The following is a 262,849-nucleotide window of genomic DNA, read 5'->3' as shown; positions in this document are numbered from 1 at the left end:
TAAGTGCTGCTCCAGAGGTAAACTACACAACTTAACCAATTTGCTACATACAGTGAGCACTTCCTCCACCTCCCGCTCTTCCATAATCCATCACCGTCTGGCTTCCATCCCCTGATCTGTCCTTTGTATGCCAATGATACAAGCATTGGATTGCAGTATTGGATTGCTGACAAGCTTTTTCACACATACACATAAACTTTTTCATTAGTGTATAAATGGGATCATAAACACAATTTCTTTAATTTTTATTAAAAAAATTTTTTTAATGTTTATTTTTGAGAGAGAGACAGAGCGTGAGCAGGGAAGGGGCAGAGAGAGAGGGAGACACAGAATCTGAAGCAGTCCCCAGGCCCTAAGCTGTCAGCATAGACCCCAGTGCTGGGCTTGAACTCACCAACTGTGAGATCGTGACCTGAGCCAAAGTCGGACACTCAACTGAATAAGCCACCCAGGCGCCCCCATAAACACAATTTTTAAATAGAGTGGCTTTATTTTCTACTTTTTTGCCTGGCTTTCTCCCACTTTCCCATCACATTTCTATTAATCTGCTGATGAGTTATAATTTACATTCATTAAAATCTAAATGTACAGTTTAAGGGGCTATGACAAATGGGTTCAGTTGTGTAACCAAGGTAAAGGACATACCTGTCACACAAAAGAACATTTTCCCCACACACATGCACACACAAACATTTCCATCACCCCAGGAGGTTTCCCTACTGTTCTTTTGCAGTCAGTCCACTACCCCTTCTGTGTAAATGAGATCTTATGCTTGATGGCTTTTATTTTGTGCAATGATTTCTAGGTGCATCTATATATGGACAACATTTTTGGCTCTCACGAATAAAATGATTTTTTATTTGTTGGCACTGTTCTATGAAAATTGAATTTCTGTTCTTTAGAGTTTGCTTTTTCTTGTTGATAATCTGCCACATATGTGACAAAATTTCCCCTTATTTTGTTGTGCATCAACACAGTTCAGGGTACCTTTTGTCATATCCAAACATTTAATTTTATTGTGGACAATATGACTCTTCTTTCTTAGACTCCCTTAGTTAAGATGATCTCCCCTTGAGTTCTTGGCTGTCTTGAAGGTTCATCAAACAACATGTCCTGAATTGCTCTCATCTTGTGGCTCCCCATCAAACTTGATACCCTTCATTATTTCTTCCTAGATAAATGTCATCACACTTAGTCTTAGCTTGAGTCAGAGACCTGAGGGAGATCCAAAGCCTATGCCTGTTCCACTACACAACCCAATTTCATGAAACAGGAGGCGTAAAAGTGTGGAAGCATGAAAATGTATGTTGTATGAAAGTAACACATTTATTTACAAGCAGTTTTGCAGTCCCCTCTCCTCGCCCCCAGGGGAAGGTCTTTCACAGAGTACTTTGAGAATCTGACCTAAACTTTGGAACTTTTCCCCAGAAAAATAAGCATACACATGAAATTTTGCATACTGCTTCAGGAGATTTATTGAAATACTGAAACCCAACTGACCCTGACTTAAACCTAATATAGAATGAATGGAGGGGAATGAGGAGCCAGGCTGAAGTAAAAGTTAGGAATAGTTACATAAATGCTATCCTAAAAACCTAGCCTTTTCCCCGGAGGAAAGTCAAGACATTTTTAAGGTTAGATTTTTAAATATTAAAAAACCCAGGGGTGTCTGGCTGGTTCAGTTGGTGGAACATGTGAGCCTTGACCTCGGGGTTGTGGGTTCGGGTCCCTTGTTGTGTGTGGTTACTTGAAAATTAAAAATCCTTGAAAAAAAAAACCCATGATATATCTATGGTAGGCAGAATAATCTCACTCCCTCCAAGATATCCACAGCCTAATTTTCAGAACCTGTGAATATATTACCTTACAGAACAAAAGGGACTTTGCAAATGTGATCAAAGTTAAAGACCTTGAGATAGGGAAATTACCTAGGTTTATCTGAAGGGGTCCTAGGATCTAATCACATGAATCCTCAAAAGTAGAAGATGATAGAAGAGTAGGTTAGAGAGAGTCTATGAGAGGTGGACTCAACATGCCATTGCTCGCTTTGAAGAAGGAAGGGAGCTACAAGCCGAGAAATGTGGGTGGTTTCTAGACTCCAGGAATGGCCCTCAGCTGACAGCAAGTACATAGGGTTCTCTGTTCTATAACCACAAGGAACTGAATTTTGCCAAAAACTGAAATGGGTAAGGAAATGGATTCTCCCTTAGAGCCTCCAGAAAGGAACAAAGCTTGATTTTAGCCTTGTGAGACCCATATCAGATTTCTGACCTATGGAAATGTAACATAATAAACTTATTTAAGCACTAAGTTGGCAATAGTTATGGAAGCAATAGAAGACTAACACGAATTCTTCTAAATTTAAACTATGGCTATATATAAAGCATAAAGTTACAATATAGTGCTATTTATGGTAATATGAAATGCTTCACAAACTCAGGATATAAGTACAGTCATATCTCTTTTTTGTAATTAATTCTTTTGAATACCCACCCAACTAATTAGGATAAATTCAGGATCTCCCACCTTTGAGGTCGTCTCCACTTCTAGAATTGTCCAAGAACTCTAGAGGCTCAGCGCAGTCCCCAGAACTTTAAGTTCAGCTTCCCCACCAACGCTGGTAGAGTACAGGAACCACTTCGTTACACTGTTGCATTTGCTTCTCATTGCCGCATGATGTCGCTGTTGGAATGGGTTCCCCAGAGTAGTAGAAGATGCTGGTCTCCTGCAGTGATGACGCCTAAGTGGCCAAGACAACAGCAAAGGTTTGCATGATTCCTTAGCAGGTAGTTCTATTTCCTCCACGCCTATTCCATCTAAGGAAACCTGCCAAGTTTCACTTTCTAGTGCTCAACCCAACTGTCAATGGATTTGTGAAGAGTTTCCTGTGAACTCTACGTATGAGGGATTTTTGTTTTTTTAATTTTTTAAAAATGTTTTTTTAATTTAGTTTTGAGACAGGGAGAGAGACAGAGCATGGGCAGAGGAGGGACAGAGAGAGACACAGAATCTGAAACAGGCTCCAGGCTCTGAGCTGTCAGCACAGAGCCTGACGTGGGGCTCCAACTCAGGAACCGGGAGATCATGAGCTAAAGTCAGCTGCTTAACCGACTGAGCCACCCAGGCATGCCATGAGGTTTGTTTGTTTGTTTTTTAAATAAGGTATGTATTTTGCAGACATTTTATTTCAGTCTGTGTCTTATTTTGAATTCTTCAAACATTGTCTTTTGGGGAAAAAATTTTTAACTTTGATGAAGTCTTCTTCATTTTTTTTCTTTTGTGGTTTGTACTTTCTGTGTTCTCAGATCTTCCAATTAACAATCCTACTTCTAGGAAATTACAAACATTTTCATTTCTCTTAGATACCAAATGGAATGTCTCTCTGATGATTTGCTGTGTGTCTCTTCAGTGTAGGGCTGGTAGAACTTGGAGAGCTGCTGCTTCCCATGGTTGTTGAAGATGAGGATCGCCTTGATCATGGCTGAGCCAGGCCGACTGGGTCAGCACTGGGGGCCAGAGCAGGGGCTGTGCTTTCTTGTGTTCTAAGAAATTTTGCCTAACCCCAAATTGCAAAGCTTTCCTAGAAATTTCAGGTTTTGGCTTTACCTTTAGGTACATGATCATTTCAAGTTACATTTTGTATGTGGTATGAGTATGGGTCAAGGCTTTTATTTTCTTTTTTTTCCTTTTTTGCATATGGATATCCAACTGCTTGAACACAATTTTTTGAAAAGACTAACTTCTCTACATTTGATTGACTTGGCATCTTTGTTGAAAATTGATTAATTGGTTGACCACATATAGACGTACAGGTCTATTTCTGGACTGTCCTGTGTTCTATATATCTATCCTTTTTCTAATATTAAACTATCTTGATTCTTCTAATTTCATAGTAGGTCTGGAAATCAAGGAATGTGAATCTTAAAACTTTGTTCACATTCTTAAATCATTTTTTAAAATGTTTGTTTATTTTGTTTTTGTTTTTTTTTTTTTAATTTTTTTTCAACGTTTTTTTTGTTTTTTTTTTTTTTGTTTTTTTTTTTTGGGACAGAGAGAGACAGAGCATGAACGGGGGAGGGGCAGAGAGAGAGGGAGACACAGAATCGGAAACAGGCTCCAGGCTCCGAGCCATCAGCCCAGAGCCTGACGCGACTCTCGAACTCACGGACCGCGAGATCGTGACCTGGCTGAAGTCGGATGCTTAACCGACTGCGCCACCCAGGCGCCCCAAAATGTTTGTTTATTTTGAGAGAGAGAGAGTGCACTGCAGAGAGACGGAGAGGGGGAGAGAGAGAGAGAGAAAGAGAATCCCAGGCAGGCTCCACGCTGTCAGTGCAGAGCCCAACAAGGCGCTCAGTCCCACGAGATGTGAGATCATGACCTGAGCCAAAGTCAGATGCTTAACCGACTGAGCCACCCAGGTGCCCCTGTTCACATTCTTAAAAAATATTTTTGACAATTTTAGTTCCTTTGTTTTTTCCATGTAGATTTTCAATAGCTTGTTAATATTTATATGAATAAAACCTGCTTTTTAAAATTGGGATTGTGCTGAATCTATAGATCCCTATAGTTTAGGGAGAATTGACAACTTAATCTTGAGTCTTTCAATCCATGAACATGCTATTTCTCTTCATTTAGGTTTTGTTTAATGTATTTCATCAACATTTTGTAGTTTTCAATACACAAATCTTGCACATTGTGCATGTGAGGGGGCTTTATATCTAAGTACTGTACTGTGGGAAGTCAAATAGCTATGTCCTGGTTAAGGAGATTATAGGGAACGTATTACACTGCTTTCTGGACATGATGAAAACAGCTGACCAGTATCTATTAATGTGTATTTAGGGGTTGGGTCCTGCCTGTGCTCATGTATTCCTTAGACCATATTATCTTTGGGATATCTTATCTGTTCCCCACCCTGCTTTTGGCAGGCATCTGCTCTTTTGTAGTCTGGGAATGCCTTGTAGCATTTCTACTCCTGTCGGAATACTCAAATTGCAAATGTTGATTATGAATTGCCTGTGTGGCACAACTTCTTCTTTTTTTTTTTTTTTGTTAATGTTTATTTATTTTTGGGAGAGAGAAAGACAGAGCATGAGCAGAGGAGGGGCAGAGAGAGAGGGAGACACAGAATCTGAAGCAGGTTCCAGGCTCTGAGCTGTCAGCACAGAGCCCGACACGGGGCTCGAATGCATGAACTGCGAGATCATGACCTGAGCCAAAGTCAGACGCTTTACCAACTGAGCCACCCAGGCGCCCCAACAACCCTCTTGATATTCTAAAGTCCACACAGCTGGGGCAGGGTGGTGAAGGGTGCGAGGAAGTATGGTTTTTGTTAATGCCTTCCAATCCCAAGGGGTCATTTCATAACCATTTCTTATTGTTTCAATGATCCCCTTAGTAAAAGAGCTTTGGATACCATTCTCAGCAACACTTTGTTTCAATTCCTTAAAGATAGTAAAAAGGAGGGACTCATGCCTAAGGTGATGTCCAGCAGTGGTAATGACAGGGAAACTATGAGACTCCCCAGCAGCATATCCCTCTTGTAAACATTGCTGCATAGCTAATGGTTTATGTCCCTCCAATATAGGTATTGGCTTTATATTGGGAAGAATAGGGACAGGAAGAGGCGGTGGAGGGAAGTTGTCCTCCATTGTAGGAGGTGCCATAGGAGTGGTGGGTGTTAGGCTATCTTTCTTAATTTTTTCCTTCTCTGGAGATACACGTAAGGGACATAATGCCGTTCAGACGAAACTCCAGGTCACTAAGATGGAAGCAGGAACCTTCTCTCCTTTTTCATGTTTTCTTTTTTTAAATTTTTCCTACTTGTTCCCATAGATCTAAATCAACTGTACCATGGTCTGGGAACCAGGGGCAGGTGTCTCATATTGTTCATAACAATTTACTTAATTGATCTTTTTTTGACAGTACAATGAGCTGCCTTTAAAAGCTGCTGTAAAGTTTTTAAATATAATAGCTGTTTCTTTGTCTTTTTTGGCCCATGATAAAGGAAGAGAAAAGAAATACTCTCAACTAGACACGTTGGCAGCTATCCCAAGCGGGTATTGCTGTCCCTTACTGGGATGAGGTCTGTCTGAAGTCTGGAACTTTCTTCTCCTGAATGTGTCGATTCTGCCACCTGATGAGCTTCCTCTGGAACCTATCACTGTCATATCAGGGTCACCAGTTGTGGGTTCAGCTTTTGACTTTGTCCATCAAAACCGAAGATGGCAGAAATGATTACTCAAGACTCCACAAGTCAAGAGAGGTGAGACGGAAGCTAAGGGAAGTCTCCCTAAGCTGCTCTCAAGCTCCTGTATATTAGGTATACAATGTAGGGAAAACATTATGCAACATTCCATTAAGAATGTATAGAAAGCATAGAAAACATGCAAAAAAACCAAGGGGTTCCTGAGACTACAAAAGAGCAGATGCTGAGAGCTGGGTGGAGAACACTATAAGATATTCCATAGATCACATAGTCTAAGGAATTCATGAGCACAGGCATGACCCAACCCCCAAATACACATTAACTAGATACTGGTCAGCTGTTTTCATCATGTCCAGAAAGCAGTATGATGCATTCCCTATAATCTCCTTACCCAGAACATAGTTATTTGATTTTCCACACTGTACTTTTTTTTTTTTGGTTCTATTATAAGTGGTACTATTTTAATTTTAATTTTCTTTTTTTAAAAATGTTTATTTTCTGAGAGAGAGAGAGAAAGCCAGGAAGGGGCAGAGAGATGGAGAGAGAAATCCCAAGCTGGCTCCCTGCTGTCAGCACAAAGCCCCATGCAGAGCTCAAACCCATGAACTGTCAGATTATGACCTGAGCGGAAACCAAGAGTGGGGTGCTTAACCAACTGAGCCACCCAGAAGCTGCAATGATCTTTTCTTTTCTGCTGTAAAGAGCTTTTTTGTTTACATTTGGTTCACAGCTTGGCAGAAGGCTCTGGGATGCTTAAAATGCTGCCTAGTGGCTGAAGGGAGAGAGTCTCAGGCACAAGTCCTGGCACCAGGGGGATGCTAGAGGGGCACTCTGAGGCTGCAGAGCTCTGGAGGCTTTCCAAGAGGAAGAGATACCTTCCCAGCCCAGCCTGGAGGTGTCCAGCCTGTGGAGGTGAGTCAGGTGGTGGCCATCTTCTTGATGCGTTTCACTTCCTTATGTAGGAAGTGGTTCTGCAGGAAGTCACAGAGATGGGCATCTGTGCAGACAGAAGCTGGGGCTCGCAGATGCAGAAGGGCCAGGTTCAGGTTCTTCTCCAGAACCCTGGCTGCTTCCGTGGCTTCCATGGTTTTATGCTACTCATCTGGGGACAGCTTCTGCATGTCCTGGAAAAGAGGCTTCCACACTTCTGTGCTGGTTTTTCATCTTCTAGAGACGTTCAGCGCCCTCCCACTTCTCCTCAGCCAACTGGCACCCACCCTCTCAAGCCACATGGTAGCAGCTGTAGGAGGCCCTTAGGTACATGTGGACCATGTGGTTGACAGTGGTCCCCACCAGTGGAATATCTGAAGAACCTGGGAGCTCATACTTGATGGGTAATAAGGAGCTAAGCTCAGAATAGGGTGTTGGCTGATCCCAGGGGCAGGGGGTGGCAGAGAAGATGCCTCTGGAAGGTTGGGGGCAGGTGGCAGGAGGCTAGTATAAGGGGCAGCCCTGGGTTTGTTTCATCTAAATACTGTTGAAGCAAGAGACAGATTTTTGGGACCAGGGTGCACTGCCTTAATTTTAATTTTCAGTGGCTATTTTTAGTGTATACAAATAGAATTGATTTTTTATGTTGTGCATTGATTCTAATAGCTTTTTGTTGTTGTTATTATATGGGGTTTTTATGTAGACATTCATTGTCATGATTGTTCATTGAGACTCTGAATGACTTTTACTTATTTTTTTTCTATACTTAATTGGCCTTATTAACAATTACCTTATTAAAATATTAAGTATTATATAGAGTGGTTTACATATTAAGTATAATGTGGAATGGTAAGTGATGTGGAAATGTTAGGGTTCAGAGCCTCCAGCCAAGAAAGAATTCTTGAGACCTCTTGAGTACAAAAAAGATGGTTTTATTATAGCGCAGGGACAGGTACAGGATGTAGGTACCTGAAGATTGTGAAGAGCAATTGATTATGCCCTTGGGAGTTGGGGGAAGTAAAGTTAAGGGGATGTTTCCAATAGGACCTTCTTAGGTCAAGGAAGAATCACAGGATCCTGGAAGCCTACCCATTGTCAGACTAAGGTTGTTTTTCCCTCTAGCAAAGCATTAGCATTAAAACAGTTGGGAGCTCCTGGAGGAATGTCTTATTCTGCCTGTCTTAAATGTTTGTCTATGGGCTGCAGGTTATAAGGAAACTTAATTTTATCTGCATTTCTTTCTGCCTTTGTTCCCCACATCGGTAAAAATGGGCATCCTAACCTTCTTCCAGATCTCAGGGGGGAAGACATTCAGTCTTTCACTATTAAATATGATGTTATTTGTGGGTTTTTCCAAGACCTTCTTTGAATTTTGTCAAGTGCTTATTCTTTATTTACTGAGATGATCATATGAATTTTCTTTAGTTTGTTGATATGGTGAATTACACTTACTGATTTTCAAATGTTAAACCAAAAGTTCCCTCTTTTTCTATTTTCTAGAAGAGTTTGTCTATAATCGATGCTAGTTTTTCCATAAATGCGTGATAGAATTTGCCACAAAACTGGCAAATTTGAGTATTCTTTGTTGAAATATCTGTAAGTATAAGTTGGTTTTATTAATAGATATGGGGCTATCCAGGTTATCTTTTTCTTCTTGTGCAACCTTTGGTAGTTCGTGTCTAAGGAATTTGTCCATTTCTTCTAGATTGTCAAATTTATTGGCAAAAAGTTAATACTATTTTCTTACTATCTTTTAAAAAATTCTTTTTAAGTCTGTTTGTTTATTTAGAGAAAGAGTGTGTGTGTGTGTGTGTGTGTGTGTGTGTGTGTGTGTGTGTGAGCAGGCACAAGTTGGGGAGGGGCAGAGAGAGAGGGGGAGTAAGATAATCCCAAGCAGGCTCCATACTCCTTGCTGAGTCTTAAAACTTTGTTCACATTCTTAAATCATTTTTTTAAATGTTTATTTATTTTGAGAGAGAAAGAATACACTGGGGAGGGGCAGAGACAGAGGGAGAGAGAGAGAATCCCAAGCAAGCTCCATGCTGTCAGTGCGGAGCCTGATGGGGGGCTCAATCTCACGAACCGTGAGATCATGGCCTGAGCAGAAATCAAGAGTTGGATGCTTAACTGACTGAGTTACCCAGGCACCCCTTATTATCATTGTAATACCTGTGGGTTCTGTAGTGATGTATCCTCTTTCATTCCCGATATTGGGAATTTGTGGCTTCTCACTTTTTTTCTTGATCAGTTTAGGTAGAAGTTCATCTCATTTATTGATCTTTTCAAAGAACCAGCTTTCAACTTCATTGATTTTTCTCTCTTGGTTTTTCTCTTTTTTCAATTTCATTTGGTTCTACTCCTTATTTTTCCTTCTTTATACTTGTTTTTGGTTTAATTTGCCCTTATTTTTCTACTTTCTTAAGGTGAAAACATCATTGAGGCTTTGCTTCTTTTTTAATACAAGCATTTAATCTGATACATTTCCTCTATACACTTCTCTAATAGGATCCAAAAATTTTGATGCATTGTTTTTCTTTTTATTTACCTTAAATTAAAAATATTTTGTAATACTTTTAGCTTTCTCTTTGACTAATGGTTTATTTAAAAGAATGTTGTTTAATTTCCAAGTATTTTGGATTTTCCAGATAGGTTATTTGTGATGAGAACAATTAAGATACAGTCTTCTGGTAACTTTGAAGTTTATAGTACAGTATTTGTTGACTATTATCAGTGTGCTGTGCTAAGATCTCCAGGATTTATTTATTTACTATTTGCAAGTTTGTGCTCTTAAGCAACATTTCCCCAATGCCCAGCCCCTGGTAATCACCGTTCTACTCTGTTTTTATGAGTTCAGCTTTTTTATTTTAAAATTTTTATTATTAATTAATTTATTGATATAATTGGCATGTAACATTATATAAGTTTAAGGTGTTCAACATGGTGATTTGATATATTTATATATTACAATTTGATTACCACTGTAGTGTTAGCTAATACCCCATCAGCTCACATAAATATAATTTCTTTTTTTTTGTTTGTTTTGGGAATAATTAAGATATAGTTTGATTAGCAAATTTGATGTTCATAATACAGTATTGATTCCTATAGTCACTACTATAGAAGTTCAAATTTTTAAAATTAAAAAAATTTCTTAAATTCCAGTATAGTTAACATTATAGTGTTGTATTCGTTTCAGGTGTACAATACAGTGATTCAGCAATTCTATACATTACTCAGTGCTCATCAAGATAAGTGTACTCCTAATCCCCTTCACCTATTTCACTCGTCTTCCCACCCATCTTCTCATTCGTAACCACTTGTTAGTTCTCTATAGTTGAGGGTCTGTTTTTTGGTTTATCTCTCCTTCCCCCCCGCCCCACCTTTGTTCATTTGTTTCATTTCTTAAAAACACAAGAAACAAGTGTTGGAGAGGATGTGGAGAAAAAGGGACCCTTGTGCACTTTTGGCAAGAATGCAAACTGGTGCGATTACTGTGGAAAACAATATGGAGGTTCCTCAAAAAATTAAAAATAGAACTACTCTATGATCCAGTAATCACAGTACTAAGTATTTTTACCCAAAGAATAAAAAAACACTAATTTGAAAGGATATATGCATCTCTAAGTTTATTGCAGCATTATTTACAATAGTGAAACTATGGAAGCAGCCCAAGTGTCCATTGATAGATGAATGAATAAAGATGTGGTATATATACACACACACACACACACACACACACACACACACACACACACACACAATGGAATATTATTCAGCCATAAAAAAGAATGAAATCATACTATTTGCAACAACATGGATGGAGTTAGTATAATACTAAGTGAAGTAAGTTAGAGAAAGACAAATATCATGATTTCACTCATATATGGAAATTAAGAAGCATGTTTGATTTTTTAAAATTCCACATGTAAGTAATGTCATACAGTATTTGTCTTTCTCTGTCTGATTTAATTTCATTTAGCATAATGCCCTCAAGTTCTTTCTGATTTCATTTTATTTTCACTATTGACATACAAGTGATACCTCTTCTTTAAAAAGTTTTAGTTGTGCTAGACTTTCTTTCTTTTTTAATGTTTATTTATTTTTGAGAGAGTGAGTGCAAGCAATGGAGGGGCAGAGGGAGATGGAGACAGATGATTCAAAGCAGGCTCTGTGCTAACAGCAACGAGCCCTTTGCAGGGCTCGAATTCACAAACTGTGAGATCATGACCTGAACCGAAGTTAGACACTCAGCCAACTGAGCCACCCAGGCGCCCCTCGATTTTTCAATATATACTTTTAATTTACCACAGTCTATCTTCAAATAGCCCAAGTACGTTGTTATGAAGTGCTTAGATATAACGGCACCCCATCCCAAAAGTGCAAGATTTGTATATTGAAAATATATGAAATACTTAGGAATAAGTTATAGTATTTCTTACTTCAAGAAAACTAGCATAACTACTTTGTGGTTGGAGAATATTCTCTAAATGATTGTAATCAAGTTATTTTTATTTTTTTCATTCTTCTTTCTTTAGGCTTTATCAACTTCCTGTGGTGAGTGCTTAAGCTTGTTTACTGTCAGTCTTTCTTTTTTTTTTTTTTTTTTTTTTTTTTTAAATTTTTTTTTTTCAACGTTTATTTATTTTTGGGACAGAGAGAGACAGAGCATGAACGGGGGAGGGGCAGAGAGAGAGGGAGACACAGAATCGGAAACAGGCTCCAGGCTCTGAGCCATCAGCCCAGAGCCTGACGCGGGGCTCGAACTCACGGACCGCGAGATCGTGACCTGGCTGAAGTCGGACGCTTAACCGACTGCGCCACCCAGGCGCCCCTGTCAGTCTTTCTTAGTTCCTAATAACTGTATCTAAAGTTATAAACTCCTCTGAAGTTGTTCTTTTATCATTCCACAAGCTTTTTACAGCATTTTTATTTATTTTAAATCTGAATATTATAGTTACCATTGTGATTTCTTCATTAGTCTGTAAATTATTTAAAAGTGTATTCTAATCTCCAAATGTATGAGTTTCTTTCACTTTGTTGTTATCTAATTAAGTTGCACTATAATAAAATATTGTGATCTAAGTGACAAATTCTTTGGAAATTCTTGAAAATTCCCTGTTGCTTTTCAGTTCAATTTGCGCAACTGTTTCGTATGTACTTGGAAAGAAAATTTGTTTATTTGTTGCATACAAGATCGTATATCTCTGTATCATCTATTCATCATCTATCATCAAGTATCTATAAAATCAAATTTATTAATTATTAACTCTTCTACATCCTTACCAATATTTTTGTCCCCTTGATTTATCAATATCTGAAAGAGGTGAGCATGGTATATTGATTACATTGAACGCCCTGCATAACGACCTCTGTGAAACTGTGACTTTGCAGCTCCTCCCATCAAGAGGTCTAATCTGTTTCCCCGTGTGGTGACTTTGGGTAGGCCTTCTGCGTTCATTGGCCAACAGAACACAGTAGAAGTATTGATGCACCTATTCTGAGCCTAGATCCCAGTACTGTGTGTGTCTGCTTTCTCTCTGGAACCTCTACCATGCCATGCAAACAAGCCCTGGCCAGTCTGCTAGAAGATGAGAAACTTCATGGAGCAAAGATAAGTCATCTTAACTGCTCATCTTGCACTTGAATTAATTAGCTGATGAGCACATTCATGAATAACAATAACTGACAATTATCTTAAGCCAGAGAGTTTGGGGGTAATTTTTATGGAGCAATAACCAACTGACACATAGCATTAACATTTCCCCTGTAATTATGCAGTTGTCAATTTGTCTTTATACTTTTGGTACTTTTACTTTTTATATTTTTGAGGCTATGAATTCAGGTGTATGTAATTTTATGATTTCTTATCATCTTTGTGTTTTACATCTTTTACCAATGTATCTTGTATTCATGCGAAATGTATTCCCTGTAAACATCACATTTATATTTTGAGCAATATGAACATTGATGTAGCACTTTTCTTTGGGTTGCTTTTTGGCTGGTATGCTTTTTGCCCCAACTCATATATATTTAAATGCTCTGTGGATTTTTGTTCTGATTGTGTCTTCTTATGTGTGGTCCACCATTCCTTTGCTTCTTTTTGTTGTCTCTTTCTGTGTTTTCCGTTGAATTATCAAGTCCTCCCACTTTGTTCTTTTGTTATCTGTTTGAAAATTCAGATTTCAAAAAGCTAATAAGTAATATCTTGCTTTTTCCTCTTGTGTGTTCTGAAGCAACTGAGAGAGAGACAAGAGAGTAAAGCAGACAGAGGTCAAATACCACCTGTATTACTAACAAAGGTTTTGGAGAATGTGACTCTAAGTCTGTTGTCTCTGAATTAGGCAGAATTACCTGGTCCCTAGTAGTGTTGAGTAACCACAGAACTCCTTCCTCAGGGACAAACAAAGTTGAGCAGAACAGAATGTATGTTCTCTCCTGATAAGCAGATCCCAAGGGAGGAAGAAGATTAGAAGGGGCTGAGCTAAGCATTCAGTTATGTTGGAGGAGGTCATCGAGAGGATATGACCACTGTTGACTCACGAGCTGGATCTGGGCAGTTAGAGGCTCCTCACTCTCTCCCTGTCCTTGGAATGTATGTTCTGCCCACCATTCCCAAGTGGGAGCTGTTCCAAGGACGTAGCCTTATGAGAGTAAGGGGTTGTTGAGACCATCTGGGCAGTATACATGACTGAAACCAGTTAAATCCTCCATTTAAACTTCTAAGAGTCCGGCGGGCAGGTATGGAAACTTTCTTGTCTTATGGCAAGCCTCCTATGCAGGTTTCCTTGCTTATTAAGACTGTTACCTGCCGGTCTGGAGTAGGCTGGCTCTTTCTTCAGTCTCTCCTTGCCCTCAGTGTACAGGGGCTGGTTTGCAAACCAACAAGTTGCCTTTCCTAAACTATCATTCAGAGAAGTAATTTTGACTCTCCCAGACAAGAGTGAGAAGGAGTGGCCCGAGTGCCCAGGAATACAATTTTAATAAAAATCACCCCTAGAAACACAAGTGGAGGCATAGGTATTCTTAGAAAATAAATAGTATATTCCACATCTGTTCTCTTAGTTATTATGCCCACATTTTTAGTATATCTTTCCTATGGTTGTTGTAACAATTACCACAAATTAGGGGGTTTAAAACAACACACATTTATTCTTGTACCGTTCTAGAGGCCAGAAGTCTGATAGCAGTATCCTGGGTGACAGCAGGGTCATGCTTCTTCCAGGTGCTCTCGGGCATGGATCTCTTCCTTTTCTTTTCCACCTCCGAGACTTTCATCTTCAAAGGCAGATGTTTAGCGTCTTGCTTTGGTCATTACACTGACTCTGTCTCTGCTCTCATCACATTTCTTATGTGGACACTTATGATTACGTTTAAGACCCACCTGAACATTCCAGTGTTGTCCCGTCTCAGGATCCTTAATCCCAGCTGCAACGTCCCTTTGTCATATAAAATAATATTCACAGGCTCTGGAGATTCGGACATGGCTGTCTCTGGGGGCCATTACTCAGCCTAGCGCCCATATATAGTTAACATTTTTATTTCTCCAACAAGTCTAAACTTAGAGCCTCCTTTCTGTCCTTCTCCCAAATAAGCCGGGACTTAATGTTGTTGTCTATGATTTTTAATTCTAACATTTTAAAATGTACACATTATGGTTATTTGACTATTATAAATATTTACTGAGATTACCAATATGCTTTTATGATGTCTACTTACTACTTTTTGCATATCATTCCTTTCTTCTGGGTTCATTTTCCTTGCATCTCAAGTATGTTTTTTAGAAGTTAGTTTATTCCGATTTTTATCTTTCGATAAAAATTTGTATCTAAAATTGTTTTTAATCCACCTTCACTTTCAATTTAATTTAGTTGATTATAGAATTTTAGGTTCATGATATTGGTTTTTTTCCTCAGAATTGTACCACAGTTCCTAGCAGAGAACTAGAACCTCTGGATGAATGAATGAATTTTGCAGACATTAGGAAAATAGAATAGTGAAAATAATCCTGGATTAGGGGTCAGAAAAACTGGCCTTAAATGCCAGATTTTCTACTTATTACAATTAGGCTTTGGAAAGCCATTTAACATAATAATCTCACTTGAAAATTGGAATAATAGTCTTCACCCTAATTCACAACATCCTTGTCAGTCTTAAAAAAAAATAATGAATTTGCAAATTATGTATGGTGAAATTGTACAGCTTCTTAGTAATTGATTATTTATTATTATGATTTAGAATTGTTGATAAGGTTGGTTTATTTTTCATTGCTATACAATAGAATTATATATGTTTCACAGACGTAATTCTCAACTGTGGAATTTAAGTAGATCAGTTCATAAAAAGTATACTGCCCCAGCAAAAATAGACATTGTATAAAGATTCTCCTCTAGTATATCAATATAGTGCTTTCATTATGATGGTTTTTGAAATAACTTTAAGTATAAATGCTTAATTGGAAAACTTGATATCCTTTGCAGTAATGTTTTCTTGACAGGAAATTATTTATATGAGATTATTTTAGCAAATTGATTACATCTGTAGTTTAGAATGAATAATGACCCAGAATCCATAATGGTTAGAAACATTTTTTTTCCCCTTTGCATTGCTATCAGTCACACCAAGCATTTTATCCTCACAGGTAAGATTTTCAAAGAAGCTATTAGAGATGAGGTTGAGGGAACAAGATGGATTTGTTTTGGCATAAGGATGGAGTTAACTCTTCCATATCCTACAAAGACACAAACACACACACATATGTTTTAATAGAAGAGTCATCTAGTTAAATTATTCTTGTCTGCCTTGGCGGTGTTTGCTCAGCTACTTAGAGAAACTGGTTATCTGCAGATTATCATCCCTATCTCTTTGTCACCCCCTGAAATTGAGGAGAAATTATTTCTGTTTTTGCCTGGTCACACTCAGTTATGTTTGATGGGCCTCCTCAGAATTTAAATTGATCAGTTTCCTAACCCTCCACTTTGAAATAAAATACTCAGCTGTTATTGGTTCCCAACATAGATATTAGAAATGCTTATTGGTCTGTAAGGCTTTCTTCCACACTTTGGCACAAACACCTCATTTACCAAAGTGGTTATAATGGTGGAAATAGAAGCTAAAGCATCAGTTCATAATGGGTAGAAGGAGGTGGGTAGCAGCTGGGTTCAGCAGGTTGATTGCTATTTGTCCCCTTGGGCATTTTCCAGAGAAACATTTAAGATTTATTCTCATCATGTTGCAGAGGCATGAACCTAAGGGACTGCCACTTAATGTCCCAACTAGAGACCAATTTTCTTTGATATTCATTGGGATGGACACAGGTACAACTTTACCCCTCAGATTTTAGGTCTCAAACTACTAATAACCTGTTTACAATTGCTTTTATATTTTTTCAGCTAATCTTGGCATGTTAAGGGTTCTATTGCCATGAACACAGTGATTGGTACAGAAGAGAGGAAAGTAAACATTACATGTAAAATGAATGAAAACTTTTAATTTCTTCTTTTAAAAAAAATGAAGTACTATTTTTTTAGAGGCCAAGATAAAGTGTCTCACTCTTGATTTTGGCTCAGGTCGTGATCCAAGTGTCATGGGATTGAGCCCCGCATGGGACTCCACACTGAGCGTGGAGCCTGTTTGGGATTTTCTCTCTTTCTCTCTCTCTCTCTCTCTCCCCCTGTGTTCCTCTCCCCTGCTTGCATGAATGTGCATTCTCTCTCTCTCTCTCTCTCTCTCTCTCTCTCTCTCTCTCTCTCTCCCTCAAAAGGATGTTTAAGCTAAAAAAACCAATTAATTCTTGTAGTGCTTATGTATCTTTACTACCTTGTTACCATATTAGTGTCATGCTATCTGAGTTTTAATCTATCTAGGAATTACCTTGTGTGTCTTTTTTATTAACATTTTATTCTTTGATCTCAATGTTTCAAAGTCTGAAAATTTTATCACTTCTTTTGTAGGCTTGTTTTTGGAATCTCAATGTGATATTTTAAAAAGATCTCTGACCAAGAACATTTTATTTGAGTCTTTTATAAACATCCTGGTTTTAAATATCTGCTATCTAAACAATAATCAATTTTGGAAAGAATAAAAAGCCAATGGAGTCAATTATCCCTTTGCCCAAACTCCAAACTGGTAATCTTCAATTATGATATTAGTTTTCTCTAATTATTTAAAGCTTTGGCAAAAGTATTATTGGGTAAGAAAGTTGACATGAAGCCTGCCTGCCTCTCTTTCTTTCATCTTTCTTTTCTTTCTTTCTTTTTTCTTTCCCTTTCCCCTTTCTTTTCCTTTCCTTTCCTTTCCTTTCCTTTCCTTTCCTTTCCATCTTTCCCTTTCTTCCTTTCCTTTCCTCCTTTCCTCTCTTCCTCTCTTCCTCCCTTCTTCCCTCCCCTCCCCTCCATCCTTCTTTCCTTTCTCTGCATTTCACAAAGATGTTCAAGGTTCATTCTCCCAATATCACTTATTGCATTAAAACTTGGATGTGTTTAATTGCATTAAAATACCACCTATCTAAGATAGTTATATTTCCATTTAAAATGACCAGATGCAGTCCACATTTACTTTGAAATAAGAATAATGCCACCAGAGTGAAATTTTAAAATAGGCTTTGGCACAATCATTAAGCCATCATCCAGCCCAGGTATGTTGGCAAGAATGCTGGTATTTAGGAAACTCGTCTGGTCCTGACTCTTCTGCCCATCTAGTATTCTTACTTCTTTAGCCTAAAGTCACCACCACAAGGTGAGAAACTTGGTCATCTAAAGAAGCCACCCAGGCCCTCTTTTTTACATCACCTAATCCTAATTTTCTACCTAGCACTTACCACTCACTAGAGATTTTCCTTGTTTCTTTTGATTATCCTCTTAGGATTTAAGCTTCGGAGGTGTTATCTGTCTTTCTTTATGGCTGAACAGTCAGCATCTAGAAGAGAGTCAGGAATATACCATGTGTCATTGAATCTAAGATGACATCAATTGTAAGATACACCATCACTTCCTGTATGTCAGAATTTAAAAATGCTGCCATTTAAACTATGGGACATGCTGTCTTGTCACGTTAGACTTTTTGTTTTAATTTACTGAGAGGCTCTTTTAGATTTACTTAGAAAGACCATAGATTTATCATATATATTAGTGTACACACTCTAAAAATGAGAATATAAGCAAAATAAATCGGTTAAGCTAGTCTTTTTTTTTTTTAATGTTTATTTCTGAGACAGAGAGAGACAGAGCATGAGTGGGGAGGGGCAGAGAGAGAGGGAGACACAGAATCCGAAGCAGGCTCCAGGCTCTGAGCTGTCAGCACAGAGCCCGACGCGGGGCTTGAACCCACAAACTGTGAGATCGTGACCTGAGCTGAAGTCAGTCACTCAACCAACTGAGTCACCCAGGCGCCCTGGTTAAGCTATTCTTGAAACAACTTGAAGTGCAAGTTTTCAGTATTAATATTCAATGACACGTTGCCAGTATACAGTATTTCCCACACCTTACCATTGTCTGTGCCATCAAGAGTGTCAGTGAAGCAGTATTTCTTGAAAGATCGCTTCATTATTGTCTTTGAGATTTTCTTCCCAGAAGGTGACATTCAGTGTGCAAGTTTTGGTGCTTATGGCAGTCAAGGCCTAGTAGACAGCAACTCTAAGACCGACCCTGATTTCAGAAATTTCAAAATGTGAAAAAAATATACATCTTAAAGTTTCAAAAATAGGGTTGGGGGTACTCAATGTTTTGATATTTCTTTTTCTTTAATGTTTATTTATTTTTGAGAGAGAGAGATACAGAGCACAAGCTGGAGAGGGGCAGAATGAAAGGGAGACACAGAATCTGAAGCAGGCTCCAGGCTCTGAGCTGTCAGCCCAGAACCGACGCGGGGCTTGAACTCACGAACCACCAGATCATGACCTGAGCCAAAGTTGGACACTTAACCAACTGAGCCACCCAGGCGCCCCTCAATAAATAATTTTTGAATACTTGAATAAATGACTGTTGTCAACTCTCTGTGTTCTTGAGCAAGCCAGTTTTTCCTTGAGCCTTATTTTGAACAATTTAAAAAATAAACAAAAACCAAAACTCTGATCAACCTACTCTTCAAGGGTTCAAGGTTCTAGGGCAAACAGTAAGACTCCCTCCACTCAGCTGTTCTTTCAGATAATTAATAAGAGGTGCCAGACCACAGATCAGAAGATGTGTTATGTGAAGCCTGAGGATTTTTGCCACGTTAGGCTGGCCCCTTTCTCTCTCCCTGGTTGTAGGTGGTTAGTATATAGTACACAGAGCACCATCATCAGAGAGAAAAGAGCTAATCAGTGAGAGGATTTACACACAAGAAGAAATGTATGCCTAACCTCTATATAGCTCAGTTCCCAGGATGTAGAGAAGGGATGGCCTCTGAATTCATTGCCAAGGTTACAAAGTACTTGGAGGGGCCAGTGACCACGCCTCTTGTTGCAGCCATGGGAAACTCTCTATCCAACATGGGGGTACCTGGCCTAGCTGCAGGTGATCCAATGGGCAGAAGTTAAAAAATCTTGGTTGTTAAATAAGATCTGTCTGTACATAGTCCTCAGAATCCTAACTCCAGATGTGACTGAATTGCCACTTTGTAAATACAGAATTGCTCTTTTATAAACCAGAAGCCAATGCCTACAAACTGGGGAGGTAACTTCATGAACCCCAGATAACCTGTATATATGCATACCACCCAGCTAAAAATATCTATAGGCTCTACCCAGCATGGCTACTTACACCAATTCATCTCCATGGCCTTACACATGCTATACATCTCACTATGTTTCAGGAAGCCCTATCTTGGATACAGTGACCTCCTGCACATCAGTCAAAGGACTGAAACTAGAATAGGAAAATCAGGATTGGTTTCTACTTTGTTTCTTCTACTACTGAAAGTATCTGACTCTATTGTAATTAATTGCTTCCTGCCTGTTTCTTTCCCTAGGTTATGAGATACACCCCAGAGAACTGAGGAAGAACAATGGAGTACATTATTAACTAAAATCAGTGCATAATTTTATTTTTTTTAAGCATTCTGGAACAGATAATTTATCACAGTTTGATGCCTCAGGAAGCATTCCATTTTGGTTATATGACACAGAGAGAAGCTCTCTTAAACTCCCCCTACAGACTCCTTCGTATATTTGGTATGATGTTAATCCTTTAGGCTGGTGTGGGAATCTTCTCTTCTCAGCAAAATTTGAATTTCTACTTCTAGATTAGAGTCAAAGAAGGATTAGAAAGATGTTCATTTTAATATTTAAAGACCACTTTAGGAATACTTATAATATCCTGCTAGTTATGAATGTATTGCATTTACTAAAAATTGCTAAGTACCTTGCCAAATTTTTGTTAATATTATAATCAAAGGTACTTAGTTACTGGTATTTCTGCAGGCACTGAAAATGCCATGCAATTATATACAGAATATATTTTCTCTTTTGAAACTGAAAAGCCCTAGAGGTTCAGACTAATGGCTGTGCTCTTCCAGATACATTATTCATTGTAAACTAGCTTTCCAGAATCCTACATTATGGAAAACTAATTACCTGTCACATTTTTAAACACATGTATACTAATACATATTATGAGCATTTTGAACAATCTTTCATTCCTAGTCAACGGTTTTTTTGGTGTGTGTGTGTGTGTGTGTGTGCGTGTGTGTGTGTGTGTTTAACCGTGAAGGCAAAGTTTAAAAAATAGAAAAATAACAAATTAGGAAAATTTGACACAATTCATTATTAGAGAATGATAAGTAAGTAAAATGGAGGATGAGTAAGAGATCTACGTGCTGAATCAACTGTTAAAATGTAAGTCTTTCTTGCTTTTGATTTTGTACAGATGCCAGCCCTGAAATGGAGGTGGTAAGAGATGTGTTTCCCAGTTGAGGACACGAAAGACACCACTCACCAGTTGTGGGCAATACCTACGAGGGGATTAGATGGGAACTTTTGCTACATGCCCTGCTCCCCACATATGAAAGTTTCCCAAAGCATAATATATCCAATTATATGCCTGGATGGGGTTTTCAGGTCACCCCAGACCAGTCTTCTGTCAGTAAGTTCATTATTTGGTGTAGTTTTTAGGGAAAGATATTCAAAACTAGTCTCAAGTACAAGTGTTCAAAAACCCTGGGGAGTCCTGAACAAATTCAGAGAAAACTTAAATAATAACAAATCAGGTACAATTGTATTAGAAATATCTAGAATACAGATCTCCTCCAGTCAAGCTCTCTCCATTTGTTCTACCACCCTGTACTGACATCTCATTAAATTTAGAATGCAGTTAAAATCCTGCAAAATTTTATATGAATTGTCCCCTGCCACCCTATCTAATTAATTCCTACTACTCTCTCCTAGTTTTCCTGGCTTCCTCTACTTCAACTATCAGAAGGTGCCTGCAATCACTGCATCCCTTACATAGTAAGTACAGTAAAACCTTGGTTTATGGGCATAATTGTTCCAGAAACATGCTTGTAATCCAAAGCACTCGTATATCAAAAGCAAATTTCAAGAACCTTTGGTTCAGTGGTGATCATGTGACATTCGGCATCACTTACTACTCGTATTGTTAAGACATCGCTCATTTATCAAGTTAAAATTTGTTAGAAATGTTTGCTCGTCTTGCAGAACACTCGCAGAACAAGTTACTCACAATCCAAGGTTTCATTGTATTTAATAAATGTTTTTACAAGTTTACAAAAAACAGAGAAGTTTCATATATACATTTGTGTGTGTGTGTGTATATATATATATATATATATGTTTGCATGCACATATGTATGTAATTATTTGAATAGTGGTGTTTTATAGTTTTCAAAGTACATTTACTTATTTCCTTTGATTTCTATCTTGTTTCCAGAAACTTCCTAACAGTTTCTTTCTGTCAGTTCTCTAAAAACTCATTAGATTATTAGGACATAAGTAGTTGGTAGAAATAATTAATAAAAAAAAACCTGACTCAATCAATGCAGCTTGTTGGGGTATTGAAAAATAATTTAATCCAAAAATCGATGGGAAAAGTTCATTTATTGCTGCCAGGAAATACATGAAAAAGTCAGTGACTTCAGTTAGGAGAGTCAGACAGAAAGTCCTGGAAACAAGGTTAAGACCAAGTACACAGATGCAGGATGGAGGGACGCAGCTAGCCAGGATTCAATTCATGTAAGGTGAAGAAACTGCATTTAAGGAAACCTTGTAAATCATAAGACAACAGCCTCAGACCAGAGCAAAAAGTCATGCATCCTTGGATTGAAAAGCCTGTTGTGTCTTTAAGCCTCATTTGTATGAAGGTGATGATGCCATCATGGTACCAGGTGATGAGAGTGGAAAACCCAGGCTCATGTGCCCTCCATAGGAAAAATAATTAACATGTGTGTTCAGATTCTGTTTATGCTTCTGCAATAAATGGAAGTCATTTTCTAGGTCAAAAGGGAACTACCTTACCTGCTTCCTCCTGGCTCCAAGTCCTGTCTACAGAGGAGCTGGGTGTTGGCCATACTGCTGTGCTCACTTGCTCAGCTCGGAGCTTTCTCCCCTTTACTAGTGATATCACAGAACATCAACAGAAAGTGCTTATGTGTTACAGGTCTCTGAGGTTGAGGTGTGAAGTTAAATGGTTTGATTTAAAAGCTAGGCCAATGGGGCGCCTGGGTGGTTCAGTTGGTTAAGCGTCAGACTTCAGCTCAGGTCATGATCTCGTGGTCCGTGAGTTCGGGCCCCATGTCGGGCTCTGTGCTGCCAGTTCAGAGCCTGGACCCTGCTTCAGATTCTGTGTCTCCCCCTCTCTCTGCCCCTCCCCTGCTCATGCTCTGTCTCTCTCTGTCTCAAAAATAAATAAAAGCACTAAAAAAAAAAAGCTAGGCCGCTTTTTGAAGAATGTTGAATGAAGGTTCTGTAAACAACCAGGAGAGTGATACAGCCTTCCCCCTCCCCCACCAAGTTTTTATCAGGAAGCATTTAAAAGAGATAATGGATCAGCTCACACTGGGACTAATCTGCCATGAGTTATTGTGTGGGATATTGTATTTTCCAAAATTAACATTGCAATATTTCATGTTCCACATGCTCTCCACACCTCGCCTTTCCCCGTTGCCTTCCACTTGAAATTGGAAATAGAATTAAAGGAGTAAAGAAGTACAGGAGATATTACCCGACTTCTGAGGCTTCATCATAAGAACGTCAGTTCTGTCTGTCTGTCTGACTGTCTCTCTTTCTCCCTCTCAATACTCAGCCTTGGGATCTGGCCACCATGTTTTGGAGAAGCTCAAAAAGCTAATGTGAAGACACTGCATAATTGCCAGGCATGTGTGAGACTGAGTTTTCACTTGATTCCAGCTCTCACTTTGTTATGCAGCAATTGACATGTAATACAGATTTCATGTTCTTTGCTCATTAACTTTCATTTTGGAGGCTTGCCATAGCCATGTTCTACGTGACTTGCTTTGGGTTTCTGCATGTGTCATACACTCCACGAGAATGCTCTTCTCCTCTTCTAAGCAAATACACATTCTTCATTTTCATTTCCTGGCATAACCCAAAATCTCTCCTCTAGGGTCTAATGCTATTCTTCCTATTCTGCATATCCCTACACTCAATGAACTCATTTATACTGTGTTCCTCTTCATTCAGGTGTGATTTGTCTTTCTTTCTCTTTGTTTTTTTCCCTCAGGGCCAAGTCCTGAATATTTAATTAGACTGCTAATGACTGGAAATTACAGGAGAGGCAGAGTGGGGAGGTGGGTAAGAACATTGGTTCAAGGCCCAGACTGCCCACGTCAGGAGAGTGGTTCTACCACCTCCCAACAGTGTGCCCTTGGATAAGCTACTAATGTCTGTATCAGTCAGGGACCTACCAGAGAAAGAGAACTACTAGGAGATCTATTCCTAACTATGTATACATACACACACATACAGAAAAGACATTGATTTCTAGGAATTACACAATTGTGTGACTGGCTAGGAAAATTTGAAATCTGTTTTCTTGCCACTCCACCTGACAAGATCCCAACTCTGGACCAGGCTAGCCGTCTCCCATTTTCTTGCAAACTGGTGTTGGAACAATGTGAGCTGGACAACGAGCATTACATAGTAGACCTCATCCTGTCTCTGACTGGCTCCCTTTCCCCTTCCTCTCAATAGCTTTTTCAAACTTTATCTACTGCTCCCCACTCTGCCAGAGGATGGGGGGAGCCCTCCTCTTTCTCTGGCCAGTCCCTTTGCTGAATTGTAAATCTCATCCATTAGTTTCTTCCTAAAACTCTCCCTAATTCTAGCCCATCCCTTTTATTTTCAAGCTTTCTCTCTATTTGTTTTTCTTCTTAACATATAAACTTGTTCCCCCTCTTCCCTAGGTCGGTCTTTAGCTACTGGGCCTCCCTTCGTCAAACAAACTTCTTGAGAAAGTAATATACTTTGCTCTCTTTTTAAAAAATTTTAATTTTAATTTTATTTAAAAAATATTTATTTTGAGAGAGAAACAGAGAACGTGAGTGGGAGAGAGGCAGAGAGAGAGGGAGAGAGAATCCCAAACAGGCTCCACACTTTCAACACACAGCCCAATGCAGGGATCGATATCACAAACTGTGAGATCATGACCAGAGCCGAAATCAAGAGTTGGATGCTTAACCGACTGAGCCATCCAGGTGCCCTATTTTGCTCTCTTTACATCCTCACTTGCTATTCATTCTTCCATCCGTGGAAATCTGATTCCACCTTTACCTTTCCACGGAAACTGTGCTTACAAGGTGGATGACCTAAACCATAGATCCAAGAGATGATTAAAAAGCATCTTGAGCAATGTTTAGTCTCAGCAGCTCTGGACACTGTTTACCACTCTGCTTTGCTCAGACCCCTGTCTTCTCTTGGCTTCTATGGCTTTCTCATAACATTTATCTCTTTCAATGTTCATTGTAATTGCTTAGTACCCCATTTGCTCAGATTGGTAGGACATCATGGATTGTTCTCAGGTCATCAGTCAAATATGTAAGAACCTAGAGACTCACTTAGTGCAAAGGGGCCATTCTTCTGTGCAGGCGCCAGGGGAAGAAGGAACTGAAGACTCTCACAGTCCATTGGGAGACTTGTTTTTCAGCTGCTATTACTTGTCACTGCCAGTTAGCATTCCTGTGGAAAACCTGGGAGATATGGAGCCTCCAGGTCTCTTCCTAGAACAATGGAAATGCTGACCAAATTTAACACCTGGGTTTATCTAAAGAGAAAAGAATTTTGGAACTCTAAATGGCCAGTTTTAAAAAATCCTGCCTAATTGGGCATTATCGTATTTCACGTGGATTAGCTTCCCAGTGTATGAAAATTTAAGTATTTCTTAGAATATTTCTTCATGGAGTTTAGACATATAAATTATATTTTTTAAATATTTTCTTGGGGTTGTCAAACTAATTCTATTAGCATTAACATTCTTGGTTATTATTTGTTGACTGTAATTTGGACAGTTCCTGGCTTATACAGTGTTATTAGAGTTAAATTTGTGGGCTGTAACCTTAGGGTATAAATTTTATAATCCTCCATTTACTATGAAAATATAAGAGGTGGGTTTTAGGGATGTCAAACTGTAAATGTAAAGAAAGCTAAGGGGTCATATAATAATTCCCTCAATTGGCTGATGGGTAGCTCTAAGAAAATGCAATCATTGAAAAGGGAACGTGAGTACCTCGAGGTGAATTGAGTGAGTCACTAGTTTTCCTGAAGACCAAATCACAAGAAATACACTGAAATCATAATAGAAGGTAGGACATCAGCTTCATGCTGGTTGTCCTTTTTTTCCTACCTGAAAAAACCACAGCAAAAATAGCTGACATTTATATTATGCTTGTTATATATAGACACTACTCTGAATGCTTTGTATCTATTAACTTTTTAAATAAATTTTATTTCTTTACTTTGATGCAGGGGAGGGGAGAAAGAGATGGAGAGAGAATCTCATGCAGGCTCTATGCTCAGTGTGGAGCCTGACCACAGGGCTTGATCCCACAAACCATGAGACCATGACATGAACCAAGATCAAGAGTTGGTCACTAAACCAACTGAACCACCCAGGCGCCCCTACATCTATCTGTTAACTTTTTAATTTTCACAACAATACTGTGAGAGAAGGATTTTACTCTCCTCAATTTTTGTGTCATGTTCTCCATGAAACACAGAAAAATGAATTATTTTCCCCAAAGTCACATAGCTAGTTTTAGAAAAACTATCATTTCAATTTAAACTCTCTGAGTTCATTGCAATAATGCCATTGCAACAAAGCTCTATGGCTCCATTTTACCAACATGAATGACCACAGCTGCTCCTGTTTTTTATTTAAAAAAATTTTAAATGTTGGGTGCCTGGGTGGCTCAGTTTGTTAAGCATCTGACTTTGGCTTGGGTCATGATCTTGCAGTTTGTGAGTTTGAGCCTTGCATCAGGCTCTGTGCTGACAGCTCAGAGGCTGGAGCCTTCTTCCAATTCTGTGTCTCCCTCTCTGCCCCTCTCCTGCTCGTGCTGTCTCTCTCTGTCTCTCAAGAAATGAATAAACGTTAAAAAGGTTTTTTAAATATATTTTTTAATGTTTATTTATTTTTGAGAGACAGAGACAAAGCATGAGCAGGGTAGGGGCAGAGGGCAAGGGAGACATAGAATCCAAAGCAGGCTCCAGACTCTGGGCTGTCAGCACAGAACCCGACGTGGGGCTAGAACCTAACCCATGAACTGCAAGATCATGACCTGAGCCAAAGTCAGATGCTTAACCAACTGAGCCACCCAAGCACCCCTATTTTTTTATTTTAATATTCTTTTATATTGCTTCATCTTTTGTCACAAGAAAAGGACAGAAAATGCAAGTATAGAACAAATAAGTGCTTCTCCCCTGGGGTGCCTACTATAGACCACAAGGCAACAAGAACAAGAAATGACTGGTGTTACTCACTGCAGGGCATCAAGGTAGTGAGTGGGGTGGGGGGCTGTGTCTGGACTAGGAGTTGGGCGAGGGATATGCAAAAATGTAGGAAGGTTTGAGGGCATCTGCAGTTTTCCTGAATCAGCAACATTTTGGATATTTATAATTTTTTCAGAAGAAAAATGTGCAGTGACTTCTATTCCATGTTAGATCATTGGAAGCTGCTAAAATAGAAATTACTGTGAATGCTCAGCAGATGTGGGAAAAAATCTGATGGTCTTTTACTGACTACATGTAAAGTAACGTCTTGCTGATACTCCTTGTGAAAGCCGAGGTGTTTGATAATTGTGTTGTGGAAGTTATAAAGTAGAAAAATGTGTAAGTGAATCAATAAAAGTACTTCCCAATTATTGAATATATTTCCATTTTTTAAAAATTTTATTTTCTATTTTTTTAAATTTACATCCAAATTAGTTAGTATATAGTGCAACAATGATTTCAGAAGTAGATTCCTTAGTACCCCTTACCCATTTAGCCCATCCCCCCTCTCACAACCCCTCCAGTAATCCTCAGTTTATTCTCCATATTTATGAGTCTCTTCTGTTTTGTCCCCCTCCCTGTTTTTATGTTATTTTTGTTTCCCTCCTTTAAGTTCATCTGTTTTGTCTCTTAAAGTCTTAATATGAGTGAAGTCATATGATTTTTTTCTTTCTCTAATTTCACTTAGCTTATTACCCTCCAGTTCCATCCACATAGTTGCAAATGGCAAGATTTCATTCTTTTTGTTTGCCAGCTAATACTCCATTAGTCCATATATACATCCATGTATATATGCCACCTCTTCTTTATCCATTCATGCATCGATGGACATTTGGATTCTCTCCATACTTTGGCTATTGTTGATAGTGCTACTATAAACATGGGGGTGCATGTGTCCCTTCGAAACAGCACACCTGTATCCCTTGGATAAATGGCTAGTAGTACAATTGCTGGGTTGTGGGGTAGTTCTATTTTTAGTTTTTTGAGGAACCTCCATGCCATTTTCCAGAGTGGCTGCACCAGCTTGCATTCCCACAAAGAATGCAAAAGAGATCCTCTTTCTCTGCATCCTCGCCAACATCTGTTGTTGCCTGAGTTGTTAATGTTAGCCATTCTGACAGGTGTCAGGTGGTATCTCATTGTGGTTTTGATTTGTATTTCCCTGATGATGTTGAGCATTATCTTGTGTGTCAGTTGGCCATCTGGATGTCTTCTTTGGAGAAGTGTCTATTCATGTCTTTTGCCCATTTCTTCACTGGATTATTTGATTTTTGGGTGTTGGGTTTGATAAGTTCTTTATAGATTTTGGATGCTAACCCTTTATCTGATATGTTGTTTGCAAATATTTTCTCCCATTCTGTCAGTTGCCTTTGAGTTTTGCTGATTGTTTCCTTCTCTGTGAAGAAGCTTTTTATTTTGATGAGGTCCCAGTAGTTCATTTTTGCTTTTGTTTCCCTTGCCTCCAGAGACGTGTTGAGTAAGAAGTTGCTGCGGCCAAGATCAAAGAGGTTTTTGCCTGCTTCCTCCTCTAGGATTTTGATGGCTTCCTGTGTTACATTTAGGTCTTTCATCCATTTTGAGTTTGTTTTTGTGAATGGTGTCCATTCACCATTTTATTTTGTGAATGGTGGTCCAGGTTCATTTTTTGGCATGTCGCTGCCAGTTTTCCCAGCACCACTTGCTGAAGAGACTGTCTTTATTCCATTGGATATTCTTTACTGCTTTGTCAAAGATTAGTTGCCCATACGTTTGTGGGTACATTTCTGGGTTCTCTATTCTGCTCCATTGATCTGAGTGTCTGTTCTTGTTCCAGTACCATACTGTCTTGATGATTACAGCTTTGTAGTATAGCTTGAAGTCTGGGATTGTGATGCCTCCTGCTTTGGTTTTCTTTTTCAAGATTGCTTTGGCTATTCAGGGTCTTTTCTGGTTCCATACAAATTTTGAGATTATTTGTTCTACCTCTGTGAAGAATGCTGGTGTTTTTTGATAGGGATTGCATGGAATATATAGATTGCTTTGGATAGTATTGACATTATAACAATATTTGTTCTTCCTATCCAGGAGCACAGAATCTTTTTCCATTTTTTTTGTGTCTTCTTCAAGGGCTTTCATCAGCTTTCTATAGTTTTCAGTATACAGATTTTTTACCTCTTTGGTTAGATTTATTCGGTTTTTGGTGCAACTGTAAATGGGATTGATTCCTTGATTTCTCTGTCACTTCATTGTTGGTGTATAGGAATGCAACTGATTTCTGTGCATTGATTTTATATCCTGCAACTTTGCTGAATTCATGAATCAGTTCTAGCAGCAGTTTTTTTGTGGAATCTTTTGGGTTTTCCATATAGATTATCATGTCATTTGTGAAGAGTGAAAATTTTACCTCCTGGCTGATTTTGATGCCTTTTATATCTTTGTGTTGTCTGATTGCAGAAGCTAAGATTTCCAATACTGTGTTGAATAACAGTGGTGAGAGTGGACATCCCTGTCTTGTTCCTGACCTTAGGGGGAAAACTCTCAGTTTTTCCCCATTAAGGATGATATTAGCATTGGGTCATTCATATATGGCTTTTATGATCTCGAGGTATGCTCTTCTATCCCTACTTTCTTGAGGGTTTTTATCAAGAAAGGATGCTGTATTTTGTCAAGTGCTTTCTCTGCATCTATTGAGAGGATCATATGGTTCTTGTCCTTTCTTTTGTTGATGTGATGAATCACATTGATTGTTTTGCAGATATTGAACCAGCCCTGCATCTCAGGTATGAATCCCACTTGGTTGTGGTGAATATTTTTTTTAATGTATTGTTGGAGCTGGTTGGCTAATATCTTGTTGAGGATTTTTGCATCCATGTTCATCAGGAAAATTAGTCTATCGTTCTCCTTTTTAGTGGGGTATCTGTCTGGTTTTGGAATCGAGGTAATGCTGACTTCATAGAAAGAGTTTGGAAGTTTTCCTTCCGTTTCTATTTTTTGGAACAGCTTCAAGAGAATAGGTGTTAACTCTCCCTTAAATGTTTCGTAGAATTCCCCTGGAAAGCCATCTGGCCCTGGACTCTTGGTTTTTGGCAGATTTTGTATTACTAATTTGATTTCCTTACTGGTTATAGGTCTGTTCAAATTTTCTATTTCTTTCTGTTTTGGTTTTGGTAGTGTATATGTTTCTGGGAATTTGTCCATTTCTTCCAGATTTCCCATTGTATTGGCATATAATTGCTCATAATATTCTCTTATTATTGTTTTTATTTCTGCTGTGTTGGTTGTGATCTCTTCTCTTTCATTCTTGATTTTATTTATTTGGGTCCTTTCCTTTTTCTCTTTGATCAAAATGGCCAGTGGTTTATCAATTTTGTTAATTCTTTCAAAGAACGAGCTTCTGGTTTCATTGATCTGTTCTACTGTTTTTTTGGTTTTGATAGCATTAATTTCTGCTTTAATCTTTATTATTTCCTATCTTCTGCTGGTTTGGGGTTATTTGCTGTTCTTTTTCCAGCTCCTTGAGGCGTAAGATTAGGTTGTGTATCAGATCTTTCTTCCTTCTTTAGGAAGTTCTGGATTGCTATATACTTTCCTCTTATGACCGCCTTTGCTGCGTCCCAGAGGTTTTGGGTTGTGGTGTTATCATTTTCAGTGGCTTCCATATACTGTTTAAATTTCCTCTTTAATTTCTTGGTTAGCCCATTCATTTTTAGTAGGATGTTCTTCAGTCTCCAAGTATTTGTTCCCTTTCCAAATTTTTTCTTGTGGTTGGTTTCGAGTTTCATAGTGTTGTGGTCTGAAAATATGCACAGTATGATCTCAATCTTTTTATACTTACTTAGGCTGATTTGTGTCCTAGTATATGGTCTATTCTGGAGAACGTTCCATGTGCACTGGAGAAGAATGTATATTCTGCTGCTTTAGGATGAAATGTTCTGAATATATGTTAAGTCCATCTGGTCCAGTGTGTCATTCAAAGCCATTGTTTCCTTGTTGATTTTTTGATTAGATGATCTGTCCATTGTTGTGAGTGGGGTGTTGAAGTCTCCTACTACTATGGTATTACTATCGATGAGTTTCTTTATGTTTGTGATTAATTGACATATATTTGGGTGTTACCACATTTGTCGCATAAATGTTTACAATTGTTAAGTCTTCTTGGTGGATAGACCCCTTGATTATGACATAATGTCCTTCTTCATCTCTTGATACAGTCTTTATTTTATTTTATTTTATTTTATTTATTTATTTTTTGGCTTATTTATTTATTTATTTATTTATTTATTTCAATATATGAAGTTTATTGTCAAATTGGTTTCCATACAACACCCAGTGCTCATCCCAAAAGGTGCCCTCCTCAATACCCATCACCCACCCTCCTCTCCCCCCCACCCTCCATCAACCCTCAGTTCTCAGTTTTTAAGAGTCTCTTATGCTTTGGCTCTCTTCCACTCTAACCTCTTTTTTTTTTTTTTTTCCTTCCCCTCTCCCATGCGTTTCTGTTAAGTTTCTCAGGATCCACATAAGAGTGAAAACATATAGTATCTGTCTTTCTCTGTATGGCTTATTTCACTTAGCATAACACTCTCCAGTTCCATCCATGTTGCTACAAAGGGCCATATTTCATTCTTTCTCATTGCCACGTAGTCTTGGATAGTCTTTATTTTAAAGTCTAGATTTTCTGAGATAAGTATGGCTACTCTGGCTTTCTTTTGTTGACCATTAGTATGATAGATGGTTCTCCATCCCCTTATTTTCAATCTGAAGGTGCCTTTAGGTCTAAAATGGGTCTCTTGTAAACAGCATTTAGATGGATCTTGTTTTCTTATCCATTCTGTCACCCTATGTCTTTTGATTGGAGCATTGAGTCCATTGACGTTTAGAGTGAGTACTGAAAGATGAATTTATTGCCATTATGTTGTTTGTAGAGTTGGAGTTTCTGGTGGTGTTCTCTGGTCCTTTCCAGTCTTTGTTGCTTTTGATCTTTTTTTTTTTCATCTTTTGTCCCCTCAGAGAGTCCCCTTAAAATTTTTCAGGGATGGTTTGGTGGTCACAAACTCGTTTAATTTTTGTTTGGGAAACTTTTTATCTCTGCTTCTATTTTGAATGACAGCCTTGCTGGATAAAGAATTCTCGGCTGCATATTTTTCTGATTCAGCACGTTGAATATATCCTGCCACTCCTTTCTGGCCTGCCACATTTCTGTGGATAGGTCTGCTGCAAACCTGATCTGTCTTCCCTTGTAGGATAGGGACTTTTTTCCCTTGCTGCTTTCATGATTCTCTCCTTGCCTGAGTATTTTGTGAGTTTGACTATGATATGCCTTGTTGATGGTCGGTTTTTGTTGAATCTAATGGGGGTCCTCTGTGCTTCCTAGATTTTGATGTCTGTGTCTTTCCCCAGATTAGGAAAGTTTTCTGCTATGATTGGCTCACATAACACTTCTACCCCTATTTCTCTCTCTTCCTCTTCTGGGACCCCTATGATTCTGATGTTCCTTTTTAATGAGTCACTGATTTCTTTAGTTCTTAAATCGTGCTCTTTTGTCCTAATGTTCCTCTTTTTTTCTGCTTCATATTCTCTATAAGTCTGTCCTCTATATCGCTGATTCTCTATTCTGCCTCATCCATCCTTGCTGCCGTGGCATCCGTCTATGATTGCAGCTCATTTATAACATTTTTTATGTCATTCTGACTATTTTTTACTTCTTTTATCTCTGCAGAAAGGGATTCTAATCTATTTTCGACTCCAGCTAGTATTCTTATTATCGTGATTCTAAATTCTGGTTCAGACATCTTGCTTGTATCTGTGTTGGTTACGTCCCTGGCTGTCGTTTCTACCTGCTCTTTCTTTTGGGGTGAATTCCTTCGTTTTGTCATTCTGAAGGGAGAAAAGGAATTATGAAGGTAGAAAAATTAAAATTAAAAAAAAATTAAAATTAAAAATATATTAAAATTTAAAAATTAAACACACACACACACACACAAATCGAATAAATGATGCTAGATCCTAGGTGTGTTTTGGTCTGGGTGTTGAAAGTAGTTCGAGAGATTAGAGAAAAACAGGGGGAAGAGGAAAGGAAGTCGTTTGAGAATTTGAAAAAATGAATACACTGAAGTAGACTAAAATGAGATGATGGGAGTAAAATAGAACTTGAAAATTTTACACAAAAGTAAAGAATATAGTAAAAAATTAAAGAGAAATATTTTTAGTAGAAGTTGAAAGTGCAAATGAAGTTTTTCTCTTTCTGCATTCAAGACAAAGAAAAGAAATGAAAAAGAAAAAAGAAAAAAAAAGGAAATAGTTTGAAAATTTGAAAAAGTGAATACACTGAAGTAGACTAAAATAAAATGATGGAAGTAGATTTTGAAAATATTTACACAAAAGTAAAAAATATAGTAAAAAATTAAAGGAAAATATTTTTAATAAACACTGAAAATAAAAATGAAATGTTCTCTTTCTGTATTCAAGAAAAAGAAAATAAGTGAAAAAGAGAAAAAGAAAAGAAAGAAAATTGAATAGATGGACCTGCTAACAGATTGAAATAGACTGAAATTACTTTGTTTTCCCCTAGAAGTCAGACTATGAAGCGCTTTCTAGTCCATAAACTAAGCAGACAGTGAGACTTGTGTTCTTGAAGAGCAAGGTTGCCCCAATTGGGCGGTGCTCAGTGTAGCAGCTCCATTCTCCACTAGATGGAGCTGCTAGCCTACTGGGGTGGAGTGTTGCAGTGGTCATGGGTGTGTGCACGCATGTGCAGGAGGGGTGAAAATGATGCCAGCCAGCTACCCAGTCTGTTCTCCCCGATCAGCAATCATACACCCGTCCTCTGTGTTCAGCTTTCGTCCACTCCCCACTTTTTCACTCTCTGTGACCAGGACCCAGGCAGTAGCTCTCTCCCAAGTTTTGTCTCAGATGTGGCTGTTTTCCCCATCCCCTTACTTCTGAAGGACTGCGGCTTTGACCTGTTCTTCCCCTCTGTGGGAGAGTCTTACCGAACAATGGCCGAATGAGCAATGGCCAAATGTCGGCTGCACCCAGGAATGCTTGCTGGACCCTGCTGCTGCCAGTGCCCCGAGACTGCAGCCAGGTGCCAGCCCGCCCCAGAAAAAGTTCGTGAGATAGTATAGCAGCAGCATTTCAGGGATTACAGAAAATCACAACACACATCTGGCACCAGTCTTCACCCTTAATGACCTTGTTCCAGCACCAGTGAATGTGGCCATTTTCTGGGGTCTGCTGGGACCAGGTGGCTTCAACAGTCTCTACCAAATGTCCTTCCAGCAGTGGAACTGCTTTTCCCAGTGTGGCCCGAGAACCTCCCGGACCCCACTCTGTTCCTGGGGATTCACCCGTCCCACCAGAGCACTGCCAGGTATCGAGCTGTGGAGTTGCAGACTTTGCACTCCCCTTGTTTACAGTCTTAATGCAATTTAAACCCTCTCCTTTCTCCTTTCTCCTTTCTCCCTTTTTAGTTTAGCCCCTGCAGCTGTTTCCAATTTTCCACTTTCTCTCCAGCTGCTTTTGGGGAGGGGTGCTGTTCACGTATTCTCTCCCCCCACCCCCGTCTCTGTCCTCTCTTTGCCTGCAAAAGCACCTCCCTGACCACTGTGGCTTCTTGCTCCCCAAGTTTACCTCTCTGTGCCATGTACCTCTTGAAATCTGTGGTTCAGGTTGTGCAGATTATTGTGTTAATCCTCTAGTCAGTTTTCTAGGTGTGCAGGATGGTTTAGTGTTGATCTGGATGTATTTCATGGACGTGAGACACACAAAAAACTTCCATGCTGTTCCACCATCTTGGCTCCTCCCCTCAAAAATATTTCCATTCTTAAGAGCAAAGCTTTTTTTTGAATGACATAATTTTTCATCCTCAAATTCAAAGGACTGATTTTGTCTCTTTGGTCTTTTGGACTGAGTTTCCACAGGACCACAGATCTTGTCAAATGTAAATTATCAAGGAATCTATTTTCATATTTCAATTATAAACCTCAACCGCCTGTGTTTGAATAGTTCCTGTGAAAAGAAACTTACTATGCACAAGGCAGCTTATTCTATTTTTAAAAAGACAAACTGAAGTATCAGAACATTGATATTAGGTAATTGTCAGAAAATGTTTTCATGATATGTAAGTACAAAATATTCCTCATAGTTTGTGGCTAAACTAATGTCCATCTGACAGAGGTGTAGCCAGGATGTGCTTTTGAATCTGTAACTACTAGTGTTTTTTTCTGTTTGTGTGTGTGTGTGTGTGGTGGTGGTGCTGGTGGTGGTGGTGGTGGTGGTGGTGGTTTGTTGTTGTTGTTGTTTTTCTTAGAGGGAGAGTGTGAGAAAGAGTGGAAAAGGGAGAGAGAATCCCAAGCAGGCTCCACACTCAGCTAAGAACCCAACACAGGGCTCGACCCCATGACCCAAGGATCATGACTTGAGTATAACTACTAGTTTAAAGGACTCCTCATCTCTTCCTTTCTCTCCACACCTGGGTTTGGACCCAAGGTTGCCCAAATGCCAGTGCCCTATTCCATGTTCCCCTAAGACATGGACCTGAATCTAGGGACACACTTCAATGCAGTGATGTACCCAGTGTCACCACCCTGCCGACTCTGACAAAGAACAATTTCTTCATGAAGAATGTTTAGAATAGCAAACCTCTATGATTACATTTCCTAATTGTCTACTTAAGACAGTTCTTAGTTTTTCTGACCTTAAAAGACAGACTTTTAACACAAAGAGCAGGCTTGTTTCAGAAATCTCATTGAAAAATTGTAATGGTAATCAAGAAAACTTGCCCTTTTAATTGTAATACTGACATAAACAATTTAAAATTCTTTTTTATTTAATTTTTTTAAGTTTTGTTTATTTATTTTGAGAGAGAGTGAGATAGAGAGCAGGGGAGGCACAGAGAGAGAGGGAGAGAGAATATTAAGCAGCCTCCATGCTGTCAGCACAGAGCCTGACAAGGGGCTTGAACCCATTAACTGTGAGACCATGACCTGAGTTGAAAAAAGTGTCAGATGCTCAACTGACTGAGCCACCCAGGGGCCCCAAACAAATTAAAACTGTAATAAGACAAAGGCTTTCTTCTTTTTTTTTTTAAACATAAAATAACCACATTGAAGGTCCCAGTGTGGCTCTAAGACAATGGATACTACTCAACACTCATATGAGAAAAAGGACCAGAGAAGTAATTACTGGAACTTGATTGTGTAATATTGGATTTGAAAGTCATCCAAGATATTAACATTGTCCTAGAACGGAAAGCTATGACATCCCCAAATACCACAAGGTAATATTCATTACAAGTTATACTGGAGGTATGTGTGGGAAGGAAACATTATCAATATTTTTAGCAGTTTTCCTTAAAGAGTGAGAATGTATCAGATATACATTTGCAACAGTGAAGTGATATATTTTCTTTTCCTCTAAATTATAATATTCTGGGACTTTCCACCTAGTGAACCAGTGGGTTTCAGGGCTTCAGAGAACACACTATTTATTGCATGGATGCATTTAGAGCTCTTGTAAAAGCAGGCTCTTGGGAGGAAACATTTGTTGAGAGAGAAGAGGATTCCTTTATTTCCAAACTCCTTGAAGTCTAAACTTAAAATTGTACTAGGGAGCACAGGAAGAAGGAGAATACAAGCTGTGATGTGGGAAGGCTGCAGCTGACATGGGGAAGAATTGGAGATATCCAGGAAAAGAAGTAAGTGGAAAGGAAGAAGGAAGGGGACGTGTTCAGATCTGTGACTTCTTCTTCCCCATTCCAGGTCAAGTTCTAGGGTGGAACATTAAAACAAAATCAGATAAGGTTCAGGTAAATGGGAGCACATGGACTTTCTCCTCATTTCCCTGGGCACAGGCTGGGATTTCAGGTCCCGTCAAAGAAAAAGAACAACCAACAAGGTGCATCCAGGTGACAGATTGGAATTGTTGAGGGGATGCTCTCACCAGAGTAGAGGGAGTCAGTTCCTCTTCTATTCTACCAAGGCCAAGTTCAAATCACTGAGGGACCAGCACAAGGATCTGATCAGGACAGAGAAAAGACTACAAGTTCCCTTCTGTGAGTTTCAGCAGCAGATACCAGGAAGATGCCCAGTGTCCAAGCAGGATGAGAAATGGCCTCACAGAGTTCAGGGAGGGCCAGGAGCACAATGCTGGACCTCGCCTAGAGCTCTAGACCCCAGAATCCTTTTCTCTTCACCTCTATACTCAGATACTCTCTGATAGGGGAGACAATAAATGACTGAGCAATTACCTGAAATAAATGAAGGTAAACCAAAATAGGCTTTTAAAAAATAAGAGAGCCTAAGTTACCTTTAATTGGCAAGTTTAATTCCACCTTTGCTTCAAGTCTTTATAGGATAAGGGCCTCAGATCAAGATAAGTAGGCCTCCTTTATTTTCTAGAAAAATAGAGAATGCTACACCTTCCTTCTTACTCTTGCCCTCATCTCATGGTATTGCAGAAATGCTGATTCCTCCACAACAAAACATTACTCTAGATGTATTTGTTAATTTTATTTTGTGCAGGCACTAGCTGCCATTGAGAAAATAATTTCATATTTTCCATTATCACACCAGCATTATGGTCTGTGGCAAAGACATTGCTATATCCTTCCCAAGCCCTGTTTCTTTTTTTCCTCATGGGCACACAGTTAAATTACATTTAAATTATATCTCAGCCTTCCCAGTAGTAAGGTGAGGTCATATGACTGCATTTTAGTCAATGGAGTGTGGATGGAAATTACATAGGCCACTTTTAAGCCAGTACCCTAAACTTCCTATGCAGTCCATGTTGGTCTTTCCCTCACCCGTCAGCTAGATCTAGGTAAGGACTCTGGCTGGAACAGCCACTGGATGGAATATGCCTGGGTCCCTTGAATGACTGCATGAGACAGAGCCCCAATCTCCACCTGTCAAGAATTGTGAAGTGTTAGGATTTTACTCTATTTGCAAGATAGCAAGTAAACTTATTACTGTTCCTTGGATCCTGGCAGAAGACCCAAAACTTCTGAGTCAGAGACAAAGTACTTTCTATTCCCTGCAAAACTAGTAGCCAGTTTTTCATATTGGCTTGTATCTATTCTTGCTTCCCAAGTTCCGTTCATGCAACACAGGACACGTGAGAGATGTCTTCACATGTGGTGGGCTACATTACGGAAAAGGAACACTGAGTTTGGGGAATTCACCATGTTGATAGGAAACAGAAGCGAGACTGTGCTTTGTCATGGAGAAGACATTATCTCATTTTTCAAGGTTGCCCACAGCAAGTGTGACTCTGAGAATGGCCCTGGTAAGGAATGGTTGGGAGTCTTGACATGACTAATAAAATTTGCAGTGATATTCAGAGCCCCTGCAGAATTGGGCAGGAAACCAACCTTTAGTGGCTGAAGCCACTGAGATCTTGGGTTTCTGTAGCAATTAGCCTATCCTGCCTGATACATAGAGTCCCCTGAGAAGAACCTTCCTTGCTTATCCCAGAAATTAGCAGTAATTCCTTATTTTCTTCTGTCTTATGCTTCATTTTCTCTATCTACAGCTAATAAACCAGGGGCTAGATGTTTAGACTAAAGAAAGTATTCATTTTTTTCTAAAGTAACTTTATTTTTCTCAAAATTTATGACTAAAATTCAAGTATCAAAGTTTCAGTTTTATAAGGTTCAGTGTTAATTTTCTTATTTAAACATATCCATATGACAAATTTGATTAGTGGCAATTATGACAAACTGACAAAGATTTTCAAGCTGTCTCAATTAATGAACCATTGCTAAACATAATAAATACTATTACTTTTAATATACTAGTGTTTATATACTAATAGTAATAGTAAGTATACCATTACTATTATTAAGTTTTTAATAGCTATTTCTTTTACTCATAATGGGAAAGTCAAGTGTTAAAAATATTGTACTAATGCCTGTTATGGAAAAGAGCTAGCAGTATGATGTTTTGTAATATCCAGGGAAAGCTAGCAAGATCATCAGAATATATTTCTTCTCCATGAGCTACTATTGTGAGTTCTTTTAATGTTTAATGCTGAACTAGGAAAATTCAAAAGAAGACACAATTTTCTGTGGAAAATAGTGTGAATTGAGTTGTTACTAGATCCCATATGGTATCAAAGTACTATATCTCATATCAAGTGTAAAACAACAGATTACATTGCTTGAAATAATATTTAACATTTTCCACCACTGATAGGAGTGACAAGTATCATTTGTGTTCATAATGAATGTCTGTCTTTCATTTTGTTTTATTATTTACTTCTTTTTAAAATCAATCTTAAATAAGTTTTTAATGTTTATTTATTTTTGAGAGACAGAGAGAGAGAGAGAGTTTGAGAGTGCAAGTGGGGAAGGGGCAGGAAGAGAGGGAGACACAGAATCCAAAGCAGGCTCCAGGCTCTGAGCTGTCAGCATGGAGCCCAATGTGGGGCTTGAACCCACAAACCTTAAGATCATGACTTGGGCCTAAGTCAGACCGTTAGCCAACAGAGCTCCAGCTGTCTTCCATTTTCAAGATGGTTCTGATCTGCCACCTGCAGAATAGGTCATTTGAGTGTCTTTTCAGTAATAGAGATAGATTTATCCATTCCTACTCCTCCCACCCCCTTTCTGTCCTATTTAAGGGCAAATTATACAATGTAACCTGAAAACAAAAAAGAAAAAATTGTCCCAAGGGGATTGACCATAGAACTTGGACCTCATTACTGTACATTAGCACCATTTCCTATTCAAAAGAACAAGCCTGTCACAGATAATAGGTCCCTGCTCCTGTAACAAGTATGTTCCTAATCAATGTTCTGTTTTCACAGGGTTTCAAGCAAGCTGCACAATGACTGTATCACACTGAGTTCTATTTCTGTTTGAATATCGAGGCATAATATATGTTTCTCCTGCTAGAAGTGATCTTCTGAGATTTTATATTTTGTAAAAATAAGAATTTCCTATCTGGATTTCTGGATAACTTAATTTATGACTATCCAGCCAACTTCGATGTCTGATACCCACTGTGGCAAAACTAGTGTTGTCCATAATAATATATGGATGGATGCTATTTCCTGAAGTGATTTGTTGATGTTTGTTTCTCCAGCAGATTTATGTTGTCTATTAAGTCTTTCATCACCATCTGGTATAATTAATGACTCGTGAAACTTGCCTCTTGTAGCACAAAATCCATCACATGGCAGAAATGCAGATGGGCATTCCATGAGATGAGCCAAGATTTTGAACACAAAGCCTTCTTCAGCCAGCTGGGAGCAGATATATGAAGAGCCCTTGTCACCTGAAATTTATTCTCCTTCCCTATTCATTGTTCCAGAACATAGGGCAGCAGCTAGAATCTGTGGCTGAAACTGAAGTTTCAGTGAGCAGTATGGTGAACCTAGTCCAAACCTATGTCATCATCCAAATGTTGACTTCAGATTTCATTGATATTTACCAGTACCTTTGTTTTCTTGTTTTTCATTCACAGCCCTTTCCTCTACTCAGTATTTCGTGAAATTCTATATATTATATGTTAGATTATTTGCTAGACATTTTGTAGTTTTATCGCTATTGTTCAAGGTATTCTATTTCCTGGCATATTTCTAGTCGGTTGCTGCTGCTTTAGAGGTTGTTGATTTTTACATGTTGATCTTGTACTGAGCAAACTTGCTGAACTCCCTCATTCTCTGCACCAATATTGGTTATTTTGTCTTTTCCTTTCCAATTCTTACATCTCTTATTTCTTTTTCTTATGTTGTCCAGGGCTTTTAATACTATTTTAAAGAATAAATGGGATAGTAGATGATGTCTATGTGAAGTGCCTTTATGAAATCAGATGACTGCTGTGGCTTTGCAATAGATAGTAAATTAAATTCAGGAAGTTCCTTTTCTTAGTTTCTTAAGAGAAGCACACTTTTTAATAGCTGCATTGTATTCTTATGTACAAATATATGGTAATTTATTTAGGCAATATCTTATTGAGAAATATGTTGGTTATTTTCATAAATTTATTTTTTATATTACCAAAAAATCCTACAGTAAAAATCTTTGTACATATTTCTTTCCACACTTGTCTAAGTTTATATACAGGAAACATTTCTAGAAGCATAACTGCTGAGTGAAGGATGTGTGCCTTAAATTTGTTTTCTCAAATTTTGGATAAATGTTATCAAAGAGAGAAAGAGCTAAACATTTATTCGTCTTGTTTTGTATACTATTTCAAGTTTACTAAGGGGGCGTAGTTGATGAGAGTAAGTTGGTTTTATAGAATTTCAAATGCAACTATAGGTAGGGCAGTAGCATTATAAATGCACCATTTTGTGACGTTCAAAGCAGTAATCGATTCAAACAGTAACCATTAACGGATGTCAAAATCTTGAAGAGAAAAGTTGATGATTATAACGAAGGATCAGATAGCCATTGTTTGAATGCACTTGTTAGTCTTAAAATCAACACAGCCAAACAACCAGACTTTATGAAGTACAGAGAACATGTGAACTAGTCGCACAAAAAAGCTTGAACCTGAATCTAAGTTTCTAACGTTTAATTTCTAGTTTAGTGGGAGGAGAGAGGAAGGGAAACAGTTAAATAGCACAAAGAGGAAACAATTAGACAAACCCAGAAAGAAGACATTCTACAGAAGAACCATCTTATTTCAGCCACAAGTCAATGACATGAATATAAAAGGGAGAGTCAAAAATGTTAAAAATTAACAGTCAAAAATGTTAAAAAATGTAATTCAAATACCACGTGTGGTCCTTGTGTGGTTCCTGTTTCAAATGAATTTGCAATATATATATATAATATACATATATATTATATATATATATTAATGTTTATTTATTTTTGAGAGAGAGACAGAGACAGAGCACAAGCAGGGATGGACAGAGAGAGAGAGGGAGACACAAAACCCCAAGCAGGCTCCAGGTTCTGAGCTGTCAGCACAGAGCCTGACACGAGGCTCAGATCCATGAACTGTGAGATCATGACCTGAGCTGAAGCTGGACGCTTAACCGACTGAGCTACCTAGGCGCCCCTGCAAAAGATATTTTTAAGATGTTTGAAGAAATATTATTACAAACAAGATACTAGATGATACTGAAAAATTATTAATTTTGTTACAAAAGAAAATAGAATTGTGGTTATGTAAGAAAATGGCCCTATTTTTTAGTGAAATTTATGGAAAGTACCTATGATTCTAAATAAAACAATACCAGGGATTTTCTCAAAAATGCTGTAGCCCCATTTCCCCCAGAACAAAACAAAGCAAAAACGAAAAAGAAAAAAAAGAAAACAACCAAAAACAAAAAAGCAAAAAAAGAAGGAAGAAAAAGAGTAGTTGAAACAAATATGGGAAAATGTTGATAATTGTTTAATCTGAGAAATACACAGGTGAGTTACACTGTTCTCTCTACTTCTGTGTGTGTCTCACAACTTTAATCTCAAGTTCTTCTAATTATTACAAATTAGCTGAAGTCCACAGGATTTAAAATCTGAAACCAGATTTTGTTCTTGTGAGTTTTAAATAATAAAAAAAGTCATAATAAAATTTACTTGATCTTCAAAACTCCAAAGAAATTATAATACAAATGTCTTAAATTACTTCTCCCCCAACCCCAATTCTAATTTCCCAATATCTTTTCTGCTCAGTCTCAGGCAGATGACTCTCAGTTCACTGCCTAGACAGATTCAGGGATTTTTTTTTTTTTTAATTTGAAATTTACAAAAATGTGTTTTTTTACTTTTTTTTTTTAAAGAGAGAGAACATGAGTAAGGAGAGGCAAATGGAGAGAGAGAATCTCAAGCAGGCTTAGTGCTCAATGCAGAGTCGGACATGGGGCTCAATCTCACAAACTTGGGATCATGACCTGAACTGCAATCAAGAGTGGGACACTCAACCAACTGAACCACCCAGGTGTCCCAGATTCAGGGATTCATTAATTTTTTTTTAACATTTATTTATTTTTGAGAGACAGAGCATGAGTGGAGAGAGGCAGAGGGGAGGGAGACACAGAATCCAAAGCAGGCTCCAGGCTCTGAGCTATCAGCACAGAGCCCGATGTGGGGCTTGAACACATAAAACGTGAGATCTTGACCTGAGCTGAAGTCAGCTGCTTAACTGATTGAGCCACCCAGGCGCCCCAGGGATTCTTTAATACAGTGATTCTGAATCTGATGTCCAGACTCCTCCTGAGTTTCTGATTTCATTTGCTTGGGATAAACTAGACCAGTGGTCCTCAAACTTTCCTGTGCCTTAGAATCCCTGCAAAGGTTTAGTAAAACATAGATTGCTGGACCCTACCCCCAGTTTGCATTTCTAAAAGGTTCCCAGGTGATGCTGATGGTTCTGGTCATGGTCTGGGGACCACACTCTGATAATCATTGGACTATGGAACTGGATATTTTTAAAGGCTTGGAGGTGATTTTAATGACTGCTAGAAAAGCTTCAATGGGTACTGTGTTTAATGGATATGGGTGTGGTTCTTTCAGAATCTCAGAAATTTAATTTAAACACGCTTCATCTTTAAATAACAGGCTATGCAACACGATCACAGTTTCTGCTCCCCACACCTACCACACCACACCACACCACACCACACCACACCACACACACCACACACACACACACACACACACACACACAATATTCCCAAGCTCGGAGAGAAGACCTATCCCAAACAAAATGATGGTCCCAGAACCTAGTGCTTGGTAAACTCCAAAGATGGGAACTGTGAGTGAAGGAGATAGACTGAAAAGAGAAAACTTTGGTTTCAGGTTCATCAGAATGTCTGTCCCTCCAAGTGAGTTGTTTGGATCCATGATCTTTGAATGTCAGTTCACTGGAGGTAATTATGGGTACCGTGTGTTTGCACATGATGGGGGAAAAATTCCACCTATGCATTACCACAAGTTACCGTGGATCTCTATTTTTGCCTCAACAAGAATATTCAAAACCTCTTCAGTTCCATTTACCCTTTGAGCATGGGCACTCTGGCAACAGTTACCATACTTTTGTGAGCCCACAAGTTCAGTTCATGTTACAGGAACCACTTCAACTTCCTCTTGCTATATGGAAGGGCATGTGAAATCTGCTTCCACTGGAAGATTTTCACATAATCTCCACTTATTTTCCAACTAGGGAATCAGCCTCAGCAGATTCCTTTATTTTAAATTTATTTTTTTATTAAAAAAAACCTTTTTTTAATGTTTATTCACCTTTGACACAGAGAGAGACAGAGCATGAGCAGGGGAGGGGCAGAGAGAGAGGGAGACACAGAATCCGAAGCAGGCTCCAGGCTCTGAGCTGTCAGCACAGAGCCCAACTTGGGGCTCAAACTCACAAACCGTGAGATCATGACCTGAGCCGAAGTCGGTTGCTCAACTGACTGAGCCACCCAGGTGCCCCAGCCGCAGCAGTTTCCTTAACTGAAGTTCTCCTTGTTGAATCTCAAGGGGTTGCCTCTGGGAGTGTAAGGTAGATGGATGTTTCTGCCATGTGCTCCTCAAGACGTGTTTTCCTCAGCCTTTGTTTCGGGACCTGAGTAGCATTTCTTACACTTATATCTTTATTTTTCCAATTGTGGTATATATCTCAAGTATTTCTTTCCCCTCTGCTCCTCCTCTACTCCTTTAAGAAAGCCTCAGCAGAGTCTCTCACATTTAAATTACTTTAAGAAAAATCAGGGTCCCTGGGTGGCTCAGTTGGTTAAGTGTCCACCTTCAACTCAGGTCATTATCTCGCAGTTTGTGAGTTCGAGTCCTGCATCAGGCTCTGTGCTGACAGCTCAAAACCTGGAGCCTGCTTCTGATTCTGTGTCTCCCTCTCTCTCTGTCCCTCTCATGCTCATGCTCTGTCTCTCTCTCTCTGTCTTTTAAAAATAGATAACTGGTAAAAAAAAGATAAGTAAAAAATTAAAAAAAAATCATTCATACCCTTTACTTTTCTACTGCAGAAAATCTCAAAATCGAGGGCATTTTTGTTTATAATTCTTCTTTCTTCCCAGCCTTACTGTTTCTTATCTCATGTACTCTTTCAGACTTGATTTTGTGGGAGTCTCCCATTGTAAAGAGAAACAAACCATTAGTTTATGGATCTACTAGAAGCACCAACTATTGAAACAAACCTCATCCGTCTTGCTGTTTTAAAATTGGTTAATCTGATATAGGAGGTATTTTTCCACCACCAAAAATCTAATGCAGGCCTATACTTGATCTATTGTTGTCCTGTCTGGCTCCCTTTTATCTTGCTTCATTTTGGTTGTGTTTTTTTTCCTTAAGAGTCCCAAATTCCATGCGTTTCTTGGCATGTCCCCACAGGGCATAGCTAATGCTTGCATTGTCCACTTACAATAAACTTCATGTTACTTTGAAACTCACCCAATAATTCTTTGAATATTTTACTCTATTCTTGGTTCCCCACCAATCTGTCCAAAAATTTTATTCAGCAATTTTGCATACTTCTCCCAATCTTCAAGGGTAATTCTCCCAGCTGATCCTACTATGCCCTCTTTGCACCTTTAACTCTGTCTCTAGTGGAGGACACGGGGTGGGTCTTTCCAGATGACTGTCTGAGACCTCACCTCTCTTCCTTTGTCAGATTTATTTGGGCTCCAATCACTATTTACGCTTTGCTGTAAAACACTTTCCCTTTTGTGTCTCTCTAGTTTGCCCTCTATCTTCTTAAAAAAATCTTCCTTCAGTTTAATTAACTTGCTTTCCTTTATTTTATTCTCCTTCTTATTATTTTATTTATTTTTTTAATTTAAATCCAAGTTCACATATAGTGCAATAATGATTTCAAGAATAGAATTTAGTGATTCATCACTTCCATATAACACCCAGTGCTCATCCCAACAAGTGCCCTCCTTTTTTTTAAAAAAAAATTATGTTTGTTTATTTCTGAGACTGAGACAGAGCATGAGTGGGGGAGGGGCAGAGAGAGAGGGAGACACAGAATCAGAAGCAGGTTCTAGGCTGTGAGCTGTCAGCACAGAGCCTGACGGGGGGCTCAAACTCACAAACCATGAGATCATGACCTGAGCCGAGGTTGGTCACTCAACCGACTGAGCCACCCAGGCGCCCCACCCATTTAGCCCATCTTCCCACCCAGTACCCCTCCAGCAACCCTCAGTTTGTTTTCTGTACTTAAGAGTCTCTTATGGTTTGTCTCCCTCTGTTTTTATATTATTTTGCTTCTCTTCCCCTATGTTCATCTGTTTTATTTCTTAAATTCCACATATGAGTGGAATCATATATTTGTCTCTCTCTGACTCACTTATTTTGCTCAGCATAATACACTCTAGTTCCATCCACATTGTTGCAAATGGCAAGATTTCATTCTTTTTGATCACTGAGTAATATTCCATTGAATACACATACCACATGGTCTTTATTCATTTGTCAGTGGATATTTGGGCTCTTTTCATAATTCATTTTTCTGCTGATTTCTGTTCTGATAGCAAGTTAGTCAGACTACTGGTCTGAAATCTGTGTGTGGTGTTTATGTTAAAGACATATCCATAAATTCTTATTTTGTTGCACTCCTATTGGTGCATTTTAAAACTCAGGATTAGATAGTACATTTTTCTACTTTGCCTTGCTTTCTGAAAATGTATAGTTCCTGTTATTTTATGTTTGCTTCTATTATTTGTAAAGATATTCCCAATTTTCTCCACCTAGTACCTTCTTTTCCTAACTCCTTCTTTCACTTCGTTTCTTTTTCTTTCACTATATTATTGTACACTTCCTCTCCATTTTCAGTAGACAGTTTTACTTTCCTTGTCATCTACTTCAATTATGACTTATTAATTGTACCTTGACTCAGCTGAAATGATATTTCTTTATTTCCAAACATGAAATATTTATTTCCCTGTTACATTTTTGTTATTGACTTCTAGGATAACTGAATTATGATTGTAGTATATTATTATTAAAAAAATTTTGTTTAAAAAATTTTAAGAAATCTTTATTTTTGAGAGATAGAGAGAGAGAGAGAGAGAGAGAGAGAGAGAGACAGAGAGAGACAGAGTGTGTGTAGAGAGGAACAGAGAGAGAGGGAGACATAGAATCCAAAGAAGACTCCAGGCTCTGAGCTGTTAGCACAGAACCCAACATGGGGCTCAAACTCGTGAGCTGTGAGATCATGACCTGAGCCAAAGTCTGACATTTAATCGACTCAGTCACCCAGGCATCCCTGATCATAGTATATTATTTATATGACTTCAAACTTTTGCAATTAGCTGAGAGTTATTTGAAGGCCAAGTCATAGAAGTTTATGTAAATGACTGATGTATTTGAGAGAATGTAGTTTGCAGTGTTTGTGCAGTGTTCGATATCCCTCCATTAGGTCAGGTTTGTAGGGTGTGCTATTCAGTATTTTATTTTATTTTATTTTATTTTATTTTGTTATGTTTACATTTATTTATTTTGAGAGAGAGAGAGAGAGAGAGAGAGAGAGCACAAGCAGGGAAGGGGCAGAGAGAGAGAGAGGGAGAGAGAGAATCCCAAGCAGGCTCTGCACAACCAGTGCAGACCCCAACGTGGGGTTCGAACTCACCAACCATGAGATCATGACCTGAGCAGAAGTCAGATGCTTAACTGACTGAGACACCCAGGAGTCCCTATTCGGTATTTTATAGTCTCTTTTCTTTTTATCTGTATTCTATCAGATACTGAAAAAAGTGTGTTAAAAATTTTTCCATTTTGATTATGGATGGTTAACTCTCTCGTATAGTTGTGTACAACTTTCCTGTCTCTAGTTTGTGGTTATATTAATAGAAAAATATTTAAAATTGTTTTTGATATTTTGATATATGAATTGTATTTGATATTTTTGATATATGACATATTAAACCTTTTATTTTTATAAATAAAATTCTTCTCCAGAATCTTCCGTGTAACTTTATATAGAAGTGGTAAAAGTGGACATCCTTTTCTTTTTCATGATCTTAGGGAGAAGGTATTCTTTTACCATTAATTATATTAGCTTTTTTTTTTTAACTCTTTTTAAAGTTCATTTATTTATTTTGAGAGCAAGAGCACAAGCAGGGTAGGGGCAGAGAGAGAGGGGAGAGAGAGAATCCCAAGCAGGTATGGAGCCCAATGCAGGGCTCAAACTCATGAACTATGAGGTCATGACCTAAGCTGAAGGCAGATGCTTAACCAACTGAGCCACCCAGGTGTCCCCAGCTGTGTGGTTTTGTAGATGACTTATCAGGTTGAGAAAGTTGCATTTATTTCTGATTTACTGAGTGTTTCATTATGAGAGAGTATTGGATTTTAGCAAATGATTTGTCTATTCTGTGTGTGTCTATTGACATGATTGTGTAGGTTTGGCCCTGCTAGTCCATAATACGGTGTTTCATGTTGATTGATTTTCATGTTAAATGAACCTTGCATTCCTCAGATAAATCTCATTTGGTCATGTTGTATAATCTTTATGAATTTCTGGATTATTTGGTAATATTTTTTTGAGGATTTTTGCATCTATATTCATATTGATATATTAATATGTAGTCTTTTTTCTTGTGATGTGTCTGAGTTTTGTTATTAGGGTAATACTGGCCTCACCGAATGAATGACTTGAAAAGTGTTCCCTCCTGTTCTATTCTTCGGAAAAGTTTGTGAAGGATTGGTGTTAATTCTTTAGATGCTTGGTAGAATTCACCAATGAATCTATTTAATTTTTGGCTTGTGTGTGTGTGTGTGTGTGTGTGTGTGAGAGAGAGAGAGAGTTAGTGTTGGGGGAAGTTTTCTTTTTAATTACCTATTAAATCTTTTTACTTGTGATATGACTATTCAGAGCTTCTTTTCTTCTTGAATCTGTTTTAATAGCTCATGTGTTTCTGGGAATTCATCCACCTCATTTAGATTATCTAATTTTTTGGCAAGTAATTGTTATAGCATTTTGAGGGGAAATTCTTTTTATTTTTGTAAGATCAGTAGTGATGTTCTTAATTTCATTCTTTATTTTAGTAAATTGAGTATTTTCTCTTTTTTTCTTTGTCAATCTACTTAAAGGTGTGTCAATTTTGTTGATCTTTTCAAAGAATCAACTTTTGGTTTATTGGTATTCTCTGTTGTTTTTATTTTCTTTTTTTAAAAAATATTTATTTTTGAGAAAGAGAAAAGAGTTTGTGTGCACACATGCGAGTGGGGGAGGGACAGAGAGAGAGAGAGAGAGAGAGAGAGAGAGAGAGAATCGCAAGAAGGCTCCATGCTGCCAGCACAGAGCCCTATTTGGGGCTTGATCCCATGAACCATGAGATTATGACCTGAGCTGAAATTAAGAATTGGACACTTAACTGACTGAGCCACTCAGGCACCCCTCTTCTGTTTTTCTGTTGTCTATTTCATTTGTTTCCACACTAAGTTTTCTTCCTTCCTTTTGCTTATGTTTTTTTGGTTTATTCTCCTTTCCTAGTTTCTTAAGGTGGAAGACTAGGTTATTAATTTGAGTTTTTTCTTCTTTCTTAAATGTAGATGTCTATAGCTAATAATTTCTCCGTAGGCATTGCTTTAACTGTATCGCATGATTTTTGGTGCAATGTATTTTTGTATTGATCTATCTCTCCGGGGCAAAGATGATCTGCCTTTTCATGAGGCTAATCAAAATTACAGATGGTTTCTGACTTACTATGACTCGACTTAGGATTTTTTGGCTTTATGATGGTGTGAAAGTGATATACATTCAGTAGAAACCGTACTTCAAATTTTGAATTTGAATCTTTTCCTGGGATAGCGATATGTGGTATGATCCTCTCTGGTGATGCCAGGCAGCAGCCTCAGCAGCTCCTGGTCAGCCACGTGACCATGAGGGAAACAACTGGTACACCAGCCAACCACTCTGTAGCTGCACAACCATTCTGTTGTTCACTGTTAGTACCACATTCAATAAATTGCATGAGATATTCAATACTCACTTTTAAAATAGGCTTTGTGTTAGGTGATTTTGCCCAACTGTAGGCGAATGTAAGCGTTCTGATCACATTTAAGGTAGGCTAGGTAAGTTGTGATGTGTTCAGTAGGGTAGGAGTATTAAATGCATTTCGACTTATGATATTTTACACTTATGATGAGTTCGTCAGGATGTAAGCCCATTGTAAGTAAAGGAAGAGCTGTACTCATTCTAGCCTGCATCTGCCTCTCACTCTCGGGTGATGCTCTCTTTCTCCAGTTTTTTTCTGACATTCTCTTTTTAAATTGGTCCTGTCAGCTTGGGTGTGTCCAGGCTCTACATGTGCAGGGATGGGAAAAACTTGTATTGCTTGAATTTGAACACCACACATCAGCTTTCAGTTTGAGGACCACCCTCTTACCTTAACACTTCTTTTTCCAGGTTCCTGGTGTCTGAATTTCTGATGCATTGACTAACTCCAAAACATTTTTTTTCTTTGATTAATATCATCCATTTAACATTCCATTCTCCTTTTATGAAAGAATGTAGGAAAAGAGTAATTCAAACCTCAACTTCTTTTCTAAACAATTCAGAAGCCACAGAAGCTGTGGCCTCCAGGCAAGGTCTCAAACTAACCCAAACCATATTATTTTTATCCCCATTGCTTGAAATATCAGTGAAGTCTGGGTATGATGACAGATTGTTTCTATCATAGTTTATGAAGGTCATCCTTAATAGAAAAGTAATGGAATATAAATATTTTAAATAATTAAAGAGTAAAATAATAGAAAGTCTTAACATTCCAACTGCTGTTTTTCAGTGCCATTTTCAAATTCAGTAAAATAGATCTCCCTGCAAATGGTGAAGCTTATACATGTCTCAAAGACATTTAATCCAAATAATATTCTGTTTCACTTGGCCTTGTATAAACAAAGGTTTAAAAAGATATGATGTTATGTATACTTTGGCAATGAAATTTTCAGGAATCTATTTAATATCTGATTCAAATAGAGAAACATTTCTTAGGGTCTGTCTTTAAACAAAAGATTTTTTTCTTTTTTAAAATTATTATTATTATTATTATTATTATTTTGAGAGAAAGAGAGAAAGAATGGGGGAGGGGCAGAGGGAGAGAGAGAATCTCAAGCAGGCTCCACTGCCAGCATGGAGCCTGACGCAGGGCTCAATCTCACGGCCATAAGATTATGACCTGAGCTGAAATCAAGAGTTGGACATTCAACTGACTGAGCCACCCAGGTGCCCCCAATAGATTTTTGTATCTAATTTGTATAAATCTCAGTTACCTGGGCCAGGATTGTCACAAAGGAAAATGATTTTAGTATACGTTTAAAAAAAGTTCATTGAAAATATGAATTTATGAACCAGTATTGGAATTAACTTATTTTCCCCATAATTAGCCTTTTTTTCATTATTCTCAAATATACAATAGGTTTTATTTAATATTTCAAAGTGGAGAGACTAGAGACTATTTCTTTAATAGTAAGAGGCAGTATACTCCTTGGATGCAGTTTGCATGCTGTGACCTGACCCCTTTCCTCACCTGACATGTGTACACCTTGGGTAACTCACTTAGCTTTCCTGTGCCTAGGTTTCCTTGTTAACAAATTGGGTAAATGAACTGTAATCCACTTTATAGTGTTGATGTGAGTGTTAAGAGAGTTAATACACATTAAGCATTTAGAACAGCTCTTTGTGCATAGTAAGCATTAAGTATTACCTGTTATGGTGATTAATGGAAAGAACATTTTATTAACCTTATTGTTTCATACAAGCAAGTAATTATTACTGTAATAAAAGTAAAAAAACGGTTATGTTCCCAGAGCCATAGATCTCAGATGTTTTTGGTGTAGTGACTTTTCTGCCACTCACCACCCTTTCCAACCTGGTAAGCTACTAAAGCTTTCACTGTGTTAGCTTTTCCATTCACAAAAGTGGATGTCACTTCTAAGTAGTGTCCACATAGAAGGCTGTTTGGGGGACCAGTTAAGTGGATATGTCAAACTCTCAAGAGAGGGTATAGTGTACCTTAAGCATACAAATATGAATCATCCCACATCTCTGTCACCATCATTGTAAAAGTCCATATGTCTCTTTTCATCTGAATTTTGCCTCTTTGGGATCCATTTCAATATGAAACAGAACTCAGGGATATATCTTATGTTTTCTTCCCAACCCTATAAATTTTTTGCACTAATATGACAGAATACTTTATTAAAAGTAACTGAACTTTTTTTTTTTTCTCTTTTACAGTTTGGTGAAGTCAAAGGTAAAATTCAAAATTTTTTGGCCAATACTCCTTCTGATTTTCAAGATTGGGTCTCTAAAATGTATAAACAAACAAACAAACAAACAAACAAACCATTAAGTATGGAGAACAAACTGATGGCTACCAGAGGGAAGGTGGGTGGGAGGTTGGGTGAAATAGGTGATGGGGATTAAGGAGGGCACTTGTGATGAGCACCAGGTGTTGTATGGAAGTGTTGAATCACTATATTATATACCTGAAACTAATATTACACTGTATGTTAACTCACTGGAACTTGAATACAAACTTAAAAAAATATTTTTAAATGTAAAACAACTAAAACCAAACCAAACCAACAACAACAACAACAACAACAAACTTCTGCCTATTCTAGGATATAAGAGAAGGGTTTCAGAGTTTAGAGTAATATAATAATGTTATCCATCTTTCACATATTATGCCAAGTCCTTTAAAATGTTGTTTCATTTAATCCTTATAACAATCTTAAATCTTAAATCTTAAATCTTAAAAAATCTTTATAACAATCTTAAATCTTAAATCTTAAAAAATCTTTATAACAATCTTAAATCTTAAATCTTAAATCTTATTATGCCAAGTCCTTTAAAATGTTGTTTCATTTAATCCTTATAACAATCTTAAATCTTAAATCTTAAATCTTAAAAAATCTTTATAACAATCTTAAATCTTAAATCTTAAAAAATCTTTATAACAATCTTAAATCTTAAATCTTAAACAATCTTATAACAATCTTAAATCTTAAATCTTAAATCTTAAAAAATCTTTATAACAATCTTAAATCTTAAATCTTAAAAAATCTTTATAACAATCTTAAATCTTAAATCTTAAATCTTAAAAAATATTTTTAAATGTAAAACAACTAAAACCAAACCAAACCAACAACAACAACAACAACAACAAACTTCTGCCTATTCTAGGATATAAGAGAAGGGTTTCAGAGTTTAGAGTAATATAATAATGTTATCCATCTTTCACATATTATGCCAAGTCCTTTAAAATGTTGTTTCATTTAATCCTTATAACAATCTTATGGGGTATAACAATCTTATCCCATTTATTAATGAATATACTGAGTCAGAGAATGATTAAATAAGTAAGATAATTTGCCCAAAGTGACACCACTATTAAAAAAATGTTTTTTTATTTATTTTTGAGAGAAAGAGAGAGACAGAGCATGAGCAGGGAGAGGCAGAGAGAGAGGGAGACACAGAATCCAAAGAAGGCTCCAGGCTCTGAGCTATCAGCACAGAGCCCGATGCGGGGCTCAAACCCATAAAACGTGAGATCATGACCTGAGCCGAAGTCAGCTGCTTAACTGAGCCACCCAGGTGCCCCCAAAGTGACACCATTATTAAATGCTTGAGCCACAGAACTTGAACCCAGGAAGTCTGGTTCTCAAACATAGACTCAAAATGCTGTGATTTGGAGGGAGAAGGATTATATTTATTTATTTTTAAAGAATTCAATGTTTTATATATCCATATATTTAATTTTTTAAAAAGTAATCTCTCTACCCAACATGGGGCTCAAACTCACTACCCTGAGATCAAGAGTCACATGCCTTCCCAGCTGAGTCTGCCAGGCACCCTGGGAAAAGGATTTTAAAATCCTCCTTTGATCTTTTCTGATAATTGCTTTTTCTCTATGCATTCTTCCTTTTCTTAGGACAATATAATCAGATAGCCTGAAAGTAGGGGCAGACACCGTGTGATATTTTATAAAACAAGCAGTTTTCTGGAATTTTTATGTGTGTAGAGGAATTTGTATGTCAATTAATGTCTTTTTAATCCTGCATACAATTTTTTTTCAAATATTCCCACATTCTTTATACAACTATAAATAGAAATTTATTTATGTAGTCAATTAAAATTTCCAAATATTTTGGGGCGCCTGGGTGGCGCAGTCGGTTAAGCGTCCGACTTCAGCCAGGTCACGATCTCGTGGTCCGGGAGTTCGAGCCCCGCGTCAGGCTCTGGGCTGATGGCTCAGAGCCTGGAGCCTGTTTCCGATTCTGTGTCTCCCTCTCTCTCTGCCCCTCCCCCGTTCATGCTCTGTCTCTCTCTGTCCCAAAAATAAATAAAAACGTTGAAAAAAAAATTAAAAAAAAATTTCCAAATATTTTAACATAGACTGTAATCATAATGTTTTCATAAGTCTAACACAGCAAATTTTCTTAAATGTTTTAAAGTCTTTTTAAAATGAGCATAAAGCAACACAGTGATTATAAACAAATTGTTTCTTTATTCTTATATATAAACCAGTTTTTAAATTATTAATATCATGACTCAGAATTGAGCATTATCTTTTTTCTCTTACAGAAAGGATCTGGTCTGTGAAAGCTAGAGAATTCTTCAGTTTCAACCTTTCTCCCTCATCCATTTGAACACTTTTGTCAGAATAAGAGTTTTGCTCCTTCAGATTTTCTCAACTTTAAAAAATAGAGTTTTCTCTGATAAATTATCTGTCCACTTAACAAGGTAAACCTAAGTTTTATACTTTCAGTGCCTCTCAGAGGTGAACAATATTACCTGAGTCTAAAGATCCATTTAAAAGTAAATTCAATTTAATGGGGATCCTGGGTGGCTCTGTTGGTTAAGCACCCGACTCTTGGTTTCAGCTCAGGTCATGATCTCAGTTTGTGGCTTCACAAACCCTGCGTCAGGCTCTGTGCTGACAGTGTGGAACCTGCTTGGGATTCTCCCTCTCTCTCTGCCCCTCCCTCGTTCACACACCGGCACGCTCTCCCTCTCTCTCAAAATAAATAAACATTAAAAAAAAGTAAATTCAATTTACAACTTACTGTTATTGCAGGTAAAGAAGTACCAACTTTCCACATATTTGAAAATATAATTCTGTTGGCATTCCATACTTAAAGCTGTTTCCCCCCTTTCTTTTGCTATTCTTTTTAATAAGTGCCACAGGTCTCCTGTGGAGACCACATGTGCAATCCTCAGAACTGTGGAAGTTTCCATTCCCAGTCACAGGGTCTGTTCCTTTTCAGAGTTTATGTGGCTACATAAACCAGGGCTCCGTAGCTTGAGTCAGAAGCTGACTGCAATGCTCAAGATTACTGAAAACATCTTTTCTCGGTCTCTGAAGAGTCTGCTAATGGGTTCTGTGGTCTCTTATACAGAACCAAGTGTAGTTATCAGGAAATGCCAATGATCAAAACTACAGAAACAAGCAGAGACCCCAAATAAGTACTTGATATAAAAATAGATACAGATAAGGATGTACATGTTGATAGTTATGGATCACAGCTTTCCAACGTTGGCACTCTTGATACTTTGGACTGGACAATTCTTCATTGTGGGGGTCAGTCTTGTGCACCATAGATGTACAGAGGCATCCCTGGCCCTGGCCTCTACCTACTAGATGCTGATAGCACCCTTCCCACGTTATCACAGCCAAACATGTCTCCATCCCAACATTGCCAAGGGTCACCTGGAGAACAAAATCTCCTTGGTTGAAAGCCCCTGATATATCATAATCCAAATGTATGTTACTGTGCAGAGAATCAGACCCAAGTAGAAGCTTTTTAAAAAGCTTGTCTTACCTTGACATGGCTGACTGGAGATGGAAAGTAGAGGATTCTCCATGCACTTCTTGCCATTTTCCCTACTTTTGCAATTCACTACCACATCTAGTGGTATTTCACTCTTATTGCTGTTTTTTGTTTGTTTGGTTTTTCAACAGGTGACTGTTAAATGTAGAAAATGGCTAGCATATAAATTTTATTAGCCTGGATGTTTTCCATTAAATTTGGCAGAATTCTAACTCAAATGGTCTAATAAACAGTGAATTAATTTGCTCAAAAACTGAAAAGTTCAAAGGTAGATCTACAGAAATAGATCCAGAAACTTACATGATCCCATTAGGACACAGTCTCTAAAACATTTCTGAGTTCTGCTTTCTCTGTGTTAGTTCTTTCTCAACTCTGTCCCTGTGGTAGTAAGATGGACACTAATACCTTTAGAGGTACACTCTACTAGTTCAAGTTTGGTACAAAAACATCTTCCATTTCCTAATAATTAAAAAAAATCCTAAAATAGAATCTTATTGGCTCTGATTGGCTTGGGTTGGGCCAGGTGCCCATTCCTGAATCAATCACTGTAGTAAGGGAGCCACAGTGTTCTGATTGCCCATGCTTAGTCCATGAGCTTAATCCTGGAATGGGGCGGAGTCAGCTTCATCTGAGTTACATGGACAGATACTAAAGGAGGGTTGGCTCTCACTATGCCAGGACCAGAAGAAGGGGAATTAGAGGCTGGGACAGAAAAAAAACAAAACAAAAAAACCCACGTGTCCATTCTGAGTGTGCTCATTGGGAATGCCAACAAGAAGATTCTGTCATGTTTTGGTTCATAGGTTGGAAAATATGATGTATAGTTCAAGACTATTCTTATCAGTTCATCCCAATAGATAGTGCAAGTTGTGGAAATTCTCAGATTTTGATATATTGTCCTCTCTTAGCTTTAATTTATAGTGTACTTGGAAGTCTGTATGTATTTTCATTGGCATCTTAATAAGTACAATTTGATTAGAAGGGTTGGGTGTTTTCTTTGAATGAAAGATGTTATTTCTTTATGCCATGAAGATATCTATGGCACATTGTACTGTTTTAAATGTTAAAGCACCACATAGTTTATTGATAACTTTATGATAACTTTTAGCTGACTGATAAAGTTGATTTCAATGTTGTTTTAAGCTTAATATGTGTAACTACTTTCTCAGTAGTTTCCCTACATTTAAAGGATATGAGAATCAGCGTTAGACATATTCAGAAGAGAACATTTTGATAATTTTATTTTCTGAGATGGTTGGTGATATTTTATATGTCAGCTCTAAGGGGAAATAATTGACAATACTTTTGTAAGGAAGAAGACTTTAAAAAATCTGCTTCATTGTGTGAGAAAGTTAATTCAACTTAGTAAAAGGCAGTAACATTTAGTACCCAGTTGTATATGCTTTTGCTTTTATATCTACATAATGGGAAATGCATGCTGCATGAGAAAGATAAAAAAATTGTATATACTGTGTCTTCCATTTTATTTTTTCCCCTCTTTATCATTTTGCGGGGAGAAAAACAAGTGAGCAAGGGGCAGAGACAGAGAAAGAGAGAGAGAGAGAGAGGGAGAAGCAGGGCTCACCTGAACTGGGGCTCAAGCTCACCAGAAACGGGGCTTGAGCTCACCTGATAAGGAATTTGAATTCACAAACCAAACCGTGAGATCATGACCTGAGCCTACGCCAGGTACTTAAACAACAATTGAGCCACCCAGGCACCTTCCCTCTTTATCCTGTCTTTCCTTTTCAACTCTATTTCCTCTCCCTTTTTACACTATATTATACTTTTATCCTAACTTGTACTTTTCCTTTCTTTTCAGTCTGGTCCCTTTGGGTTAGTTTCTTTAGCTCTTAATAGTTACTGAACAGCCTGCAATGATTTTACCTAGTTTTTATATGGATGAGAAATCACTATAGTTTTTAAAATTCTATCACTTACAAAATTTTAATCTTCTCATCATTTCTCTTTATAAGCCTATAGAGAAAGGTTTTTCACTAGCAAATAATCTCATGCAGAATTAAGCTTTCTCTGGTGGAGACTACTAATTGTCTACAAGAGTCTGTTCTGTTCTTTATAACAATTATTGCTGGATACAAGGCTAGAGCACTCTGGCATAATAAAAAGCACATGGAGATAGGATCTAAAACAAAGTTTTATTTTAAAATTTATTTTTGTTATAACAATTAAATTTTACATACAGTAAATTTTACACTTCTAGGTGTATAGTTCTATGAGTTGTGAAATACACGTAGAATCATATAATCACCACAATTACGGTCAAGATACATAGCATTTTCATCATCCAAAAAAAGTTTCTCATGCTACTCTTTTATATTCAACCCATTTCTTGTCCCAACTCTGGCAACCACTGATAGGTTCTCTACTCCTGTAGCTCTGGCTTTCCCACCATGTCATATATTTGGAATCACTTGGTATGCAACTTCTTGAGTATGGCTTTTTAAACTTAGCATGATAGGGGCACCTAGGTGGTTTAATTGGTTAAATGTCTGACTTCAGCTCAGGTCATAATCTCGTGGTTGGTGGGTTCGAGACTCTCATAGGGCTCTGTGCTGACAGCTCAGAGCCGGGAGCCTGCTTTGAATTCTGTGTCTCCCTTTCCGTGTGCCCCTCCCTTGCTTGTGCTCACTCTCTCTCTCTCTCTCAAAAATAAATAAATAAACTTAAAAAAATTTTAAAAAGATAACCTTAGCATGATACATTTGAGATACATTTCTGTTGTGTATCAGTGGCTCTTTTTTTTTTAAAAAAAAGTTGCTGAGCAATATTCCCTTTTATGGATGTATGAGAGTTTATCACTCACCAGTTAAAAGATATTTGGATTGTTTCTAGTTTTGGGCAATTATAAGTTAAACTGTTACAAATATGGAGGTACACATTTTTGACTGAACATAAGTTTTTATTTTTTTTGAGTAACTACCTAGAAATGGGATTGCTGATTCATATAGTAATTGGATATTTAGCTTTATAAGAAATTGCAAACTGCTTTCCCAAGTGACGTTTTGTGTTCCCATCAGTCATGTATGAAAGCTTTATTTGCTTTGCATCCTCACCAGCATTTAGAGTTGTTAATGCCTTTAAATTTAATTATGCTATTTCAATAGTTGTGTAGTGATATTCACTATAGTTTTAAATAATTACTCATTATTCATGATGAATAAAGATGAAAAGCATCTATTTAGGTAGTTATTTTTCATTTGTGTATCTATTTTGTTCAAGTGTCTGTTGAAGTCTTTCATGCTTTTTTTTTTTTACTGAGAGATTAATTTTCTTATTGCTGAGTTGGAAGTTTTTTATTCTAGATACAAGTCCTTTGTCATACAAATGTGATTTGTAAATATTTTCATCAAGTCTGTGGTTTCCAATTTCATTCTCTTAATGTGTCTTTCAGACCAAAATATTTTAAATCCAATGAAATCCAATTCATCAATTAAATAAAACTTTTTTTTTAATTTCATCAATTAAAAAAAACTTTTTTTTTAATTGCTTGTGCTTTTAGTGTCATATCTAAGAAATCTTTGCCTAACTTGAGGTCATAAAGGTTTCCCCCTATGTTATATTTTAAATTTTGTATACTTTTATGTTTTATCTTTAGGATTAATTTGAGCTAGTTTTTGTCTTAGGTATAACGTATGTGTTGAGGTTTTTTTTTTTTTTTTTTTTTTTGCATACGGAAATACAATTTTTCCAGTACCATTTGTTGGAACCTCCATTTTTGCTCCACTAAATTGACATTACATCTTTGTAAAACATTATTGTTTATATTTTTGTGGGTCTATTTGTGGGCTCCCTATCCTATTTCCACTAATATATAGGTCTATCCTTTAATAACTGTAGCTTTCATAACTGTAGCTTTATATTAGGTCTTGGAATCAGGTAATATGATCCTTAATATTTTGTCTTTTTTTTTCCAAATTGTTTGACTATTCTAGTTCCTTTGCCTTTCTATATACATTTTAGAATCAATTTGTTTATATTTATATATAATGGTCCTGGGAATTTTTGAGAGGGAATTACTTTAAATTTGTAGATAAATTTTGGGAGAATTAGCAATTTAACAATGTTGATTCCTACAGTCTATGGACATAGTATGCCTCTATACCATAGTAAACCAACATTTATTTAGGTCTTTTTTTATTTCTTTCATCAATATTTAATATTTTTCAGTATACTGATCCTGCACATATCTTATTAGGTTTATATTTACTTCATTTATTTTTTGGCGTTATTTTATTTTTTTAAAGTTTATTTATTTATTTTAAGAGAGAGAGAGAGAGAGAGAGAGAGAGATTGAGAGAGACCAAGTATGAGTGGGGGAGGGGCAGAAAGAGAGGAAAGTGGGAGAGAGAGAATCCCAAGCAGACACCACATTGTCAGTGCTGGGCTCAATCCCATTAACTGAGATCATAATAACTTAAGCCAAAATCAAGAGTCAGACACTTAACCAACTGAGCCACCCAGGCACCTCTTAGTGTTATTTTAAATGACACGTTTTCCTCTCAATCTTGATTTCTAATTGTTTATTGCTAGTATACAGAAATATAGAGCATTTTTATAGTTTTCTTTGTTTTTTTTTTTTTTTTCATAGATAGTACATGTCATCCGGAAATAGAGACAGTTTTATTTGTTTGTTTCCAATCTGTAGGCTGCTTATTCTTTTCTTCCTTTATTACACTAGCTAGGACTTCTAGTATGATACTGAGTAGGAGGGGTGGAAGCAGACATTCTTGCCTGATTACTGATTTCAGCAGCAAAATTTTTGATTTTTTGTTAGTAAGTCTTATGTGGGATGTAGGGTTTGGGGAAGTATTTTTGTAGATTTTATTATCATGGGAAAAGCATTCAATCTTTCATCTTAAATGTGATGTAAGATGTAGGATTTTTTGTAGGTGCCTTTTATTAGGCTACCTAAGTTTGTATTTCTAATTTGCTATAAGATTTGTATCATGAGTAGCTATTGAATTTTGTAAATTGTTTTTTATTCATCTATTGAGATGACTATGTAGTTTTTCTTCTGTTAATATTGTGCAGTACGTTAATTGATTTTACATTAAAACAGCACAGAATTTGTAGAAAAATACCCACTTGATTATGATTATTATGATCCTTTTAACGTGTTGCAGATTCTATTTGCTAATATTTTGTTGAAAAAATATGTTAATATTCATGAAGAATAGTTTTCTATTCTTTTTAGTTTTTATAGCATCTGTGTCTGGTTTGGGTATTAGAATAATGCTGCTCTCATAAAATAAGGTGAGAAGTGTTCCTTCCTATTCTATTTTCTTGAAGAGATTATGTAGAATTGGTATTATTTCTTCTTTGAATGTTGGTACAATTTGCCCAACACTCTGGGCATGGAGTTTTTATTTGATCTCTGTCTTCTTAAGTGAATTTTGGCAGTTCCTTCAAAGAATTATTCAGATTAATTTAAAGAATTATTCTATTTTATCCACATTTTCGTATTAAAGGCATAGAGAAATTGGTAGCATTCTCTTATTATCTTTTCAATGTTTATATGGTCTGTAGTGATAGCCCTTAATTCTTTTGGATATAGTAATGTGTGTCTTCTGTCTTTTCATCCTGACCAATCTGTGAGAGTTTTATCAATTTTATTAACCTATTCAAATAATGGCTTTTGGTTTAATTTATTTTCACCATTTTTAAAATTTCAGTGTCATTGATTTTATTCTTATTTTTGTTAACTTCCTTCCTTTCACTCACTTTGGTTTCAATTTACTCTTCATTTTCTAGTTTCTTAAGATAGAGTCACAAATGATTGATTTGAGATCTTTTTTTCTTTTCTAGTACAACTTTTTAAAAATGTTTACTTATTTTGAGAGACACACAGAGAGAGAGAATGCATGGGGGAGGGGAGAAGAGGGAAACGGAGAGAGAGAATCCCAAGCAGGCTCTCAGCTGTCAGTACAGAGCCTGACACTGGGCACGATCCCATAAACTGTGAGACCCTGACTTAAGTTGAAATCAAGATTTGGACTTTTAACCTACTGAGCTACCCAGGAACCCCATCTGATACAACTTTTTAATGATATCTTTATCTATCTATATCTATATCTATATCTACATCTATATCTATATCATCTATATCTATATCTATATATCTCCATATCCCCTAGTCACTGATTTAGCTTCCTGCTACAAATTTTGATATATTACTTTAATTTGTATTCAGTTTAAATGAGTGTCTGACTTTCCCACTACTTCCTGTTTGATCCATGTGGCATTTAGAAGCAAGTTGCTTAATTTTCACTTATTTGGATATTTTCCATATATATCTTTCTATTATTGACTTACAACTTAATTCTGATATAGCCAGAGAAATAATTTGGATAATATAATTTCTTCCAAGTATTTTAAGGTTTGTTTTATGGCCAAATACATGGTTTGTGTTGGTGAATGTTCATGTAAACTGGAAACAAATGTGTACTCTGTTTGTTGGGTAGGATATTCTATATTCTCTAAATATCCATAAATGTCAACTAGGTCATTAGTTCCTAGTGTTGCTCACATCTTCTATATCCTTGTGGTTTGATGGTCTTCTTGTTCTGTCAGTTACTAAGAGGACTCTAAGTCTCCAGGTATTGTGGATTTGTTTATTTCTCTTTAAGCTGTATTAGTATTTGATTCATATATTTTGAAATTCTACTGTAGAGTGCACACAAATTTAAGATTGTTATATATTTTTGGAGAACCAATCTTTTATAATTATCTATGGATAGAAATCCACACTTCTAATATATTTCATAATATCTTCTTTATTATGAAATATACTTTGTCCCATATTAATATAACTCCAGTTTTTTTATTGATTAATAATTGCATGGCATATTTTTCCCCTCCTCTACTTTTCACATATCTATACTGTTGTAGTTAAAGTGAATTTCTTGTAGATGGCATATACTTGGGCCTCATTTTTTAATTTAATCTGAAATTCCTTGTTTTCTTAATTAATTGATTAGGTTATTTACATTTGATACAAATATTAATCTGCCTGGGGTTCAATCTATCATTTTATTATTTTTTTCTCCCTGTTTCTAATTTTCTGCCTTTGTTTGGATTGTTTGATTTTTTAAAATATTTCATTCATTTCATATTATTGGTTTATTGGCTATATATATATATATATATACTGTGTGTGTGTGTGTGTGTGTGTGTGTACATGTACACACATGCTGTAGGGATTACAATATACTAACCTTTCAGAATCTACTTAGAGTTAATATTTTGCTACTTCGAACAAAATTTAGAAACCTCTTTATCTTCTTCCTTTTGTGTTATAGTTGTCATGTTTTAAATATAAATAACTGAAAACCCACATCAGAGAATGTTATAATTTTCACTTTCTTTTTTTTAAATTAAAAAAAATGTGTATTCATTTTTGAGAGAGAGAGAGAGAGAGAGAGAGAGAATGAGTGGGGCAGGGGCAGAGAGAGAGGAAGACAGAATCCAAAGCAGCTTCAGTCTCTGAGCTGTCAGCACGGAGCCTCATGTGGGGCTTGAAACCACAGACTGTGAGATCATGACCTGAGCCTCAGTTGGCTGCTTAACCAACTGAGCCACCCAGGTACCTCTATAATTTTCACTTTCAATGACTGTACATATTTAAGGAACTTAGGAGAAGACTCTAGATAATTAGGCACATTTTCCTGGATCTGGGTATTTCAAGTAATTTTAGATTGTATCCTGGACATTTTGATAGAATGATGTGAACACTGAGTTCTGTTAAAATTCTCTGGAGAAAGTTGATTGTTTTGTTTGGAAAGACAGGGTTTCTTTGGTTATAAGACAAGATGGAGTAGACACACTTTTCCTTAGTTTTTCCAATAAGTACAGCTAAAAATCCTGGACAAAATATATAAAGCAAACTTAGAATACTTTAGAAGGTAGAGAGAAGGTGGAAAAATTAGGGACTTGGAACATATCGAAAATCTGGCAGGGTTCCTCTTTGCTGATTTTGTTGGTGTTGAGGATTTATATACCCTGAACTGGACGCTGAAGAGGCAAACTGGAAACACTAATGGGCATAGACAACAACAACAACAAAAAAAGCCCCAAGGAAAACTGTCTCTCTAGCTAAAGGAACAGAAAAGTGGCGGATTAGCAAGAAAGAAATCTTTTAGATGTTAACCACACTAATGCAACCATTACAACCCGGAATAAATAGTGGTTACATCCTCTGTAGCAAAGGTGGAGTGAAGAGGCTAGATTTTCCCTTCATCCAGCTGTGATGACACCCTTCCCCTACCCTCTGTTTTGGTGTCAATGGAGAACACTAGGGGAGCCCGACTTCCATCTCCGCCTGGGGGGTAGTGGAAAAATTCTTCTTCTCATCCACCAGCACGGTGTCAGAAAAGATCTCCTAATTCAGAAGGTTTAGACAAGAGTCTCATAACAATACTCAAAATGTCCAGGATACTGTCAAAATCACTCATCATACCAAGAATCAGGAAAATCTTAACTTGAATGAGAAAAGACAATTAATCAATGCCAATACTCAGGTGATACAGATGTTGGAATTATCTGACAAGGAATTTAAAGCAGTCATCATAAAAAGCCTTCAACAAACAATTATAAGCATATTTGAAATAAATGAAAAAAAAAAGAAAATCTCAGAGAAATACTTCATTTAAATAATGATCTATTTTTCTGGTCCTCTGGGAAGACAAAGAGGATTTCTCTTTGAGTTTTTGTTACTTGTGCCTCCTGTGCAGTAGGTCACCCTTGGGTTAAAGTAGGGTGACAAAAGAGGGAAAAAGATCAGAAAACTCACTGCATTACTGGTCATCATAAAAGTTTAAATTTCTTTTCCTAATCTGCCTGCTGTTATTTAATTTTCAGACCTCTCAGGTGGTGCTTTTTGTATCATCCAGAGTTGTAATTAGGTAATAGTAGACTGACTCCATCTTGACCAGCATGAAAATCTAACAAAATTTTGAAGTTAGGGTAGTTGCCAACCCACCCTGGGTTCAAAGTAGTGAAAGGTCTGTGACAGACTACCAGGGACAATTCTTATCAATGGGATTTGGATGTTAAAACTTTGACTCTTAAGGGATTGGGAAAATTCATGAAGAAGGAAAAACAAAATAAGGAAGAAATGGCCAGAAATACAATCCCCTGGTTATAATAAGCTGCCTTAGTAAAAGTGAAGTTACTGATGGGGCCAGGGAAAAATAACATCAGACCACTTAAAGTTAAAACAGGCATTTTGAAACAAAAGGAAACTGTGTTCACTTTGCACATTGCTAGCTGGAAGGAAGAAAAACTTCAGCAGGAGTGACCACCTGGCCTAAAGGGTCTTGTTAAATTCACTTTATTTACTTCGGCATGAATAAATTTAAATTCCATAATACTGATAAGGAGTGGAAGAAGAATGAGGTAGAGCAGAGTGCTGAGTTTATTCCATTTGTTAAGGTGGTGAAGGAAAAGATGATCGACTTGTATCCCCCAAGCGGATACAAGGATATATGCTATGTTTAAATTGAATAGCCTTGGAGTGATGGAATTGTAACATCTGGGTGCACAATGTACTTCAATACCTGCTATCTAGTGGAGGATAATGTCAGGAGACCAAAAGCGAGCCTTTAGAGGTATGGTAAAGTTGCGATGTTAAGTACTAGGGTTACGGCAAAACCGTTGTTTGGAGAGTGAGAAAAGTAAACAACAACCGCAACAAAACTAATAAAAAAACCCCAAATGCAAAAACTTGCAATGGCATTTTCTATACCCAAGTGCATAGGTGAAATAAATGTGATTATGAATGGAAGACTTTGCCATTACTGGCAATCCTACCTCTTGCTTGATTTTAATTGGTTATATTAATTAGGAATTTTTAGATTTGCCTAAACTCTCCTCCATCTCTGGACTGTGAAAAAAAAGTGGGTGACTCATGGAAACTAGCTGCTGTTTGTTGTGCTTCCATCAAGTAATTCTACTGATAATTCCCAACATGTCAGATGTGGGGAGAGCTGTTCAGGAAATCCAATAAGCTAAGATGACTGGCATGCTATGATAGTCTTGGTTAATGCTTTCTTTTCTGTCCCAGTCTTAGAAGCAACTCAGGCAAAATTCCCTTTTTCATGAGAATGACTGTTATACATTCACCATCCTTTCCTAAGGGTAGCTGAATTCTCCCGTGTATGTTGACAACCTGGCAAGGTGAGGTTTAAACTCAGTCACAGTCAAATGCAAGTTAATATAAGCATCAATGATAGCATAGAAGTTTCCCTCTCAGAGAAGGAAGCCCAGATTTGAGAATAACACTGGTATGTGTGACTAGTTGAAGTTGGTTAATCTGTCTGGCTAAAATACAGGGCTAATCAATTGGCTAAACATTTGAGAATGACTTGGGTTGGAGGCCATGAGAGACAGTCCACACGAGGCAGGAATTACACGGATATATTTGCCAAGCCCTGCTAATAAGAAAGAGACACAATAATTTGTGGAGAATTTTGGCTATGGGGAACACATACACTGTTACTGGGAATCTTGTTAGCCCTAATACATTGGCAAGAAAAAAAAAATCTGAATTTGAAAGAGATCAAAACAACAACAAGAAACAGGCTTTGAGAAGCTTGCAGAAGCTGTAGCCCAAAACAGTACCATTTGGGTTGGCCTTATGCACAAATTATTTTGGAGGTTTTTACTATCTAGACACATGCAGACTGGAGTCTCTTGCAGAATTCCTTAACGCTATCCTCTCCTCCCAAATGGTAATTTTGGAATATTGGATTTATAGTTACATGATGCCAAGAAGAGATTTAGCCCCTTTGATAAATAATTACTGGCCTCTTACTGGGATTTAGTGGAGATGCTCCCATTAATCAGGGCTTTAAAATGATTCTGAGAGGTGCCTGGATGGTTCAGTTTGTTAAGCATTCTACTTTTGGTTTAGGCTCAGGTCATGATCTCACAGTTTTGTGAGTTCTATCCCTGCACTGGGCTCTGCACTGGCGGTGTGGAGCCTGCTTGAGATTCTCTCTCTCTCTCTCTCTCTCTCTCTCTCCCTGCCTCTCCCCCACTCATGCTGTCTTTGTCTCTCTCAAAATAGGTAAATAAATACAATTAAAAAATTACAAAAAAAAGATTCTGAGATTCAAAGCACCTTTATGTCTTGGGTAATGTCAGATTCATTTCCCATAAGGAAGGAGTATTTCAGAAGAGTTCAGTGTTAAAATGGAAATGGTATATAGATATGGGAGCACCCCACTGTCTGTGGCCCTGAAGATGTATAGTGTATCCATATCTATATTGCTGCCCTGCCCTTAGAACTAACAATAGGAGCTTCCAAAAGTGGCAACTCTTAGTGTTGAATGGTTTGAATTATGTTTTTCTCCTTGTTAAAGCAGAATTAATTTCCTGGTTTACTGATGAAAGTTCCCAAATTGAGAATGAAATACAGTCTAGAAGTTTGCCCCATTTAATCACTGGGTCATAAAACCTTAGCTGAAGAAGCAACAGTAAGTTTGAATAGTGGTCAAAATTTAGGATGGCGTATCCATAGTACTGCCAGAATTTGACCTCGCCAAGGTCTTGACAACACTTTATGCAGAATGCACTCATGAAAATACCTGTAGGAATTCCAGTGGTGAATTGAAGTGGGCTATGTAGATGCCAACCAGAAAGGCTCAGCTGATGGCTCACAAGGGGACCAGAATGTAGAGGTTGTCCTTGTCCAGCCCCTGGAAATAACTACCCAGTTACTTGAACTGAGCAGCATGAAAATGCTTACACTATGAAATACTGGGTGGAAAAAAAATGGCACATTCCTTTGCTTCCTGTTGAAGCTTCTAATGAGGTAAAAGACGGTACAGATGTCAACAAGGAAAGAACCATCTGAAGATAGCTTTGGGTAAGAGTTTCTGAAGAGCTAGCATTTAGCTGGCAAGTGAATACATAGGGCTCTCACTAGTAGTCCCAGCTGGTTTCAAATGGGTCCTGCCTCGAGTAGACATGTAAGCTACTTTGGTCTGTGCTTACCTGGTGACCTAAGCCGTGAGAATACCATTTATGGTATGGACCACCAGGTGTGCATTAATTGGTTCCCCAGGTTTCATTGGATCAAGGTGTGCACTGGGCTGCTAGCAATGTACAAAACTGGACTACAAAGAGTAATAATGAATGGACAGATACCATTGACCACACACAAAGTAAAAGTTTTGTTGAGAACTGGAATGAGCAATTAAAACATCTATCAGTACCCTGGGGAATGATACGGCAGGAAAAATGGCTGACTCACTTTGGTGAATGTATCTTTCATCTGCCAATATGGGTAGTAATAGGGTGACACTTTTGGACAGGTTCTGGAATGTGGAATCGGTAACAAAGGAGTGGGGTTTGATGCTATCATAATAATCCTGCATTCTTCCTGTCTCACAAAGTTTTTCTTTGTTTTTCTATATTCTGATTTGCTGGCTCTGGGACTGCCCTTGTGTGTCTGGAGAAAGATACAGCATTCAGAACACTATTTAAATTTCTCTGAATTTGACTCAGTGCTGTCTCACTGGTTAGTAGTAGAAATAGTCTCATCATCCTTAACCTTGCTAACCCTAGTCCTGTTTTCTGGGCAGAGTCTGGCAAAGCTATGCTTACTCTGTGGTTGGGCAGAGACTCTGACCTGGGAAGGGTGAAACAAGGTAATAAATGGAAACTGTGGGAAAGGAGTGTGTAACTGGGTAATGATGCTAGGAAAGGGCACCATCACTGCTTGAGAGACTGTCTCTGCACCAGAGAATCATACTTTTAGCTGTTTCAGATGTGGTGTTGAATCATAGCCAATGTGGGGTAAAGCCCCCGATTTTTCCCCTGGAAAGGGGAACTGGATTAAAGCCATACTACAAGATTCACCCAAAGAATGTACTTGGGAAATTTAGAGAAAAGATATTAATCAGCATCTCGTGATGACTCATTTGAATAAGAGCAGGTTGCAATTGCCATTATGGGTAACGTTATGTCAGTTGTGTTAATTGTGCTGGTTCTTTTGCAGCTTCTAGAGAAAACCTATCATTGAACTGGAGCATACATTACAGATTTGGCATCTGTAGCTGATTTGGTGCCTTGCTGTGAACTAAGATGACAGCCTGTTAAGGCAATTGGGCATGATGGGAGATAATTTGCAGCATCACTGCCTTCCTTGCATGTCAGGGTCTACTTTGCTCTTCTGACAATACCAGATGTGAATGCAGATAGAGTGCTATACAGGTTTGTTTTGATGGAATCAGGATGGTGCCCCAAAAAGTGAATATTGGCTTGATCAGATGATCAGACCGTTCATTCCTTGAATTTCAAGAAGAAAAATTGCACACAATGGCAACATTTGTTGTGCCTTAAGTAATATTGGCCACAATGTACTAAGAGGAACTTGTGGGTCTTGGGAGTTGCACTTGGCTTGTGAAGGCAAGTGGAGGTAGCTCTTGTGGAGGCTTATCATCATGATAGGACAGACCTGTTAAGCCAGAAAATGTAAGTAGTGGGACTACTGCAGGCTTGGCAGTTGGTCTGAAAGGATGAAGCAATATGAGAATGGACTTTAGTTATTGATAAATCGATGGGGGATCAGTCTTGTTACCAGCTCTGTGGGAAGGCATGAACCTTGACATGTTGCTTTCAGTAGAATCTGATATACATAAAAGGACAGTGTCCAGGTGCAATGGAGGCTTAGTCTTAAAGAGTTCATGTCTGGGAAAACTATGGTCAGCCTGAACTGGCAAGATGTCACTAGTAAGTGTGATCTTTATTTTGGTTCCGTCACACCTACATTGCCACCGATTAAAAGAGGTGTTTATATTCCCTATAATTGGTTGGGTTTGACAAATTAAGGATCACTGCTTTCCAAGCAGAAAAGCCTAAATCTTCTGGATCAGAATCTGCATTTTAAGAGACCCCTAGGTGAATCACATGTACATCAAAATTTGAGAGACACTCAAATGGGCTTTCTCTATCCTTCTCATGTTGTAGGATTGCCTCTATTTCTTTCAGTGGATCCGGAAGAATAATTAGGAACCTTACCCGGTTTTAGTATTTTCAGACATATAATCTTGCATTAAAGAGATTTTTCAAATGCCATGTATTTATCCAGTACTGCTAGGCTAAGTTTTCGTTGCTCCATTTGCACTCAAACATTTCTATCATTAGGTGGTAGGGTGTTTGTTTTAGTAAGTACAGTAGGAGCTACATCTAGATCCCCATTCTAACCTCTTTGGCCTCACCTTCGTCAATCTCATTGTCATTTTGCAATTTGTATAAGAGTTCTACTGCAAAGCAGAACCAGTATTGTGAGTGTGTGAGTGTGTACATGTGTATGTTTATACACATACATACATATCTATATGTATACACACAGTCACATACATATATACACACACACATATATATATCTATTATGAGGAATTGGCTCAAGTCATTATGAAGCTGAGAAGTTCACTATCTGCAGTCTGGGGAGCCAGGAAAGCTAGTGGTTATAATTCTAGTCCAAGTCTAAAGCCTTGAGAATGAGGGGAGATGAAGGTGTAAATTCCAGTCCAAGGCAGGAGACCAATGTTTCAGCTTAAGCAGACATGCAGGGAGAAAAGAGAGGCAAGTTCCTCCTTCCTCTGTTTTTTGTTCTGTTGAGGCCCCAGGACGATTGCATGATACCTACACACTTTGGGGACGACTATATACTGAGTTGGATGCTAATCTCATCCTGAAACACCCTCACAGACACACCCAGAAATAATGTTTAATCTGGGAATCCTGGGGTACAGTGAAGTTGACAAATAAAATTAATCATTACCCATCTAAAGAAATTTTTTCTTTGTTTGTTGTCTTTACTATGTTTACCACTCTGATTCTAAGTTCAGGTGGTATGTATATAATTGTAGAATTCTATAACTAGAAAGACCTTTAAAATTCTCAAGCATTAATTCTTTGATTTCAGAAGAGAGAAACGTGTGGCCCAGAAACATTTGGTGAGTTTGTGATCACGGTGGGTAGAATTTGGTTTGGTGTATATAATGACATTAAGAAAAAAATGAATGTATTACGCCAGATGAAGCGGGCATTTAGTCTCCACTGGGTCCCATAAAATAGATTAATTTACAAAATGCACAAAGAATTTATTTGAACATGGCCCAGTGGTAAAACCACACCCACAGGATTCAGTACAAGTTTGCTTCTGTATATTTCTACTGACAAGAACAAAGATATATGGGTATGGAAGAACAGTGAATTTCTTGGCTTTAGACTGTGAATTTGGGAATACAGACTTGTCTTGATAAATTTTTTTTTCATGTTCCACTGGCACTTTGTATAATGTAAAAGTCTGTTTCATGATACACTAGTAGTGTATGGATAGGCATAGTCACGAAATATAGCTTTATCTCCACTAACACACAAAAGACTGGCTGGTGCTAAAAAGGATGGAGCCTATAAACACTGTGCGAACAGGGACTGTGTCTGTCTTGTTTCATAGCTTTATTTTTATATCCGCCATAGTGGTTTGGCTGTAAAAGATGGCCTTTAATTTGTATTTGATTGGTGTCTGCTCTTAAGCAGTTTAAAATCTAACGAAAAGGCAAATCATATAAATTTCATAGGCTGATAAGAAAAAAAGTGAAAATTCAAGCCAGCTTGCTATAGTTCTTGAAGCAACGCTAAATGAAGTTTGTAGATATTGGCGTAAAAGCATAAAGGGAAAGATGACTATGACCTGGAATGTTGTGGAGGAAAAATAAACATTTATGAAAAGGATGAAATTTCGAAGATGGGTGAGATCTGGATAGGCAGAGGACGTGACATAGAATTTCAAACAAAGGGGCTCACATGAATGAAGCCAGCACAAGAAAGGTAAGGGACATGGAGCAGAATGACTTGGTGGGAGGCGATCATTTAAATGGGGATATAAGTCTGAGAATAAATGTTGTGGTGAGACTATGGTGCATCCTGCCTGCTAGGCTATGGACTTTAGGCACATATGTATGTAACCGGGAGTCCTTTCTTCACTGCAGGATGATACAATTAAAAGTTTTGTAGAGAGGTTGATATGTCATGATGCACAAGATGGATGAGAGGATTGCAGGCAGAGAATGATAGGACACAAAAAAATCAGAAGCAGAATTGAGATGGTAGCAAAAAGGGAAATTGGATTCTAAAGACACACAAAGAAAAAACTGGCAGAATTTAGTACTAATTAGTTGGCATAAATTCTCTAATACTTCATTATTTCTATCTATAAGCTAGAATTTTCTTAATTTAAAGATGAATGTTTACCATGCATAAATTTAATCAATAATTATTCTTTTCAGTGTAAAAATGTTAACTCACTTTTATTAAGAAATTTCTGAATATATATGGGAAGAATAATACCTCAAGTCCCTTCAGTTCTGTTGAATGGGGTTACTCCCCATAAAAAAAAACCTTATGTTTAAAAAGTTTGGTAAGATATTTTCTAGGCAGATCTTGAATGAGAATAAAATGATGTAAGTTGTTTAACTTCTACATGCTTCAAATAGCTATTTTGAAAAATGGGAATAGAGATATGTAATAGACCAGAGAATTGTTTTAAGGATTACATGAGTTAAAATGTGTTAAGTGCCATATGTAGTATCTCAGTAAATGCTAGGTCACCTTCTCCTACTTGTTTTCCTCCTTATATTTAATGCATCTGAAATGCTTTGTTTTGAAATCATGGAAACTGTTGCTATATGTTAATATGGCCATTTCTCTCTAGAACTATAGTTTACTAAACCTATATTTTTTGAAATGATTAAATATCAGCCACTGATATTTTGATATTCCAAACAGGCCATGACCAATCCTCCTTGGATCACCTCAAAAATATGTTCCATATGAGGGAAGAGACATTCTTATGCACCATTGATCATGTCTTTAGTCAATACTTTATTCCTTTGCCTTCAGTGACACTCTACTCTGGATTTTCATTCCACCTCTTGGGGCCAAGCCTTTTCCAGCCCTTTTACATACTCATCCTTTTTTATTTGCCTACCTGTAGTTAGTATTCATAGCTCACTCCTAGGCAATATTCTCTCCTTCCTGTGTTTTTCTCCACTAAGCAATTTCATCCATGTCACCATCTATAGGTCTGTGACTTCCAAATATATATCATGCTCAAATCTCTCCACTTAGTTCTGGATACAAATAGATCCCTGTCTTGATGATGTCTCAAAGACACCTCAAATCCACATGTCTAACACAAAATTCAGGTCCTCAGACCCAAATTTTTCCTCTTCTACTGTTTGCTGTCTTTAGGAATAGCACCTCCTATAATTTAGCCAGAATCCATGAGTTACCCTCAATACGTACATTTCCTTCATGTCTTTTTTCAAATTCATCTCCAACTCCTATAAACTTTATCCCCTAAGTGTTTCTTTAATCAAATTTTTTCTTTTCTTATCTTTTTTTAAAGTTTATTTATTTATTTTGAGAAAGAGAGAGAACATGAGTAGAGGAGAGGCAGAGAGAGGGAGAGACAGAATCCCAAGCAGGCTCTGCGCTGTCAGTGCAGAGCTAGACTCAGGGTTTGAACTCACAAACTGTGAGATTATGATCTGAGCCAAGATCAAGAGTTGGACACTTAACCAACGGAGCCACCCAGGCACCCCAATCAATTTTCTTTTCTTAATCTCTATTGGAAGCATCCTAGACTTAATCATCTTCCTGAATGTCCTTTGGCTCCCTCCTATTTGTTTTCTTTCTTTTTAAAAAAATTATTTTTCATTTTAAAAAATAAATAAGCACATTTAAAAAAGTAAGGTAGTAGCTTAAAACAGTAACCAAATAAATAGATACATAAATAAACAGGTAAATAGTGTTCCCTGCTCCATCTTTTATTCCCTATTCCATAGAGGCAATCACTTTCAGTTCTTTTTGTTGTTTCTTTAGGTTGTTACTAGATAATTCGTTGTTAATGTTTATTTATTATTACTTAACAATTATTAAAAATAATAATTATTATTTTTGAGAGAGAGAGAGAGCGTGCACGCATGTTCGCATGAATGGGGGAGGGGCAGAGGAGAGAGGGAGAGACAATCCCAAGCAGGCTCTGTGAGCTGTCAGCACAGAGCACTATGTGGGCTCAATTCCACAAACCATGAGATCATGACCTGAGTCAAAATCAACAGTCAGATACTTAACCAACTGAGCCACCCGGGCGCCCCACTCTATAATTCTAAATACTGTGCTTATGTTGCCTTTTCTTAATCTTAAAAAAAAAGTTATGTGTTGTATTCTTTCTAAGGAAAATGAGGATTTTGTTATCTTATATACTCCCCCATCTTACCCCACCTTACTCAGTATCATTGTATCACGTTTTTGTTAAATTAGTATATATTATTTATGTTATTAAGAATATGGATTGAATGTATCAGAATATTTCTTTCCTTGTACAACTTTTTGTTTTATTTGGAGTTAGTTATTGCCTCAGTTTTACTTTGGTTTAGTCTTCTATATACTTATTAATATTTCATCTGCAAACTAAAATAAGTGTCTATTTTCAACACATTCACACATACTGGGTGGTCTCTTGGTTTCATTCTGGGAGAACTCCTTTCTCAGGTCCTCTGTTTTCCTGCTCCAATATAGATTTGTTGCTCTTTTTTCTCCTCTTTTTCAGCAATTTATATGGCTTCATTTTTTTCTCCACTCTTTTCCACTCTTAGCATATCAATTATACTTATTTCTAACAATTCTTAATGGCTACCGCAAAGATTACAGTATACATTTTTAGTTTAAGTCCACCTTCAGATAATGCTATACTGCTTCATGTGTGTGCAGGTACCTTATAGCAGAGTATTTATAATTCCTCCTTCCTGACCCTTACAGTATTTCTGTCACTTATTTCACTTATCTATAAGCTATAATCATTCTCTATATTATTACTATTATTTTAAGCAATTATCTTTTAGATGCATTAAGAATAAGAAAAATAAAAGATTTTTATTGTACCTTCATTAATTCCTTTTCTGATGCTGTTCCTTTCTTTATTTAGCCCTGAGTTTTTTATCTAAACCATTTCTGTCTCTCAAAAAACTTCTTTTAACATTTTTTTGTAGGGTAGATCTGCTGTTGATAGATTCTCCCAGTTTTGCCTGGGAAAGTCTCTATTTCTCCTTCACTTTTGAGAGATATTTTCACTGGACATAGAATTTTAAGTTGGTGATTTCTTTTCTCTCAGCACTTTAAACATTTCACTCCACTATCTTCTTGCTGAAATGGCTTCTGATGAGAAGTCAGTTATAATTCATTTTTTTTCTCACTATGAATAAGGTGATTTCACTCCCTGCCTCGCCCCAGCTTCTTTCAAGATTTTGTCTTTGGTTTCTGTTGTTTGTGACATGCCCAAGTATCATTTTTGGTATTTATCTTTCTTGATGTCCTCTGAGATTCCTAGATTTGTAGTTTGGTGTCTGTCATTATTTTTGGAAAATTCTCAACTGTTATTCTTTAAATATTTTTTGTTCCTTTCTCTCTTTTTTTCTTTCTGTTATTCCAATTACATGTATGTTACACCTTTTGAAATTGTCCCACAAGTTAACTTGGGGAATTTCTATTGACATATATTCAAGCTTGCTGATACTTTCTCAGCGATACCCTGTCACTGATGAATTCTTCAAAGTGATTCTTCATTTTTATTGTAGTAATTTTATGTCTCGCACTTTAATTTGATTTTTTATTAGATTTGATTTATTAGATTTGATTTTATTTATCTCTCTACTTATTAACACTCTGTTCTTGCATATAGTCTATTTTTTCATTAGAGCCTTTATACCTTAATCATAGTGATTTTAAATTCCCTGTCTGATAATTCCAACACCTGGGTCATTGTTCTATGCTGTGTCTGGTTCTGATGCTTGCTTTGTCTCTTCATGCTGTTTTACTTTTTTTCTTGTCTTGTAGCATGCCTTATCATTTTTATGTTGAAAGCCAGATGTGATGTATTGGATAATAGAAACAGAGATAAATAAGCCTTTAGTATGAATTTTTATGCTAATTTGGCTAGGAGTTTGGCTGTGTTTAATGTTTCCATATCTAAAAGCTCTGGAGGCTTCAAAATTCTCTAATATCATTGATTTTGTCTTATTATTGACTTTGAGCTTCCATAAGTACTTCTCAGAGAGAATCTGTGTCTTGTAACTCTTTTAGATGTAATCTACTAATGTTCTATTGGAGCCCTATTAATGTGGTGGAAGATATGGGACAGGGAAAGTGTTCTATTATCTTATGAAATTTCAGTCTTTCAGAGGCCCTGTGTCCCTAGGCAGTGCACTTTGCAAGTATACCATCGGTTTTGTTTTTGTTTTTGTTTTCCCCACGTTAGGTGAGACAGGAAGACCATTGGGGATTGAAGTGAGAGAAATACCCTTCTTTCAGATAGGATAAGGCTATCATAAGGTCTTTTTCCCTGGAAAGTAGGAATTTATTATGGAGAATCCTTTTTTTTTTGACTGCCAAAGACTTATTTGTAGTGTTTTCTCCATTTAAGTGCATTTAGCATTAAATTAGTTACCAATGACTATCTCTGATTCATGTAAGAGAATTCCAAAACACACTTTGCTACAAATCCTAGGATAGCACATACAATTTCTACCTGAAGAATAAAATTCTGCTGACAGATTAAGGGAAGAAGCAGGAAAGACTGCATATAATGCATAAGGACCCTAAAGATGTGTAGAAGTACATCTGGTGGATGAAGGGGAAATATATCCTAGGCACTGCAAAGGCCCAGGGCCCATTAAGAGGTTTCAAGGAAGTTGGTTTTGCTGGAGTTTAAAAGGCAAGACTGTTAATAGCTAAGGGCTTAGATTCTGGTGATTGTGGTAAAAATATATAATAAATGATAAGTGTGCTTCTTAGAGAATTTAAATGAAATTATCTACGTCAAATGCTTAATAACTTCCCTGGCCCAGCTTAGACTCTCAATATATTGTAGCTCCTTTCCTCTATCTTCCAACTCATACCTAATTCTTTTAAAATATACATGGGTTTGAATAAACATACTTATCTTTTAATTCACTCATGTCACAACTCAAAAATGGCAGAGGTGACTGGGGCCAAATATTATAGCAGCCTCTTAAAAATGTCTACTAAGATCTAAACCCTCAAGTATACATTAAGCAGCTCTGGAATTTATTCTGAAATTTAGATCTCAAGATCACCACCCCAAGAGTCAGAATTTCTGGGGGTAAGTCAGCCCCAGGAACTGGCAGAATACAAGCTCCCCAATAAATAGCTAACATGTGGCCAGGTTTGAGAATCACAGCTGCTGCAGCACCAGGGTTTATAAAAGAGCCCCCGGTTGTGGGACACTGCACCCACATTGCTACAAATTAAAAAATATATATATTTGTTAAGGTTATTTTTTAATTTTTTTTTTACATTTATTTATTTTTGAGAGACAGAGAGAGACAGAGCACAAGTGGGAGAGGGGCAGAGACAGAAGGAGACGCAGAATCCAAAGCAGGCTTCAGGCTCTGAGCAGACAGCACAGAGCCCGATGTGGGGCTTGAACTCACAAACTGTGAGATTATGACCTGATCTGCCAAAGTCAGACGCTTAACCGACTGAGCCACCCAGGCACCCCTATTTTTTATTTTGAGTTAAAATTTACATTCCATAAAATCAGAATGAAGTTTTAAGTTCATCCAGTTTTGGCAAAGATAAATCCTGTGTTACCTATACTCCATCAACATAGGGGACAGCTCCATTACCCTAGAAATATTCTGATGTTGCTTCCTAGTTGACCCCTACTCGCTGGTCCCCAAAGAGTGATAAAAATCTCTTCTGCTTTTTATCACTAATGATTAGTTTTGCCTGTTTTAGAACTTTGCATAAAGGAAATCACACAATATATACTATTTTGTGTTTGTTTTCTTTCACACAATGTGATTTCTGTAAGAGTTATTCATGTTACTTAATATATCTATAGTTTATTCCTTTTTATTGTTGAGTAAGATTTCATTATACAAAGATACTGTAATTTGTTTATTCATTTTCCCATTGATGGACATTTGGACATTTCCAGTCTTGGGTTTTTATGAATAAAGCTACTACAGACATTCTTGTAAAAGTATTTTGTTGACCTATGTTTTTGTTTGTCTTGAGTAAATATTTTTGAGTGGGTTTGGTGAGCCATAGGGTAAGTATAGGTTTGACTTCATAAGAAACTGCCAAACCTCTTGCTATTGACTTTTTTTCCCTTAAATTTTTATTTAAATTCTAGTTAGTTAGCATATAGTGTAATGTTGGTTTCAGGAGTATTCAGATGAATTTAGTGATTCATCACTTACATATAACACCCAGTACTCAACACGACAAGTGCCCTTCTTAATAATATGGAGAATCTTTGGCCATATTTCACAACAGTTACTCTTTCTCTATCCCTGCTAGAGCACCAATAGGATCTTTCTCAGTTTTTCACCCTGAAAACCTGGTGGGATTCCTGGCGATAAAACTCATGAAAATATGGATGCCTACTTGACTCCCAGGAGTTTCTCATCCCTATGCCAGTTCACACTCAGCCTCCAGCAATTCCATTGTTACCAATTCCAAATCCTCATTGAGCTGTTCCTGCCAATTTATGGCTCCAGCATCTCTTGCCCCAGACAAACAGGTCTTAGCTCTGACTCTGGATTTGCCTGTTTCTCCAGACTGAAGCTGGTGGTTTGCCCTATGACCTCAAGTCTTTGATGAGTACAAAAAAAGATGTTGATTTTCAGCTTGTTCAGCTTTCTTGTAAGGATGGGAGTTACAACTTCCAAGTTATGTCTGAGTTGAAACTGAAAGTAATTAATTGCTCTTTTGATCTGAGGCATAGCTATCTCCCTAGGAATCCCCTTTGTGTCTCTCCTGCACGAAAGCCCTGGATTTCTGGATCCTCAGCTCCCTCTTTTTGGTAAACCTACTATTTTACTGGAGTATCTCCAGTATCTTCCCAGAAAGAGGGCATAGGAGTAAAGTTTTTTGGACTATGCATTTAAAAATGTCTTTATTTTGCCTTCACACTTTTCATATTTGAGCTGGGTGTAGAAATGCCAGTTTGGGAAAAATTTTCATTAAAAATTTTGATGGCCTAACTCCATTTTCTTATAGTTTCCAGTGTTGCTTTTGATCCATCTAACATCATTATTATTTCTACTTCTTTGTAGGTGTGTGTTTTTAAATCTTTCACAAGTTTTTCTTTTTTTTTTCCTCTAAAATTTCTCTGTTGTATACTTTGGTATCAGTCTTTTTTATTCACTTTATTGAGCCCTTAATGGACTCATTAATTTTAGGATTGTTTTTTAGCATGGCTTTGAAAATTTTCCTCTTTCTGTTGTTTTCCCCTATTGGATTCCTATTAGTTGGATGTTTATTTTTCTGTTTGAGTCTGTAATTTATTATCTTAAAAAACCCTCTTTTATCTTATTGACCTACTTTCTGGGGTACTTCCTCAACTATGTATTTCAACTCTTCCATGAATTGTGAATTTGTGTGTTTACTATATTTTTAATTTTAAAGGACTTTATTTTTGGTTGTCTGAATATTCCTTGTGTTCTTGGTTCACGGATTACCTCTTATTTCTGAAAAGTATTCATCACATCTTTTAATGAAGATTTCTTGTGTTTTCTGCATTATTCCCCCCACCCCACGCTGCCCTCCCAGTTTTCCTGTGTGTGTTTCTTGTTTGCTTGTTTTGTCTCTGTGTTCCTGTTGGAGATTCTCTTCAAATGCATGGGGATCCTGACTCTTATATCTAAGAATGAAGCTAAAAAAGAGGATAGAAGTTCTGTGTGAATAGAGCTTATCAATTGGTGGGCTTCCTCGTAGGGTTATTAGTCAAGGATATTGCTGTCTGATTGGAGACCTGCAAATATCAAAATCTGTAGGTCATCTTACTAGTACTGTCCAATTTCTCTAGAGAAGTAACCTTGTATTTTAAGACAATTTGGAGACAAGATCTAGAGGCTTCACTGCTCCTTTTCTTTTTAGTTTATTTATTTTTTGAGAGAGAGAGTCCACGCATGTGAGTGGGAGAGGGGCAGAGAGATAGGGAGAAAGAAAATCCCAAGCAGGCTCTGCACTATTAGTGCAGAGCCTGACAAGGGGCTTGATCCCACGAACCATGAGATCATCACCTGAGTTTAAATCAAGGGTCAATGCTTAACCAACTGAGCCACCCAGGTGCCTTTCACTGCTCTTTTTAAAGACTTTCAAACAAACCTCTTATTTGGTTTCACCTATCACTTCCACCTCCATGAGTACCAGGTGCCTCTAATTTCTGAGCCTTTCAAGATTACTATAGTACAATTTAGCTTGAATCTTGTTGGCTTCTGTCTATATACCCCACCCTGTGCCAACAGACACACACACACACACACACACACACACACAGTCACTTGAAGGTTCAGAGCTTCCTACATTCTGATTTATCAGTTATCACTTGTTCAATTGTTTACCTGATTGTAAACTTTTTGACATCGTTTGTCTGCTTTTGTATCTCTTCCTATTCTGTCATTCTTTTGAGTTTATGCCTCTTTTATTCCTTTACTATTCTTTTAGTGGGGTCACAAGAGGGAGTGGAAATAAGCAAATACATTTATTTAGACAAACTACATTTATAGCCCTTTTCATTCTACAAGCATATTTGCTTTGGTGTTGTAACTGGCTATGAAAAAGCCATGTTTTTATGCTTTTGTCCCTCCATTCCAAGCCATTCTGACAAGAAAAACTTGAGAGGGTCAGAAGAAAGGATGACATTAATTTTTTTTTAGATTGTCCAATTATTGACAATTCTATTTAATCTTTTAATGAGAGATTTCTACGTGACTCTTGATATTCGTCTTCATACCCATTAGCATCCAAGCTGACTTGTAAATTGGTTGTGTCCTAATCACTCTGACCATCTTCCCACATCTTGGTCTCTCTTGACTTCTCAATGAGAGTTTCTCTTTTTCCTCTTTTCTCCATGGCTTCAATTCTGTGGTGGTTTTTATCCCTTATACTGGCTTCCACTATAATGCTGATGTCACAAAAGTGCCTCCCATCATGTTTACTTATGGCATAAAATAGCTTTACACATCATGTTTACTGGTTCAGTAAATAAACATTTATAGAATTTTAAAAGTAGTTTAGGTCCTGAGTAGACTCTGTTGTGTACTCAGATGCAGACATAGAAAATAATACGTAAGCTACCTACTAAAATTCATTTGGATCAAGAGCACAGGCTTATCGTTTGATATACAAGGCCAAATACTCTTACTGCCCAGTTGTTGGGACAAAGTTACATATGAAAAATGCTAGTGGTACAACATATCTAAATGTCTTATTACTTTTTGGAGCCAGCAAATACTATAGATGTTCAAAGCAGTAGGCCAAAGGGAATAGGAGAAGAAGCCACAAACATTTACTGAATTCCTATCCCAGGAAGTGTATATTTTAGGTGGTCTGGGAACACATATTGAGGGCAAAATTTTTAGCCATTTGGGTTGGCTTTTAATGATGCATTGGATTTGTATGAAAGGAGAAAAAAGACATCCCATGCAAGAAGGAGGTGGACCCTACAATACAGTGCTGAATTGATCCCTGTGTGACTTGGAAGGGTGAGGGCTAAGCCTGTCTAGATTTGGTGGTCATGTTAAGGAAAAGCAGGGAATGAGGTTGGATTGTAGGGTTAGGCAAGAGACAACAAAGGTAAGAGAATCTTGGTTTTCAGAAGAAGGAAAAAGAGCACATTGCATCACAGAAGTCTCTCAATATGACAGAACTTTGATGCATTTCCATGATGTTGAATGAGGAAACATTTACATAGCCCCTTCATAACTGCAGTGTCTTAGTTTGGGTAGTTGGCTTATTTATTTGCTATTTGCTCTGCAAGTATCTCTTTTACTTGGGATGGGTTGTGTTCTATTTACATTGTAGGAAAAAAGACGGCAAGTGATTTATCCATAGCTATGGCAACTCTGGGAAAGATTCGTCGCCTTTTCAGAACAGAAGAAGGTGGGTTGGTTACTTTGCAGGACTTCAGGTGATCTTCATTTCAAACAATCTTTATTAGGCTCCATTATGGTAAGATATAACGTTGGAATTTCGTAGCTCCCGTCGCTAATGATTTACCTAAATAAGAGAGATTCCTGGGGTATGCCCGGTCGTGGAGGGTAATTCTCCTAAGAGGCCTTAGTCGTGTTGGAATATTGAGACTATAGTGGTCGTTTGGTCATTTTTGGTAAATAACTTTACATCAACTTCTCAACTTTCAGCTCTCAGTGGAGAAAGATGCTGGAGAAAGATACCGGGTCACTTAGCAGCCCTGGAGATTGCGCTGGGGTGCTGCAACCTGGTCAGCTGAGCAAACGGTGCTTTAGCCCTAGATTCTGGTTTCCTGATGACTAAGCTGACCCGGTTAATAGGCTGCTGGGTTTCTTTGTCCCTGCACACTTTCTGCTTGATGAGATGCCTAAGCAAATGGAATCGGCAACCGCTAGGAGGTACCCGAGCTGTGCGTCGGCCGCCAAGGCGAGCTGAAATGGCTAACCGTGGGTCCCTCAGCTAGTGGCTCTTGTCCAAGGTCGGGCTTGCGATTAGCTTATGGGTGGAGAGAGGAAGAGGTCTAAGAACAAACGGCCCTTTAATCTAAATGGCAGAGGAGATGAACGCGCCTCCGAGGCATTATCAAGTCCCGAGGTCTGCGAGCTTGGGCACCAGCTGCCTGCACATCTGGATGCAGCAGCGCCTTTCCCTGCAGGGCGGAGTCGAGGCGGAGGATCCCGGTGTGCACGCACCTCCCCGTGCGCGCGCGTGCGGGTCCGTGAGCATCGGAGTGAGCGTTATTTGAGTGTGTGCGTGTGTGTGTGTGTGTGTGTGTGCGCGCGCGCGCGCGCGTGCGCCGGCTGGAGCCGGGGCGCCGGAATCGGGTAATGGGGGTGGGGGCCCAGGAAGGAATAAATCTCCGCCGGCCTCCTCGCGCCTCACTGCGGGTTAATAACCAACCGGTGGTAGAGAGACGAGGGTGACGGTGGCGGAGTGATAGCCCCGGCGCGCCGGCCGCGTGCCGAAGGGTCAGGTTATCAGCCAGTCTCTGCCACACTCAAATATATACATACATTGGGAGTGGGGGGTTATCTTTTATTGTTTGCCTCTATCTCCAGAGAACAAGGGAGGGAGGGAGAGGCGCGCGCTCCAGGGGAGCGTCGCGGATCTGAACGGGTCGAAGGAGGCAAATTTGCGGGTGGGGGAGGGCGGGGGAGACCTTGATTTCCACCAATCCCCGGGCGTTTGTCTGCGAAGTCCGGGGCGCAGCGGAAGGCTGCGGCGCGCCGCTGAATTAACTGATGAGAGGGAGTTCTTTTCTTCTCCGGGAGGGGTGGGGAGCGAGGGTCCTGGCGGGCAAGGCGGAGAAGCCCGGGGCAGGATAGCGGTCCCGGGCCGCGGTGGAAATTTCCAAGGACTTGGCGCGGCGCGGGGAGCGTGTCTGGGGGGTGCCTGGCGGTGAAGCAGCACGGGAGGCGGGGAGAGGCGGCGAAGGGCGCCAGAGCATCTCTCAGAAGCGGACGCCGCGGGCCAGTAGTCTGGGAGGGAGCCGAGCCTCTCCCCGGACCCGCGCCGAGGGCGACAGTGATGCTGCAGAACCGGCGGGAGCGACTCGCCGCGGCCGCTCTCTGCGCTCTCGGAGACCCCAGCGCCCGCCTTCTGCAGGGGAAGCGACCATGACCGTAGCTCGTGATTCGCCCCCCGGCCACTTCCCCTAGAAAGAAACCATTGAAAAAGTTCCATTTAAAAAAATCCTTGCGCTGACCTTTGGGGCCGTGGGGGCCGAAGAAACGTGCGTGCCAGTGCAAGCCAGAAAGCGGAAGGTGTGTGTGCATGGGGGGCCCGCGGTGGGGGGACCCTCTGCTGCCACTTTGCCTAACGCTGTGCTGAAGCCGCCCCCTCGGGACCCCGGGGCTGCGATGAGCCCCTGCGGGCTGGCCCGGCGACACACGTCCAGAGGGGCCATGGCAGTACTGGCGTGGAAGTTCCCGAGGACCCGGCTGCCGGTGGGAGCCAGTGCCCTTTGCGTCGTGGTCCTCTGTTGGCTCTACGTCTTCCCAGTCTACCGACTGCCCAACGAGAAGGAGATCGTACAAGGGGTGCTGCAACAGGGCACGGCGTGGAGAAGGAACCAGACAGCAGCGAGAGTCTTCAGGTACTCCTCCCCTTGCAGCTCCTCCCCGCTCGTGTCCTTTACTCCCGGTGCGCCGAGGACAGGGTCACTGGCTAGGACTGCCTTGCAGAGGCATCTCTTTCATCCAGTCCTTCTTGTCCTACCCCCTTTCTTTGCCATTTCTAAACCTGAAGACTTTAGTCAGGGGTCCTTACACCCCTGACCCCAAGAGATGTGCAGACACCTGCTTTGCCCATGTAAAGCCTGAAGCGTTTCTTCCCCAGCCTGAGTTATAGTCAACGATTTGCAGATAACTGGTGGGAAGGAGAATCCAGGCTAACTTTGTCCTTTGTACTTAATGAGAATTTAGCTCTTGGGCGCTGCAGATGTTTGAAACTATAGATAACTAGAAGCAGCTAAGAGGCATCTTCCTGAGGTTAGGTGAGTGGTTGGTAACAAATCACTAATGAGGGAGTGATGGACAAATCTTGGGCAGGAAAAACATGGACACCTAGCCAGGATCCCGCTGCTTTGTGCAGTGTGCCAGTGACAAAACACACTGGCACTGATGCCCTATTAAGAGCTGGGTACTGTGCAATTTTTATTGAAACCTCAACAACTTTCTAATAACAGATATTATTATTCCCATCTTACAAACCACAAACTGAGTCTTCAGAAGGAGGAGTTACTTCCCCAAGGTCATGTCCCTTTGATGTGTGGGAGCTGGAATTTTCATCACATAAGGCTCTACAGCTCTCAGCTCTATTTTTTTTTCTTTTTCTTGTGACTTAGACATCTTGTGGATGCCTTCTGGAGGATGGGAGTTGGGCGTTAGGTTGAAGTCAGAAAACAAACAAAAAAATGCAAGCCAGGTTGGAAATCAGAACTCTGAAGATCGCTCAGAGGTTGTAGTTTCCCTTCCTTCTGGGAATTTCAGCTGAAGTGTCTAAAAATAAGTCCTTGGCAGCAGGGGTTGTGTAGTTAGATTGGAGGGAAGGCAGTACGGCTTCCCCTTCCTCTCCACATTTCTGGGTGTGTTGAGGGGACACACCACTGTCAAGAGCCCCTTTCCCCTTCAGTCCCCAGGGCTGAGAAGGCTGAAGCTCTTCCTGAGAGTGTAGTGGTCTGGCTGGAGAGTACTTTCCTTTGATCTGCCTAAGATTTTTCCAAAGCAGTATATGGGCAGCCTAGAGCCAACTGAAACATTTTCACTACCGTTGGTTACAAATGTTCAGAAACATCTATAAATTTCAAAAAACTTTTTAAACATATGGTTTCTTTCTTCTCTGGCCTGCTTCTGGAAAGAAGGTCAAAGAGATAATAGCCAATTCTTTTAGAGGAAGGCAGCTGAATTCTTTAAACTGGGAGGGAAGACTTTCCTTCCCTCTCTTTAGAATTCAGCTATCATTAAGTTTAAAAATAACCTTACACCCCTGAAAAGTTTATAAGGGCTAATTTTCTCTTGCCTTCACAGTATTGATTGTTCGACTCAAAGGCACCCAAAGGGTATAGCATCCGGCAACTCTTTTCTCCAAAGACAGAATGCACTTTCATTCCAAGAAATATAAGGAAATGAGTTAAGAACTTCCCATTGGTTTGCAATGAAAGAGTCCATTTTTTTGGATAGGAGGAGGAATAATGAAGCTCTTTTAGAGAATACATTTCTTTTGCAGGACATACTCAAGTGGAAAATGCTTCATATTCTGAGAAACACAGGCTGATCGTTTCTGAGACGCATTTGTCCCTTGCTGTCAGTAGCCTGGGGTAATCTTCAGCGTGTTTAGCTGTCATTGAGTCTAGCCTCTGTGTGCCGAGAATTACTAATTGAAGTCCATACACTGTAAAAAACTGCTTTACCACATATCCCTCAAGATGAATGTCTGTAAAACTGTGTAAGAGGCCCCGTTGCTTATTGAAAAGAGTTTGGGCTTTGGAGTAGAATTCTAGACTAGTAGAATTTCTAGACTGAGTATGCCATGACTAGATAGATAAGCAGCAGAGTATCCTTGGCAAGCTGCTCTCTTTGAGTCTTAGTTTCCTTATTTATAAAAGGGGATAATAACATTTACTCTGCAGGGTTGGTATAGGTTTAAATAAAAAAAAACCTGATGCACATTTACCCAGTCAATGGAATTATTATAATTGTCATGAATTACACCTTTTTGTATATGTTACAAGTTAAATAAAGACTGCTGGGAAGCTCATAAGAATTTGAAGCATTTCACCTGCCAAATTTGCAGAGAAACATTACTGGTCAATATTTTGCTCCTACTGCCCTCTTCTTTACACTGAAGCTAATAATTAGGGACAAGGAGTTTTGAAAGATAAAGGTATCCTGGTTTGTTAGGTCAAAAAATTTTTTGTACTCTGCATGCTTAATAAAATCCATTAAAAAGATGGGTGGTTAGTATGTGGGCAGTACTGTATGTTTTTAAAATATTAGATAGGTAAGTCAGAGGCCTTTATGATGTTAAGAAGACACAATTTTTGCAAACAGGTGTCTGTGTTTTCCAGTCTAAAACATCTTCTGCACGGATAGAAATATATGTACACAAATGTACTGTATGCACTTAAGTATGGAGATATGTATATTTACGAACCGTGGAATGATGTTATGTATATGTATAAAGTCATACACATATTCATATATACATACATACAAATCATTGCAATCAGTCAGTTGACCAACATTTAATGAATGACTACTATGCACCAGATATCAGGCCCCGGAGGATAGCAGTGAACAGGATTGCTTTCTCTGAGACAGCTTACCTCCTACTAGGGGTTGATTGACAAAAACGAATGAGTAAAGCAATAGGATGATTTAAAGTTCTGTTAAATGCTATGAGGACAAAGGAAAGTGTTTCATTATGCTCTAATTAGAGCATTTCATTAAGCATTAGAATTTCACATTACATTTTGTCCTCTGCGCTTTCATTTACTTTTGTGATTTTCTTCTCTTGGCTCAGACTTCAAGTATGACTTCTTAGCGGGTGGGGGGGGGGTGGGGAACCTTGGCAGATCACATAGGTCAAGGCAGGAAGAAAGTAACAAAGCTGCAAGAGTTTTGAACTAGATGGGACGTTTTTGTAACCTCCACGTGGTAACAGAAAGTTTAAGGGATCAATTGGCCCTATCATAGAAATATTGGAGACTTTCTTTGCAACTCTTGTTGCTTCTGGATGAGTAGCCAAGTAGTAGCCAAAGTGGCATTTGTCTCTTCCATCAGGGCCTTACCCACTTGATTTGCTTCTCAGAAAGAAACTTCAGCTCACAATTTATGTGACAGACTTTATCCTTGGCATCAGACATGGTAACGACGACAACAACAGTAAAACCAACAAATTATTAGGAGCTTATAATGTGCATTGCACTGTGCAATGTGCTTTAAATGTACTGTCTCATTTAATTCTCCTAACAATCTTGTATAAATGGATACATTATCATCCACATTTATAAAGAGGAACATGCCCATGTCCCTGGCATCAAGGAATTTGACATAATCCTAGGGACAGGCATATTTGTGTATAATTAATTAACCAACTGGACATAGGGACATCAAAGAGAGGCAGCATAGTGGAGAGAAAAATTTACGGATTCGGGAGCTGAAAGAACGTGGTTGGAATTCCAGCTGATTTCCTTTTTGGTTGTTCGATCATTGGTAAATTCAACTTAAAGAGCTTCAGACTCCCCATTGTAAAATAGGTTTGTAATACTTTCTTACAAGTTTGCAGTGAAAATTACATGGTCGCATTTAGAAAGTACCTAGAATGCTGCTTGCCACATACCTCTGTTTGTACATGGTTGTTATAACAATCAAGCAAGTACTGGGGAAGTTCATGGAAACATGGCTTTTAATTCTGCTGGAAGGAGGGAAATCAGAGAAGAGATGGTGTTTGCACTAAGCCTTGAAGGATGGTGAAATAGGGTAAGAGTAAGAGGTGAGGGCAGAAGGATATTCTAGGCAGGGAAGCAGCAGAGGCCGAAGCAGGGAGGTGTGGAAATGCTTGCTGTGCTTCCTGTATAAAAAGGTATTAATTTTCCCACAGAGAACGTAGTAGGAAGGTAGACTGAGAGGTGGGTGGAAGCCAGGTCACAATCTCTGAATGGGCTTAAGGTGTGGTTTATGAAAAATGAACAAACATCCGGTATCCAAGAGCATTGGATGTGTCAGCTCTGAGCAGAGTTGGCACATCACTGTTACTGGTGGATTGGGGGATAGAGGATAATACACGCACGTGCCTTGAACATTCTGTATATTCACTGGGTGCTAACCATTACTCTAAGCCATGATGTTCCTCTTTCCTTTCCCAAATTCTGAACCAAATACTACTCTAAGCACGTCTAGCTTTATGTGCCAACTTTTCTGTCTGTATTTTTGAATCTGTGTATCCCAGAAGCTTCAGATATTTCTACAGCTGCCCTGGTGGCCACAGAACAGCACTGGGGGTGCAGGGGGTGGGAGGCAGGTACAGCCATCTGTATATATGGGATGTAAGGTTTATGTTTGTTAAATGGGACATTTATGGAATTCACTTTATTTTTAAAAAAAAATTTTAATGTTTATATTTAAGAGAAAGAGAGAGAGAATGTGTGCGTGAGCAAGAGAGGGGCAGAGAGAGAGAGAAAGAGAGAGAGAGAATCCGAAGTAGGTTTCATGCTGTCAATGCAAAGCCCAACACCGAACATGGGGCTTGAACCTACCAACCATGAAATCGTGACCTTAGCCAAAGTCGGACACTCAACTGACTGAGCCACCCAGGTGCCCTGGGATTCACTTTAAAAGTAGTTTAAGAAAAAGATAGCTTGGGGCACCAACTTCGGCTCATGTAATGATCTCACGGTTTGTGAGTTCAAGTCCTGCTCTGTACTGACAGCTTCAAGCCTGGAGCCTCCTTTGGATTCTGTGTCTCCCTCTCTCTCTGCCCCTCCCCTGCTCAGGCTCTGTCTCTCTCAGTCTCTCTCTCTGTCTCTGTCTCTCAAAAATAAATAAAACACTAAAAATAAAAAGAAAGAAAAAGATACTTTAATAAATTTTGGTGCTTAAAATAAGCTTCAGTTATGTTGTGGATTTACAAATGTGAAAAAAAGTCATTAGCAATAACTTGCAATAGCAAAAATAAATCATGAACTCTGACTGGACGCATACAATGTACCAGGCCTAGTTCTCAAGGCTTATATTTCTTATCTTTTGTTCTCGTAGCTACTTTACAAAGTAGGTATTTGTATGTTCTTTGTGCTATGGATGAGGAAACACAGATTCAGATAGATCCATTCACGAAATGATGGGTCAGTTTTCCAACCCAGAGCTATCTGACTCTAAGCCTTATGCTCATTCCCTGACAATGTTAGATAAATGGGGCACTGCTACCCATATCCCTTATGATCTGGCCATGCTTACTTCTCCAACATCATGTTTCATCAACGTTCCTCTTATAGTATAGTAATGCTGGTAAGGGGTATGGTTCCTTGTAACAAGTCAGGCTATGTTGATCTTACTGGTGTCATTCACTCTGACTGGAATGCCTTTCCTTCAAGGCCACAGCTCCTTGTCCTTCATCTGGCCAATCCTTACTCACTTCTTGACAGTGCATTTACTGGTTAACAGCAAAGGTCCCAAAGTGACCTTTGTGCTGAAATTCTGATTCCACCATTTGCCGTGTTCCTGAGCAAGTCCACCCTCGCTGTTCGTTTCCTTATCTGTACAGTGTGGCTTCTTGTAAAATTGCTGTGAGCATTAGGATAGATAATGCATTGAAAAATGCTTTTGGCATATAATTAGTGCTTAGTCCATATCAGCTCTCATCAAGGTAGCCTCTCTTACTCCTTTTTTCCTCTCCAGGTTGCGTTAAAGCTTCTCATTTCTGTTTTTTTTAAATGCCTTGTACATATTATTGCATTTCTTTCATTTTTCAAAAAATATTTACTACGATGTGTCTACCATTATTACCATATAAGATGTTGGAACTATAACTATAGTTCTATAGGTATAGAACTGTAACTATAAGAATTTCAAGAAATACTTTCTTGAAGTTTATGAGCTACTGAGGGGAGACATAATTAATAAATAGTTATACAAGTATCTGGTAGTGACAGGTGCATTTTAGTGGTGCTGTATTAGAAGTATCAGTTTATTTGTCTTCCATTTCTGCTCGCTTATTGATATTTGCATTCCTAGAGTTGAACACAGTTCCCGGCTAGTGAGCTCAATTTTCATTGAGTTATTGTGTGAATGAACGTTTCAGCAAGGTGTGAGACCAGATAGCTAATCAGTCAGTTAACAAATACTTAATGGGGTCCAATATTCTGCTTGGCTGTGTGGGGATCAAAGGAGGAAATGACATCCTCTCTATTCTGAAAGAGTTCTTACTCTAGAGTAGAGTTTTCTAGTCTCAGCACTACTCACATTTTGGGCTAGATAATTCTTTGTTGCAGAGGGCTGTCCTGTACATTGCAGAACACATAGCAACATCCATGGCCTCTGTCCACTAAATGAAACAACTAGATATGTCTCCAGATTTAGCAAAATGTCTCTTGGGGGGAGAAATTGCCCCTGCGTGAGAATTACTGCTTTAGAGAAACAAAACCAACCTAGTTCATAGGACTTTTAAAAATCCCAGAAAACATGCAACGAATAGCTAAATCTGGAAACTGCAAATCATAAACACTTTGGCTAGAGTGGATGAATTGTACTTTGGTGGATGTCTACGTCTTGGTTAAAGGAGGGGAGTGAGAGGGGATGCCTTTGGGGAAGCTTACTTTAAGTAGCTGTCTCTATTGAAAGCTTATGTGAGAGCTGGCTAGGGTTCTCACTAGTGCCCCGCTTAGACTCTGGCAGGAGGAGCCACGGGGGTCTCACTCTGTTCCTCCTTTGGTCTCAGCCCTTTGCAAAGGGGCAAGGCCAGAGCGGGACTTTGTCGACCCCGTGATTTACATTTGAGGCAGGAATTCCCTGCCCAAATGACCAAAGCCCACTTCCACAGCCTGCCTGCCTGCTTGGGTTGTTTCTCCATCCCTCATCCTCACGGTGACTTTTTCCATTGCTGTGTGCACTCCTAGGCCCAAGGGATGGCCAAGGAGCAGCTCCTTGTGGGAGGCAGAGGCTGTGGAAGGAACTTGGAAATGGGACTGGGGGTTTGCATGTCCCAGTATCAAACTTCCTGGAGTTTGAGAAGCCTAAATTTACACCTGGCCTTCCAGTTGGTTATGCGGGTTTATTTGTTCAGAGCAAAGGATAGGAGGATAGAACATATTTTTTATCTGTTTGTTGATTTTATTATAGCTTTTAAATATTTAGATACATTTGTGCTTTTGTCCTCTGCCTTGCAAATTGATGTGTTTTTTTGCAACTTGGAAGTCTATTAGTCTTCATTTCAGAGAGAAGTATCTAGAGAGCTAGTTGGATCAATTGAATAGTTGTATATGTTAGTGTAGGCTGTGGCCAGTTTGTCTTTTGACAAAGTTGGGTTAGGAAGCCAGAGCTGGTGCATTGAATTAAGAACATATAGATTCTAACCTACTGAATGAGAAGGTACAAGCCACCCATGTGGGGGGCAGAGGGCAGCAGGTAGCTCCCTTGGCATCCCAGCTCCCACTCTGGGAAAAGGAAACCCATGCAGGGTCATTTTGATTGAGTATGCAGTTTCAACCCCCCCCCCCCCCCCCCCCCCGCAAAGGAAGTAGAGTCACAATATTGATCAGATCCTAGAATGGAGGGGGTAGAATGAGCTGGGGGAAGGGCAGTCCTCTGTCCCAGGGCCTGAATGAGCCGGAGATTGTGAGTAGGATAGCGAGCACGTATTACTTGTAAGGTGGCTGGAACAGAGGTCACTAACATTTTCTGGGCTTAACTCTAAGTGGTTATTTTTAAAGGTTCCCCAGGAAAAAGTAAAGCAGGAACTTATGGCGGGAATTCTAAACTTAAGTTCTTATCTAAATGTCCAGACTGTGGGTGTTAAGCAGGGTTATCGTACTGTAAAATGCTCAGGCAGGAACTCAGAAAAACAGTTTTTTTTTCTCATCATAGTTGTAAGTCATCTTGGAAATGATGCTGACTATGTATAATTAATGCATTTTCTCTGATTGAGTTGATACATTCCTAGTAAAATATAGTACTTTTTAGGTCTTCATTCTATTTTGGCTCTATCAGGAGTTGTGTGACCTTGTGCAAGCTGCTTAACCTCTCTGTCCCTTTGTTTTGTTATCTGAAAAGTGGTATATGATGTGCTCATCTACTTCATAGGTTTATGAGGATAATTGAAGTAATGAGTGTAGAATCCATAACCCTCCTCACCTGCCTGGGTGAGATGACAGGATGCTTATTCCCACCTAGAAAGAGTCCAGACTTTGGGGCCCCAGAGAATCAGGATTTGATCCTAGTTCTGTCATTTATTTCTTAGCTTTGTGACCTTGAAAAATTTACCTGGCCTCTCTCAGCCTTAGCTGTGGATGGCAGTACTTACCTTAAGAGGATTAGGTGTTGAATTATTGCTAATTATTAAGCCATAATAATGAGAAAAGCTGCTTCCTGGGACATATCTTATGCCTATTACTTGCACTTTCAGTAATGGAATATCTAATGAAATGTGACCCTATGACACAGCGTCTTCTTTCATAGCATTAGTGCTAAGGATGCTGTAACATGGCCAGTAGAATTTTAAGGAAGAGCACAGAGCCCAGCCATAAATCCCCTATTCATTCATTCATTCATTCATTCATTCACTCATCCACATTTACTAAATGCCTGTTGTGCACCACATTGGTGTTGAGAAACAGTGGTTAAAGTTAAGACATGGTTCCTGATTTTATAAAATTTAGTCTGGTCTAGTGTCATTAGTCAAGTTAGTAAGAAATTGAGTAATGTGGTGTTCCAAGGGTTATGGTTGGTCTGTTTCAGATATTTATGCTGAGTTTCAAAGTGATTGATTTTTCTCCCTTTCTGTTGGGCTGTCTTCTAGCTATGGCATTGTGTGAAAGGGAAGCAGCCAAGACCAGGGGAGCTGTGTCACTCCTTTAATTAGGTGCCAGGAGGAAGCTGCAGTGAATTCAGAGTTACACATTCTTTATTATTCAGGGCTTACGTAGCAGAGTACCAGAGCTTTCCAAGTGAGTGTAATGAGAACAGGCTTTTTGGGAACAAATTACTTATTTCAACTATTGGTACAGCAAATATATACAGGACTTTTTGTACTCTGTGCTTATTTAAAAAACTTATAGTGTTCCTTATTTGTCTGATTTTGGAAGTAATAGATACGTACTGTAGAAAAATTTTAAGTGTAGTAAAAAGGAGAAAAAAGCCACTCACAATTCCCTCCCTCAGAACTACTTCATTATGAACCCAGTTTCTTTTGTGCATAGTTGTTTGCATATGTGTATTTCATAATTGTGTATGCTTTGTATATTTATTTTTATATTCCCCTTTATCCACTCAGTGTTATATCTTTGACATTTTCTCATATAATTAAAAGCTTGTGAGAAAATTGCTTTATGATTTTCATTTTGGGCAAACATTATTTACTGTGAGTTTCTTATTTTTTAAATTAATTAATTAATTTTTGGAAAGAGAATTCATGCACACGCTGAGGAGGGACAGAGATGGAGAGAGAAAATCTTTTTTTTAAATTAAAAATATATTTGTTTTAACGTTTATTAATTTTTGAGAGGCAGAGAGAGAGGGGGACACAGAATCCAAAGCACGCCCCAGGTTCTGAGCGGTCAGCACAGAGCCTGACGCAGGGCTCGAACCCACCAATGCGGCTCAAACCCACTAACCGCGAGATCATGACCTGAGCTGAAGTCAGACACTCAACCCACTGAACCACCCAGGTGCTTCCAGAGAGAGAAAAATTTTAAGCAGGTGCCATGCTGGGCATGGAGCCCAACGTGGGCTCCTCACAACTGTGAGGTCATGACCTGAGCCATGACCTGAGCTGAAATCAAGTCAGATACTTAAGGAGCTGAACCACCCAGGCGCCCCTGCTGTGAGCTTTTTAAATGTTACCATATCAGAAGACATTACTTTCTTCAAAAGGATCCTTTTCAAGGATATCAAATTTTCATATTAGATTTTTTCTTTAAATATTTCTTCATATAGATTTGGTAAATCCTGAGCATGTGAAATAAAAAAGCTTCTTTAAACAGTTCTGCTTTCTCAAGTTTGACATTTAAATGATAAAAGCAACAATATTTTCATTTGTAAAAGTGATTGACATTTAATCACCTAGGGACACACATTGCTAATATTTTTGTGTATATTTTCCTAGACTATTCAATGCTTCTCTGTGTGTTTATAAAACAGGAATATAATGAAGGGTGCCTGGTTGGCTCAGTTGGTTAAGCATCCAACTTCATTTCAGGTCATGATTTCATGGTTTGTAGATTCAAGCCCTGCATTGGGCTCTGCACTGACTGCTCGGAGCCTGGAGCCTGCTTTGGATTCTGTGTTCTCTCCCTCTCTCTCTCTCTGCTCCTCCCCAGCTTGGACTCTGTCTCTCTTTCTCAAAAATAAATAAAAACATTAAAAAATATATAATGAATCTGACAGTGTGTTGTGAATTTTTAAAATAGCAATATATCTAGAGCTACAGCATCTCTTTTTGATGGCTGAGATTCTCTTTTGTTAGGATAGTTAAGATTTATTTAATCCACTGTTACTGTATATTTATGTTGTTGCAATTTCTCACCTTTGTATATAATGCTGTGATGAACATTCTTGTGTATACATCTTAAACATTTAATGTTTATTTTCTTAGTATAAATTTCTAAAAGTAGTTTCTTGACTTCCCCCCACCACCCCGACATCAATTCTTATAACTGGCTTCTTTGGTTGTTCATAGAAAATCTTCAACTTTGGCTAAGGGCAGATTTGAGTTTTCCTCCATTTCAATGTGGACGGTTATTGCATCAATAGAAAGCGTACAATGATTGTGAGCATTTAGTGATGCAGTTCTCCTTAGGGAATTTTCAAGAGGTGAAGGCAACTAGGAAAGATTCCCATATAACTGGGTATGAATGGTGGCAGTCCACTCATCGAGCACTATGGAGACCTCTCTATGAGGAATTATTTAGTGCACTGGATGGAACATGTGCTTTCCTCTGTCACAGTTATTCTCTTCATGACCGTACAGTTGATAACTAGCTCTGTGTTTCATTTTTGTTTAAAAAATGCCTTTATGGGACAATTTATACTATTTTTCTAGGATTTAAGCAGTTAAAAACTATAATTGAGAAAGGAAAATTAATTTTTCCTTATGATGAGGTAGAGATTTCAAGGAAAAGGATTGATGTTTTAAATAAAAAAAATAAAACAGATGTTATGACTTTTCTTAAGAGTCATTTTCCTATTTACTAAAACTGAAAGTCTTGGGCTTGAAATTGGAGCAGATTGTATCCCCCTGGGATATGAGGAATAAGGGTGCAGTAAAAAGGCACAAAAACCCCATGATGATATTTTGTTGGGTTGGTTTTGGAAGTTGAGTGTTGGCAATCGATTGTGTTGACACTGGACTAAATCATCTCTGTCCTCTGTCCTTCTCCTTTCTTGCACCTATTTGAAGCGGCTATACATACTGTTGCTTTGGTGCTTTAGGATCAGAGACAGAGTCTTGTTTATATTCGTTGGTCTCTGATCCTTCCTTACATTCTTTACTGTCTAACCAGTATTTCTTTTATGAATGAAAACGTTAGATTGCTTGCAAGGCCTGTAGATGGCTGTACGAATACCTTTAAAAGGAGTTTCATTCATTGCCTAATATTGAGACTCCATGCTGTCAATATTCACTACCAATCATTAATTAACTCCTTACTCATTCCTTTGTTCAACAAATAACTATTTAGTGCCTTCTTTATGCCTGGCACTGCAGCTAGATGCTGAGAATAAAGTAGTTAGCCAGGAAGACAGGGGCCTTCCCCTCCTAGAATGTGTAAGCACACAGCATTCATTATAGAAGGAACAATGATATTCTCCAAAAAATCTCTCAACTCCTTTTTATGGAGGAAAAACAAGCCCAGGTTTAACTTCACTTTCAGAATTTAGCTGTGTCTGTATTTGGGCCAAAGTCCCTCTTCTCGTCCACTCTGGCTTTGGCCTGCATCATGATTGTGAAGTCAGAGGCCTCTGTACAGTTATAATATCTGTATAATATCTTTTGATTCTGGTTAACCTATGCAGCATGTGACATGTAAAGAGAGAAAAAGCCCTTTAAAAAATTGCTAAAAGATACACAAGTCCATGGGGGAAAGCGAAGCTCAATTACTGGGAGAATGAGGCTGGCTGACTTGGCTGGGGATTGTTCACTTTGTTAGCAACTGATCTTGACTAAGGAGCCACCCTACCATAACAAAGAAGAAGAGAGGGAGTTTGACAGGAAGGGGAGGGGCTGGAAATAGAATTTGGTGTAAAAACACGGTCATTTTATTTTTTCCTAATAACTGCTCCAACCATGCCGTGGTAGGCCTATCTCCTGACCCCACTCCCTGCCCCGCTTAGCTGGCTCTAATGAGTCTTTGGCCAACATGGCCCAATTTTATCAATTTTTATTCATCCTGACTATTGGGACAGTCAATTCTGGTACTTAGCTCAGTTTTGCTTAGTTTAAAGCACAATGAAAACTCTTGTGTCTGCCATCTTTGCCTGCTTTGGCTTTTCCTGAACCTGGAGCAGGTGTAGTAGAAGTGTGAAGGGCATTTTCTGAAGCAGAGTCCCACTCTTTCCCATTGGGCAAGGAGGACGTGAATAGTCACAGTCCTTTTTCTGTTGATTATTGTGGCTTCTCAGGTGAACCCTGACAGGCTGCCCACATCTCTTCTAAGGGCAAACTGGCCTGGTTCCTTCACCTGGTGTGCAGCATTCATAGGTGAAATACTGGTAAACACTCTATCCTCTAGCAGCTCCCCATTCTTGCCACACCAAAGGGATTTTTACAGCCCACCGCCTCTCAGCCTAATCATCTCTTTCCATTTCTGTTTCCTTTTTTCCAGCATTGATCTTTTTTTTAATTTAGTTTTTTAATGTTTTATTTATTTTTGAGACAAAGAGAGACAGAGCATGAATGGGGAGAGGCAGAGAGAGAGGGAGACACAGAATCTGAAGCAGACTCCAGCCTCTGAGCTGTCAGCACAGAGCCTGACGTGGGGCTTGAACCCACGAACCGTGAGAACATGACCTGAGCTGAAGTCAGGCGCTCAACTAACCGAGCCACCCAGGTGCCCCTCCAGCATTGATCTTAAAAATAAAAGTTATTTTACTAGCAAAAATGGGTTTATTCAGGAATAATGAAGAATTGCAATTTGGGGAAAGAAAGGTGTGGCTAAAACCATAGGCTAGGCCAACCAAGGAGAGGAACATTATTTTATGGAGAAGGAGAAAGTTGAGAGGGTTGTTCTGAAGGAAAGCCCATTGGAGAAAGGCAGGTGTTCAGGGTGATGATGATTTCTCATTGGTTGAGTTGCAAGGGTAGTTGATTTCTTGTAAGAGATGCAATGTACATCTTTTCTTGTTGGGGACTGTCATTGATGATTCTTCCCTCTTGATCATTCTTCTGTTTGGGGCTGGGGGGGGGGTATGGGGTGGGGGGTGGGGAGGGGGAGGGTGGTCTGTAGTTGATAATTCCTGAGGTAGAGTAGTATGGTGTGAGGGCTCCCCCTTCTGGCCCCTCGACTCCATTGTAGTGAGGTTTCCCTTTGTTAATTTTCACACTAATAGTGCAGGGCGAGGACAGCAAGAGAGCAAGGGTGCAGTAATCAATTCAAGAGTAAAATGCCTGTTTCTCTTTATTGCATATTCTCATTATCTTTACAAGTGATTATTTTTGAGCTCCTCACCCCTCTTCTTCCTTTGTTGGCAGGGAGGGAAAGCACATCCACAAGGGTGGAGAGGCAATAGTGCCATGAAAAAACATGGCCCATACTCCCAAGTTTGTGCCTTTCTCCTGGTCTTTCCCCAGTTTGAGTCAGCTGTGTGCTTCTTGGTCTGGTATCATTTAGAAAACCTGTAGAGAGGTGGCTGGCTTCAACTTCTGGCAGTTTTCTGAACCTAAAACATAGAGTAATTAGCACATGTTGGTCTTAGTTTTGGCTTCTGACCATAATCCCCAGATAAGAAAGAAAAAGCTCATATTTTGTTATACTTATTTCCTGGATAAGTTTTCGTGTCCTCACAAAATTCAATCATGCAGTTTCTTAAAGGATCCCTGTGGGCTCCAGAAATAGGGAAATGCTCGGTTGGGTCAGGTCTTTCATCTTGAGCAGCTGAGCAAGGTTTCTTATCACAAACAAGGCGCTCAAGACCCTCCAACCCCCTGTTTTGGGGTCTTGCCACAAATGTCTCCAATTGTCACCATGCCATTTAGAGTCACTCTTCTACTGCCAATTCTTCCTCATTTCATGTTCTCTCTGCTCAGAAAGCTTGGGGGGCAGAATGCCCAGTATGCTGGCTAAGCAGACTCCAGCTGGGAATGGTCAGGTACTCCCAGTCTTGATTTTCTTGGGTGCTTCCTCCTCTTTAGAAAAGGGGAGAAGCCCCACTCCTCAACAGATTCCTCTCACTCCCAGTTTCTCTCTCTGTTGACCAGGGTTGGGGTGTGGTTGTGGTGGTGGGGCTGGATTCAAATCACTCCCCCCCCCCAACTCTGCTAGGGGGCAGACCACGACCATGTTTCCAGTGGCCCTCTGAACTCAAGGCGGGGTTCTTAGCAGCTGTGTCTCAAGTTTTGGACTTCAACTATGATTGCAGCACACAATCCCACTGAACATTCTGTTACAAAATGAAAGAACCAATAAGGAAGCCATGAGATTGCTCCTAGTGTATCAGATTTCAAGATTTGTAACTTTTAAGCAGTCTAAAACAATTCTCTGGGCTTTAGAATAGAGATGAGCTATGGAAACTTAAGTTCATATTTAATGAACATTTGTCAAGCACCAATGATGTGCAAGTACAATGCTAGATGCTTTCATGTACAATATATCAGTCCATCTAACTCTGGATTTTAAAATCAGATCCATTTTTTAGGCAATAATGATGATATTTTTAATGGTGTAGTTGTTATTTGTTTTGTATCTGCCATATGCCAGGCACTATTTTAAGCATTTTACAGTCTTCTCGTTTAGCTTCACAAATACTCTATGAGGGAGATATTATTATCCTGATTTTACAAAGAATCAGTCTGTGAGTAATTATTTCCTTAAGGCCATTTAGATTGTAGGTGGTGCTGACAGCTAGCATTTAATGAGTGCTTTCTATGTGTCAGACCCTCTTTTAAGTACTTTATGTATGTTAACATCATGATAGTAGCCCTGTAAGATAATCCTTTCCCCCCAAAACCACACAAATTTATTATCTTATATTTCTGTAGGATTGAAGTTTGCCATAAGTCTCAGAGGGTTAAAATCAAAGTATAAGCAAGCTTCATTCCTTTCTGGAGGCTCTAGAAGAGGATCCATTTCCTTCCTCATCCAGCTTATTGGCAGAATTCACTTCCTTGGGATTGTATGACAGAGGTGGCCGTCTTCTGGCCAGCTGCTAATTGAAGGCTGGCCTCAGCTTCTAGAGGCCACCCTCATTTCTTGGCTCATGTTTCCTTTCCTCCTCCTTATATGCCTTCAAGAGCAAGTTGGGTCTTTTTTTTTTTTTCTTTTTTTTAAAGACTTAATTTTTCTAGAGGAGTTTTAGGTTCACAGAAAAATTAAGAAGAAGATATGGGGATTTCTTGTATACTCCTAGTCCCACGCATGTGTGGCCACCCCCATTATCAACACCTCCTCCAGAATGCTACCTTTGATACATTTGATGAACCTACATTGACACATTGTAATCACCCAAAGTCTGTAGTTCATCTTAGTGTTCACTCTTTCTTTGTGTTGTTCATTCTGAGGGTTTGAACAAATGTGTAATGACATGTATCCATAATTACAGTAACATACAAAGTGGTTGCATTGCCCTAAAAATCCACTGTGCCCCACCTTTTGATTCCTCCTTTCTCTGTCAACTCTGGCAACTACTGATCTTTTTACTATTGCCATGGTTTTGCCTTTTCCGGAACATCATATAGTATGTAGCCTTTTCAGATTGGCTTTTTTCTCTTAGATTGGCTTTTTTTCTCTTAGCATTTATATTTCCTCCATGTTTTCTCATGGTTTGATAACTCACTTCTTTTTAGTGATGAATAATAATCCATTGTTTGTATGTACCACAGTTTCTTTATCCATTCAACTACTGAAGGGTGTGTTGGTTGCTTCCAAGTTTTGGAAGTTATGAATTACAAAAACAACCACAAATGGTTTGGCCCCACAGACTTACAGCATTGGCATACTGACTCAATAAATGTTAAATAGCTGGATACATGTCTGAGTGAATATATAGCTGAATAAACAGTTGAGGTTGGTTCCTTGGAGGAGGGAAAATAGATGGTAATAATCTTTGTGTCAATGGTGTGATACTTGGCCCAACTGAATTCCTTACAGAAAGAGTAGGAATGTCTACCCCTAGGCCTCAAGAGTTTCTGACAAGTCTTTTGTATGTGTGCCTCCAATGGATGGTTCAGAAGAATCATTGAAGTAGATTAGGTATGGAAAGGAAGGAGGAAGGAAATAAGTAATGGGGGAGAAGAAGGAAAGGGTGAAGGTGAAGGAAGAGGTTTAGAAAAGGAAGGAAAAGCAATTCACATTCTATTGATGGTAAAGTCTTCCACTTGTCTGTGATACTTTCTGTGATCTGTTTCTGATATATGGTATCTGTTAGGCAGTCACTGATATTTATGATTAAAAAAAAGCTACTATGGGGGCACCTGGGTGGCTCAGTCCATTAAGTGCCCGACTCTTGGTTTTGGCTCAGTTCATGGTCTCATAGTTTGTGAGTTTGACCCTGTATCTGGGCTGTGTCAGTGCAGAGCCCGCTTGGGATTCTCTCTCTCTCCCCTTCTCTCCTCCTCCCCTGCTCACTTTCTCTCTCCCTCTTTCTCTCTCAAAATAAATAAATAAACTAGGGGCACCTGGGTGGCGCAGTCGGTTAAGCGTCCGACTTCAGCCAGGTCATGATCTCGCGGTCTGTGAGTTCGAGCCCCGCGTCAGGCTCTGGGCTGATGGCTCAGAGCCTGGAGCTTGTTTCCGATTCTGTGTCTCCCTCTCTCTCTGCCCCTCCCCCGTTCATGCTCTGTCTCTCTCTGTCCCAAAAATAAATAAACGTTGAAAAAAAAATTAAAAATAAATAAATAAACTTAAAAAAAGTTACTATGAACCTGCGTGTGCATGTTTTTTATGGACATGTTTTCAACTCCTTTAGGTAAATACCACAGAGCATGACTGTGGATTGTATGATAACAGTATGTTTAATTTTGTAAGCAATTGCCAAACTGTCTTCCAGAGTAGCATACCATTTTGCATTCCCACCAGCAATGAATGAGAGTTCCTGTTGCTCCTTGCCAGCATTTAGTGTTGTCAGTGTTCTGGATTCTGGCCATTCTAATAGATGTGTAGTTGTATCTTATTGTTTTAATTTGCATTTCCCCGATGACATATGATGTGGAGCATCTTTTCACATGCTTATTTGCCCTCTGGTGAGGTTAAGGCCTTTAGCCCATTTAAAGAAAATGAGATATAGTTGACATACAATGTTATATTATTTTCAGGTGTACAACATAATGATTTGATATTTGTATATTTTGCAAAATGATCACTAAGGTTAAGTCCAGTTAATATCCGTCACCACACAGTTACAAAAAAAATTTTTTTTTTTTACTTGTAATGAAACCTTTAAGATTTACTCTCTTAGCAACTTTTCAACATACAATGCAGTATTAGGAACTACAGTCATGGTGTTGTATGTCACATCCCCAGACTTATTTATTTTATGACTGCAGGTTTGTACCTTTTGAACATGCCCACTCATTTTTCATACCCCTTACTTCTGTTCTTTGTATATATGATTTTGGTGGGGGTTTTTTGGGGGGAGGGCCCATTTTTAAACTGGATTGTTTGTTTTCTTATTGTTGAATTTTAAGTGTTCTTTGTATATTTTGAATAACAATCCTTTATCTTCTGTGTCTTTGCAGATATTTTCTCCCACTCTGTGGCTTGTCCTCTCATCCTCTTAACATTATCTTTCACAGAGCAGAAGTTATACATTTTAATGGAGTCCAGTTTAGCACTTAGTTCTTTCATAGATTGTGCCTTTGCTGTTGCATCTAAAATGTCATTGCCATACCTGAGGTCATTTAGGTTTTCTCCTGTGTTGTCTTTTAGGAGTTTTATAGTTTCTGTATTTTACATTTCGGTCTATGATCCATTTTGAGTTAATTCTTGTGAAGGGTGTAAGATCTGTGTCTAGATTAATTTTTTTTTTTTTTGTATGTGGATGTCCAGTTGTTCTAGCACCATTTGTTAAAAAGACTGAAGTAGTCCTATTTTATTGATGGAGAAATGGAAACAAAAAGAACTCAAGGATGTCACTAAAGATTATGCAGTTAGGAAATGGTCTTTCTGGCTCTTGGGCTCATGGGCTTTAAGTAAGGCTCCAGGGCTTCTTACTACACCAGACTGTCCCTTTGCAGTCACACCAACATTGACATGCAGGGCTTCAGGTTAAAGCCTGATGCCTCCTTATATTGCAGTGTCTTAATACAAAGGAAAGAATCCCAAATAGGAAAATTTCAGTTTATGAAGGTGAATTAATGCTTTGTTTGACTATTGTTAATATCCAAGACTGTTTTTTCTACTCCTCAAGGATCCTGCAAATAAAGCAGTGGGCTCAAGTCATGGGCAAGGTGTTTCTTTCATCTCTCTGCCTGGCATCTCTGATTCATCCCAGTGGCTTAGTTGTAGAATTTTTTTTTCTTTTTTCTTTTTTGGCTCTCCTATCTAGCTGTCATAGCCTACTTGGTTATCTCCCATTTATATCTGTGAGATGGATGCCAAGAAACATATCAACTATGCCATCGTTGGGGGGACTAAAACCTATTCAACTGTGAGAAACAGGAGTGGAATAGCCACTGTGTGGAGACTTATCTGTGTCACCTAAAAAAGGAAGTATTCTTTCTTTTCTCTCCATTGCTGAAATCCCCAGAGACTTTTCTTTTGAACTCAGTCACTGTCACTGAAATGGAATTTATGTGACAATATTTTGAGTTATTGTGAAAAATAATCTAGAGGTCTAATTTCTGTTTTTTTGAAAATTCTTTATAAGGTAATGCATTTTTATTGTCAACATTGAAACTTTATATAAGTATATATTAAGCAAGCATAAAAGTCTTCTCAATCCCATTCCTTATAGGTAAACAGTGTTAATGTTTTGATACTGTCATTATTCCAGGACAATAGGCATAAGCTAGGACTATTTCAAACAAACCAGGGCATATAATTCGCCTCCTGCATATGAGTTTTTATATCTTTATCTATAGAAACATCTGGTTACACTCCATGTATGTATTACATAGAGTGATAGCTTCTAATATGGCTCCTAACAATCCCCACCTCCTGGTATTCATGTGTCATCCTCTTCCCTTTGAGTGTAGGCTAGGTTTAGTGACTTCTAGAATAGAATAGAATACTGTGGAAGTGATGGTATGTCACTTCTGAGATTAGATTATAAAGATGGTGGCTTCCATTTTGGGTGCTCTCTTTCTCTGTTGGGTCATTTGTTCTGGCCTGCTGCCATGTTGTGAGGACACTCAGGCAATATATGGAACTGAGGCAAGGCACTGGTAAGGAACATGTGGTAAGGAACTGAGGTATTTGGTCAATAGCCAACAAGGAACCAAGGCCATAACCAACCACATCAATGAACTGAGAAGTGGATCGTTAAGCTTTAGTTGACTCTAGCCCCCAATCAACAGCCTTAATACAAGTTTATGACAGACCCTGAGCCAGAACCACCTAGCTAAGACACTCCTGATCCTTAGAAACTGTTTTAAAAAGTAAGTGTTGCTTGAAGCTGCTGAATTTTGGAGTAATTTATTATATAGTAATAGATAACTAACATTTATTAAGTAATAAATCACGTAAAAATCATTTGTGACAATATTCTCTTTTTCCTACCCACAACATATGGGTCAATGGATACCTCCTTCAGTATGTGTGGTACAAAGTAAAATTATTTCATTTAAAAAATGTGGAGAAAATATGAAATTCCAGTTTAGGGTTCACCATCATATTTTTTTTTTCCTTTTCTTTAAATGAAAAATGACTTAACAAACATCCTGGAAGTATGTTTTTCTGCTTCTGCAATTATCTCTACAGGATAGCTTCTTAAAGGGAAAACTTCAGGGTCATGAAGCAACACATTTAATTTTAAATTGATATTTATGAATTGTCTTTTATTTGAAGTCATCTGTTTTGTGAGTAAGAGCCTACTGGCCTTTCCAGTACTGAGTATAATTAACCTTAAAATGTTTTGTTAATGTATAGGTGAAAAATTATAATTTTAATTTGTGAGACTGAGATTCATTTTACTTTTTTATTATATTCCTGACAGTTTCCTCTCCTATGAAGTTTCCTCTCCTACCTCTAGGTCTTTTGCCTATTTTCTTCTTGACTTGCTCATCTCATCCTTTTTGGGTTTCAACCCAATGTGTCTTTGTTAAAACACTGTAGCTCTTTGCCATATCTGTTGCACATATTTTTCCCAGTTTGTCTTTTGGCTTACTTATGTTTATGTTTAAAATTTTTTCCTGTGGAAATTTTAAAAATAATCAGGTAATCAACTTCATCAGTTTTTTTTTCTTTTTTGGCTTTTGAACCTTTATGTCATGATTCCTGTAGCCCAAGGTATTTTCATCTAGTATTTTTATGATTTAGCTTTTTTTTTGTGTGTGTTAAAATTTCTGACCTATCTTTGATTTATTTTAGTATAATGAAGTAGAGATCAAGTATTTTCCCTATATGTTCTAGCCTCATTACCCAACAACAAAAACAAAAATCTTACCTCCTTCCACCGATTTGAAATGTCAAGTTTATCCATTCTAGATAATCCTATCTGTATGGGTCTGTTTTGGAAATCCCACTTTTCTTCCATAGCTTTATCTGATTAGTTTTGTTCTACAGCCATACTGTATCAATTACTGTAGCTTTAAGGTATATTTTAACATCTCATAAATCATTTTTTTTTTGCCAGAGTTTTCTTTGTACTTCTTTCATATTTTTCTCCTAGGAACAATTGAGATTGCTCTTCAAGTCAAAATGATTTCTGTTGATATTTTGATTTGAATTTCATTAATTGATACATTATTACAAAATTAAAACTTTCTATCCAAGAACAAGATATATTTACTTATATGTTCAATCCTTATTTTATTTCCCTAAACAGGAGTATATAGTTTTTTCTTTTAGATTCTGCACATTTCTTTTATTTACTTATTTGTTTATTTATTTACATCCAAGTTAGCGTATAGTGCCGTAATGATTTCAGGAGTAGATTCCAGTGATTCATCCCCTATGTATAATACCCAGTGTTCATCCCAACAAGTGTCTTCCTTAATGCCCCTTACCCATTTAACCCATCCCCCTACCCATAGCCCCTCCAGGAATCTTCAGTTTGTTCTCTGTACTTAAGAGTCTCTTATGTTTTGTTCCCCTCCCTATTTTTATATTATTTTGCTTCCCTTCCCTTATCATCTGTTTTATATCTTAAATTCCACATATGAGTGAAGTCTATCTTCATATGATATTTGTCTTTCTCTGACTGGCTGATTTCACTTAACATAATACCCTCTAGTTCCATCCACATAGTATTCTGCACATTTCTTATTGCAATTACTCCTAGATATTTTGTTTTTGATGCTTCTGTTTTTGTACCAAGAAGCATCTTGTTTTCAGAATTATTTTTGTGATTACTGTTTATATATAGGAATATTACTAATTTTTGTTCATAGCAACTCATCTTATTTAAGTTTCTTAGTGTGTTTTTTTCCAGTTTATTCTCTTGGGTTTTCCGAATATGCACTTTCATATTTATGTATCTTACACATAACAATAATCTGTTCTGTTTTCTAGTATTTACTTCTTGCGTCTTGTAGTCTTTAATGGGCATGATTTCAGTGTTTCCTCAGTGAATTCAATACTGGGTTTCTTTTGCCTTCCTCTTCTCTGTCTCTCTTCTGTTGAATCTTCTCTTCAGTTTCTGGTTCAGTGTCTTGGGCAAGTTACTGACATGAAGAAAAGTGGAGCTTGGAAAGGTAGAGAGTGACTGAGCCAGTATGCAAACTTAGGAGTCACTAACTTCAGGGCTCATACTCATCTATTTTCTTTCCTTCCTTCCTTCCTTCCTTCCTTCCTTCCTTCCTTCCTTCCTTCCTTCCCTTTTCCCTTCCTTCCTTTTCTCCTCCCTACCTTTTCCCTTCTTTCTTTCTCTTCCTTCCTTCCTTCCTTCCTTCCATCCTTTTCTCCTCCCTACCTCTTTCTTTCTTTCTTTCTTTCTTTCTTTCTTTCTTTCTTCCCCTTTTCCTTCCCACTCCCTCCTTTTATTCTTCCTTCTCTTTCTCCTTCCCTCCTTATTCCCTCCCTCTCTTCCTTTCTCTCCTTGCTTATTATTTATGGATCCTCTAAATCTAGTCACCAAATCTCATCCCAGAGTTTTAGTAGTTGTGGTAGAAATCCCATCCTATTTTAGTAGTTGTGGTAGAAATCTGCAATTGATATAATAAGCATTCAGATATACCATTTTGGCGATTGGAAACAAGGTATGATGGATGTCTGACTTTAAGAACAATGGATTCCATCCTATAACTGCCTGTCTGTGAGATAATTTTTTTTTCTGGAGGTGAGGGTCTTCTTGAATTGGTTTGTTTGTTTGCCCTAACTGCTTTCATGTTTTCCACATTGTTCAGACTTCTTAATTTCTCTCATTGCTTCAAGAACTCTTGCTGCATATTCTCTTGTCCTTCACTACTGTAAGGTCCTCAGTTTGACAGGAAACACAGCTCACTGTGAGAGGCTTAAGTCAAATGAAATAGTTTCTGGAAATGTCATTATTTTAGGAAGAAGCACAGGAGGAAGGGAAGGAAAATAGTTTAGATTCTTGTGGGGAAAAAAAGAAAGCAAAAGTTAAAGGAAAAGTTCTCTTCACAAGAGAGGAAATGGTGATAGGTTTAAAAAACTGGTATGTGTTAATTTTGTTATATTTTCTCTGCATGAATCTTTCTTCAGAGAAAGATTGGCTATTCTAAACTAAGTCTTGTTAGTGGGGCATAGGTCTTTCTTGAGTGGTTGGGATGGAGATGTACAAAAAGTAAGAAAAATGACAAAAATAGAAACCTCTTACTTGCAAGTGATAAAATTTACAACTCTGCTTAGCACATCCTTTTTTATTCAAGAAAGCATTGTTAAGTTCCTACTGTGTTGATAGCTTTGAGAAGAGGATACAAAGAAAGGGTAAGGCATTGTCTCTGACCTTCAGGTGCTTTTAGCCAGTGGGTCAGATGAGTAATGGTACTTGGGAGTAGAGAAGAGCTCTCTGTTTGTTCCTGAGGGATGGGTGGGGTTTGAATCAGCTAAGAAACAATGATGGCACATTCTGAGCCTGGGAAAGAGAGCATGAGAAATGGTTTTGTTTGTATGTTGGCGCAGAATGGCTGGCTTCAGCAGATTTATGCCAGTGTGAGAACGAAAGAAAAGATTGAGCAGTTAGGATGAGGTTCAGTGATAGTTCCGAACTACTGGAAGTTCTTTTGCATGGAAGTAACGGTGATTAGGGGCACAGATCTGATAGTGGCGTGAGGCAGATTGGCAGAGGCAGAAAAGGGGGTTGGGACACAGTCATGCCAAGAGTCCCATCTAAGCACAGACAATGGGACTCGCATACACCGGGCAGATCTAAGAGACTCAACAGAAAACCCTCCAGATTAAAAATGAGTTAGTAGAGTTAATGGTAAAGAAGGAAGATATATAATAAATACGGTTTGAGCCTCAAGTGCTACTATTCAAAACTGGACTGACGGGCAAATTTGACATTATCTATGTATTCTCGTCCTGAGTCATAGAATCTGGGCTGAATTTTTTTTCCTGCCAGTTGAGAAAGTTACCATTTTATTTTTTATCGTTAAAGTTTTTTTCCAGTTGCTAGATGGGATTCTTGATGTGTTCCCATAGCACTTTTGTCTCTTATGTGTTGAGTTATCTTCAAGTGATCCCTCCGGTAAGATGGTCCAGTGAGTGAAAAGCCAAAGCTTTTCACCATGATGGCATAAACTGGAAGAGGTTAAAAGCCGGTCAGAAGACATACTGGCTGGCTTCCTTCTCTCTCTTTGATAAATGGGATAACCCTATTTGAGGGTTCTTTGATGACTGAAGATCTATAATGAATGCTAGTAAGAATGAGCATGGAGGAGGGAAAGGCAGGGTGTAAGGCTAGGCTACTTTGTCAGTTCCTCTGTTCTGGACCGTTTTGCAGTGGATGTTTGTGCACCTGGTGGGATTGAGCTAGTAGGCGTCTGGTTAGATGGCAGAGGCATACTCCCTAACATACATATTCTCTTCCTTTATTCTTCCTCAGATAAACTAACTCAGTGCTATGAGGACCACGAAGTGCCCTGCAGTGAACTCAAACACAGACACATAGACACATGGAGCAAATACAACCAGAATTTATTTTCAATAGACAAACATTTAAAAAATGAAAATCTCTAAATTTGCATTCTAAGCAAATACTAAGATGTACACAGAGCATATCTGCTTATGCCAGGTTACCTGCTTGCCAACTGATCAGCCCATATGGCCCAGGACACCTTCCCACTGGCACCACATGCCTTTGGCTCTGTGGACATCCTAACATATTCTAGATATAAAAGCACCTGTGTGAGAGCTCAAAGTATACTTACCATAAAAATGGTCAAATTGAGCTTATGCATAAGTTAATTGATTTTGGTACAAAACTGGTATAATTTTGTGTATATTCCAGTGATTCTATTTTGTTGTTGAACGTTAAGGGTATTTATTTGGCTTAGTTGTCTCAGTTCACTGAAATAGGATGACATTTATGGACAAGTGGTTACTCAAACCCTTTGGCACAGGCTGGAATTCTCTTCTTATTTTCAGCTTCCTTGGATATTATCCCATTTCTATCCTGATGCTTTCTGTGTAGAAATAACTCCCCCAGCATGTGTTCTGTGCTTTGCCTATTTTCTTTGTGGACAACCTCAAGCGTGTTTACTTGATGGCTTTAATGCACTGAGTTTTCTTGTCCTTCTGTATCACCTAGTGTTACTTTATGTTGGAAAATGAATTCCAATAAAATAATAATAATAATAATAATAATAATAATAATAATGGCTAACTTTGAGCAATGTGACAGGTTCTATACAAAGGGACTTGTATACATGGTTTTATTTAATTTTCTCTGCTAACCTATGAGACAGATACTATCTTACTCTTATTTCCAGTTGAGAAAACTGAAGCTTAAAGAGTTTATGGGAACCTACCCAAGGTCTCTTATGTATTAAGAGATAGGACCAGAATTCAAAATCAGGGTAGCGTGCTTCCAAAGCTTACTAACCACGGGCTATTACTCTACCAGCACATTTATGTATGACTCATATTTTAACTGTAATTAATGCAGCTAGGTCTCCAATATAATAGTTGTTTGAAATTTATAGCATAAAAAATTGTCAATGTAAATACTCACCTCTACATGCCAAATGATTCGTCCAGTGATGCACAGGAAACTAAAGCTGTTTGCTAAATCAATTAAAAGTTGTGAGTAAAACTCTTAGAGAACCTAAGCAGTGCAAAGAATATGGGATGCTCGGTTTAGCAAAGTTTTTTGAATTTGCCCATATTGACTACAGCGCTTTTGAGAAATTCAAGTATCAGGGGTGCCTGGGTGGCTCAGTCGGTTAAACTTCTGACTGTTTTGGCTCAGGTCATGTCACCGTTCGTGAGTTTGACTCCCACATCAGGTTCTGTGCTGACAGTGCAGAGTCTGCTTGGCATTTTCTCTCTCTCACTCTCTGTCTCTCTGCTGCTCCCGTGTTCTGTCTCTGTCTCTCTGTCTCTGTCTCTCAAAATAAATAAACTTAAAAAAGGAAATTCAAATATCAAAAAAATTTCCTTTTTAATTTGCTTTTTTTCCTCCCATTTCCATGATGCCCGTACACCAGATACAAACATAGTCTGCCTTTTGGTTAATTCCACAATGACTAAGGTAATTTATATTTACAAACAAGAGCAGTAGCAATTGAAAATTACAGCCAATTCCCCACAACACTGATGATGTACTGATAAAACATGTCCTTCCTAACAATTGTGGGAATTTCAAAACTGCATGTGTCAGGCACAAAGGAAGCATTGTTACACAGCCAAGTGTTGCACTGCGGCCAGGCTTCTTTGTAGAATGTTGAATGACATCCTTGGTAAACTCTAAAAATGTGGTGATTCTCGTTCTTGAATACTAAGTTTTAATAGCTCTTAAAAATGAATGTAGTAGATTGTTGGTAGTCAGTCTTTTGTCACAAATAAACATCAAATCTGAGAGCCGTGCCATTCATCGATTATAACTCAAGAAGTGTCTGACTGTCTTCATCCCTTCATGTCCTGTCAGTAGGACCTGTTGGTCCAGTATCCTGGCCAGAAACAATCAGGAAAATAGAGCAGGATGGGGGATTTTAAACTGGTTGGTTATGTATTTATTTAGAGGAAAAGGAGGATCTTATTAACATTCACCCATTACCTTTGGAATGTACATTGTGATTTATGGAGTATTTCCTCAACTGATCTTGATTTTCATTTAAGGACTTAAAAGTAGGTGTCAGGTGGTTACCTGCATCAGCATTTTACAAACAAGCACCAGAGAAAGAGGGTAAGTGACTTGCCCGGCATCACACTTGCTAACTCCCCACTCTTTTGAATGTCACTCTCTGCCATTTTGCCTATGGGATAAAGTCTAACCTTCTTAACTAGCCATATAAAGCCCTTCATAATCTGTTCCTTGCCTACTTTCTAAATTTAATCTCTTGTGCAAACTATGGCGTATTTATTTGCCACATGTATTCTGCATTTCTAATCATGCCAAGTACTTGTGGCTCTGTTAAATGTGTTCGGGATTTCCCACATTTAGGATTTAATGGGCTGGAAAATCACCAAATGAATTAATAAATGGACAGTTCTGATAATTTGATATTTGGCAATTAAGGAAATTATAAAATACCACAGTTTCATTAAAGACTTTATGTGTTAACCTCAAAATATAGAAAGCACACAATCTCAGGGAAATAAAAGGGCTGCTAATTAAAAATAAAATATACAAGCCTCACTGACTGCTTATGTTTTCCCCTTTTTGCCAGAGACTACTGAAAAAATTGTTCGGGACTGGCACTGGCCTGTGGTGTTTGGGAACTTTGTGCCTTTGTACATACAGGCTGTTTTCTCTGTCAGGAATTCTCTACTTTTCCCACGCCACTAGCCTTTGGCCTGTCTGACTAAATCCTCTTAGGCCTTCAATTCTCAGTTTACATGTTGACCTTAGAAAATCTTTTCCCATCTCCCTCCACCTGTTCTCTCCCACCCCACCCCACCCACCCCTCCAGTTATCTCTTCGTAGTGGCATTCTCTGCATCTTCTTCCATGCCCTGAGAAACTGTGCTGGGTTTATTTACTGCTCTTTTGCCACAAGACATGAGATTCTAGAAGGCAGAGACTGCATCTTATTCAACCCCATTCCTAAAGTTTAGCACATGGTCTTTTGTACACATTCAGTGTGTAATAAGTACTTAACAGATGAATTAATGAATGAGGGAATGAATGAATAACACCTGTGTACCCTTCATGCCATTTGTTTGTGTCTTGTACATCTCCTGTGGCCTGCAGTTTTAAGTGTAGAGGATTTCTTCAAACAAACACAAACACTCATTGAATTGAATTAATTTATGGGTTTTGACCTCACCAGTTCTTTTATTTTTCTTTGTCAAGGAAAACTAATTATGTTCTCCATTATCAGAGTGTCTGGGAACAGTCTGCAGCTGCTGTCTGAAATATCTTCATGGGCATTAATGCTTCTCTCAGCTCTTCTGGTCAGTTTGTGTTTTTCTTTTCATCTGTTCACTTCTGCTTCATGATGTTGATGATCACATTTAAATTTATTATTATGGCAAAGGAATGTTGTGTCATGCTATAAAGTATATATGGAGAATATTTAGCATTTTTTGTAGTCTGATTTTTCTAAATCTACAGAGGTTTAGATGCTTTGCCTTGTCATTGTTGTTGTTTTTATCCTTCTCCTTCTCCTTCTCCATAATCTATACACCCACCATGGGGCTTGAACTCACCAACCTGAGATCAAGAGTCGCATGCTCTACTGACTGAGCCAGCTGGGCACCCCTTTATTATTGTTATTTAAAAAAAATTGTTTCAAAACAGCTTTTTTTTTGCCTTTTAAAAAGTTTTGTCAAAACAACTTACCCAGAAAAGATAGCAATGGCTTATCGTAAGATTCAGTAGTGATACGAGCACTCTCATTTGAGGGCATGTGATCTCTAAGCAATATAAGTTACCAGGTTGAGCATTTTCCACCTCACAAGATAACTGTGATTTACATTATTTCACTGACCCTTGCTCAGTCACAGGGGAACTACTTTTTTGCCTTTCTCACAGAGATGCCTCCTGTAGACAGGGAAGGGCTGAGATCTCTTCTTTAAGGTTGTGCAGCCATGAGAAGCCTAAGCTTCAGTCTGGTCTTGGATCTATACCTTGGAAAAAATATTAGCTTCTCTTCTTGAAGCTCACTGTTCCTTTGCCTTCCCTAACATTCCCTTTTTTAAATGAAAATAACTCATGTTTATAATAATAATAATAATAATAATAACCACAACTACTTATGAACACTTCCTATGTACGAGGTACTTTATACACTTTATTTACAATACTTTCAACTTATTTTGTCCCCATTTTATAAATGAGAAAGCTGAAAACCAAAAGGTTAAGAGGTTTGGCCTAAGCCATATAGCATTAAGTGGCAGAGTTAAAGCTGTGTGACCCTAAAGTCTCTGGTCTTTCTGTTATACCATGCTGCCTTACTCATCAGGTGACCTGGATCATAGCTATACAGTTTTGTGCTGCTGCTTAACTCCTGTAAGGAGAAATAAAATACCTGACTCATGGGACTGTTTTGAGAACTAAATGGGATAGCATATATATATAAGGTCCTGGGATAGTGTCTTGTGTATTGTAAGAACTAAGTATTTTTCTTAATTTTTCTTTTTCCTCTGTGTTGTTCTTTCTCCATTGACCGAACCCTATTCTCCAACCCCAAGTTTAGCTATCTCTTGATGGTTCATCATACATCTATTCTCTTTTGTATTTCTCTGGAGATGTTAGTTCTCTTGGGTTGAGTATAAGGAATGTGGCTGTGACTCAATCTTTCATTATTATCAGAATAAAAAATGTTGGGAACTAAAGTTTGAGCCTTGGCACATAACCACATTTAGGCAAGGGAGAGAAGTGCTGTTTTGTTAGGAAAGAGAGAAAAGGCAAATGGAGAGGAGGTGGCTGGGTATGTTGATACACTGCCATAGATATCCAGGGAGGAAAAGTTTGTAAGAAGGAAGGATTTGATCAACAATGTCAAATGCCAGAGTGTCCAGGATGAATAATAAGTGAGAAAAGGCCATTTGATTTGATTTGGTTATTTCGATGTATTTGAAGTCCTTGGAAAGGGCAATTTCAGGATGGGAGATAGGAAAATGAAAATGTTGATGAAGAAATACAGGCAGTATTGTTTTGATGTGTTTGGTTTGTAAGAATTCTCAGAGAAAATGTAGCATATCTTAAAGATGTAGCATATTTGAGGGGATTTTTCTTTAACTTAGGATAAATATAAGTATTTTTATGGACAGAAGTTAAGGATTTAGTTAAGAAGGAGACTTTGAAGACTCCATCTCCTCCTGAGGCACTGCTTCTAGTAATTCATTTAAACTGCCTTTCTGCTTCTGGGAAACCTGCCTAAGATAATTGATGATGCAAAAGGATCTATCTTTTCATTCTGGTTTTTCCATGTCCAAAGATGGCAGTGTATGAACTTGCCTCCTCTCACGGACACACCAAATCTACAGATACGTATAGATCATTTCTCTCTGAAAAAGATCTGAAAAGAGATGAACTGTTTCTCCATAACAAAAATAAAAAGACCAGTAAGACAGGTCTTAGCACACCCTCAAAATGGGGATATATCAAGAATGTCAGGTGGTTTAGACAGTCACAAAGGTTTGAGAGACAAGTAGGAGCTATGGCAAGGTTGAATGAGAAAGCTCATCACCTACACAGGTCCACTTCAAGAATGAGAGAGGTAGCTGTTTTACTTAATACATAGAAGCAAACACAGAGAATCGAGTAAAATGAGGAAAAAGAGAAGTATGTTCCCAATGAAAGAATAAGATCAAAACTTCAGAAAAATACCTTAATGATGTGGAAATAAGTAGATAATTCAAAGTAATAGTGATAAAGATGCTCACCAACCTCAAGAGAATGGATACGCACGGTGAAAATTTCAGCACACATAGAAAATATAAGAAAGTATCAAGCAGAAGTCACAGAGCATAAGAATAAAGTAACTAAACTAAAAAAAAACACTCAGAGGGTTCAATGGCAGACTGGACAAGAAGAATGGATAAGTTAGCTAGAAGACAAAGCAATGGAACTTATCCAGAGAGAGCAGCAAAAAGAAAAAGAATTTTAAAAAATGAAGCTAACTTAAGGGACCTCTGGGATAATATCAAGTGGAATAACATTCACATTATAGGGGTCTCTGAAGGAGAAGAAAGAGAAAGAGGAGAAAACTTATCTGAAGAAACAATGGATGAAAACATCTCTAATCTAAGAAAGGAAACAGATGTGTAGGCCCAGGAATACCAGAGAATTCCAAATAAGATGAACTCAAAGAGATCCATATCAAGACACATTATAATTAATGTGTCAGACATTAAAGATAGAGAATCTTAAAAACAGCAAGAGAAAAATAAGTTGTTACTTATAAGGGGAACTCCATAAGGCTATCAGCACATTATTTAGCAGAAATTTTGCAGGCTAGAAGGGAGTGGCATGACATATTCAAAGTGCTGAAAGGAAAAAAAACCTTCTAACCAAGAATACTCTACCCAGCTATATTATTATTCAGAATTTAAGGAGAAATAAAGTTTTTCAGACAGGTAAAAGCTGAAGTCGTTCATAACTGCTTTGGTTCATAAACCAACCTTAAAAGAAATGTTAACACACCCACAGCTAGCATCATACTCAATGGTGAAAAGCCAAAAGATTTTCTAAGATCAGAAACAGACAAGGATGCCCATGTTTGCCACTTATATTCAACATAGTATTGGAAGTCCTAGCCGCAGCAATTAGGCAAGAAAAGGAAAAGTCAACCAAAAAAAAAAAAAAAAAAAGGAAAAGAAAAGAAAACAGCATCCAATTTTGAGAGGAAGTAAAACTGTCACTATTTGCAGATGACATTATACTATATACAGAGAACCCTAAAGACTTCATGAAAAACTGTTAGAGCTAATAAATGAAAGTCAGGATAAAAGATTACCATACGAAAGTCTGTTGTATTTGTGTACACAAATAATGAACTATCAGAAAGAGAAATAAAGGAAACAAATCCATTTACAATAACTTAAAAAAGAATAAAACACCTAAGAATATGGGGCGCCTGGGTGGCACAGTCGGTTAAGCGTCCGACTTCAGCCAGGTCACGATCTCGCGGTCTGTGAGTTCGAGCCCCGCGTCAGGCTCTGGGCTGATGGCTCAGAGCCTGGAGTCTGTTTCCGATTCTGTGTCTCCCTCTCTCTCTGCCCCTCCCCCGTTCATGCTCTGTCTCTCTGTCCCCAAAATAAATAAACGTTGGAAAAAAAAATTTTAATTAAAAAAAAAAATACCTAAGAATAAAATTTAACCAAGGAAGTGAAAGAACTGTGTATTGAAAACTATAAGACGTGATGAAGGAAGTAGAAGACACACATCTAAATGAAAATATATTTCATGCTAATGCATTGTAAGAGTTACTATTATTAAAATGTCCATATTATTCAAAGCAAGCTACAGTTTCAGTGCAATCCCTATCAACATTCCAGTGGCATTTTTTTTTCACAGAAGTGGAACAAAGAATTCTGAAATTTACATGGAACCACTAAAGACTCTGAACAGCCAAGACAATCTTGAGAAAGAAGAACAAAACCAAAAGTATCATGCTCCCTGGTTTCAAACTATATTACACAGCTCTGATATTAGCATAAAAAGAGACACATAAATCAATGGAACAGAATAGAGAACTCAGAAATAAACCACACATTTTTGTTCAAGTAATTTAAGACAAAGGAGGCAAGAATTATACAATGGGGAAAGGACAATCTCTCCAATAAATGGTGCTGGAAAAACTGAACAGCTACATGCAAAAGAATGAAACTGGACTACTGTCTTGCACCACACACAAAAATTAACTTGAAATGGATTAAAAATTTGAATATAAGACCTGAAACAATAAAATTCTTACCCAAAAACCGTAGGCAGTGAGCTCCTTGACATCAGTCTTAGTAGTGCTTTTTGGATCTGACTCCAAAGGCAAGGGAAACGAAAGCAAAAATAAGCAAATAGAACTACATCAAACTGGGGCGCCTGGGTGGCGCAGTCGGTTAAGCGTCCGACTTCAGCCAGGTCACGATCTCGCACTCCGTGAGTTCGAGCCCCGCGTCAGGCTCTGGGCTGATGGCTCAGAGCCTGGAGCCTGTTTCCGATTCTGTGTCTCCCTCTCTCTCTGCCCCTCCCCCATTCATGCTCTGTCTCTCTCTGTCCCAAAAATAAATAAACGTTGAAAAAAAAAATTAAAAAAAAAAAAAAAAAAAGAACTACATCAAACTAAAAAGCTTCTGCACAGTGAAGGAAACCATCAAGAAAATGAAAAGGCAGTCTACTGAATAGGAGAAGATATTTGCAAATCACATATCCAACAAGTGGTTAATATCCAAAATATATTAAGAATGCATACAACTCAGTAAAGAAAAAACTGATGAAAAAAAGGGCAGAGAACCTGAATATACATTTTTCCAAAGAATACACACAGATGGCTAACAGGCCCTTGAAAAGATGTTCAACATCAGTAATCATCAGGGAAATGCTAATCAAACAGTAATGAGATATCACCTTACACTTGTCAGAACGGCTATTGTCAACAAGACAAGAAATAACAAGTGTTGGTGAAGATGTAGAGAAAAGAGAACCTTCATGCACTGTTAATGGAATGTAAATTGGTACAGCCACTGTGGAAAACAGTCTGGAGCTTCCTCAGAAAGTTAAAAGTAGAACCATACTATGATCTAGCAGTTTCCCTACTGGGTGTCTATCAGAAGAAATGAAAACACTAATTCAAAAAGGTATATGCACTCCTTTGTTCATTGCAGCAATTTCACAACAGCCAAGATATGGAAATAACCTGTGTCCATTGATGGATGAGTGGATAAATAAGATATGGTATATATTTATGACAGAATAAAACTCAGACATAAAAAAAAATGATATCTTTCCATTTGTGACAACATGGATAGACCTTGAGGGTATATGCTAAGTGACATGTCAGATAGAGAAAAATAAATACTGCATGATTCCACTTATATATAGAAATAAAGAACCAAAACAAACAAACAAAACAAAACAAAACCCAGACTTGTAGATGCAGAGAACAGATTGGTGGTTGCTAAAATGTAGGGTGGTTGGAGGTGGGAGGGCAAAATGGGTGAAGGGGATCAAGAGGTCTGAATTTACAGGGATGCCTGGGTGGCTCAGTTGGTTAAGTGTCCGACTTCAGCTCAGGTCATGATCTCATGGTTTGTGAGTTTGAGCCCCACGTTTGGCTCTGTGCTAACAGCTCAGAGCCTGGAGCCTGCTGCGGATTCTGTGTCTCCTCCTCTCTCTGCCCTTCCCATGCTCATGTTCTGTCTCTGTCTCTCAATAATAAATAAATGTTAAAAAAATTAAAGAAAAAGAAGTCCAAATTTACAGATACAAAATAATAAGCCATGGGGCTATAATGTACAGCATGGGGAATATGGTCAATAATCTCGTATTAACTTTGTATGCTGACAGATGGTAACTAGACTTACTATGTTGATCATTTCACAGTGTATACGAATGTCGAATTACTCTGTTATACAACTGAAACTAATATAATATTGTATGTAATTATACCTCAGTAAAAGAGAAGAAAAAGGAGACTCAAAGGTGGTGGAAAGGAGGGATAATTTTAATGTATATAAATTTTGAAGAAATCCTGAGAATATAACATCAAGATCACAAGGAGAAAAATCACATTAATTACATTTTTCTCTATGTGGTTTTATTTTTTGTTAAGTTTTAATTTCATCTTTATGCTTTTTAATATTTTTCAGATTTTCTATACCAAGTATCTATTACTTTTTATTTTTAATAGCTCTTAAATATCAGATTTAAAATGATAAAGTAAAATAAGTTCACAGCACTAAAAAGTTATAGAAATACATAAGATGAAAAAATAAGATGAAAATAAAAGTCCCCACATACCCTAATTCTCCATTTCCATTCTTTAAAGCAACCATCATCACAATGACTCTTGGTAGTACACGTATGTTTTAAAATCAGAAAACATTATCAAGCAATCAGTTAAAGAAGTTAAATTTAGGGGCGCCTGGGTGGCGCAGTCGGTTAAGCGTCCGACTTCAGCCAGGTCACGATCTCGCGGTCCGTGAGTTCCAGCCCCTCGTCAGGCTCTGGGCTGATGGCTCAGAGCCTGGAGCCTGTTTCTGATTCTGTGTCTCCCTCTCTCTCTGCCCCTCCCCCGTTCATGCTCTGTCTCTCTCTGTCCCAAAAATAAATAAACGTTGAAAAAAAAAGAATGTTTAAAAAAAAAAGAAGTTAAATTTGAAAAAAAAAGGATAATACTGCCTGGCTTCTGATTTCCTGACCCCTCTTGAAAAACTAATAAAATTGTAAGAGAGGACTATAAATAAGAATAAGCTTGTAAAAATGAAGAGAGTGGAAGAGAAGACAATAGCAGAGAAAAGACATCAACAAAATTTTAGGAGATGAAAAGCAGATGTCTCAGTGATATCTGACCAGGAGAGTGCTGAAATCTAAAACTTGAGTGCCTGCAGCTGGGGAAGCCAGCAAGAAGGAAGCCAGTTCATGTTGCAGAATTCCCGAAAGACTCAGCAATTACAGGTGAGTGCTGATGACACTAAAAATGGGAGGATTGGTTGGAAGTGTTCCAGATCTCCTTTTAACCCCAAACACAAGAAGTTGCCCTTGCCCATCTGTGAGAAGACTGGGGATGAAACAGAGACTCTGGACTTGGGACATTGGATGAAAACAAGGGAATTAAGAGAAAGGTTGTGTTACGAAGAGTGAGATCTCAGCTGTACCTTTTCACTTAGCTCCCAGAATGTTATCACCTCAGCTTACACCTAAACAAGAAATTGGCAAGTTCCTCTCTAGGGAAACAGAAAAAGCTGGATACTGACATTTGGGGTTCCTCCCATGAAGTGTCTAGGTCGCAGGTGGATCACACACTGATGAGGCCTAGCAGTTGGTAATCACTACCCAAGTATAAAGAACTTTCATTCAGTTGAATGTACCTCATTCTTAAATGTAACCAGGCAGCTATGGATCTGTATATATTTCTAGAAAGCCTCTAACATGAAAGAGAGCAAAATGAACCAATAGAAAAAACATACACCAAAAGATGATTGCAGGAAGCAAATAACACATAGCAAATGTTCTAGCTTTGACTCCCACAAAAAAATACATTGCATTTACAAAGATTAAAAAGCTATGAAATAAAACTTTTTGAAGATAAAAAAACTTTTTTATATTAAAAATGTGGTGATTAAAAGATCAGTAGATGAATTTGTAATACAGTGTTTAGGAAATCGTTCCCCCAAAAGTAGAAAAGAAAAATAAGGAAGTGAAAAATGGAAAAAAAAAAAGATGAGAAGTCTGAATAATAGGAATTCCAGGAAGAGAAATATAAAAGAAAGGGAGGGTAGACGTTATTAAAGAAATAACAGAAGGCTGTTTCCAGAACTGAAGGATCTATTTGTGGTTGCAAGGGACCACCAAGTGTCCGGCAAAATAAATGCAAAAAGACCTATCTAAATGCATATCATTGTGAAATTTCAGAATCCCTCATTTAAGGTCTTAAAATCTTTCAAAGACGAGAAATGATTACAATAAAATGATTAGATATGAATGATACTAGATTTCTCAACTAAAATAGTGGAAGCTAGCAAACAATGGGTAACACCTTCAAATCTGAAAAAAAAATTATTTCTGAACTATGATTTTGTACCCAGCCAAACTAAGAATTGTTTTCAATATTCAAAGGCTCATAAAATGTATTTTGCTTTCACATTCTCTCAAGAGGGAAAGAGAGTATATGCTACACTACAATGAGGAAGTAACAACAAAGGGAAAAAATGGATAAAGGAAACTGGGTAATAGAAGGCAGAGAAGAGGTGAATGCAATTCCCAAGATGACCAGTGTTTATCCATGCTGGAGAGGAAATGGCACAAGGCTCTGGAAGAGATGTTTCCAAGAAAAAAAATGGAACAGATTGATTTCCTGATCTATTTGACCACGCTGAGAAAATGTTATAGTTCTTTGAAGAATTAGAAGGGGAATTATTGGAAGGTACATGATACATGAAGCAAATGAAAAAAGTTAGGCAATCACTAACTCCAGGAAGAGCAAATTTTAAAAAGCCTGCAAGAAAGAAAATTGAGTGATCGTATACTGCAGGACTCAGCTCTTAAATTATACTTAGAGATTCATAATGCTATAATAATACTGCTTTAACTGAAAATTTTTATGTAATTCTGTAAGGAATGTGGGGTGAAGAAAAGTCTCCGTATGTCCATTTGGGGTAGGATTAGAAAGTGATATCTTCATCTTCCCTAGTAGTAAGCCATATGATAGTATAAAAAATTGGAAAATAAAAATAGTATTTGAATAATCAAAATATGAAAACTATAGCCTTTTTGGTCTAGATATGGGGGTGGGGAATATGAAAGAGAACTCTTGTTTTTGTTGCCTTAGAGTACTTTAAACTCTGTACATACTTTGCTTTGCTAAAAATAAAGATTTTTAAAAAGATGGTGTGTAACATCTTTTTTGAGCAAGAGAATGCTATTAGTATATACCCTTTAATTCAGGAAATACTTTAAAAAATTTATCCCAGGAAAACAATTGTGGGTGTGTCCACAAATCTAAGCATGAGAATATTTACCACAGAGTTGTTTGTAGCATCACTAAACTATAAATAGATTAAATTCCCACTTTAAGAGGGTGAGCACTGAACCCATCTTGTTTACTGCTGTATCTTGTTTAGTATCTTGGGTTTCTGGGATTGTATCTGACATATACTAGGTACTCAATAAATATTTGTTGAATATTTACTAAGGAAATAGTTGAATTAATTCATAGGAAAAATGCACAAAAAACAATCTGTTAACACTGGTTACCTCTGTGTGGAGGAATTATCTGTTATATTTATTTTTGCCTATTTTTCTAATTTGTGTTTTTGAAAATTTCTAAAATAACATTTTAAATTAAGTTATAAATTTCTAAAATAAAAAAAAGATACACTAAAATTTTAAAAGTAACCATTTATAAAGAGGAGAAGGTTGACAGTCCATGGAGTTCAGGCTGAGATTGTCTTAAAACTGAACATTCTGATGATTCAGACCAAAGTACCTCTTAATGGGTCAAAATAACTCTCATTCTTTGGTAAGCGGAAGCATACATTTAAAAAATTTTTTTAATGTTTATTTATTTTTGACAGAGAGAGAGAGACAGAGCACAAGCTGGGGAGGGGCAGAGAGAGAGGGAGACAAAGAATCTGAAGCAGGCTCCAGACTCTGAGCGGTCATCACAGAGTCCGACGTGGGGCTCAAACTCACAAACTGCAAGATCATGACCCGAGCTGAAGTCGGACGTTTAACCAACTGAACCATCCAGGCGCCCCCAATTTACTTTAATTTTAATTTTATTATTTATTTGATTGAGAGAGAGAGAGAGAGGGAGAGAGAGAGAATCCTAAGCAAGCCCTGCACTGTCAGAGCAGAGCCCAGTGTGGGGCTCGAACTCTGGAACCACGAGATCATGACCTGAGCTGAAATCAAGAGTCAGATGCTCAACTGACTGAGCCACCCACGCACCCCTGGAAGCATACATTTTTATGTAATTAGAAAAAAAATCTTCCTGACACTAAATTCAAGGAAGAAGTTATGTAGATGAACAAGATCATAGGAACATAATAGACGTTATCTTCAACTTCACTTTTACAGAAAATCAAATGTTATTCTTGATGTAGCTCTTTCTTATATTGACCCTCGAAAAAAAGCATAACTTTGTAATGTAACTTGGTGAAGGTATTTCTGCAGAATGGTTAATTAAGTGAGAGATGTCTCAATTTTCACATGGATTACAGTTCCAAAAGTGTTTTTAAGTCCAAAATGACCAGTTTTTAACCCTTTGTTCCCCAGTACATTTCTACCAAATACAGTGTTGGTCTGTCCCTCTGCTTTTTGTTTTATAGCCAATTCAGTACATTTTCTCCAAATGTATTGGAGAAATTTGTATTCACTGAAGGATTTTGAGGCCCCAAGCACTTTCCTTCATGATCTCCTCAGACATTGTGAAGGAGTCCTTAGTAGGTCATCCCTAAACACTTGCCCTGGTACCCTCTAATGGGTAGGTTCAGAGTGGTCTTGAACGAAGGCAAGCATCCCTGGCTTGTGGCACATTTTAATCAGCAGCAGTTGAACATCTCCTTTAAATTTTTTTCAGAATGCCTTACTATTACCCTAAACTATCATGGGGTTAGTAGACATTTGGCATCTGTGCTTCTTCTTTGGCATTGAGTCACACATTTCTGACTTTGCCAGTTGGATGCACTCTTGTTAACCCCTAAGCCCTGAATATATCATAGTAGGTTTATTTGGTCTCTACTTTTCAGCCCCTGCTTATCCTTTATCCACAAACTAAAAAAAATTCCATTTCATCTATTATTTTCTTTCTCTTTTGCCAATTGTTGTTTCTTTCTTTATTCGCTCTTTGTCAAATGACTCATCTCATCTATACTTGTAATATCCTTTATTCTCTCATTGCTTTCAGTTTTAAAAAATCATCTCTACTTTTGTTTCCATTTCCAAGCCTACGCTTCTCCTGAATTGTTGCTGTCACCTCTCTCAATACCTCTGTACTTTTCTGTCCTGATGGGGGTCAATGATATTCACAAAACAATAGAAAACTAAATACAAATGTAGTGAACATAGCAACAAGGTGAGGAGTAATGGATGGATGCGATGAAAATGCCTGCCTGATTGTTTTCACAATATGCTGGTGGTGAGGAGACAACGTTTGATCTGGAAAATCTCTTTGTCCTCATTTATGAAAGGTTATAGGATATTTGAAAATAGTTACTTTATGTAATGCGAATAACTGACTTTCTCATCACTTGACTTGATATAGAGAAAGAATATAAAGAATCTAGCTCCTTGTAGAAAATCAGTTAACAAACATATCCTTTCATCTCTCCTAAATACTCATTCTTTTTACAGCATAGTTGATGGGAACTAGATGACAGTCAAAGGTTGTTGACAACCTGAAATGGTTATATTCTGTGCTGAGCAAAGTAAGACCCATATGTTTTAGAGAAGGAGGTGGCACCGTTAATATTCTGTTAAGAAAATTGAGAATCCCTGGCTTGTGTTGTTACACAAACTTCCATCCTGTGGAAATGGGTCATAGCACAAAGCCAGAATTTTTCTCAGAAAATAAATTTGAATCTGTTCAAATACTGGCACAGTTACTCAGAGAAATAACAGAAGTGTGTGCCATAAGTCATAAAAAGAGACAATTACAGTCTAGAAAAATTTCAGGACAAATGCTCCAGTCCTGCATCTAGTAGGCAAGCAGAGCTGAGGTGAATTCAGGGACCTTGACTCCTGAACTTCACCCTCTAGAGTTTACTGTTCCCCTGGTTATCTTAACATTTGTTGATTTCGTTCCCAAGTTTAGAAAACTCTGTATAATTTGGTAAACTTATAAGCAGTTTCTGTTGCCTGTGTTTCCTTTTCATTTGCTTTGCCTTCCAATAACGTCTGCTCATCTTTCACAGAAATAATGACTTAGGTGTCATTAGAACAAGAAAAGATGTTTCTGAATAGAGTTCTTACATTTAATACATAATGTCTGGCTTCCTAGTGCAGTTGAGGAGCACCATTGACCATGATTACATAAAGAAATCCCTGCTGCATTCCACCCTGCTGTGTAAACCTGTACATTAGAGATACAGACCAATTATAAATCAGTTTAATCTGTAATTTGGGGCATTTGCTCCTTGCGCAAGTTTAAAACTCAGTGAGTATAGAGGTTTATGTGTGGACTGGCATCTCTGATCTGAACCTCATTTTCAGAACCCTGTGTTCTTCTGGACAACTGCCCAGCTACCATCCTGAGTGGACACACACCTGTCCCTTCCTATGCTCCTTCCCAGCCCCCCAAAAGTGAATCATTATTATTTCTCCTTTTAGACTTCAGGCCACTGAAAACATACCATCCAAATTTGGTGCATATTCACTTAGCTATTTTGCTGTGATCCTGTTAATAGAGTAAAAGAGAAATAATTTTATTCATAAAGATTAAACATATATAGGGCGCCTGGGTGGCGCAGTCGGTTAAGCGTCCAACTTAAGCCAGGTCACGATCTCGCGGTCCGTGAGTTCGAGCCCCTCGTCAGGCTCTGGGCTGATGGCTCAGAGCCTGGAGCCTGTTTCCGATTCTGTGTCTCCCTCTCTCTCTGCCCCTCCCCCGTTCATGCTCTGTCTCTCTCTGTCCCAAAAATAAATAAACGTTGAAAAAAAAAGATTAAACATATATAACAAGAAAATATCTTTGTCTTTCAAATCTCTACATTTTTCAAAAGAGGAAAAATATCTGAAAAGGGTATGTATAATGGTTTGTGTAGTGTATAATGTATAATGATTAGAGGGGAGTGAAAACTGAAGAGCCCACAGGTGAAATTGCTCTGGGTAAGAGAGAGATGTGATGGAGAGAGGGTGGCTGGGACATGGTGAGAGGGAGGGATAGGATTGTGTCTGGGGAGAGACAGGCATCCACTGGAAAACATATGAAGTTTCTGTGGTGTGGTGACGCTGCCCCCTCCATGACAACTTCAGTAAAATCCAAAAGTCTTTGTATGGTTTTGGAATCGATTTATTCTCAAGGATCTGTGCTCAGTGCCACAAGAAGGTTGGTGGTGAGGGTAAAAACCACAGAGATACAACCTTACATGATCCCCTCCCCCTGACATGTCAGCCCCATGCTTTCTTCCAGCTTCACTGGTTTCTTCCATGTTGTTTGAATATACCAGGTACTCCTGCCTGCAGACCTTTGTACTTGCTGTTGGCTCTACCTGAATGCTCTTTCCCCACATATCCACATGGTTTACATCCTCACCTCCTTCTGGTCTTTACTCAGTTGTCACCTAGTGAGGACTTACTCAGCCTCCTGTTGATAAGACATATTTTATCTTGTTTGTCTGACTTCTTCATTAGAATTTGAGAGGGCAAGGTATTCCCTGTCCTCACTCCCCAATCTGTCCTTAGTGCCTAGAATAACACTGGACACATAGAAAGTACTCAGTAAATATTTGTTGATATTGGATATTGTTGATATTTGGATAGCTCCTGCTATCCAAAGGAGCCCAGTTACTTCAGTAAGCAGCAAACAGATGATTCTCAAAATATATTAGAATCTTTCTAGCTATATAGACAAGTAAGCATAAGTAGGAAGACTGACGAAAAGCATTTATTGAAATCTTCCTGGAAAAAATTGATGTTTTTTTAATTCAAATAATGATGTGTACATGTTAAGTACATTACAAAACAAACATATTAGGGAAAACCAGATCATCTTTGAAATACTTGTTTTAAAAGTTCTTCCTTTAAGTGTGCTCTTCCTGTTTTAGAGAAATGCAAATTACACATGGCAGTAATCTGACTTTCTTTGGAACACTTTTCTTTTATTACGCAGTCATTTCAAATGTGAAGAATAAAATGCTGCTAAATAAAAGATTATTTGCTGTCTTAAGTGGTACACAAGAGCTGTTTTTCTGTTTTTGTCACCCTGGCAAATTATCTACAAGATTGGTCTTTGAAGAGACTTTTTATTATATCGGTAGAAAACATTATTTTAAGCAATAACCTAATGAAAGTATTTCTCCTCCACACCATTCAAGACAATTTTTACAGAAAAATAAGATGAATACAAATCTCTACCATATATCGAGTGTGTTTTTTGAATCTCTTAGGTCAATGATAACAGCTGTTGCAGGGACCATGCTGTGAACATGCCTTTGTCCCAGAGAGGGGGCTGTCCACACTTGCTAACCCCCTCCTGATGTGGGCAAGGCTCTGCTGCTTGTCCACTTCAGAGCAACTGACTGCTACAGGTTCTTGTTCCGTGTCCTGGACCCTTCCGTCACAGTGACTCCTGACTTTTAAATTTGGTTCAAAACAGATAATTTAAGACAAAGATTCCTTTAATTTGGGGGGTGGGGGATAGTTTTATGATGGCTCAAACGCTCCTTTCCATAATCGTTGTGAAATCTGCCATTTACTTACTTAGAATACCAGATTTCTGTAGGTCACCAGATTTTTCACTTAAAGAAAAGCTCTGTTTTTATTTGATGCTGTTTAGCTTCTAGACTTAAAAAAAATTTTTTTTTAATGTTTATTTTTGAGAGAGAGAGAGAGGGAGAGAGAGAGCACAAGTGGAGGAGAGGCAGAGAGAGAGGGAGACACAGAATCTGAATCAGGCTCCAGGCTCTGAGCTGTCAGCACAGAGCCTGACATGAGGCTCAGATCCACGAACTGTGAGAGATCATGACCTGAGCCGAAGTTGGACACTTAACCGACTGAGCCACCCAGGCACCCCTAGCTTCTAGTCTTAATAGAGTGAACATATAACTTATCATCCAAATATGGACATGCTTAGGAATGGAAGGGAGGTAACCATAAATAATTATATCTGGAAAACAATCAACCTAGGATTGTGTGAGGCAAGCTGAGTATTATGGTTCCTAACTATGAAGGATAATAAAATGAATACTTATTGAAACCATGAAATGTGCTAAGTGCTATATACATTTAAGTATATGACATATATATATATATACACACAAAAATGTATATAATCTCAATTTTTGTTTTTGAGAGAGAGAGAGGAGAGAGTGTGAGCAGGGGAGGAACAGAAGGAGAGGGAGCAAGAACATTTTAAGCTGGCTCCACACCCAGTGCAGAGCCCAATGTGGGGCTCGATCTCACGACCTTGAGATCATGAGCTTGATATACCAAAATGAAGAGTCGGTTGCTTAATCAACTGAGCCACCCAGCTGCCCCTATAATCTCAATTTCAAAACCATCCTCTGATGTGGAACTTGAGCACATATTCAACCAAGAATCTGAGGCTCTGTGACACTAACGCCAAGAGTTAACATATAATAGTCTAAAAGGAATTTTAGGAACCCGAATCAGGACAGTTTACAATAAGGACTATTGATTTAGCTGTCTGGAGAAAATGCATTGGATACATTTTTGGCCAAAAGCCAGATGTTAAAATCAATAATTGGCTGAAATCAAATAGCACTAGAACAGAAGGCACTTTCTGAAGACAAGATTAAATCGGAAACCTTATCAAATATTTTAAAAGTCAAATTTTGAAAGTTCGACACTATCATGAAGGAAAACAGAATTTATCAGCACCATCAACTGGTGTGCTGCTCTTGTGGTTCCTGTGTGGCAGGTCAGCAATCCTAAAGGGACACTTAATTTAATCAGACTAACATTTAGTGCACAGTGTAAGGAACTTGGGATTCACCACTCAGCACATCTCAGAAATATTGGACCTGTTATTATTGAGAAATGTTTACCAGTCTATAGCAATTATTCTGACAAGCTTTTGTTTTTTTGGTCTCCATAAACTAAAACCATAAGGAATTGATTTCAATTTGAATTTTGGCTAGTGAGAACAGAACGTGCATTGAGATTCTCTAGTTTCTCTAACATTTTCTTCTTCTCTCCCTACTTTTTTTTATTCATTCAATCAACATTTATTAAGCATCTTTTCAGTGTATTAGCCATCATTTCAGGAGATGGGGATACAACATCATGAAGATGATAGTCTCCCCCACCTCCCCCATGGAGTTTACATTCTGGGACTTGGGGAGACAGACAATCAAAACTTTAAACATATAACATATAAATAGTGTTATGTATTTATATGTAATAGAAGAAAATGGTAAGAGGGATGTGAAGAATTCTCTGTCATGACTGGGTCATGATGATTTCTCATGATGTTAGTTTGGACTTTTTCTTTCTCATGGAATTTTATAGGGGCAGATTTGACATTTAATACCTCATAATAAGATACAAAGAGTTCCCAACTAGGATTTTTTTCTTGAATAATTCATTTTTGAAGTGGAATTAACTGAAAATTACATGTAGCTCTTAAAGATTAGTTTAATATTTTGAATGTTAGCACATCAACTATTCTACAAAGATTTGAATTATCATGTAATCTCAACTGTTACTCTGCATTACATTATTATTTAAAATTTCATCAATATTTGTTGGCTGAAAAATGGTATAGTATTTTTCATGAAGTTATCTTCCAAACATACTTTCTCTTAACATATCCTTTCACTGACAGTTTGCTCTCCTATGTAGTCAATAATCCTTCATAATTTCAAAGTGCATAAATTAATAACTTTCACAATTAATTTATTATCACAGCATTTTATTCTTACAGTAATAAAGATACATTTTTTTTTAATTTTTTTTTTCAACGTTTATTTATTTTTGGGACAGAGAGAGACAGAGCATGAACGGGGGAGGGGCAGAGAGAGAGGGAGACACAGAATCGGAAACAGGCTCCAGGCTCTGAGCCATCAGCCCAGAGCCTGACGCGGGGCTCGAACTCACGGACCGCGAGATCGTGACCTGGCTGAAGTCGGACGCTCAACCGACTGCGCCACCCAGGCGCCCCAATAAAGATACATTTAAATTTCACCTGACTGATAGAATTTCAACTTTTAAAGCAAATAAAGAGGGGTGCCTGGGCGGCTCATTTGGTTAAGCATCTGACTTCGGCTCGGTAATGATCTCATGGTTTGTGAGTTTGAGCTCCGCATCAGGCTCTGTGCTGACAACTCAGAGCCTGGAGCCTGCTTCGGATTCTGTGTCTCCCTCTCTCTCTCTCTGACCCTCCCTTCTACATGCTCTGTCTCTCTCTGTCTGTCAAAAAATAAATAAATGTTAAAAAAATTTTTAAAACAAATAAAGAGATTTTCACTCTGGTTACTACTAAATTGCTCATCAGAATTTTATTTACTATATATTTTTTATTTTTATTTTTTTAGAGAGAGGGGGAGAGAGCATGACTGGGGGAAGAGCAGAGGGAGAAGGGAAGAGAGAATCTTAGGTAGGCTCCATGCCCATCTTGGACCCTGAAGTGGAGCTTGATCTCATGATTGTGACATCATGACATGAGCTGAAATCAAGAGTTGGACACTTAACTCACTGAGCCACCCAGGGGCCCCTTGTTTTTATTTTTTTATTTCAGTATAGTTGACATACAATGTTACATTAGTTTTGGGTGTACAACATGGCAATTCAGCAACTCTGTATGTTATGGTATGATCACCACAAGTGTAGCTACCGTCTCTTGTCAATTGTATGCTATTATACCATTGACTATATTCCCTCAGCTGTACCTTTTGCTTATCAGAATTTTAAATTGCATATTTATTTATAAACAATAAACTCTAATGACACTTCTGTGTGTGTTGCTCACATCAATACCCTGTTTAGGTACGATGGTGATGCCACACACACACATTCAGGGATGCCGAAATGGCATTGAATTGGATGCTTGACTACTTGACTATTCAGCCTTTGAATAGCTAGCTGAATATAAAGCTGAAGTGTAGCAGCAGATTTTAGCCAAACAGTGAAACAGTAGTAGAACTCTCATCCCTACTTTCTCAAATGCAGTCACTCTTTGGAAGGGGCCTAGTAGGGGCAGTCATTGGAGTGACAGCTTCCCAGCCTTCTTATCTCTGGTGACTAAAGTGTTAAATGTGGCATCTGAGAGAGTTTCAGCAAGGTTCATTTTGGTACTGGGCATTATTAACTGAGTGGGTGGGTTTTCACCCTTATTCTTCTGTTGAGTTTCCCCAGAACCGCAGTCTTCCTGCTCGATAGACACAATAAGTGAATGTGGTCTTCCTGGTGTAGTTGATATGCATGGCTTTCATGAAGAGGCATGAGAACCTGAGTGAGTTTTTAGCAGGTGGTTCCCGGGCTTCATATTTACCTTCATGATGCAACTTGGAATCATTTGCTATGAACTCAGCTGAAGCTTGAGCTAGAATAATAAAAAGCATTTAAATTTTGGCTGCACTACTCAACTTACACTCAACCAAAACTTAATAATCTGCAAATTTAAACTTGAGCATAAAAATGGATTTACCTTTGCTTTTTTGTCCCTGTGACTTTATTGTCTGTGGCAAAACAGAAGCAAATACTAAGGAGCATCCATGCAAAACATGAGAAAGGGGATGGGAACCAAATTTGCTAAAAATTCTAAAAGCTGGTGTATGTCTTCTTTCCAGGATCACCTGCAGGTTGGATGGAGGTAAAATTCAATATTCAACTGTCAACAATTTCTTAGAGGTAGTGGACTTAATGTTTGTGTTGTATACTCTGATGAAGGAATGCATCTTGCTGTCTCATATCTCTATAGCAGCTCCCTTGCTCAGACAAGTTGCTTCCTTCTTCTTCCTGCCAGCTCCTCCAGGGCAGGAAATTCATTCTGGAACTCTGAGTGTGACTTCACGCTCTCCTCTTTTTTTATTAAAAATTTTTATGTTTATTTATTTGTTGTTTATTTAGAGAGAGACAGAGAGAGAGAGAGAGAGAGAGAGAGAGAGAGAGAGAGAGAGGAGGGGCAGAGAGAGAAAAGGAGAGAGAATCCCAAGCAGGCTCCATGCTGTTAGCACAGAGCCTGACACGAGGATTGAACTCACGAACTGCAAGATCATGACCTGCAGTGGAATCAAGAGTCAGATGCTTAACTGACTGAGCCACCCAGGTGCCCCCAGGTCCTCCTCCTTCTGAACAGCCTCAGCCATCTGTGCACATCTGTAGTGGTGCCAGTTACACCCACCTGCCTTCATAAGTAGTGACTTGCTTGTTGGTTGCCACCTCTTGTGCATGTTCTCTGAAGATGGGTCTGATTTTTAATTCAGTTTTATATCCCGAGCACTCAGCACAGTGTTACGTGAGAACTCGGTAAAAGTCATTACTACTGTGGCTACTATTACTATTGCTGGTTGTACTTACTGTTTCTACCACTGTTGTTGCTGCAGCTGCTGTTATAACCAGTGTTAGCTGGTGAGCTAGTGGCACCCTCTCAGGCCTGGAGAGTGCATGCACTTTCACATTTTGATCGCTTTTTGTCCACCCTCCAGAGACAGGCATGGCAAGGGAGGAAGATAGGGAGGCTTTCTGCATGAAGGGAAAAGTCTGAAAGTTCATGATAGGAAAAGCACTCCCATATTGCAAATGGCAATATGAATATTACAAATTTACTATAGCTCTTGGCTTTTTAAAAATATTTGTGCACTTGTGACACTTTCATTTTCTGTTGAGTATTTGGTTCTCCCACGGAAGGTATGATTGCTCTGACCATGGTGATGCTGTAGGAGGAGATGTAAATTTGAGCCCATCTAACACACGTTTTATCAACAATGAAGCAAACATTTATTCACCTGATGAACTTGAACAAGTCTTTTGGCCTGAGCTTCAGTTTCATTAGAAATTTAAGATAATGTAATCAACTCTGTCTTGGTGTTTTTGAGGATGAAAAGAGGAAACCAATGTGAAAGGGAAATATAAACTGCCAGGTTCTAGATATAATGAGGTGTTATTATATGGCTGTGGCTGATCTTTCCTCTGAATTTCCAGTAGCACTTTGTACTGAATGGCAAGTTTAGTTGGTTTGGAGGGGAAAGCTATGGTCTGGTTGGACGTACCAGATATGACGTTAAAACAAAACAAAACAAAACAAAACAAAACAGGGAGCAAACCATCCCCACCATTCCACTAGTTATGTGACCCAGGATAGATTCCTGAAAAAAGGGTCTTAAGGCTATTTAGCTCAAGGTCATTCACTGTGAGGATGAAGTGGAAAAATACCTCTAAAGACACTGGGTACATTGAAGGTGGTTGGCTGGTGTTTACAAAGTATTCCTTCAGGGCAGCGAAAAGTAAAGGTGAATCAAAAAGGTTCTGAGCAGACAGCACACAGAGGGAAAAGTCTAACTCGGACTACTGGTGTGACCTGAGCAAGTCCTGTTCTGGCCATAATCCCATTTCCTCAGATATGAATTGAGTGTAATAATAGTAGTTTCCTTAATTATCTCTTAGGGTTATTGTAAAAACTAAAAGTGGCAATATAACACTAGACTCAAAGGTTTAGTTTATTCACCCCACAAAGTTTAGAGCTATGCCTATGATAATTCTCCTTATTTCCAAAAATAATCTTAACCCGTCTAGTTTATGTTGACTGAATATAATGCCTAGGATGCTCTTTTGACAAAATGCTGGCAAGTCACCACGCACTTGACTGCCTCCATTCAGGCCACCTTTTGGGTGGTGAAACATTGATAAAAATTAATTATGATGGAGGAGGAAAGGAAAGAGGCACAGCTCGTGAGACAAATTCTAGCAACTTTGCTAAGATGAAGGCTTTGTTCCTGAGCCCCTCTCCATTGTCCTTTCTATGGAAACCTTGGTGAGGAGGAAGCCAACCAGAGTGCTGGAGAAAGCACCATGTGGTAGGGAGAGCATCATGGCCCTGGCTGAGGAGGCCGGCCATGGACACCGACTCTGTGTATTCATTTCTACAATGAAGTTGGGACTGTGTAATAACAACATGTATTGAAATTGTACTGTGTGTGCCACAGGGACATTCTCAGTGAATTCTCAGAAACAATCTCTGAGGCCGGTTGCGAATCCCAGGATGTTCTCCAGTTACGGACTAAGTACGTGGCAGAGCCGGGATTTGAACCCAAGTACTCCACATTACCTTCCCCTTTCAGCTGTAAGCTTCTATACGGTGGTGGCCAAAGATGTTTGAGCAAGCAGGTCTGTGTGGGAGCACCACTCAGAAGTGGTTTATGTTAGCAGTTTGTTTTACTGGTCCTTCCAAAGGTAGGGCTGGGGAATAAGCTCTTTTACTCCTGAGAGCTCAGGGAGTAAACGGAGTTGGTTTCTGTCAGGTTTTTAAGCAGAGGGAAGTAAATATTGGCTTGTAGAGTGGTAACAGGGCTTCCATCTGAGGGGCCAGCAGAGGAGCAGCCTGTGAACCAGCTCAGAAAAGTGAGGTGACCCAGGAGACCCTGGTGTTGCAGATGCTAAGGGAGTAGGGATCCCTTCCCAAAGGCCACAGTGCTCCACTGTGTCCAGTACTGCTAAGCTGTCAGACCAGACAAGAGCTGAAACGACCAACAAGATTTTCTGGTTAGAACACAGGTGGCTTTGCCAGCATTTGAAACACATCTTTCATCTCATTCTGTTTCTATTTAGAAGGGTTTTTCCTGCAGAGGTTGTTCTTTTATTTTGCCTCCAGTTTTGGGGAGTGTACCCTCTTTGGGGCCACTGTGTGCATCCCCTACTTCATATAGCACACGTAGAGTCCCTTGTTGCTGAACTCAATCCCCCGAATGTCAAGTCACCATAAAGATGCATTTCTCCTCCAGATCCATAGCCCAACAGTCTCCAAAAGACCATCCAGATCTTTTCTGGACCTGGATGTTTAAGTCAGTCAACAAATCTGCAATTACAATGATCATTTTTGCCTTCAGACATATTTTAGCTGCATCTGAAAGCTAATGGATTTTCTTTCTTAAACTTTTTTTTTTTTTTTTTTTGTATTTTGAAATATTCCAGTCATGCATTTTGATGGCTGGAAGAGTGAAGTAATAGTAATCTAATCACCCTGGAGACACAGATGCTTTTGTGAGCTGGCACCGAGGTAAGGCTGCACATCTCTGTGGGAATGACAAGTGAATGAGTCTGCCGCTCACTGAACCTGCTGTTCTTTTCTCTCTCTGTTTTCTCTCCTAGGAAACAGATGGAAGACTGCTGTGACCCCGCCCATCTCTTTGCTATGACTAAAATGAATTCCCCCATGGGGAAGAGCATGTGGTATGATGGGGAGTTTTTATACTCATTCACCATTGACAATTCAACTTATTCTCTCTTCCCCCAGGTTAGTATAGAGTTTGTTGCCTTTTAATATAGTTTCCTGTGTGTCTTGATATCATAGGGAAAAGATCGTTGAGTTTGCCTCACTTATCGGATCTCCTTCTTTTCAGCCCCTTTCTTCTCTTCTTCATTATAAATGTTTTTTCTTTATAGCTGTCACATTTTTGGTGAAGAAATCACAAAACATTTTCATGGAAGGGCAGAAGTAGGCTATTACAGAGTAATAGTTTTCCTAGCCCTTCTGATTTGGGTCATATGAGACCGAAGAAAGCAAGCAGAGAAGGAAGCAAAGTCAGGAATTGTGGAATTCTAGTGTTTTGAGGTTGGCTGTGGAATGATCTTGAAGATTTGCAATATTGGAATGTTTTCTTAGGACTGGCATTATTCTCAGGGACTGGGGACCATATGCTCCCCAGCAGAAGGAGTCTGCTTCTTAGAGCTCTTGGATCTTAACCCTGTGGTCAGACACTGCTCTGAAGTGGAGGTGGTGGAAATGGAGAGAAGGAATTCAACCACGTTTGAAGTGGTCTAAATGAAGCCTTGTTTATGTAAGGTTTTTCTTCTTTGTTTCCTGAGCATTCCAATCAAATGCTTTACTAAAATGTATCAGTGAAAGGGAAAAATAGAGAAATCTTTATTTCTAGGGAGCCCTAGTTGGAGGAGGGGGGCGGTGGTTCTTAGGTGAAACCACCATTAGGGAGAAATCAAGAAATGAAGCTTGCCCCCCCCCCCAAGTCTTCAATCTATTCTTGGTTTGGCCAGATGATTATGCAGAAAGGGAATTCACCATGAGAATTGGAAAACAGGGCTGAAACTTTCATGTGTCTGTATTAATAGCAAAGAGTCTTCAAAGGAGGGATCCCATAAAGCTGAGGCACAGGCTCTACCAGACCCAAAGACACACTCTCTATGAAATAGCCCATCTCTGCTAGCTCATCTGTAGGTGTTTTAGTCTAACTTAATGGTTTTAGTGTCTAATGATAAGTTTTTTTAAATGTTTTTTTAAAGTAGGAAATAGAAAGTTGAATATATTGCCATCATCCATGTGCTTTCTTTCTCTTCTTTATTTGCCCTTGGGAGTCTTCTTAGTGTCAAAGGAAATGACTAAGAGTTGTAAAATGTGATATTGAATTTCTTCTCCATTTCTAACTACCTAAAGGCCCTGCTAAGTCACCCAACTCTTCTGAGACTCAGCTTTCTCATCTGTACAGTGGGAAGAGCAGTACCTATCCTAACACCTCAGAGTTGGGGTCAGGATCAGTTTAGATAATGCATGTCCATGTACTTGGAAACCACAAAGCACATGTAAACATTAGGTGTTAATGTTGTCCTGGTTCATATCATTGCATCTTCAGACTGCGAAATGAAAGATATAATTGCATTAGTCAGGGTTTAAGGCAGGGAATGGAAATCTTCCTAGTTATTTTTAGCAGAAAGATATTTCTCATTGGAAATTAGGTGCTAAAAAAAGCATCAGAAGAATGGAGAAGTGGGAGTCAAGAGGTGGGTCCTGGAATTACTTAGTTCAAGAATTTACCACCATAACTGTGGTTTAGAGATTAGAAGGTCCCAGCTGCTGCTGCCATTGCCATTAACATGGTCACAACTGTCTGTGACAGAAACAGTAAGATGGGTTCTGATTCATCTTCTCGTTCCAAATATCCCTCAAGTGCATCTAGTGGGTAAGATTAGTTTGCATCTGGAACATTAGTTGCAACAAAGTCCAGGAGAGGCAGTTTTTAAAACAATCAAGCTTCAGCCAGAAGCTAGAAGAAAGATGGAAGAGGGGTGAAGAAGCCAATCCACAGTATCCTTTATGTACAAAACCTGATATCAGCTTGCCATGAATTGAAAAAGATAAGGAAGCAATCTTCTTTAACAGCTCATCAAATAGAAAAATTTTAAAAGAAATCCAAAATAGTCTTTTTATACATGAGGGCTTTCAGTCATCCCAACTGACTTCTAACTTTGTGCTAGCAAATAGATTAGAAGAAAGGAGATGATTAAAGAAATACAAACTAGCCTCCCATCTTATCTGTCAATTGCAGCAGGAAGATACCAGGAAACATTTGCTTTTTAAAGTGTGTGCACATGAATTCTGTGCCTCTTTATGCTGGTTGCAAGACCAAGAAACCATCCCTGAATAATAAGGAAAAATGCTTTTTTTTTTTTAGGAAGCAGACGTCATTACATCATTGTGTGTTTGCACAGTCATTACAAAGGGCTAAACTAATTCAACGAGAAGATTTTTTTTAAGTTATTGAGATTCTCAAATTACTAATTTATAGAAATCCTGGAAGATCAGTTTGCATCAATAAAAAGGATGATGTATATCCCTGTGCCCTCACTCCATTATTATTTCTTAGTGAAATTGTTCTACTTTGTTATCAGGAAGCTAAGTTACCAGTTAATTGATAAGCTTCATTCATATTCCAGTGGGAAGAAAGTTGCGTGTGCTGGTTAAGCAGAAATGCAGCTGAGTGGGCTCAGCTCGATTTGTCAGTTGAACGAAGCATTGCTTCTTTCCCTGAATTTCAGCAAAATAATGCCAAATCACTCACTCTCTAACTCAGATGTATAATTTTATATCAATATGCTAATTTTTTAAAAAGTTTATTTATTTTAAGAGAGAGAGAACAAGCAGGGGAGGGGGAGAGAGAGAGAGAGAGAGAGAGAGAGAGAGAGAGAGAAAGAGGAAGAGAGAGAGTCCCAAGCAGGCTCTGTACCATCAGCGCAGAGCCCAATGCTGGGCTCGAACTCACAAACCATGAGATCATGACCTGAGCCAAAATCAAGAGTCAGACCCTTAACTGACTGAGCCACCTCTGCTCCCCTCTGCTAATTTCAATTATATATTATACTTTTCTCCTAAATGCTCATATGTGTTATCCATCATAATTGTTATTATTCCTTCGCCTACCTTTATCCACTGTTTTTTTTGCTGTTGCTATGGTTGTTGCCAAGATGCACTACAAGATCTTATGTGTGGTATGCAAAGTTAGCAGGTCCTGAATCAAGGCTGGAGGATCCAGGGAGCGTCTTATTGAGATCCAGTGTGCTTTGAGACGCCATATTGAATCTTCTTGATTACAATTAGTTGTTTCTTTTTTAAAAATTTTATTTATTTATTTATTTATTTATTTATTTATTTATTTATTTATAAAGAGAGAGAGAGCAAGCAGGAGAGGAGCAGAGAGAGGGAGGGACAACCCAAGCAGTGTTCACACTGTCAGTGCAGAGCCCAATGTGGGCTCGATCTCTTGAACTGTGAGATCATGACCTGAGCCAAAATCTGAGTTGGATTCTTAACCAACTGAGACACCCAGGTGCCCCATGCAATTAGTTGTTTCTTATTTGGACCTCCCACAACTTCCTGTAGTTTTATTATCAAATTCATTCAAATCCACCTCATGCTTATCTACATAACTGTATATCTATATATTGCAGTTTTCTAAAAGCCCTTATCTGCTGATTTCAATACCATCTTGTGAGCTTTTGAGTAGCAAGAGTAGTTTTCTAGTTTTGGGCCTAGTGTGGTGCTTCCCACTTGATATAGATACTCATTTCCAGCTCCTCGTGTTTGCCTAGGACTCTTTGCCTTTGTCCCACCTGGGGTGATTCACTGCAGTGCCCTTGCTTGAACAATTGGAGACCAAGCAGGACATTTTGATGCAGCTATTTCCAAATGAGTCTATAATTGTATTTTGGTGAAATGTTTGTTGAATATTATTAGGCTGAAATGGCTTAATTTTAACCCTTACATAGGTTTTTCTAGAATATTCTGTGTCTTTGTGTGTGTGTGTGTGTGTGTGTGTGTGTGTGTGTGCATGTGTGTGTTTGGAGGGGACAGTGTGATGGTAAGTGTTCCCACTTTGAGAATACCCATATCCCTTGGGTCCCCATTTCCTTCCTGCTTTGCCAAACATTTTCTCTTTTAAGCATGCATGGTCCCATGTGTGTAAATATTGCCTAAATAAATACTATTTTGACCCAAAACGTATTTATGCCCAGAAAAAAGCATAAATTTCCTTGGAAATGAGCAAAAGAGCAGCAGGAATGTTAGAAACTACAACTGTGCAGTTATAATCTGAAAAATATTTCCTTTTGATATAATAAAAACATGGTCAGCTCACCATTCTCTTATATCGTGCTGAATAGTCATGTGATATAAATCACAAACCAGACTGGCCATTTTTTCTTAGAATATCCACCCAAGGCCATTTGTAAAGAATCACAAAGCATCATTAATACACCCCAGACAGACACTCATTTCCAGCTCTTCTGGTTGCCATAAGCTCTCTGACATGTTCCATTCAGCCTGGACCCACATTGCCCTTGGCCCGTGGGAAACTCAGCAGGACATTCTGAAGTAGTTTTGTCCAAATGGCTTTGTATTTGTTAAAATGAAAATACACATTTCCCCCCTCTTCACAGTAATGTGCTTAATAGAATCATCTAAGCTCCTGGATATCCCTGACTCTCACAGTAATATTTTTTCCTCCTAATGAAATTTGGATTATACTGTATAATCTACAGCATTTGGTAACTTGATTTTTCTACTTATCAATATTATTGTGATAATTTTCCAAACACATACCTTTTTGACTGGAAGGAAACTAAGGAGACTAATGTTTGGTGGGCATAGATCTTTGCCAAGTCTGTGTTGGGTTCCTGTTGTCAGGCTTACATTTGGCTCCTTTATAACAGAAATCTGACACAGAGGCTTAATTGAATAGGTGTTCATTTATCTCCAAAAATAAGGAATTAGCAGATGAGTAGTTGAAGGCCAAGTGATGGCTGTCCGATGCCATTGAGCTCCCAGGCTCCTATCTTGATGCTTGAACATCCTTAGCTGATAGCCAAAGGACCTTCCAGTTTTGGTCCAGGATCCCAGTAGGAAGAAGGAGGAAAAAGAAGAGGAAATATGGAATACCCTGCTGATGTGTCAGTGGTCAGGATTAAATCATGTGGGCATGTCTAGTTGCAAGAGAGCCTGCTGGGAATTTCAGTATTTCAGCTCTAGGCAAATGCACTACATGTGCTGACCTATCCTGTCTCATGTTATCTCATGCTATCCTAATAGAAGCTCTGTATGGATGTTATTATTATCTGCATTTCATGGGTGAAACAGACTGAAAAGGGTTAATAAACTTACTGAAGTTTCCAGACCTGGTAGGTGGAAAAACCAGGATCTGGAACCTGGCCTATATGATCTCAAACCTTTCATCATTTATTATCTTGCTTGTTTGTTTTTATTTTCTTAAAAAGACATCGGTTCTAGTGAATTAGTTGTTCATTTTTATCACCCAGCCACCTTGAAACCATTTAATGGTTTTTCACTTCTTTTGTATGAACACTCTTAGAGGAAATGGAGAAATTTCTTTTGCGGTTATTTGAGAGAAGAAAATAGAGTGTAGATATGCAGACTGCGAGGTCCTATACGGTACTCTAGCTTCCCTCTGAAACTAGTTTCAAAATTTTTTTTCTCAACGTTTTTATTTATTTTTGGGACAGAGAGAGACAGAGCATGAACGGGGGAGGGGCAGAGAGAGAGGGAGACACAGAATCGGAAACAGGCTCCAGGCTCTGAGCCATCGGCCCAGAGCCTGACGCGGGGCTCGAACTCCCGGACCGCAAGATCGTGACCTGGCTGAAGTCGGATGCTTAACCGACTGCGCCACCCAGGCGCCCCTGAAACTAGTTTCCACTCTAGAACTGTAGTTTCCTTTTGACTTTGAGCTCCCTAGTGCTCTACAAAGAAAGGAGAAATAAGACCAGTTTCATTATTTTTATTTCTATGAAGTGGTTTCCTGGACTCAACTCCAACATGTGTATGTGGAGGCTTCCCACATTACCAAGCAATTCTCAGACACCAGCTGGGTGTCTTCCAATCTGGATCAATTCTGACATGATCTGCCCAGACATAACATCACGTTCCACAGACAAAGGTCTCAGTCCCACAAGACCAGCCTGTCCTTCAGACCCCAATTTCCAAGTCCAAATTGTTACCTGTGCTTCTGACTGAATGGCTACAAATCACACTTTCCCACGACCCCCTCCCTGAGTTTGATTAATTTGCCAGAACAGCTCACAGAACTCATAAAATCAGTTTACTCACTAGATTACCTGTTTACTACAAAGGATATTAAAGGGTACGAATCAACTAACTGCCATATGAAGAGATACATAGGGTGATGTCTCCAACAAAGGAGCTTCTGTTCTTGTGACACTTGGGGCCCTGCCTGGTGGCAGGTGGAGGAGTTCTAGTTCATCAACCAGAAGCTCTCTGCACCCCATCCTTTTGGGGTTTAGTAGAGGCTTCATTACATAGACATGATTGATGAAATGATTGACCATTGGTGACTGATCCAACCTCTAGCCTCTCTCCCTTCCCCAGAAATCTGGGCGTGGGTCTGAAAGTTCCAGTCCTCTATTCATGGTTGGTTCTCTGGCAGCCATCCCTCATCCTTAGGTGCTTTCTAAAAGTCACCTCATTAACATAAACACAGTTGTGGTGGAAAGGGGCTTGTTATGAATAACAAGCAACCCATTCATCTTTATGGCTCTGAAAGGATTTCGGGAACTGAGGGCAAGAGACCAAATATTAGGGTAACAGGTGCTGCCAATGCTCTTACCACTCAGGAGACTCCAAACTTTTTGGGAACTGTGAGTTAGGACCTGTAGATGAAGAAATATGTATGAGAAATATTTTTGGTCATCTGAATGATGAAATATATATATTTCTCATAAATCACAATATTGCATCTGTAATAGAGAAATCCAGGTTCTCAAAGGGAAGCAAGTTATTCCTTGAACAATCCTGCTTTATTACAGGAATCCAGAACTTGATCCCACTACCATTAAATAGTTCAGATCATTTATTCTGTTGCTCCTGGCCGAGTGCCAGCATTACAGAACTGTGTAAGGGAATGGAATTCAAAGATCTGGGTTCTAGACCTGGCTTTTATATGATATTTATGATTCCAGACAAGTCATGTAACTGTTGCCAGCCTCCACTTTGTTCAGTTCAAGACATAAATAATACCTGGTCTTCATACATCAGTGTTATTACGAAAAGGTTAAAATGAGATTATGGCTGTAAAAGTGCTTTGTAATGAGGGCTCTCTACAAACATATGATAATGTTACTGTTACTATCTGCTAGAGCATTTATGGCATGCAAGCATTTCTTTGGCATTTTGGTAATACTGGAAACCAATGGAAGGAAAAAACACAACTAGAAAAGGAGTCGAGTTAATTTTCCAGTCTGGTGAGTAGTTAGAAGAGATAAATCTGTTGCATTGGGGATTTAGAGATATACAAAGTAGTAATGGAGATTGCTACAGACTCTACCTGTTGTACATCTGTATCATTATATTTGGATACTAATTATGATAAGCAGTGTGAGATAAATGATTACTTTTTAGTGAGTTAAGGTTGGATATCTAAACAATGGGTTCATATCCAGTGTTCCTCCAATTTCTCTGTAATTGAGGAGATAAGGAGAGTGAAGAGTCACGGGACTTCCGAGTAGCTCTTACCTTTGTAGGGAAGGAAAGCAAATGATTAGAAGTGAGGTCATGGAGTTGCCCCATGTAGTAGCTTGAAGGTAAACTCTAAGTTTCCTTGTTTTTCAAATGTAGAAGTAATTACAAATTTAGACCTTTATTCAGTGACAATTCACAGGCTGTCTATGGTTGAGAACAAAATGAAAATTAAATGTAAGGAATGGTCTATTGTGCCAGGGTGCAGGCCTTTCTAAAATATTTGCCAGTGTGCACAGTTTAGCACAGTTACTGATTATGGCTCAGTCTTCTAGCTTCCTGGGAACAACTGAAAAGGATGCATGACACCAATTACCACTGAGTCAAATCTCATTCAGTAGGTCTGATGGGAGTGATAACTTTTTTCAGGAGGTGTTAATATTCCCTATAACATTTTCTTCTTAGGTTTGGTGACGTGACAGAGTGTTTTCCTGCAGAAAAAGCTTGTATATCCTTTTTTATTCCAGTTGGTTTCTTCATCTTGGTCCTTCTTATAGGCAAAGGTCCAGTTGTAGAAGGGAATTTCCATCCTATTTTGGTTTAGTTCTGAGCATCTGCATACCAGTAGGCCTCTGTTTCATTTCTACTATTGGTATGTTTATTTGTACTTCTTAATTATATTTAAGTCATCTCTTAAATGCATAAAGATACATTTGATTAATTTATCGAGAGGTATTGTATCAACACTGACCTTCTCTGGCTTAATTAATTTGGTCAGGAAATGACAAGACACCAGTGAGTACAGAGAACATTTTCTTAATGTTTGTATCTGTTCAATTCGCTCTCTCTTTTGCTAATTGGCCTGTAATTTTCACATGGGAGATAGCACAATATTGTCATCATCCCTCATGGCCTGACTAATAATATTCTGTGATCTGCATGGTTCTGGACTTCTGGGTAGACTTGCTAACCAGGATGGGAGAAGAGGCGGGGGTGAGGATAGCAATGGACTTGAAGTTCCCACCTTCTAGGCTGGAGGTTTTGGTAACTGGCAGCTTCTAAGAGGTAATCGCCAGAAGAAGGCAGGACCCACCCTTCTAGAGGCTTTGGAATGGATCACTTAGTCAAGGCAGCCACTCAAGGGAATAAGCTGGGGATCCCCAGCATTGGGGTCAAAATTAGGGACTATTTTTTGAGAACAGGCTGAAACATGGTTCTGGGACTGCACATGAGCTGGGCCCTGATAATCTGGAAAGGCAACCTGAGGCAGTGTTTTGAAAATAAGACAGAAACCAAGTTCCCAGAGCCACACCTCAAAGTCTAGGTTTGAAGACCACAAGCATAACTTGATGGAGATTTCCACAGCTGTGTCTGACCACTTTGCCAAACCATTCCCCTAATGGCCAGGATTGACCCGCATTTCCCTGGGCTCAGGCTAAATCTACAGATTTGCTGTTTTCTGATTTTCTGTCTGTTTTCAGACAGAAACATTAAGTTGTCTCCCATGCTTAGCTCTTTGGAGACTGCAGAATGGAGGGAGCAGAAGCTAAGTGAAGGAGAGAATCTGGGCAGATTATCAATTAAGACATTATGTCCGCAGCTTGTTAGAAAAATAGGTGGGCAGATAAGTGTGGTGGAGACATGTAGTAGGTGAGATGGGGTGTGGCTCACTTCTGCTTTCTGTAAAGGAAACGGTGTGCTTTTGGGGGATAACCAACATTTTATATCTGAAAACTATTACGTCTAGGACTTTTCCCCCTAAATATTTTTTTCTATCTACCCAGCTTTGGGAGTTTTAGCTCTTTGCTAAGAAAAAAAGAAAAGATGCTGAGAAAAAGCCAATTGCAAATCAAATGTATTTAAAAATCCTTTTTTTTTTTAAAGTTTTTATTTATTTATTTTGTGAGAAACAGAGACAGTGTGAGTGGGGCAGAGAGAGAGAGAGAGAGAGAGAGAGAGGGAGAGAATCCTAGGCCGATGCCACACTGTCAGTGCAGAGCCTGATGTGGGGTTCAAACTCATGAAACCATGAGATCATGACCTGAGCAGAAACCAAGAGTTGGACACTTAACCCACTGAGCCACCCAGGCGCCCCTAAAAATCTTTTTGTCTGAGGTGTTTTGCTACTACTAAAGCACTGGCTAACAGTTTCTTATAAAATATGCATAATCTAATTATTTTGCTTAAATTTTTCTTCCCCTAGGGTTCAGTCTAATCCGATTTTATATACATTTTGCATCTAATCACCTGTTAAAATGATAGCCTATTCAGAAAGTATTGGAATTCTGAAATCATAATTTAAATTTACCAATTGTTTCTTTTTGTTATAGCCCGACTTAAACTTTGAGGGCAACACACAAGGTCAATAGGAGCTGAAATAACTACAGTTGTCAGGTACTTCCAGATACCTGAAATGAGGATTGTTGGAGGGTTTCTTCAAATACAAAGGCCTGTGATATTAAGGGACCCAGGAAAAAATATAGTACTTCTGTATGACCCATTAAATGTAGAACAAATCAGGAATCTACAAAATAAAGTCAGAGTTGAAATTTAATGTAAAATAAGGCTTTGATGCATCAGAAATTTCCTTTCACATTGGACTTACCACCTTCATGAAAATGGAGACCAGCAAAACTATGCTTTCCTAAAATTTTGATAATTCTCTATAAAATAAATTTTCAACCATTCCTTCAGGTATTTATTGAGCAACTACTGCTGGGTGCTAAGGGCTGTGCTAGTTCCTGGGGAAATAAATGGTAAAATGGAGTAAAAACAGACTCAATTCCTTCTCCCACTGGGTATTATCTTCAGTGGCCTAGAGCGTCCCTACCTGTCACATGGTCAGAATTCAACTCCAGCCCTCCCCATCCTGCTTTTTTTCTCTATTGTCTGTCCCAGATAATGACACTATAACCCACTCAGTCACTTAAGCTGGACACCTGGGGCTTAAGTTTGAATCTATCCTCTGTACTAAACCACCATTCAGATCCAATTTTATTTTATAAATATTTCTTGAATTTTCTCCTTCTTTTCTTATCTCTCTACCACCATGTTTGGGGTTTATCAACATTGTATGGACTAATTCAAGAACTCTCTAATAGTTTCACTGTTACGAACTTGCCTCACTGCAACATCCTTCACCCTACTGCCAACACTGTGGTTATAAAATGTAAGTCTGTTTACCTCTGTTGTGTCACTCCTCACTGTCCACCATGGATGCAAGAGCACGTGGCCAAACAACATGCTCCCCAAACCTGCCGGAACAGTCTTTACTGGAGAAAACTCATGGAGAAGGTGAAGTAGCAACTAGCAGATACTCTGTTGCCTTTTTATGATCAGAAATGATGAAATTCTAGGTGTTCTAGACTCCAGGAAAGGGAACCTGAAACAGGGTTGGGCTTTTTAGTTGTCCAGTTAAGAATGGATATACTAACCCCTCCATTGGAGTAATTCAAAGACTGGTGTGATATAATAGGATTGAGATATGGTGGAACCTTGGCTTTCACCTGATTTATCAGCTCAGTGTCCATGGGTAATGAATGGAAAGCTGTCTGGAGCCATGACTGGCAGTATGGGAACAAACCTTGCAGATGCAGCTTGACCAGAAGAGGATGTATCAATCAGCTCATGGTTGGATAAGATCTATCCTCTTTCCTGGCATGATAGGAATACTGAGATCCCGGCCTTGCTGTTGGCCAGGATTGTGGGACTTCAGCACCGGGCCACTGCTGGTTTCCATAGAATTTTACTGGAGGCCACTTCCTTTTCTGGACTGTAGCCAATCAGTCTTGGGCAAGTTAACCTTCTTGTTTAGCACATATAGCATGAAGTTCAAACTTTGTAGGATGGCACATAGGACCTTCACTATCTGAACTCTCAGAGAATGTAAGATAATTTAAATTTATTAATTGCCACCACCTTCTTTCTCCTGCTCCTCATTACTTTATACTCTGTAATTACCAAGTGACTTACATTTCCCAGAACAAGTTGTGCTTTTTCAATTCCTTTTCACATTTGCACATGCTGTTTCCCCCGTGCAGAATGCCCTTCCTTTCCTTGTCTATCTGATGAATTCTTATTTATCTTCTAAGATCCAGCTAAAGCATCTTAATGTACATAAAACCTTCCAAGTTCTCTCTCCTAAATCTCTCATGCCTTGCCATGTTGATTAAAAATCTGTTCTTTTTAACCCCCATAATTTGTATATATCTCTGTGACTGTACTACCAAATAACAATTATTTGTTCACATTCTTTCTGCTCAGCCGACTGTGAGCCCCTTGAGGACAGAACCTTGACAGTGCCTGGCACATAGCATAGCAGGTGGTAAACGAAAACGTGCTGAATGAACAATAGAATGGATGGCTAATCTTTCAAAACTTTTTCTACCACACACATCAGTCTATTTCTTTGGGAGAGAGGTGCTCCTGGCCAAAATGACCCAGGACCAGTTGCTCACAGGCAACAGCATTAGAAGAGGGGGAGGGTCTGGTATTAATAGTAATGCAGGGTGTTGGATGGCGTGTCAAAATGACAGTTCTGTTGGTGCTCAGAACTTCATCCTAATCTTGATATGACAAGTTCATACAGTTTTAAAGTTAAGCTACAGCTTTGGTGTTAGATATGTAGTTACTTTGTTTTTGTTTTGTTATTCTTATACACTGTAAAAACATATATATTTTTTATTATTTATTTTTATGATGAGGGTTTGTCTCTATCATCTATCTATCTATCTATCTATCTATCTATCTATCTATCTATCTATCTATTTATCTATCTATCATCTATCTATCTATTTTGAGAAAGAGAACACCAGCAGGGTAGGGGCAGAAAGAGAGGGAGAGAGAATTCCAAACAGGCTCCACACTGTCAACACAGAGCCCGCCTGACGCAGGGCTTGAACTCACGAACAGTGAGATCATGACCTAAGCTGAGATTGAGATCAAGAGTCAGACACTTAACTGACTGAGCCACCCAGGTGCCCCTATTTTATCTATCTATCTATCTATCTATCTATCTATCTATCTATCATCTATCTATCTATTTAGGTGGTTTCAAGTTTTTATTTAAATTCCAGTTAGTTAACATATAGTGTAATATTGGTTTCAGGAGTAGAATTTACTGATTCATTACTTACCATATAATGCCTAGTGCTCATCACAAATGCTCTCCTTAATAGTCATCACCTATTTCAGCCATCCCCCACCCACCTCCCCTCCGTCAACCCTCAGTTTGTTCTGTATAGTTAAGAGTCTGTTTTATGGCTTTCCCCCCTTTATGTTCATCTGTTTTACTTCTTAAATTCCACATATGAGTGAAATCATTTGGTATTTGTCTTCCTCTGACTGACTTATTTTACTTAGAATAATACTCTAGCTCAATCCACATCATTGCAAATGGCAAGATTTCTTTTTTTATGGCTAATATTTCATTATATAAATATACCACATTTTCTTTATCCATTCATCAGTTGATAGACATTTGGGCTCTTTTCCATAATTTGGCTACTGTTGATAATGCTACTATAAACACTGGGGTGCATGTATCCCTTCGAATTAGTATTTTTGTATCCTTTGGGTAAATATCTAGTAGTGTAATTGCTGGATCATCGGGAAAACATATATTATTAAGAAATTGTTATTGAATAAATCTGAAGGACATTTTGAAGTTTGTGAAGATCATTTCTTTCTCTTTCTTGTGTCTATTGTTATTTTCCCCCATTGCCTCTACCATCCTATTTTAGGTGACAATGACCTCTTATAATTTTGCAATAGACTCTTATTGGCCTTCTTGTATCTAATCTGGCTTCCTCTCCAGTCCATTTCCACACTGTAGCCTTTGCATTTTAAAATACAAATCAGATAATGCCATCACTTTGCTCAAAACCCTTGATTAGCTTCCCATTGATTTCAGAATGAGACTATCTCCTCAAGGCCCACGAGGCTCTTCCTGATCTGGTCCCTGCCTGCAGCTCCAGCATGCAATTCCACAGTGTTCCCTGTCACTCTTTACACTTTGTCTTGATTCAGCTCCTTATAAACACTAGACTCTTTTTCTCTAGAGCTTTTCAACACACTGTCTCTTTTTTCTGGGAGATGCTTGTCTCCTTCTACCTGGTTCACTTATGTTAATCCCTTAGATCTCTTTGAGTATAATTTTCTCAGAGGGACCTTCCTCCTAAGCACCAGATACCTCTCATTTGCAACTTTATATTCAGTTTAAGTATTTGATTCAAGGTTCTCTCTTTCTTTCTCTCTCTCACTAGCTGGGAAGCTCCCCAAGAACAGTGTTTAATTTGGGGGGATAGGGAGCTGTCGGATTTCAATTATTAACCTAATACCTGGGGCATAATGGAGATTGTAAATTTTAGTGGAATGAATGAATGAATTATTGAATGGGCTGATTGGTTTTGCTATATAAAATCCCTAGCTGTAATTCTGATAGATGTTTTGGTATAAGTATAGAGGCTTGGAGTGCATTATCGGAGAGTGGAGTGGAAAATCCCACATTGTAAGCAATCTGCTCTGGGAAACCTTAGAATAACTGTCTTAGACTGGACCTTAAGAGAAGACTGTGGAGATGGTCCAACAGGGTTACAGTGAGCCCCTTTTATTACTGCAGTTGTTTCGCCCTTGTGTAGTTATTTATCAATGCAGGGTCCCAGGTATGAGACACCACAGCGGAGAAATTGCTGCTCTTTCTGGAGATTTAAAATCACTATCAGAGATTTCAACTTGGCCAGTCTCTGCCCTGTCTAGTTGGAACTAAATGGTGGAAGCAGTGATGGAGCTGAGAGCTAGGGTGACTTCTGGGTCTCCTCCCTGTCATGAGTTGGCACCCCCAGACTCCAGGCCCTGTATTGAAGCCATGGTGCTCTCTGTATTCCTCAGTCTTTTACCCACCAGATATCCCTGCACTAATTTCCCCACAAAATGAATGTGTGGGATTTGTATTTTGAAATCATGGCTGGGGCGCCTGGGTGGCGCAGTCGGTTAAGCGTCCGACTTCAGCCAGGTCACGATCTCGCGGTCCGTGAGTTCGAGCCCCGCGTCGGGCTCTGGGCTGATGGCTCAGAGCCTGGAGCCTGTTTCTGATTCTGTGTCTCCCTCTCTCTCTGCCCCTCCCCTGTTCATGCTCTGTCTCTCTCTGTCCCAAAAATAAATAAACGTTGAAAAAAAAATTAAAAAAAAAAGAATGAAATCATGGCTATTATAATACCACCATCTTTTAAATTAACATACTGCTTCCCTGCTTGTTTTTAAGTTATCTTGGCTCAGCTACCAAAGGAAAACATTTTTTAGTCTTTGTAGCACTATGGGAGCCAATAGGTTTAGGAAACAAGCCAATTAATATGGCTTCCAAACAACCTCTTGCCAGAGGCAGTAATAGTTCTTTAACCTCTTAGAAATCTAAAGAGGAAAAAAATTTCAGACAGATTATAGTCGCTAGATTACTATGCAGTGTAGGCAGTTGGAACAATCATCCTTTGACTTAAAAACTCCGTGACTTTTCTAGAAATTAGTAAAGGATATAAATTAATTCTCTAAGACTTCTTTTTTTCACATCATAATCACATTTCGTGGAAATGGCCTTGTAATAATAGAAGTAGTGAAATGCTGTGCAATATTCAGAAGGAAGAATGGAACAGGTCAAAAATTAAAAGTAAATGACAATCATAAATTATTTATTTATTTATTTATTTATTTATTTATTTATTTAAAAAAAAGAGAGCACAAACAGGGGAGGGGAAGAGGGAGAGGGAGAGAGAGAATCTTAAGCAGCCTCCATGCCCAATGCAGAGCCTAACTTGGGGCTGGATCTCACAACTATAAGATTGTGACCTGAGTCAAAATCAAGAGTCTGATGCTTAACCAACCGACTCACCCTGGAGCACAGACAATCATTACATTCTTATGACATTTTGTAACTTTATTGCTGACCATTTCCATAATAGAGAAGTAAAGGCAAGGAAAGAATTAGAAGATTAAAATGATTTATGTTTAGGGAAATAAATAGTGGTAAGGATTTTTAAGATGTGAGATGCATGAAGTAAGGGCTGGGAAATTTTGTTGGAAAAAGGCAAACTATTAACATATTAATAAAAATAGTTGTGGGGCGCCTGGGTGGCGCAGTCGGTTAAGCATCCGACTTCAGCCAGGTCATGATCTCGCGGTCCGTGAGTTCGAGCCCCGCGTCAGGCTCTGGGCTGATGGCTCAGAGCCTGGAGCCTGTTTCTGATTCTGTGTCTCCCTCTCTCTCTGCCCCTCCCCAGTTCATGCTCTGTCTCTCTCTGTCCCAAAAATAAATAAACGTTGAAAAAAAAAATTAAAAAAAAATAAAAATAAAAAAAATAAAAATAGTTGTAATAAAGTGTCATAGATAGTGTCATGTACTTAAAAAGAGTGTCTGAAGGAAACACAAATTTTGTGTTTTAAGTTGTGTTGAACCATGGGAATCTTGGTGAATCACGTTTCCATATGATTGAGAGCAGCTGTGAGTGGAACAGTGGAGGTGGGTATACTGTGAATGGGGGCAGGATGGGCAGATGTGGGAAAAGGGAACTGGAAAAATAACAGAAAACAAGGAAGAGAGTAGAGCAATCTGGTTATTGGAGTTTTCATGCTTTAAAGTATACTGATTAGCTATGTCAGTAGCTAATATTTACTGAATGATTTCTAAATGCCGGGCTTGACATTTTTTATAATTATCCCTTATTTAATTCTCTTAATACCTCCATGGAGGTAGTTTCTTGTATTTACCCTCATTATAATGAAGAGAAATCTGAGGCTAAAAGAGGTTCAGTAACCATCTTAAGGTCACCTGGTTAGTAAGTGGCAGAATCTCTGACTATATAATTTGTATGCTTCACTGATAGGTCCTCCATGACTTGAGAGCTCTTTCCACGACCTGGGCACTTAGAGGATGACTGACAAATGATTTGGTGTATTATGTTATGTGTATAAATATGGAGTCTATATTGTTATTATCCATCTGCAAAGTACTTGAGAAGTGTTGAGGATTAAATTGGCCAACCCCGAACTTTCTATTGCCAGTTCCTTCTTGGGGCTTGGCGTTACACTTAGTACACTTGAAAGGAAATCATTCTAGCCTCCAAAATCACCCTGTGAATGTACATTTTTTTTCTCACTGCGTCAATTATGGGATATGTGAGCCAAATGGTCCATCAAAGCTACTGCCGTCAGAACAATGAAAGCTTCATTTACTTGAGAATCCTACTGGTAAGTGCAAAAGAGAAAAAAGAAATCTATGTATCTATGGGAAATGTAGACATCATGGACTTATGTCCATGTGAGAGGCTACCAAAATTCCAAGAGAGACAGGGTGGCTACAAAGAATGGATGCAAATGAATATGGCCAAATAAATAGAAAAAAAGATATTTAAAAAATTTTAATTAGGTTTTTAATTTTAATTCCAGTGTAGGTAACATACAGTGTTATATTGGTCTCAGATATGCAACAATTCTTACTCAGTGCTCATCAAGCTAAGAGTACTGTTAACCTCCTTCACCTATTTTACCCCTCCCCCCAACCCACCTGCTCTCTGGTAACTCTATAATTAAGTCTGTTTTCTGTTCTTTTTTTTTCCTTTTTTTTGGTTTGTTTCTTAAATTCCACATATTAGTGAAATCATATGGTATTTGTGGGTTTTTTTGACTAGCTTACTTCACTTAACATTATATTCTCTAGCTCTGTCCATGTTATTTCAAATGGCAAGATTTCATTCTCTTTTATGGATGAATAATATTCCCTTACGTATATATACCACATGTTCTTTATCTATTCATCTGCTGATAGACACTTGGGCTGCTTCCATAATTTGCCTACTGTAAATAATGCACAATATATGTAGGGGTGTATATATCCTTTTGAATTAGTGTTTTTGTATTCTTTGGTAAATACTCAGTAGTGCAATTACTGGATCTAGGGTAGTTTTATTTTTATTTTAATTTATTTTAGAAACCTCCATACTGTTTTCAAGAGTGGGTGCACCAGTTTGCATTTCCACCAACAGTGCATGAGGAGGGTTCCTTTTTCTCCACATCATTGTCAACATTTGCTGTTTCTTGTGTGTGTGTGTGTGTGTGTGTGTGTGTGTGTGTGCGTGTGTGTGTGTGTTTTATTTTAGACATTCTGACAGGTGTGAGGTGATATCTCATTGTAGTTGTGATTTGTATTTCCCTGATGATGAGTGATGTTGAGCATCTTTTCATGTGTCTGTTGGCCATCTGTATATCTTCTTTGGAAATATATGTATTCCTGTCTTCTATTTTTCAATTGGATCATTTGTTTTTCGGTGTTAAGTTTTATAAGATTTTTATATATTTTGGATACTAACCCTTTATTGGATATGTCATTTCCAAATATCTTCTCCTGTTCCATAGATTGTCTGTTAGTTTTGTTGATTGTTCCCTTCACTGTGCAGAAGCTTTTTATTTTGATGTAGTCCCAATAGTTTATTTTTGCTTTTATTTCCCTTACCTCAGGAGACACATTTAGAGAAATATTACTATGGCCAATGCCATAGAAATTACTGCCTGTGCTCTTTTCTAGAATTTTTATGGTTTCAGGTCTCACATTTAGGTTCTTAATCTATTTTGAGTTTATTTTTGTGTATGGTGTAAGAAAGTGGTCCCATTTCATTCTTTTGCATGTAGCTCTCCAGTTTTCCCAACACCATTTGTTGAAGAGACAGTCTTTTATCTATTGCATATTCCTGCCTGTTTTGTCAAAGGAAAGAGATATTTTAATGACCTTTCAAAGATGTTTCAATTCACTAATTATTGTCTTATGACAAGCACATATATGAATGGATATAAACTGCTTGAAACTATTATGCTAAGCAAAGTAAGTCAGTCAGAGAAAGACAAGTACCATATAATTTCCCTCATATGTAGAATTCAAGAAACAAAGCATTTGATTTATTTATTATTTTATATTTTATTTTACTTTTATTTTTAGAGAGAGAGAGGGAGAGAGCGTGAGTGGAGGAGGGACAGAGGGAGAGGGAGAGAGAATCCCAAATAAGCTCCACACTCAGTGTGGAGCCTGACACTGGGCCAGATCCCATGACCCTGGGATCATGACCTGAGCTGAAATCAAGAATCAGATGCTCAACCAACTGAACCACCCAGGCACCCCAAAGCATTTTTATTTTAAGTTAGAAATAATAAAGCTCATTTAATAGTTAATTCAGTTTCTAAATATGTAACATTATAGGTAAGATGTCTAAGAAATATTAATAAAAATCAAATATATCAGAGAAAATTAAATTAAAGAGGGAGTTCATTACATTTTTGTAATTTGATTAGGTTGTGTGGGTATACTCTAAAGCTATAGTTTTTCTATAGTTTGCCAAGGACTTACTATGTGCCAGAATTTTTGCTATATGTTGTACATGTATTATCATAGAAGGCTTGTATTATTGCCCCCATTTTACATGTAGAAACTGAGGCTGTGATGTGTCAAGGGACTTGTTCAGATCTCCCAGCTAAAAATTGGTTCTAAACTGTGATTCCAAGCAGAGTCAGAATTTGTGCTCAGACCTGTTGAAGCCAAACTCTGTGAATTTACCCATTGAAACCACACTGCCTTTCCTCTCAGATTAAATAATACATCATAGAATGATTACAACACAATAAAGTTTCTCCCCTGTATGTCTGAAATAGCTGTGCGAGTATATAAGGAGATTTCCATTGTTTTTCTTATGTACTCACCTGCTAACTTTTATTGATATGACCCAGGTTGCTCAAGGTAGCCAGATATAGAGGTTGAGACAAACATGCTCTCAGGCACAGTGGGGCCAGTGAACCTGGTACAGTTTTTCTGGTAAGTAATTTAGTTAGGTGTATCAAAGGACTTAAATATGTGCTTATTATCTGACCCAGCAATTCTACATTTAAGGATTTATCTTAAGGATATAATTGGACAAGTGCTCAAGGTTATATGTGTCAGGTCAGTGACAGCATGAGGAATCCTATGTGGAATGGGCTAGGAAAAAACAATTTCATTGAAAGGTGGACTTGAAGAGGCTCTTGCACGATGCTTTACATAAAATTAAGCAAGCTTTATTGTCCCGACCAAAGGAAAAAATAGAGTGGGCTGGTCCTGCCTTCCATCTTCACCCTCCTGGATTTGCCACAATTCAAAGATGTTTATAGCAGCATTATTTAACATGGTGAAAAATTGGAAACAACTTAAACTTTTTACAGTAAGGAATTGGTTAAGTTTTGAACCATCTATCCAGTCAAATAGTACACTGGCATTAAAATAAGAATAATGGAAAGATGTCCATAATACTTTATTAAACAGCATAAGTAAGATGATCCCATTTTGGCTAAAAAACAACTGTTGTGGCGTCTGGGTGACTCGGTCGGTCAACTGTCTGACTCTTGATTTCGGCTCAGGTCGTGATGTCTCGGTTTGTGAGCTCGACCCCCACATCCGGCTCTGTGCTGACAGCAGGGAGCCTGCTTGGGATTCTCTGTCTTCCTCTCTCTCTGTCCCTCCCCCATTTGTGCACGCATGCTCTCTCTCTCTCTCTCTCTCTTGCTCGCTCTCTCTCTCAATATACATAAATAAACTTAAAAAAAAAAAGGAAAACAAACAACTGTTTAGGATGAGAGGTCTCAGTCATAGAGGGCTGAGAAATCACTGTGGGTAATATCTGAGTCTCAATGATATTTTGAATGGAGATTAGGGGACTTCAAAAACCTGTGGTCTGCCTTCTGTCTCTTGGAATCATGAATTTTCACAAACTGCCTTAAAAAAGGACCTGTTATTTCATGTGGACCTGGCAAGAAGAGAATCTTTCCCCATCTTGGGCTAAAAGTTCCTTAAAAGGTGCATTTTCCTACATCTTTCTTAATAATTTAAGATTTACACTCATCTCTAACCTCCCACTCTGAATACATGTAAGATGGCTAGGACCCTGCCTGGGTTCTAGAGTTTAAAATACTAGAGTCAAGTGTGGCTCTCAAATGTATTTTGTTCAGCTTTTATGGTTTAAAAAATTATTAGAAGTATATTGCCAACATTAAAAACGAGGTTTCACATAGAATTTAGTATTACTTAGAGAAAAAAAATTAGAATATCTAGCAGCACTAGGTCCTATGCCCATCAGCAGACTATGAGCTATGATCTTTTTGGTTTTGTCACATGTCCTTTGTTTGCCCCAGTCCCTAGCACTCCCTGTTGTATTCCTTCTGCTCCACTTATGCTCCCTGTTTGCATTCTGTAGGCATTTGATTTTGGAACTCCGTGTGACAGACTCTATTAGCTCAGCTGTGTATCCTTAACCTTTATACCAGTGGTCTGAAAAAGTTAACAGATTTGCTTCATTGGCTTATATTCCTGGCATTTCTGGGTGAATCAATCAATTAATCAAAACACCTGTGTACTTACTGTGTCCAGGACATAATGTTGGAGCTTTAGATTTTATAAGACATGATTTATACCCTTGAGGGGCTTATTCTCCACTTGTGGAGGGTGAGCATATATACAAAATGGGTAGCAAATAGTACTAAATGCCAAGTGTCTAGAGTGTTGGGTTAAAGGGAGTGACATTGCTGTAGGGTTTTTGTTTTTTCTTTTTTTTTTTGTGGCAGTGGGTAGGATTGTGGATGCTGATCCCGGAAGATAAGGAAATAAGGTAGGTCAGGGAAAGTTCTGGAGAAGGAAGACTTCAGGTTGTATTTGAGACTTGGTAGGATCTGGCGGGTCACAGACCTTACTGTGCACACAAATTGTGTAGGGCAACTTCAGCCTCCCACGGTCTACTCACAGTTGAAGCAGAACCAAGGATATGCATCTTTACTATGCATTTTAGGGTGATTCTGATATACGTGGGCAACACTATAAAAAGGGGAGAAGATGACTCAAGCAGATAGGGTAAAATAAGCAGAGGTAAGAGTATGAGTGGAGAACTTAGAGGCTATGAAATACAGCTGATTGGAGGCTTATCTGGGCTAGTTCTGGGATATGATTAAGGGAGAGATGCCAGGAAAGAAGGAATGCTTTAGAAACAACTTCTTTTCCTTTTTCTCACAAGAAAGAATGACAGATACTTTTTCTTATAAAGTTGGGAGGGGAGAAAGCAGAAGGAGCCAGTTATTCTCAAAGAAGATATTCTCTGGTTGATTGCTTCATTTTTTCCCCCATGGAATAGTTATATATGAGACAATGCTAGGTTTGTTTGTTTTTTTAATTAATAACTTAATAGTTAATTAGCCAGCAACTGATCCTGGTCCTGTTGTTCAGGTACTTTATCGAATTGGATTAACAGTTTAACACTCTGCTGCATTACTGAGTAATTGTAGACTATTTACAGTTGAAAACAAAATAGATGTCTTAATTCAAACCATCTTTTAGTGTAACAAACACTAAGCTGGGGGTCAGAGTTTTTGCCCCAGTACTTCATAGTGACTAGTATATGGCTGGTTGGAGCTCAGTAAATACTAGCCACATGTCCTTACCTGAAATGTGCTTGATATTTGTAGTTTTTCATTTTGGGGGCAGGGATAGGGAGAAAGAGTTTGATTAGGTTAGTAGTTTTCTGCACCATCAAATTCCTTCGGGTGTCTAAGTGTCACTTTCAGAAATAAGAGAAAAACCAAGAGGGATGCCCACCTCAACCTCAAAAGGTCTTCTATTTTATTTTTCTATTTTTGTTTTTTAATGGAGATTTTCTGCATAAGATCTTATTTAAAAAGCAGCAGAAGACTTCCATTGTGAAACAGACAAAATAACATCAACAATAATAAGTTTGAAAGTCTCTGAAGTATTAAAGAAATGATTTGATTCAATTTCATATATATTTATAAGCCGCTGTGCACAGCTTTAACATATAATTCTCATGACTCATTGAGCATAAATGAATTCTAATGTTCCTCCGATCTGTTTCAATTTTTGAGCAATCCTTGAACTTGCAGGGGATCTTATTGGACATAATACCTGCAGACACTTCATAGGTCTTAAGGGTGAAAAATGACTTGGCAGGTAGATAGTAGGGTAGGGAGAGTGGGGGGAAGAAGGGGAGGAGGCATTGTAGCAGCCTCAACAAACATAGGGAGACAGGAAATTCAGGCTGTGTTGGAAGAGAACCACAGTAAGTAAAGTGATGTGGAGGGAATATGGAGTGTGACTATAGATGACGTGGTGAGAAAAAAGAAAGAACAGGGAGTTTGGGTTGTTTGTTGGTGGGTCCTGAGTGCCTCAGTGAAGATCTCAAATGTTTTGGTCTGTGGTTGAGGGGCAAACATAGTACATTTTGTACATTTTTCTTTTGTAGGGGAGCAACTTGCATTAGATTTTGTTTATTTAAAGATTTATTGAGGGATAACTGATACAGAAAGGACTGCACATAGTTAATGTGTATAATTTCATGTGTGTGAAGATGTACAAATACCTGTGACACCATCACTTTTGTTTTGGAGAAAAACTAGCATGTAAGAGGAAAGGATAGATGATGGGCCAGAACTAGAAGCTGACTGACAGTCATGAGCCATTTAAACAATTTTGCAATGAGGGTGGAAGGAGAAGAACAGAATAGTCTCTGCAGAGGTAGGTGATAGGGTGATGATATTGAGAGAGGAGCAACAGTGAGTCCAAGATTTCTAGGCTGTCTTGCTGAGAAAATGTTGGTCCATTAAAAATAAAATAACAGTATCGATCACTTACTTTGTGCCAGACAGAACTCATTTAATCCTCACAACAACTGTCTGGGGTGGGTACCATTGTTACGAATGAGAACGCCAAGGCACCGAGGTTAAGTAAGTCGCCAGTGGTGCTAGAAGGAACATTAAGTCAGGGCTTGGATGCAGGCAGGTAGACTCGAGGGCAATGCTCGTCCACGGGAAGATGCACTGTATTTACAGAGAAAGATTCTTGAGGTAGTACGTCTACGTCGGGATTTGAGAATGCAAGGTGCGGTAACGGCATGAAGCTTGAAGGTTCCCGCTGCTGCTGCTGCTGCCATTTTTTGCTCTTCTTAGAATCACTGGCCGCTACCTTTGAAATATTGGCCTTGCCCTTCATAGTCCTTTCCTTTCCACCACAAAAAAAATCTCCCAGGTCTGAGAACTTTTGAAATGTGGCCAACCTCTGGCCTAAAGGAGAGGTACGGCCTTCCTCACTGCTTTGGCATTCATGGGTCAGAAACAACGTTGGTAACAAATTTCAATTAACTGGGAGTTGATTATGAATCATTTAATAAATCTACTGAATGGTCCCATGAACTGATGTAATATTTCACTCCGAGAGGTTGAATCCTGACTACGGATTATATGTGAAAAATGCATAATACTCTCTGGAATGCGTGTTATTCTTTATAATGGATTGAATCAAAAATTTTACTGGAGAAATAGTCCCAACATATAAATATATCACGTCATTCAATTTCCAGAGATGCATCCTGTGTAGAAAGAATATTAACACTGAGTTTATCTTTTTTAAAATCACAATTTTATTAATGGAATAAGGAATACAAATCTTAGCAGCAGCTTTCTGGAAATTCACTTTCATGTAATTGAAGGATGATGAATCTTCTTTGTGTGGAGTGGATATGGAAATATTCTATAATTAGTACTTCTATATATCCCCAGGCAAGGTTTTGGATAATGGTTTTAAAGGGTTCAATAATTAAATGTCTGTAATGAGAAGAATTAGTCTCTGAAATAAATTAACTAATTACTAGATATTTTCATCATAAAAAATGCTTACACACGCAAAGTAAGAAAACAAAAGAAATTTTAATTTGGACTTCCAAGGGGCTGGTTAAATGACTGAAAAAACAAATACATATTTGTTTTTTTGCCGGAAAGGAACAAAGCTGCTTTTGATTCAGCTGCATCTTGTAATTATTTTGCTTGTTAGTTGGGTACTATGCTTACTAGGAATTCACTTATGGGAAGTTGTCAATCCTTAGTTGAAATAATAAAGTGGGGTACAGATAGATGTGCATCTGAAGAATATTGTTGGAGGGTTGGGGTCTTAATTGATGCACTGGTTAGAATGTAATTAGGTCCTTGAGCGGGCAGTGCAATTAAATATGTCAAGGAGGGCATAATTAGATGGGTGGCTGAATGGTGTAATTACATTCATAAGAGGGGGGCTGTAATTAGATGTAAGACAGGGGGTGTATTTAGATGCCTAAGTTGAGGATATAATTAACATATGGGTAAGAAATTAAATTATGTGTGTGGGTGAAGCATAATTATGTGTGGGAGTCCATGTGGGTATGTGGGTGAGGGTACATAGAAATGAATGGGTTGGGCTACAATTAGAAGTGCAAGTTCATGTTCTAATGGACAAAACCTTGAGATTTTCATCAATAAGGCAAGCATATGTTTTGACATCATGACTAATAGCAGCTGGCATATAGTGACAGCCTTTCAGGCCTCTTTGAAGGCTTGCAAATCAAAATCTATGCTTTTCTATTAAGACTTGAGACCCACATCTAACACTGACAGTGATTCCTCTTCTTAATAGTGGCACTTGGTGGTGTTCTGAATACTAAATGGTCTGGTAATTTTTCTAGCTTTAAAACGCAACGGCAGACATGGGAGACTTGCTCCCCCTTCCTATCAAAGACAAGAGTTTGGAGGGAGTAGCAGCACAAAACAAACAGGCAAAAAATTTTCCTTTGAATTATCAAGTATGAAAATAGAAGTCCAGCTCTTTTAGCTAAGAGTATCAGCATACAGTTACATGTGTAACAAAATAAGCAAAATTTAGCTTGATAGCCTCACTTTTTTTGTTACAAAATATTAATTCAGAAATATTTATGGAATTCTCCCCTCCCAACCCTGCCCCCCAAGTGTAAGCAACCAAGCAAGCAATGTCGGTTACAGGTGAAACAGGATCAGGAAGTGGTAGAAGGAAGACAGAGGAGGAAGAATCTAGAGGAAGGTAGGTACAAAAGTTATTTGGCTTGTCTGGAAACTAACACTGAAGCAGTGAGTTACGGTGAGAATTATAATAGTAATCTGATATATTTTGTATTACATTTAAAACAATGGAGTATTTTGTTGCCATCTTCAAAAGCAAGAGAGTATTTAAAAATACTAGCTTGTTGCTTAGATAAATTCTTGAAATTAAAGCTATTTAATTGACCATTAGTTTGCTTAATGTGGTTCAATCTGTTACTCAGTTCTCATAATTCTGGGTACTGCACAGCCTCCTCTTGTTTGTTCAGAGCTTAGGTTGTGTCTAGCAGAGCTCCACTATGGACAGAATTGTCAACCTTAAAAATAAAGTAGCCAGTTATTTTATCAACAAAATGAGTCTATTTGGGAACAGCAGAGCAACTGCAGTTTGGGACATGCAAACTTTAATGAACTATAGACAGGTCTGGAGAACAAAGAGGGTTTTGCTTTTAGAGAGATAAGGGAGGAGTTGAGCCGGGGTGGGGGGGGGGTGGTGGTTTTGAATGAGAGTTCATTGGAGGAAAAGGAGAGTGTTCACGGTTGTGGTGACTTCTCATTGGCTAAGATGTAGCAGTTCTCATTGGCTGGGCTGTTGCTGGGCTAGAACAAAATCTTCTTCCTCCTGCTGGGGTAGTAACATAAGCTTCCTCCTGCCAAGATATGTAAAGTAAGCTGCAATTAGTGGTACATGCTTGAGAGCTCTTTCTTCAGGACTTCTGGACTCTGTTTTGAAGGAGGTTTTCCTTTATTTATTTTCACAGAATCCAAGTGGGTCCACTACGGGCTTTTAAACTTTTTGACACCCTGGTGCTCCCAAGAAGCAGATTTAAGGTTAGTTAGTTATTATAACTTGGATGTAGGGACATTACAGCCTGCCCCCAATATCTGATCTTGCCCTACAATGGTTCTATGGAACAATTTTTATTCTTTGATTTTTATTTTGTATCTATGCAGGATGCTAATTTTTTACATTGTAGACATGCCTCAAAGATAGCCTCTCTCAAAGACCATTGTAACAATTTGTATCAGAGGTGTTCTTGCCAAAATGTTGCATATTCCTGTAAAAATAGTTACTGCAGCATTGTTTAATCCAGTTCTCCATCTACTAAGTGCTTTACATTTTTCTTTTTCTCTGAGTACCTCCTACCTCATCCCCTCCCAGCAAGACAAGCTCAGACTCTAACATGGTTAGTGACTGATGGTGATTAACTCAGTTCCTCATAGAGATAGTGTAATTATCATTCAAGACATCTAGTGGGATATAAGATGAGTAGGCACAGAGTGTCCTCATGTTAGTGATTAAAGTCACTGGCCCTTACTGCTTTGTTGTCTTGTGTGGATTGCACATGAAGAGGAAGAAGTGAGGCATCTGGCTTTGGAAATGACTCTGGTAAATAATGCTTCATTCACTTAATTATAAAAACCATTCTGGGATGCTGTAGAGCTATTTACATAAGGCACAAAAAACATGGTTTAAATTCTTCAGATCTTAACGGCATTCTTCCAGAAGTCATATTGTAAGCCAGGAATAATTTAGCAGGTAGCATTTGTAATTTGTTTCTGAAAAAGTCTTTGAGCCTGTAACAAATCTTTTCACCTTCATTCATCCCATAAAACATTAAAGACCTAACTTTTGCCCTTTTTTTTCTTTCAACTTTCCTAAGATTATCTAATAGGCCAGAAATCTGAACTACTTTTCTTTTTTTTAAATTTAACTTTATTTTTTTATTTTTTTAAAATTTACATCCAAATTAGTTAGTATATAGTGAAGCAATGATTTCAGTAGATTCCTTAATTCCCCTTACCCATTTAGCCCATCCCCCCCTCACAACCCCTCCAGTAACCCTCATTGTTCTCCATTTATGAGTCTCTTTTGTTTTGTCCCCCTCCCTGTTTTTATATTATTTTTGTTTCCCTTCCCTTATGTTCATCTGTTTTGTCTCTTAAAGTCCTCACATGAGTGAAGTCATGATTTTTGTCTTTCTCTGAATGACTAATTTCACTTAGCATAATATCCTCCAGTTCCATCCACGTGGTTGCAAATGGCAAGATTTCATTCTTTTTGTTTGCTGAGTAATACTCCATTGTATATATATACCACTTCTTCTTTATCCATTCATCTATCAATGGACATTTGGGCTCTTTCCACACTTGGGCTATTGTTGATGGTGCTGCTATAAACATGGGGGTGCATGTGTCCCTTTGAAACAGCACACCTGTATCCCATGGATAAATGCCTAGTAGTGCAATTGCTAGGTCGTAGAGTAGTTCTATTTTTCGTTTTTTAAGGAACCTCCATACTGTTTTCCAGAGTGACTACACCAGCTTGCATTCCCACCAGCAATGCAAAAGAGATCCTCTTTCTCCACATCCTCGCCAACATCTGTTGTTGCTGAGTTGTTAATGTTAGCCATTCTGACAAGTGTAAGGTGGTATCTCTTTGTGGTTTTGGTTTGTATTTCCCTGATGATGAGTGATGTTGAGCATTTTTTCATGTGTCGGTTGGCCATCTGGATGTCTTCTTTGGAGAAGTGTCTATTCATGTCTTTTGCCCATTTCTTCACTGGATTATTTGTTTGTTGGGTGTTGAGTTTGGTAAGTTCTTTGTAGATTTTGGATACTAACCCTTTATCTGATATGCCATTTGCAAATATCTTCTCCCATTCTGTTGGTTGCCTTTTAGTTTTGCTGCTTGTTTCCTTCACTGTGCAGAAGCTTTTTATTTTGATGAGGTCCCAGTAGTTCATTTTTGCTTTTGTTTCCCTTCCCTCTGGAGACATGTTGAGTAAGAAGTTGCTGCGGCCAAGATCAAAGAGGTTTTTGCCTGCTTTCTCCTCGAGGATATTGATGGCTTCCTGTCTTACATTGAGGTCTTTCATCCACTTTGAGTTTATTTTTGTGTATGGTGTAAGAAAGTGGTCCAGGTTCGTTCTTCTGCATGTCGCTGTCCAGTTTTCCCAGCACCACTTGCTGAAGAGACTGTCCTTATTCCATTGGCTATTCTTTCCTGCTTTGTCAGAGATTAGTTGGCCATACGTTTGTGGGTCCATTTCTGGGTTCTTTATTCTATTCTATTGATCTGAGTGTCTGTTCTTGTGCCAATACCATACCATCTTGATGATTATAGCTTTGTAGTATAGCTTGAAGTCTGGGATTGTGATGCCTCCTGCTTTGGTTTTCTTTTTCAAGATTGCTTTGGCTATTCAGGGTCTTTTCTGGTTCCATACAAATTTTAAGATTATTTGTTCTAGCTCTGTGAAGAATGCTGGTGTTACTTTGATAAGGATCACATTGAATATGTAGATTGCTTTGGGTAGTATCGACAGTTTAATGATATTTGTTCTTCCTATCCAGGAGCATGGAATGTTTTTCCATTTTGTGTCTTCTTCAATTTCTTTCATAAGCTTTCTATAGTTTTCAGCATATAGATTTTTCACATCTTTGGTTAGATTTATTCCTAGGTATTTTATGGTTTTTGGTGCAACTGTAAATGGGATCAATTCCTTGATTTCTCGATTCCTTCATTGTTGGTGTATAGGAATGCAACCAATTTCTGTGTGTTGATTTTATGTCCTGCAACTTTGCTGAATTCATGAATCAGTTCTAGCAGTTTTTTGGTGGAATCTTTTGGGTTTTCCATATAGAGTATCATGTCATCTGTGAAGAGTGAAAGTTTGGCCTCCTCCTGGCTGATTTGGACACCTTTTATTTCTTCGTGTTGTCTGATTGCAGAGGCTAGATTTGAAGTCTCAGTGTCACTTCCTCATAAAGATTTCCTGTAACCTTATAGCACTCTGTGCTTTCCTATCATACTTATTAAATTCTGTTTTTCCCATTAGCATGTTAGCTCCATGAGTGGGGTGTATGTCTGTTTTGCTCACCAGCACATTCTCAGCATTCACAACAGCTTCTGGTTCATAATATTTGTTCAACAAATAGTTGTTGAGTGAAAAGACAAGTTAGACATCAGGTCTATTTAAGAAGAGATACAGGGTCTCCTGGGTGTCTCAGTCAGCTGAGCATCTGACTCTTGATTTCACTCAGGTCATTATCTTGTGATTCTTGGGATCAAGTTCCATGTTGTGCTCTGCGCTGAGAGTGCAGAGCTTTCTTGGGATTCTCCTACTCCCTCTCTCTCTCCGCTCCTCCCCCGCTCACGTTCACTGTCATGTATGCTCTCTCTTTCTAAATAAATAAACATGTAAAAAAAAAAAGAAGAGGCACAGGTAATGTAGGCCATGGGCCATAATAAAGATAAGAGATATCTCAAAAAACAAAGTTTGGAATGTCTTTATTAATTGACTCTTAGAAAATGGCAGATCCATGTTCTTGAAGTTTGGAGATTAAATTATATATCCATTATGACATTAAGAAAGTTCCACTTTAGGCAAGGTACTGCTGAAATAGATCAGGTGTTCAACAAAAATCTGATTAAATAATCAACATACTAAATGAATTGTTGATTATCTGCTCCATGCTTGGTTGGGATATAAAGTGTTGAGCAAAAAAGATTGCTAACTTGTAACAATTCACACACAAAAATGTACATTTAAAAGCTCATTGATTGATAGAAGTAGTACATATATTCAAAGGCTAATCAAAAAATATTTTGTTCAAGTCTATATAACTCTTTGAAATTGAAGGTATTTCATACAAAGATAAACTATATATTATAGTGGTCTAGCAATATAATGGTACATTTTTTCCCCAGAGCATTTAATTTTTTTAGTATACAATAATGTACTAAGGCTATGTATAGGACTTCAGAGTTTCCTGATGATGTTCAATGCCTCACATTATTTTAATTCTCACAGTCATACTGGGAGAGAAATGGGATTGGTATGACCATGCCTGACTTACAGTGAGGCACTGGGAATTTGAGGGGACGGGCAATCCAGAATCTGAATTCCAGACAGTTAATATAATATAGTCATTTAGAAGATGGCCATTAATTGATGGTACAGTGATAAGCAAAAAGCTTTGGACAAAGATCCCTCAGGTGAATTAGTGGTCCAGCAATATTTTGAACTCATCCATGTGGTTGATCTGCCTAATCCATCCTTTCATTTAGAGTAGTATTTTGTTGTTGTTGTTGTTTGTTTTTTTAATTGATGTACAGTTGACACACAGTGTTACATTAGTTTCAAGGACATAACATAGTGATTCCACAAGTCTAAACATTATGCTATGATCACTGTGAGTCCCTCTACAATGCTATTGCCATCTGTCCCTAATCAATGCTATTACAGTACAATTCACTATATTCCCTATGTTGGATCTTTTATTCCTATGACTTATTCATTCCATAACTGGAAGCCTGTATCTCCCAGTCTTCTTCACCAATTTTGCTTATCCCCCAACCTTCCTTCCCTTTGGCAACCATCACTTTCTTGTCTGTATTTATGGATCTGTTTCTGCTTTTTGTTTGTTGGTTTATGTAGTTTGTTTTGTTTTTTAGATTTCGCATATAAGTGAAATCATATGATATTTGTTTTTCTCCATCTGACTTATTTCATTTAACATACACTTTCTAAGTCCATCCATATTGTCACAAATGGCAAGATCTCATTCTTTTTTTATGGCTGAGTAATACTCTGTTGTGTGTATATATATATATACACACACATACATACATACATACATACATATACATATATACATACATACATATACACACACATACACACACACACACACACATATATATATATATATATATATATATATATATATATACATACACCATGACTTTTTTATCCACTCATATATTGCTGGAAATGGAGTAGTATTTTTTTTTTTTTTAATTTTTTTTTTCAACGTTTATTTATTTTTGGGACAGAGAGAGACAGAGCATGAACGGGGGAGGGGCAGAGAGAGAGGGAGACACAGAATCGGAAACAGGCTCCAGGCTCTGAGCCATCGGCCCAGAGCCCGACGTGGGGCTCGAACTCACGGAGCGCGAGATCGTGACCTGGCTGAAGTCGGACACTTAACCGACTGCGCCACCCAGGCGCCCCAAGTATTTTTTAAGGTTAGCAGGAGGAGCCGTATACTATATTCTCAGATCCAGTGGACATTTTATGTCAGGGATGCAAGGAGATAACGTTTGAAAAGAAAGGAGGAAATGCCGTAATAAAAAAAATACTTGCCAAAATAGTAATATTCATCTTGAAATGGATGACCAAAAGTTCTTTCTATGTACCGTACTCCAAAAGGAGTACATCGTGTTCACATATCCTTCTGGTAAGCACTGACCATTGCCAAAGTTTAGATATTCTGTACCTAAAATAGCATAATGACATTATTATCTCAGTTAAAAACAATTCCACAGTATTTTCTCAATTAAGTTTTTCCTTTCTGCAAAGTTTTGGTGAGCTGTTACTGTTCACTCATGTATTACCAGTGCCCAGAAGAGTATGCACTTAGGCACTTGAAAAATATTTATTGAAATGAAATTGCGGGTGTGAGGGCTAGTAGTTGACCAAATGAAGAAGTGGCAAGCAAATATTAACAGAAACAAATAAACGGCTCCCCCCATCCCTGGGCTTCTGTTCAAGAGCTTTGAAAATTTTTTTTATAGTACATGAATATAATAGTTACATTTTCTAATTGTTAAGATAGAGTTCGATAAAGAACTATTTTCTTGTGTTCCCCCAAACCCATGGAATCTCAGTTTTCTGTGGCTTGAACAAATCAGTGAACTGTGCTGGGAGGAGGAAAGGGATGGAAGAAGAAGGGGAGGAAGATGAGTGGGTCACCGAACCAGTAGTTTGATGAGATGCTTCATGTACATCATCTCACCTACCCCCATGCAATATTATCCCTCTTCTCTGAAGAGGGAACACTGAGGGGTTGGACAGCCTGCCCTACCATCGCACAATCCCACAAACTGGAAGTGAGGAGGTTGGTGGCACCTAACTTTATGCTGTGGCAACTATTGCTGCTGCTTCTGTGCCCACATTCTTAACCGGAAGCCTGGAGTTGCCAGTTGATCTGGTTCAAAAACTCTAACAACAATGAGGGGGGTTTAAGCTGGTTTTTGCAGGCAAACTAAATATTAGCTGAGCATGAATGAGCTCACACTTTTCAAATAAACTATGTACAAATAGATATGCAAATAAACATGTATAACCCACTGAACTCAGATCAGGCTTTCTATCTACACTGCTGAACCAAATCTATCCTTGTTAAGGTTACCAAGTGACCTCCATGTTGCTAAATCCAGAGGGAAACTTTCAGCTGTTATCTTACTTTATCTATTTGTTAATCTACCTATTTATTATCACAGGTCTATTGCACAGATCTATCTTACTTTATCTTACCTTTTTTTTGTTAATCTGCCTATTTATTATTACAAATCTATTGCATTTGCTGCAATTTTTTCCTTTTATTTTTTGACACTTTTTTTTTTACTTGTCTTCCAAGATACCACACTTTTCCTGTGGTTTTTTTCCTCCCATTTTATTGGCTACTCCTTAGTCTCCTTTACTGATTTCTCTTCAGTCTCCTGACTTCTTGTTGGAATGTCCCAGGATTCAGGTCTTTGACCTTTTCTATCTTCTGTCTACACTTCTTCACCATCTAGTCTCCTACCTTTAGCTACATACTGTATGCTGAGCGCTCCCAGCTGTCTTTGTCCAGGAAAGACCAGTTCCCTGACTGTACTCTCATATTTCAATTGCCTACTTGACACTGCCATTTAAATGCCTAAAGGGGGTGGCGCATGGGTGGCTCAGTCAGTTTAGTATCTGACTCTCCATCTTGGTTCAGGTCATGATCTCAGGGTCATGGGATCGAGCCCTACATCCAGCTCTATGGTGACCATGGAGTGTGCTTAAGATTCTCTCTCTCTCTGCTCCTGCCCCCACTCTAAAATTAAAAACAAATTCCTAAAGGGGATTTCATACTTGACATATTTAAAATTGAACTCCAGATCATTCTCCTCAAAACCTGCTCCTTTGTAATCTTCTATACCTCAACAAATGGCAAGTCCTTCTTTACAGCTGTTCTAGCCAAAATCCTTGGCATCATTCTTGATCCCTCTTTTTCTCTTACTCTAATTCTGTTACATCAGCAAATTCTGTCAGCTCTCCCTCCAAAATATCTTCAGAATCTGCTCACTTCTCATCATCCCTACTGCCATCACCCTAGTCCAAGCTACCAGAATCTCTAGTCTACTGTTACAGGAGACTCCTGACTGGTCCCTTTCTTTCTGCTCATGACATCTCATAGTCTGTTCATGCAGAGGCAGAGTGGTTGTTCCAAAATATGGCCTAACATCATTTCTTTGCTTTCCCTGCATTGACTTGATTTTCATCTTAGAATAAAACCTAGTCTTTGTCATACCCTTCAAAACCCTACAGAAGTTATTCCCTAACCTCCCCATGAGTTAACTCTCTGATTTCCTTTCCCACTTCTCTGTCCCTTGCTTACTCATCTCCAGACAATGGGGTCTTTGCTCTTCCTTTTGTACTCCAGGAGGGGTACAAATAGATATGCAAATAATAATATACATATTATATATGTATATTATGTATATTATGATGGCAGAACTCAGTTTGTCTGGGGGATGATAGGACATGTAGACCTTCCTCAAGGTCTACATCAGCGGTTCCCTCCAGATATATCTGTAATGCTCACTACCTCATCTTCAGGGATTTGCTTACATGTCTCCTTTGAGTTCTTCCCCAACCACCCTATTTAAATTGCAGTTCTTCAAAAGCATTTCTTGATTGTCTCATGCCAGTGATTTGTTTCTCTCCACAGTCCGTGTCACCGTCTGACATACTGTTCATTTTACTCATTTGACTTCACTTATTATCTGTTTACCCACTAGAATGTAAGCTCCATAGGAACAGAGATTATTACTTATGTCCTGTCACCCAGAATAGTGCCTGGAACATAGAAGGTACTCAGTAAATACTTGTGGAATAAATTAATAGCTGATTTGAGCATAATTGCTTAAACCTACTCCCAACATATTATAGATCTAACCAATGTATTTCTAATGTTGACTTCAAATGCTCCTCAGGAATGACTGAGAAAAATTGCACATATCATCCTGGAACAATCTGGAAGTGTTAGAGTTCTGGCCTTTGTCTGTCCTTCCTCTCTGTATCCTGCTCTGGGGTTCTGTGGACTGTTCTCTGTTGCAGTCATGTAGGGAGTTCGTAATTGTGTGCTGGCAAATACTTGGACTTTACAGTTTAAGTACTGTATCTTTATGAACTATATTTTCATAGCTCTGGCTGTTCCTTTTACATACTAGAAATAGAGGAAGTAAATTTTTTTCTTGTGCTGCATGAAGTGCCTACCTCAGTTTCACACAGACGCCTGGGATTTTATTTTTCTGGCTTAATTACTTTATGCCTATGTGAAGCCCTTTTATATTCATGTATTTATTCCACTTACTCTCTTGGTATAGTCCATATTATTTGCTTTGAATTCACCCAAAAATGGCCTACTTAATATCAGAATAGTTATTTTATGCACCAGTTATGTAGATGTGAGGTCTTCCCCCAAAGAACTCCAACCACTAGGCATTGTTTTAGTAAGCAGGAGATCATTCTCCTGGGGCTTCTTCCTGACCCAGCTAAAAGACACTGGATGACGCATTTCACTTTCAGGGGCTATTGCTAGGTTTTGAAAGTCCCTCATACTATAAATAGCACGTCAGGGAACACTCAGGTACACTGAACATTTTCTTTACACTCCACTTCAATGTTTGCAGGAGGAAAGTCACATGCCGTCTGGTTTGCACAGTCATTTGCCCCTTAGTTCCTCCCAGGTTCTAGACAGACCCACCCAAAGTGTACATTTTCTCATAAACACAGCATGTGCTTTCAGCATACTTTGTGCCTTTGTTTATACTGCTTTCTCTGCCTGGCAAAATCCTATTCATCCTGTAAGATTCATCTCAAGTGAGAAAGCCTTCCCTGAGTTGGCTTGGCAGAAATTTGCCTTTTTCCTCCTGTGTGGGATTCTCCATAGCATTTAGAGCATACTTCTTCTACAACAATTTCAGCATTACGTTAGGGTCTGTTACATAATTTTTTATGTTCACAGTCTACCTACATCCCAGGCTGTGAGTCTGAGGCCTGTGATTTTTTGTATCTTTGTATTTACCCTGGACAGTTAGCATAAGAAGCACTGAGCAACATTTGTGGAGGGAATTGAGGATTGTAGGAATTAATGAAATTGCACTCAGATAGGGGGATAAAATTCATTTGAGTTTGTTCCCAGTGTAATGCCATTAAAAATAGACCTGGATTTTTCTATTTTCCCTAGGAGACACGATGTACATGGTCAGTTTGATACAAAATATGTTATATTTAAAAACACTTCAGGGAATCAAAGTTCTTTTTTCTTCTTTCTTTTCTTTCTTTCTTTCTTTCTTTCTTTCTTTCTTTCTTTCTTTCTTTCTTTTAGTTTCAAAGGAACAGGCTAGTGGATTCTTTACAAACTTCTTGGCATCTTTCTTTCCACATGCTCTTTTGCTCTGCCCAGTCTTCAATCAAATTCCTCCAATGGATCTGCTGTAAACAATGATTTTGTGAGCAGTTGTGTGTTCTCTGCAGTGAAAACCCGCCTTGTTTTCTGTTGCTAGGCAACCCCATTCCAGCTGCCCTTGAAGAAATGCGCGGTGGTGGGAAATGGTGGGATTCTGAAGAAGAGTGGCTGTGGCCGTCAAATAGATGAAGCAAATTTTGTCATGCGGTAAGAGAGAGCACCCACAGCGCGGCCTCTGCCTTCTCCCCTTTTCCCCACCACACCTCCCACAAGCCCTGGGGCCTTTCAAAACTAGTCACTTGTGATTAATCAATTGTAACTGCTCTTTAGCTTCCCTTCAAGTTCATGTACAAGTGAATTTAGGAGAGGGCCGGGGAGCAGGGGAACATGCCCCAAGAAAGTACAAAGCCAAGAAGGGTTCAGAGGTCATGGGGAAACCCAAAAGTAGAAACACTGAGCTTTTGTGTTAGATTATACAGTCAGGTGACAAAAACTTTAAAAATTGATTTAAAAATTGACTGTGAATACACATTTTCATTTATTCATTACACTCTACACCCTTTTCTTCTCTGTTTTTCACAAAAATGTTTGTAAGTAGCCAGTGGGATTTGAAGAGGGATCTGATGATGTGTGTTTGGCTAGGAACACTGGAAGGAAGGAGGGGTCATAACTTTTGTGCAGGGAGGAAGCTTGGTAAAGGGACTGAGTGGTGACATGTCACTTCAAGGGGAAAATAGGAGGCTTCTACAGGGCCATGTAAAAGAATTGCTAAGATGCAGCCAGCCAGGGCTAGAGACCATCAACCTGTAGTGGTGCCAACCTGCACTTGTGGGTGATTTTGACCAGGAGTGAAGACAGCAAGTGATTGGATTAACATGAGTTTGGGATTGTGTGGCTGAGAGGGAGGAAGAATGGGGAGTGACAACATGGAGGATCCTGGCTAGAGAAAGTGTGAGGTGATACACCTTGAAGTCTGGGCTAGTTAGCAAGTGGGCTTTGAGGAGCATGACCAAGAGACGAAGGGCACCAAACGGGGCCAAAGGACAGGGTCATTCAGAGCCCCAAGGGAGTGGGTGGTGGCAAAGATGGAGGAGAGATGGAATCATAAGAACCAATGTCAAAGAGTGGCCCACTGGAGTATATGATGGCAGAACTCAGTTTGTCTGGGGGATGATAGGACATGTGGCAGAAAAAGAAGACACATGTAACTGCAGAAGTGTAGGAACTTTGAAGCTGTATTGTGGAGATTCTTTCAGGTGGATCCCAAAGCCCAAAGTCTCCCTGAAGTAGGAATAACTATGACCCATGTGCCAGAGGGCTCCAGGGCCAGGAAGGTGGAGGCCTACAGCAACACAGAGGGAAGGAAGAAGCTGAGTAAAGGAAGGGGAACAGTGGCATGGGATTTGGTTTTTGTGTTCATGTTTAAGGGTAAATAAATAATGGTCTAGAAATGGTCAAAGGTGGCTAAGAGTACACTAAACCACCTCTGAGCTCAATGGAATAGGGGAGAGTGAAAGCACTCCTTGTTGAGTATTTCAGGGGAAGCCATGTACCTGGGGGAGGGCCAAGCTCCCACTCAGAGAACGAGAGTTGGGCTTCTTAGAAGATCTTTTTATCTTTGGTGAAGCCTGTAGCACAGTGGGGAGATTCTTCTATATCTGTCTTTCCTTCATGGATGCGCCCTGCCATAGTTTTTCCAGTGTAGGACTATGTTTTCCTCTCCATTGCAATTATTATTATTATTGCAATATATATAAACAATAAGAAAATGTAGAAAATAATAATGTAGTTCTCATAATTCAAGTCAATACAGCATCTATTTATTGAGCTCCTGCTTTGTTTGGGCCTTAGCTGGGTCTAGAAACAGTACGTTAAACAATTCTGCCTTGGGGGCACCGGGGTGGCTCCATTGTGTAAGTATCCAACTCTTGATTTCAGCTCAGGTCTTGATCTCACGGTTTGTGGGTTCCAGCCCCACATTGTGGCATGGAGCCTGCTTGGAATTCTCTCTCTCCCTCTCTCTCTGCCTCTCCCCTACTCTCTCTCTCCCTCTCTCTCAAAATAAAGAAATACTCATTAAAAACATTAAAAACAAAACCAAAACTATTCTGTCTTGTATTTAGAACCTAGAGATGTGCTAGGGCTCTGATAGGGGTAATTCAGAGGCAGAGGGTGAGGGATCAGGAACCTTCTGATAAGTGGTGTGTGGAGTGAGCCCTCTCTCCATTTCACCCTGGGGACAGGAAGAGCCTTTCTGAGGCTTTAATGTGGAAAAGATGCCAAGTGCTGCCACAGTGCAGTGAGATGAGGCTGGAGAGATATTTATGCTATGGGAGTGGCCACTGTTTAGGTTCATGGGAAGAGCAAAGGCCCTGGGGCCAAACTCAGGTACCCACTTCAATGCACTGGCATTAGGGAGAGGCTGAGGAGCCAGCAAAGAACACAGTGGGGAAGAGGAGGACAAGCCCTTGCCACAAACTAGCTCTGTGACCTACTGCACGTCATTTATCCTTGCTGGGGCTCAGTTTGCCAGTCTTTATGAGGGAGTTGGAGTGGACAATTCCTCAAGCCTTTCCACTGTGGAAACTGGTTCTATCTGTGATTATATGAATAGCATGTAATTGTAACAGTTTGTGTAGTCTAGTTTATATTTTCAGCTTCCTCTTGAGTATGTTTATTTGCTCTTTCCAAAAACTATGTAAGGAACAAGGAGGAGTGGTTATTATACTCACAGATTCAGGGAATTTAAGTGATTTCAAGAGGCCTTAGTATAATCTGGCAGGAGGCAGTAAAATAAATGTATTTTTATATTATTCCTAAGTGTGTATATGTGTGTGTCACTACATTTAGGAAGATGCATATTTTAAACTTAACGTGTTGAAGACTAGACCTAAGCATTTTAGGAGGTTATCTATATTTATTTACTGTAAATAAACAAGACTAAGACTGCATTATAGGCCATCAACATTGCTGTATTCAAATTCAGAATTAATGAGTGTTTGTGGTTAGGGTGCATAGCCCAGTATTAAGCATAATGTTCATAGAGTAATGGGAGAGGTGAGGACTAAGAATTCAAAGAGTTAGAGTGATGTGTGCATGTGCCTTTTATTTAATTTCAAGAATAGCACCATTTTCTTTTTTTAAATTGAACTATAATTAACATTAGTTTTAGGTGTACAACATAATGATTTGTTATTTGTATGCGCTGAAACAATCACCACAATAAGTCTCATTTCCCCATTACCATATAAAATTACATAATATGCAATAGGGTAATTATTGACTATAGTCATCATGCTCTATGTTACTCCCATGACTTATTTATTTTCTGACTGGAGATTTGTATTTCCTGACCCCCTGTTCCCATTTCTCCCACTCCCATCCCTGTCCCCTCTAATAACACCAATCTGTTTTCTCCATCTATGAATTTTGTTTTGTTTTGTTTGTTTTGTGTTTTTGATTCCACATATAAGTGAAATCACAAAGCATTTGTCTTTCTCTGTGACTTAGTTCACTTATGGTAATACTCTCAAGGTCTATCTGTGTTGTGACAAATGGCAAGATTTCATTCTTTTTTATAACTGATTAGTATTCCATTGTATGTATATACCTCATCATCTTTATCCTTTCATCCATTTTTTAAAGTTTTTATGTACTTATTTTTGTGAGAGAGGGAGAGACAGAGAGCGAGAGAGAACAGGGAAGGGGCAGAGAGAGAGAGAGGGAGAGAGAGAATCTCAAGCAGGCTCCATGTTGTCAGTGCAGATCCCACAAACTGTGAGATCATCACTTGAGCCAAGATCAAGAGTCAGATGCTTAACCAACTGAGCACCCAGGCGTCGCTATCCTTTCATCCATTGATGGACACTCTATGTCTTTTGATTGGAGAATTTAGTCCACTTATATTTAAACTAATTATAGGTAGGTATGTACTTTTGTCATTTACTTCATTGTTTTCTGGCTTTTTCTAGTTCCTCTTTGTTTCTTCTTTTGTACTCTCCCCCATATGGTTTGATACCTTTCTTCAGTGTTATGTTCCAATTCCATTCTTATTATCTTTTGTATATCTACTGTAAGTTTTTGCTTTGTGGCTACCATGAGGCTTACATATATCAGCCTATATATTCAGACTAGTCTATTTTAAGTTGATAGCAAGTTAAGTTTGAATACATACTAAAGCCATACATTTTTAGTCCTCTGTCCGTGTTTTGTTTTTGATGTCATGTTTTACATCATTTTATTTTGTGTATCCTTTAACTAATTATTGTAATTATAATTATTTTTACTCGTTTTATATTTTAACCTTCATGGTAACTTTGTAAATGGTTAGTCCATTACCTTTATTATATATTTGCCTTTACCAATGAAAATTTCACTTTCATACGTTTTCTTGTTATTAATAAGTGCCCTTTCTCTTCAGTTTAAAGAAGTTCCTTAAATTTTTTTTAATGTTTATTCATTTTTGAGAGACACAGAGATACAGGGCATGAGCAGGGGAGGAGCAGAGAGAGAGGGAGACACAGAATCCGAAGCAGGCTCCAGGCTCTGAGCTGTCAGCACAGAGCCTGAGGTGGGGATCGAACCCATGAACCATGAGATCATGACCTGAGCCAACGTCAGACACTTAACTGAGCCATACAGGTGCCCTAAAGAAGTTCCTTTAATGTTTCTTGTAAGGCCAGTTTGGTGGTGTTCCTTTAGTTTTTGCTTGTCTGGAAAGCCCTCTATCTCTCCTTCAATTGAAGGATAACCTTGCCAGGTACAGTCTTCTTGATTGGCAGTTTTTTGCTTTCCATACCTAGAATATATCATGCCATTTCCTTCTGATCTGCAAGGTTTCTGCTGAAAGTCTGAATATAGTCTTAAGAGGGTTTCCTTATATATATTAAGTTGTTTTTCTCTTGCTGCCTTAAGATTCTATCTTTAACTTTGATATTTTTTAAACGTTTATTTATTTATTTTGAAAGAGAGAGAGAGAGAAAGAGAGAGAGAGAGACCAGGGAAAGGACACAGGAAGAGAGAGAGAGGGAATCCCAAGCAGGCTCTGCTCTGTTAGCATAGAGCCCAACACAAGGCTCGATCCCACAAACCATGAGATCATGACCTGAGCCAAAATCAAGAGTTGGGTGCTTAACTGACTGAGCCACCCAGCACTCCTAACTTTTGACATTTTAACTATAATGTGTCCTCGTGTGGGTCTCTAGATGTATCTTTTTTTTTTTTTTTTTAACTCTCTGGACTTTCTAAATCTGAATGTCTATTTCATTCCCCAGGTTAGGGAAGTTTTCAGTAATCATTTCTTCAAGTAAATTTTCTGTCCCTTTCTCTTCTCCTCCTGGTATCCCCCATATTATGCAAATGTTGATCTACTTGATGTTGTCCCAGAGGTTCTTAAACTATCTTCACTTCAAAGTTCTTTTTTTCTTTTTTTCTTTTTGCTGCTTTGTTTGGGTGAGTTCCAATGTCCTGCCTTCCAGATGACTGATACTTTCTTCTATTTCATCTACTCTGCTGTTGAAACCCTCTAGTGTATTTTTCAGTTCAGTTATTGTATTTTTCTACTCTATGATTTCTGTTTGGTATTTTCTTTTTTAAAATTTTTTAAATGTTTATTTATTTTGTGAGAGAGATAGAGATAGATAGATAGAGAGAGAGAGAGAGAGAGAGAGAGAGAGCAAGTGGGGCAGGGGCAGAGAGAGAGGGAGAGAGTGAATCCCAAGCAGGTTCCATGCTGCCAGCGCAGAGCCTGGACATGGGGCTCAGTCCAACAGATGGTGAGATCATGACCTGAGCCAATATCAAGAGTCAGATGCTTAACTGACTGAGCCACCCAGGTGCCCCTGTTTGGTACTTTCATATATTTTATATCTGTTTGTTGAAATTCTTTCTGTGTTCATCCACTCTCCTGAGATTGGTGAGCATCTTTGTGATCATTACTTTGAACTCTATCAGGTAAATTACTTATCTCCATTTCATTAAGATTTTGTTCTGGGGTTTTATCTTGTTCTTTCAACTGAAGAATATACCTCTTTTCCTCATTTTGCTTGACACTCTGTGTTTGTGTCTATGTATTATGTCAAACAGTTATGTGTCCCGGTCTTCAAAGAATGGTTACAGGAAGATGGGGATCTGTTTTAGTTTGCTGTCTGTTCAGTGACCTGGGGTTGGTTGCCTGCCAGGAACTGTTTCTCTAATTGTTTAAGACCTGTGGGGCCCAGATACACAAGTTCCCCTTGGCCCAGAGCCAGGTGTTTGAGGGGCATCCTTTGTGTGTCCTGCATGCAGCTGCTGACTTTGGAGACACGGGTCTACAAGACAGTGCCAGACTGGAGCATGTTCTTCCACAAGCTTTGGCAGGGCAGAGGAACAATAGGATTCATGCCTGCTAAGTTTGGAATTTTATATCAAAGGAGGGAATTGGAGCACCAGTTCAGGGAAAGTGGTGCCGGCAAGGTAGGAGAGTGCAAAAATAACCCGTGGAATCACCTCCATTCCTGGAGAGAGTTCCAACAGACCCTTGCCCTTCTGGCAGATGCTTTAAGATTAGCCCGTGCATTTCATTCACATATGGTCAATGTGCTTTTCAACTTGCCATTTTCGTGCTGATTCCCAGGGTAAATGAGTCAGTGCACGAGCCCTTTTAAGATGGGAGTCTTAGTTTCCTATAGTCCTTTGGGTCTTCTGGGTATAAGCCATGCTGGTTTTCAAAGCCAGACATTTTGGGGCCTCGTCTCTCTGATGCAGGTCCCAGGGGTTGGGGTGCATGATCTGGGGCTCAAGTACTTTTCTCCTTAGGGATATGCTCTATAATTGCTATAATGCTATAGCAATTGGTGTGCCCAGGGGAGGAGATGAGTATGGGGTCTTCCTATGCCACCGTCTTGAACACCTGCAAAGAATAGGGCCATTTTCACAATGCACTTAAATTCTTTAAAAGCCTCATTTATGGTTTATAATATGAGAGTAATTAAATGTTGACAATCTGTTTATAAATTATTCTTATTTGACCATTTATGGATCTACTTAGAAATGGTTGCTTCATGCACAATTTTTGGGCACCCTGAGAAAATTTAGGTAGTATCATACATTCAAAATTAAATATTTAGTGAGTACATATGATTAGAAAGCATGTAGTATGTCTGGTATTAGACTATAGGGTGCAGGGACAGTTACAGTGAGAGAACAGATCCAAAAACAGCCTTACCTGCACACAGGGATATACCACATTACTTCAAAGTGTTTTTTTCAGTATTAGGATATAACAATATCACACTTTTCTTCGCTTAGGTATTTTCAAGTGCATTTTTAAAATTTTACTTTATTTGTTACTTTTTAACATTTGAATTTAAATTCTGGTTAGTTAACATATAGTGTAATATTGGATTCAGGAGTAGAATTTAGTTATTCTTTACTTATATGTATCACCCAGTGCTTATCACAAGTGCCCTCTTCAAGTACATTTTCTAATGCTAAAAATTTATTTCTTGTTTTTCTTTTTTTTTTTAATTTTTTTAAACGTTTATTTATTTTTGAGACAGAGAGAGACAGAGCATGAGCGGGGGAGGGGCAGAGAGAGAGGGAGACACAGAATCTGAAACAGGCTCCAGGCTCTGAGCAGTCAGCACAGAGCCCGACGCGGGGATCGAACTCACGGACCACGAGATCATGACCTGAGCCCAAGTTGGACGCTTAACCGACTGAGCCGCCCAGGCACCCCTATTTCTTGTTTTACAAAGTAAATGTTTGCTCTATAACCCAATACAACACTTAAAAAATAATATTGTTGAATAAAATTTATCTGGAAGGTCTGGAAGCCAGAGGTAATGGTAATTGCATCTTGGAGATGATTTGGGTGGCTCAGAGATACAAGTGAGGGTAACATAATTTTGGTACCTTGGAATTAGGCTCAAATGTGTATTTTGCATACTTAATTATGTATAACATTTTTTAAAGTTCTTATTTAAACTCCAGTTAGTTAGCATACATTATAATACTAGTTTCAGGTGTACAATATAGTGATCCAATACTTCCTCACAATACCTGGTGCTCATCACAACAAGTGCCTTCCTTAATCCTCATGGCCTATTCAGCCCATTCCCACACACACTTCTCCTCTAGTAACCGTCGGTTTGTTCGATGTAGTTAAGAGTCTGTTTCCTGGTTTGCATCTCTCTCTTTTCCCCCTATGCTCAATTGTTTTGTTTCCTAAATTCCACATATGAGTGAAATCATATGGTATTTCTCTTTATTTGACTGACTTATTTCATCAGCACAATACTCTTTAGCTCCATCCTCATCACTGCAAATGGCAAGATTTCATTCTTTTTTATGGCTGAGTAATATTCCATTATGTATATGATTACCACTTCTTTATCTGATCATCAGTTGATGGACACTTGGGTTGTTTTCATAGTTTGGCTATTGTTGTAGATAATGCATAACAAACATCAGGGTCTATCCCTTTGAATTAGTGTGTTTGTATTCTTTAAGTACCTTGCAGTTGAATTGCTGGATGATAGGGTAGTTCAATTTTTAACTTTTTAAGGTAACTCCATATTGTTTTCCAGAGTGACTGTACCAGTTTGCATTCCTACAAACAGTGCAAGAGGGTTCCCCTTTTTCCTCATCCTCGCCAACACCTGTTATTTCTTGTGTTGTTGATTTTAGCCATTCTCACAGGTGTCAGGTGATATCTCATTGTAGTTTTGATGATGAATGATATGTATGACATTTTAAAAGTACTTTTATGATTTTTTTCTGTTTAAAGATTCCTCTTCACCAAACCCAACCACTTTACTCCCCAATTCAAAGAATATTCATTTCTCATCAATTCTGTGATCAATCTTTCAGGATCATGAGCACGGTTACCAAGACACATTAGCCATTAATATCTGTTAATTGTGCCAACAAACAATAATACAAATTTTGAAACACTTTTACACAATTAAGCCTTATTAGAAACAATTTGTATTAAATATGCCTTCTTTGTAAATCTATGTAATTATCAATTTAGGAATTGAGGAGCTAAAGTTACAGTGTGCTTTTTCTAAGAAAAGAGCTATAAGGAAGTGCCACAGACATTTGCACATGAAGAGAAAGTTTACCCAGAAGAACTTAAGGCAGATACTTACACCAAAATACAGTGTCATTATTTTCCAGAAATGCATATGTTAAAAGGTTATCTTAATTGTTTTAAGCATTTTCCTGTGTTGTAGGATTTGACAATCAGTATCCGGGAGTTTTTCTTGAGCTTTTACTATGTGACAGAAGGTATAAAGGAACCCAGACATAGGAGCCATGGGTCAACCTACGGGAATTAAATACTGCTATGTGTCATTAATAATGTCAAAACAAGTTGGCTGAACTCCCCAGCGGTATTCAGAGGTTACAGTTTTTCTGTAACATGTTTGATTCTAAAATGTTATCAAGATCAAATCTTCCTTACGAGATAAATGCCCAAATTTTAGCTTATGTTTTATCCTTGAAATCACCTTCATCTTTGCAAAGGTCAGTTAAATCTCAAGATCATAGCACCATTGCCGGATGAGCCTGGTTGGTAATGCTTAAGCTCATTCCCCCACAAGGGTTCTCAGAAACCACACGAGATATGGTGTGACCACTAGGTTCTAGACATCTCAAGAGGAGGCCCTGTGACTTGGCTTCCCCTTCACCCGCTTACAGTGACCATTGTGTTTGTTCTCAGTGGGCACTCAGCAAAAGTCACCAGCTGCCTGACCAATTAATCTGTGGGTAGCTGCCTGAAAACCCAATATCTCATTACTGCAGAGCAGATGAAAGGAACATTCCAAATCAACTGAGACAAGTTCCACCCAGGATGCCCTGATGTGGTAGGAGTCACAGAGCAAATACAAGATAACATCAAGGAACTTGAGCTGATCAGCTGAGTGGGTGCATGGACAATTCCATGCTTTGGGGAAATTTGTAGGGCAAATTTAGTAGTTGGGGGAATGGCAGAGCTCTTGTTCACTACAAACACATGAAGTTTTAGTTTGTTGAAATAGTGACAAGTTAGACATGCCCTGATGTGGTAGGAGTCAAGTTAGAGCTATGGGTGGAGAGGAGAAAGTAGGACAGAGTAATAAAAGAAAACCTAATGTAAAGTACAGATTCATTTAGGGTCTTCATAAATAATATGTATATATTTAGTTATATGTATATATACTTCTGATACATGATATTTTTTAGTTTTTACTATGTGTGAGGTATCAAGGTAGGGACTTCTTACACATTTTTTACTGTAATCCTTAGAACAGCCTCATTAGAAAGGAAAAGCCATTATCCTCATTTTGTGTAATGGGGAAACTGAGGCCAGGCAGATGAATTAACTTGCCTAATGTTCCCCTGGTAGAAAGCCATGGAATTTGGATATGCAGTTGCCATATTTTCCATTGTAAACATTCATAAGACATTGTGGCCAAGGAAAGCAGCCGGCGCTGCTGGGGTGGTGTGTGTGTGTGTGTGTGTGTGTGTGTGTGTGGTGAGGGAGGGGAGTTATTTTTGTCACCAGGAAACCGTCACCTGTACTCTTTCCCTTGGCTGAACTGGGACAGTGGAGAATCAGTGCATTTCTTTAGATAACAAATCACTATGTGTTCACCAGTAGTCAACACATGCATTGGGCATATATTGATTTAGATGGCAGAGTTTGCTCTGAATGTACATTGTAAAATTTAGAATTTGGGAAAAGAAAGAAAAACAAAAGAAAAGAAGCAAATACAATTCTTACCTGTGTCTTGAGGTTTTGGGATATACAGAGAACACTGTAGTCCTGTGTCCTTAATGTACCACACCCTCTTGAGTTCCAGTTTCAAGACTAATACTTCCTGTCCTACCGCCTCAAAAATATTTTGAATGGAATAGTTAATGTCTCTTTTTTAATAGATCACTTAACTCTCTAGCTGACATTTTCTTTCTTCTAAACAGGACTAGTTTTTATGATTGCACTTTGAAGATGGTTATAGTTAGTCATCTAATGACTATTAAAAGGGAGAGGTGATAAAAATGATTATTTTTGAACTGAGCTAGACCTAGTAAAATTCCCATTTGTCATGAAAACAGACTTGATTTAAAAGTTTGTAAATCATTCTAAAATGTTTTTGTTTCTCTAGATGCAATCTTCCTCCTTTGTCAAGCGAATACACTAAAGATGTTGGATCCAAAAGTCATTTAGTGACAGCTAACCCCAGCATAATTCGGCAAAGGTAAGAGTTTATGACTTTTGTTTGTGAGGAACTAAAGAGGAAGGCCTTTGAAGTATTTAACATCTTAAAGACAGTGAACATAATTCAGTTTGAGAAATAAAGACGAAACCCATCTGGACAGGCAGGAAAAATGAAAGAGAGAATTGTAAATAAACTAAGGAGGATTATGGGAATCTAAACACTATTTTATGCTTCTTCTGGGACTCCGTTTCTTTCCTTTAGAGGTGGTAAAAATAACATGAAAATTCATTGTTTTGCTCAAAAGAAGCAATAGCCTGCTTACTCATTCCTACTACTCTCCAACTTCTTGGCTTTTGTCCCAACTCGTTGATTGGCATTGATTGGTGAACTGAGTTAATATTGGTTTTGTTAAAGAATAAAAACAAAAAATGACCAACCTACTGTACATGTATGCATGAACATAATAATATTGTTAGAATGCACAGGAATTTTTAATCATGCGATGATCTTATACTATGTTACAATCAATCAGATTTAGGAACTCAGATGGAAAATTCTTGCTCCCAAATCAATTCTAGAGATCTTGACAGCTGCTGTGGAAGCTTCGGTGGGTTGGTCTCTAGTTGATGAAGCCGGTCAGTACACTATGGGCTGTTTCTCCAAGGATTATTCATTATAGAGAATGACTCAATCCCTGTGAAAAGAGGAATCCAACATTGCCTCATATTCTCCCATACAGATAACTAGCAATTAGGACTGAAATACCCAGATGTTGTGGGCTCAGCCAGTTGTAATCTAAAGGAGTCCTATCCAAGTGACTAGCACCTGTGTGTCACTTTATAAGCAATGCTGCACCTGCTTGTTTGGGTTTAACAGTAAGCATTCTCACACAATAGATCTTTAGAAATACAACCCAACAATTTTTAATTTTGACAGATACTGTGAAATCACCCTTCTAAAATGTACCATTTACTTTCTCTTTTGTAAACGATAAGACTGTTTCCCAATACTAAAAACGACATTATGTACTATTCATCTTTTAGGTTTTTGGCAGTTTGTTAGGTGGGAGATGATATATTACTTTTTACTTAATATGCATTTTTCTGAATACAGCAAAGGCTGAGTGGGTATTGATTATTAGTATTTCCTCTGTGAATTGCCTGCTTGTATTTTTTGCTCGTTTTGTGTGATTTTTCTTTTAAAAAATATTTTCCTGTTGATTTATAGGAATGGTTTGTATGATAGATATTAACTATTTATATTATAGATATGTTTGCCATATATGTAGCAAATATTTCCTTCTAGCATATCATAGATCTTTTAACTTATGTCCTTTCAAAATTTACCATGTTTTATGCAATGAAATTTCCTTTTCCTTTATGGCTTTATTTTTAAATCTTTCTTTGGATGATCCTCCTTATCCACATCCCCTCCATAAAAAAATATTATCTTGTATTTTTCTAGTGCATTTATAGTTTCATTTTTCATATTTAAGAAATTCAATCCATGTGAATATTTATTTTTATAACAATACTTTTATTGTCTTTCAATAAAATAAATATATGTATAAGAGGACACATAATTATGGTAGCAAAAATAAGGTTAGAGAAGATAGCATTATTGATTTCTTTAAAAGAAATTCTCAGCAAGGAACTCTGCTATAGCCTTTGTTAGGATATATTGTTTAGAGTGCATTCTTATCTTTTAAAAAAGTTTTATTGAGGTATAATTGCAGGTATAACGCATGGTTAATGTATATAATTTGATGATTTTGGGCATATGTATACACTAATGATACTTACTACCACACTCAAGGTACTAAACATATCTATCACCTCCAAAAGTTTCCTTGGGCTTCTGTTTTGTGTGTGTGTGTGTGTGTGTGTGTGTGTGTGTGTGTGGTAAGAATGCATAACATGAGATCTGACTTCTTCACAAATTGTTGTTCAGTGGATATAAAGTGCATTCTTCTTGACTGCACCCAGAACAAAGAGATTAGTTAGGACAGTTGAGACGCGAGGTTAGAGAGGGCTTTGCAGGAAGTCACGCTTACCTTCTGAGTGCTTTGTTATGGGCTCAGAGAAGAGAGGTTGTTCTAATATGGCAGCAGAGTGTATTGGATGTTCAAATTCACTGCTATTGTTCGCTTCCTTTCTTTGCTGAGTTTTGTAGGTAGATGACAGCAAGGATCTGTTCATGGGGTTACCCCTTCATCAACATACTGCTTCTAATTCCTTGGGCCTCAAATAGTTTTGTTTAAATATCCTTTAAAAGTATTTTAAAAATCCATCATTGTTTCCTTGATCATTTTTAAGTTATCTAATTGTTTGGCATAAGGTTATATTTCACCAAGTATGTACTTTCAGTGTATTCTATATTGTGCATATGCTTTAAATATATATTGCCAAAGTCTCAGAAATGCAGATACAGCTCTTTGGATGTTACCTGCCCCTCTAACAAAGTCAGTGTTCTTTGTTGAAGTAATTCAGAAGTCAAGTTGCCTTTCTGTAAGAAAAAGGCTGACCACCTTTTAATTCAAGTAGGTGTTAAAATGTAACCCATATAATCATCTTACTTCTGAATTCTAATTACTCAACATAGAAGTAAGGTATGGGGATTGCCAGTAGTTTATCCTCTGGATAAGATGAAGTATAGCTTCTTTGTATTTCTTATAAGGATCTTTTTGTTCTTTCTCAAGGGACACTCCCTCAGAAACTGTATCTTGGAAATGTTTCTTTGTTTGCCTGCCTGAGTGGTTTTTACCCTCTGAGACAATGCATCATTGTAATATTTGGGTGATAGGAGGTGTGACTTTTGTGAAGTGGAGAAGGGAGAATTATGAAAGTAGAGCCTGGAAAAAAGATTGTTGCCTAGGCTGTCGGATTTGTCTCGAGCAAATAAGTTTTAGGAAAGGATATATGTGGAAGTGGAACTTGGAAATTCACAGGGGAAGAGGAGATAAAAATGCAAGCTTCACAAGAACAATGCTGCCAGGGTGTTCATTCAACAAATACTATCTAACTTGAATGACACATGGCTGAAGTTCCCATCCTGGAGTTGCTGACAGTCAGCAGATATTCCCATGATCCTATTGAATGGTCTGTTGAAGAGTTTTAGGGGTTCCCTGAACCCCTTCTGAAATTTATACAAAACTTTCATGTATGTGCACATATTTTTTTCTATCAGATTTTCCATAGTTTCCATTACTCACAAATATTTAAAATTTACTTGGCCTAGCCTGAGTCATTCTACAGTAACATGATGTAAAAATAGAGATGAGACTTCTCAAAGCTTGTTTCAATACAATTTTTTCAGTAGAGTTGAAAACTCAATTAGCCATTTACCTGCAACAGGAGTTCAGTATGTATTTGGGAAAATGATTATTTTACATAAAAACTGGAACTTAATTGATTGTCCTATTATGACATTAAGAATTCATTTGTAAACTTTGAAGCTCTAACTTGGGAAATGATTATTTGCAGCCACCAACAAAGAGCATCAGGATCCTGAGTGTGTGTGTGTTTCCAGGTAGGCATATGAGAGGCGGTAGTACAGGTGTGAGCAGCTTGGAGTCAAGAATTTTCACCTTGCTCTTTAGACCCTCGCATGTTGTTTAGCATTCAAGACGTGCAGAGTAAATGTTTGTGGAATGAATGAATATATTTTAAAAATCTCGTGAAACCAAATTTTACAAATCAAATTTGAATGTGGTTTGATTTATCTTATAAAAAGAGATTTTGGGGGGACACCTGGGTGGCTCAGTTGGTTAAGTGTCTGACTCTAGATTTCTGTGGAGGTCATGATTTCATGGTTGGTGACATGGAGCCCTGCATTGGGCTCTGTACTAACAACAGGCTAAAGGAGCCTGCTTGGGATTCTCTCCCTCCCTCTCTCTCTCTCCTCCTCCCTGGCTCTCTCTCTCTCTTTCTCTCTCTCAAAATAAATAAGCTTTTTTTAAAGAAAATATTTTGTTTTGGTGTCGGTTAAAATATTTATGATCTTAAGATGAGGAGATGAATTTTTTTAGTAACAGATATTTCAAAATAGTATTAGTGGAATACTTAACTGGGAAGACTTATTTACTCTTTTTTTAAAAAAGTTGACATGAATTAGGAAATAAAATCTTTAGAACAAATGGAGTATAAGTGAATGGTGGAATTAGCTTTTTAAAATTTGTACATGCTTAACTTTTAATTCATTAGGAGGACTTGATATGAGACCCCAATATTTATTGTGAGGTTCTTAATATCATATAAAGCCTGGGTAATCTCTTTCCATACAAGTGGAAGAGACTTCATCCAATGGTTATTGCCTCTGCTTTTGCTAAAAACAATTGGGAGTGTAGCAATATTAGCAGGGAGAACAATTCTTGTTTTATTTCTGTACTTTTAAAAAATAATTTGAGCATAGAGGAAAATAACTTTGCTCTAAAGAAGATTATAGCAGTTTCTCTTTAAAATTCTATATGACTCATGTCTCAGATTGTGTTCCTGAAACTTCCATATCTGTTCTGCCGGATGACTTCTTTTTTCTTTTCTCTCCAAACTCAGAGCAGCTTATCAGTGTTTGCATCAAGGCTTGGCAGTCTAACGTCTGTCATGATAGAAGAGCATTAAAAAGCAGATACTAAAACTGGAACTAGAGAGAGTAGAAGACAGAGCAGAGATGCTTTTAAAAGGGTAGAGATCTTTATGAAGTTTGTGTCTGGGAGGCAATATTACATACATAATGGCGAGGAACACAAGTTTGGCTTTCAACCGATTTGTGTTCAAATGCTGGTGCCAGTACTGACGAGTGCTTCTACTTGCTGGCTATGTAACGTTAGTTCCTTAACCTCCCATCTGTCAAGTGAGAATAAAATTGTCTTGACGATGGTGAGAGATACAAATGAGGTAATAAAACTGTGTCCGGTAGAAGCTGTTCTGGCTGATATCCACCATAGCTATTCGGGAGGACTCTCCTGATGGAATACATTTTGTTCTTGGATAAAACATTTTCAAATGTATTATTGGGTTCATCAAATTTAGGGACTCTCCAAGGGTATCTGCACACCTCTCCCCAAACAAACAAACAAAACCCCACAAAATAGAAAATGAGGGAACTAAAACTAATTATGAGATATAAAATTCTGATCTCAATACTGAGAGCTGGAGATCAAGCCCAGGACCTACTATGCTCCTGTGTGTCCCACATTAAAGCCCTGTTAAGGGATTTAATGTGATCCCATGTCCTTAGCAGCCCCTAGCTTCCAACAGAAGCACATATTTCTTCTGGAAGAAAACTCTTGGAATTCCCATATATCACTTTCAAATAAATATAAGCTCATGTAGCAAACACTGAAATGCACACAGGCCATTAAAATTGAGAGTCCTCAGAGGCAAAGAGCAAATGACAAATTACAGATACAAATGCCTGAGAATATACTGGAATTGTTGAATGCAGTATATAACTAAGAATGAAATTTTTATAGAACAAAAGGAATAAGCCAATAAGAGAATATCAAAATTAACTACGTAACCCTGAACAAGAGACAAGTAGAACATTTAGAAATGAAAAGTATGATTGTTGAAATGAATACACATCAGATTAGACATAGCTGAAGGAGAATGGGTGAGCTAGAGTCTAGGACGGAGAAAATATGGAGGCAGGATAACCAAATGTGGAGAATAGAATGAGAAGGGACTACATTAGAGCTGTGGAATTATAAAATAGAGGTAAAGATTGAGACTTTTTTAGAATTAAAAAATAATGTAATCCATAAATACAGGAAACACGAAGCATCAAACACAGTCAATTAACTTTTTTAAAAAATGCAAACCTAGACCATTTTAGTAAAACTGAACTAAAGGTAACAAGAAACTGTAAAAAGCTGCCAGGTAGAAAAGACAGATAACCTGTAAAAGAATGGTAATCAATTAAAAAGCAAACGTCCTCAAATAGTAAAAATGGAAGTGAGAAAGCACTGGAAAAGTACCTTCAAAGCACTGAAAGGAGAAACGATTAACATAGAGATGAGTACTCAGCAAATTATTTTTCAAAAGAAAAAAAGCATTTTCTGAAAAACAGACAAGGAGAGTATTTATCACCAGTATACTTTCACTAAAAGAAATTCTAAAGAATGTATCTCAGGAAAAAAAGAATGTTCGTTCCTTCAGAAGAAAAAGCTGGTATGCAAAGAAATTGGTAAGCATATGAACGAATCTAAACAAACATCATGTGCATAAAATAATAATTATACATTGTCTTTGCATACAATTTTGGTTGATGGTGTCAAAACAAAAGATACAACAAAAGTACTGGAAAATAACATCACATAAATTGGGAACGTGAGATCAGAGTTGAAGTGTTTTAAAACTCTTGTTTCAGTTTTACTGCACAATAACGCATCACTTTTCATAGCTTAAACAGCAACAATCATTTTCAGTGTGTTTCACAGTTTCTGTGGGTCAGGAGTTTGGGAAGGACTAGGCTGTGCAGATCTGGCTCATGGCCTCTCACCCAGTGGCTGGAGTTGAAATGGCAAAGGATTGGGGAACAGCTGGGACATCTCTCTTTCTCCCTATAGTCTTAGGGCTCACTATGGGGCCTCTCTTCATGGGCTAATTTGGACTCCCTCACAGCATGACAGCCTCAGGACAGATGGACTGTTTACATGGTAGCTGGCTTCCCCCAAAGCTAGTATCCAAAGAGAACAAAGTGGAAACGCGTGGCATTTTTTAAATTTAAATTAAAAAAATTTTTTTTTAATGTTTATTATTTTTGAGAGAGAGAGAGAGAGAGAGAGAGAGAGAGACAGAGACAGAGACAGAGAGCAAGCAGGGAAAGGGCAGAGAGAGAAGGAGACACAGAAACGGAAGCAAGCTCCAGGCTCTGAGCTGTCAGCACACAGCCCGATGCGGGGCTCGAACTCACAGACCTCGAGATCATGACCTGAGCTGTAGTTGGCTGCCCAACCGGCTGAGCCACCCAGGCGCCCCTAAATTTAAATTTAAATTTATTTTTAAATGTTTATTTATTTTGGGGGGGAGGGGCAGAAAGAGAGGGAGACAGAGGATTCAAAGTAGGCTCTGTGCTGACAGCAGTGAGCCTGATGAGGGGCTCAAACTCACAAACTGTGCGACCATGACCTGAGCTGAAGTCAGACACTTAACCGACTGAGCCACACAGACCCCCAGAAGCACATGACATTTTTATAACCTCACATCAGAAGTGGCTTCTTAGTTCCCTCACACCCAGTGTCAATTCTATCATACTCTTGTTTGAAGCAATAACAGGCCCACCAGGTTCAAGGGGGAGGAGTCCTAGCACAGATCCACCTCTTGTTAGCAGGAATATCAAAGTCACATTGTTAGAAGAGTATGTATGATAGAAGACATTGTCATGATCACCTTTAGAAAATATAATCTGCTACAATCTTCCCTTACGCCTAACAATTTATATCCTTCGAACTTTCAAAATAAACTCAGCTCCCCCGGAGGATCCCCCAAGACTCATCCCATGACAGTATCGACTTAAAGCCCCAGGATCTCCGTAGAAGTAGCAACAAGAACAGGAACCAGAAAAGCATAACCTGAAACCAAAAAATACAGCAGAGGGGATTAAAAAGGCGAATGCAGATTTTTTTGAAATGTCTGAAGTGAATTTTTGAAAAGGTGGTAAATAAAAATTATTTTAAAATAGCCTTTTCATTATTTTTCTACAAACCCATTCTAAAAACAAAGGGAAAACTCCTGCTGTATACAAATATACATATCATGCTATGGATAATTTGAAAACAATGACACTCTTTAAACATACAAAAATTCACCAGTGTTTCTGTAACTTACCATATGTCTGTACTGATGGAATAGTATGCAAGGAAATTTAGAAATAACATTCATGAATCATTTTTTTTGCTGACTTTAAAAAATGTTAATTCTTTAAAGAATTAGTTGCTTTTTATACAGTTATACAAAGTTCCTAATGTTTCTTTGGCAATGGGATGTAATGGAATTTTACAACTATATAAAAAATTACCTTTGCTTAAGAAACAGTATTTGCTGTGTGCACATAGTTGACTGACAAAATTATCTACCATCCAGTTCATGAATAATTTTAATAAATAGCAAATGCTCATGTTAGAGTATTAGGTGAAAAAATAAGTATATAAACATGTATATGCTTTAATTATATAAAGTTATATGCATAGAAAATCTCTAAGGAATAAGTCAACATTTTCAAAATTTGCTGCAAGAGTTGATAATAGGAAAGAATCATTAAAAAAACAGGCTTTGTGGGGCGCCTGGATGGCTCAGTCAGTTAAGCATCCAACTTCGGCTCAGGTCATGATCTCAGGGCTCCTAAGTTTGAGGCCCATGTTGTGTTGGGCTCTGTGCTGAAGGCTCGGAGCCTGGAGTCTGCTACGGATTCTGTGATTGTGTCTCCTCTCTCTCTGCCCCTGTCCCATTCACACTCTGTCTCTCTCTCAAGAATAAACAAACATTTAAAAAAATTTTTAAAAACAAGCTTTGTTGGGGCGCCTGGGTGGCGCAGTCGGTTAAGCGTCCGACTTCAGCCAGGTCACGATCTCGCGGTCCTTGAGTTCGAGCCCCGTGTCAGGCTCTGGGCTGATGGCTCAGAGCCTGGAGCCTGTTTCTGATTCTGTGTCTCCCTCTCTCTCTGCCCCTCCCCCGTTCATGCTCTGTCTCTCTCTGTCCCCCCAAAAAATAAATAAACATTGAAAAAAAATTAAAAATAAATAAAAATAAAAATAAAAACAAGCTTTGTTATTTTATATTTTCTCTTAATAAGAACTCATTTTGATGACACAGCCTCCCTGTGAGTTAGAAGGGCAGACTATATGAATAAAACCCCGATTTGTGTGTATGTGTTCTTGTCCCTCCAGATCCAAATGATATTAGCTTGGACCTCACATTTTGTGTGCTGAATTTAGAAAGTCAGAACGTTCTCTGGTCTTTCTAGTAACATTTTCCTGGGGGCAGTGGAAGTGAGCATGGCACCAGGAACCCAACCCCTGAGGCAGAGTAGTTATTATGTCAGTGTCCATTTATTTCCTCCCTTCCCTCCCACTCTGTGATCTTCCAATCCTTTAGCATTAAATAGCAGGTCAGAGCAAATGTTACTCTAAAAGCATTAATTCATCATTAGTAAATAGATTTTAGAGTAGCCTAAATTCTCCTGGCAATTTCATGCAGGTCCATGGAGACAGAATAGGTTGCATGCCAGTGATGAAACATTAGGGGGTGCCTCAGCAAAAGTAGCAGTTTAAGAATCTTTACACTGGATCTATATTGACATGCAACATATTGAGACCACTGTACCAAAAATTTGTACCCCTCCCAACCTTCTTTTTAATATTTACTTCAGTTGTATATTTTTGGTGATCAGCAGAATGTCAGTGAGTTTCAGTTGGAGTGGAAGGAAAGGAGAAATTGAAGGCAGATTACTGGAAAGACAGCGTTGGCCGTATGGTCTGAGATAAGTTACTTAACCACTTTGCATATAGCATGGCAGGAAAAATGTTAACAGCACCAGAATTTTGTTTAGAAAGTGTGTTGTGTATGAAACTATTTATTGCTAATTTCTGGGAGTTCGGGAGGATGTGGTATTGATTCTAGAGTTGAATATGAGTAGTAGAAAAGTATAGATAGAGCCATTGGGATGAGCCAGAAGAGAGGAGAAAAAGAAATAAAGAAGGGCTAGAAAAAGGAGAGGTGGTAAGGAGCAGGAGAGAAATCTTTGGGAACCTTAGGCACGTTGTCTAGGAAAGAACTGAAATGTCTAAAACCAATTATAAATTGTTTTTCAGAAACTATGTGTCCTGATATTATTTCCCCGTGACCTTCCCTCTCACCTTCTTTTACTCTTCAGATTTCTAATACACCTATGCATTTGCATGTGTATAAATGGTGGAGGCACTGTTTCATCTGGAATCAACATGATTTGTGCTCTGAATAACGGCACTTAGGGGCAGAAAATGTAACTTGAAAATGTAACTTTACTAGGAATATTCAGATTGAAATTCTGGGAAGTGCTACACTTTTATTGACTGCATGCCCCCTTTGAAATGTAGAGACACCCTCTTGACTCACAAAGGTATTTCCTTAGAGCTAAGGTATTTGTGCCCCAGCTTAATTGTGGGAGGCAACCTTAAATGTAAAGTCTGAAACTGGCTAATTACCTTACCAAACTCCATACGTGCTAAGAGCTTCTTTGGACAAGACAGTGGGGGTCCATCTGTGAAGAATTCCATTTCATGGAGTTGATTATATATTCAGCGATTTAAGATTTTTCAGCTATTAATGAATTTTACTAATTAACCTCACCAAAAAAGGGTAAAATAGTAATAATTATTAGTATGTATATGAATATTTCTATAGTCTCTGTGAAAATTACTTTATTGTTAAATTTATTTGTAATTAATAAATTAATATTTGTAATTAATTTTACTGGAGCATATGAACTACGTGGGTTAAATAGAATATAGTTTTGGAAATTATTAATTATAATTGTATCTGATTATATATTGGTTAAAATCAGTTATATATTCTTATTGAAAAATGCTTACTTCTTAACTTGAACTATAAAAACATGTCTCTTTAAGTTTCTATTATTAAATCGCTTTAATTTTTCAATAGAAAGATTTTTTTAAGATTTAATTTTTTTAAGTGTTTATTATTTTTTTTAATGTTTATTTCTATTTATTTATTTATTTTTTGAGAGACAGAGTGCAAGGAGGGGAGGAGAAGAGAGAGAGGGAGACACAGAATCAGAAGCAGGCTCCAAGCTCCGAGCTGTCAGCATGTTAAGTGTTTATTTTTGAGAGAGAGAGAGAGCATGTGAACAGGGGAGGGGCAGAGAGTGCGGGATACAGAGACTCTGAAGCAGGCTCCACACTGATAGCAGAGAGCCCAATGTGGGGCTCAAACCCACAGACTGCAGGATTATGACCTGAGCCAAAGTCAGACACTTAACCAACTAAGCCACCCAGGCACTCCTAGAAAGACTTTTTTTAAATCAGAGTTTTACTGTTTGGCTAGATCTCTAAATCATGATATGCACTTTGACTTAAGTTTCCATTATTAACTTTCCTATCTGGCTCTCTATATGACACAATGACACACATCTGCACACATAGCAACAACCAAGGAGGAGAGCATCTTAGAACTCAGAGTTGTGGTATAAATAATGGACAGAAGCAGAATATGAATTGACAGGACAGATGGCATATTTGATAAATACTATTGTTAAGTACTAATGAAGGGAAAGGCAGAAGGAAGGGATACCATACCCACAAAATACAATTACATATTTTATTGATTATGAGATGTACAATTTTTTATATTTTAGTATTTGTGAGGCAGAGCTGCCTTTTATAGCCTCTGTTGACCTGGCAGAAGCTGAAACATAGTTGATGCTACCTGAGCAAGGAGGACCTTGGTCATAGATGCTCTCATCCTGTCATCTCACTGATGTCTGTGCATTGTTAGTACTGTATATATAGAGTTTGTTTGGCATTTAAAATATCTCTATTTTGTATTTTAAAAAACATGGAGGGGCGCCTGGGTGGCTCTGTCGGTTGAGTGTCCAACTTTGGCTCAGGTCATGATCTCACGGTTCGTGATTTCAGCCGCACCTGGGGCTCTGCACTGTGAGGAACCTGCTTGGGATTCTCTCCCTCTCTCTCTGCCCCTCCTCCACTCATGCTTTCTCATCTCTCTCTCTCTCTCAAAATAAATAAGTAAACTTAAAAAAAAAAAGACACAGAAACAGAACAGAAGGGTGCCAGTTTGATTTGTAAATTATTATTTCAGAGAAATCATGGAGGCAATTCTATATTTTCTTATAAAGCAGCAGAATAAGAGGGGAGAAAATACCCACAAGTAGATGCAAGTGTATTAGAAGCAGTTACTAAGATGGATGTAAAATGATCTTGTGTGTCACACGCCAAAGGGTGCAAGTAAACGCAGGAAAAATCTTTCAGTTCCTTAGGATCCATGATGGAGGTCAAAACACGTACAGGCTAGTACAGGACTATCTGTAGCACTATTGGAAAAAACATTGAGTCCTAGTTTTACGGGCAGTGTTCTTCTTTTCTGTATCATTGGTAAATAATATGACTGCATCTTATATGGGATGAAATAAAATTTCTTTTAAATATACAAGAACTGCCTGTTACTCAGAAATTAAGGTGATCATATAGAAAAGAAAAGGGCACCTCTTTGGAGGAAGAGGCCATGTGAAAGGGAGAATAGCAAGTGGTGTGTAAATGTTAGGTACATACAACTGGTGAAGGAGAGGCAAGTGACATAGGTAGTCACACCGCTCTGATTTTTCAGTGAGAACGTTTGTGACAGACAACTTAAGTGATGTGCTTCGGTCAGATATTAAGTGGCAGAACTGGCTTGGAGGTAGGGCTTTGGATTCTCTTTTCTTGGGAAGTCTTTGGAGAGACACCACCTAGGGGTTTATAGTTGGTATCGCAGCTTAGATAGTTATGAATATGCGACAAGAGAAAACTCTACGAGGTCCATAAATGACTTTACCATTTATTAAAAAGAAAAGGGAGGATTTATTGATTTAGAAATAATTGGGTGGGGGCGCCTGGGTGGCGCAGTCGGTTAAGCGTCCGACTTCAGCCAGGTCACGATCTCGCGGTCCGTGAGTTCGAGCCCCGCGTCAGGCTCTGGGCTGATGGCTCAGAGCCTGGAGCCTGTTTCCGATTCTGTGTCTCCCTCTCTCTCTGCCCCTCCCCGTTCATGCTCTGTCTCTCTCTGTCCCAAAAATAAATAAACGTTGAAAAAAAAAAAAAAGAAATAATTGGGTGAAACTCCTGAGAAGGCAAAAAAAAAAAAAAAAAGAATGATTTCTGACTTCATAACACTATATCACAAAGCTTCTTCCTGCAACAGGAGATACGAAACAGTAAAAGAATACATGTTCAATAAATGTTTCAAAAAAACACCACAGGAAGCCACAAGATTACTACTTAAACATGATGAACCAGCAGGAAAAAGACCACAGGCCACTACAAGTTAATACAGGAAGCTTTTTGATGAAGGCATAATTCACAATATCTCCTATTTCCAGTTGTTTTTTGGAGCTATGTAAAACAGAAGCACCTCCTCGCAAAATAATTGCTTGTAGTGGTAGCTTTAACCCCTAACCATTTCCCATCTGGATAAAAGGCAATTACTTGTTTCCAGGATAAATTGTGATTACCCCTTACCAGGTTCTCTGCTTCTGTAGCCTTACACGCTTTTATAATCAATTCTCACAGCTAAATTATCTTGTGATATTTTAACTGTGAGATATTCTTTAAATTCTTCAAATTACACTCCTTCAAAGGGGCTGAGTCATCGTCCTCTCTTTCAAGCCACCTCTCCAATGCCATGGGGCCCCTGCTCCTATAGACTACTCCTGCCATTTCTCCACTGGTGTGGACCTCCACTCTTCTTCATAAGCTTCCACATGAGGCTTATGACCCACACTCTCAGCTTGGTGGCTTTTTTTTCTCATATTGGAATAGTTTCTGCTCTTTATTGCTGCCGTCACCTCCTGTTAGATGTGTTTACAATTCAAAGAGATGGCAATCGGCTGGCTCTTTCACATACCACCGAGAATTGCCCACCAATGGATAGGCAATCCCATAGCATTTCTCAACTCCATTTACTTGCCCACTTCCAGACGACTGTACCATATCTTCCCCTTGCTCAGACTCCCAACACCTCCTCCTCATCCATCTCTTCCAGGTTCTAACCTTGCTTTCTACTTCCCTGAGAAAACAGAAGTGATAAGAAGGAAGCCTGCTCTCACCCCAGCATCCTAGTTCCCCGTATGAATACAAGACAGTTACTACATGTCTTGTTTCTTCTCCTTCTAAATGTACCTCTTTGTAGTAAAACTTCTAAAATCTTACCCAGTTGTTTAAATGGCATTCAGCAGTATCAACAATGAATTCCAGTCCTGGAATCTTCTTATATGTTCTAATATCTACCTGATGCAAGGTTGTTATCCTAGAATCTTCCTTTACCATCATACTAGGGATTCCTTTCACTTTTATCCATTTTGGATCTCCTAATTCACAAAACCTGTGTCATCTTCTTTCTTGGATTACTGTTTTCATCTTGGTGGTGCCAATTCTCTGATAGCTTCCCAGGAAGGTATAAGGAAATTAAAAATTGGGGCACCTTGAATGTCTGAAATTATCTTTATTCTACTCATACTTGATTGGTATTTTTAGTAGGATTTTATTTTTAGTTTGGAAATCCTTTTCCTTTAGCATTTTGAAGACATTTCTTCAGTGTTTTCTAGATTCCAGTGTTGTTTTTGAGAAAACAGATGTCATTTTGATCCCTGATGTTTTGGATATGACCTGGATTTCTGTTTCTTCCTGCATTCCAAACTGGTCTTCTCTTTACTCCCACCCACATACCCTTCCCCTTAACCATCCATCTCAGTATTTTGAAATTTTATAATGGTGTGCCTCATTATTGGCCTGATTTATTCATTGTGCTGGTACTCACTGGATCTTTTCAATCTGCAAGTTCATGTCCTCCCACTTCAGAAAAAAAATGCAAGTTATTTCTTTAACTCCACATTGTCAACTGCAATGGTCAATTTTCAGTTCTCACCGTACTTTACCTGTTAGCTCCACATGATACATTTGATCCTTCTCTCTTTCTTGATTCACTTTTCTAACTTAGCCTCCAAGTCAATACTCCTGATTCTCCTGCTGTTTCAAAAACCATTACCCCTTGGTAGATTTGCTGGCTTCTTCTCATCTCTTAAACCTGTAAACATTGGAGTGATCCAGGAATCTATCCTCTAACTTCTCTTTTTCTCTGTTTATTCATTTTCTACAGGATTTCTTCTGGTCTCACGGCTTCAAATGCTATCTATTACCTGATGACTCCTAAATTTGTACTGCATCTAGGATCTGTGTAATTATTCTCCAGACTCATATGCCCAACTCTAAGCATGGCTAATCCATTTGGATATCTAATATGAATATGAAACTATCAGTGCAGAACTCCTAAATCCCCCCCTCTAAAGCCCATGTGTTCTGTCATTTTCCCCATCTCAAAAAATGGAAAGTCTATTTTTCCAGTTTCTCAGTTCAAACACCCTGGAGTCCTCCTTGGCTTATCTCTTTTTTCTCACACCTCACATTTGATTAAATCCACTGCCAGATTATGAGGAAACTACTTTCAAGCATTGTAGCCATTCCTTCACCTTCTCCACTGCCACTACCCTGGTCCAAGCCCCCATCATTTCTCTCCTGAGTTATTGCATTAGTCACCCAACAAATTTTTATGCTTCCACCCTTGGTACTTGTGCCATTTAGTAGCTTATCTCTCAGCTACAACCCACTTTTCTATACTCTGGTGATGCTAGAACCAAGACTCTATGATTCACACTTTTCCTTTGCCAGCTGATTCCCTATGAAGCTTCACAATAGGAGGCACTAGACAGAGGCTGGAGAAGGAAGAAGGCCCTTTGTCCTCCCTGTTGGCATCCTGTGGGTTTCCAGTCTCCTTGTGGCTCCTGTGACTATCGCCCTAGCAGCAGCTCTTTTCCAGAGCAGTAGCTGATTCCAGTTGGCTGTTTTTTTCCAACACTTTCAAACCAGTCGACACACAGATAAAAGACTCTTATTTTGACTTTTAATCATTTGGCATTTGTAATACCACAGCAACCCAATCTGAACATTATAGCCTGTTACATTAGCACAAAGTGGAAGAATTAGTTTATATGTGGCCATCTCAAACTCTTATGCTTCCTTCCTCTCTTTTCAGGCATTCTCTTCCCACATGAGCTTGTTTTTGTCCCTTGAATTTTTGGTTCAGACCATAACAATTATTTTTTGTGATACTCTGCAGCTCAGGGGGAAAAATGGCAAATATTAATTAATGTGATCAATTGTTTATCTCTTACCTGTCCAGGTGTGAATGTGTTAATGACACGGCTGGTGATGGACCAGTTGGAATGTCAGGTCACATCCCCAGCAGGGCATGGGGTCTTTGGAAAAGCATATGCAGTATTATAGTCTAATTATATATTTAAATATTTATATTTGAAAAATTTAAGATATTTCCCTATTACTTTCGCAATTCAAATTATAGGAAGCCCAACCTCAGCAACATTTTTTTTTCAGTTGTTTGGGATTTGTAGAAGATCTGTGATTCTTTTTTTTTTAATGTTTTATTTATTTTTGAGAGACACACACACAGAGTGTGAGAAGGGGAGGGGGCACATAGAGGGAAACACAGAATATGAAGCAGGCTCCAGGTTTTGAATGGTCAGCACAGAGCCCAATGTGGGGCTCAAACTCACGAACCCGTGAATTCATGACCTGAGTAGAAGTCAGACGCTTGACCGACTGAACCACCCAGGCACCCTGAAGATCTGTGATTCTTAGGAGGGGTCACACACACCTTGGGAAGAACATGAGAATCTGGAAAGGCAGTGACGCAAGGGATCTTAATGCTTGTTAAAGAGAAATTTGGGTTAAAAAAATTGAGAAATTCTGCTTTGCAATGGCCTTCTCCCCTATTTTGGTACCCTTCCTCCTGTTTCAGGTGATGTGATGTTCACTGGTTGCAAGAGTCCAATTCAGATCTTCTCAGTGCCCAGTCCTTATCTTTTCTGCTTAAGATGTTAACAAATCACTTGATGAGCAGATCTTTTTTAAAGTATTAATTGGTGATAATGTGCTGTTGCCGGCCCCCCCCCCAACAGTGGTTTTACTGGGACTACCTGGAGGAAACTAAGTGCATTAGCAAATTAGAAAAATTATTTACCTAAGGAACTGCAGACACCTTGACTATCTTGGGGAGTGGGTGTTGGGAGGCATTTTAGGCAAAGGATTAGAAAGGAATCTTTCAGTGTTGCTTCTGCCACAACATTTGTATGGCTGGTTATTCCTAGGGCTTACCCTGCTGCCACAAGATTAATGACAGCTTTCAGAAAACTAATGGGAAACAGACTCTATTTTTCAGAATTGCAAGTCCCATCTACTTCTGTCCGCTAACACCAGAGGCTCTTAGAAGGTTGTCTGCTTCTTGGGATTCCGTCTCAGCTCATCGTCCCAGCAAATTTTGTGAAGTAAATAGGCTGCATTTTTTCAAATATTTGCTGGCTAATACCTGTGCCTAATATCAGTAAAAAGTCAGGAAGGCAGAAGAAGTTCCATAACACAAATTCTCATTAGATGGAAAAGTTTTCTGATTAGCAGCCTTGTGTTACTGTGCAAGAGCTTTCAGTTATTGTTTAAACACATTTCTTCTTATTAACCAAATGTTTGCATATAGAGATTTAAAGCCCTAGCAGATTGAAACTAGGGGTTATTAGTATTTATACTTCTTGAACTCTGCCGCATTTAACACTGCTGTTTTCGGCTTCCTTGAAAGTCTTTTCTCCCTTGCTTCCCAACATACCTCTTTTGTTAGCTTCCTTTGCTGGTTTTTCTTTCATCTATCCCCTTAATGTTGGTGTTCCCCACTGTTACTTCTCAGCTCTCTTTTTTTCTTGTGTTGGCTTTCCCTTGGGGAAAACAAGCATGGCCTTTATCCTCAGTCATAACCACCAGTAGTGCAGATCTGTCCCGGGCCTTGGTTCACCTCTGTGCTTCAGATAGCCTTGTGTCTACCGGGTGTCTCCATTTAGAAGCTCCTCAGTTCCAGTACATCCCCAAAGTGAAATAATTATCATTCTCATCGAATCTCCCTTGTCCTCTAACGGTGATTAGCACCATCCATCCAGTCAGAGGCAACTGACTTTCAAGTCACCCTCGCACCTCTTCATTCCATCATCTGTATCTACTCAACTGTCAATATAACGTTGACATTATTCATTCCCTTTTGTACTGTCTCTTTATTTCCACTGTCATGCCCTTGCCCTTCTTCAGGCCATAACTTAACAATTCTTTGCCAGAGGTCAAGTGGTGTCCTAGGATCTTCCTTCAATGTATTTTTCCCCCTACAGTACAGATTTGTCTTCTCAAATCCAAAATTAAAATTTTGCCTGGCTCCCTATTACTTTCTAAATAAGTGTCAGTTCATCACCATCACCACCACCCCTGCTGCCCTCTCGTTTGCCTCAAACTCCAGCATCACTCACCACTCCCCAAAGATTGTGCTCACCATGACCTCTGCATATATGTGATACCTTCTGCCTAAATTGCCCTCTTCATGGTCCCTTATTAGGCTTAGCTCTCAAAATGCTAGACTCTACCTTTTTTATTTTTATGTTTGACACTGAGTCAGCCTTCAGCAAGTAACTGGGTTAATATGTCCCATTCTGGTGAAATGCTCTATTCCAACTTTTAAATTAAATCACCATAAAAAAATGACCAAAAAATCACAAGAGGACTAACAAATAAGGATAAGAGAAAATCAGACGCTAGAATCTGCAGGGAATTTCCACTAACTGCAGTGAGGAGGGAGTTGAGTTGAGAGTCATAATCCTAAACTAAGACTGCTGAACCAGAATAGCACAGAAATCTGGGAAGAAGATGGGAAAAGACTATGAGTCAACCCCACTCTATCCACTGGCAAAGAAACACAGAAAATCCCAAAGCCATGTGAACTCTTCTTAGCTTGATAGTGTCATGCCTTTCCTTCTCCCCATCAGCTCTTCTCTGTCTTCATCCACTTGGGAACCCTACTTCACAATATATACAACTGCCATGGGTAGAGAGTGACAGAGAGAGGCAGTGGTACTTTGCATACTAAGATGTGTAAGAACTTCAGGAAGATGTTCAAGGAGGAAAGATGTGAGGAAGAGACCTAAGAATAGTCTAGCTGGTGGTGCAATTTTTACCTCCATCACTGGCTGAAGAAGAACTGAAGCCTACGTATGATTCCCCAGGAATCAGACCAGTTGGAGTAGAAGATCCTCCCTCGATCCAGCAGAAACATGAGATGAATGCTTGTAAGACACTGGAAATCAGGCTCAGAGCTCAGCACTTCAGTGTTCTTTGTAGGTCTAGATCCAAGAGAGAAAATGTAGAATCCCCTACCTGATCAGTAACTGCAGGGTAGAGGACACCATGCATCCATTCTGTAGCCAAATATTATTATTATTCTGGATCAGGTTTTATGGTTGTGTGTGTGTGTGTGTGTGTGTGTGTGTGTGTGTGTTTGGGGGTAGGTGGGTGTGGATGTGTGTTTACTGTTTAAGAAAAATAATTTTAAAAATTTCGTATAGATCACCCAAACACTTTGCATCACAAGGCAAAGCAATTTAAAGACCCAGAGGAAAAAATACACAAATAAAAATTCTTTTCCAGAGGGAATAAAAGAAAAACTTCCAAAGTCTTAGCTTGATATACTCAATATGAATTGACCTATTCAGAGCAAGTATGTTGAGGAGAAGAGAGAATGAGCTGAAAGTGGCGATGAAGAGGGAGATGACTGGAAGCAGGCAGAATTGCAAAGAAAACACTCAATGTCACACTGGACACAGAAAAGAGCAGAATTAGAGTGCAGAAAGTGAAGTTTGCAATATTTCAACTTTAAGAATGTAGAGGGAAAAAAACCCAAAAATGGATATAACAAGACATAAGATTGAGAAAAAGAAAGGAGATCCAACCTATGGGTTACAGGTTTTCCTAAGAAAAATCAAGAAGGAAAAATTAAGCACTCATGAGACACAATTTAAAAGAATATTAAAAAACTTAACAAATTTTGAAACAGGATCTGAAACAGGTCCATAGATTAAAATCACCTGTCACATTCCAGGTCAGATTAATGGGAAAAAGACCCCCACTAGACATATTCTAACAACATTTTTACATTTAAAGTATAACAAGAAAAATTCTACAGGTATTCTGTTAGAAAAACATGGTTTACTTATAAAGGAGTAAGAATCAAAGTGGCTTCAGACTTTTCACATCATTAAATTGCAACAGAAATGTCACAGTAGCTATAAAGATTTGAGGAGCCAAATTCTCTATTGAGCCAAGTTGTCATTTATATACAATACAAGGGTTCACAAAATACATTTCTCAAATACCCTTCTTGAATTACTTGGATATTAAAATGCTTTAATATATTAAAGTACAGCTATACTATATAGATAAGAGGCAACTATTCAAGAATAAGAAATTTGCAGTATAAGATACTAATAGTAATATTTAGAAGTGATTAAAAATGCAGAAACTGAAACAGTGATGTGCTGGTAAATGTTTTAAAACCAGCTCTAGGGGTGGAGAAGAAAGACCTGATTTGTAGTTTGATGACATCTATGGAGTGAGTACTGCCATCAGGGCTGACTTCAGACTACCAACGTGATGTCAACGTGGAGTTGGGAAGAAATGTGCACAATGGACTTTCATGTGCCTTTAGGAGCCGGCTTCAGTTGGACCAGTTTCACAATTTTGGGGAAAACACTTAAATTTCATCTCCGACCATATACCAAAATCAATTATAAACTCATTGTATTAGCTTCTTGGGGCTGCTACAACATATTCCTGGGTGGTTTAAATCAACAGAGATTTGCTGTTTTAGAGCTCTGGAGGTTCAGCCTGGAATCAAGGTATTGGTAAGGGCATGCTCTTTCTGTGTCTCTAGGGAAATGTCCTTCCTTGCCTCTTCCTAGCATCTGGTGGTAGCCAGCCATCCTTGGTATTTCTTGGTTTGTAGACTCATTACTCCAACCTCTGACCCCATTGTTTTTTATTTTTATTTTATTATGTAAATCCAAGTTAGTTAACATATAGTGTAATTATGATTTCAGGAATGGGATTTAGTGATTCATCACTTACATATAACACCCAGTGCTCATCCCAACAAGTGTCTCCTTAATGCTCCTCACCCATTTAGCCCATCCCTCCACCCAACACCCACCCCATCAGCAGCTCTCTGTTCTCTGTGTTTAAGAGTCTCTTATGGTTTGTCTCCCTCTCTGTTTATATCTTATTTTTGCTTCCCTTCTCCTATGTTCATGTGTTTTGTTTCTTAAATTCCACATATGAGTGAAATCATATATTTGTCTTTCTCTGACTGACTTATTTTGCTCAGCATAACACACTCTATTCCATCCATGTTGTTGCAAATTCTGCCTCCATTGTTACGTGGCATTCTGTCTCTCTGTGTCTGTATGTGCCTGTTTTCTCTTCTTATGAGGATACCAGTCAATGGATTAGGCCACATCCTAATAATGCTATGACCTAATTTCAGTCTAACTAATTGCATCACAAAAACCCTATTTCCAAAGAAGGTCACATTCTAAAGTTGTGAGTGGACATGTATTTGGGAGTGTGGGGGTGGGGGTGGGGTTACACACTTTTCAACCCAGTATAAGGATTAACACAAAATGTAAGAAACAAACCACACAAAAAATAGCATTGATTGAATACTTATTTTTTTATGAGGATGCACTACTTTCTCCTGGAAGAAATCATAGGAAGATGTTTCATACATTTGAGTCCAGAAATTTTAAATTTCTTCTTGTCAAAAACATGAACAAAAGTGAAAATCCAACAGTTATTTGGGAAAAACTCATCAGATATAAAACTAAAAGGGTAAATGTCTTTCATATATAAAGATAGTATATAAATAGATATAAAATTACAGTCTCAGGAGATAATTGGATATAAAGGTGGAAAAGTCACAAAGGAAAAATACAGATGGCTCCTGAAATTAGTAAGTGTTCAACCGTATTAATAACTAAATACATTTACATTAAAATAGCAGCACACTATCTATTTTTAACTATTGAAGTGGCAAAAATAAAGAGAAAAGATCATAATGATGGTGTATAGTCTCATGGGGGAAGAATGGGGGAATGAATTAGTGCAACCTTTCTTCTAGAAAAAGAAAAGAATTGACATGTATCAAGAACCTTAATAATGTTCCTGCCTTTTGAATTAGTAATAACATCTCTAAAAGCCAGTCTGAAAGTAATAATCTTCAAATGTATAAAGCATAATGAAGTAGAAGTCAAAGAAAGTATCAAAGAATTCAGTATCATCTTGAACAATTACAAGTGCTCTATTGTTGAGGATTTATTGCAGAGAATGTAATCCATTCTAGCTGGTTTAAGCATTAAGGGATTTATTTGAATAGATTTTGAGTTGTCAGGGAGGGTGATGAAACATGAGGGAATGGAGAACAACTCCAAAGCTCCCTGCAACAGAACTGGCTGCAGTGGAGAGAGTGCAGAATCAGGAAGCTCCCGTCACCCTGGGAAGCCCCCACTCCAGCGGCTGGCCCCAGACTTCTGCTACTTTAGTCAGAATCTGACTTCACAAATGGACCCCATCTCTGTCTTCACTTAACTCCGTTCAGAATTCAAGACACATAGGTATCTCATTGGCCAAACCTACATCAAAGCTGGAACCCTAGCTGTAAAGAAGTCTGGGAAATGCAGTTTTAGCTTTCCAGCTTCTGAATAGAGGAAGATACAGAAGGGGGTTGGAATGGATATTGTGTGGTCCAATCCATATATTTGCCGCACTCTAAACCCTCAAAATAAAGGAAGTGCATTCAATGGCTTTAGATGACTTTGGAAATACTCTGCTTAATTTTTTTATTAAAAAACCCCCAGGAAATAGAAGCATATATAATGTATGATCTTAATTATGTGAAAAGTATTTGGAGACAGAACACTAGAGAAATATGCCAATGTGTTAAAATGTGCATGAGACTATGGGAGATTTTCTTTTACTTAAGTGTACCTTTTACTTTTTCTACAGTGATCATAAAATAATTTTATAATCCTCATCCTCCATTGAAACAAGCAGACAAATGTTTGTTAACTAAATGCAGGAGTTAGTGACACAAATGGACAAAAAATAAATATCCATTGTTATTTAGTTTGTGGTTTGAATGTTTATAAAGAAATCCAGAAAAAGCTTGTTAATTTCCCTTTAAACTTGGCTTTTTTACAGCAGTCATGAGTTGCGGCTGCTTATAGAATAGTACAGATAACACAGTTTAGCCATTTAGATATAAATTTAGGTGTGTATATATTTGTCTTATGTAATAAATAAGTAAATAAATATATATAATATTTAAATATTTATGTTCAAGTACATAACTTTTGGTGATGAATCACTAAGTTCTAGTCCTGAAATCATTATTATACTATATGTTATCTAACTTGGATTTAAATAAATTAAAAAAAAACCCTGAAGTATATAACTTTTGTATTTGGTTCATTAGAGAAACAGGACAATAGGAGATACAGACCTATCTATCTAAATTTTTAGATAAAGAGATTTACTATAAGGAATTGGCTCATGCAATTATGGAAAGTGGGAAGTCCCAGCATCTTTTGTCCACAAGCTGGAGGAGACCCAGGAAGGCTGGTAGTGTAGTTCCAGTCCGTGTCTGAAGGGCTAAGAACCAGGAAAACTCATGGTATAAGGTCAAATCCAAATTCAAAGGCCTGAGAACTGATGGTGTAAATCCTGGTCTGAAAGTGAAGACTGATATCTCTTCTCAAGCAGTCAGGCAGAGCCAAAATTCTCCCTTCTTCTGAATTTTTGTTCTACTCAGACCCTCAAGGGTGGATAATACCAACCCACTTTGGAGCTGTCTATCTGCTTTATTTAGTCTATCATTCCAGATGCTAATCTCATCTGGAAACACCCTCACAGATACACCCAGAAGTAATATTTAAACAAATATCCAGGCATCCTGTGACCCAGTCAAGTTGACCCATACAATGAGCCATCAAAATGTACAGAACCTTTTTTCATATTAATATATAAGCTAATTTATCAATAATAAATACATAAATAAGTACAATAATTGCTTGCAAAAAATATTAGGCTCAGAAATACAATGTGTATGGTCTTTTCCTAGTTAACTAGCAGTAGTATTATTTTTCTTTCAAAAGTGCTGCCTTTAATTAAAATTCCATTGGTATTTTGAATGGATAATTTTTACTATTTATCAACTGTAACAAAAATCGTAAGTTCTTCAGTGTCTTTTCTTTCTCTTCCTTTGAATATTAGAGGTTTTGTTTTTGGAAAATTAAAGCTTTTCTAATGTAAATCAGTTCCTGGAATAAAACTATCCAAGTAGAACAAAAAGGTTTTTTTTTTTTTTTTTTTTGTACAAGTCTCCTTTGTACAGAGGAAGCTTCTGTTACTAAACATCTATCTCTATCCTGCTTTCCAGCTCAGCATACGGACGTAGAGTAAGACTTACCTCATTACCTCAGAGACTAATCTCATTACCTCAGAGATTCTGCCTTAACTGCCTTACCTCATTACAGGAGACCTCTTTCAGGGAGATGCTAAAAGGTATAGACTAACATATGAAAATAAAATGAACCCAATAACAGATATAAATTAAACTAACTTTTTCCTCCAAATTCATTCTTAATATAAATATATTTGGTCTCTTATCCTCGCACATTGAGATTATAGGGCAGACTGTTAATGATTACAATTATGCGATGTTCTGGGTTTTTTTTTAACTTTCTCATTTTTTGAACAGTGGGTGAAGAATGGTGGTATTAGCCATATTTTAGAGAGATAGAAGAATTATTGGTAAAACTTGTTACTCAAAATTCTTGATTAGCACAGGCAGTGACAAAAGACAAAAATGGAAGAAACTGCTATTTGCCCTGCATCTAATATAGGTGTAAATAGGGAAAATGGTTTACTTTAAAGCTGTCGTAATTCACTAACACGTGAATCACAACATGAAATGAAAATAGATGTTCTCTTTGCAACAACTTGTAATATAATTAACTCTTAGGCTCTGTTTTTACCTCGCCACAGAATCAACTGTTTTTGCAGCTTACTGAGGTTTTGTTTGAGGCTGTTTGCAGTTCATGATTTGAAAGAATTGGAGGTGAGATGAAATGAGTGTATAATTAGTTCTTGAAGTTGAAGAGAAAGTGTGAGACACACCTTCTCACCTCCTCTTCTTTGTTATCTTATTCATCTTGCTATTTCTCTCCATCTTTGTTCAACATGGCAGATAAATAATGGAATCAGTACTAGGGAAGGAAGTGATTTTTGTTCTTTTCTCTCTTTGTATCTCAAACTCTATGTCACACAAGCTTTTGATTGCCTGATGTTGTCTTTCCATTTTTTTTGGCAATATTTTTTTTATTCCCCTCCTCTTCTTCTTGCCTTCCCCCCCCCCCCCATTCTTCTGTCTTCTGTGTCTTTTTCCTTTATTCCCCCATTTGCCCTCATTCTTTTTCTTCTTTTTTCTAAGTGATGGTATAAAGTGACCATATTAATAACATGGATTAGCAGCGTGTGTGTCTGAAAGGACTGTGTACTTCTCCAGGAAGACTGGCATCTTGAGTAAAATCCAGTTTGATGCTGAGAGGTAAATTAAAAAGGGCTGAAGATAGTTGTGCCCAGGGGCGGGCTTGAGATCATATCTCCTCTCCAGTTCTCCATAGCCTGCATGTGATATTTTGGGAATCATGCCATTTCCATATTTCCAGTAGGATGATACAAAAACACTAGAAGTACTAAGAGAAACCCAAGGTTGCAAAAAGGCAACTATGGATTATTAGGACACCAGAAAGAACCACAGACTTGAGTAGTGGACACCAGCTTGGTGTCCAAAAGAACCAAAAGTACCAGCCACACCTCACAAACATCAGCTCTATACCCCAAGGACCAGATAAAGATCACACCTTAGAGACAGCTGAAGGATCCACCATTTCTGAGGATCCAGAAGGGGGAGCAGAAGGGAGAGACCTTCTGGGAGGGGAAAACCAGCTCTGAAGGAATTTTGCGTTTTATTTTATTATTTTTTTTTAAAAAAAATGTTTGTTTATTTATTTTGAGAGAGAGAGCACAAGTGGAGGAGAGGTAGAGAAAGAGGGAGAGAGAGAATCCCAAGCAATCCCACAACCCATGAGACCATGATCTGAGCTGAAATTGAAAATCAGACACCTAACCAACTGAGCCACCCAGGGGCCCTGGAATTCTGCATTTTAAATGGATAGAGTATTTACCCAAAGACTGATTTACTTCCAAAGACACTGAGTTACTTTTAATTGATAAATCTAAGGTAATTGATAAATCTTACTAAGCCATTAGTAAGAATGGGAGCCTTAGAACAAAGTGAAGGCAAGGCAGGGAGTGGGAGGAGCTAGACTTTCCTGAATTGTGTGCAGACTTCAATCCTGATGTTGGAGGTGTATGTTAAAGATGGAAATAATTGTGTTAATAAAGGTCAATTCTGAATGGTGAAATGGTTGTGTGATTATTGTTTCATTTTTTCTTCCCTATCTCTATCATTCGACATACATTTATTGAACATTTACTATGTGTCAAACACATAGTGCTCATCTTTGTGTTCATCTGTATTTCCTAATTTATGTACAATTATACAATTACTATGATTTGATTTTGTAAAGAGGAAAAAATAAAGTTAAACATTATTTTAAAATAAGGTCTATCTGATTCTCCTATTGTGGCATTTGAATGATACATGTCCCACTATGTGAATTGTAAACCAGGTCTTGGAATTGACTTCTGTTTCTAAATATATGTTTCAAGATTGGTTAACTATAAAATCCAAGCTTTTCAGGAATCATTTTGTAGAGCTTATACAGAGCTTAATTCCCATGTAAACCTTTCATTCACAATTTTAGACCTACCATGTTGTGAATATATACAAACCTGCATTCTGTTTGGATCTTCAGAAGTAGAACAAGCTTGCCAGTAGCATCATACCCTAGGATACCAAATGATCATTCCCAAAATGGATTAGAAGGGTTCATGTGGAAGTCAAATCTGGTAGTTGATTCTGTTTTTGAAAAAAATAATCTCTGTCTATAGGAGAGATATTTACCACGCCAAAAGCAATGTATCCATGCAGATGGATCACAGACACCCTGACATGGCTGTGACAGCCTGCAAAAGTAGACTTTGCCATTTAGAAGTGGCACATAGTATGAGATATTTCCCTTTGCTTTCCCACAGCTATCAAATACATTCTCTAGTAGCTCTTGCTATTTGTAAACGATTGGTTAATGATGATTTCATTTTTAAAATTTCTCATTAAGAAGCTCCCCAGATTAGTTGCATCTTTTGGCTTGAAATAGCAAGCATTCAATTTGCCAAATCATCCAGCTAAAGGTTGGGTGGGTGAAACATTGTCTTCTTTTATTTCTTCAGATTTAGTCACGGGCTGTACAGTGATATCAAATGTCCTTGCCCTCAATGCTGTGCTGACTCTTTTGTGTAGCTGACCACCTCCTCACTCCTATAGATACTGAGGGGAGAAGGATCCCTGCCTTCACACTCTTCCTGCATTTCCATTTTGAGATGAGTTTATGTCACAAAAAAGTAATTCAGCTTATTTTCTAATATTTGAATTGAGAAATAATCAAGGAAATAGACTAACTCTAGAAATACAATAAAATGAATATGCTATGTGATTTAGATTTATGACAAAGATTTTATTGGCAAAAATTTTTAATTAAATATGAATTGAATAATGGAATCTATCATTAATTACATACGATAACTAAAACAAATGTGAAATATATTTAAAATGTTCATGCAAATGCAAATGGTTCCATTAATTACTTTAACAATTACGTTATGGAGGACAAATTCTTTATGGTAAAATAGAGATGATGCATTTTATACTATTTTGGAGAGATCTCATTCTCTTATATTTAGCTTTTTTCTTTTTGACTATGGAAAAGAGAGATTCTTTGATATTCTTCTTACTCTAAATAAATCTCTGATAAACTATGTGAAATTGACCATTTTCACTGACCCCACATTTATTCTTTCTTTGTTATTTCTAAGTGTTCAGTGACAGTTTGGGATATCAGTAATATATTTAGATTTTTCCACAAAAGAATGAAAAATGACAAGTGAACATATGATTACATGCACCTCAGTATTCCAAAAATGTCTGTGCACACACATAGTAGCCATATCCTGCCTAGGAAGTGGCTAACTTGCTTGCTTAGAGCTGGTGTTTATTTTTCTAGAGTTTTTTTAAAGCATAGTTTTCTCATCACTTGTCCTTGCAAAGAGAAGAAGAATAATGATGATGATTATGTGATGGTGATGTTAGTGATGATGATGGTGATAGTGATGGTGATGATGATCATGATGAAAGCTAAAAATTAAAAGAATTTTTGTGTGCCGGGCACTATTCTAAGTGCATCACACATAAGAACTCACATAGTCCTCACAGTGACGCTGTAACTAGGTGTTCTTATTATCTCTATATTTTCAGCTGAGAAAATTGAGTCATAAAAAGATGGAGTATCTTGCTTAAGATTGCACAGTTTTCCTGTGGAAGAGACTGAATATTCTTTTCAAAGTACCTTCTCTATAATTGGAAGGTTACATGTGAGACCATCATCTATATTAGAAATTTTTTTAAAGATACAATTATGTAAAAACCAATGGGCTTCTAAAATCATTCTATTTTTTTTAAATATAAGATTATTGCTTTGTGCCAACATTGTCATAATTGTTTTTACTTAAATGGTGATATTCCGCCAATTAGAATATAACTCACGTAATTTTATATGTCTCAAAATGAATCAATAGCTGCTTTTAAAGTTCAGTGTGGCTTTTATTTTATACTAATATTTACAGAAATAAATATAATTGCTATTATAAGAAGAACTACAAAGGGTGAAATCATAAAAGAACACTATGGTCAGAAAAACAACAAGCACAATTTTATTTGTTCTAGAAAAAAATGAGATTTTTCTAAATGATTCCTGAGATTAAAAATGATTATATGATTCTAGGAGGGTTGATGTTTGTCAGAAATACCATATTCTGTTTACAGGAAGATGAACTAGTGTCTAATGAGAGATGTGTATTTAAGAATGCTATTCAGTTTCTAATTATCCATTTTCTGGTTTAAGGCAAGGGAATAATTTGCATAAAAACCAGTGAAAGAAAATGTTGACGGATATGAATGCAATCAAAAGTATCTTTTATATTATCTTTGTATTCTTGACGGAGAGAATTTTGTGCTTTTTTCTATTGCATATTTTGGAATGAATTAAATGCATTTTGTGACAAAGATGCAAAAATGCTTAGAAATTCATTCATTCCTGTATGTATTTATTCATTACACAATGAATGGCTACACTATGTCAGGCATAATATTAGGGAACACAAAGATAAAGAACATTAGCCTTTTCTGAAGGAATTCAGTAAAGGAGCCAAGATAATTAAAGAGATGATTTCATAACAAGGTGATAAGTACCTTGATAAAAATGAAATGCTAAAACAATACAAGTTAGGTACCTAACCCAGGCGTGGTGCCATGGAAAACTTTCTGAAACAGATGCCATGAGCTGAGTCCTGAAAGATTACCGACTTAGCGGGGCAAAGGTGGTGTTCACACCAGACAGAAAAAGTAGCATGTACAATGGCTTAGAGGCATGAGTGGGCATGACCTGTTTGAGGAACATCAAGTAATTAGGTGTGGCAAGGGTAGAGAGTACTGATGAGCAATCAAAAAGAGAGGCTGGGGTTGTAGGCAGGATTATGTCACAAAAGGTTTTGAGTATCCAGATTGCTCAGACAAGCTGAGGACAAGCCATAGAAAAACTGCCTTTTAATGGGTAGTGATGCAATCAAATTGGGACTTGAAACAATTACGCGGGAGCCTTGAGAAGTATGTTTTAGAAACTGAGAGATTAGTTTGGATGCTGTTGTTATGACACACGGGAAGGTTGATGATCTGAAATAAAACCGTGGCACTGAAGATATGTATTAGTTAGGGTGGGCTAACTGCTGTAACAAACTACCCCAAACCATCATGGCTTAATACAATGAAGTATTCTCATTCACATACAGTGAGGGTGTATGGGGAAGGGAAAGAGTTTTGCTTCATGCTGTTATTTACAAACTCAGACTTCTTCCATCTTGTGGTTCCACCATTTTTCTAGGACTGTAGAATCCTTGACTGTACCCTCTTTATTTTGTGTTGCTGACAGAGGAAGGACTAGAGCAAATATTGAATATCAGGGGGAAATTGTAGGGTCCAGGCTGGAAGTGTCCTACAGTGACTGTCCAGAACTTAGTCACATGGCTCTACCTAACCACAAGGGAATCTGGGAAGTAGTCCTTGTGCATGCCTTGGAAGAAAACAAACTGGGTTTGGTGAGCACGTGCCAATATTTAACTGTTTTTGACCTGTAGAATTGCCATTTCGTGTGGTTCAGTCTGTAAGTAATAGGACTGAGAAATGGGAAAGTAGAATCAAGATGTTATAACAGGGAAACTTAGTAATGAACTGGGTGTACAAACTTCAGGAAAGGGAAGACTCGTAGCTGGGTTGAATCATTGGTGGATGGTTGTTCTATTTGTTCAGACTGTGGTTGTTACAAAAGATACTGGAGGGAAGAGGATGAGTTTAAGATACTTCCCACTGTTCTCCCCAGCACCTGCTCTCTTATTTTTGTAAGACTTCTGCTAAAATATAACTCTGAATAGCGGTATCCCCCACCCTCTCGTTTCCTATCACTCTGTTTGAGTTTCTTCATGGCATTCCCCACATATTGTCCTTTTTGTTGTTGTTGTTTATTGGCTGTCTGTTATTACCCAAATGAAAGCTATAAGAGAACAGAGACTGTGTCTGTATTTTTCACTGCTACTTCCCACAGTGTGTAGAACAATGCCTGGCACATGATTGGTATAAAATAAATCGTTATTGAGTGTGTCATTGAATCAAAATGGAAATGGCCAGAAGTCTGTTGGTCATAATAAGTGTTAATATTTTTTGAGTGCTTACAAAGGGACAGATACTGTTCTAAATACTGTTCAAGTACCAATTCAATTCCCATGAACTAGATACAACTAGTGTCTCCTCTATTTTACAGATGAGGAAACTGAGTACATCTAGCTTAAGAAACTTGACCAAACTCACATTAGTAAATATCAGAGATGAGATTCAAATCTGGGTAGGTGTTAGGGCTTCAGAATTTTAACCATGATGCTATTCTGCCATGAATGTTAAATAGCTAGACTGGACATGGAAATTAGGAAGCCATTAGTATGAATTTAGATGTGAATAGAGATCAGCCTGTCCTTGAGATTTTTTAAAAAATTGACTTGGAACTCTTATTCTGTGTCTGCCAAAACATTCAATGTTCTCTATAATATTTCAGGAATTTTCATTAGCTTATATTTACATCATCATTGTTTATTCCAGTTACTGTTTCTTTGAATTGTCTTCAGCTTACTTGTCTCCTCATCTCATCTCCTGTGACTGTTCCCCTCTGTCTGCTCCACACCAAGGCAGACATAGATTAAAACTCCCTCTCCTTGATTTATCCAGAATACCATTTCTAAAGGCATTATGGATATGTAGCAAACTTTATAGAAGGTTTGAGGTAGGAGGGGAGTCACTGAAAAACATCAAGCAAAGAATATAAAAAGTGCACATCAGGCATCCCTGTTCTTAAAAATGTTTACCACCCTGTCACTGAGAATGTCCCACTTGTGTGCCATCTAAGTCTAACTTCCCAGGGTGTCCTTCTCACCCTTCAGTTCTCCCTGCCTCCAAATTCCTGTTAACAACTTATGCAGAAGAGGTTGCTTATCACTTAATTCCTTTTCTGCTCCCAGGATGTGCTCTTAGGATTTCACCATCAACACGTCAAGCAACATCTACACCTAAACAAAGAGAATTCTTTTTCAACAAGGAACTCTGGTATTTGTTGTTCAAATATTGTTCACCCCACTACCAGTATGAGTCCCAGTGTAGGTAATGAAACTGAACAAATCTCGCAGAGGGTACGGGACAATTAAGAGAAGAAGAATTCAGCTACGAATGGAAAGAAAGAAGTCAGGAAGTAGCTATAAAAAGGAGTACTTTTAAGGAAATTTTTGTCTGCTGCTAGTTTTTTATTTCTGGTTAGGGAGACTTGGGCAAGTGCCCATGTTGGGGAAAGGGCCAAGGAGAGGGAGTGGATGAAGGTACAGGGAATAAAAAACAATAAAGTGATCTCTGAAGGTGCAAAGGGGTGAATCCCAGATCACAGGTAAATGAATTTATACAAGACAGGAGAGGTCTGTCTTCCCATCAGAGAAAAGCTACACAGTACAATTGAAAGAGTGTTGAATAGAGACTCAGATTGAGCTGAGCTGGAATCCAGAATCTACATTCTGCATTGGAGCTATGAAACTTTGCTAGAGTACTTAACCACTCTTACCCTAAATTTCCTCAACAGCAGAAAAGGGATAATACCCTCTTCACAGTCACACAAAGCTTAAATAAGATAACGTGCTAAACAAGAATCTTATAATAGAATTTATTGATTATTTCTGTAATTTGATTATAGGTCTTCTTGTTCTTATCCCATACTATTGCTAATGTCATAAATCAACAAGAGGTCATGTATTTTTTGGTCTGCCTCAAAGGGATTTGTGATTCCATGGTCTCATCCTCATTTGGAATTTTGAAAAATTTTTGAGAGTTGACATCAAACTTGTTGCCAACAGGGCAAACCTGGAGGCCATAACTGTTTTACCTGGCTGTTACTTTTTTTTTTCCTTTTTAATTGAAAATCCTTTAGATAAGACATCTATATTCCAGATCCACATTTTTATATCTCATACCTGGCCCCTTCACATATTTCCCCAGTCTGGTTGGCACCTACACACAATTGAGTTTTCAACCCATGATCTAGATTGATTTCTACTAAAATAGCTCATGCCACAGGATACTTCCATATTACTAAATGTTTCAGGTCACATTTTCTGTCTTTACCTCACTTGGTGTCTTCTTGTCTTTGATCACTGTTGATAAACTTCTATAACGTTTTTCTCCTTCTGTTATTGAAGATTCTTCTGGTTTCCTCTCACCTCTCTGCCAGCCTACCCTTTGCTACATCCTTTGCCTACGATTTAGATGATATAATTTTTCAGTGTTTTGCATGTTGTCGCATTGCTTTTCTGGGTGATCTCATGGTTCAACATGTCCAATATTGGGTAATAATAGGTAATAATTACCTTTAAAGCTACCTTCTCCTATGTGTTACATATCATCATGAAAGGAGCTACCAGAAGTCCAACCCACCCAACCCCCAAAACTAAAACCACTCTCACACCTAGTTGGGATACATATTTAACAACTGGTACAGAAGAATTCACACCAAATCAGAATGGGCACTGCTTTATATATCTCACCATTGCTTTCCAGCCAAAGATCAGCCCTGCTTGTCCCAGTCACCAAAGCCAACATTTCCTTCCTTCCCTAAAGCTGAGTGGTAAGACCCTCCCTCACGATTTCCCCCATGGACTAATTACACTCCCTTTTCCCATATGGGTAAAATCTCAACCTTGATCAACTGTAGGTCATTCTTTTATCCTGTCCTATGCCTCATCTCTAGCCATTCCTAAGGCTATAAAGCTTCACCAGAAGCTTGTTTACATTTCCCTGAAAACCATCTTTCTCACCTCTGTGCCTTTGCATACACCACCACGTCAGACAAAAATACTCTATCTTCCTCAACTTTGTTTACATAGCTAACTTCCACTCATTCTTCAAAATTCAGTTCAGATATATCCATCTCTGAAAGGCCTATCCTAAATTGCTCTCTTCTTAGCAACATCCCCAGTCTAGGTTGGGAACCCTAACTCGGCAAATATTTTAAAAGTTTGCATTCCTAGGGCATATTTTAGTATGTACTATGAGAGAATGGATGCAGTGTTTGAAATCTGGTAAAATATTTTCCTGTAGAAGAGCCACCCCCATAGGATGAGAAGGTACACAGGAGAAAAGTATTGTGGATCAACACAAAATTAACATTCATTGACAAAGGAAAAGGAAGCAACAGCTGGGTAAACAAACAGCTGCACAAAGAGAGAGAAAAATGACAGTGAATAACCACGAACATGGCAAATGGTCCAAAATATTAGAAAAGCAAGTAAATAATATGAGGAAATGAGTTAACTTACTGGAAAATTGCTGAAACATTTCAACAGGAAGTAAATAATAAGGAAAGTGTTCAAATAAAATTATTATAGAGAGAAAAATTGGAACAAATATTCTGTGTAAAAGAAGTGGACTTTTAATGAAAGAAGCTCAAGTGAAATTAATCTGAACATTTGTGACTTTTTCTACAAATGTGTTTTGTAGAAATGTGTTTTGCACAGGGCACATTATAATAATATTAAAAACTTAATGAATAAAATTACCACACTCCTTTTTGTTGTGTTGAAAAGAGTGAACTAGCAATTCATGATTGTTTTACTTTGCACTTATGTGATCACTAAGGAGACTGACCTTTTCAAAGGAAATGTTTAATAACACAAGTAACACATAAATATTTCGCCTTCTAAAGAATGAAAGCATTCCAGACAAAGCTAAAGTTTCCCTTGACCCTCTACCTGCACCCCCATAGCCACTACCTTCCCTAGAGATAACCACTGTTTCCGGCTTAATGTGTATCTGTCCAACATTTTCCCATGCCCTTACACACATAGATTGAAGCATAGAAAATATATATCTTTATCTTGTGTGATAATCCACGATACAAATTACAGTAGTAATTCTGAAACTTTTCTGTTTTTTGTATAACATTTTATTTTGGAAATATTTCTATTTCAATACAAATGAAGCTATATCATTAAAAGAATTCCCATATATTATAGTATAGATATAACATTATTTGTGGTGGACATTTAGGTTTTTCTTAATTTCCTGCATACTTCAGCAAACATTCATGAATATTTACTTGGTGCCATATGCCAGGGACCATGCTTGGTGTTGTGGATTTAGCAATAAACAAAACCAAGTCCTCCTTGTGGGCATTCAAGAAGACACAAATAATTAAAAAAGACATGCATATATAATAAAATGTCATATAGTGATAGCTAGGATGAAGAAAGGCAACAAAGGTGACATATGAGATGGTCAGGAAAGGCTTTTCTGAGGTGCAGTTATTTAAACCAAGATTTAAGAGATTGTTTGGCAAATACCAAAGGCACCAGCTGAGAAATGAAAGTGCTGAGTCAGAAGGTATCCGTATTGAAAATGCCAAAACATTTTCTGAACTGTTTGTAATAACTCTTGCTCCCATTTGAAGCATAAAAGTACCTATTTCTCATACTCTTTCTACTATTTATTCTCATGTTCCTTAATTTTTACCAATCACACATTGTTACCAATGTGGAAAACTGTTATTTTGCTGTAGCTTTTATTGGTGTAGTTTTAAAAATTGGCATAAATTTATAACTTAATGCTGGTGAGATTGTACACATTTTCATATGTATATTGACCCTTTGAATTTCTTCTTCTCAGACTTGACAGTTCTGTGGCATTGTCCATTTTTCTCTTGTGTTATTTGTCTATTATTAATTTTTTCAGTGTTATTATTTAACTGTGCCAGAAAAGAGAGTCAAGGGACTGGTTCTTTTTTTTTTTTTTAATCTTTATTTTTGAGAGAGAGAGAGAGAGAGAGAGAGACACAGAGTGTGAGTGGGGGAGGGGCACAGAGAGAGGGAGACACAGAATCTGAAGCAGGCTCCAGGCTCTGAGCTGTCAGCACAGAGCCCGATGCAGGGCTTGAACCCACAAACCGTGAGATCATGACCTGAGCCAAAGTTGGACACCCAACCGACTGTGCCACCCAGGCACCCCAAGAGACTGGTTCTTAATAACCATCTCACTTGTGTGTGTGTGTATGTGTGTGTGTGTGTGTGTGTGTATTAGACATAACTGACTTTTAAAAAATTTTTAATTTATTTTTACTTTTGTCCAAATTGTTTATTTAAATTCCAGTTAGTCAGCATGCAATGTAACATCAGTTTCTGCTGTAGAATTTAGTGAGTCATCACGAACATCACCTGGTGTTCATCGCAAGTGCCCTTCTTGGTAGCCATCACCCATTTAACCCATCCCCCTGCCACCTCCCATCTCACTTTCCAACTCACTTTCTTTATCAGTACCTTTTTTACATTGGTTTTAAGACATACATATGTGTTCTCTAAATATTGACTTTCTCCCATTTATTCTCTTCTTTTAGGAACTCTTAATACACATGTTTTGAAATTTTTCATACTGTCTTCTCTGTCTCTTTATATTTTCCATCCAGGTCATTATGGGTAGTGTCTTTAGATTTATCTTTCAATGCATTAATTCTTTTTTTAAAAAAATTTTTATCCTTTATTTATTTTTGAGAGACAGAGAGAGGCACAGAGTGTGAGCAGGGTAGGGGCAGAGACAGGGGGAGACAGAATCTGAAGCAGGCTCCAGGCTCTGAGCTGTCAGCACACAGCCCGATGTGGGGCTCAAACCCATGAATAGTAAGATCATGAGCTGAGCAGAAGTTGGATGCTTAACTAACTGAGCCACCCAGGTGTCCCATCTCTTTTTGATTCTATAATATCTACTGTTTAATCTTTTCATAAAATGTTTATTTTCAAAGGCTGTCTTTTTCAGTTTCAGAATTTCCACTTGGTTCTTTATTAAATCTGCCTGTTCTTTTTGTGTATGTTTTATTTCATGACTCTGGTTTATGTTGTCAATCTTTAAAAAAATTTTATTCAATTTATTTAAACTAAACACAGACAAACCAACAAACAACGAGTGCATCCATTTCTCCCATCCCCGACCCTTCACCTCTTGTAACCACCAGTCCATTCCCTATATCTATGAGCTTGGGTTTTTTGTATTTTGTTTTTCTTAGGTTCCACATATAAGGTCTCTGTTTGACTTACTTCACTTAGGGTAATGCCCTGGGGATCTCTCCATGTTGTCTCAAATAGCAAGGTTTCATTTTTTATGACTAAATTCTATATTATTATGTGTGTGCATGCATGTGTGTGTGTGTGTGTGTGTGTGTGTGTGTGTGTCAATTACTTTATCCAGTTATCCATTGATATACACTGGAGGTTGTTTTCATACCTTAGCTACTATAAATAATGCTGCAAAGAACATGGAGGTGTATATATTTTTTGAATTAGTGTTTTTGTTTTCTTTGGATAAATACCCAAAGGCAAATTGCTGGGTAGTTCTATTTTTATTTTTATTTATTTATTTTTTTTGAGGAAGCTGTATACTGTCTTCCATAGTGGTTTCACCAATTTATATTTCCACCAACAGTACACAAGAATTTTATTTTCTCCACATTCTCATTAACACTTGTTATTTCTTATCTTTTTGATAATGGCCATTCTAACAGATGTGAAGTGATTTCTTATTCTCGTTTTGATTTCATTTCCCTGACAATTAATGATGTTGAGTATCTTTTCATGTACCTGTTGGCCATCTGTAAGTCTCCTTTGAAAAAATGTATATTCAGATCTTCTGCACATTTTTTAATCAGAAGTTTTTTGTGCTGAGTTTATAAGTTCTTTATGTATTTTGGATATTAGCCTCATATTGGATGAATGACTTGCAGATATGCTTTCCCATTTAGTAAATTGCTTTTCATTTTGTTGATGGCTTCCTTTGTTGTGCAGAAGCTTTTTAGTTTGATGTAGTCCCACCAGTTTATTTTTGCTTTTGTTGCTTTAGCTTTAGGTGACAGATTGAAAAAATCATCACCATGACCTATGTCAAGAAGCTTATTGCCTGGTTTCTTCTAGGAGTTTCATGGTTTAAATGCAAGTCTTTAATTCGTTATCTGTTATTTTTACGTATGGTGTAACATAGTGGTCCAGTTTTATTTTTTTGCATATAGCTGTTCAATTTTCCCAACACTATTTATTGAAGTGACTGTTCTTTCACCATTATATATTCTTCCTTCCTTTGTTGTAAATTGAACATTTATGCATGGGTTTATTTTTGAGATCTTTATTCTGTTTCTTTGATCTAGGTACTTATTTTCATGCTAATACTATATTGTTTAATTACTCTGTAATATATTTTGAAATCAGAGCATGATGCATCCAGCTTTATTCTTCTTTCTCAAGATTTCCCTGGCTTCTTGGGGTCTTTGATGCTTCTATACAAATTTTAGGATTATTTGTCCTATTCCTGTGAAAAATACCATTAGAATTTGATAGTGATTGCATTGAATTATTATGTTGAAGTACATTCCCTCTTTACCTGCTTTTTGAGAGTTTTTATCATAAATGGATGTTGAATTGTGTTAAATATTTTTTCTGCATCTGTTGAGATGATCGTATGGTTTTTATTCTTCATTTGGTTAATGTGGTGTATCATATTGATTGATTTACAAATGTTGAACTATTCTTGCATCTTCCACCCAGTGATATGCACTTAAGGTTCCTTTGTGTCTTTTCATGACTTGATAAGTCACTTCCTTTTAGTGCTGAATAGTATTCCATTATGTGGATATAATACAGTTTCTTTATCCACTCACCTTAGCAATTCATCTTGATTGCTTCCAAATTTTGACAGTTATGAAAGCTGCTGTAAGCATGCCTGTGCAGGTTTCTGTGTGGACATGAATTTTCAGTGCCTTTGGGAAAAACGAAGGAACATGATAACTGGATCTTATCAGAGTATGTTTAATTTTGTAAGAAACCACTAAACTGTCTTCCATAGTGGCTGTACCATTTTGCATTCCTACCAGCAGTGAATGAGAGTATCTGTTGCTCCAAATCCTCACAGGCAGTGTTGTCAGGTTCTGGATTTTGGCCATTCTTGTAGATACCTAGTGGTACTTCACTGCTGTTTTAATATGCATTTCCCTAAGGATACACAATGCAAAGCATCTTTTCATATGCTTACCTGCCATCTGTTGAAGTCTTTGGCCCATTTTTTAATCAAGTTGTTCGTTTTCTTATTGAATTTAAAGAGTTCTTTGTATAGTTTCGATAACAGTTCTTTATCAGCTGTGTCTTTTGGGCACTTGTTTCTCCCAGGATATGTTTTGTCTTCTCATTCTCGTGACACTGTCTTTCACAGAGATGTTTTTAGTTTTAATGAATTCCAGCTTATGAATTACATCTTTCAGGGATTATGCCTTTGGTTTTATATCTAAAATGTTATTGCTATAGCCAAGGTCACCTAAGTTTTCTCATTTATATTATAGGAGTTTTATAGTTTTGCATTTTACATTTAAGTTTATGATCCATTTTGAGTTAATTTTTGTGAGGGCCATAAAGTCTGTGTCTAGATTCAACTTTTTACGTGTGGATAGTCACTTGTTTCAGCACCCATTTGTTGAAAACGTTATCTTTGTTATATTGTATTGCCTTCGCTCCTTTGTCAAAGATCAATTGACTGTATTTATGGGGTCTGTTTCTGGGTTCTATGTTCTGTTCCATTGATCTGTCTATTCTTTTGCCAGAACCACATTGTCTTGATTATTGTAGCTTTATAGGGAAGCTTGAAGTTGGGTAGCGTCAGTCCTCCAAGTTTGTTATTCTCCTTCAGTATTTAAGAGCGCCTCGGCGGCTCAGTCAGTTAAACATCTGACTTCTGCTCAGCTCATGATCTCACAGTTCACGGATTTGAGCCCCACATTGGGCTTTGTGTTGACAGCTCAGAGCCTGGAGCCTTTTTCGGATTCTGTCTCCCCTTCTCTCTGCCCCTCTCCTGCTCATGCCCTGTCTCTCTCTGTCTCTCAAAAAAGAATAAATGTTAAAAAAGTTTTAATTCCCATTTTTACCAAAATTATACATGTACATAGTTTTAAAATCAATTAGTGTGGCAAAACTTAACATGGAAAAAAGGAAACTCTTGTCTCACATTTTCTCAAGTAATATTCTAAGAGATTCATCTTCTCTAGTTGATTTTTCTCCTGTTGTGTTTTACTTTTTTTTTTCCGAGCACAAGTGAAAGATATTAATTTATTGATATATATTTTAAATTTATGCTTCAAAGTACTGTAGAAAAATGTAATTAGTTTAAAATTCCAAGAGAAAGTATGAAATATATGAAAGTCGACTATCTCTTGTATGAAGTCAGCATCATTTCAAAAACTTAGAGCATTTTGACTTTCATATGTTTCTTGTTGGACTTTAAAGCAGTGTGCTTAACTACAATTTTTAACTTTTCAGTTTATCTATTGATTTCTTATGGAAAAATAAACATTTCTCTCTCTTAAAGTGCCATTCACAGCATTTTCCTCCATTCATACTTACACTTTCCTAACCTCTCAATTAAGACTTATCACAGTTAATTTAATAGTCAGTGCTTACTTTACTTTACTGTTCACATCTGAGACAAAAAGTTTATTTTATGAGTATTTGATATCCTGCTCAATTCCTAATTTTTTCCTGTTAAGTTTTCTCCAAAGCAAAGAAAGGCTTTCCACTCAACAGTCACTAATTCATCTCCAGACTCCCATTAGAGCTATAAATCTTCTTTCATTACTCTCAACATGTAAGTCTATCAGAGGCACTTTTTTGTTGTTGACACATTCTTTCAGGAAGTGCCTTTTTCCTTCCACTAGAATCTGATTGATAGGCTTCTGGGCTGCTCTGTAGCTGTTTTCCTGAAGATTTCCTTTACCAGAATTCATTAATTATCTTTTTAAATTGCCAATAGCTGTTTCTTGTTACCTAAATATTGTTTTTCGTTTTGTAGCATCCTAGTCTTACTTAATGAATGCAGTAAGCGATTAATATTACTAAACAAACCATTACAGATCTTAAGAGTTTTCTTCTGTCCCTTGAATGATACTGGTTTCCTGTGAGTTCTTTTATTCTTCCATTTTGTTCTCTCTCATAGTGGAGTCTTTCCTTCAGTATCTTCTGATCTTAGCTATCTGTTCTTGTTTAACAACTGGAAGCTCTATGCAGAGACTGAACCTATCACAGGTAGGCTTTACCCTTGGTTGAGAGGGTAGCAAGGTGGTTTTCTTCTGGGTGATGCCCAAATGTCATTATATGTCTTTTCTCTTGGACCAGTGTCAATATTCTACTTAGGAACTATAAGCTTGACTACCAATATTGTATGAGTTGAAAAGAATCTTCAGTTTCCCCTGGGCTGGGCCAGCTCTGGGCACAGAGTCACTGTTTCTCCCAAGAGGCTCATATTCTCTTCATGCTACCCACAGTGATAATTGACCAGTGCAAGATTTTAGGGTTCAATCTACTTGAATGTTCTAGTGCGCATAATCTCAATAATAACCTTGTTGATTTTTCCAAGACACTCAACTTCTCAGTATTTTCTGCCTTTAGGCACGGGGCACTGCTACCTTTTAGAGCAATGCTCAGCAAATTAGCTTATGCCCTGGTTTCTTTCTATAAGCACTTTGTTTTTCAGAGGTAACTCAGATTTGGGAATTCATTGAAGGTTTTCCTTTTTTGTTTTCAAGGTGGATACAGATCTTTAAAAATATATTTTCTTTCATGTCTAGAGATTTGCTATAAGAGGCAAGAACTGGACCCTTAGCTTTCCTTATTCTATTCAGTTTAAAACTGAAGCTGAAAATTTAACCCGTTTCATTACCTGCAATTCCCTTTGGATTACTTATCTATGCTTTTGTCCATTTTCATGTCAGTATATCAATATCATCAGACTCTATAGTAGTATCAGTATTGAGCTTCTATATTTCTATTTGTTGAAAATATTTTTCAAAGTCATTCCCTTTTTTAAAGTTTATTTATTTATTTTTGAGGTGGTGGGGGAGAGAGAGAGGGAGAGAAAATTCCAAGCAGGCTCCATGCTGTCAGCACAGAGCCTGATGTGGGGCTTGATCTCACAAACCAGCAGATCATGACCTGAGCTGAAATCAAGGGTCAGATGCTAACTGACTGAGCCCCCCAAGTGCCCCAGTGTCATCATTCCCTTTTTATTTTAGTTATCTTATTTTCATGGTGATGAAATTTCACATCTTGACATAATCAATTTTGTCAGTATTTTCCTTTGTAGAAAGATATTTTGCAAATGGCTGATAAATTCACAGTTGTGAATAAACTTTAAATGTTTATCTTACTTATCTTGAATTTTCTTGTCAAATATGAATCTATTCCCCCTTAAAATTTCAAATTGTTAAGTAGTTAGTTGATATTAATTGCTTAAAATTTCAATGATTTTTGCTTTGTTATCGTATTAAATTTATTTATAAAATGCTGTATTTTTGTTGATACATTTTTCTATTTCATGCCCATATTCATTATATATTTAATCATTTCTATTTTTAATAATTCATTGGCCAATCTCACTTCATTTTCTTCTTTTTTTCAATTTAACAGTTTTCCATTTATATAGTACACAACTTTGTGAGCTAAGTTGTAAAAATCAAAAGATGAATAGGATTTTCACTTGTCTTCAAGGAGGACACAGTCTTGGAGGGTAGAATCAGTCCATACTGGAAGTTCCAAGAAGACTCCTTTGAAAGCTTAACTTGGAAGGAAGGAATGAATAATTTTTAGAAGGAGAAGTCTGAGTCTTGATGCTTAAGCAGAACTTCACCAAGGCAATGAATGGATGAGCCAAAAGGAAACTGTCATTGTAAAAAATGAGGACAGGTGCACGTACAAGGATGGCTGGAGCATAGGGTGAGGGTATAGACAGAATCTGAGTATGAGGCTGGAAAGATAAGCTGGAGCACTACTCTTTATCATTCTAGTTGCATTTTTTAATGTTAGTAAAATTCAAGCCACCCTTATTAAGCTCTTGATCAGGATAGCATTAAATATATTAGGTGTACCATAAATAAGTATTGAGTTGAATTAAGTTCTTAGATAATGTCATTTGTGGAAGAATGGGGCAGGTAAAAATAATAAAATGGTACATGTAGGCTGGTTCTTTAACATTGACAACAAATTAAGCCTATAGTAAATTCAAGATGTGTGTTCTTTTTCAAAGTTAAAACTCAAGGAAGACTGCCCTCTTCAAGAATAATCAGTCAGCTTTAAGGCAGGGAACACAAAATCAATTTCCCTGATTTTATTGGAGCTGTCTGTAATTCTCATTAGTGTGTAGTCCACTACAAAGATAGGGATAAGTTCTATTAGCCAGCAGAGTGATGTGGAATAGGACCCATTCTGCACAGCAATAAGGAGGAAATGGAAGCAAGAAAGGGAACCGATAGAAGTAGACTAATTGCTCTAGAATGTTGATATGGTGAAATGAAAATCTAGAATCTAGCTTGGGAACCAGTACAAGCATATGGCGAAGTGTCTCATACTAAGTTCTAACCATGTTTAGAACATAGAAGGGAATAATTCGGTGGAGACAGAAAGATTAAATGTTTTAAAGAGGGGAGATCCACTTTAGAACATGAGTTCTTTAGAAAGTATGAAACGGTTTGTCCCAAGACACAGAAAGGAAGAGGGAGCTCTTCTCCCTGTTAGAATTACAATAAGGATAAAATTAGAAGATGTAAAGAAAGACATGTTGAAGATAGATGCAGAGAGCCAGACAGCTTACCCGGATGGCTTTGGTCTAAGTCTATCCACAGGACACCTGCATCAGAATCACCAGGGAGTGAACATCCTGGGTCACTCTCATCAGAATTCCTAAGCACAACTTAGTAGAGTTGGGAGGGAAGAATTTGTGTTGGTCAGGCTGGTCCAGCTCCAGAATATGTTTAAATGTGCTTCCATGGTTTCTTCTAGGATAGAGTGATTCCACTTACAAACCCTGTTACCTCTTTTCTGTTTGTCAGGGCCTAGACAAATTTGCTAAAACCGGCTGCTGAATCAAGGACATGAGGAAAACTTGGGCAATTTTCCTCCTTTGGGAAAATTGCTTAAGGAATACTCCTTTCTTGGCAGGCAGAGTTAATGACACTGATTGCACATAAAATCCTGTGGATTTATTTACTCAGAATTTTAATTTCACGTGTTTATGATGAAGCCTGCCAACATGTTATGGCTCCATTCTATTCTTAGATGCTTCTGCTCTACCTGCACATAACGTGAGATGAGTGACTGCCCTGTGTGAAAGAAAACAAAAGTGGCAAGACCCTAGTGTAGTTCATTGTCTTTTTTCTCTTTTTATACTTGATCTATGTCAACAACCTCCTAACTGCTCTCCAAGTCACCAGCCTCTTCCTTACCCAGATCACCAGAGTTACCTTTTTTAATACAGACTGACAACTACACAAATGATGAAATATTTGTAATGCAAATAGTAAGTGCTGTGAGTACTCACTGCTGTAAAGTTTCCCCATCGCTGCAGAATGAAGTCCAAACAAATTAGAGACACATGAGGTTTTTTGCAACATGTCTTATCTTCAACCACTACCTCTACCATTCCCATCTCCCACCTTCCAGGGAAACAGAATCCTCATTATTGTGTCAGTACACTTTTACCCTTGCCTGTGACCAAAGTGTTTCTTCTAGTTTAGTTGCTATTCTTCATGTTGTTCCCCACAGGAGGTGTGGGACTCAGTGTCATCCGCTGTCTGTAGCTTTCTCAGGCTCCACTCCTCTCCCAAGGCAGGATTAATTATTTTTTCATCTGTATTCCACGGTACTTTATACAAATATCAACTGTTCCATTTAGCACATTATGTTGCACTCATTTATATTTTTGTTCCTGCAATTGGACTTGAATTTTTTGAGAACAAAAATTGGGTCATTAAATTTTTAACTCCCCAGTACCTGACCCATAGGATGTATACCATCAATTTTAGTTGAATGCACTTGAACCAGAGATCCTCTCTTTATCGAACCCAAACTGAAAGAACATAGGAAAAAAGAGTTCTTTGGAGCAAGCAATGTGGTCAACTCTGTCAGCATCATTTGATAGTAGTAACGAGTCTTTTTTTCAGTGTAAAATTATAGTTATAATATTTCAGTTAATCTGAATACTTCTACTATCATAAAATTTCAATGGGAAGAAGTATCTTCAAGGTGGTTCCTTTGATTTGCAGATGAGGAAACCAGTCCTGTGCTTATATCAGATTGGACAAGTAGTTTTTATCCAAATCCTATCCAATAACCAAAACCCTTTGTGAATTTATGAGTATTAAACCATTTTTACATTCCAGGCAAAAAATTCTGGGAGAACAAAATATACAGTGCATTTTAGTTCAGAGGGAATTCTGGTAAGGAATCTTAATCAGAATTTAAGATGTTAGGTTTGGCAGAAGCCAAGCAACTTGATGAGAGATAATTGGTAAGACGAAGGAAGATTTTAATTTTTAAAAATTTTTTATTTATTTTTGAGAGAGAGAGAGAGAGAGAGAGAGACAGAATGTGAGTGGGGGAGGGACAGAGAGAGGGGGGGACACAGAATTCAAAGCAGGCTCCAAGCTCCATCCACACTGTCAGCACAGAGCCCAACCTGGAGCTCGAACTGTGAGATCATGACCTGAGCTGAAGTCAGATGGTTAACCGATTAAGCCACCCAGGCACCCAGATCAAGGAGGATTTTAAATACAAGTGAAGCATTTTTCATCGTTTTCATGTCCTCTGCCTCCCTCCTGCCAAGATAATGTGAACTATCAGGGCCATCAGAAGAATAGAGTGGGTTTTGATGAGTTCCTTTTCTTCAGGTTTAATTGACTTCTTCTCTTTAATAGGTTTCAGAATCTGCTGTGGTCCAGGAAGACATTTGTGGACAACATGAAAATCTATAACCACAGTTACATCTACATGCCTGCTTTTTCTATGAAAACAGGAACAGAGCCATCCCTCCGGGTTTATTATACACTGTCAGATGTTGGTGCCAATCAAACAGTGCTCTTTGCCAACCCCAACTTTCTGCGTAGCATTGGAAAGTTCTGGAAGAGTAGGGGAATCCATGCCAAGCGCCTGTCCACAGGACTTTTTTTGGTGAGTGCAGCTCTGGGCCTCTGTGAAGAGGTAGCCATCTATGGTTTCTGGCCCTTCTCTGTGAATATGCATGAACAGCCCATCAGCCACCACTACTATGATAATGTCTTGCCCTTTTCTGGCTTCCATGCCATGCCAGAAGAATTTCTCCAGCTCTGGTATCTTCATAAAATTGGTGCACTGAGAATGCAGCTAGACCCATGTGAAGACACTCCACTCCAGCCCACTTCCTAGGGACCATGGGAAAAGAAAGAACTGAGCCAGGGTATTTTTGTTAGATTTTTTACATGCCTCCAAAAGGAAATGGTCAAGTCGTTTCATGGATTCACATGGGCCACTTGGAAAAACAAAACAAAACAAAACAACTACAAACCCCCAAGAGAAACTCTACTTTGATGATGGCTTGGAAGACAAACAAGAAATGAAACATCCTATGAAATATTTTGTAGCAGATTGTGGATTTGCAACTAGTAACACGCTGATGGAGTATGGAATAATGTTGGTGAAACACATTTACATGGTTCTGATCTAGAAGGTGCAGTTCACAAACAAAACAGAACTCTAGCTGCTGAGGCTGAGCAATTAATCAAGGTAGAGTAAAGGAAATGCCAGGGCAAAGTGTTACTGATTATCAACACAATCTGGATTAAAAAAAACCTATCGTATATTAGAGAACATAGGTTTTTAAAAAATTAATATTTATTTTTGCCCTATTGAGGGGCAGTGAGTGGGTGATGAGGTAGATTAAAAAAAAACCTTACTGAGTAATAAAGATACGAAACACTACAGCTAATTATTGTGATTTGTTGAACCAAGTCTATGTTAACTTTAGTCTCCTTCCATTTAAAAAATGTTAAATAAGAATTGCTTCCTCTCCTTTTGTCAAATCTACTTAGACAATGTGAATGAAGCATTGTAGAATTTAGACTGTGTTGGTTCATAGTCTGGATAATGTGAGATACTTTCTCTCCTCAGAATTGAGGGCATAAACTCCATTTTAGGCCTGCATTATTTAAGCCTATTTGTATTATTATGTTATTTCAGTGCAAAAAGTCTGCAAATATGAGTGCATTATTTATTTGCAAATTGGCATAATCGTCTTCCTAATTTAATGCTCAGAGATGAAGTAAAGCACAATGATGTAAGGTTTAGTCTGGAAACAGACTGGAGGGCACATCCCTTTTCTATCTACCATTGTATATTATTCACTCCAAGATACATGCAAACAAAACATGCATATATTTATGTACACACACACACATACACACAGGTAAACAAAGCTCATTCCCATACAAATAGGAAAGCTGAACCCACATGACCTAGTATGGCAAAATCTGTACCATTGTCAAAGAGCTACAAATGTATATTATGAACTACCCACCTCACCTTGATAAAAGACAGGCCGGCTTACTGCTGCTTCTCATAGTGCTCACACCAGCGTCACCCCCAAATGCTTACCCCAAATGAGCAGAATTGTTTTACTCATTCTGACTCTCCCTAACATCTCATGAATGGACCTTGTGTTGAGGGTGGTGACACAAGGCATGATTCATACAAGTAAAGGGATGTGAATTTGTAGATGTTGATTCCCCTGGTACTAGCAGGTAAGGCTACTCCGAAAGCTTTTTACATCAGCTTTCACACTGCAAACAAACTCTACTGACAGATTACAAGCAGCCAAATGTGTTTACATGTAAGAGGAAGATAAAAGAGGCCTCTCGTTGTCTTTGTGCTTTGGAATGCCTTAATCTAAAGGGAGACACTAGAAATCATTCTTTTCATTCTTTTAAATGTCACCAGAATGTAAGCAAACTATGCCAAAAAGTTCTGCTTCATTTTTAATGGTAGAGACTTAGTATACCACATAAATTAAAACAGGTGACAGTTTTTGGTGGGTTAATTTAAAAGATACTGAGTCAACGAAGCCCTTGGAAAAATTCAACATCATTGGAATAGGCAATTTCTAAATAAGAGTAAATATTGAGGTTATTATAGAAATCAGCTGTTAAAAAATGACTGGTTGACATAACACAGATTATACTGATATTTGGAAAGTTAAGAATTTGAGAGTATTGATATCTTGTAGAACTAACTGATTTGCTATTTTGATTCTATATTGCTGCAAAGAGGTAATGAGACTGTACTATGAGTGAGTTATAGTAAATATGCACTATATGTGAAACCCTAAACCTATTTCCTCTTTAGACCTATTATTATTTAATAATTACCATAGAAAGGAATACATTTGTACCTATACACTTCATCAAAGGTAAAAGGGCTAATGAAAAACATATATGTCACACGAATTAGTACTTTAACTGATGAAATTGTTAAAATGTAATTAATGAGCTCCCTAAAACCCATACGTCACAGTTCCGCTGAAACTGCTATTTGGAAATTTCACATCTTGTTATGATTTCTGGGATAGATTTATATAATATAGTGTGCAATTTTTAGTCTATACATTTGTGGCTTTGGAAAGGCAAACAGAAATGGCCTGAGATGATAATGTTTATTTAGACCAGTACTTCTCAACTGGGGTAATTCCCCTCCCCTATCTGGTGACATTTGGCAAGGTCTAGAAACATTTTTGATTGTCATGATTTGGAAGGTGCTACTGGCATCTACTGGACAGAGGCCAGGGATCCCACTAAACATTCTACAGTGCAGAGGTCAGCCCCCCACAGCAAAAATTGCCCATTCTAGAACATTAATAGTGTCAATGTTGAAAATGCTGGATTAGACCAAAAGAATACTTTGACTGCCCCAACTTTTCTTCACTTAAGGATACATATACATGCTCACATCATTCAAAGTATGACTACCATTGAACGAGAATGTTTTCTTAGAGCAGATTGCAGTTGGCATTATTTTATACTGACAATGCACAGGTATGCCATCCATATTCCCTTTCTTATGGTTAGATAGATGTATCTAAACTTAGAAATTGTGTGTGTGTGTGTGTGTGTGTGTGTGTGTGTGTGTATAGGGGCATTATAGCATAGGCTATACATATCTGTCCTTCTTGAAATACATGTGTCCCTAAGTGAGGATCTCTCCAGAATTATCTTGCAGAATAGTCTGGAATACTCTATTACTATTAAGAAGTTGAATTCTAAGCACCTATTATTTTATCTGAAACTGAGAACTTCAGAATTGGACCTCATACTTTGCCAGATTTGGTCAATGACATTTTAATACTGCTTACCCTTAAGGTTAGCTGAGAAGATATTCAGGTTATAGTAGACACAGTCAGTAAGAAAATATTTCATCACTTTCAATGCATCTGCCAAAAGAGGGAGTCAACCTCTCTAATCTTTAAATTGCTTTTTATTGACAAAAACTAGGTTGCTCCATGGGGGCAAGAGAGGGGGCGAAGAGACTGAAAATGGGTACCTGATACGAGTTTTTAACTTTTATCAGCTCCAGTTTGAGAATTACACTGATGCTAAGGATCATGAGTAAGGGTGACCTCCATTTAATTTTAATCACACGTTAGCAAAATTAAGATGGGTGAAGGATTAAGTCATTCTCCAAGATAGAAAAGTGATTTTTATATGAAATATTTTTATATGGAAGAGGACAGTGGATACATATGCTTTATATATAGTATTTGACCAACAGTTTATATAACATTGTGCATCTGAACTGCAACTAACACATGAAGTTAAGGAGTGCCCCTGGGATTTTGCTTCCATATAGTTCACTGTTATTTTAACAAGGTAAATATTCCAAAATGATACAAATGACCCCAAAAGGCAGATGTTCAGACAATACCTATTGGAGTTTTTGATGTCTCATGACCTTCTCTTGGCTACAGACTTTCTTTAGGATACATATAACTTATACCTGGAGCAATGGGCAACACAGTTTAACAATCTACATGGAAAATAATGGAAGAAATCCCAGGATTCTGAATTTGACAAAAATATTCTCAGAAGCTCTACAGAAATGTTATAGACTATTCCAAATAGAAAAAAAAATATCAATGACGTTTCTTCTTGTTACCTACTATCATAGTTTTGTAATTTTATTATATATAGCTTTCCATTTCTTTGTTTGAAAAATCAGCCATGTGTAATTTTAATTTTTATATTTAAAAATATTGACTTTGTGAAAATTTTAACCGACAAATCCTTGTTAGGTGAGACCTAAAAGGTCACAGTCCGCCAAAAACTTTAGGGAATTCTTATTCCTATGAAAATTTTCCCACCAGAACCAGGTAATGATATCTGCTCTGTTTAGAGTTCCAGAGATCAAGAGCTGTAAAGACTTTTGTGAGAACCTGAGGGAAAATATGGGGAGGAGTAAGGACTGAGTGCAGTACTGTGCTTTTTATTTCTTCATCTTCCCAGGGTAGAGGCTGACTCTCAGACTCTGACTTTTAGTGAGCACGCATCAAGAAACAGCTACAAGACACCTGAAACTTAGATCAAGCCCCCGGCAAAGTGTGTAGTAACTATAACTAAACATGACCAGCAATTTTAGCAGTTTCAATCCCCCGTGTGCCAGGGAGAGGATGAGGCAAGTGGAGAGGAGGAGACAACTCTACTCCCAAGCTTTCAGTACATAAGTCAGAGAAGTCTCTGCCCTTGACCTTGGCTTTCCAGCACTGTCTATTTCTGCTGACTACCAGGGAGGCTGGCTTGTCTCTGGGGTCAAGCTTGTAGTCTTGTGACTGGAGAATTGGTGTGGAAATTTGCTAAGATGCTTGAAATTTTACACTGCTGTAAACAGTTTTTTTTTTCCTCTTAAACTTGTGCTCTCTAAATTTGGGTGTCCTGTGACAGAATTCTAGTCACCCTGACCTAATTATGGCCCTGTCAGTGATTATTAAAAATGGAGCTTTTTTTCTCCATGCAGATGAATTTTCTAAGTTCTTGAAGCCAGGGAGATATCAAGAATAGCTGACCCTTGAATGACACGGGGGTGAACTGCATGGGTCTGCTTATACATGGATTTTTTTCTAACATAGTACAGTACTATAAATGTATTTTCCTTATGATTTTCTTAATATTTTCTTTTCTGTAGCTTACTTTATTGTAAGAAAACAGTATATAATGCAAATAACATAAAGTATGTGTTAATCGACTGTTAATGTTGTTGGTAAGGCTTCTGGTAAATAATAGGCTATTAGTAGTTATGTTTTGGGGCAGTCAAAAGCTGTATGCAGATTTTTGACTGCACGGCAGGGTTGGGACCCCCAATCCCACATTGTTCAGGGGTCAACTATTTTCCACCGGTTCTTGTATAGTTTCTTTAAAAGCCCTGGACACTGATCCAAAAGAATCCAGAAGCTTAGAATGTTTGCGACTCCTAACCGTGAAGGCAGAATATTTAGGTTGAACACTATTAAGAGTCCTATTTTGTAAGAAGAAAGACACTTAACATGAAGCTACAATTGCTGTAGCCTTTTTCCTTCCTATCATAAGAAAATGGATACTACTGGCTTACCCTCAGCCAAGAATTGACCCTCAGTCTCTTGCAGTTTTTACATACATCCTAGAGGTGAGGGATCGAAAGAGATGTGTGGAAGGAAGGCTCATTCAAACATAACACGGCCTCTGCTCATCATCACAATACGGAAGAAGTACATATTTCTGTTAAAGCCCATGGCTATAACTTTTTTAAAGCACAAGAGAGGAATTATATTTTATGGTCACTTGTTTGCCCACCTCCTGTGTGTTCTTATTGATCCCTACATTGTGCTAAAATCCCTTCTAACTTTGCTTTTCTGTTAAAGCTGTAGGATATAATCAATGATGCAAAGCTGCCTGGGAGTTTTATAGAGTAATATTCAAATATATTGATCATGTCTCTTTCTGCTTCTACATAATTAGATTTTCTCCAGTTATTTGTCATTTTAAAAGTGTATGTGTCACATGATACCAGTAAACATCTAAGAAATGTGATTTTTATCCAGGGCAGAGAAATTGGGAGTCAGATGTGTCTGTTTTTCTCTGCATAGGAAGCGAAATGGAAAATTGTAATAAAGAAGGGTTTAACCAAAATGAAAAAGAGAAAGAGGAGATCAGGATTTTAATTGTGAAGGACCACTGACAGGGATCTTAGTCTGAAGCTAAGCCCAGAGCACAGAGGCTGTTGTCCTTGAGCGCAGTCCCAAGAATAGAACCTTCCAAAACCTTTTAAAGGAAATATATTGTTATGCAGTAATTATGGCTCATGATGAAAAGACTCTAGAAGAAGCAGTGTGAGAACCAGGTTGTGAGACACTTAGGGAAGAAGATGGAAGAGTGGCACCTGTTTACCTACTTGGACCCTTCTGCCCCTCTTCGAGTTACGCTTTCCTTGGTGTCTATGTTGGGATATACAAATGCTGCCATCTTCATATCCCCTTTTTACCTCCACTTTGACACATATGCAAGATTATTATTTAGGTCTCCTGTCATGATGAGGCAGCAATGGTAGGAAGTGAAGGTGACCCTTTGAAACATGGTCACCATATGCATGGTGAGAGAAAGATTTAGATGCATTTTCTCCTCTCTGTTTTAGTGTAAACACACACACACACACACACACACGCACACACACCCTGCATTATTTATGCCCATTGAAAAGAGAAAAATGTCTGGCTAGGTGGGGGTGGCAGAGGGTGCCTTAACTTTTTCTGGCTTGGCTCCCACTTCCTTTTGTATTTCCTTCATGTACCTGTCTCTTTAGAGGTGTAGCCATGTCTGTTCCAAGTTGTATCTTTACCATCAGCAAGAACTCTTATAACTGTAGTGAATGTGACTATTTTATATAAATGCACAATAGTATATAGGCCTTGGAGATGTCTGATAACTGTATGTAAATATCTTTTGTTGAAGTAGTAGAACCTTCTCATAAAGAGCTCCTTAGGTGATAGCTACAGGAGAACTAAGATGATTAGATTCAAATATGTGTTTCTCCAGCAAATACTAGCTTTCATGGAAGCAAGGAAACAATTTGTTTCTGTTTCTCATTCACTCTTAAGCACCAATTCTTTGGGCTTTCTTGTCCGTAAGTTACTATAGATATCCCTCTCATACAGGATTCACAATTTGTAGTGATTGATGGTCACAGGGGTACATCAGAGTCAGACACTAGAGGGAAGGGGAGAGAACAGACAAGTAGAAGCTCCATTGAAAAGCTTTAATTTTTTAAAAGTCTAGAACATTATTAGAACTCTACCACACAGCATAGTTGGTCTAAAAAGTTTTGAAAAAGTTTATTGCTGGTCTCAAGTTGACTATTGCACCTTATATATCCTTCCACATATGTGAAAACTGTTTTTCAAGAGCAAATTTGCAGGGGCGCCTAGGTAGTTCAGTCAGTTAAGTGTCCGACTCTTGATTTCGGCTCAGGTCATGATCTCACAGTTCGTGAGTTCGAGCCATACATCAGGCTCTGTACTGATGGCACAGAGCCTGCTTGGGATTCTCTCTCTCTCCCTTTCGCTCTCTCTCTCTCTCTTTCTGCCCTTTCTCCTTCTCTCTTTCTCTATCTCTCTAAAAATAAATAAATAAACTTAAAAAAACTAGCATATTTGCAGATTGGAAGTAAGAGAAAAATAGAAATTCAAATATTCTTTCTCATACAGTGTAGCTTGATTACTGGTCCATGGGGGCAATAATTCTGGAAAAGATCTTAGATTAGACTATAAAACTGAAATAATCTTTGAAGTATACATGGAATTACTTTTTCCTAATGAAGCTAAATTCTGTTGGCAGGAGGTTTGGGGAAAATCAATGCTCTTCATTTCTTCTTTAAGTTTAATATAAAATGTAGCAGGTAAGAAAAAACTTTAACTTGTACTTTTTATAGTGTGACTTGAAAAAAAAGTATCTATCTCAGTTGGTTCTACTGAGCGGTTTCCACAGAATCTAAATGTAATGTCATAGGAGGAGGTTTGCTGTAAAAACATGTCTTTTTCTTTGGTGTGTTCATTGTAATTATGGCTGGTAGTGAGAAGATTCAGTAAGTCTCAATTTCTCTACCTCCCTTACTTGGAGAAAATTTGGAAATGTACCCTGTGAATAAAATGATTTTTTTTATAGTGTGTGAAATCTTTTTATTTCCCAGAAGCGTATGGGTAATTCTGTTTCCTTTTCTCTTCCTTCTATTTTGTATCTATATCAGCTACACTGATTTTTTTCCTTCTAGATGAAAACTCATGCTGCTTGGTGAGAAAATTATTTTAGAAATACAGAATTATAAATGCTATGAATAGAATTTAGAACGCTATTGTTACTCTTATGCAGGTGAAAGGCATTCTCTATTGGGCACAGTAGAAAGAAAATTGAGCATTTATTTAATGTGATATATGTACATGAGCCTATTTTTTTCCAGTGATAAGATTTTCCCTTTATGTAATGAATCAATATCAGTATGTGTGCCCTAGAGTTCTTTAATAAATTTCTAACAAGATTCAAAATATTTAGATTCCCCTTCTGCTCATATGGGTGACCTTGACACACCTGGGTATGACTTCTTCTCTGAATTATTTAGATAATTGCTTCAAACTCCCATTTCCCTTGGCATCTAGTGGCCCAGTTCTGCCAGACACTCTCAACAAGATGGACATCAGGAAAAGTGACCTTGGTCCATCCTTTATCATACATTCACCTCAGAAATTGATCAAGGTGCTTTGTACAGATCTCCTTATTAACTCTCTTGAGTTCAAGGCACACAACAGACTTTTGGGCTACAGCTATTTTAAGAAGGTCATTCTATTACCTAATGTTAAAACTTCATGGTGTTTAGCTGAATCATTCAGGGGTAAAAAAGGCAGGCCTCTGAAATAAATGTGGGTTACCCTAACCTATTCTCAGACCATATGAGGAAAACAGATTTAACTTGTTTTTACCAACTATCATTAAGTAAAGGAAAATCTAGATATTACTGAGTTCAAGAACATTCAAAAACAGATATTAAGAAATCCAAAGCATTAATTACTCAAGAATCTCTAAACCTAAAAAGAAGGTAATTACAAGTCACAGACTAGATTTTTGCTTGAAAACTTGTTATTTTGGAGATACAGATTCTTGTTGATATAAAGATGTAGGATTATTGAATCGAATCTTGTGATGTTCATTGTGAATGATCTGGAGAATATGGGATGAAGTTGAGAATATATCTAATTATACTTAACACATATAATTCTAGGTTTGTTATCTCGTTTCTAAGATTTTGAGAATACAGGAAAACAAGTCTTTTGTTATTTCTTTTATATAGAATTAAAGTTGTTTCTTTCCCCCACAAAGTCATGGTCTCCAGGCATGAATTAAAAAATCAGTATTTGGGAACATTTTTGTGGTAAATAATGAAATCAAAAGTTAGATTAAAAGGCAATCAAGAGTTTATTGATCTCAAGACAAACTTTAATCAGGAAGATTCCAACCTTTGGGTGTGGAGGAAGAGTAGACAGTAAGAATAGAACATGAGTGTTCATTTCGTGGGTCACTTTCATCAACTTCCCATCAGGTGGATTCCTGATCTCCTATGGAAATGGTGTTCTACTGAGTGCTCAACGTCAATCTTTGCTATTACTGGCAGGGTGCTCAGCAGTGGTGGAAGCCAGGTTATTGATTCCATGCATAACTTCTGTACCTGCTACCAAACCTGCTTTGTATAGCAGCCCATTGACAAAGTAGTTGAGTAACTGAGAGAAGAGATGAACTGGTATCCATTTAGCATACCATTTTGTCTGCACTTTTTATAAAGGTAGGGCAGTTAATGCCTTGAAAGGCCAAGAGTGATTATCAGTGCTTCCCATCATGGTACATGCAGCAACTTTTGTTCTCACTGAAATAGATATTTATTTTGGATTTGCCTTTCCTTTCCTCGATGTTTCTGCCAGTACCACCATCTATGAACCTACCAAATGAATTATTTATCATATTGGTATTATATGCAACATGACCAGGAAGCACATTTGCCAACAAAGAAGTATAGAAAGGAACTTATGTATATGGAATTAATGAGTATTACTCTTTACCATATCGTGAAGAACATTCATTCTCAATGGGAGCAATATTGCCTCCACAAGAAGCAAAAGTTGTTCTAAGGGGCAAAAAGACGTTAGATATTATAATGATTCAAAAAAAAAAGATATTATAATGATTCAGAGGAAAAAAAAAAACTTAAAAGTTTCTTTGGGGGCAGGGTTTGGGGGGGTTAATGAGAAAAATTAGAGAAATGCTGATCTACAAGCAGTTGCCTAACACAACATTGGCAAGGCCTGACAGAGACTTATTTTAAGTATCATCTGAGAGACAATATCTTAGGGGGTTGTGGTACCATTTTATAAGATGTGATGTGTGTTTTGGACAGTAACCAGTTTTTCGCATATTTAGATACTTGGATCACATTTAGACTATTTGGATCTGGGGACCAAAGAAGGGAAGTAGGAGTGACTCCCACAAGCTGTGATATGTTGTGCTTCTGTGATGGTTTAATTCAAAATACTTTCTAATTACCTTGTGATTCTTCTTTCACCCATGTGTTTTTAGAAGTATATATTCTAATTTCCAAATATATGGGGGGGGTGCTTAATGGTATCTTTTGTTGTCTTTTTTGCATTTAATCTTGTCATGCTCAGAAAACATACTATGCATGATTTTAACTTTTTGAAACATACTGAGACTTGTTTTATGGCTCAGCTTCCATGGTTACCTTAAAAGGAGGTACATTCTACAGTTGTTATCAAGAGTATACTAAAAATGTTCATTAGGTCAAGTATATATTCACTGACATTTTATCTATTTGCTCTATCAGTTATGGAAAAAGAAGTTTTAAAGTCTCCATATGTGATATGTCCACTTCTCCTTTAGTTCTATAAATTTTAGCTTTATGTACTTTGCAATTCTTTGCAATATACACTGAGGAGTGTAACTCCAGGCCAAACAACTATGCTGATCATACCAAACCATACATGGCAAGGCTTTGCCCAGCAGGCCTGGGGAGCAGCTGTCCTGCCCACACTGCATTTCTAGCCTAACACCGCAGTTTGAGGACCTCATCTGGGGTCTACACTAAGGAATGTTTCTCCACTCTGACTCAAAACTTTTCCACGCCTAGTTCCTCCCTCCCTCCCATCTGGCCCTCGGGTTTCCTTGGCAGTGAGACAATCCCCCCACTTGCACTGCATCTCCCTATCTCTCCACCAGTGCTACTCCACGAGAAAAAACGAAATCCTTAGGAACCGGTGCCTGTTTTTGCCTCTTGTTTGCAATGTCGTAGTAAGTGAATAAAGGCTTGATTGTTACTTTCAATTTGCCTCATTGTCCTAATTGACCACCTTGATACCTGATTGAAAGATGCATTCATGACCATTACATTTTCATCATGAGTTAACCCTTTATTATTACATTTGTAACAATATAAATATTATGATATAAATAAATATAAAGATAAATATTTAAGTAATGTCTTTATTTCTGGAATACTCTTTGTTTTGAAGTCTACTTTGACATTAACAAAGCCTTAGAAGATTTCTTATGCTTAATATTTTTATAGTATATCTTTTTCTGTCCTTTTACTTTCATCCTACTGTATTTATTAATTTTTTTTAATGTTTATTTATTTTTGAGAGAGAGCGAGAGAGACAGAGTGCATGTGGGGGAGGGGAAGAGAGAGAGGGAGACACAGAATCCGGACCAGGCTCCAGGCCCCAAGCTGTCAGCACAGAGCCTGACGTGGAGCTTGAACCCACAGACTGCAAGATCACGACCCAAGCCAAAGTCGGACACCAACTGAGCCACCCAGGCTCCCCTCTACTGTATTTATTTTTAAAGTGCATCACTTGTATACAACATATATTGGCTCTTGGTTAGCTTTGTGTCTATTTTGACCATCTATACCCTGTAATTGGAATGTCTAACCCCTTTATATTTAACACAGTTGCTGATATGGGTGGGTTTAGGTCTATCATCATGCTGTTTTCTCTTTACTCATTGTGTTCCTTTTTCTTTTCATGCCACTGTCTTGCTTTCTTTTAGATTAATCATGTATTTTATTAGTATTTCATCTGTTAGCTTTTAATCTATGCTTTCATTGCAGTTCTTGCTCTAGGGATTATATAATATGCATTTTTAATCACAGTATAACTTGAATTAATATTATACCACCCCCCATAAAATAAAAGTTTATAATAGGATAAGCTACTTTACCCCTCCTTTCCTTTTCTCCTATTATCAAATGTTATGAACAAAATGTTTGTGTCCCCTGCCCCAATGTTCATAGGTTGAGAGCCTACCCCTCAATGTGATGGTACTGAAAGGTGAGGCTTTTGAGAGATAATCAGGATTAGATGAGGGTCATGAAGGTAGCACCCCCATGAATGGGATAAATGCACTGCTGAGTGACCAGAGAGCTTGCTTCCTCTCTCTACTCCCTACCATGTGAGTATACAAGAATTTGGAAGTTTGAAACCTGGAGGAGAGTCTTCACCAGACTTGACTGTGCTGGTACCCTGATCTTGGACTTCAGACCCACAGAAAGGTGGGATATAAATTTCTGTTGTTTATAAGCCACCCAGTCTATGAAACTTTGCTATAGCTGCCCAAACTGACATGAAGACATCCTGTATATTACTACCATGTATTTTATAAACCCGAAAATATACCATTGTTTTTACTTTAAGTAGGCAGGTATCTTACAAAATACAGGATATTAAAAATGTACTTTGTCATATTTACCCCAGGTACTAATTTCATGTGGAACTGGTATCATCTCTTGACAGCCTGATAAATTCCTTTAGCTTTCTTTGTCGCGCTGATAGTAAATTCTCTCATGTTTTGTTTACCTGAAAATTTCTATAATTCGTCTTTAGTTTTGAAGTATATTTTACTAGATATAGACTAGACTTTTAGCTTGACAGTTTTTTACTGTTAGCATTTTAAATATGTCATTTCATTTTCTCCTAGTTTGTCTTGCGTTTGACAAAAATTTTGCTAAAGTTATGATTGTATTAAATGTTTGTTTTCACCCGATAACTTCTTTTAGGTTTTTTTTTTTTTTATCTTTGGCTTTCAGCACTTTGACAGACGTTTCTGCTTTGGAATTAGCAGTAGCAGGGTCCCTAGTTCTAGCTATCACCAGAATGTGTAAACTTATGTGAGTTCCTGTGTTTTAAGTCCTTCTTAAGTAACCTTTTCACATCAAAATCATTACTGGTGGTGGTTTAGTAGAGAGGGTGATTTCAGGTCAAGTAAATTACTGTCGCACCTGAGGATTTTTCCAGTCCCTTCTGCTCCCATTGCCAATAGCTTGACCTCTTCTTTTTCTCCTCCTCCTCCTGCTCCTCCTGCCCCTCCCTTCCCCTTCCTCCTCCTCCTCCTTCTTTTTCTCCTTCAATAAATAAGCTACCCAATATCTGTGTAGGAGATGAACATCATACTTTAATTAAAGTGGAATTGGGGTGATAACAAACATTTTAACAACTTTATTTAGGGATAGTTCATGTTCCACACAATTCACCTATCACCTATTGTAAACGTACAGTTTGCTTATTTTTAGTAAAATTTATGGTTGTGAATCCATTACTGGAGTCCAGTTTTATAAAAGTTCTATAATCCCCCCAAAATTCCCTAGTTCCATTGTATAGTCAATCCCTGCTCTCAGCCCAACATTCTAGATCTGCTTTCATTCTCTATAGCTGTGTCTTTTCTGGAAACTTTATGTAAGTGGAATAATACAATATATAGTCATTTATCTCTGGTTTCTTTCATTTAGCAAATGTTTTTGAAGTTAATCTAATGTTTTGAAGTTAATCTAAATCTAATGTTTTGAAGTTCATCTACGTGAAGTTTGCATGTATCAGTAGTTTGTTCCTTTCTATTTATGAATAGTATTCCATTGTATGCAGTTAACACATTTAGCTTATTAATTCAACTGTTAATGTTAATGTGCGTTTGGGTTTATTTAAATGCTTGCTATTTTGAATAATGCTGCTTTAAAAATTTGTGTGCAGATTGATGATTCACATGGCAAGATTTTCCTTTTAAGAAGCTAGTAAATTGTTTTGCAAAGAAACCATACCATTTTACACCACTTGCCTTGAATGTATAATTGTTTCTTCACATTCTCAACAACACTGGTATTGATGGTCTTTTAAAAAATATCCATCTTAGAGAGGATATAATGATGTCTCTAGTTTTAATGTTCATTTCCTTAATGACTAATGATGTTGAGTATGTTTTTGGTGCCCTTATATATCTCCTTTGGTAAAATATCTATTAAAATCTTTTGCATTATACATTTGGTGGAGTTCCTCTTATTACTGAGTTCTTAAATTTTAAACAATGCATTTTGTATACATGTCTCTTCCCAGGTATAATATTTACAAATATTTTTTGCTGTCTATGAATTGTTTCTTCCTTTTTTTAATGGTATCTCTTAAAAATCAAGTTGTTCATTTTAATGAAGTTCATTTTATGTTTTTCCATGAAGATAGTGCTTTTGATGTCATCTAAAAATGAAGACACAATTTTCTTTCTTTTAAATAAGTATGCCTTTCACTTCTTATTCTTACCTTACTAAAATGGCTAAAACTGCAAACACAATGTTAAATAGAAATGCTGAGAATGAACATCTTTGCCTTGTTCCTGATCTTAAGTAAAAATGTTTTATCTTTCTGGATTAGTAGAATGCTAGCTGTAGTTTTTTTGTGTATGCCCTTTATCCAAAGGAGAAATTTGGTTTCTATTCCTAGTTTATTGGGAGTTGTTATCATGAATGACCGTTATTCACTAATGCATTTCTGTGAACTTTTTGAATTGATCATCTTTATTTTCTTTATTATGTTAATGTGGTGTATTAAAATAATCAATTTTGGGGCGCCTGGGTGGCTCAGTTGGTTAAGTGTCTGACTTCAGCCTGGGTCATGATCTCGCTGTTCCCGAGTTGGAGCCCCATGTCGGGCTCTGTGCTGACAGCTCAGAGCCTGGAGCCTGTTTCAGATTCTGTGCCTCTCTTTCTGCCCCTCTCCCACTCAAGATCTGTCTCTCTCCCTCTCTCAAAAATAAACATTAGAAAAATAAAAAAATCAAATTTAAGATATTAAACCAATCTTGCATTATTATAATAAACTCCACTTTCTCATGTTGTTTAAAGCTTTTATGTGCTTCAAGATTTGGTTTGCTAATATTTCAGTAAGGGTTTTGTTTCTGTGCTCATGAGGGATAACATTACAATGGTATTTACCTTAAAAAGCATAGCAAAAGCCATTCTTAGAGGTAAACCATTAGAAACATGCCTTTAAAAATAAAGAGCAAGAGTAGGATGTCTTATTACTCAACAATTGTCCTTAGGGATATAGATGGCACAATAAGAAACTAAAAGGAAACAAACATAAAACAATTTGAAAGAGAAATTCAAAACTCTTCTTTTTGAAAATTGAAAATTGTCATCTAATTCATATACCAAATTTGACAAATCTGTAAAGTTGATGTACAAATTTATCAAGGCTACCAGACGTAAGATCAACATATGAAAGTCAAGTTCATTTTATATCACCAATAATAAAGGGAAAATACAATTTGAAAAACAAAACTATTTACCACAGCAACAAAAATAATGAAATTCCAATCCATAATAAACACAAAAGATGCACAGATCTTTTATGGAATAATTATAAAATTTATTGAAAGAGTAAAAAACATGTACATCAGTGGAGAGATGCACTATATTCGTGAGCAGAAAAGTTCAATATCTTAAAGATTTCATTATTTCTAACATTGATCTAGACCTATAGAGTTTGTTGTATAACTCAACTTGTAATTTATATGGAAAAGGATAGCCAAGACACCCCAAGTTGCTATAGTATCAGTGAGCTTCTCCTTTAATTGTTAAGGTACATGGGCATGAGATGCGTTGAAAATCAAATTACAATGTGCGTTATGTGAAGTTGTTGGCTACCAATTCCAAGTGACTTTAATCCAGTACATCATTAACTCAACCTTGATCATCCAGCTATTTTGCCATTTATAAAGAATGGGATTTTTAGAAAAGATCTCATTCTTAGGTTTCATATTGTAGCTTAAAATTAAATATATAGAGATATTTTTCAGTCATCAGTAATTATATGCATTATCAGAGGGGCACCTGCAAAATTTCCCATCTCTGGTTTCATTTCTTGGTACCTGATAAGCAATCGTTTTGCATGAATCTCAATAATAGAATATAATACAGCTCTATCGACCTTCTCAGGTCTTGTAGAAAACTTAGTTGTTTTGTAGCACAGTCTAGGAATATGATCATCATTCCAAAAAATATTCAATTCACACTAATCAATTTACAACCCACTGCATGATTTTCTTGCCATTTTGCATACATAATAGCTTTATGTTTTTATGCCAAATTATGGCTTTCTCCATATACATTTATATGTATAGATATGTAGTTGTTAGTGTATCTTAATATAGATTTTTTTAAAATATTGAAATGGCAGTTAAACTTAACAAAAACGGTACAAGCAAAGCCTGTAATTCAGCTGATGTGGAATTGAGAAGTGCTATAACCAAGTTTGCACATGTGTGGGCAATGACAACGATGTCATGAGTACCACATAACTAAGAGTGATAGGGAGAGGCATCAAGTGTAAGATGTGGTTTGATTTCAGAAATGTTAAAATGTGAAAAGGTGTCTCTTGGAATCAATAAGACACTTTATCCTCCATTGCTGGGGTGAAAGAAAAGGCAATTTGGAAGCAGGCTGAAGCACAGGTCAGTGCTGCAGCAATGGAGAATTAATGGGTTCTAATATTCTGCAACTGGTCTTTCCCCTCAGAAGAATAAATCAGAGATATAAGAAAAGGACCATGAATTAAAGGAGTCAAAGATCATTCCCTTGAAAACTTGTTCACATTCCTGTTCATCTGGGCTCCTTCAGACAGTGGTTTTTGCACACTAGGGGGCTCTAATGTACAATATGTCAAATAAAAACATTGATAGCCTGTTTAAAAAAAAAAAGTTTTCTCAACAAATATTTACTGAGCATAAATTGTTAGGGTAAGAGTGAGGAATATAAAAATGAGCCTGTTCTGTACTCATCCTACAGGCGATTTACAATTTGGTAAAGGAAATAAAGCATGCATAAAAGTTAAAATAAAGGGGGGCATGAAAGTGTTGGAAAACAAAGAATTGTAAAAAGTCAAAAGAGTAGTGAATTCTCACTTATATCAGTTTAAATTTTTTTTGACGTGGTAAAAAATTTAAACATCTCCCTAATGAGGTGGCCACACCCTGTATTTCAAGGGATCCTCCTGAACGGGGTTTGTGGAAGGGAGAACACAGGCAGCCACACCTTGCAAGTGCCCTCTAGGTGGCGCATGTGTGTTGACGCTGCGGGCACCGGCTTTTCCTCTCCTTCCTTCCCATTTCTTCATAGACTTCCCTTCTTTTTTTGTCTTCTTTCTTGGAATATTCCAAACTATAATGACCTGGAAGCTACTCTAGTATATAGCCTTAACCTTGCAGACAAGGTAAATTCTGGGATATCTTTTTTCCCCCGGAAAATTTTGTGGCCATCAAGACTGCTCACTAATGCTGCATTTTCTAATGTTGAGCAAATTGCAATAGGATGTTCATAACTCTCTGAATTATTGAGGCAAATTAGTAGAGCAGGAGCAGAAGCAGGGCTGTAGAAATACTGGCCTCCAACCTTTACCATCACACTCACTGTTGCCCACTTCCTACCCAGACCACATTATGGTCTCACTTTCTGAACTCCTAGACCACCCAAAGTTATAGCCTTGGGGATATTTTAAAGTTTCTTTCAACAGTTCAAGAGGTTTACTCAGTTCTAGGAGCCCAAGGCAAAAAAAAAAAAAAAAAAAGATTTGATTTCTCATTTTGGCTTACCTTCTTAATGGAGAAACAGCTATTTACAGCTGTTTATTTATTTATTCAAAAATTTTAACTTAAGGGGCGCCTGGGTGGCGCAGTCGGTTAAGCGTCCGACTTCAGCCAGTCACGATCTCGCGGTCCGTGAGTTCGAGCCCCGCGGGCTCTGGGCTGATGGCTCAGAGCCTGGAGCCTGTTTCCGATTCTGTGTCTCCCTCTCTCTCTGCCCCTCCCCCGTTCATGCTCTGTCTCTGTCCCAAAAATAAACGTTGAAAAAAAATAATAATAAAAATTTAAAAAAAGAAAAAATTTTAACTTAAAAGAACCATCAAATTTAAAAGTTGTAAACATTGGAGCACCTGGGTGGCTCAGTTGGTTGAGTGTCCAGCTCTTGATTTCAGCTCAGGTCATGATCCCCGGGTTGTGGGTTTGAGCCCACGTGTGGCCCTGTGCTGAGTGTGGAGCCTGCTTAAGATTCAATTTCTCTCTCCTCCTACCCCTCTCCACTGCTCAAGCTTCCTCTCTCTCTAAAAAATAAAAAAAATAAAAAATAAAATTGATGAAGTATGTAGTTGGCATATGGACACATTTGAAAAGTCATCACTACAGTCAACATAATGAGCCTATCACACCCAAAAGATTTCTTGTATTTCTCCTTCTTGCCCCTTCCCACCTTCTTCTGAACCTCAGGCAACCGTTGATCCATATTCTGTCATCATAGACGCATTTACATTGTTCAGAATTTTGTATAAATAAAATCACACAGAATATACTCTGTTTTCTGGATTTTTTTTTTTTATCTAGCAAAACTATTTTGAGATGCATGCATGTAGTGGCATGTTCATTACATTTTACTGAATAGTATTCTACCACGTGGATATACCATAAATTGTTTATCCATTTACATGCTGATGGATATTTGTTGCTGTTGTTTTTATTTTTGGCCATTACAAATCAAATTGCTATGAGCTGTTGCTTTTCACACGGGGAAATATTTCTCTATCCCCATCTCTCTCTCAAGCATAAGAAAATGAAAGCCTGAAAAGCTACATATTTAAATTATGAATGAAAACATATTTGCTTTGGAAAGCCAAGATAATTTCTAAGTGTTTAATATTAAAAAAAAAAAAGTATACGTCTGTCTCTTTGACTTGGCCCTCTTCACTTATTTACATTACCTCCCCGGCCTCTGTGGGTGTGACCTGACCCTGTAATATTCCAGACTGAGAACAGACCCTTCACTCTGGCATCCAGAACACTCCACAGCAGAGACCCAGTCTGATCTTTTAGCCTCACCTTCTGCTTCTTGTATTCTATCTTCAACCAAATTTGCAGCTGAACTTTCAAGCACTGTCCGTGAGGCCTAAAATCTCTCTCCTACAGCACCCCCACACAATTTTCAGAAATCATGGCCCACCTATACTTCGTGTGTGAAAATCTTCCTATCTTCAAATCCTTTGTCAAAGGCCACCTTTCCTCAGAGCCATTACTAATCTGTTCATCAGATGTGCTCTTTCTCTCCTCAACTCCCACAGCACTGTGTTTCCACCTCATTCGGCTTTTGTTGTTTCCCACTGGGGATTCTGCCTAGGTTTCTGGAAGGCCTCAAAGGTGCAAATAACATGTTTAGAAAAGGAGGCGAGTGAAGAAGATTTCTTTATTAGGACTAGATAGCAGATATAAAATTCTGATACTTAAAGATTTATTACTCAGGGCATTTTACTCATACATATGTGCACACACATACACACACAAACATACACGGCCTTGTACAGAGACAGCCAGGAGCATGGCACATAGTGACCACAAACGTAGGCTTTCAAGTTAATATTTGCCACTGACTATGGTGGTCTGGCTAATTGTATTCTTAAGTAGATTACTTAATCCTACTGAGTCTGTGTTTATCACTAAAAAAATATGAGCTTAATAGTATTTCTTATATAGTGTTGTTGAGAGTATTAAATAAAGATAGGCACATAGAACACTACAATGCCTGGCTTGTAACAAGTTCACTACAATTAGTACCTGTTGTGAGAGGGGTAATATTTTTAACATAATATACTGTCCTCTTTTGACTTTCCAAGCACAGGAACTTTACCTCAAAACTGCCAGAGGTGGAGAAAGGGAATTAGCAATTATACAACAGAAAAGGAATAAAAGATCATTTTCTATATTGAAAGTAGAATTATGCATCAAGACATATCCTAGTAAACCAGATTATCATTTTGAGAGAGGATTTAAATACTTCTTTGGGGTACTGGGTGGCTCAGGCCCTTAGCATCCAACTCTTGATTTCGGCCCAGGTCATGATCTCAGAGTTTGTGAGTTCGAGGCTTGCATTGTGCTCTGGGCTGACAGCGTGGAGCCTGTGTGGGATTCTGTTTCTTTCCCTCTCTCTCTGCCCCTCCCCTGTTCTCTCTCTCAAAAATGAATAAATAAAAATTGAAAATAAATACTTCCTTAATATTCACTCCCCTACCTTTTTAATTTTTTTTTTTTTTTTTTTTAGCACATCAAGGTTAGCATTTAAACCTCCTAACCAGGCCTTCAATGTTAGTTATTTTTATGGCGGTCCAGACAGTAAGATCAAGGTGATGAGTCTGCCCCTTCTGGCCCCAGAGGATTGTGGGAAGAAAGTGAAAAAGGGAGGAGTTCTGCATTTGCATTACTTGCTGATGGCAGTTGTCATTTCTCAGTCACCACTGTCACACATGCTGAAACCCTCCACACATGCTGGTACTTCTTTTGGCTCAGTTGCCACACCCATGGGGGTCCCCACATCTCTTTCAGAGAGGAGAAAAGCACTCCTAGGAAGGGGTGCTGGAAGGGGTTTCCTTTCCATACCATTAGAGCTAGTTTGGCAACCTTTTGGATTCTTGAGCTACCAAGTCTCTCTCACAGGGCCATCCAGTGTTGCTTCTACGTTTCTTTCTTTCTCGATGGTCAACCAGGCATCACTTCAGCCCTCTTCCATCTTAAGAGGTGTTGACTCAAAGTTTATCTAGCCCTAGGGGCGCCTGGGTGGCGCAGTCGGTTAAGCGTCCGACTTCAGCCAGGTCACGATCTCGCGGTCCGTGAGTTCGAGCCCTGCGTCAGGCTCTGGGCTGATGGCTCAGAGCCTGGAGCCTGTTTCTGATTCTGTGTCTCCCTCTCTCTCTTCCCCTCCCCCGTTCATGCTCTGTCTCTCTCTGTCCCAAAAATAAATAAACGTTGAAAAAAAAATTAAAAAAAAAAAGTTTATCTAGCCCTCATCTCCCATCTCCATTTTTTACAATGAAACTAATTTCATAATTGAGGAAAAATATATGTTCCCGGTAAAAAAAATTCAAGCAATCATTAACATGTGTACAAGCAAGAAACAGACACTTGAAATCCCACCATCCTGAGACAACCACCATTAAAATATAATGCTTCTTCTCTCTTGTGACTCTTTATGCATATAGACATGCATATGCATATATTATTCGTATATATAATTTTGCCTAGTTTATATCATATCATGCTTGCTATTTTGTCAGGAATAATCATCTTGTTCTCTGTTTTTATTGCCTTTTTCTTCCTTTCTTTGTTTGCACACATCTATAACACTCACGTGTCACAAATATTCATATCTTTTTCTTGCTCTATTATCATTTGCACATGTGCACATAGTGTGCCATACACACACATATATAAATTAAGACTTTGGGGGTACTGTTTGCTTTATAAAAACAGGATCATGGGGTGCCTGGGTGGCTCAGTTGGTTAAGCGTCCAACTTCGGCTCAGGTCATGATCTCGCAGTTCATAAGTTCGAGCCCCACGTCAGGCTCTGTGCTGACAGCTCGGAGCCTGGAGCCTGCTTCGGATTCTGTGTCTCCCTCTTTCTCTGACCCTCCCCTGCTCATGCTCTGTCTCTGTCTCTCAATAATAAATAAATGTTAAAAAAATTATAAAAACAGGATAATATCATGTACACTTTCTTTGTATGCTGCTTATACCTTCAATGCATCTTTTTAAAGGTAATATAATACTTCACTGTATGCCTGCATCCAAATTTATACAACCATTTCTTTATTGATAGAAGTAAGACATCTTTTACAGATGATCTCCAATTTATTTATGATGGTTCAACTTATGATTTTTCAACTTTATGATGGTATGAAAGTAATATGCATTTAATAGAAACCATACTTCAAATTTAAAAATTTGGTCTTTTCCCTGGCTAGCAACATGTAGTACATTTCTCTCTCGTGATGTGGGCAGTGGCAGCGAGAGGCAGCTCCTGGTCAGCCACGCCATCATGAGGGTAAACAACCAGTACTGATAACCATTCTGTATGCATACAACCATTCTGTTTTCTTGTTCAGTATAGTATTTGACAAGTTACATGGCATATTCAACACTTTATTATAAATTAGGTTTTGTGTTATATGATTTTGCCCAAGTATAGGCTAATGTAAAGGTTCTGAACATGTTTAAGAGAGGCTAGGCTAAGCTGTGATGCTTGGTAGGTTACACATATTAAGTGCATTTTCAGCTTACAATATTTTCAACTTATGGTGAGTTAATTGGGGCATAATCATTGTAAAATGAGGAAAATCGTATATAGTTAAACCTTGGTATTTGAGCATAAGTCAGTCTGGAAACATGCTTGTAATCCAAAGCACTTGTATATCAAAGTGAGTTTCAAGAACCATTGTCTCAGTTGTGATCATGTGACATTTGGCACCACGTACTACTCGTGTTACAAGGCATCGCTCCTTTATCAAGTTAAAACTTATTGGAAATGTTTGCGTGTCTTGTGGAACACACGCAGAACAAGTTACTCACAATCCAAGGTGTTATTGTATATTTATTTTCCATTTGGACATGTAGTTGGTCTTAAAACCTTTTATCATTTTTTATTTTTAAAATGAATTTTTAAATCTTTTTATTATAAATAATAACACTACCTGTCATAGTGTCTGCAAATATTTTTCACAATTTTCATTTACCTTTTGATTTGTGATATCTATTCCCATTAAACACTTATTTTCTATCCAGTTAAATATGTCTTTTTCTATGTCTTATATTCAAACGTTAAACCTCCTCGATCTGTCTTCCATTTATATTATTTTTACCTTATTTCTTTAATTTTTGCTCTGTGTTTTGTTATTTTTCTTTCAGTAGTTCTTATAGGCTACCTATTGTGTATTCCATCACCAAACTCTCCTTTGATTCACTCTCTGAATTTTGTAATTCTAAATCTTTTGTCTTAAAAGGTTTTTTAAAAGGTTTTAGTAGATATTCTTAAATATTAATAGAATCTCTTTAAATGTTATTATTTATTTTCTTTTTAAAAATGTTTATTTATTTATTTTGAGAGGGAGAGAGAGAGAGACAGAGAGGGTGAGACAGAATCCCAAGCAGGCTCCATGTTCAGTGCAGAGCTCAACACAGGGCTTGATCTCAAGAGTGCAAGATCATGACATGAGCTGATATCAAGAGTCAGACGCTTAACTGACTGAGCCACCATTTTATTTTATAGTGAATAAAATATAAATTTGTCCTTTATGTGAGGTGTTTTTGTAACAAAGGCCTACACATGTAACATTGACTTTGGGATTAGACAATGAGGAGAAGCTTGACAAGCCATCAGGAAACTGTTTCCAAATTCTTGAAGGACAATGAGGAAGTGATTATTGGAGGCTCAATGAGAAGAATGTCAGTCATATATGGAAGAATCTTTAGCAATACTATATCTCCAGAGTATGTGTTGAGAATAGAAAGAGTCCTTAAGAAACAAGTTACTTTGCTAAAGAGATTTCCAGGAAGAATGTTCAAAGTGATAACTGCCATCTTTTACTGCCTAAAATAAAAATAGAAAGAGAGAGTTGAAACAAGCAAACAAACAAACAAAAAACCTGTCCAGTTTTTAATTGGAATCTAGTGAAAATAGAATGCATGATGGTTTCCAGCTAGCAAAATTGTCTCAAAGTAAGAGATGACCCCAGAACAAAGACCATACCCATGAGAAGACCAGCAAAACATGGTCTCAGGGTAAAATGAAGTCAAGGATGTGGCCATAAAATCCTTTTTAGATACCTCAGAAAGATTAAAACTTATTTATGCCTCATGGATTTCCAAGGTAGGCAAAAGGTTTTTTAAATGTTTATTTATTTATTTTCAGAGACAGAAACAGAGAGAACACATGGAAGGAAAGGGCAAAGAGAGAGACAGAGACAGACAGAGAGACAGAGAGAGAGAGAGAGAGAGAGAGAATCCCAAACAGGCTCCACACCATCAGCGGGGAGCTTGATGTGGGGCTCTATCCCAGGACTGTGAGACTGTGACCTGAGCCGCAATCAAGAGTCAGATGTTTCATTGACTGAGACATTGAAGTTCCACAGCAATAGGTTTTTCAGAAAATTAAGGGACAAAGAAATCTTAAGGGCACATGTCTCAAACCTTATTTGCTAGAAAAATGGTTTCCAAGAAACTTAGAGGCATCATCTCCAAGCACTCTGATGACCATCACAAAGGAAAAAGTAGCCTATCTTAGAGATATTTATGGGTGTGGCCTTTATGTCATAGTCGGAGCACCAGTCATAATCACAGAAAACCTATATACTGTTTTTTTTTTAATTTTTTTTTATTTTTTTCAACGTTTATTTATTTTTTGGGGGACAGAGAGAGACAGAGCATGAATGGGGGAGGGGCAGAGAGAGAGGGAGACACAGAATCGGAAACAGGCTCCAGGCTCTGAGCCATCAGCCCAGAGCCTGACGCGGGGCTCGAACTCACGGACCGCGAGATCGTGACCTGGCTGAAGTCGGACGCTTAACCGACTGCGCCACCCAGGTGCCCCTATATACTGTTTTTTAAACAAGCAGACCAACAAATAAATACACCCATGTGCTAGGACTTCAAGGGAAAGAGGCAATTTAACAGGAAAAGAGCAATGAGGCCATGAGTCAACCTTCTATGGCCATGAGTTAGTCTTAGAAATCAGCTCAGCTCATAAAGTGTTATTTCTGAATGGAGAGGAAAGATAGCACAGAGTGCAGAACCAAGAGCCTAGATCACAGAGCTTAGAGACATAGAGAATCACTTGTAGACAAGAGGTGTAGACTCAATAAAATTTCTATTGTCCCCTGACAGCTATGTGCTTCCTATCCTTTGCCTTTTTAAGTGAAAATGTCTGGTACCTTGTTTTGGTCTTATCATTGTATGTTGGATGTGTTTGAGAAGGAAACTTGTCGCTTTAACTCACATGTATATAGATTGGGAGAATCGTAGCCTAGAAGCTGTTCTCAAGGAGTTTCAGCAGAGGGACAGGCCCCAAGGACCTCCACGATATCTGGACCTGATTTAGATAGTGAGAACAAAGACTTCAAGCTTGACCCTGACAATTGATAGAGTGACACCTTGGAGGTCTTGTGAAGGTCGCAAGAGCATTTTACTGCAAGGAGGGAAATGAAACATGGGAAGTCAGAAAAGACTATAAGAGCTAGTTTTGAACAATGGCCCTCAGTCAACTACACTTGCTAGGATTCGTGCTTTGCGTGGTCCTCTCCCACACTGAGTCTGGGCTGACCCTGTATAACTCAGGTATATAGAATGTCACTGATGTCACATGACTACCGACACTAGGTCATAAGAAAAAAATAATTTCTGCTTTGGTCTCCTGGAATCCTCACTCTTGGAATGCTCCCTTCAAATAGCTGCTGTACTGTAAAAAGATCAAACCACATGGAAAGGCCACATGTGTAAGCACTCTGATAGATAGCCCAATATAAGCTCATAGTAAACAGCCAGAATCAACTTCCAGCCGTATGATAAAGCTCTCTTCCATGGAAGACCCAGTCAAGTCTTCAGAAAAATCCAACACTTACTACCATTTGACAGCAACTGCCTGTCAAATCAAACTTTTGTGTGCCTCACACACATCAAATGTAGACAACAGGTTTTCTTTTTTTAAATTTTTATTCATTTATTTAGAGAGAGAGAAAGAGAGAGAGCACATGCAGGTAAGGGACAAAGAGACAGAGAGAATCATAAGGAGGCTCCACACCATCAGTGGGAAGCCTGACGCAGGGCACGATCTGATGACCCTGAGACTGTGACTTGAGCTGAAATCAAGACTCAGATGCTGAACTGACTGAGCCACTGAGACTCTGCAAGACTAGGCTTTTCAGAATCTTAAGGGACAAAGAAATCTTAAGGACACATGTCTCAAACCTTATCTGCTAATAAAAAGGTCTCCAAGAACCTTAGCAGCATTATCTCCAAGCAACTTGATGTACATCCCAAAGGAAAAGGTAGCCATTCCTAGAGATATTTATGAGTATGGCCTTTATGTCATAGAGGGAGCACCAGTTATAATCACAGAAAACCTATATACTATTTTTTAAGCAAGCAGAACAAGAAATAAACAAACACACCCACATGCTTGCTCTTCAAGGGAGAGGCAGATCAACAGGACAAAAGCTATAAGGTGATGAGTCAACCTTCTACAGCCATGAGTCAGTCTTAGGAATCAGATCAGTGCTAAAGTGTTATTTCTAAATGGAGACAAAAGATGGCTCATCATGCGGAATCAAGTGCCTAGATCACAGAGCCTAGAGCCAGAGAATCACCTGTAGGGAGAAGGTGTAGACTCAATAAGTTAATATTGTCCCCAACACTCTTCTGCTTCCTGTACTTTCCCTTTTTAAATGAAAATATCGTGTACCCTTAGTCCTGTCTTACCATTGTTTTTGGGTGTGTATGAGAAGGAAACTTGTCACTTTAACTAGCAAGTCTTTAGGTTGGGAGAGTGGTAATCTAGAAGCTGTGGTAAAGGAGCTTCAGCAGAGGTTCAGGACCCAAACAGCTCCACTGATATCTGGACCTGATTTAGAAAGGGAGATTACAGACTTCAAGCTTGACCCTGAAAACTAGTAGAGTGAGATCTGGAGGTCTTGAGAAGTTTGCAAGAGCAATTTGGAGCTAGGAGCGAAATGAAACATTGGAAGCCAAAAAAGACTATAAGAGCTAGTTTCAAACAATGGCCTCCAGTCAACTACACTTCCCAGGACTCATGTCCTGTGTAGTCCTATCTCACACTGAGTATGGGCTGACCCCGTATAACTTGGGTATATAGAATGTTACTGATGTCACATGACAACCAACACTAGGTGCATAAGAAACAGTTTCTGCTTTGGTCTTTTGGAACACTCACACTTGTAATGCTCTCTTCCAATAGTCAACTGCCATACTGCAAAAAGATTAAGCCACATGGAAAGGCCACATGTATAAGCATTCTGAACAATGGCCCTCATTGAGTGCTTACACACATGTGAGCTCACATGTAAACATCGAAGCTCACAGTAAACAGCCAGAATCAACTGCCAGCCATGTGGTCAAGCTCTCTTCCATGTCAGGCCCAGTCAAGTCTTCAGAAAAGTCCAGTGCTTACTATCGTTGGACAACTGCCTGTCAAATCAAACTTGTGTGTGCCTCACAGAGTTCATATGTAGGCAAAAGAATATTTTTTTTAATGTTTATTCATTTATTTTGAGAGACAGAAAGAGGTAGAGTGCCTTCAGGGAAGGGGCAGAGAGAGAGAGAAGAAACCCAAACAGGTTACACACCATCAGTGGGGAGCCTGACACAGTGCATGATCTGATGACCCTAAGACTGTGACCTGAGCTGAAATCAAGACTTGGAAGCTTAACTGACTGAGCCACTGAGGATTCCCAGCAACAGGCCTTTAAGAATCTAAAAGGACAAAGAAATCTTAAGGGCACGTCTCAAACCTTATCTTCTAGAAAAAAGGTTTCCAAGAAACTTAGAGGCATTAATCTCTGAGCACCATGGTGCTGATCCCAAAGGAGAAGGTACCCTATCATAGACATTTATCGGTGTGGCCTTTATGTCATAGAGGGAGCACCAGTCATAATCACAAAAAACCCATACACTGTTTTTTAAGCAAGCAGAACAAATAAACAAATACACCCACGTGCTTGGACTTCAAGAGGCAGATCAACAGGAAAAAAACTATAACTCCATGAGTCAACCGTTTACAGCCATGACTCAGTCTTAGAAATATATTTAGCTCCTGAAGCTTAATTTCTGAATGGATAGGAAAGATGGCTCATTGTCAGAACCAAGATCCTAGATCATAGAGACCAGAGCCATAGAGAATCACTTGTAGGGAGGAGGAGTAGAATCAATAAACTTACTATTGTCCCCTGACAGCCATGTGCTTCCTGTCCTTTGCCTTTTTATTTTTTTTATTTTTTTATATGAAATTTATTGTCAAATTGGTTTCCATACAACACCCAGTGCTCATCCCAAAAGGTGCCCTCGTCAATACCCATCACCCACCCTCTCCTCCCTCCCACCCCCCATCAACCCTCAGTTTGTTCTCAGTTTTTAACAGTCTCTTATGCTTTGGCTCTCTCCCACTCTAACCTCTTTTTTTTTTTTCCTTCCCCTCCCCCATGGGTTCCTGTTAAGTTTCTCAGGATCCACATAAGAGTGAAACCATATGGTATCTGTCTTTCTCTGTATGGATTATTTCACTTAGCATCACACTCTCCAGTTCCATCCACGTTGCTACAAAAGGCCATATTTCATTTTTTCTCATTGCCACGTAGTATTCCATTGTGTATATAAACCACAATTTCTTTATCCATTCATCAGTTGATGGACATTTAGGCTCTTTCCATAATTTGGCTATTGTTGAGAGTGCTGCTATGAACATTGGGGTACAAGTGCCCCTATGCATCAGTACTCCTGTATCCCTTGGATAAATTCCTAGCAGTGCTATTGCTGGGTCATAGGGTAGGTCTATTTTTAATTTTCTGAGGAACCTCCACACTGCTTTCCAGAGCGGCTGCACCAATTTGCATTCCCACCAACAGTGCAAGAGGGTTCCCGTTTCTCCACATCCTCTCCAGCATCTATAGTCTCCTGATTTGTTCATTCTGGCCACTCTGGCGTGAGGTGATACCTGAGTGTGGTTTTGATTTGTATTTCCCTGATAAGGAGCGACGCTGAACATCTTTTCATGTGCCTGTTGGCCATCCGGATGTCTTCTTTAGAGAAGTGTCTATTCATGTTTTCTGCCCATTTCTTCACTGGGTTATTTGTTTTTTGGGTGTGGAGTTTGGTGAGCTCTTTATAGATTTTGGATACTAGCCCTTTGTCTGATATGTCATTTGCAAATATCTTTTCCCATTCTGTTGGTTGCCTTTTAGTTTTGTTAGTTGTTTCCTTTGCTGTGCAGAAGCTTTTTATCTTCATAAGGTCCCAGTAATTCACTTTTGCTTTTAATTCCCTTGCCTTTGGGGATGTGTCGAGTAAGAGATTGCTACCGCTGAGGTCAGAGAGGTCTTTTCCTGCTTTCTCCTCTAAGGTTTTGATGGTTTCCTGTATCACATTCAAGTCCTTTATCCATTTTGAGTTTATTTTTGTGAATGGTGTGAGAAAGTGGTCTAGTTTCAACCTTCTGCATGTTGCTGTCCAGTTCTCCCAGCACCATTTGTTAAAGAGACTGTCTTTTTTCCATTGGATGTTCTGTCCTGCTTTGTCAAAGATGAGTTGGCCATACGTTTGTGGGTCTAGTTCTGGGGTTTCTATTCTATTCCATTGGTCTATGTGTCTGTTTTTGTGCCATGTCCTTTGCCTTTTTAAATGAAAATGTCTTATACCTTGTTCCTGTCTTACCACTGTAGGTTGGTTGTCTATGAGAAGAAAACTTGCCCTTTAACTCACAAGTCTAAAGACTGGGAGAATCATACTCTAGAAGTTGTGATCAAGGAGCTTCAGCTAAGGATGGGCCCCAAGGAGCTCCAGTGATATCTGAGACTGAATTAGATATTGAGATCACAGACTACAAGCTTGACTTAGACACTAAGAGAGTCAGACTTTGGAGGTCTTGTGAAGGTTGTAAGAGCATTTTGTTTCTAGGAGAGAAATGAAATACTGGAAATCAGAAAAGTTATAAGAGCGAGTTTCAAACTTGGCTTCTAGTCAACTGCACTTCCCAGGATTCATGCCCTGTGTAGTCCTCTGCACCCTGAGTGTGGGCTGACCAGTATAACTAGATACATAGAATTTCTCTGATGTCATATGACCTCCAACACCAGGTTATAGGACACAAACAGTTTCTGCTTTGGTGTCTTGGAACCTTCACTTTTGGAATTCTACTTTCAATAGTCAGCTTCCATACTGTCAAAAGATCAAGCCATGTGTACACATGGAAAGGCCATGTGTATAAGCACTCTGAGAGAGAGCCCCATCTGACCTCATAGTAAATAGCCGGAATCAACTGCCAACCATGTGCTAAAGCTCTCTTCCATGTCAGGCCCAGTCAAGTCTTCAGAAAAATCCAGTACTTACTACCATTTGAAAGCAACAGCCTGTCAAACCAAACTTGTGTGTGCCTCAAATACCTCATAGGTAGGCAACAGGTTTTGTTTTTTTCCAAAAATGTCTTCATTTATTTTGAGAGAAAGAGAGCACATCCAGGGGAGGGGCAGAGAAAAAGAGAGACAGAGAGAGAGAGAGAGAGAGAGAGAGAGAGAGAATCTCAAGCAGTTTCCACACCATCAGCGGGGAGCCTGACGTGGGGCATGATCTGACAACTGTGAGACACGGACAGACCTGAGCCAAAATCAAGAGTCAGATGCTTAACTGACTGAGCCACTGAAGATCCGTAGCAATAGGCTTTTAAGATCTTAAGGGACAAAGAAATCTTAAGGGCACCTGTCTCAAACTTTATCTGCTAGAAAAAAGGTTTCCAAGAACCTTAGAGGCATCATCTCCAAGCACCTTGATGCCCATCCCAAAGGAGAAGACAGCCTATTTTAGAGATATTTATGGGTGTGGCCTTTATGTTATAGAGGGGGCATCATTTCTGTGATCATAATCACAGAAAACCTAATACTGTTTTTTAAACAAGCAGAGCAACAAGTAAACAAATACACCCATGTGCTTGGACTTCAAAGGAAAGAGGCAGATCAACAGGAAAAAAGCTATAAGGCCATGAGTCAACCTTCTACAGCCATGACTCAGTCTTAGAAATCAATTTACTCCTGAAGCATTATTTCTGAAAGGAGAGGAAAGATGGCTCAGAGTGCAGAACCCAGATCACAGAGCCTAGATCACAGAGACAAGAGCCATAGAGAATCACTTGTAGATAAGAGGTGTAGACTCAATAAAATTTCTATTGTTCTCTGATGGACATGTTCTTCCTGTCTGTTGCCTTTTTAAATGAAAATGTCTTGTTTTAAATGAAAATGTTTCATTTCATTTTAAATTCAAATGTATTGTTTGTTGGGTGTGTATGAGAAGGTAACTTGTGACTTTAACTCACAAGTCTATAGATTGGGAAAATTGTAGTCTAGAAGCTGTTCTCAAGGAGCTTCAGCAGAGGCATAGGTCCCAAGGAGCTCCACTGATATCTGGGCCTGATTTAGATAGGATCACAGACTTCAAGCTTGACCCTGACAACTAATAGAGTGAGAACTTGGAGCTCTTGGGAAGGTTGCAAGAGCATTTTGCTTCTAAGAGAGAAATGAAATGTTGCAAATCAGAAAAGACTATAAGAGCTACTTTTGAACAAAGGCTCCCAGTCAACTACACTTCCCAGAATTCATGCTCTGTGTAGTCCTCTCCCACACTGAGTCTGAGCTGATCCAGGATAACCAAATATACATAATGTCATTGATGTCACATGACTCCCAACACAAGGTCATAAGAAGCAAACAGTTTCTGCTTTGATCTCTTGGAACCCTCTCTCTTTGAATGCTACCTTTCAGTAGTCAGCCATCATACTATAAGGGCATGTGTATAAGCACTCTGAGAGCCCCATCTAAGCTCACAGTAAATAGCCAGAATCAACTTCCAGCCTTGTGAGCAAGCTCTCTTCCATGTCAGACCCATCAAGCCTTCAGAAAAGTCCAGTATTCCCTACCTTGGACAGTAATGGCCTGTTAAAACAAACTTGTGTGTGCCTCACAGATCTCATATGTAGGCAACAGGATTTGTTTTTTTATTTTTATTTTTATTTTTATTTTGTTTTTGTTTTTTTTAAAAAAAGTTTATTGATTTATTTTGAGAGAGACAAAGAGAGAAACCACATGCAGGGGAAAGGGCAGAGAGAAAAACAGAGAGACAGAGAGAGAGAATCCCAAGCAGGCTCCACACCATCAGCAGGGAGCCTACCACAGGGCACGATCTGATGATCCTGTGACTGTGACTTGAGCCGAAATCAACATTCAAATGCTTAACTGACTGAGCCACTGAGGGTCCCCAGCAATAGGCCTTTAAGAATCTTAAGGGACAAAGACATATTAAGGGCACATGTCTCAAACCTTATCTGCTAGAAAAAAGTTCTCCAAGAACCTTAGCAGCATTATCTCCAAGTACCTTGATGCCCATCCCAAAGGAAAGGGTATCCATTCCTAGAGATATGTATGGGTGTGACCTTTATGTCATAGAGGGAGCACCAGTCATAATCACAGAAAATCTAAATACTGTTTTTTAAACAGACCAACAAATAAACAAATACACCCACGTTCTTGGACTTCTAGGGAAAGAGGCAGATTAACAGAACAAAAGCTATAGGGCCATGAGTCACCTTTAAGCCATGAGTCAGTCTTAGAAATCAGTTTAGCTCCTAAAGCATTATTACTGAATGGAGAGGAAACATGGCTCAGAATGCAGAACTGAGAGCCTAGATCACAGAGACTAGAGCCATAGAGAATCACTTGTAGGGAGGAGGAGTAGACTCAATAAAATTTCTATTGTCCCCTGACAGTCATGTGTTCCCTGTCCATTGTCTTTTTATTTTATTTTTTAAAATGTTTTATTTATGAGTGAGAGAGAAACAGAATGTGAGTGGAGGAGGGTCAGAGAGAGAGGGAGACACAGAGTCCAAAGCAGGCTCCAGGCTCCATGCTGTCAGCACAGAGCCTGACGCAGGGTTTGAAACCATGAACCGGGAGATCATGACCTGAACCAAAGTTGGACACTTAACTGACTGAACCAACAGGCTCCACAGTCCTTTGCTTTTTTTTTTTTTTAATTTTTTTTAACGTTTATTTTTGAGACACAGAGAGAGAGAGCACGAACAGGGGAGGGTCAGAGAAAGAGGAAGACACAGAATCTGAAACAGGCTCCAGGCTCTGAGCTGTCAGCACAGAGCCCGACGCGGGGCTCGAACCCACGGACCGCGAGATCATGACCTGAGCCGAAGTCGGACGCTTAACCGACTGAGCCACCCAGGCGCCCCAGTCCTTTGCTTTTTTAAGTGAAAATGTCTTCTACTCTTGTCCTGTCTTACATTGTATGTTGGTTGTATATGAGAAGGAAACTTGTTGCTTTAACTCACAAGTCTATAGATTGGGAGAATCATAGTCTAGAAGCTGTTCTCAAGGAGTTTCAGCAGAGGGACAGGCCCCAAGGACCTCCATTGATATCTGGACCTGATTTAGATAGTGAGAACACAGACTTCAAGCTTGACCCTGACAACTAATAGAGTGAGACCTTGGATGTCCTGTGAAGGTTGAAAGAGTATTTTCCTAATAGGGAGGAAATGAAACATTGGAAGTCAGAAAAGTCTATAAGAGCTACTTTTGAAAAATGGCCCCCAGTCAATAAAATTTCCCAGGATTCATGCCCCGTGTGGTCCTCTCCCACACTGAGTCTGGGCTGACCCTGAATAACTGGGTGTATAGAATGTCACTGATGTCACATAACTCCCAACACTAGGTCATAAGAAACAGTTTCTGCTTTGGTCTCCTGGGACCCTCACTCTTGGCATCCTCCCTTGAAATTGGCAGCTGCAAAAAGATCAAGCCACATGGAAAGGCCACATGTATAAGCTCTCTGATAGAACACCCTATCTAAGCCCACAGTAAACACTGGAAATCACTGCCAGCCATGTGATCAAGCTCTCTTCCATGTCAGACCCAGTAGAGTTTTCAGAAAAATCCAGTGCTTACTACCATTGGACAGCAACTGCCTGTCAAATCAAACTTGTGTGTGCCTCACAGATCTCATACATAGGCAACAGGACTTGTAGTTTGCAAAAATGTCTTCATTTATTTTGAGAGAGTGAGAGAGAGCATGTGGAGAGGAGGGACAGAGAGAGAGAAACAGAGAGAGGGAGAATCTCAAGCAGGTTCTACACCATCAGTAGGGAGTCTGATGTGAGGCACAATCTGATGACCATGAGACCATGACCTGAGCCAAAATCAAGAGTCAAGTGCTTAACTGACTGAGCCACTGAGGGTCCTCAGCAATAGGCCTTTAAGAATCTTAAGGGACAAAGAAATCTCAAGGGCACATGTTGCAGACCTTATCTGCTAGAAAAAAGGTCTCCAAGAACCTTAGACACATTAATCCCTGAGCACCATGATGCTGATCCCAAAGGAGAAGGTACCCTATCATAGATATTTATGGGTGTGGCCTTTATGTCATAGAGAGAGCACCAGTCATAATCACAGAAAACCTAATACTGTTTTTTAAACAAGCAGACCAACGAATAAACAAATACACCCAAGTGCTTGGACTTCTAGGGAAAGAGGCAGATCAACAGGAAGAAAGCTATAAGGCCATGAGTCAGTCTTAGGAATCAGGTTAGTACCTGAAGCATTATTTCTTTTTTTTTTTTTTTTTTTTTTTTTTTTTAATTTTTTTTTTTCAACGTTTATTTATTTTTGGGACAGAGAGAGACAGAGCATGAACGGGGGAGGGGCAGAGAGAGAGGGAGACACAGAATCGGAAACAGGCTCCAGGCTCTGAGCCATCAGCCCAGAGCCCGACGCGGGGCTCGAACTCACGGACCGCGAGATCGTGACCTGGCTGAAGTCGGACGCTTAATCGACTGCGCCACCCAGGCGCCCCGAAGCATTATTTCTGAATGAAGAGGAAAGATGACTCAGAGTGCAGAACTAAGAGCTTAGATCACAGAGACTAGAGCCATAGTAGGGAGGAGGAATAGACTCAATAAAATTTCTGTTGTTCTCTGATAGCCATGTGCTTCCTGTCCATTGTCTTTTAAATTAAAATGTCTTGTTCCTTGTTCCTGTCATACAATTGTATGTTGGTTGTTTGTATATGAGAAGGAAACTTGTCACTTTAACTCACAAGTCTATAGATTGGGAGAATCGTAGTCTAGTAGCTGTGCTCGAGGAGCTTCAGCAGAGGGACAGGACCCAAGGACCTCCACTGATATCTGGACCTGGTTTAGAAAGGGAGATCACAGACTTCAAGCTTGACCCTGACAACAAATGGAGTGAGACCTGAAGGTCTTGGGAAGGTTGCAAGAGCATTTTATTTCTAGGAGGAAAATGAAACACTGGAAATCAGAAAAGACTATAAGAGCTCCTTTTGCACAATGGCCCCCAGTCAGCTACAGTTCCCAGGACTCATGCCCTGTGTGGTCCTTTCCCCCACTGAGTCTTGGCTAACCCTGTATAACTGAGTATATAGACTGTCACTGACGTCACATGACTCCCAACACTAAGTTATAAGAAACAGTTTCTGCTTAGGTCTCTTGGAACCCTTACTCTCGGAATACTCCCTTGCAATAGTCACCAGCCGACTGTAAGACCACATGTATAAGCACTCTGATAGAGAGCTCCATCTCAGCTCAATGTAAAAACCCGGAATCAACTGCCAGCCATGTGATCAAGCTCTCTTGCATGTCAGGCCCCGTCAGGTCTTCAGAAAAATCCACTACTTCCTACCACTGGTCAGCAATGGCCTGTCAAACCAAACTTGTGTGTGCCTCACAGACCTCATACGTAGGCAACAGGATTTTTTTTAACAAAATGTTTATTCCTTTATTTTGAAAGAGAGAAAGAGATAGAGCACATGCAGTGTGGGGCAGAGAGAGAGAGAGAATCCCAAGCAGGCTCCACACCATCAGCGGGGTGATGAGCATGATGCCTGAGAGGTTGAAGCAAAAACTACTGAAGGGAGCACAGTCAACCCACAGGACTGTGAAAGAAAGCAAATTGTTGCTTTTACATCACTACATTTTATAATGGTTTATAACCAGCAATAGACAAATAGGATACTGTCAAACAGTTTTTCCAAT

At 38.3% G+C, this 262,849-nt stretch overlaps 1 protein-coding gene and 1 long non-coding RNA gene across 2 annotated transcripts; both read left to right on the top strand.

Moving 5' to 3' along the window:
- Positions 1 to 18,457: 18,457 nt before the first annotated feature.
- LOC122472288 lies at positions 18,458 to 41,780 on the top strand. The gene is made up of 3 exons (XR_006294403.1): positions 18,458 to 21,563; positions 23,259 to 23,320; positions 40,214 to 41,780. It is a non-coding gene; the product is annotated as an uncharacterized LOC122472288 (long non-coding RNA).
- A 41,286-nt stretch (positions 41,781 to 83,066) lies between these two features.
- Positions 83,067 to 227,752, top strand: ST8SIA1 (ST8 alpha-N-acetyl-neuraminide alpha-2,8-sialyltransferase 1). The gene is made up of 5 exons (XM_043564227.1): positions 83,067 to 83,989; positions 134,129 to 134,273; positions 170,299 to 170,408; positions 181,331 to 181,423; positions 226,712 to 227,752. Exons 1-5 carry the CDS (start codon positions 83,754 to 83,756, stop codon positions 227,196 to 227,198), a joined length of 1,071 nt encoding a protein of 356 aa, XP_043420162.1. The 5' UTR covers positions 83,067 to 83,753; the 3' UTR covers positions 227,199 to 227,752.
- The last annotated feature ends 35,097 nt before the right edge of the window (positions 227,753 to 262,849 follow it).

This window comes from Prionailurus bengalensis, chromosome B4 (genome assembly GCF_016509475.1).
Source record: "Prionailurus bengalensis isolate Pbe53 chromosome B4, Fcat_Pben_1.1_paternal_pri, whole genome shotgun sequence".
Classification (NCBI taxonomy): domain Eukaryota; kingdom Metazoa; phylum Chordata; class Mammalia; order Carnivora; family Felidae; genus Prionailurus; species Prionailurus bengalensis.
This window is presented reverse-complemented; position numbering and strand designations above follow the sequence as displayed.

Excerpts from the sequence above, each read along its gene's own strand:
- ST8SIA1 (XM_043564227.1), top strand. The coding sequence starts at position 83,754 with ATGAGCCCCTGCGGGCTGGCCCGGCGACACACGTCCAGAGGGGCCATG. Across the intron at positions 170,409-181,330 it reads GAAGCAAATTTTGTCATGCG|ATGCAATCTTCCTCCTTTGT; the intron begins GTAAGAGAGAGC and ends TTGTTTCTCTAG. Across the intron at positions 181,424-226,711 it reads CCCAGCATAATTCGGCAAAG|GTTTCAGAATCTGCTGTGGT; the intron begins GTAAGAGTTTAT and ends TCTCTTTAATAG.